The 225993-nt window shown below is 41.7% G+C and overlaps 2 protein-coding genes across 2 annotated transcripts; one reads left to right on the top strand and one right to left on the bottom strand.

Moving 5' to 3' along the window:
• The first annotated feature begins 12899 nt into the window (after positions 1-12899).
• Positions 12900-31930, top strand: CHRNA2 (cholinergic receptor nicotinic alpha 2 subunit). Its single transcript, XM_020983975.2, has 6 exons — positions 12900-12981; positions 15654-15805; positions 17877-17921; positions 23296-23405; positions 29037-30048; positions 31374-31930. The coding sequence occupies exons 1-6, from the start codon at positions 12900-12902 to the stop codon at positions 31497-31499; spliced, it is 1527 nt and encodes a 508-aa protein (XP_020839634.1). The 3' UTR covers positions 31500-31930.
• A 2496-nt stretch (positions 31931-34426) lies between these two features.
• On the bottom strand, positions 34427-201145 carry PTK2B (protein tyrosine kinase 2 beta). Its single transcript, XM_020983973.2, is given in 33 exon segments — positions 34427-34550; positions 34553-34730; positions 35639-35719; positions 36551-36688; positions 39036-39082; positions 40449-40473; positions 41439-41474; positions 43300-43446; positions 45843-45968; positions 49760-49825; positions 50880-50988; positions 52930-53134; positions 56391-56480; positions 56684-56784; positions 60666-60781; positions 62003-62103; positions 62872-62956; positions 64172-64269; positions 65433-65483; positions 66071-66117; positions 66594-66633; positions 67528-67645; positions 70034-70135; positions 70866-70940; positions 72006-72146; positions 72519-72573; positions 72803-72865; positions 79569-79648; positions 80460-80547; positions 83568-83746; positions 101985-102225; positions 160249-160301; positions 200942-201145. Coding segments are annotated over 31 exon segments (3027 nt in total). The 5' UTR covers positions 102189-102225; positions 160249-160301; positions 200942-201145; the 3' UTR covers positions 34427-34515.
• Positions 201146-225993: the final 24848 nt, after the last annotated feature.

Genomic DNA, 225993 nt, shown 5'->3' with positions numbered 1-225993 from the left:
GACCTTAGAGATCAAATACCCTTATTTCACAGATGAGGAGACTGAGGTCCTGGGAAATAAAGCAGCATGCTCCAGGTCATGTGGCTAAGAACTGGAAGAGACAGGATTTGAACCCAGGACCTCTGACTCCAGATCTAACATTCTTTCCTTGGCACCATACTGCTTTTTCCTTGTCTCCAAGGTGTTAATAAAATTATATGGAAAAGGAATGCTCTTTTTTCCCCATCATGAGAGGATTACCTTTGGTTTCTACAGTGGACTGGAAATTGGAGAAGAATTGAGCTAAATTATGTTCTAAGTGAGGTTGATATTACTGCCTTCCCCTTCACTTTAAGCAGGCTTCTTGGGGGAAATGGAATTAGAGGGCAGTGTTAAATCAAAGCAGAATGTGGCTTAGCAATGCAGTGGGAAGGAAGGAAGAAAAGGAAGGAATTAAAAAAGGAAGGGAGGGAAGAAGCATTATTAAGCACCTACTATGTGCCAGGCAGTGTGCTAAGTGCTTTACAAATATCTCATTTGATCCTCACAGCAACCCTGGAAGGTAGGTGCTATTAATTGTTATGCTATTATTATTCCTGACTCCAGGTCTAGAGCTCTATCCATTGTACTACTCTATTTAGATCCAGAAGACCTGGGTTCAAATCCAAGCATTGTCACTTACTATAATAACGCCTTTGAGAAAGTTACTTTGCTTTCTTGGGCCTGTTTCCTCATCAGTAAGATAGGAGTGGGGGGTGGGGGCTGTGGGGATGGGGGAATTGAACTAGATGACCCCTGAGATCCCTTCTAATTCTGAATTTGTGATCCCAAGAAGTGAAGACTATATTACAATACAGGCCGGTGTGAGAGAATACAAAAAAGGCTAGATCAAAAGCAAACTAGGAATCAGGAGGAAAATAACTTGACTAGAATGAAGCCAGGAGGCCAGAGTGATGGACTGGGGGTGGGGTGGGGATCATTGAAATCCAAGTGTGTAAGGTGATGTCTGAAAAAATAAATCCACTTTCAGTAAGGACCTTACTTTACTCATGTAAAGTACCATGTGTACTCAAATCCACATTCCCCATCCACATATATGCAGAAACCAGCCAGTCAAGGGTCTCTCCTTCAAGGATCAGAGGAAAGTATCCTTTCCCTCCCCATATTTTTTCTTGCATTTAGGAAAAGGGCAATTCTAATTACTGCCAAAGATCTGGAACAATTTCCTCTTTTGGTTTCCAGTTATAAATTAATGAATTTGCTCCCATAGGTTAATCGTTTGAGATGGGAGAGGGAGCAGATTTGACTAATACGTCTTATATATACATCAGCTTCCTCATTTGTAAAAGGAAGAGGTTAGATTGCGCCATTTCTAAGATTCCTTCCAGCTCTGTTCTGATATCCTGGGAGTTGACGATTTTCAGACTGAGACTGCTCTGGTGTGAACAGAAGCTTGGTTCTTTAGTGACCTTCTTGAAGCCTGGACTTCTTACCTTTGCTGGTTCCATTTGGAGTATAATTTAGCTTATTTGACTCTTTGCTACTCCTCTAGCTCACCCTCCTGACAAGCTCTGCCCCTGCCTTCCTGATATGTGCAGAAATGCAACCCCTAGCTGTAACAACACTGGCCTCAGAGTCAGAAAGCCTGGGATGGAGTTCCCATGCTTACCGCCAACACAGCTGGTTGTTGTGTGACCTTGAGCAAGTCATTTCATCAGTATCCTATAAATTGGGTGAGGGTGGAGAGAAGAGGTGGATTGGATAGATCTAAGGTGTCTGGTCCGGCTCTGACAGGCTGTAAGTCTGGAATTCTATAAATTCAGATTCCTCTGAATGATATTCAGGGGTGAAAGACTCTAGATCTAGAGCTGAAGGGACCTTAGAGGTCACGTAGAACAACCCTTTCATTTTTATCAATGAGGAAACTAAGGCACAGAGACATTAAATGACTTGCCCAAGGTCACACAAACGGTAGAGCTGAGATTTGCACTCAGGTCATTATTCTTGTACCACTGTGACTTTCTGTGAACCTTCCCAGCTGATCATAGATTGGGGGGAGAAGAGACACTAGAGGTCATATAATCCAGCCCCCTCATTTTACAGATGAGTAAATTGAGACCCAGGGTGGTAAAGCAGCTTACCCAAGGGCACACAGGCTGTAAGTTGTAGGATTGGGATTCAAACCCAGGTCCCAGCAGAGTCAAACCTCATCATGTGGAAGGAGGATACATTTCCCCCTCTCTTATAGTCCCATTCTTAGCATGACCCATCTCCTTTCCCCTTCTTTATTGTGATCAGTGAGAATAGCAACAGATAATATGAGCTGTAAAGCAGACTCAAAAAAAAAAAATGAGCGGTCTGCAGAATTGCCTTCCCTGTTGATGGCATTCTAGAGACTTAATGAAGCTACGTCTCTGTAGGGTACACTTCATGTGAAGGGCTTTTGTAGTCAGCATGAAAAGGGATCCTGGAAACGCTTTCTTCCAAGGTAGCTAAAGGAACAGGTCACTAGCCCCATTTTTAAGAAGAAAATAAGAGATGAGGGGAGAGGAGAGGAGAGAGAAAAAGAGAAGAGGGAAAAGGAGAGGAGAGGGAGAAAGGAGGGAAGGGGAAAGGAGTGGAAAGGATCAGAGAGAAAGGGGGGAGAGGAGAAGAAAGGAGAGAAGAGGGTAGGGGAGAGGGGAAGGAGAGATGGGAGGAAAAGAGAAGAGAGAAGAGGAGAGAAAGAGAGTGGAGGGGAGAAGACAAGAGAAAAGGCAAAGAGAGAAGAAGACAAGAGAGAAAAGAAGAAGATGGGAAGGGAGAGAACAGGAGAGAGAGGGAGAGCAGGGTAAGGGAGTAGAGAGAGGAGGAAAAAAATGGAGAGGAGGGGAGGGGGTGGAGAGAGAGAAGAGAAGGGGAGGTGAGGAGAGGGGAAAGGAGAGGAAAGGAAAGGATTATAGAAGAAGGGAGGGGAGAGGAGAAGAAAGGACAGGAGAGGAGGGAAGAGGGGAGGGGAGAGGAAAAGAGAAGAGGAGAAGAGAGTGGAGGGGAAAGAAGAGGAAAGAAGAAAAGAGGAGGGGAGAGGATAGGAGATGAAGGGAGGGGAGGGGAGGGGAGAAGAGAGGAAAGAAGAGAAGGGGAAGGAAGGGGTAGAGAGAGAAGGGAATGGGAAGGTGAAAAGAGAGGAAGAGAGGAGAGAGCTTCCAGATCTGAGAACTTTCAGGCAATCCATTAATGATCTATTTATCCATCTATCCGGTTATCCATCAATACATTCCAGGTACTGTGTTGTATGCTGGGGAGACAAAGACAAAATAAAGTTATCTTTGCTCTCAAGGAGTTTTACAATCTATAATCAGCAAATTTTTCTTGAACAGCTGTTAAATGCTATGCTAGGTATGCAACACTATTCTTGCCCTCTAGAAGCTTATAATCTAGTTAGGGAGAAATGATCTATTTCCATGAAAAGATAACTAACCACACTAAATGGTTTATGAGAAGATGCCAAAAGAGTGATGCTACCCAGAGGGAGGGCTGGATTAGTCAGAAAGCCGGGCCTAATGGAATAGGAAGGACTTCAGTTGGGCCTTGAAGGATGGGTAGGAATTGACTCAGCAGACAGCAGGATGATGGTCAAGGAGGGCATTTCAGCATGGGGCAAATGATATAAGCAAAGGCTTGAAGGAACTTGTAAGAAAAAACTAAAATCTATCCTATTCTGTATATATCTTATCCTATTCCAAAAATCCTCTAAGAAAAAAAAATCATTCTGCCATTTTCCATTCTGCTATTTCCTGCCATTTCAGCACCTCCAGTTTGGTGTGGTGAAAAGAGAGCTGGATTTGGGGTTAGTGGACCCGGGTTGAGGTTCCATCTCTACCTCTTCTTACCTGTGTGATCCTAGGCAGGGTTTGGTGGTCTCTTCTGTCCCTTATAGTTCTAAACTTGTGGTCCTATAGTAAGGAAATTCTTCCTTATGTTTACCCTGACTTTGTCTGAAAACCTGTCCAATTAAAGACTTGTTCCTTTCAACAAAATGTGAAGATGTAGATCTCATAGACGGAGAGCTGGAAAAAGACCTTGGAGGTCAACTAGTCCACCTTATTTTTGAGTTAAGGAAGCTGAGGCCGAGAAGGGCTGTGACTTGCCCAATGTCACACCACTGGTAGTCAGTGTAAGAGGTGGGATTTGAACTTAGGTCCTCTGCCTCTCCTGCCAGGTGTATATGCACTGTGGTGTTTGCTCGTATCTTGCAGACTTGGCTGTTACACAGACAGGTGATCTGAGAGAGTCTGTAACTCTGCAGGCTGCTTTTTTTTCCCAATATGAATTTTCTTGCCTTCTGGGAAAACAGGTGAGAAATATGGTGACATTTTCCCCCCACAAACTTAAGTAAATGTTGTGGTCAGACATTAGGGTTAGGGTGATCATCCTATAGGATGTTATCAAATCACCAAGCAGCAACTTGAAAGCCTGCCTCTTCCTCCTCTGGGATTTTTACCATTCCTGCACATAGGTACCTTTTTTGCCCCAGTTTCCTCACCTGTAAAGTGAGCTGGAGAAGGAAATGGCAAACCACTCCAGTATCTTTGCCAAGAAAACCCCAAATGGGGTCATGAGGAGTTGGCAACAATTGAAAAATGACAACCACAACAACAAAATTACTTTGACCCAGTCTTTCCTTTTCTTGGAAATCCAGAGCTGGGGGGGGGGGGGTCTCCAAAGTGGTGTCGTGCTCAATCATACTCTACCAGTAGGAAGCTTCTGAGAAATATTAAAAATCCCAATTTCTCAGGGGGAACCCTAGAACTCCAAAGGGAGTAGTAGTCATTGCCTTCTGAGGACCTGACCTGCCAGTGCTTATGGGAATTGGGAAGAACATCCAAGAGGCACAACCCAAGTAATCTCCGTTCTCCAAGTTTGGCATTCTTTCCACCACACCCCACATTCATAGTCTTTTGGAGAAAGCTCATGCATCAGTTAGGGGTCAGGCCCTCAGATACCCCTTCCAGCTCTGAGATCCTGGGATCCTGTGAGTTTCCCCTTACCTGGGTTGAAAGAAACTGGAATAGAATCCTAAGGAAACTTGAGAGTTCCCTGGAAATCTTTAGAAGTATCTGGAATGATTGGGTGAAATGCTACCTCCCAGCAAAGAGAAGGAGTAAGTGATTAGAACTGAGAATTTAGGGAGTACCTTGCCAAGAATATTCCTTCTCTATGACCTATTGTTTCTTCTACTCTGTTTCTCAGCAGTTTTGTTTTTCTTCTTCCTCCAGAAGGGACATGTCGGTGTCAATGGAGTTTCTATTCCATGGTCACATCCTCATTAGCTCCCAAATTAGAATTTGGCATGTAACATCAGGATCCCAATCAGACCTTCACCACAAACGGATGTAATAATTAGTTGTCATTTGTATAGTATTTGAGGTTTGCAAAGCACTTAAAAGGATCAGATATGTAGTGCTGGAAGAGGTCCTAGAAGTCATCTAATCCATGTTACCCATTTTACAGTTGAGGAAACTGAGGCTCACATAGGTAGTAAGCACTAAATGGGGGCAGCTAGGTGGCGCAGTGGATAGAGCACCAGCCTTGAAGTCAGGAGGACCTGAGTTCAAATCCGGGCTCAGACCAAACACTTGACACTTACTAGCTGTGTGACCCTAGGCAAGTCACTTAACCCCAATTGCCTAAAAATTTTAAAAAAAAGCACTAAATGCTGAGATTCAAATAGGTGTGAATTCTATGGTGACAAGCCTACAGCTTCCAATCTTGATAGCATAGGCAGGTAGGTAGCACAGTGTAGAGTGCTAGGCCTGGAATCAGGAAGACCTGAGCTCAAATCTGATGTCAGACACTAGCTGTGTGACCTTGGACAAGTCACTTAACCCTGTTTGCCTCAGTTTCCTCATCTGTAAAATGAACTGGAGAAGGAAATGGCAAACCACTCTAGTATCTTTGCCAAGAAAACCTCAAATGGGGTCATGAAGAGGTGGACATAGCTGAAAAATTACTTAACAGCAACAACAACAGCAAATTACTTTGAACCAGTCTTTCCCTTTTTGGGAAATCCAGAGCCGGGGGGAGGGTTAGGTCTCCTAAGAAGTGTCATATGCTCAATCGTAGTGTAAGGAGGCAGCACGGCACAGTAGCAAAAGGCCTGGCTCTGAAGTCAGAGAATCTGAATTTATGTGCTACCCCTATCGCGTAATGCCTGTGTAGTCATGAACAAATCATCTAACGGTTCTGGGCCTCAATTTCTCCATCTGTAAAATGAGGGATAGGTTTGGATCTGATGGCCTCCAAGGTCCCTTCTAGGCCTAGATGGATGAGCCTATGCTTTCCACTCTCCCACTTCCCCATGTTTTCTCTCCTTCTCTTTTCTCTAAAAGCTCCCCTTTGTGGTTTTTATCTATGAGCAGGTATGGATGGCATGGAGGTAATTTTCAAATCTTCAAGTTTCATCATCTTCTAAGTTCAAACAGAATCTTGGGTGGGTCAGTGGGCAGGGAACATCCACAGTTTACAAATTGTTGGGGGGTTTTTTGGCAATTGGGATTAAAAGCCTTGCCCAAGATCACACGGCTAGTAAGTGGCAAATATTTGGTTCGAGGCCAGATTTGAACTCAGGTCCTCCTGACTTCAGCGCCGGTGCCTTATCCACTGTGGCACCTAGCTGCCCCTACAAATTGTTGTTCATGCTACACCCAGATCAGAATCGTCTCAACTTCATACATATTACAGGGGCAGGAGGCTGGTGTAGAGGAAAATTTAGTATTTTCTGTTGTCTTGGCTACCCATTTAGAGAATGGCCATCAAAATACATTTATTTCAATCCAACAAGGATTTATTAAATGCATGCTTTGTGCCATGATACAAAAAGGAAAAAATTTCCTGCCTTCAAGGAGCTTACCTCTGCTGGAAAGAAATAATGTATAGACACATAATTTAAAACAGAATAGATACAAAATTAAAAACAAAGTAATGAGGATGGGGGTGGGGCACCAAAGACTGGAGGAACCAGGAAAGGTCTCTTGTAGCACTTGATCTGAGCCTTAATGGGAGCTAGCCTACCCAAGAGGCAGAGGTGAGGAGGGAGAGCATTGTGTGCATAGGCACATCCCATCTGAGCCTTAATATTTTGCTGTTATCCCTGATTAACTTCTCCCGGCCTCTGTCCCTTGGACGTGGGACCATTTCTTAGTCTGTAGCTAAGGACTGCCAAGGTGCCATCCATGAATAGTTCTCAGGTGGGAACTGAGAAAGAGTGTTCTAGTAAAAAGGCAGCTTCGTTTGGTCGGGTCCTTCCCGAGGTTAGAGTGACCATATTCACATTCAGGCATGTTCTCACCCATCACGGGGAAGACAGATCCACTAAACACCAAAATTAGTATTAGCCTTTTGTGTTTATTGTTCCAGTGTCTGCCCAAATATCCCGACCATCGGCTCATTCCATTGAGTTTCTAGCCTTCTGGACGTCCTTTCGTGGTTATAAGGAATCTGTTCTCTAAGTCAGGCAGCGCAGCATGGTGGAGGAAAAAACCAACGGATTTGGAGTCAAAGGATCCGGCTTCGCATCATGCCTCCCATTTACTGTGTGATTTGGCCAAGTCACCTAATTTCTCTTGCCTCAATTTCCTCATTTCCAAAAAAAAAAAAAAGGATGGTTTAATTCCTTGTCCTGTAGGGTCTTTCCATCTCTGAGATTTAGTTTCCTCATGTATAAAAGGAGGGGGTTGGACCCCATGATCTCTAGAGTCCTTTCTCATTAGAAATCTATGATCCTGTGATCTAGGAGCCACAGGACTGTTGTCTCTGCTTTGACTGGACTTACAGGGAAATCTCCTTAATTCAGACTTTATTCATAGATTTGTGATAATGTGATCACATATTGGATTGAAGAAAAGAAAAGATGTGGAGAGGGTAATGCATAGTTCCTCAGAGGCAATGATCTTTAGGCTATTGCAAGAGGTAGAGCAGCAAAGGTCCTTCAGGGAGCCTTCCTTCAACTTATCCCACCCCCCTCACTCCAGCTGCACTAAGATTTTTGCTGCTCCTCCAAATCTGAGAGTGCCTGGAGTGCAATCACTTTCACAGTAGGAATGCACACTGAGTCAGGTGAAGGTCATGGATTTTATATGAGGAAAAGGGGTTTTGCTGAATTTTCTTTGTACTAACGTCGCATGCAGAGCGATGTCACGTATTGGCTAATTCGAGAGCTGAATTATTCAATCGGCTGAAACATACATGGAAGGATAAGCATGAGGGTTAGAAGAGGGCATCAGGCATGAAGAAGGGCATTCTTAGTTTCTTGAGCAGAGGCAGCCTGCAACTTGTGAGCTTCCATGGGTCTTAGAGAGGCCCATAGGCTCCAGCTTGTTTGAAAAGTCACATGGCCTATTATTCTTAGCTACCATTAATGCAGGCCCCCTGAAAACCTAGCATTGGTCATCATTTGTACCTGCACATAATAAAGCATGCTTCTTTCTTTCTTTTTCCTCCTTCCTTCCTTCCTTCCTTTCTTTCTTTCTTTCTTTTCTTTCTTTCTTCCTTCCTTCCTTTCTTCCTTCCTTCTTTCCTTCCTTTCTTCCTACCCTCCCTCCCTACCTCCCTTCTTCCTTCCTTCTTTCCTTTCTTTTTCTCTTCTTTCTTTCTTTCTTTCTTTCTTTCTTTCTTTCTTCTTTCTTTCTTCTTTCTCTTCTTTCTTTCTTTCTTTCTTTCTTTCTTTCTTTCTTTCTTTCTTTCTTTCTTTCTTTCTTTCTTTCTTTCTTCTGTCTCTTCCTAACCAGCATTCCTCTGTCAGCCAGGTAAACTCTACTGCATCCCAGCTAGAAAGCCAGAGTGGAGCCAGTTCCTGAGGGAAATGGAGATGAAGTGTGTGCATGTGTGTGAGGTGGGGATCAGGGGATGACCACTGACAGAGGAAAGCTCCTCAGGGCTCTCCAAAAGAAATATAGAGTATGTGAAGGCTGACAGCTGATTTAGCACACAGGGTGGTTCTGATTTGGGGCTATGATATACGTGTTCCCCACAGCTCATCAGACAGATTAAACCAGCTGCTAATGGGCAAGGATCTCTCTAGTCCCTGGCAGCACTCAGTTGCCTTAAATTCATTAGCAGCTGCTCACAGCATTTGAGAGCCAGGTTGGGGAAGGTTCTCCCTCCATGCCAGAGAAATTTCCTCTGATTTGGGGAAAGGTTTTTTCCTTTTCTTCCCTAGTTAGCATGTGCTCCAGCACAGGAGAAGCTTCTTCCCAAGGTTACTCCAGACCTGCTGTACTGGCAGACCATCCTCAGTTACACAGATTGCTTGCTACCTGTAAAGTTTGGATAGGAAGAAGGATCTAGCAGCCCATTGTCAAGAACAATAATGGTAGCTGCCATCTCTATAGTGTTTTAAGGTATGCAAAACATTAAAAAAAAATATATATATATATATATATACACACACACATATACATAAACTCTCTTGATCCTCACAACACCCCTGTGAGGAAGGGGCTATTTTATATATTTATATACATATATATATATATATATATATATATATATGTATGTATATGTATATATGTATAAATTTATATATATAATTATATATGTTATATATATGTATGTATGTATATATATATGTATATGTATATATGTATAAATTTATATATATAATTATATATATTATATATATATATATATAAAATAGCCTTTTCCTCACAGTATACATACATATATATCTGTGAGGGAGGGGCTATTATCTTCATTTCAAAGATGAGGAAACTAAGGTTCAGAGAAGTTAAGTGGCTTGCCTAGGGTTACACAGATAATAAGTATCTGATGGAGGGGTTTAATCCCTGGAACATCGTGAATCCAAGTCCAGCACTCTTCCCACTATACCACACTACCCCCAACCTACCTTTGGTAAATAATTCAATCCTGGCTTCTCCTATAGACTCAGATAAATCCTGAAGTGGATCTGTGATCTTCTCAACTTGAACATTTGGAGATTCCCTCCAGCAATGCAGATTGCAACCTATTCATGCCTTCCTATCCTGTGCATCTCAGGTCCATGTACTTCCTGTACAGGGAATCCATCCAAAGTATTAGAGCCTTTTTTGGATTTCTAAGGTTCCAATAGAACAATCTGACCACTTGTCATCTCTTGATCCATCCATCCTTGTTTGTTCAGACCTATGGTTTCGTTGAGGAACTCCTAGTGAGAAAACTCCCGTCACCGACATAAATTGTCATCTGCTGTGTAGCTTAGAGCGTTGAGAGGTGCCCAGGATACCGACGGGTTTAGTGATTTGCTGAGAGTCCTGTACCAATCATTAGTTGTTAGAGGCAGAATCTGAGCCCTGGTCTTTTTGACTCTGAGGCTGGCTATCTATCCCCTATATCATGTGGCTTCTCATCCTCATCCTCATTGTGATGAGATTTAGCATTGTAGAGTGGATAGAGAGTCAAATTTGGGGTTAGGATGACCTGGGTTGCAGTTGACAAGCAAATAGCAATCAGCATGGGTGGAGGGAATTTCTTCTTCACCATGGTTTGCATACACCAAGGAAATCATAGGTTCTTTTCCAGAAAAAAAAAAAAGTTCTTTCTTAGGGGCAACATGGTATAGGAGATAAAGAAATGGCCTTAGACTTAGGAAGACCTGGGTTCAAAATCTACCTCTGACACATATTGGCTGGGTGGCCCTGGGCAAGCCTTCATTTCTCCACAGAAAGGTAGATGTAAATCTCATGGGTAGAAGACGTTTCCTCATTTTATTCTGAGCACACAATGACTCCAATGAGATGCACAGAGTCCCAGAGATGCAAGGGACATCAAGGGTCATCTAGTCCAACCTGTGCCAGAAGGAAGACCCTCTGTACAGTATCTCCAACACATAGTTATTTAGCTTGAAGCCCTCTAGGGAGGGAGATCCTACTTCCCCAGGCCCTGAGCCCATTATACTTTTATATGACTCTGATTGTTAGGAAGTTTCTTCCTTATATTGATTGTAAATCTGCCTGACTGCAACTTACACCCATTAGGTGAAGCAGAACAAAGTTGATCCCTCTGTATGCTAGCTCATCAAACATTGAATACAGCTTCACCTGTCCTCCCTAGTTCTTCCTTTCTCTGGGCCAAACATCATCAGTTCATCTAATTTCATAGACAGAAGAAACCTTAGAGAACAGCAGGTCCAGTCCATCCCTGATTGACAGATTGCTAGACCAAATTGGCTCTCGCAGAAGAGGTAAGAAAATGGACCTTTCTCCTTTCCTTGTAGAAGTGGGGAGATCATGGGTATGCAACTGAATATAATGTCAGACTCAGTCGATATATCAGTTTTGCTGAACTGCTTTCCCTGTCTGTCTCTCTCTGTATCTCTGTCTGTGTCACCCTGTCTCATCTTTGCTACAAGGAGAAACTTTGCTAACTAGGAGAAAAGAGAGATATATGTAGAAACAGAGATGATGTTTTTAAAAAGATAGATTAAAGACAGGGAAAAGACCATTATATATAAAAAATTACATATCATTTATATAAATATATAAAAATTATATCTATGATTTATAAAAAATACACAAAATTATATATTTATAACATAATATATAATTTATATATTATGTAATATATAGAGTATATTTATATATTATATAATATATAAATTGTATATAATATATAAATATATATCTATAATGCTATATAAAAATTGTTGTAGCAAAGAACAGGAAACTAAAGGAATGCCCACCAGTTGGCAAATGGCTGAACAAATCATAGCTTGTAATGTATAGCATAGTATAGGGTGAAATATTATTGTACAGTAAGAACTGATTCAGAAAAACTTTGGGGTCACTTGTATGAACTGATGCAGGGTGAAGAGAGCAGAACCTGAAAAAACAATTTATAGTACATAAAGACTTCAATATTGTAAAGGAAACAGACTTTGAAAGCCTTAAGAATGCTGAACAATGCAATGACCAATCACAACTCCAGAAGACTGATGATGAAACCTGCCTCCCATCTCCTGACAGATAGGTGATGGACCACAGTGCAGTATGAGCCAGATGTGTTTACAAATGATCATGGGTGAATCTGGTTTTGCTACTACTCTTTCTTGTTACAAGGGAAGGTTTTCGTTTTTGCAGAGGAGCACTGGAGACAATATTGATAGACAAAAAAAAAAAGGAAAAAAGTATCAATGAAGCATTTAAAATGCATAATAGAGATCAAAAGGTGATTCAGAAGGGGGGCAGTGTTCATAACACTGTGTTTGACTTAATAAACTCTTTAAAACAAACAATTTGTATACAATAGGGATTCACGGTTTTATATATACTCCCTTTTCTGTTCTTCTATATGGAAGTGTTCATGTTGTGAAGTTTATAATTTAAAAAAAAAAAAGAAAATTTAGACAAAAATCAATCTAAGATTTTAAAATTTCAGGCCTGAAGAGCTTGTATTTTATCCTAGAGTCAGTAGGGACCCACAGAAGCGTTTTGAGCAGAGGAAAGACGTGGTCAGAACTGTAAGTAGGAATATCGACTTGGCAGCTGTGTGGAGAATGGACTGGAGTAGGCAAGACTTGAGGTAGGAAGAACAATTACAAGGTTATCATCATGGTCCAAGAGAGAGATGACAAGGGTCTGCACCTGGGTGGTGACTGTGTGACTATGCAGGGGGGAAATACATTCAAGAGATGCTACCTGAAATGGGGCCTCTGACTTTTCCAGGAAGAAGATCCTTGAGTCCTTCTGGAGGATTTCTCTGAGCCATCCCTTGCCTGACCCTCCGGATCTGCACAGGATCCTGAGGCAGCCCTGCTCTAGGGAGTTTCCCAAAGACTACCCTGGAAAATTAGACTCAAGTTTAGCCCACCAGCAAAGGCCTGGCCACCCAACAAGTAATCCATTTTCTGATCTGCTGGAGAAACCAGATCTCTGACCTTCCAAAGTATGGGTCGCCTCACCTTTAGACCTCCATCCATCACGAAACTTGTGGTACGGTGCTTCCTTTTGACATTCCATGTCTCAGCAGGTAAGTGGTCTTAATGAGCTATATTCATCTTTGAGAGGCATATACTCTATAATATATAGAAAGCTAGCTTCAGGATCGGGAAGACCTCTGTTCAAATTCTACCTACAAAATAAATTACCTGTGTGACCCTGGACATCACTTAACCTCTCACTGCCCTCTAGAAAACTCTGAGAATATAAGGTGCAGAATAGTTGCACATATTCGTTGATGGAGGAGTTTTCTCGCTGAAAGCTCCTATGGAATACTGGAACTCAGATGGAGTTCCACATACCCATGAAATCACAGGTGCAGACAAACCAAATATACCAAGTGCTTTTTTTTTTTCACAAGGATCCTGTGAAGTAGTTAGGGGACAAGAATTAACATCCCCATTTTACATTTGAGCAAACTAAGTCTCATTGAAATTAGATGAGTTACCCATGATCACCCTTCCAGTAAGGATCTGAAGAAGGATTTGAAAATCAACTCCATGTCCATCACTCTTCCCACTTCTACATTATAGCTGCCTTTGCTTGATAAACTGCTCAGATTTCCTGAGGGGCAGTGTGGAATAGCAAAGAGCCGTCCCTTAACACAGGGTAGACCAGATTCAAGTTATGCCTCTGATTCAGACTGATGAAGATGTAATGGTCAAATCACTTAACTCTTCAGTGGCCCAGGCAACTCTTAGAGATTTTAAGGTACAGCATGGTTGTCTGTCTATGCCTTGGGAGAGGGAATTCCTCCACTAAGAGTGATGAAGTCACAAGCGTAGACAAAATGTGTGTTTGTGTGTCTCTGTGTGTGTATGTGTATGCGTGTGGCATGTGTACAGATAGTCAAATATTTGTCACTCTAGAGCTGACTACATCGATATGCCCATAGTTATCAGTTTGAGATTTGTGCTGTGGCTAACTAGTAGTGTGAAGCAACTGAACCAGACTAGGAAAAGGGACTAGTGATCATTTGGAGGCTGACAACATATTGACCCAAACAGTGAAGATTACCTAGAGCCAAACAGAGCATAAAACATTTATCTTTGTTAGGGATCAGTTTTTCATGGGGATGGGTAGGTGGGGTGGGGAAGAGGAGGTGAAGTGTGGTTAAGAGAACACTGCCTTTGGAATCAGGAGGCCCCAGTCTGTGTCTCAGCTCTGCCTCACAAGATCTCAGATTTGGAGCCAGAAGGGATCTTGGAGGTCATTGGGTTCAATCCCTCCATTTTGTATATGAGGAAATTAAGGCACAGCAAGGTGAAGAACATGCCCAAAGTCACACAGAAGCCAGGGTTTGACCAGAGGTTCTCAGACTCCAAAGCCTGGATATCACTCTCCTCAAAGAGGAGCCAGGAAGCTGCGGCAATCTTTACATTGAGGGCACACTAGCTCCATGACTAGGAGAAAGCACAATGTCTGGCATATTTGTTATTGTTGTTGTTCAGCTGTTTCAGTTGTGTTCAACTCTTTGTGAACCCATTTGGGGTTTTCTTGCCAAATATACTGGAGTGGTTTGCCATTTCCTTCTCAAATTCATTTTTACAGATGAGGAAACTGAGGCAAACAGGGTTGAGTGACTTGCCCAGGGTCGTAGAGCTAATAAGTATCTGAGGCCAGATTTGAACTCAGGTCTTCCTGATTCTAGGCCCAGTGCTCTATCCACTTAGCCACCTAGCTATCCAGCCTGGCATATAGTAGGTGCTTAATAAATGTTTGCTAACTGACAATTAGTCTTTCTGAGCTTCTTCTCACATCTATAAAATGGGGATGATAGTATCTGTGCCACTTACCTCTCAAGGTTGTTGAGAGGAATGGACTTTGATGAGCTGTAACGTGGCCTATAAATGTGAGCTATTGCCTTATCTTATACTCTTTGAAAGCTTAATATGTGCAAGGTAATAATGATCTAAGACTCAGACATTTAGGGCCTGACAAAGTCAGGCTTTTATGTTTTGGTTGACCTATGGCAAAGGGAGATCATTTGACTGCTGTATGGAGGATGTGCTGGAGAGGGGAGAAGATGGGAGCAAGGAGACGATTAGGAGGTTATTGCAAATAGTCTAGGAGAGAAGTGATGAGGCCTGAGGTGGGGTCATGGTCACATGAGTAGAGAGGAGAGTAAATACAAGAGATATTGAGGACATAGAATCAACAAGATTTGGCAACCAATTGGATATGGGGGTAGGGGCCATGGTGAAAGAGAGGATAGTGTATATAGGATGACTACAAAGGAATGTACTTGATTGACTGGAAGATGGTGGTGCCCTCAACATCTACAGGGAAGTTTGTAGGAAAATCAAGTTTCTAGGGGAAGAAATTAAATTCTATTTGGTCACATAACTTTATAATGCCCATTAGTCATCTAGGAAGGTATATCCAGCAGATAATGATGCAGGATTGGAATTTAGGAAAGAAATGAAGATCTAGGACTAGGAGTAATCTGGGTTGAGGTGATACTTGAACCATGGGAGTATGTGATATTACTAAGTTAGAGAAGAAAAGAAGATCCTGGGGAGAGCTCTTGGGGATACACACACTGAAGAGGGAGGAGAACATGGATGCTGAACCAGAGAGAGAGACTCCATGGTACAAAGGAAAGCCCATTGGATCTGGAATTTTCCTCTGTGAAATGAAGAGGTTGAACTATAAAGCCTCTTCCAGATCTGAGTCTATGCCCTTTTCTCCCTTCCCTTACAGCTCCAGGAAAGCATAGCTCCCATGCTCTTGCTGAAGACCGCCTCTTCAAACACCTCTTTAGGGGCTACAATCGCTGGTCGCGCCCAGTTCAGAACACTTCTGATGTGGTGATCATCCGCTTTGGGCTCTCCATTGCCCAACTCATTGATGTGGTGAGTCTTATTCCAACATGGGACTCTCCTGCTCAGCCCTACCAGGTTGGCCCTCTACTTTGCACCCAGACTGAACTCTCTACTCCCATCCATGTGGTCTTCCTTTTCTCTTCTGGCTCCTTCCTTTTTTTGTTTGTTTGTTATTTTTTTCTTTTTAAATTTAATGTATTTATTTTTAGTTTTCAACATTCACTTCCTCAAGATTTTGAGTTCCAAATTTTCTCCCCATCTCATCCCTACCCCTATCCCAAGATGGCATGCATTCTGTATACCCCTTCCTCTCTAATCTGCCTCCCATCTATCTCTCCCCTCCCCCTTCTCTTATCCCCTTCCCCTTCTATTTTCCTGTAGGGCAGGATAGACTTCTATACCCCATTTCCTGTATTATTTCCCAGTTGTATGTGAAAACAATTTTTTTAACATGTGTTTTTAAAACTTTGGCTTCCAAATTTTCTCTTTTTCTCCCTCCCCACCCACCCTCATTGAAAAGGCAAGCAACTTGATACAGGTTATACATGTGTAGTCATGCAAAACACTTCCATAGTAGTCATATTGTGAAAAACTAAGTATATTTCCCTTCATCCTATCCCACCCCCCATTTATTCTATTCTGTCTTTTGACCCTGTCCCTCCTCAGAAGTGTTTGCTTCTGATTATCCCCTCCCCCAGTCTGCCCTCTCCTTTATCATCCCCGACTCTCTTGTCCTTTTCCCTCTATTTTCCTGTAGGGTAAGATAAATTTCCATCCCCAACTCAGTGTGTATGTTATTCCCTTCTTAAACCAAATCCTATGAGGATAAGATTCACTCATTCCCTCTCACCTTCCCCGGTTTCCCCTCTACTGTAAAAGCCTTTTCTTGTCTGTTTCCTGTGAGATAATTTACCCCATTCCACCTCTCCCTTTCTCCTTCTCCCAGTATAATCCTTTCTCATCCCTTAATTTTATTCTCCAGATATCATCCCTTCATCTTCAACTCACCCTGTGCCCTCTGTCTGTCTGTCTGTCTATCTATCTATCTATCTATCTATCTATCTATCTATCTATCTATCTACATATACATATACATACATGTAATTTTTTCTCTCCAGCTACCCTAATACTTACAAAGGTCTCATGAGTTATAAATATCATCTTTCCATGCAGGAATGTAAACAGTTCAACCTTAGTAAGTCTCTTATGATTTCTATTTCCTGTTTACCTCTTCATGTTTCACTTGAGTCTTGCATTTGAAAGTCAAATTTTCTGTTCAGCTCTGGTCTTTTCATCAAGAATGCTTGAAAATCCCCAATTTCACTGAATGACCATTTTTTCCCCTGATGGATTATATTCAGTTTTGCTGGGTAGGTGATTCTTGGTTGTAATCCTCTCTCCTTTGGCCTCCGGAATATTATATTCCCTGTCTGGCTCCTTCCTTTTATTTTCAGCCCATCTCATCCCTATCCAACCCAGACCCTTCTCTCTACTCCAGCTCCCAGTTGCAGCTAACTTTACAACTCAGTGTGACTCAGCTTGGACCTTTTCCCCTAAAATATATCAAATATGATGAAAAATAATCTCCTTTCCTTCTTTTTTTGTCTTAGCTAGTATTTCTATATATGTTGAACTTTTTTTTTTATTACATTGGTTAATTTTGTTAAATTGTTTTTTCTTTTTTAAATTCTTTATTATAAAGGGGGCTCTCTGGAAGGAGAAGGAGGTAATGGATACACCAGGGCATGTAGGTGATACAAAAACAGAAGATATAAATAAAACATTTTAAAAAGATACAATACTTGGAAACATACTTTAGGGAAGTGAGGGAAGATGGACATGGCCACATCAATGGAGAAGAGACCTAAATACAAGTGACAGAGAAGTCTGTCACTTCTTGCCACATCCACTCTTTAGTGGGACAGAAAACATTGGCATTGTGTTCACACAATGGAGATTAAGGAGTAGCAAGGTAACTGAGAAGTATTGGGTGTTTCCTTTGGTGAGGGAGCTTGCTATTAGCAACTGCTCCCCCTTTCCTAGTCTGGTTCAATTGCTTCACACTGAATGAACTCTCTTGTTTCTCCCCACCCAAAACCAGGATGAGAAGAATCAGATGATGACGACCAATGTGTGGCTGAAACAGGTGAGATTCTGTCCTCTGCAGAGGTCAGTTTATTCTGGTAGGGAAGATGCCCCAAAGAAGGAGCCAGGAATCTCCAGGGGAAGCTTTTGGAGTTCCAAAGAATCTCATGGACAGTCATCATGCAGGCCTATCCCTCATTTCTCAATTCAATTCAGAAGCATTTATTAAGCACCTAGTGTGTGCTAAAACACTTTAGTAGTTCTGAGGATACAAGGACAAGACTCCATCTTCATCAATTAGGAGGAAAGAAGTGCCTTCCAGAGAAGTAGGAAAATATCCTAGCCTGCCTGGGCCAGCCGTTTCATCTCATTCCCTCCCTGCGCACTTTCTAGCTTCCTGTGACTCCCTGAGTTGCTTTGTGTAGCCTGCATTCCCCTTTCCAGATATCTGCTACCTGACATCCTGGGATGACTGCCTCAAGGTTGAGCCCCTAGAGATAAGGTGCATGAACTCATTTCTCAACATAAATGAACTCCCACCCTGTCATACCCTCCCCATCCCAATGATTCTAATCCCCCAGATAACATTGTTTCAATCCCATTCTCTACTCCCCTTTAGCCACTCTCTTATTCCCATCACCCTCAACCCAACCTCCCCCTGCCTAATTTCCTGCTCTAAAGTTACCTACCCTTTCCACTGCTCTCTGGAATGCCTGCTCTGTAGGCAACAAATTTCTTTTCTTCTTTTCCTTTCTATTCCTTCTGTCTTCTTGTACTCACTGAGACCTGGTTTTCTCCTGAAGGCACAGTTTTCCTACCCATCCTTTTCAGCACTGGTTGCATTTTTACTCATATCCCCCAATACGATGAGGGTCATGGTGGGGAAGGTGGAATAGTTCTTGCTCCCCATTTCCACTTCCAGGCTCTCCTCTTACCATGATCACTCAGTAACCTCTCTCCTCCTTTGAAGTCCATACAAATCTATATTTATCACCCAATTAAGATTCTCATAGTTGTTATCTACTAACCTCCAGGTTAATAGAACTCCTTCAGGAGTTCAGTGCCTAGATCAGTTTCTCCCTTTCATAACTCTTGCCCTCATACTAGAGGACTTTAACATACATATTAACACTGCCTTAAATACCCTGACCTCCTAGTTCCTCAGTTTATCCATTTCCTAAGACCTATTGGTCATACCCATAATCTTGCCATTGATCATCCATAAGTGAACACTTCCATGTTTGTGAACTCTGAAATTCCTTTATCTGATCATAACCTGTTGTCATTCTATCATCCCCTCTGCCTTGCAATGCCAAGCTCTGTTCTTCATCCTAAGTACAACCTCCAATCCCTTGACCCCTCAGTTCTTTCCCAGGACATCACCAACGCACTGGCTACATTCTCCTCCCTTCCTCATCTTGATGCCTTGATGAACCAGTTCATCTCTACACTGTTCTCTTCTCTCGAATCTCTTGTCTCTTTATTATTTCCCAGATATGTCCTTGCCTACTAAGCTTCAGCCTTGGATTACTTCCACCATCTGCTGCCTCCAATGCTACTCATGTACTGCTGAACAAAGCTGGAGAAAATCACAAAACCGTGCTGACCAGGCTCACTGCCAATTTATGGACATGAGTTCAACTGGGCCCTCACTGAGACAAGGCAATCCAGCCAAATCTCCCTAATTAGATCGCTCATCACAACAGCAGCTTTTCTAGAACTTTTCATTCCTTCTCAAGCTTCTCATGACTCCTCCTACTCCCATCCTTTCAGCTGAGAACCTGGTCTCATATATTCAGTGAAAAAATTGAGTACATCCACTGAGAGCCCCCTCTTCTTCATCTCATATTACTCAGATGCCTTCTGCTACCATCTGCCACCATCTTCTTCACCCTTATCGCATGTGAAGAGATGGCCCTTATCCTTGCCTGGGAAACCCTTCTACATGTACAAGCGATCCCATTCCATTCTGTCTTTTCCAACAAATTTCTCCTTCTATAACCCCCAACTCTCTTGCTAATCTTCATTCTCTGCTACTGGTTGCTTCTCCACTGACTACAAACATGTCTTTGTCATCCTCATTCTCAAAAATCCTGCTACGTATTATCTTCTATCTGTCTGCCCTTTGGGGGATAAATTTCATTAGTAGTTTGTCTACAAGTGATGTGTTATTCACTTCCTTTCCTATGACTCTCACCTCTCAGTAGTCTGGCTACAGACCTCATCATTCTACTGAAATGGTTGTCTCTAGTTTTCTAGTTTTTTTTTTCTTTATAATTGCATATCTATTTCACTGATCTGTTCCTTTTTTTTTTTTTTGCTGATGAAAAAGTTTAGAGATACAATTTTTTTTCCTCAGGAAAATTTGGTAGTCTTCCAAAAGTATTGTTATTTTGCCTTGTTATTTGATGAAACATGCTACTATTTCTACAATTTATGCTTTTACCCACAAATTCTTTAGAAGTAAATTATTTAGTTTCCAATTAATTTTAATCCTTTATTAAAAGGTCCTTTATTGAATATATTTTATTGTATTTTGGTTGGCAAAAGTTATATTTAATATTTCTGCTCTTCTGAATTTGTTTATGAGGTTTACATGCCCCAGTACATGGTCAATTTTTGTAAAGGTGCCATACACAACTAAAAGTATATCTATTCAGTAATTTCCAGAGGTCTAACATAACTTCATTATTTATCTTTTAATCAGATTTTTCTATATTTCATAGGGGTATATTGAAATCTCAAACTATTACAGTTTTACTGTCTGTTTCTTTCTATAAATCAATTAGTTTTTCCTTTATTTAGATTCTTCCATTTTGTGGCAGCTCTCCAGGTGAGCTCTATGTCATTCAGGCCACATATGTGTATATACATATATCAATATTAATTCACTGTCTATAGTGTTTTTAAACATAATAACATTTCCTCATCTAATGAAGTTTATTTTTTTGTTTTTGCTTTGTCTGAAACCATGATTGCTATTCTTGCTTTTCTGAGTTCATTTGAAGCATAATAGGTTGCTTTAGTCCCTTATGTTAACTCTGTGAACTTTCTATTTTAAGCGTGTTTCTTGTAATTAACAAGCTATTACATGCTGCTTTGTAATCCATTCTGCTATCCCCCATCCATTTTATGGGTGTTTGTCCTATTTACATGTATAATTATGATTGTTAATTGTGTTTTTTCTTCCGTCATATTTTTTAATACTGTTTTGAAACCTGCTTCTGTTTTACTCTTTCTTTTTCTCTCTCCCAGTCCTTGATCTTAGGTTCTTGCCATTTCTTTCTTTCATTTATGCTAAACTTTATGCTTCACTTTCTAAAGATAGATTTTATTTTGATTAATCCTTTACTAAAACTACCCTCCATCTTTGCCTCCTTCTGTCTCTCGGCCTCCGCCTGATTCCTTATTAAGTTTAATGAAATTTTATACCAATTTTTTTGTGACTGTGTGCATATTCAATCCTCCTTTGTCCAATTCAGATGAAAATGAAATTCATCTATATCTCACTCTCCTTGAATTTAGACCTAATTATGTAAGATAGTAAGTGCTATGCCTTTCTTCCCTTTCTTTTTTTAATTTTTTCTTTTAAGAATATTGAAATGTAACAAAACTTCCCATGAACTCTGCCTTGTTTGCTCTACTTTTATGATTCTTGAAGACAGTAAGTTTGGAGGGGACACTTTTTTCCTATTAGAAGATAAATATTATGCCATCACATATACCTTCCAATTGCTCAAATATATTTATCTTTAAATTTCTGTCTTTGCATTTCAAAATATCTATTCAACTCTGGTATCTTCATCTGGAATACCTAGAAGTCCTCTATTTCATTAAAGACTTATTCTTCCCACTCCCCCACAGCAATACGTTCAGCTTTCCAGGTAAGTTTTTTTTTTTAATTTTAAATCTTTATATTTTGCCTTCTGGAATGTCGTATTCCAAATTCTACTATTCTTGGTAGTGGTCTAAGAGGTCTGTGTTTGTGGTTCTGGCTCCTTAGTAGTTGAACTTTTTCTTTATGGATGCCTATGTTGTTTCTACTTTGACCTGGGAGCTACGGATTTTTGGCTAGGATGTTCCTGGGAGTTTTTATTCAGAGATTTATTTTTTTTCAGGAGATAACGAGTGTATTCTATTTTTACTTTGTCCTCTGGGCTATTTTAATTCATATTTTCTTGAAATGTGGCATCTAGGGTTTTGTTTTTGTTTTTAGCAGCGATTATCAGGTTGTCTGAGGATTTTTAGATCAACTCCCCTTGCATCCAGTTTCCAGGTCAGCTGTTTCTGGTAAGAGATACCTTATGTTTTCTGATATTTTTTCAGCTTTTCAATTCAGTTCTAATATTTTTTGGTGCCTCATGGAGTCACTGATTTCTGTCTGATCCTGTCTAATTTTCAAGGAACCTATTATATGGGCAAGACTTTGAATTTCTTTACTAAGCTGTATATTATCCTTCCAGTTCTTTCCTCTAGAGCTCTTATTTCCTTTATATCATCATTTTTAAATGCTTGCTTCATTTCTTCCAGGAATTCTAGTATAGCTTATGCAAAATCTATAATTTTCTTTAAGGTTTTATTTGTAGATGAGGTGTGTTCTTTCCTTCTCCTGAATTTGTGCTTTGAACATCCCTGACTCCAAAACCTTTGTTTATTATCAGTATTTTCTTCCTTTTAATTGTTTCTTCAATCTTACTTTATTAACTGAGACTTTGTATTGAGGCCAGGCTTTGTACACTTCTGGAAGAAATAGTGAGGCTTGCTTTGATATTAATCCACATTATCTGGGGTATGGATAATAGGTGCTGGGTCTTTCAAGGACCTCAGTGCATTGCACTAGGAAGTCTACATAGCAGATAGGACAAGGGTCTACACAGGGCAGTATACTTGGGGTGGTCTGCATTGGAGTGGTCTGATCCAATGAGAGCCATGATTGATGACATCTTGATCTAAACTCCACAGTCATCTGAGCCCCGACTCTGAGTCAATGCAATACACTCTAGGTCCCTCGTCTCTATGCTAGAAGACTTCTATGTACGTGCTCCTTGGCTGGAACCTTTCCCTAGGGCCTGTAGTCTCTTAATGTGGACTTGGACTGACAAAATGCACTCACTGTAGTTTCTCTTTGGATTTCCTGCATTTCTCTGTCTGGTGCTCCATGTTGAAATAATTGTGAGAGTTGGTCTGCTTCCACTTACTCAGATGTCTTAAGGAGAGCCTCCTTTTTTTAACTTTACATATATTCTATTTATTTATTAGTGTACATGTGGCTCCCCTCAAGTCTCCTGAAGAATGTAAGTTCCCTAAGGGTGGCAACTATTTCTTTTTTTATCTTTGTCTTTTCAGGGCCTGTCACAGTACTTGGCACATAGTAGGTATTTAATAAATGTTTATTGAAATAAATTAAATTGAACCTTCGTTTCCTTCCTGCCTAGGAGTGGAGTGACTACAAGCTATGCTGGAACCCAACTGAATATGGCAACATCACATCGATCCGGGTCCCTTCAGAGATGATCTGGATTCCTGACATTGTCCTCTACAACAAGTAGGCAGCCCTTCCTTTTTAGCCAGAATCTGGATTTGTTGACCAGATTTTGCCCTACTGAATTTGGGAGGGGTCGGCGCATGTAATAGCTTCAGCTGGAGCTGCTGCTATTTATAGCTTGTCCCCCCAACTAGATTGCCTTGATGTCAGGAAGAGCATCTTTTTCTTCTTTGTACCTCCCTTAAAGTGCACAACAATGGGTCTAATATGTAGTAAGTGTCCAGTAAACACTGGTCAATGTTGATGGCGATGGTGATGATGATGGTGGTGATGGTGGTGGTGATGATGATGGCTTAGCCATCAGATGAAGAAACTGAGGGACCAGTCCAACCACTTGTGAGTTATTTTATTCCTTGTAACTCTGGGCTTTTTTCTACTTCTAACCCAGAATCAGGGCAAGAGAAGGAAGGAAGGACACACATCTGTGGCTACAGACCCGACTTCCTTGGAGCCCTAAGGAATCATTAGGGTCACCAGTGCGCTTTGATTTTAAATGTGGCCTGTTTAAGTAAGGGTGGGAGAGAGGTAGAGGTCGCAGGAGGAAAAGTAGCAAAACTATGCATCTACAACCCCTCAGACAGATAATTTTGGAAGAGTCCTCTTTTTTTTCCACTGCTAGACTAAATTTATCATATTGTAGCTTTTGAGTGCACCTTAGAGTGCATCTAATCCATTCTCCTTATTCTACTCTTCTGAATCTCAGAGAAGTGATGGGGCAGGTAGGTGATACAGTGGATAGAGCTCAGGCCTGGAGTGAGGAGGACCTGAGTTCAAATCCAACCTCACTAGCTATGTGACCTAACCCTGTTTGCCTCAGTTTCCTTATCTGTATAATGAGCTGAAGAAGGAAATGGCAAACCACTCAAGTATCTCTACCAAGAAAACCCCAAATGGGGTCACAAAGAGTCAGACATGGCTGAATTCAAGAACTCTGGCATTAAGTGGCAGAGCTGAGATTCTAACCTAGTTCTTCGGATGCTAAAGCCAAAAATCATTCCATTGCGCTAGACAATGTCTATTACTGAATAAAGTCTCAAGTCCTTAATCTGGTATTTTAGATTTATGTGTCCAAGTTTCCAGGATTGACCCAAAGGAACTTATACTTTACCCTGCTTCCCTAGCTATGTTGTTAATCATATTAACAATAGCTGATATTACATAGGGCTTTAAGGTTTTTCTTGTTGTTGTCAGGGTTTTTTTTTTTGGCGGTTGGGGTTAAGTGACTTGCCCAAGGTCATATATCTAGTAAGTGTCAAGTTTGGTCTGAGGCTGGATCTGGTCCTTCTGACTTCAGGGCCAGTGCTCTATCCACTGGGCCACCTAGCTGCTCCTGCTTTAAGGTTTTTCAAAGCACTTCACAAACAGTATTTCATTTAATCTTCTTGGAGATAGGTGATATCATTATTCTCATTTTACAGATGGGGAAACTGAGGCTGAGGGAGATTAGGGTGATTTATTCAGGGTCACACAGCTAGTAAGAGTCTGAGGCAGGATTTGAACCCAGGTCTAGCATCCTAAACACTATGTCACCTATAGATATTTCCTCCGTATTTCTTGGATCATCATAATCAAAGAATCCTTTCTCTAGTGATCAAACTGTTCCCCCTGTAACAGGCTGTTATTGTTATCCGTGGACAATGCTTAGTCTGCTATGAGTCTCTCCTTAAAGCCTTTCCATATACGTGGGCCCTACTACAGGTTGGGTTTTGCTGGCATAGCCTTGGAGATGCCCAAGTTACAATGGGGCGTAGAGGGGAAAGAAATATGTGACACTCCCTTGATCCAGCCAGATGCTGAAAGGTTACTGCCTAAGCAAAAACGGGTCTATGCTGCCTCCTAGTGGTGATTTTTAGTAACAACAGAAAGGCTAAGTTGGGTGTTTCTAACACTTTTTTTTAATTATTCATCTTTAAGCTCATTTCCAACTCTGACTAGCAGTCATGTAAAGGGAGGGAGGGTCTCGTCTTTGCTTGTCACCTCCAAGGCTCTCGTGAGCCTGTGAACTGTGGAAGAGTGAGCATCCTAATGTATGCTGTCTCTGACATATTACCTGTGTGACCTTGGGCATGTGACTTCTCTGCTCTGGGCCACAGTTTCCTTTGCAGTTAAAATAAAAGTATTCAATGGAATGATCACTAAGCTTCCTTTCAGCTCTTGATCTCTCTTCTCCTCCCCCGCCCTCAGCCCCAGCCAGGCAAACTCTTTTCTCTTCCTAACTTTCCTGTTACTGTGGATGGTTCCACATCCTTCTAGTTCCCCAGGCTGGCAACATAGAAGTCTCCCTTGACTCCTCACTCTCTCTGACCCACTTCCCCTCATCTGATATGCCACCAAATCCTGTTGCTTTTACCTTCCTACCACCTCTTGTATATTCTCCCTTCTCTCCTGGCACATTGCCACCACCTTGGTGCAATCCCTCATCATCTCACAACTAGACTATTTCAAAAGCCTCCTGGTGGCTCTGCCTGTTTCAAGTCTCTCATCTTCCATTCAGTCACTAAGTGATTTTCCCAAAGCAGACCCTGCCCCACCCCTATTCAATAAACTCCAGTGGTCTCCTGTTACTTCTAGGATCAAATATAAAATCCTCTGTTTGACCTTTCTAGTCTTCCCACATGTTCCTCATTGTTGCTGTTCGGTTGTTTCAGCTGTGTCTGACCCTTCATGACCCCATTTGGGGTTTTCTTGGTAAAGACACTGGAGTGATTTGCCATTTTTTTCTCTAGCTCATTCTTACAGATGAGGAAACTGAGGCAAACAGAGTTAAGTGAGTTGCCCAGGGTCACACAACTAGTTAGTGTCTGAGGCTGGATTTGAACTTTTTCCTCCAGGTCCAACACTCTATCCACTGAGCCACCTAGCTGCCCCTACTTACTTACTCTCCTTCAAATATTCTTAGATACAGTGACACTGGCTTCTAGATCAAGACAGCTCCATCTCCTGACTTTGTGCATTTTCACTGTTTGCCCCCCAGGAACTCTCTCCATCTTCATTTCTGCTTCCCAGCTTCCTTCCACTTTCTGCAAGAAGCTTTTCCTGGTTCTCCTCAATCATAGTGTCTTCTCTCTGATGATTGTTTCTGTTTCATCCTGTAATAAATCTTGTTTGTATATACTTGCTTGCAGCTGTCTCCTCCATTAGACTGTGAGCTCCTTGAGGGCAGGAACTCTGTTTTGTTTTGTTTTTGTCTTTCTTTGTATCTCTAACACTTGCCACAGTGCCTGGCACTTAGGTGTTTAATAAATGCTTTATTGACTTGACTTGATCCTAAGAAGTGGATAATGAAAGCTATTGTCAAGAGTTGAGTATGGATAATATAAGGGCAGAGCCAAGATGGAAGAGTAAAAGCAGTGACATGCTTGGGCTCTTCCCCCAAACCCCTCCAAAGACCCATAAAAATGGCTATAAACAAATCCTAGAGCAGTAGAACCCACAAAAAGACAGAGTGAAACAAATTTTCAGCCCAAGACAGCCTGGATGATTGATTGGAAAGGTCTATTGCACTGGGCTGGTAGAGGAGCGCAGTTCAATGTGGGCCACTCAGGCAAAGACCAGGCCTCAGTAAACCTGGAGCAGGCCTCAAGAGATTGAATCACGGGCAGCTGTGATGGTTTCCAGACTTCTCAACCCACAAACACCAAAGACAACTTAGAAGGTCAGTAGGAAAGGTCTATTGGACCTTAGTGAGAGAGAAGCTTGGGGCAGTGGCTGCTTCCTGAGCTCTTGGCCCATAGAAGGAGAGGGAATCGAGTGGCTGATCAGAGGGGAATTGCAGGGATCTCTTTGCTGGTACTGAGGCAGGAATCTCTTGCTTTGCCTGAGCTTGGATCTGGGTTGCAGTTCTGGGTGGCAGTCCTGGGGTGAAAAGCAGCACTGGTGTGGTGGAGTTTGTACTGGCGGTGTGGAGAAAATCCTCCTCACAGTTCCAAGCAAAAAAGAATACTTGTGGTCACTCATAGACTACAGCACAAGCAAGGAAAGGAGTAAACACCTTTGATCATACCACCTTGGAAGAACTGAAAATTTACAGTTCCCTAGAAGTATCTCTGAAACCAGCTGCATAAAACCCCCGAAGCTTGGGGCAGTACATTCTCCACATTGGAAGCAGACATCTACCTTAACAAAGAGATTAAAACTCAAGTAATTGGCTGGGAACATGAGCAAACAGTGCAAAAAAAAGTCAGACCATAGAATCTTTCTTTGGCGACAAAGAAGATCAAAACATACAACCTGAAGACTCAAAGTCGAAGGTCCTACATCCAAAGCCTCCAAGAAAAATATGAATCAGTCCCAGGCCATCGAAGGGCTCAAAAAGGATTTTGAGAGGCAAGTAAGAGAAGCAGAAGAAAAACTGGGAAGAGAAATGAGAGTGATGCAAGAAAATCATGAAAAACAAATCAACAGCTTGCTAAAGGAGACCCAAAGAATACCGAAGAAAATAACACCATAGACAAAAAATGGCAGAAGAGGTCCAAAAAGGCAATAAGGAGGAGAATGCCTTAAAAAAGCAGAATTGGCCAAATGGAAAAGGAAATCTAAAAGCTCACTGAAGAAAATACTTCCTTAAAAATTAGAATGGAGCAAAAGGAAGCTAGTGACTTTATGAGAAATCAAGAAATTGTAAAACAAAACCAAAAGAATGAAAAATTAGAAGACAACGTGAAATATTGAAAAAGAAAAAAGAGTTGAGTCTGGCATTTTCTCCCATATAAAAATGGTTCCCAGGCTCCTCCAAGGAGAAAAACTTTCTTTAGGATCTGATTCAGGTCACGCTCACCTTTCTTCTACGCACCTCCTTTCAAAACCTTGGAGTCACCTTTGTCTCTTCCCTTATCTTACCCTCTACATTCAGTTTATCACTAAGTTTTGTTGATTCTTTATTCTTAATGTCTCTTGAATTTCTCCCTTACTTTCCATTCCTGTTGTCCCAGTACCTCAAAGTGGCACAATATATCATATGATATCCTGAAGTGGTCTCCCTGTCTCCCTCCCCCCATTTCTCTCCCTTCCAACGTCTCCTACACACCCTTCCAGATTAACTTTGCAACGTGACTTGGCTCATGTTCCTCTATTAATGGCTCCTAACTGCCTGCTGAATGACGTCTAGCTCCTCAAAGCCCTCCACAATTTATCCCTAACCTGTCTTTGCAAGCTGATCTTAGGATGTTCCCCTACGTACTCTGTTCTCCACATACGAGCCAAGCAAGACTACTTTCTACTCTCTGAACACTTGTTCTGGAGCAAGGAGCTTCTGGGGAAGAAATGCCCTCTCTAACAACCTACATGGGCACCTCTTCTGTAACAGAGCTTAAGTGATTTGCACAGCATCACACAACCCATTGGTTTCAGAGGAAGGATTTGAAATCAGGTCCTCCTGATGCCAAGCCCAGATCTCTATTTAACCACTTGTTTCTTTCTGAGTATAAAAATGGCAAATCCTTATATTTATATGTTAAGCACAAAATAAAGGTTCAGGGGCCATGCATTCTTAAATGTTTACAGAAAACTCCAAATACACAGCCAGAAAGAGCTTTAGCCTCCTCCCTCACCCTATTCAGCTAGTCTGAACCAAGATTGGCCTAAGAAGGTATGAATGGTTTTCTAATTCTTCTCTTTTTTTTTTCTTTGCAGTGCTGATGGGGAGTTTGCAGTGACTCACATGACTAAGGCTCACCTGTTCTTCACGGGCACAGTGAAGTGGGCACCCCCAGCAATCTATAAAAGCTCCTGTAGTATTGATGTGACTTTCTTCCCCTTTGACCAGCAGAACTGCAAGATGAAGTTTGGCTCCTGGACCTATGACAAGGCCAAGATCGACCTTCAGCAGATGGAAAAGATGGTAGACCTGAAGGATTACTGGGAGAGTGGGGAATGGGCCATCATCAATGCTGTGGGCACCTACAACACTAAGAAGTATGATTGCTGTGTTGAGATCTACCCCGACATCACCTATTTCTTCATTATCCGGAGGTTGCCTCTCTTCTATACCATTAACCTCATCATCCCATGCCTCCTTATCTCTTGCCTCACTGTCCTGGTGTTCTACCTGCCATCAGACTGTGGTGAGAAGATCACCCTCTGTATCTCAGTCCTACTGTCACTCACTGTCTTCCTCCTGCTCATCACTGAGATCATTCCCTCCACTTCCTTGGTCATTCCACTCATTGGTGAGTACCTACTCTTCACCATGATCTTTGTCACACTCTCTATTGTCATCACTGTCTTTGTCCTCAATGTTCACCACCGATCTCCAGGAACCCACATCATGCCCCACTGGGTGAGGGTTGCCTTTCTGGGCTGTATACCCCGATGGCTTTGGATGAATCGGCCCCTTCCTGTCCTGGAGCTCCATCACAATCCTGTCCAAAAGCTCAGTACCACTCATTGTTGGCTGGACACCAATGTAGATGAGGATGAGAAAGAGGGTGAAGAGGAGGAAGAAAGCTGGGAATTTTCTGGCCATTCATCACCAGTAATTGATACCCTCTGTTGTCACTGTGGCCATCACCATGGTTCTCCATGTTCCAAGACAGGGATTCAATTGCCAAAGACTGGATTCCTTTTGCCCCCCAGCATCCAAAAAGCCTTGGAAGGTGTGCACTATATTGCTGATCACCTGAGGACTGAGGATGCTGATTTTTCGGTGAGTTGGGAATAGGAAAAAGGCAAGGGACCACCAGCTCAGATTTCATAGTTTCTTAGACCCAGAGTTGAAGACCACCTTGGGGGCCAACTTAGAAGCATAGTTGAGCAAATGAAGCCTCAAGGAGTTTAAGTGATCCCATAGATGAGAGGAAGAACAAGGATTAAAATTCAGATCTCCATGACTCCAAGTCCAACATTCCAAACTTAGCACTCTTTCCATTGTACCACATTGTCTTCAAAGAGAATCTGTCAGTGGCATTGGTATTTTCATTCTCAGTCTCCTTCATTGGGGTCCACTTCTGTACTCAATCATACACAACCCTACACTGCAACCTGTTTAGTGACTCATTTCCTCAATTAGATTGTAAGTTTCCAGAAGGCAGAGACCATAGCATATGTTTTCTCATAAATCTACTGGCATTAAATACAATGTGATATGCTTAGCAGGTACTGGACAAATATTTGTGGAATGATTGAAACAATCAGTAGTTTCATGATAGAGCTATCTGAACACAGGCTAATAACTCCACAGCAGAATTCTAGCCCAAAGGCCATATGACCATTTTATATAGCTGGGTGAGATGTGATGTCTCTACCACTCATGAGGATTAAGAATGCTCAGTTTTATGTACCACTACTGAAAGCCTGATTCCACATGTCAGATTACAGCTAGAGATTTCTCTTAACTTGACATCTGCATTCAGTAGGGAATATTGGTGCTTCTACATGACAATGTAATATCACTGGGGACATCTCTGCCTTCTCTCATCTAAAACTTGAAATCACAATCATAGAATTTTGTAGCTAGAAGGAACTGTAAAGCCTTTAGGACAGGGGTTTTACCTAGGAGTCTATGAACTTATTTACAATGTTTTGATAATTGTATTTCTATATAATTGGTTTCCTTCAAATGTATTTCATTTTATGAATTTTAAAACATTTCTGAGAAGGGTCCATTGACTTCACCAGTCTGCCAAAGGGATCCATGACACCAAAGTGATTAAGAACCCCTTATCTAGGATGTGGTGGGGGTTGGGTCTGAGGAGATGTTTGTGGAAAAATTTGGGGATTAATTATAGAGATTGTTAGGCTGTTTAAGCCTTGGAATAGCAGAGGTTCCTTGAAACAAAAACTGGCTTCTGGGGTCTTCTGAACCCTTCTTTCACTAGTTGTTATCCTTTCTAAGGCCCCAATACGGTAGGCACTCATCTAGGCAATGGCCAAGGTTAACCTTTTATTCCCCTTGTCATTTGGGGGAACATTCATGTGCTACCTTTCTGTAATTTTCTGCCCCTTTCATGATGCATTGGTTTTCTGCCACAGGTGAAGGAAGACTGGAAGTACGTTGCCATGGTGATTGACCGCATATTCCTCTGGATGTTCATCATTGTTTGCTTCCTTGGGACCATTGGCCTCTTTCTTCCTCCGCTTGTAGCTGGCATGATCTAAAAGCACAAGTCTTGATCCAAGGGTGATGCCTTCTAGCTTCTCTGGTATTTGTAACTATATTTGCATTTTCACTAAGACATTGGGGGAATAGGAGGTACTAATTCAGCCAGTCATTTGAGAGTTGGTGTAATGAGGTCGCTGGCTATTCCATCGTGGAAGTCTCATTCTGGAACTTATCTACCATGAAGCTGATGATTATTTCATTCATTCATTCAGCAAATATTGAGTACCTGTTGTAAGCATAGCATTATCCTATGTATCAGTGGGAACATGAAAAAAAAAAAGATGTAGTCCCTGCTCTCCAGGAGCTTACAATCTACATGGAACAGTTAAGATACAATACAAGGTATTGATTAGACTGGGGAAATGAATGAGACTCACTACAAGGTCTATAGCAATGGAATGGGAGGAGGACTGGAAATGTTGGCCGATGTGGGAGGAGAAGACAAAAGTTGGACTTTGAAAAGTAGAGATGATTTGGGCAAGTGGAGGGAGGGAATTCTAGGATTGCTGGTGTGAGGGAAAATAGAAATGAACAGAAACTTATTGTGAAAACAAGCATGGATTATAGGATCACAGATGTAAACCTCAAAGATCAGCTTGTACATCTTCATTTTATAGATGAGGAAACTGAGGCTTATAGAGGTTATGACTTGTCCAAGGTCATACAGATAGTAAGTTGACAAGTCAAGCTTTGAATCTAGAATCTCCAAACCCAACACTCTCCACTGAATTATGCTGGGTCAGTAAGGAGATTGTCCTGGTTGGAGTAGAGAATGTTGGAGAATAATCAGAAGCATCATTGGAAAGGTAGTTTGGGGGTTCATAAGAAAGGGGCTTGAATATCAGTTTGAGAAATTTGGACTGGAAGGATAAGGAAAACATTGGAGGTGTTTGAACAAATGAGTGACATTGAGAAATCAGTGTTTTAGGAAGCTTTGTCTAGTGGAGAGGTGGCATAGTATAGTGGATACAGAGTCAGCCTTGAAACCAGAAAGACTTGGGATCTAGTCCTGTGCAAAAACATAGTGGCTGTGTGACCCTGGGACAAATCAATTATCTTCTCAGCTCTCCATCAGCTCTCTAAGATTTTAAGTTTCAGGGTAGGTGCCAATCTTTACTTCAACTCTGAGTCTTAGAAAGTTGTCCAAGGATTCCATTCTAGTCCCATTACTTACACCTCTTGATTCTGGACCGCTCACTGATTTCATTCATATTTGACTTCTCTTCTGGTTTGTGAATAAAGGCCTAACTCTCACGCCTATTTTGATGCCATTTTCACCTGATGTATCTTTATAAATTATCATCTAAGCCCCACCATCTTGGTTAAGCATTTTTATTCCTTCCCACTGTTATTTGATGGCATATGCCCCTGCTTCCAGCAACAACTCCTGGAATCCCAACTGAGCTAACACTGATGTCAGGTTATAGCCACCCATCCTGATCAAGTCTCTCTGGACCAAAAGCTAAAGAACCCCTTAACAACCCTGTGGCTACTTCACTGTTCCCTACCCAGGACCAGTACCTGCCCTCTGATCCTCCTCCTGCAGGAAAGGGAGGTACACTGAACATTGAAACCAATTCATTTCTTCCAGGAGCATAATTCAATGTCAATAGAAATGTCATAGAACAGGGTTGGGGGGAGGGAGGTGGAGAAGAGGAATCAATCCAACCACAAAACAAATGGTACATTTTTAATTCAACCACAAATCAAATAGAAAGAAGATGGAAGAGTGTTTTACGTAAACAACCAAAAAAATAAAGGAGGGGAGGAAGGGAGAGACGGAGAGAGAAAAGGAGGGGTAAAAGGAGGGAGGAAAAGAATGAGGGAAGAAGGGAGAAGGAAGAAGGGAGGAAAGGAGAGAGGGAGGAAAAGAGGGAGAGGAGAAAACAAGGGAAGGAGGGAGGGAGAAAGGGAGGGAGAGAGGGAAGAAGGGAAAAAGGAAGGGAGTGAGGGAGAAAAGGAAAGGAAGCATGAAGGGAGGAAGGAAAGATGGAAGGAGGGGAAGGGAGATATGGAAGGAGGAAGGGAAGAAGGTATGGAGGGAGGCCAGGAGGGAAGAAGGGAAACAGAAAGGCAGGAAGAAAGGAGGAAAAGAGGATGAAAGGAAATAAGGAAGAGAGGGAAGGAGGCAGAAAGAGATAGACAGATGAAAATAGGGAGGAAGAAAAGAAGGAAAGTGAGAGGTAAGACAGGTAAATTATGGCCAGAATTCCTGTTCTGGCCTCTTCTTTCTCTCACCTTCCAGATCCAGTGCTTGTATCATTCACTCTAACAGTCTCCTTTCCCCACCCAGGCTCTTCTTGGCTTGTTCTGGGTCCCTTTTAGCAAGGAACATTCCTGGCTGGGACAGATGGTGGTCAGGACAGACCAATCCATACATTAAATAAACCCCTCTCTCTATACACTATACAAGAATATCAGTTCAGTCTGCATCCTCGCAAGGCCAGTCCCTAGAACAGGGCTCCCCTGCCTCTGTACTCCAACTGGTACCTCTGCTAACCCTGGAGGTCTCCAGGGAATCACTAATTGATCACAGAAAAATAAGAATGAACAGCTTAATTCCACCCCTGGCTGCTGTGTCCATGCATGAAGCCAGGGCAGTTTCCACAGGCACTGGGGATCCACTGATAAACATACTATGTAAAAGAAGTGGGGTGGGCTGGGGAGGATAGGCTGGGGAGGGGCACGGAGACAGCTACCCTCAAGCTCCCATTACTACTATCCCAGCTTCTGTAGTCCAGTGTCCTGTATATATAAACGCCTTCTCGGCTTAACAGTCTGTGGGGTATGGGGTGCCCTTTTCTGGCTGGGGGCTAATGGAACAGGGGGCAGAAAAGGGGAAGAGATCGTGCAAATGGCCCCAAGCCAGCCCCCTAAGAAAATAAACATGGCTAGGCAAGACAAGAGGCAGGGGAAGGGGGATGCATGGCACAAAAGTTGGGAGTGGGGGCACACAGGTGGGAGAGCCGCCCCATCCAGGACCAGTTCATCTTGGCGGACACTGCCTGACGTTCACTCGGCCGGGGGGCGGGCCAGATTGGCGACCATTTGGCCTGGTCCACAGCATCCAATAGGTTCTTGGCATCCACAGCCAGAGTGTGGGAGGCGGTGAGCATCTGACGCTTACATTCTTCACTCAGTGAAGTCACCGCATTCTGCTGCGCCAGACGCATCTTGTTGATTAATTCTGCCAGGTCTTTGTTCAGCAGCTTCTGCGTCCCCTCAATCTGCAGGGTTAGAAAGAACAATCTAGGATCTGGAAAGCTGAGTGACAGGAGGCTGGGATGACAAAACCCCTGCTAATTCTTCATACTTATCTAATAATAATCATGGAATCATAGACCTAGAGCTGGCAGTGACCTCAAGACCTCTTGGGAACTCCCCCCCCCCATTTTACACTCTCTATATGAGGAAACCATGTCTCAGGTACTTAATGACCTGCCCAAGGTCACACAGGTAGTATCAGAGGCAAGATTTGAACTCAGGTCCTCTGACTCCAAAGCCACTTATATACATTATCCTCTTTGGTTCTCATAACTCTGTGAAGCATGAGCTATTAGGACCCCCATTTTATAGCTGGGGAAACTGAGGCTCAGAGAACTCAGAGTCACACAGGTCTTCCTGAGTCTGAGTACAGTGCTCTATCCATTAAGCCACACTGACCCTTCAATACATTCACTACTTCCCATAGTTATCAGTCACCAGCCTGCTAATTAACACTCCTGCCTTGGATGGACAGGCAAACAGCCATCAAATGTCCATAAACAAATGGGTCCTAAGACCCAGAGCTGGAAGGGACCTCAGAGATAATTGGGTCCAATGCCCTCACTTTACAGATAAGGAAAGAGGGGAGCAGAGAGAGGAAAGAACTTGTAGAACCAGAAGCTTGACCTTTAGAAAAAACTTTCCCAGTTGTTGGTCCCTGGAGAGCATGCAACACCCCCAGACTCCATTTCCATCTCCATACCACAGCCCTCCTAAGCATGCTCTACAGACAGGCCAGCCCCAGAGCCTGGGAGGAATGAAGCAAGCTAATATGGACCTTGTGGCTCTTTCTCTGGAAATAAACACATCCCATGACACGGGAGGACTAAACAGCAAAGTGCACAGTCCAGCCGGGCCTTAGGAAACTTACTTCTGTTCGTGAAGACAGAGGCAGAGTGGGCAGAAGGTCATCCACGCTTCCAATCAGCTTCCGCAGAGTTAGGCCGACATTCTAGAGAAAGAAATTTCCCCATGTGAGAGTAGAATATCCCATCTGTCAGAGTCCAAGGACTTACCCTAAGATTCATCTTGGGATAAAACAAAGACTCCTGGTAGAATATTGATTCTTTGAGGGCAAACAATAGTTGTTGTTTTGTCTTTTTATCCCCAGTTCCTAGCATGGAGCCTGGCATATAGTAGATATTGAATAAATGCTGACTAGCAGGGCCAAAAGTAAGGCAGAGTGATCAGTACTTTACCTGAGGGCTCCAACAGTTGGAGTGGGGGTGAGGAGATGCTTCACTCCCAGAATGGTCCTCTGATCCACTGCCCCCATACCTTGGAGTAGTCCCTGTACCATGGGATACTGCCCTCAAGGGTCCACCCTTCTCCCTCAGCCTACCTGCTCCAAACTCACAATGTTTGATATTCGTCTGCCATTCACTCTCCTCTGTCTTCCTTCTAGGAGCTTGGGATCACCCAATATTTATGCTCTCCTCAACTAAATTTGCCCTCGGTGCTGGAATTCCTATCTATGGCTCTGCTTGTTGGATTAGACTGGAGTAGGCTGAGATATTATCTCTTCAGTTGCAACACTGGAAAATGTACCCCCAGCAAATGTTCCCTAAGTCTTTCCTTCTGAAATCTCACATAGAGCTTTGTTTCTATCTCTCCCATTCACTTAACACATTCTAACATATATCCATGTGTATACCATCACCCCTCGTAGGGCACAAGCTCCCTTGAGGGCAAAGGGTGATGTCTTTGCATAGGCCACGGGTGCTTTCATTAAGCACGGCTCTTGCCTACACTTTGCCCTGAGTTTCCCCTCTTGGTTTCCCACCTTCACCACAACAACATAGCCTTCCGGGGGCAGCTGGCTGAGTTCATTTTTGAGATCCAGGACAGCTCGAACGAGCTCCATGACGTTGATGTACACCATGTCATCCGTCCGGTCCAGGTTGGCTGTAGGCAGAATTGACTGAGGGGGGAGAAGTCAAGAAGAAATAAAGAAATATTGATGAGACAGGATGGTGTCTGAACCCACGGCTGCATTACCTTCCATGAGTGGGAGGGAGGAGGGGGAAGGCAGAGGCAGGAAGGCCCATAAGCCAAATGGGGCTGTCCTATGGTCATTCTGGTTCTTGTCTTTGCATGATGCAAATACCTTGTTAGTAGTTATAGCCCCAGACTCTACTATCGGTATTGTTCCTACTACTCTTCTGGTATATCTTAGACCTAATGTTCCTAAGCCCAGATCATACTGTCTTGCCTAGCCCCTAGTTCTGTTCCCTAGCAGACTTCTGGCTTTGATCTTTGAACTGGCCTGATGATGGCTCGTTCCATTGCTGGGATGCTGAGTTGTGTGCTGTGACTCCAGTAGTCCCCATTTTCTACAATTTGACTGTCCTAATAATCCCCATAGAAAGCTGGCCTCCTCCTGAGTCCAAAGAGGGGGCACTATGTATGGCTCCCTCAGGGGAATACAGCATTTTCCTTGGACAAAAGGTCAGGCTCAGGCTAATAGCCATCATTATGGATAATAACAACAACAATATGAAGAACTAACATTTATAGTGCCTTAAGGTTCACAAAGAACTTTATCTCTTTCTAAATAGACATTTAATATATATTGATATATGATTATATTCTTAATTGAATATATTTAAATATAAATTATATTTATGTATTAATTATATATTTATATATCATGTATTTATAATCATATAATATATAATTATATATAAACTATATGTTTGTAATATATTTATATAATCTATAATACATTTATATACTAATTATGTTGTATATTTATAAATTAATACTATTATATATAAAATCTCATTTTATTATTATAATAACCCTTTAAGGAAGATGCTATTATTCCCCATTTTACAGATGAGGAAACTGAGGCCAAGAGGTTAAATCACTGGCCCAAGTGTACACAGGTAATAAGTGTTGAGTTAGGACTCAGACTCAGGTCCTCCTTACTCTCAAGTCTAATTCTCTATTACTGTACCACCTAGCTGCCTAGAATTCATTCTGCATGAAGTTCCTGTTCCAGATTTAAAGCCTATTATTTGGTTGTCGTTCAGTCATTTTGGTTGTCTGACTCACTGTGACCCTATTTGGGCTTTTCATGGCAAAGATACTGGAGTGGTTTGTCATTTCCTTCTCCAGCTCATTTTACAGATGGAGAAACTGAGGCAAACAGTGATAAATGATTTGCCTAGGATCACACATTTGGACTCAGGAAGAGACTGTCATATAGAGAGAAATTTTTTGTATGTGGCACTTTTCCCCCACTGATCTTTTAGAGAGAAGGAAAAACATTTCCTTGTACAGGTAATGGGTATTGTGGCTACTGAAAAAAAAAAGGTTCAAAGAAAAGGTTCAGAGATGAGAAACCTGTGGCCTTGAGGCCATGTGTGGCCCTCTAGGTCCTCAAGTGCAGCCCTTTGACTGCATCCAAACTACACAGAACAAATTCTCTTAATAAAAGCATTTGTTGGGGCAGCTGGATGGTGCAGTACATAGAGCTCCAGCCTTGGAGTCAGGAGGACCCAGGTTCAAATCCGGCCTCAGACTCATGACACTTACTAGCTGTGTGACCCTGGGCAAGTCACTTAACTCCTATTGCCTCACCAAAAAAAATAAAATAAAATAAAAGGATTTGTTCTGTGAAGTTTGGATTCGGTCAAAGGGCCTCACTTGAGGACCTAGAGGGCCATACGTGGCCTCAAGGCTGCAGTTTCCCCACCCCTGGCTCACTGGCATCTCTCAGGTCAATCATCTTTGCTCAGTAACAAGTGTCTGGCTCAATCATCTCCCCTGATAAAGAAGGTGTTGTGGTATAATAGAAAGAACACTAGGCTGAGGTTCTAAAGACTTGGGTTCAAATCATGCCACTAAGTACCTGTATGTCTTAGGGCAAGTTGCAACCTCTATGGGCCTCAGTTTCCTCCTCTGCAAAACGCAGGAGTTGGACTAAATGGTCCTTTGCAGCTTTAAATCCATAAAATATGTGAAAATACTAGACAAAGGTGAGTTCAAAATTACTTCAAATGCTGGCAAATTTTCTAAAATTACACTTAAAAATAATGCATTAAAAATGAGGCAGATGTTGCTATAAATTCCAATAAAGTTTGCCAGTTTTTGAGACTAGTTACTATGATCTCTCTAGGCCTGAGTTTCCTTGTCTGTAAGATGTGGGGACTGGATTAGATCATCTCTAAAGCTCCTCCTGTGTAGAAAAGTGCATAGTTCCAAGTCCCTCCTAGGCCTGGCCCTAAGGTACTTTACCAACTGTAGCTAAACGCCTCACCTACCTGAGCTCCCAGTCGTGGTGGCTTCTGAGGAGGCCCCGTGAATTCAGCTGTGACCACAGAAAGAGAAAAGGAGAAATGGGTGGGGGGCAAGTCCATGATCTACCCTCCATTTTGTCCAGGAATTATTTTTTTCATTTGAGTTAACTCATGGACCCTCCCCCACTCTCTACCCTGTTCCATTAAATTCCAGAAAAGTAAGCAAAGACACCCACGGGACTCAAATGAGAAAAGCAGCAAAAAGCAATCAGACCCCTTGGCTTGGGAAAGCATGCGTCTTCTGACTCCAACCTAGTCCTCTTTCCTGCATGCCCCCTGGGCTTCCGCATCTAGAAAAGGTGGGGGTTTGACTAAATGCTTTCTTTGATTCTTCCAAGATCGAATACGTTCAGAGTCTGATTTCTAGTTGTACTCTAAGCTCTGGTGAAAGTTAAGCAGTCTGTAGCATTTACTCTTGGTTTTCCTTTTATCTTTCACAGAGGTTCAGATGATACGAGAGAAAGAAGGAAGAAAGAATAGCTCTCTTTCCTACTCTGTGGCCAGGAAGGTCAGGTTCTCCCCACTTCCTTCTCTCCCATACCCTGTGGGCCTATGTAAGAGCATGAGCAGGGGCAAAAAGAATATGGATCATGCCTTAACCCTCACTAGCCTGGTAATGAGAGAGAGGAGTGTGATAGGAGAGAGGCTGTGACAATGAAAGACAGAAAGAGACAGAGAAGAGGCAGAAGAGAGAGAAGGGGCGAAGAGAGAGAAGGGGCGAAGAGAGAGATGGGGGGAGAAGAGAGGAAGACACTGAAATTTATATGTGTGTATATATATATATATATATATATGTGTGTGTGTGTGTATGTGTGTGTGTATATACATATATGGGGAGAGAGAGAGAGAGAGAGAGAGAGAGAGAGAGAGAGAGAGAGAGAGAGAGAAGGAGGAAAGGACAGAGTCAGAGAGACAGAAAAAAGAGGAGAAGAAGAGAAAGAAGGGAGGAAGGAAGAAGGGGAAAGAATCATAGATAAATGGAAAGAATACAAGAGAAATAAACACCAGAACAAAGAGAAGAGAAGGGAACTTAGGGAGATACAGGCACATGAGAAAGGGGACAGAATGACATAAGGAAGATGGGTGGAAAATAATGGACAAAGATGAGTTGAAAAGTACTTAGATGCTGACAAATTTTCTAAAACTATACCGTAAAAATAATGAAATAAAAAATTATTCTTTCCTATACCCTGTGGGCCTATGTAAGAGCATGAGCAGAGCATGAGAAGAATAAAAACAAGGCAGCTGTTCCTATAAATTCCAATGAGGTTTGCCAGTCTTTGAAGCTAGTCACTAGTAAGGCAATCCCACTGACACTAGGCACCAAAATGGCAGGCCCCATTAAGAAGAGAATAACAGGATTGAATAGAAACTTACTATATCCAGCCTCCTTCTCTGGGGTCTACAAGAAAGAAAAAGAAAATCAGTGTTACCAACAGAGCTTTGAGAAAAACATGCCTTCCACTTCCCTCTCCTGTCTCCTTTTCCTGGACGGGGAAACAGTTCTGACCATAGCCCAAGGGAGAATCCTAGGAAGCCAAGGAGTGATTGCTACCTGACCATGTGTGCTCATGGGCAGCTCATGGCCTCCTGGGCCTGCTGGAGTTTTAAACCCAAAGATCTTAACACATATTTATTGAATTGAAAGCTAAGCATTCCCAAGACAGAACAATAAGGACTCAATGCTACCTATTCTATTCAACAGATATTTATTGAGGTCCTATTATGTGCAATCCACTACATTCATCACTGGGGATATGAAGATGAAAAATGACACATGGTCCTTGCCCTCAGGGCCCACACTCTAGTAGATGACCACCAATAACTGTGCTATAAGGCAAAATATGAAAGGCAAAGATTGGCCGTTCTTTGAAAAATGTGATAAAAGAAGAGATTATTTTCAGTCAAGAGTCTGTGTGTGTATGTGCACACATGCAAATTTTGTTGCATTCATTCTTTCTATACTTACATATGCATATCTTGTGTCCTTCAATTGACTCTAAGCTGCTTAAAGGTGAGTAGTTTTTACTTTTGTCTTTGTGACCCTACTGCCTAGTACAAGGCCTGGTACCTAATAAGTGCTTACTAAATGCATATGCTTTGGGGAAAGTCAGAGAATATTCTTAGAGGAAGTTTTCCATGAGGTGGGCCTTGAAAGGATATTTGGGATTAAAAGAAGAATCTTTTGCTCTACCAAGGGAATAGATGTTGCGTTGTTAAACTTGGAAAGGGAAGTGTTGTCATCCCCCTGTGCTCAAGGTGACAGAACTGCTGGGTTAAAACTCCTGGGGTGGTCATAGCAACACTTTCAGTATTCATGGTCTTAGTCATGGGTCTAGTAGCTAGGGCCACGGGCTTGTCACTTACCAGTGGAGACTTATCATTCATGTACACCATAGGGTCCTACAAAGGAGAGAACCAACAGAAAGATTTCAGACCTTCAGTTTACTTGAGTGAAAGTGGGTAATTTTTCATAAAATATGGGGAGGCAATGTGGATGCTGGATTGAGCTGATCTTTTATTATTTTTTAGGTAATGGACACAACTGCAATAATATCTTTTACAAGGTCTTCTTAGACCTCCCCTTAAAAGGAAGAAGACATGGTTACTTAGGGATTACAATGGGGATATTGAGTAGAACAGCAGAAACCTGAGGTCTCTTGACTGGCTAAGGGTGAGTTTTGGAATTGAAGCCAACGGATGAGCAATTAAGTGGGCCAATCCCATTTAGGTGAGAAGTATTCTGGAGCAAGAGATGTCTTCCTTGTTTGGGAGTCAGAAGGAAGTGGTATGCTGGAGGGGGATCTCTAAGCCAAGCCCTGGGGGCTTTAGATAGAGAACAGTTTAGTAAGGTTGGGCACCATTTTATCTGGAGTGATTTATTTTACATACATTTTCCACTCCCTGCCATCCTGTTATTATTATTTCTATATATATTTCTTTTTCTTTATGAATAAATTCAAGAAGGCACACACTTCTGGGCTAGGGTGTGTGACAGCTGAATCAAAACAGGAAAGAGTCAGGAGATGATAGAACCCAATATCAAGGTACAGGGGCAGCAGTAGCAGAAGGGGAGAAAGTAACCAGAGGTTAGTGTGGGGATGCTCAGGAATATCAGCCCAGGTTGACCCAGCAAGGTAGCCAGCTCAGGATTTAGAGTGAGACACATGACATTAGGCAATGAGGTATTATAATGGATAATGGTTGATTTGGGAGTCAGGAAGTACCTAGTTCAAATTCCAGTCATAATAATAAAAATAGCTAACATTTATATATAGTTTTAAGGTTTGCAAAGCATTTCTCATACATCGTCTCACCAGAACCTCACTACAACCCTGTGGGGCAAATGCTGGCATGGTACTCATTTTACAAATGAGAAAAGTGGAGCTAAAAGAGGTAAAGTGACTCGTTCAGGGCCACACAGCTAGTAAGTATCTGAGGCAAGATTTGAACTCAAGTCTTCCTAACGCCAAGTCCAGAGCTCTATTCACTATATCATCTAGCTACTACTACAGATAACTACGAGGAGAGGGAGAGGCAGAGGGAGAGAAAGGAGAGGAAAGGAAAAGGAGGCAAAGGAGGAGGAGAAAAGGAAGAAAAGGAGAAGAGAAAAGGAGAAGAGAGCCCTGGACTGACAATCCAAAGGACTCTGACAGTTAATAACTGTGTGACCTTAGGCAAGCCACTTCACATCTCTGGGTCTCAGTTTCCTCATCTGTAAAATGAGGTTACTGACTCCCTGGAAGACATAAGGAACTATGCCTCCCCACTTCATTGGAAAAGTGGGGGACTAAGCATGTGGAACATAATGAGAGCTGTTGGTCATTGAATTAGTTGGCGGTTTTGCTTAAGCGACTTTTTTTCTTTATTGAAAAAGACAGTTTGCTGGAGGAGGGGTGAGGGCATATCTGGCAATCAATGACTGTGATGCAAAAATAAAAGGTGTCAGCAAAACCTTTTTTTTTTAAAATAAAACATAATTATAGGAATTAGGTTAGATGGTCACTGAGGTCCCTCTCAGCCTTGTCACACTATGATTCTATGATTCAATTTCATATTTCTCCCCTCCCTCAGGTTTTCTGAAGCCCTTTGTACCTATTATCAGGTAGAAAGTCAGACCAAATGATTTCCAAGACTCCTTCCAACTCTGATTCTGTGATTTTTTTTTTTAATAAGAGAAGCTCCTTAGGAGTCCCAGGGGCCAATTCCCATTTCAATTCCCACTCACCAGGGACTTTTCCTCCTGCCTGAGCCATTGGTAATCTTCCACCATCTGCTTCTGCTGCTTGTCCAAGATCTGACGCATCTTTGCTCTCTCAGCTTCCCATAGCTGCTGAGCCTCCTCTCGACTGCTGGGGCGGACAAAATCCTCTTCCTGAGATGGCCAAAGGAGAAAAAAAGGCATCCTGAGAACCAGGCCTCGGTCCTGACGAAGGGCAGCCTCAGGATGGGCACCACAGAGCTACAAGCCACAGCTACAGCAGAAGGCCTTGGTGCCGGGAGAGAAACAAAGCAAAGAGCCCCAAGGACAACCTGGCCTCCGCTTCTACCCTGTGCAATACTTTGGTGTTGTTTATTTGCTTCAGGGTTATGAAAGTTTGGGCCACAGATATACGCCTATTATTAGCATTTCTGGAAATCACGTACCTGCTTGTGTGGTTGTAATACCAAAGAGTAGCGTTAGAGAACACTGTGTAACCCATACCCAGAGAGATGGTTATATGTCACCTTATCAAAATTCGGGTTATTACCTTAAAATGAGTTTTCCAACTGGTACTGTAACTTAATGGGTTAAAGCATCATATAAACATCAGCTATTATTGTTATTATTAAACGTGCAAGGTGATTTCCACTTAGACACCATGCCTGTAATTCCAGTAGCTGACACTGGGTGACTTCATGGGCCCTATTAATCATTCTGTAGGTCTGATAGGCTGTCACTTGGCATAGGTAACTGAGAAGTAGAAATAGCACACAATCTGCTCAATAATATATTTCTCCCCTGCATAAAAATAGAGTTCTTTATTAAAATAGTAGCATTGTTTAATTAAAACCCTAAAAATGTATAAACTAAGATACGTAATGTAGAGCAAGATTTCAAAAAACAACCAATAATTAAGTTCAAGTTAAGTACCCTTTCTCCTAGGCCTAATTAAATATTGCTCAATTTAATCTAATCCTGATTTAATTTCATTCCTATGTAGTGCTTTGTACCTATTCACAGCTCAGCTTCTTACAGGGGGAGGTGTCACACGTGTAGTTCACTGAAATTCCTTTTGTAATGATCAATCCAGTCTCTCCCTTCCCCACCTGCCAACCTTTCTTTAAAGCCCAGAACTGGTTCTTGCAGCTTCTGACAATTTTATGTGTCACCTAGCACTGCAGCTCCCATTTCCTTCAACAGAAAGTATAGACAGTGGTCACTTCTGACTTTCTCTGTCTCTATATAAGATGTAAGACCCTGTGTTTGTCTCTCTTCCAGTCAGGAAGAGGTTCTCCTAACGAACAGAACTACATGCTTTTCCTTCCTCTCCAATTGAGCTCTCTACTGACATTCAAGTTATTTTGAACAGAATGCTTAAGATTGCATGTGAATTAGCCTAGCCGTGAATGGGGTGGAACTTACATATTACAGTGGCTCTCAGCCTGAGTCCCACTATGGGCACCTCTCCTGTCTTTGATGTTGTGGGCTGGACTCCTAGTTTCACAATCCTTTTAAAAAGTATCCTAACCTGATTCCTGCTATGATTGCCTCCCAGAAGCATATCTAGATTTCCCTGATACTGGTTCTGAGCTAACACTCTTTGGATCTCCACGGAGAACTTGGACTTAGCACTTCCCTCCACACACCTTACTTTCCCTGCTCCTCCCCCACCCCAAATCTCTCCTAATTCTTTTTGAACAAAAGTCAATGCCAGAGCAAATTCCCTTCACAGGAATTTTGCTAGAATGTATCTGCAAGCACTTAGTAAGACTAGGGCTACTTTTAGCATTTGTTTATTCTAGCTCAGATACTACTTTGTCCCACTTATGAGGAGGCTGGGGCATAGTTTTGGTAGCTTTTTGTTATGTGTTTAAAATTACCTTTAAATGTCTTTGGCTAGACAAGCTCATCTCCATGGACCCTTACAACTCTACCATTCCACGGATCTATGAAAAATATCTGCCAGAACTGTAGCAAGTGTGTTCAGAGAAGCAGCTTGTACATGACAGGAGAGCCACTTCACCACCCTGTTGGGCTCTGCCAAGCGACACCACTACTGAAAAAACCAGCATTGCCGCCAGTCTCCCCACAAATAGCACTGCTTGCAAGCAGGAGGCAGCAACACCAAAGAAATGGTTTCTTTGGGCAATTCAGCAGAAGGTAAACAATGGAAAGAGGGGAGAGGGTTTGCCCCTCAGGGCAAAGAAAAGCAGCTACTCTGTAGCTGGATCCTTGACTTAGTTGGGTTTTATTGCTCACTGAACCTATGCCATCGCCCCAGGAGAGAGCCCTGGGCACTTCTGTGGCACTGAGATACAAAATGGTGAAAGGATGGCATCTGACTGGCCACATCAGAGGGCACATCCCTGAGAGAAGCTGGCTCATATCCTAGATTCCAGTACTCATATTGACTAGAGGGTGCCTTCTGTAGGAACCTTGGGCCCACTCAGTGCCCTGGGCACTCCTCAGAGCCTAGGGCTTCAGCGGGAAGTCACAGGACATCATACTCCTTCCTGCAAGTTACAACTGCATCAAAAGCCAAGTCCCAGCATGCAGATCGTTCTTACCCTCATGCTGTGGCGTTTGAAGACATTGTGCCGGTGGAGAGGTGGGGTATGCAAGGAATTAACTGGTGATGGATACTCTATGGGGCTGGTGAGCGTAGGTGAGCTGGCACATAGACCTTCTGGTACCTGTTTGAGAAAGCAAGGCAGCAGGAGGCCCAGGAACAAGGCAAGCATATATAACAGAGAGTTAGCAGCAACACACATGCACACAGGCCACGCACACAAGAAACAACACGAGCCAAAAGGAAACACCAGGACAATTCTCAAGGAGGACTTTGTCCTAGGAACCAAGAAAGAACACTCTTCATTGACCCAGCACTTCAGAAGCAGCGGGGTTCTAGGTCAAAGCTCATTAGCCTAAAAGTCAGTGTTCCATTTCCAACCCTTAGCATTGACTTCCTCATAGACTTGGAAAAGCAACATCATCTCTGCCTCTCCCTAGTCAAAGAACAGAGAAACCTAATGCTATCCAATGAGACACTGCCTGCTTTCTTAGCCCCTAAGAGGCAGCTTTCCTTCATCCCCCAGATACAGAAGTCCTTTTCCAACCTGGTAAACCAGGGCTGTTCAGGTACAGAGTAAAGCTTGATTCAGAGCTTCAAACACCACGAAGCCAATTTAAAAAATAATGATACTTTAACTGTTCTCAATTCAACAAAATGTTTGCCTTGGTTATCTTGTTTATTTTTAAGGCCCGGAATAATGGAAAGAGCATGGGCTTTGGAAATGGGTGACCCAATTTCAAATCATATTAATTGACACCTATTTGAGCTTGAGCAAAGTTATTTCAATTTTCTTGGCCTCTGCTTCCCCATTTGTAAAATTAGAGTGCTGAGCTAGATGAGTTCTCAGGTCCCTTCCAACTCAAAATTTGTGATTCTATGATTTCCTACTGTAATTAATAAAATAGAACTTTGGTTTATGAATTAGTTTCTTGGAGGCACCAGGGAGTGGTGGGAAAAAGGCCACATTGGGAGACAAAGAATCTAGGGTCCAATTCTAGCTGGGTTGCCTCCTCCCTGTACCTGTGTGAGCTTGAGTTCAATGGGCATTTATTAAGAGACCACTTTGTGCCAGGCACTGTGCCAGTATTGGAAAGGCATTGTTACAAAGATAAAGAAATGAAACAGTGTCTGTCTTTGAAATCTTTATATTTTAATGGGACTAAAATAGCACATTTACCTCTTTGGGACTCATTGAGTTTCTCTATTTATAAAAGGAGAGGGTTGGACTAGATGATCTATAAAGTCTCATCTACTTATGAACATAAATCAAGCTTTTATTTTCCTAAGGGCAAGTTAGACCTACCAATTTATTTTCCCCCACACTGATACTTTCTTAAATTTAAAATTTTGAGTTTTTTCAATTTTATTTTTCTTTCTCTGTCACCCTTCTTCCCCCAAAAAAGAAAATAAAAATAAAATCCTTGTAGTAAATATGTTTAAGCAAAGTCTCACATTGGACGAGTCTTAAAAAAATATATTATACCTGCTAGTTTGTAACTTTGTTGGTTTGCGCCAATGAGCAGAACCCTGTGGATGGGTAAAGACAACTACTTGAACTGAGAATCTGCTGCCATTTCCCCAAGAGGATTGTGGGATTAGATACTGTTTCATTCAATTATGTTTGCTAGAGCCACTGATGTGCTCGGTACCGAAAGGTAAGAGGCGGGTAGGAAAGGCCAGTCACATCTCCAGGAAGATGTGATTGATACAAGATGATGTGGCAATAAAGGTCAGAAGGGAATATGAGAGTCCCCCTTTCCACTTCACACTCTTTGCCCAACCACCCAATGTCCCTAAGTTGATCACTATAGCTATCTGGTCTAGAGCACCATCCAAGCTGGGGAGTTTTAGAAAGCATTATGGTTCCCCTGAGAACTTAAAGGGATCCTCACAAGACATTATAGTAGAGAAGAAAGAGCCCCAATTCTATTCAAGACTCAGCTCAAACACTACCTTGCTCAAAAGGCCTTTGTGGATTCCTTTAGGAATTGGTGCAGCTTGGCTGCACAAAAGATTGAGGGCTAGAACTGGAGTCAGGAAGATCTGAGTTTCTATCCTGCCTCAGACTCTGACTACCTGGGCAAGTCACTTAAACTTCTGTCCACCTCAGTTTCTTCATCTATAAAATGGGGATAATTATGACACCTACTTCCCAGGGTTGTTATAAGAATCAAATGACATAATATTTGTAAAGGGTTTTGCAAACTTTAAAGCATTACATAAATGCTAGCTGTTATCATTACCATTATTATTAGTTCCCTTGCCTCTAATCACTGTGTAATTTTTAAAAAAATCATATCCTGCATTTATTTATCTGTGAATATGTTGACCTCCTAGTATACTATAAGCTCCTCAAGGACAGGGACTGTTTCATTGTTATCTCTTTATCCAGCACAGTCCCAGGTACATAGAGGGGAGCTAATAAATACTTATTGATTCACTGATTGAGGAGGTCTAGGTTTGAATCCTAGTTCCAATATATTTTCTGTGAGAACTTGAGCATGTCAGAAACATTCTCTAAGCCTCCGTTCCCCACATGTAAAATGAGGAGAATAATTCTTAAGACTTCCTCAGAGCTGTAGCTGGTACATCTGGCACCTGCAGGAAACACCCCAAAATGTGCCCAATCAAGAAGCATGGAAGGTGCTTGAATCAACTTTCTGAGACAAAATCAGTTCAGATTGGTGTGGGGGGAGGGAGAAATCTTGGGGAGAATCTTTATACCTCTGAACATAAGACTTCATGAGCTGAGAGACTCCAGGACACTGGCTGCCATGAGCAGAGGCATTGGGGACCCTAGTATCTTGCAACTGGAAAGGCCACTACAAGAGGAGGGAGTAATTACGGGATAAAGTTGGGAAAGTAGTTCACCACCCAGTGGCTTCTTATTGCAATTAATTCTTTTGGTTAATTTGGTACTAATTCCAGTTCTTTCTATCAGCTGGAATACAGATATTGTCAGTGTCTTCTAAGTTTTGGTGTCCTAGGACGAGGTCACAGTCACCTCACCTACATCAAACCAACTCCATTTTGTAATAAGCCTTTACTCTATCTCTTCAGTTATATGTCTACACTGCTGACCTCATAGGGCTTTTGGGAGAAAAGTGCTTTGTAAAGCTTAAAGTGATATAACTATAAGCTGTTGATGGTACAGTAGAAAGAACACTGGGTCTGAATGCCAGCCAGGTGGCTCAGTGGATGAGTGCTAGGCTTGGAATCAGGAAGCTATGTGTTCAAATCCCACCTCAGACACTTACTAGCTCTGTGACCAAGGGTAAATCAATCGACCTCTCCCAGCCTCAGTTAATGAAGGATTGGACTCAGTGGTCCCTGCTAGCTTTAAATCTATGATTCGGTAATCACTTATTACTTGTGTGACCCTAGGCAGGTTCTCTCAGTATCCATTTCTTCATCTGAATGAGGGAACCATACTAGATGGCCTCAAAGTTCCCATCCATCTCCAAATCTATGATCCAATTCTTCTTCTTCATGTGCTACTAGACGCCTACTATAGGAGATGCTTAGCTATAAAAGAAAAAAGCTCAAACGGAGGCAGGCATTTACTTAAAGCAAGCAAACACTGCGAGAGTTGTCTGAGGGCAGAGCAATGAAGATCCAGCTTTCTGATGTGAGGCCCCACCAGTCCTGACCAATCACCACTCGGTGGGAGAGAAGGGAGTTGGTAACTACCAGCTGTTCCCTCTTGGGGCCTTGGGTGACTCATAATCAAGTTCTGCTTTGGGTTTCCCACGCAAAACCAAACAGATCAGGCACACATCTCTTCTTGTATCACCCTAATGAGGGACTTCAGCTCTTCAAGGACACCAAGCCAGAATTTCAGGCATGACTCAGCAGTGAATGAGCCTGAATTCTCCTGCATATCCTCTGCAGATGCTATAATGCTGTATTTACCTGGAACTGCAGCTTGGGAGCCAGAAGGTTGGTTTGTGGAGGCAGCTTGTACTTGGGCCTGCTGGGCTGGAAAGAAGAAACAGATGAGTTAATCCCTGCTGTTTTTCCTGCTCCTTGAGAAGGAGAGCTGAGCCATATAGGAAGGGAGAACACTAAGAGGGTGAGAATCCTGGGTTCTAGGTGAAAAGGGTATCTGCTGGACAGGGAGGGTTTAGGAGAGATGAAGGCAACATTAATAACTGTTTGTAGGGGTTGTCATCATTATGAAAAAAATATCACTGAATGTGTATCATGAGAAATATACTGTGGGGATACAAAGAATTCAAAGCTATGGTGCCTGCCCTCAAAAGGCTCAGGGGGAGAGGACACAGGTAAAAAAAACCATAAGGCAGAGTAGAGTGTGGGAAGCTAGATGGCACAGTGGATAGAGTGCGGGGCCTGGAGTCAGGAAGACTCATCTTCATGAGATCAAATCTGGCCTCAGACACTTACTAGTTGTATGACCCTGGGCAAGTCACTTAACCTTGTTTGCCTCAGTTTCCTCATTTGTAAAGTGAGCTAGAGAAGCAAATGGCAAACCACTCTAGTATCTTTGCCAAGAAATCCCCAAAGAGGGTCATGATGAGTTGGTCACAACTGAAAAAGACTGAACAATAACAATTCCCTATACTATTGAAATCTCAGGTCCCATTTAAAAAAAAATTAACTGGGCACAAAGGATCAGGGTAAAGTAGGAAGGCAGGAAGGCAAGATAGAGAATCCAACCTTTCCGATCCATCAGGGCATCAGGTCCAACTCCTGCTTCTTAACTTAATGGCTCCTCAAAGCTATGTAATTTGTACCTATTGGTCCTTAGGAAGAAAGATTCCCCAGCATCCTAAGGAAAGCTGATCTCATGTATTTTACTGACCTAATCATCTCATAATGTCACCTGCTAGGTATGATTGGTCCCAAGCCTTCTATGCACTCATGTGAGAGGAACTGAGTGTAGGTAAGAGATTGAAAGGCTAAGAAAGAGAAGAACAGCTATAAAGGAAGTCTGGCTGATCAATCAAGCTATTTAAGAACCAAATGGTTCTGGCTGTGTTTTACTTCCTAGAGGCAGCGTGGCCTGACTTACCTTGGGTGGGGGGTCCTGGAAGGCTGTGGGCTCCAAAATTTTGGGTGTCCGGTAGCGAGTATTTCTCTCTTGTTCTTTAGCAATCTCCTTCTCCATCTGGTAAACATCACTGCCAGGGAGTTGATGAAATTAGGAGAGACAAGCTATAAATTACAGATACCATGGAAGTTCTCTCTTGCTCTGTGTAAATATCCTCTGCCTGCCCTCTGAAGCCAGGGAAGGACTTAGGACCAGATGTTAGATTCCCTTTCCATCTACACAAAGAATATCCTTGGTTAAATCATCTATGAAAGTGACAGTCACTAAGAGACTCCCATATTTGACAAGATAGGTTAGTACTTGTGGGCCCTAGAATGGTCTCCTTTCCCATTAGTATAACCAAGCTGTTAATTAAAAAAGAGAGAGAAACTGAAAAACTTCAGAAGATATGCATGAACTGATGCAAAATGAGATAAGCAGAATCAGGAGAAAAATACACCCACTGACTTCAATAATGAAATGAAATAAAGACTCCCCATATGTACTCAAGGATCTGGTCCAAGGCTCAATTGTGTATAAAATGAAGTTTGTCGTCAATACCCCTATAATTATAAACTTGTTACTGTAATAGCAACTCACATTCCTGTGGTACTTTAAGTTTTGCAAAGCAAACAATAACCCCTCGAGAGATAGGTATTGTGAAAGCGATCACTTCCATTTTGTTTTTTCTTTTTCAATTATCAAGGATTTATTTGTTCCTTACTGGGAATTGCCCACACCAGTGGTATAAAAAAATGTGGCCCAATGCCTACATCTGGCCTGCAGCATTCCTGAGTGTAATCTGAACAAGATTAAAAGGTCTTTGAGAAATACTTAAAATACTTACAATAACTAAAAATACAATAAAACAAAGATAACATTACATTTTAAAACTAATTCAATATGTAGCCCACAGGAATCCTTATGTACGGATTAATGGCCCCCATTTCTACTGCGTTTGATATATACAAATGGAATCACAAGTGTGGGCCAACTAAATCACAATGAATAAGTGTTAGCTATTGTCACTACTGGGAAACCAGGCCTGTGATCCTAACAAGATGATGCTAACAGCATACTATGGTGATGCTTGTTGTCTGCGAGGCAGTCACGGTGGACAAGCCAATGGTCAGTTGGTCGATCTACTGGCCAGGAGTGAAACAATGGGCTGGACATGTGTAGCGCTAGCATTCTGCCAGTGGGCAAGGAACATGATCATTTCCAGGGGTGCATGGCAGAGCATCTTTGCTTTATTTTTCATTCATTCCTTTTTTTTTTGCATTAACATTTGAGGATGAGTTATGTTAAACAGATAGTGTCATACAGTGAACAAAGTTCTGAGCCTGGAGTCAGGAAGACATAAGTTCAAATCCTGCTTTGGACACTAACTAGTAGCACAAGCCTGGGCAAGTGATCTATGCATGCATAAAATGGGAATAATAATACCTATGGTATCTTCATGACAATGTTGTTGTGAGCCTCAAATGGCATGATATGACGTGTGCCTAGGACATAGTAATCGATTAAAAATGCTTTATCTATCTTTATAAAATCAATGCTATTTATTGAGTGCCTACTATAGGCAAAGAGGCTGAAAGGTGGCTCCAGTGGATAGAGCATTGGGGCTGGTGCCAGAAAGATCTAAGTTCAAATCCAGCCTCAGACACGTACTAGCTATGTTACCCTGAGCAAGTCATCTAACCTCTGTTTGCCCTAGTACACCAGAGAAGGAAATGGCAAACCACTCCAGTATCTTTGCCAAGAAACTGTATGGACAATATTGGTCAGCTATGTTCCACAGGGTCACAGAGTCGGACACGATTGAACAACAGCAACAACTATAGATAAGACCTTGTGCTTGATCTGGGGACCGTCGGTCAGTTTCATTTCAAGAGGATTCACCATTACTGGCTATTTTGGGCTGGCTTCCAGGAAATCTTGTCTTTTGGAGCTCTCCACCACTGCCTCCCATAGAGTCAATCCCTTGCCCCTACAAGCCCTCTTCCCAAAGCCGCCCTGGCTCCCCACTTACCTAAGACTGCATACAAGTTCTGTGAAGCGAGGTCGGTCACTGGGGTCATAGTCCCAGCACCGAGTCATGAGAGTATAGAGGACAGGAGGGCAGAGGTCGGGTTTGGGTAGCCGGTCCCCTTTCTCCAACACTCCAATTACATCCTTGTTCTCTAGCCAGAAGAAGGGCTGCTTTCCAAAACTCAGGATCTCCCACATGCACACAGCTAGAAGAAAAATGGATACAAAAAGGGAAGGGGCTTAGCCACTAGAAGGAAGGCATTCCCACCTGAAGACTCTCCCAGAGCTGCCTTGACAACTGCCACGAACCTCCCAAGCCAAATGCCCCCAAACAAACAGGATTCCCATCAATTAGGGAGTGACTAGACAAATGGAGGTATATGAATGTAAGCGAATATTATTAGGCCATAAGATATGAAAAATATGAAGAATTCAGAGAAACCTGGGAAGACTTATATCAATTGATACAGAGTAAAGTGAGCAAACAAGAAGAACAATTTATACACTAATCACTCTAAAAACAATTTTGAATGACTTAAGAACTCTGCTCAATACAATACCAACCATTATTCCAGAGGAGTGATGAAGAAATATGTTATATTCACCTCTTGACAGAGTCATGATGGACTCAAGGTAGAGAAAAGATATATATTTTTGGACATAGACAATAAAGGAATTTGTTTTGCATGATAATACTTCAATGTTATATGCTATGCATAATTGTTACAAATGCTTTGTTCCTCCCCGCCTCAGGTTAGCAGGTGGGATGTGAGGAGAGGAAAAGATTTTTGTTAACTGAAAATAAATTTAATTTTTTAAAATGCCCTAAGAAATGACAAAGACGAGAACTTCAAAGGGAAGTGAGCAGAACCAGAATGATTTACATAATGACTGAAATAATATAAACAAAAATAGATTTCACTCTGATACAATCAGGACTTCAGGAGACTAATGATGCATTCCTCCCACCTTCTGGCAGAGAGGTGATGGATTAGAGGTGCAGAATGAGGCATACTTTTATGGATATGGCTAATGTATGGATTTGTTTCACCTAATCATACTTGTTTGTTATAAGAGAAGGCTTTCATTGGGAGAGGTTAGTGGGTAATAATACAAATATTGGGTAACAAAGATAGGAAAAAAAAACAGAAGAAAGGAGTGTCAATGAAACTATAGTGAGTCTGAAAACAAGCCTATAGAGGGTTTATATTTGATACAAAACATTAAATAAGTATGCAAAAAAAAAAGCAGAAGGGGGCAGCTGGGTGGTGCAGTGGATAGAGCACTGGAGGACCTGAGTTCAAATCCGACCTCAGACACTTGACACTTACTAGCTATGTGACCCTGGGCAAGTCATTTAACCCCATTTTCTAGCCAAAATTTTTTTTTAAAAAGCAGAAGAAAGTTCAAACGCAGACATAGGTAAGCTACTATCTTCAAACAGACCTTGTATCCTTCATCCTTAAAAAACTTTCACTATACCTTATTATCCCCTCAAACCCTATATTTCTCCTCCTTTTCTCACCAAAATTCCTAGAAAAAAACTCTTTCATTTTTTTCATTCATTCCTTAACCTTTTGACTTCTGATACTATCCCTCAGCTGAAATTACCCCCTGCAAAGCTATCAACAATCTCTTTAATTGCCACATCTGACGGCTTTTTTGAATCTTCATCCTTCTTGACTTCTCTGCAGAATTTTACAATATTCAAGACCCTCTTCTCCTGGATAGTCTCTTCTCTGACTTTCCAAGACTCCTCTCTCCTGGTTCTCCTCCTATCTGATTTACCAAGCCTTCTTGGGTTCCTTTGCTAGCTCTCTTATCGTAGGTGTGTCTGAAGGCCCTGTCCTGGGCCCTCTACTTCTCTTCTCTCTCTCTGCCCTCTCTGGTAAATGTATAACTTGTTATGGATTCGATTATTATCTCTCTGCAGAAAATGCATGGATCTCAGCCTCAGGCTCCCCTGAGCTTTAGTCCTATATCACCATCTACTTATCCGACATTTCAAATTGGATTTTCCAGACTTCTCTAACTCAACAGATCCAGAATAGAACTCTTTCTCCTCAAACCCATCTTTCTTCCAAACTTTTTTATTTCTGTAGATGGCATCACCATCCTTTCAGTCTTGCAGGTTTATAACCTTGGCATAAATCATCAAATCCTCCACTCCCTTGACCCATATACATAATCAGTTGCCAAATATTGCCTCTACTACCCCTAGAAACTTTCTTGTATGTGCCCCCTTCTCTCTGCTGCCAGCTTAGTTCAGGTCCTCATCACCTCTTGCCTAGCCCATTTTCACAGTTTCCTACTTGGTACCCCTTCCCCATGTCACTCCCCACTCCAGGCCATCCTCCATACAGCCGCCAAAGTGATGACTGAGTACAGATCTGGCCATGTCGCTCCAATCTAGTGGCTCCCTATAGCTTCTAAAATATAATCTAAATTCAAGTTACCATTAAAAGACCTTTATAACCTGGCCCAAATCTATCTTTCCAGCCTCATTAGATATACTTTGAAATCCAGCCGAGCTGGCCTTCTCTCTGTTCTCCATACAACTCATTATCCATCCTTTTGCTCTGCTTTTACACTGGCGAGCCCCCATGTTGTAAAATATGTCTCTCTGTCTCATATAATCTCTCTCTTCCTTCAAAAAGGAGTTCAGTCAGCCCCTTCTACATGAAGCCTCTTGTCTTCAGGTCTATATGCACAAAATAAGACATACATCTTTTCTAAAATGGCCAATATGTGGATTTGTTCTGTTTTATCACACTTGTTTGTTACAAGTGTGGGACAAGATAGTCACTGGAGAAAGGCAGTAACGTAAAAGAAGAAAAGGACATCAATGAAATATTTGTAAAGGGTGAGTAAGGAAAGGAAAAAAAATCCTAAAGGATAAATAAGCTTTTTAGAATTATTGATTTCCTGTTCTTTACCAATCCTCCAGCAAATCACTTGACTTCTTTAAATCTTAATTTACTTATCTGTAAGATAAGGAGGTTTGGATTAGATGACCTCTAAGGTCAAGCCCCATGATCTCTTAATGATCTCTGAATATGGAGTTGCTAGTAATAGAGAGTCAAAAGGAACGACCATGAGGCCTCAGGCCTCTTCTCTGAGGGCTTACCTTATATACTCAACTCCCTCTTCCAAAGTCACACAACTATTCTTCAACCTCACCCACTTTGAATCCTCAGAGCATTCCTGAGCCTTAACTCGTTCCAAAATGACCTTCCATTCATAACAGTAGTTTCCAGGAATATCATCAGGCACTTCCCATGGTCAGTCCTCAACTTCACCCAGCCCTCAGCCCTTCTGGGGTTTGTTAGTTGGCATGGCTAAGCAGACAGTACAGGGAAGAGTCACATACTGGCTTCATGAATCTGAGATGTCAAACCATCTACCATCGAGGAGAGAAGAGATAAGAAATACTTTCCTATGTTTCCCTATGCTCTTACTCACCAAACATCCAAACATCACTGGCGGTTGTGAATCGACGGAAGTTGATGGATTCAGGGGACATCCATTTGATTGGGAGGCGAGTCACAGAGGCTTTAGGGGAAATGAATATTGAATAGGAGTTATTTTCATAACCAGAAAGATCAGGGATGATAATACCCATCTCCAAAGACCTTCACCCTGAACTCCTTCCCTACCCATCCATCTACCAAACACAGATCTTCCTGGTTCTGATTCTGGGTTTCATCAACAGCTCTTTGATAGTGAAGTCAAGATTAGGGACAGCTATTTCTCACCTTTGTAATATTCTTCATCTTCAATGTACCGAGAAAGACCAAAATCCCCAAGTTTCACACATTCAGGAGAAGCCACCAAAATGTTCCTGACTGCAATGTCCCTGTAGAAAGAATGATTATGTTGATGATGATGATGAAAAGAGGAAGGATGTTAATACTCAACACTGACACAGTGCTTTAAGGTGTGCATGGTGTTTTACATGTATTATTTCATTCCATCATCACAACAATCTTGTGACTCAGGCACTATTATTATCGACGATGCATTCAGTGAGAGACAATCTTATGAAGGGAAAGTCAACAGATCCTTTCCCCCAGAGGCCAACATGTGGTCTGTGAATATAAGGCTAAGTTCCTTGCCTCCCTTAGCATTTGCTGTTTCATTTTAGGTGTGACCTTATTATTTTCTGAAGGTCAGGAAAATGAGTCCTAGGTCTGGGAAACCAGGAGTCTGGGAATATGAGGATCTGGGAGTCAGAATTCATTCATATTTTGCAATCAGCCCAGCACTGGTGCCCCAAGAAGCAAGGACCCTTGGGGTCCAGCTCAATGATAGCTGAGACAAGGACCATCCACATTTGGACATAACCTTGGCGGGGCCAGTGTTATGTGGAAATTTTGCTAAGTCTGAGCTCACTTTCCCCAGAGATAGAGGGGGTATAGGAGAGAGTATGTCATGAGGTGTTGGGAAGAAATGTTTGATTTTTGCTATTACAATATCTTCAAAGTAAACATCCCCTTATAAATGTCAATTGATGTTAAGTGGTTAAATTGAATTTGGGTACCTAAGGGGGGAGGGACACAACGAATGGGGGGCTTGAGCTGATAGTATTAAAGAAGAGGTACCCCCAACTCCTAGGGGTACCACTAGAACCCTGAAGATGAGGTGTAGCTGGCCATGCTCTGAAACATAGGCCCAGAAAGTACTTGCCACACATATAAAACATAGATGGTATAAAAGGAATGTAATTGGGGGCAGCTAGGTGGAACAGTGGATAGAGCATCAGCCCTGGAGCCAGGAGGACGTGAATTCAAATCTGACCTCAGACACTTGACACTAGGACCTAACTGTTGTAAGTATTTAATGAATGTCTATTGATTCATTGATTTTTAGAGGATCCAGTCTTTCATGGTTTGATTACATTTCTTAGAGCTAGGGTATGCAGTAAGGTGGAGAATGAAATAGCTCTATGTCAACCTGGTAGATCAATATAAGTTGGAGAGAGAAAAGATGGTTTCCGTGTGGAACTCCAAGTGGGAGAGGTGGCAAGATCAGGATGCTGGTAGGGCAAATCACTTACTTCAATATTTCAAAGAACTGTCATTTCACAGGTATGAAAACTTTCTTCACTGGTATAGATCACCATTTTAGTAGATGGTCACCATGAATTGAGGTGACCAAAGAAAAAAATTCTTTATCTGGTGTCCCATCTCCTCCTTTTGAGCCTCACCCAATTTAGCTGGCTGGTCCTTGAATGATGGACATATAGTCAGTCCATCATTGTCCCCCACAGTGGAAGCTTCTACTTGACTTGACCTGACAGTGCCTATTCTCCACTGACACAGTCTTCAGGAGTCCAGGGTCGCCTTCCTGACACAATGAGGCATCCAAGGAAGACTTCAGCAGGCCAGGATAGATGTCATCTATTGATGACTTGACTGGGGCTTGATTCAGTGGAGGACATGGGTACTGTAAGCGAGGAGTTAAAAGGCCCCTTCCCCCTTCCCCCCAACCTAGTAATTTCAGGTCTTCCAGAATGAGTTATGAGAACTGTTAGCCAAGAAAGCAGATCTGGACAAGGTTAAGAGACTATCTCTAATGCATTCTTAACCAAACAAGAGATAAAGACAATTACAAAAGATTAAAGTGACCATTCTGATGACATGAAGTTGAAAAGCTTTTGTAAATTCAAAATTAATGCACTTAGGATTAGAAGAGAAATGGTTAAGGGGGGGGTGAAGCTTTTTATCAGATTTCATAGATATCAACTAAGATAGAAAGAGAATTAACAGAAATACATGGCCAAAAGCCATTTCCTATTGGAGAAATGATCAAAGTATCTGAACAAACAATTCTGCAAACTCTTAACAACCTTATGAAAGAATGCTTCAGATCACTAATAATAAGAGAACTGCACACCAAAACAACCTGAGGTTTCACCTCACATTCAGCAAATTGTTTAAGATGGCAAAAGACAGCAATAGTCAATGTTGGAGGGGTTGTGAAAAGACTAATGCATTGTTGGTGGTGGAGCTGTGAATTAATATAACTATTCTGGAAAGCAATTTGAAATTATGCAAATAAAGTGAGTAAAATGTCTATAACTGACCTAGAGGATGCACTTTGAGTTATATATTCCAAAGAGGTCACTGAAAAAAAGTAAAGTTCCACATACATCAAAATACTTGTTAGCAGCACTCTTTGTGGTAGCAAAGAATCATAAAGAAAGTAGAAGCTCATTAACTGGTGAATAGGTAAACAAATTGTGATATATGACTATAACAGAATATTACTGCGCTCTAAGAAACAATAAATTTAATGAATAAAGAGAAGCATAGAAAGATGTACGTGAATTGGTGCAGAGTGAAGTAAGCAGAGCCAAATATCTATCTATGTGTGTGTGTGTATATATATATATATATATATATATATATATATATATATATATATATATATATATGTATGATTGAAAAGATGTAAATGTAAAGAAGTCCAACTACAAACAAAAATGAAAGTTGCAAAATTACAGTGAGTAAACATGGCCTCCAAAAAGAGAATGGGAAGACGTTTCTCCTACTGACTCCATTCCATGCTTTTGCAGAGGTCCATGGGTGTGGAGCATTTGCATATATTTGTACACTTTTTCTCTATATTAATTGATTTTGATAATTTTTTCTCATTACTGTCTTTCTTTTGTTTTCTTTAAAAACATTTATAATATGAAATGGTGCTCTGGGAGCAAGGGGAGGAATTCTGGGTGATATAAGAAGCAAAAGATATCAATAAAAATTTATTGTTTAAAAAAAGAACTGATGAACTCTGAGTACAGAATGAAGCATTTTTTTTGTTTTTTAAACTTTTTCTTGCTCTTTTTGGACAACACGGCTAATATGGAAATGTTTGGCATGACTTCAAATGCCTAATGGCCATTGTATTGCTTGCTTTCTCAATTGATGGGGGAAGGCTGGAGGAAAGGAGAAAATTTTGAACTGAAAATAATTTTTAAAAAAGATAATTTAAAAAAATCTCTTTTAAAGGGATAGCCCTCTGAGACGGGGAAAAGGAAGGAAGGATACAGGGAAATATTTAGGTGATGTCAAAACAAAAGATTTCAATAAAGTTTTTTTTTAAATCACCTCAAATCAAAAGTAAATGTAAGAAAATTATAAATATTAAGTGGGATTCAGATGGAGAGATATGAGAAGATACTTCCAACCTACCCCTTTGTGGAGGTGTTACATATTGCACATGTTCAGATTTTCTCAATGTATCAGTCAGTTATACTGACTTTTTTTCCTCTTTTGTCATGTGAGAAAGTCACTGGGGATAGGTAGGGGGAAGAATATATGGGATACTATGGTAATGTAGGAAACAAAACATCAATTTTTTAAAAAGTATCTTTAAAAAAGAAAAAAAAGACTCCCCAAATTAAGTGACGGTCCTTATCATAACCCTGCTCCACTCAAACATCCTGGAGAATAGGCTATGACAGACTTTCCCTCTGACTCTCTGAGCTTTAAAATCAACGTGGTGGAGTGGGAAGAACTCAGGTTCTAAGAGTCGATTCAAGGCCAAACTCCAGGGCTTACTATTGGGTGACACTTGGTGAATCACTTCACTTCCCAGGCCTCAGGTGTTTCATCTTTAAAATGAAGGGGTTGGATGTAATGACCAGAGGTCCCTTCCGGGTGTGGGCCTATGATCCTGTGGACCCCTGGATTCTACCATCCTCCCTGTTGTCATTCCCCTCCCCCCACCTACCTGTGGACACAGCTGATGCTCTCCAGGTAAGCCATGGCCTTGCATATCTGCAGCGAATACAAGATGAGGGTGAGCACCTTTAGGGAATTCTTATTGTGCTCCAGGTAGTGTCCAAGCTGCAGAAGAAGGGGAAATAATACCATCAGAAAAAATGGGCTGGGACTTCTACAAAAGTGTGAGTGTTGGCCTTTAGGTTCCAGGCTGTGGCCAGAGTTTGGGCTAAGGTCAAAGGCTACATCTGATTCAATCCAACAAGCATTCGTTAAGTACCTTCTCTTTTCCTGATACAAAGGGGGATACAACTGGAGATACAAAGGTAAAAATGAAACAGCCCCTGCCCCCAAGAAGCTTATATTCTTCTGGGGGGGAAACATATATACAACAAAGTAAATATAAATTATAGACCAAATAAATACAAAGTGATTACAGGTATGTGTGTGGAGGGGGGAAGAATGCCAACTAAGGGAATCAGGAAATGCCTCTTGTAGGATGTAACTGACATGTAATCAAAGGATCATGGACTTGGGATTTAGAAGCAACCTCAGAGGTCATAGAATCCAACCATCCCATTTTTCAAATGAGGAAACTGAGGCACAAAGGTGTTAAGTGACTTACCTGGGTCACATAGCTAGTAGGTATCTGAGGTAGTCTTCCCTGATTCAAAGTCTCTTGGCCTATCTACAGCACCACACTGCCTCTCAGTAGGCTATTCTGCCTTCTGCAGAAGGAGCTAGAGGTTCCAAGTGGAAGAGGTGAGGAGGCAGGACATTCCAGGTGGGGCCCAGACAGGTTGGATATGGAATGTCATGTACAGTCAGGGAACATGGCAAGTAGAATAGTGAATGGGAGTGACATGTAATTAGCCTGGAAAGACAGGCTGAAACTAGATTGTGAAGGGCTTCTAATACCAACTAGATGGGTTTGTATTTTAACCTAGAGGCAATCAGGAGCCACTGAAGGTTCTCGAGCAGCGGAGTCATGTAGACAAACCTATGGTATAGGAATATCAGCTTAGTGGCTATATGGAGGGCACATTAGAAAGGCAGGAGGCTAAAGGCAGTGACACCAATTGGGAAGTTACCAAAATAGACCAAGTGGCAGGTGATGAGGCCCTACATGATTATCTAAAGATCTTTTTCTGATAACACCTGGGAATCTAGTCACCTGGTTGCTCCTACTGAAGAAAGAAGGCACAACATTGAGATTCAGAGCCCATTCTAACCATAAAATGCCTCACCCCTAACAGCCCAGATTTGTCCTGGGTCAATTATGAAAACAGATCACTGGGTGGTTGATTTGCTTCTACAGAAGCTCCTTTCCTCCCTCCCTGTGCTCACCTCTCCATACGGGTACAGCTCCATGATAATCCATGTGGGCTCCTCTTCAATAATACCAATCAGCTTCACAATATGAGGATGATCCAAGTTCTTCATTAATACTAGAGTGGGACCAGGAGAGAAACAGGGTCACAGAAAGTTGAGGGTATAAACAGGAAGGAAAAAAATGAAACTGAATACTAATTATAATAACCAAATTTAGTAGCTAAAAAATGTTATCTCCTTCCCTGATTTACAGAAGTAGGGGACTATGGGTATAGAACAGAATATATTGAATCATAAGTTGATGCATTGGTTAGTCTTGCTATAATACTTTCCCCCCTGCCAATTTCTTTTTTATTTCTTTTTCCAAGGGATGGATCTCTGGGTAGAAGAGAAAGGAGGGATAAATTAGGAACTGAAGGTAATATTAAAACAAAAGATATATTTTATAAATACAAGTTGAAAAAAATACATCTGAAAGACTACAAATTGCCCCAAATTGGGGGAATAGTAGAGAAGATTGTGGGGGAGGCTCAGGTAGAGGGGAATAGTCTTCCTTTATTTCCCAAGATTTCCTGCTTGGGCCTCATCAGTAATCCCCTCCCTGTCCTTTTGCCCCCACTGCTTCTTCTTCCTTCTCCTTTTGGCCCTCCCATCTCTGAGATTGCATTTCAACTTGGAGGCTCTGGGCCTGATAGAATTTTTCTCTTTCTGCCAACATCTGCTTGCCTCCCTCAGCCAAGATCATCAACAACATGGGAAACAGAGTGGTTTAGTGAAGAGAGCTCCAGTCAGAGGAGCTCAGTCTATGTTCCATCTTTGTGGCTTACTATCTGAGTGACAAGTCTAGCGCCATGATCCTATGATCCATCAAGTAGCTGACCTACCTGCTTCACTCATGAACTTCTCTTTATTTTCAAAAGTGCAGTCCTTCTTACAGGTCTTCACAGCCACATTGATCCGCTCTCCTTTCTGCAACAGAGATATGCTCAGGACACCTCGGTCCAGAATGTTAGCCTAAGTAAAGTGTCTCTGCCTACCCACTTCCCCTGGTATGACCCCCATGCCTCAGCAGGCCCTTCCCATCAAGGCTGTACCCAGACAAAGTCCAGAAAAAGCTTTAGTTTTTCAGTCCTAGTCTTTCTCAGTCCAATTAACTATGTCCTATCTATGCCCCCTTTTCCTGACTAGTACCCACCTCACTTCTGGAAACCTCCCCTCCCACTCTGGGATCTTCTATAGAAACTTCCAGGTTCCTGGCTGATTTGTGTCTCTCTGTCTGTGGCCTAAAAGATGGGAAACTAATCAAACCAGGCCAAACAGAACTTACTCTCTTCTCATCAAATACCCAAGTGGCCCAGACCTAGAGCTTCCTTGACCCCAGAATAGCCCCAAGTTGCCCAGAAGGATGGAGTAGAAGTACAATATAGAAATTTAAGACGGCCATGGACTCTCCCCTCCTGCCACTGCCTGAAAACCATTGGGCTGAGGCTGCCTGACTATATCCCAGGTCTAATCTTACCCAGCCCTTTCTCAATCTGCTTTAGACATGTCAGTCTCAGCCCTAGTGTTAGGGACTCTGCGGTAGTACCCTGCCTTTCCTGGCTGTCCTTACCTGCCCTTATGAAAGGCATTATGTTATAGTGGAAAGAACCCTGTCTCTGGTTCGAAAGGTGTAAGTTCAAATCCCAACTCTGCCATTTACTACCTATATGACCTTGGGCAAGTTAGTATACCTAGTTGAGCCTCAGTTTCCTCATCTGTAAAATTAGGATGTTGGACCAGACAACTACTACCATCTCACCCTAATAGAATATAAGCTCCTTGAGAGAAGGAACTGTCTACTTTTATCTTTGTATCCCCAGTGTCTACCACAGTGCCTGGTATGTAGTAAGAGCTTAATAAATGCTTTTTACATCTGTTTCTTCCACTTAGCACTTCCTATCTCCCTCTTCCTTCAAACTGTACCTCTGTTCTATTCTTGTATTACTATGGTAAGTCACTCTTTTTTCTCATCACCCCTACTACCTCAAACATTTCATGACCATTTCTGCTACCAAATGGGCACACATCCAAGCCCCTCATGACTTATCGACTATCCCCCTTACATGTTAATTAATGACTTGTGCCCCAGACCATGTGGTTAAGTAAATGAGAAAGGAAAGGGTTAGACTGGCTAGTACTTACATGGTTCTGGTAGACACCTTCATACACTTCCCCAAAGAAGCCTTCCCCCAGGATACGGCCCAGAACCACATCTTCCCGTGCGACACCATATTGCAAAACTGAGGACAGGAAGAAAACCATGAGCCCCAAAGATGGGTAAATGTATGACAGTGGTTCTTCCCAGGAACCCGACCACTCACAGGAGAAAATAAGGTACTAGAAATAGAGAGAAATGCAGAGCTTGCAGGGACCACTAAGGCTAGCACTTGCATCTCACAGATGAGGGATCTGAGTCCCAGAGAAGCTAAGTGATTTGCCCAGAGTCTCACAGCTAGTAAGTATCTGAAGTGGGATTTGAACCCAGATTTTCTGAACTCCAAATTGATCTCCCTGACCATTATGCCCACTGCCAGTTACCTGAAGGCTCCAGACTTCCTCAGTAACCTAGCCACAGTGCCCCTGATCAGGACCCAGGAGTCTAAGCATGGGAGGGGCAGAGTAGTAATATGGAAACTGCAATGAATTCTGGTCACTTCAGGGCACCTAGGATAGTCACTGAATGATTATATGCTCTTGAACAAGTAATTTAATCTCTCTGGTCTTTAGTTTCCTGGCCTAGAAAATGAGGGAATTGAAATTGATAGCTTGTGATAGGGTCAAAGGTCGAGAGCTGGAAGGGAGCTCAGAGATAGTTTAGTCCAACCTCCTTAGCTTAGAAAAGAGGAAACTGAGGCTCAGGGAGGTGTGACTTACCCAGGGTCACACAGCTGGTATCATAGGTGGGATTGAACCCACATCCTTTGATCTCAAAACCAGCGTCTTTCCATTGTTCTATGCTATCTCTCTCAAGTCTCTTCCAGCTCTGAGGTTCTATATATCTGGGCTTCCCTGTTTTCTCAGACCCAGAAAAGAGTTTTCCCTCCTGGAAGGCTTGGGACATATTGTCTACTTCTGTGATATTCCCTTAATGGAACCCAGCAGAGTGTCAGGTTCAATACATGTTGAATGAATGAATACTAACATTAAGATCATTCAAATTAATAATGACTCAGGTATACCCCTGTCTATGCATAGGGCTATTGGTGACAAATATGGGAAAGAAGGAAGGAGAATTATCTTTATGACATTCCAACCACCTTATCTGTTCACTCAAGGTCTCAACACCGACTATGGTTTTCATCATTCATCCAGCAAATATTTATTAAGCACCTATTATGCACCACGTGTTGTGCTAAGCACTGAGGAGGGCAGAGGAAAACTTGCAATTTTGCCTTGTACCTACCTCCAGACCTCCGCAGGGTTTCATCAGGAATTTCTGCATAAATGTCTGACTCTGGAATGACAAAGAGAGGGTTCATCCCACTGTTAAGACATCCCCAAAAAACATGAACCTAGGAATCCAGTAGGTGGCTCTGTTCCCCATTGCTCAGGCATGTGGAGCTGGCACAAGCCATGTCCCTATATTTTTGGAAGATCAGGCACCCTACTGCATGGTAATTCTCTCCATTATCTGACAACTGAGGGGGCAGGAGGTTTTGAGGGGAGAATGGAACTGGTGGGTGTAGGCGGAAAAACAGGGACAACGTTGCTCCCTGGGTCTTTTGCCCACCTGGGGCTGAATCTTTCCAGCATTCCCTGCCTATTATCATCAGAACTGGTCCCTAGAGTGGGGCCAGAAGATGGAAGGATCCCCCCCCGCCTTGTCCCTCTTCATTAGCCTCAGGTAGGCACGGAAAGCCCAGTGAGAGAATGCAGGCAATCCCTTGGATTAGGCCTTTAACTGGAATCATGGTTGCGGAGGGCAGAGACAGCAAGAGGTTGAGGCTGCCTTTCTTTCTATTCTGAGGGAGTCCTTGGAAGGGTTTTGAAAGAGGCAGAGCAGGGAGGAAAGAGACAGACTGCTTGAAATATGGAGCTTACCAATGCTGCAGCTTTCTGAGAACTGGGATCTCCTCTCTCCAAAGTGTCTGTAGAAGAGGAAGCATTGAGAGAACCAAAATTAGAAGTTATTCTGGGCTTAGACCTTTGGATCGGACCCCACCAGTGCATCCCAACCCCTTCCTCTGTAGCCTAGTCTCCTCTCCAGATGGTCTGACCCATGAGCTTCGAAGGGAGTTTCCCTAATTCACTCTGTGATAGGTCTACCCCCTTCAATACTAAGAGATAGCTATTTCTAATATGGAAAATGGCCACCACTCCCCATTTCCTCCATCCCCAGCAATGATTTCAATTACCACTGCCAAGTATGGTGATGCAAGGCAAGATGAACTACCCCACTAAAATGACTCAGTCTACAATTAAGACATGGGAACATCCCAGTAAGGAACTGATGAGGTAGTATCTAGACCAGCAAATCTATAAAAGTTGAAGTTTCTATTTGTCCTTCCTTCTTTCACGCAGGACCCATCCCAAGTCCCACTCCCAGCTGTCCCACTCTACTCACAGGGTAGGGATCTGAGGCAGGCTATTCCGCTTCTCACCATCTGAAAAAGATAAAAGGAAGTGACATTGGGGAGGGAGAAGGAGTCTGGGTTCTGGGCGGTCACTTGCCATCCTCCACCATTCCTACAGCTTTCTTCTGTTAGTTAGAATGATTCATATCCTGACTCTCACGGAGTTTCCTGATCTTGGAATAGAGACTGGATGTTGGGGTTGGAGAAGATGGGCTAATCATTGTTGGGATCAGAATTAGAACTGGGAGGGATCTCAGTGGCCAATCTATTCCACTAGTGGTTAAAGAACTGAGACTGAGAGGCCAAGAGAGTTTCCCAAGGTCATACAGGTAGTAAGTAAAAGAACCAGCATTCGAACCCAGCCCTCTGACTCCAAATCCAGCTCTCTTTCTACTCTTCTTCAATCAGGTCTTTCATTCAATGCAATTTAATAAGCATTTATTACATATGCCTGGCACCATGCTAGATGATAGGGTTATAAAACAAGTCCTGCTCCAAAGGACCTTACATTCTGTTTGGGGGAAACAACACTTATGTCCAAAATATTAACAGAATAAATACAAAGCAATTTTGGGAGAGCTGGGACTAGCAACCTGGGGTTTCAGGAATGCCTTCTTGTAAGAAATGGCATCTGAGCAGACCCTTGAAGGGAGAAGTGGAAGGGAGGAGGACGAGCATTTCAGCATGGGGGACAGAGAGGAAGGAACCAAGATGATGAGGAGGTTGGACTATAGCCCCTGAGCTCCCATCCAGTTCAACAGCTCTGAGCCTATGTATCAGGAGAGTGGACATGGCCCACCCTAAGATCAGTCCTACTTCCCCAAGGCTTCTCTTCCCATTGTCCTGTTAGCTTCCTGCAGGCCTGGCCTCGGGGATTCCTCAGCCCCACTCCCATCCCCCAATTACCTGTGAAAACATGCCCACCTTTCTTGGGGCAAATGATGAGAGAACCCTTATGTTCACCCTGTATCCGACAATAGCCATCGATCAGATCAGCCATATTCTCAGCCTCAGCCAGGGAGGAGGTTTTGATGGACAAGGACTGCAGAGGAAAAACCATTGAGGACTGAGATCCGTGGGGACCGTGGTGAAAATGTCCCCAGTGTAGACATGGTGGGGCCAGTACAGCACAGTCATCAGAATCTTCCCATGCAAGATCTGGGGGCAGCCCATGGTCTCCAGATATGCTATTTAAGCTACTCCTCCATTCTTCCAGCTCTGTTTCTCAGAGCTGCTTCTTCTTTTTGGAGGCAATTGGGGTTAAGTGACTTGCCCAGGGTTACACAGCTAATGAGTATCAGAAGCTGCATCTGAACGCAAGCCCCCTGACTCCAGGACCAGTACTCTATCCACTGCATCACCTAGCTGCCCCCTCTCAGAACTTCTTGAGATCTACCTTCTGCTTCTTGAGATCAATCTCTTTGACCAGCTCCCTAATAGCAATGGTAGCTGGTGTTTACATAGCTCTTTTAAGGTTTGCAAAGCATTTTACAAATAGTATCTCATTTGATCCTCACAACAACCCTGGGAGGTAGGTTCTATTATTATGATTCCCACTTTACAGATGAAGAAACTGAGGTAGACAGAAGTTAAGTGATTTGTCCAGACTCATGCAGCTATTAAACATCTGAGGTCACATTTGAACTCAAGTCTTCTTTACTCCAGGTCCACTGCTCTATGTCACCACCTAGCTGTTGCTAGCCTTAAATCCTATTTACCTTCACCAGTCCTAAAAATCAAGCACTGATATTTTCCACATAAGCACCCACCTCCCAAGACACTGCTCCCCTGACTCCTTCACAACCTGAAACACTGTCGAAGAACTGGATGTTCTTTTCTCAATTAGTAATGACAACAGCTCAAATTTAATTCAAATTGCTAGGTGGAATCATGAATAGAGTACCATGCTTATACTCAAGAAGACCTGAGTTCAAATCCTGCCACAAACACTCACTAGCTACGTGACCCTTGGCAAGTCACTTACCTCTCCAATCTTCAGTTTTCTCATCTATAAATTGGGGATGATGATAATAGCACTTACTTTAAAAGGTCAAATGAGAAAAAAACAAAGATGAAATAAGAAAACAGATTAAGTCCTTTGCAAACCTCAAAGTGCTACACAAATGTTAGCTATCGTTATTATTTAGTGTATTAATTTTTGCAAAGGGCTTTTGTAGCAGATGCCACATGTTTTCCCCAGACCATGGGCCCTAAGGGGCTAACTGGGCCATATGGTGCAGTTAGAAATTCAGTGTACACGTGCAGGCCCTGGTCATGATTATGTAACACAAGAGACCCAGAACAAGGATACAGTTATCATTAAAATAGGATATAGTCCTTTGGAGACATCTGACCTATTCAAGTTCCAAATTAGGTAAGAGAACCCTACCTGCTTCACTATCTGGCTAAATGTGCTAAGGCCCACCATTGATGGGCCCCTCCCTTCCTTCCTGAAAGCTGCTGTTGCTACCAACATGCACACATCCTCATGGGAACTGGGGGATATGGGGAAATCATCAATGTATTATGTAACCTTGTTAAGTATCTGTATATATCCTTGCTGCTTTTACCTAATTAAATCATTTTGGATTTTTTTTTTTGCCATCTGCCTCACTGTCTCAATCTCCCCAAATTCCAACCTTGTCTCTGGGACCAATGAGCACCCAGCCCAGAACAACTTTACATACATTATCTCATCTGATTCTTACAACAACTTTGTGAGGTATTATTATTATCGTTATTATCATTCTTCATTTTATAGGTGAGGGAACTGAGTGTCGAATAGGTTATGACTTGCCTAGGCTCATGTAGCTAGTAAGTATTACAAACAGAATTTGAACCCAGGTTTTCCTGACTACAAGTCCAGGGCCCTATTCATACTGTCTCAGCTGACAGTGGGAAATTGAAGAGTAACATGACATTGTGGTTAGAGTGCTGGTCAGGAAGACTTGGGTTTGAACCCAAAGAAAGGGAAAAACTAGGGGCAGCTAGGTGATGCAGTGGATAGAGTACCGGCCCTGAAGTCAGGAGGACCTGAGTTCAAATCCGGCCTCAGACCAAACACTTGACACTTACTAGCTGTGTGACCCTGGGCAAGTCACTTAACCCCAATTGCCTAAAAAAAAAAATTTTTTTAAAAAGAAAGGGAAAAACTTCCTCTGCCCTCAAAGAGCTCACCTTCTAATAGGAGACATAGCATGTGTACATGTAGGCATGTATACAGAATATATAGCATAGACTAGAAGTGATTTAATAGCGGAGTTCCTCTACAATGATGAAATCACAGAGTCTTCACATAACCTCATCACCAGAAGCCAGGCACCTCTTTTTTTCAATTCCAGTTCCAACTAAATTGGAGTTACAAGAGTCCAACCTAATTGCTTTTGATGGCTCTTACAGAGCCACCAAGGCCCGATGAGTGAGATCTCACCTGAGGTGCGCCTTCAATCCCCAGTTGGAGCAGTGCTTGTCCATCTTCCACCAGTGTACACTTGATGGACTTTATCTGCTTGAACTCGGCCAGGCAGGTGGGCTACAGGGAATAAGTGACTTTTTACATTCATTCAGAAAAAGGGAAACGACTAGATTTTGTTGGCTACTCGGAACCCAGGGGTCAAGCCTGACTGGAACACTGGACATGGGAAGGTGTGGAGAGGCTGAGCAGAGAAGAGGAGGCTAGAGTTCTCCTGGGATGCTCTTACAGACCATGTTTTGTCCTTGCATGCTGGCACTGAGCAGAGTGCCTGGCATGTAGAAGGTGCTCAATAAATACTAGCTGAACTGACATGAACTAAATTTCTCTTGTGGCCATCTCCTGAGGACTCTTCTATATCCCTTATTTCTTTCTACCATATCTTCCTTCACATCTTTCCAACTCATCTATTCTTCTTATGTATCTATCCCTGTTCTGCCCTCCCCCTTCCATTGTGCCCTCTGGAATCCTGTTCTATTATTAACAAATTTCCCATCATATTAGACACTTGCCCTCCCTTCAGAAACTATTTTATAAATATCTGATATCAAATTGTCTCTGTACATGCTGTTTTCAAATGGGGTAAAGTCCTTTATTTCTCTTTTTGTATCCCAAGGGCCCAACACAGTATCTTGCACACAGCAGGCAGCACTTATTAAATGTTTATTGAATTCCCAACCCCCTTCTGTGTCTTACGGAGAAGGGAAGAAGATAGGGGCAGCTGTGATTGCTATACTCTAAAGGGTTCTCCACCTCTCCTGCCGCATGTACCTTATTACCTCCAGCCTACCTTTGCATCCTGACTGGTCAGCTGGCGGATGCCCTTGGGCCCAATGACCAGGTCTACAGTAATATTCCACCCTTGCTGGAAGGAAGGTAGAGAATAGATTATTGTACTCAATTCCTTCTCACCACACCTCAAGAACAGGCCTCCAATAAGATAAGAAGAAAATTTGCTTAAAATGGGTCAGCCTTTGATTTTGTTCTGTTTTTTGTACCCCTGGTGCATGCACAAAGGAAGTCTTTCAGAAAAGCTTATTGACTATGGAGTCTGAATGCAGATCAAAGCATATTGTTTGCTTTCTCTGTCATTTTTTTGTTTCTTCTTTCTCGTGGTTTCTCCCATTGGTTCTAATTCTTCTTTACAATATGACTAATGTGAAAATAGGTTTAATACGGATGTATATGTTGAGCCTATATCAATTTACACACTGTCTTGGGGTGAGGGGAGGGGAGAGATGGGGAGAAAATTTGGAACTCAAAATCTTATGGAGGGGTTTGTTGAAAACTAAAAATAAATAAATGTTTATTAATTAGGAAAAAAAGAAAAGAAAAGCTTCTTGAATTAAGTTGAATTCCATTCTTCTACCGGCTTAGAATGAAAGCTCCTTAAATTTAGGAACTTTTTGTATTCCCCTCACCCAGCACTCCGCACGACACATAGTAGGTGCTCGATGATGCTTGTGACTTGACTTTGTATAAGAGAATGAGGGACAGAGATTTCTTAGACTTCCAATGTCCCTCTTGTTTTCCTTCAGCTGTTAGATTTCTATAGTCCTTTTCCTCCCTCCCCAAGCAGAACCTCCCCATCCCACCTTTATACCTACCTAACACACATGCACACACTCATAAAACAACAACAACAAACAATAGAGAAAATCATAGATATCAGAAGAGACTTCAAAAGATCATCTGGTTCAGTCCCTTGGATTCAGACAGGTAAAATATTATATAACTTCATTTTATAAAGGAAACAACTGTAGCCTACTTCAGTAGATATACTTCATCTGGATGCCCTGACCCTCAAGAACACCCAAAGCTGGGTGTTGGTTGGTTTGTTTTTCTCTCTGCTGGCCTCATTGGGCCCAGACATTGAGAAACATGGGATCTAGCACTTGGAGGGGATAAAGAAAGCTGGAGAAGCCATTACTATGAGTTCACAGCGATAGGTCTCCTGGTCAATGTTGGCAAATCCGGCAAGCGTGTTGAAAAATTTCCTGACACATTCTTCTTCCTTCAGAGAGGCGTACTGCTGAAAGGTTTGCTGGATCATCTTTCGGAATTGTTTGGGCTGTAAAGGAGAAGCCATGAGAGATGGAGGTGGGGAGGTGGAGCATATTGTAACCTGCTCCTCATGATCCCCACCCTACCCTTTAGGCTACCTACCCATAGACCAGATAAAGGAAGGACCATAGTATAAACATGGCCAGAGAGGATGCTATCTAGTATAGAAAAAATCCCCAAGACCCCACTGGTAGGCCCTATAAATTTATACTGATGACATTACATAAAAGCATAGCTGAGAAAACCTCCTTTCTGTGGGCCACTCTTCTCCTAAAAGGCCCTAAAATAATGAATATTCACTAGTTTCCCAAAGAAAATTTCTCCTCTTCCCTTTGCCTGACAACGAATTTGGAGAAGTTCTCTTCTCCCTCTTCCTCACCTTCAGATTCTCCTGCATCTGCTTTGGGAAAAACAGGTCCAGCCCCACCTCCTTCCTAGAACAGAAATCAACCAATGGTAACTCATCCCAAACCCAAAGCCTCTTGTCCAATCAGAGATAAATAGGAGGGCGTGGATTTTGGGGGAAAAGGTTCCACTTGGTCCAGGAATGATTGGGTCCCCCAATTTGATTCACCAAAATGGGATAAAAGTCAAGGATCTGGAGAATGGTAGAAGGGAAGAAAGGGAATGAAGAGACAGGATGGAGGGACTGTAGATACTTACTCCAGGAGCTCAAAGTTGGACTTCTTGTCAAGGGCATTGTGGGGCATGTCTTTAAAAAACCTCCTATGAAGAACAGGAGAGATGGTGGCTAGTAAACCAGGGCTCAGCAATTAAATCACTTGTACTGATACACACTGGACTGGGGGATCCCAAGCACCTGGGGAGACCCTGACTAGATAGTTACAGAGTTCCATAGTCTGACTTAAAAAAAAAGACCCCTTCCCCCGGGGCCATTCCTAAAACTAGACCCATTGCCTATAGCTCCAGGGTGCAAGGCCCCCACTCTACTGTGGCTCAAGGAGGCATTTGACAGGGGAAGAAGCGGCAATTTTGTCAGCTGGTGTAAATAAAGACTTGAGATTCCTATATACACAGAATTTTTCCTTCTTCCTATGACTGAGAAGAAGCAGGTAGATATTTTCAGACATAGCTAATATGGGAATTTATTTCGCTTGATAATATTAATATTTGCTATAAGGGTTTTGTTTTTCTTTTACATTTTTCCAGGGTGGGTAGGTAGGAGATAAGAGGTAGAAAGAAAGAAGGGTCATAGGGGAGTCCTTTTTAAAAATTCAGAGAATGGAAAGAAGTCCAGAAAGAAGCACAGACAAAAAGGATTGTTTTGAAAGGTACCATTTGAACTTGTTACATGTTGCAAAGAAAAGGAAGCTGTACATAATAGAGACTTACAGCTTCATGCATAACCCCATTCTGATATATGTGTGTATGCAAATGTCCATTTTAGTGTTTGTTAAATTCAGATAAAAATCTAAAACAAATTAAAGATAAAAGCAGATAGAACTCCCTCTTCTATTTCCTCATCCTCTCAATTCCCTTAGGCATCATGTTTTGTGATATTTTTTGTTCTCTTCAAAACTGCCCTTGATATTTATTTTAACTTGATTTCACCTAATTTTTTTGAGAGGTACTTAGGGCTGCACAATGCTAGGGATGGTCCCAGGCCATATACCCACCTAGGTATGGTCTTTCTTATATATAGCCCCCAATACTAAGGGTCCCTAAGTCCTATCCAAAGTTGGATTATCCCAGTGGCCAGGGCTGTTCATTTCTGTGGAGAGAAGCCAAGGAAGCAGCAGCTGATGATATGACCTTAACCTTTCCTGGTACTAAACGGCTGCTTCATACTGACCCATTGAAGTAGGTGTCCCCACTCCCACCAGACACCAGTTACTTCAGAGGTCAATCTGTCCAGTAATCCCTACTTTTCTGTGGGCCTCACATAGCTCCTCTTGCTATATTCACATGTGTCTCTTTTATCCCCTTGGAAAAAGTCCTCTGGAAACCCTTCTATGCTGTAGTTCAATTAAAAAAAAACAGTCATTATAGATAAATAGTCAAATCATAGTAGGAAGTCTGCCTGAGATGACTATCATCCTGAATTCTTAGGATCAGAAGGAACCTTAGGGGTCACCTAGTCCAGGCTCTTACCCCAAGAGGAATTTTCTCTTCCATATCCCTAACAGGCAGTCAGTCATCCTGTCTTTGCTAGAATATTTCCACTGATGAGGTGCTCATTACCCCACTCTCACTTTCAGACAGACCTGACTGTGGGAAAGTTCTTCATTATATCAGACCAAAACAAGCCTCCCAATGGTCTGGTTGCCTTGTGGAATCAAATAGGATAAAACAAATCCCTCTTCCATATGACAGCCCTTCAAATATTTGAAGATAATACCATGTCCCTCCACATCTTCTCTTCTCCAGACTAAACATTCCTTCAACATTGCATTTAAATGAGGAAAAAATGGTGGAGAGAATGAAATAGACAGAGAATAACAGAGACTGAAGGGTAGCTAGGTGGCTCAGTGGATAGAGTGCTGAGCCTGAAATCAGGAAGACCTGAGTTCAAATCCAGTCTCAGACACTTATTAGCTTTATGATCCTGGGCAAGTCATTTAACCCTGTTTGCCTCAGTTTCCTCATCTGTAAAATGAGCTGGAAAAGGAAATAGCAAACCATTCTAGTATCTTTGCCAAGAAAAGCCCAGATAGGTTCACGAAGAGTCAGACATGACTGAACAGCAATGGAAAATAGGGACTGACCAAAACAGAAAGACTCTTATGAACTTGCCCTCTTTTCCCTACCCCCACAAGTCACTCAGTCTACAAGATTAGTGACTTTTTGGTCTCTTAAAGACTGCTTTTGATGTTCATTTTAACTGGATTTCACCTGGATAAAAATACCTGATGGGTGAAGGCTGGGGGGAAGCAGAGCAGAGGAAGACTGATGGGAACTTGGGCTTGGACACAGACAGTCACGTTATTCTCAAATGTTAGTAATAGAGAAGAAAATTGATAGCAATAAAGTACTCAATTATATTTTTTCTATTAAAAATATGCCATCTGAAAATAGCAATGTAAATATGAATGCAATTATGGCATAACAGTAATGAGAGAAAACACCATTTGACCTTGATTGCTCTCCTCTTCCTAATCTTGATTTGTTATCAATCACTGCTCATAATGAGGTACAAACTTACCCTGGCTGGTTTCCTAAGTCAAAGGTCTTCTGAGACTGTGCCCTGGCTATTTGGCAGTCAAATCCCTGGACCATTTCCTCTACTTGGCAATGACTTTGATGACCATGCTGTTGATTACCCACTCTTCCTCCACTAAACTCTTCCATTTATGTATAGGATGAAAGAATGAATGAGAAATATTTACTGTGTACCTATTTTAAGCCAAGCACCCTCCCCTGCTATTTCTGGGGATTTGTTTGTTTTAAAACCTTCAATGTAGGTTTATAAAGAGTATTTTACCCTCTTCACTTCTCCCCTCCCCACTCTCCTGAATCAACTAAATGTATTATGAATTGTCAGAACAGTTTCATAATAGAATCATAGGATCTAGAGATGAAAAAAACCTTGTCTAGTCTAATCCTCCAATTTACAGATGAGAAAACTCAGGCACAGATCATTTTGACTTGCCTAAGGTCACGAATTTAGGAAATAGAGGAAAAAAATAGAAAAAAAGGAAATAGAAGAGCTCTGGCTCTAAACTCTGTCTACTTTATAAACTCTATTTATTACATCACACTGACTCTCTTTGAGTTTCCTCGTATTTGTTTATTTGAAGATGGCCTCCACTCCCTACCCACCCATACACATATCTGGAGAATCACTTAGAATCAATCAAAACTGAAGAGAGGAAAAAGTCACATATAATAATACAAGTATAAATTTATCTCTGATCTGATCTAAATAAAACAAATCCCTACAGAAATGGGAACTAATTAGTCACTGCTGTCACGTCTCTAAAACAACACATCTCCTGAGTACTTTCTATTGGGTTCATTGTTCTGTTTACTCAGCTGACTTAATGTTTATCTTATATTTCAAAACTTGGACAAAGCCCATCTAATCATTAGAAAATGGAGCATTTGTATCTTCTAATGGGGAAGTTTCTGGACAGGAACCAGCAATTTCAAATCCCAATTTGGGGGCAGGGAGAAAAAAGAGAAAGGAACATGAAGACAAATTAGATGCAATAATCATATTTTTATATATATGTACACATACACACATAAATACACATATATACACATGCATATATATATTTTATACACATATACTTCTTTTTTAAGGTGGGCAACTGAGACTTATTTGAAAAGAAAAGGTGGTAATTTCATAGCTGATGAGCTGATTTACATGCAGTCAACATTCCTCATTATTGTCGTTGCTGTTCAGTTGTTCAGTCCTGTCTGACTCTTCGTGACCCCATTTGGGGTCTTCTTGGCATAGAAACTGAAGTGGATTGCCATTTCCTTCTCTAGACCATTTTGAAGAAACACAGGCAAACAGGGTTAAGTGACTTGCCCAGGGTCACACAGGTAGTTAGTGTCTGAGGCTGGATTTGAATTCAGGTCTTCCTGACTCTAGGCCTGGCGCTCTATCCACTGTACCACCTAGCTGCCCTATAGTCAACATAGAGGATTCTTATAGATAACTCCTTTCAACTAACCCCCAGTAGCTAACACAAGTGGTCCATGATTAACTGAGCAAAAGATAATATAAATTATCTTGATCTCTCTTGGAAAAAGAGATTTTCACACAGGACCATACACTTAGAACTAAAAGAGGCTTTAGAGACCCTCTAATTGAACCAGGTGCAGAATTAGAGGTCCAGGAATGTTAAAAGATTTGCTCAAGGTCAAATGGATAATAACAGGCAGAGATGGGATCTGAATCTATGTGCTCTGACTCCAAGAACCAGTGTCACTAGGAACCTATTAAGGTAGTTAATGTCTCATCTTATTCATTCCAGGACAAATAATACCTTTATTCAGTGACCTGTAGGTTATTGTAAACCTTTCAAGAAATGGAGATGGAGGGAATAGTCATGGGTCTGGTATCAATCACTCAACCAATAAAAAATAAGCATTTATTAAGCACTTACTATATATCAGGCACTGTGCTAAGGGATGGGAATACAAAGACAAAAAGCAAAAGCAGTTCCTTCCCTTCAGGAGATTACATCCCAACAGAGAAGACAACATGTACGTATATAAGATGCAAAGTAGATACAAGGTACCCCTAGAAGGGAAGGCACTAGCAATAGAGGCAGGGGAGGTGGATCCAGAAAGTGGTACTAAAGCTAAGTCTTCAAAGAAGACATGGATAAAATGCAGAAGTGAGGAGCAAGCACAGTCCAGGCATAGGGACAGCCACTACAAAGACATGGACGAGGAGACTGAGCAGTGTATGTAAGGAACAGTAAGTGGGCTAGGATGGCCAGTGTAGCTGGATAGTAAAGTGGATGGAGATTGACTGAGAGGATGCTGGCACCATTGAGAGCGCTAAGGAATTTTAGAAGGTGGTGGATGGGGGAGGGGGCAGGTATAGGAAGGGAAGATACTGAATTCTGATTTGGACTTGTTGAGTCTGAGATGCTTATGGGACATGCATTTCAAAATGTCCAAATAGGCAGTTTGGAATGCAGAAGGAAGACTAGGGCTGGATATATAGATCTGGAAGTAATCTGCATAGAGATAATATAATCGATGGGATCTCAGGAGATCAGCAAGTAAGAGAGAACAAAGCGAAAAAAGAGGGCTCAGGCTGGAAACTCAAGGGTCACCCACAGTTAATTAGGGCATAAGATGGGTGAAGACCAAGAAAAAGACACTGATGAGAAGCAGTTAGACAGGTAGGAGGAGGGACAAGAGAGGTGGATCATGAACCCCCAGAAAGGAAAGAGCATGCAGAAGGAGAAGGCAGTCAATGAAGTCAATGCTGCAGAGAGGTCAAGCAGAATGAGGACTGTCCATTAAAGGAGAAAATTAAGAGATCATTGGTAATTTGGGAGAGTTTGCATCCTCAGATCTGCAGGAATGGACTTTATACTCTGACTTATAGAACTGTACTGTTTTGTTGCTCGTTAGCTGAATGTGTACCATGCTGAAAACATTTTGGAGAAAGGGAAGCAGGGAGCAACGATGGGGAAGGCCAAGCATACTGTCCTTGGAAGAGAAACACCTTTTATCCCACATCTTTTGGGGCACATTTTGCTACAAAACCAGCAGTCCCTTCCGGCATGCTGGAACAATTGAAGGGATCCTCCACTCTCCCCAGTACTCATGGCTCTCTGGGGATTTATGAGAAGTTCAAATCATTCATAGGTAGGGTGTTGAAAATACTGGATTTGAAGTCAGAAGATCTGAATTTGAAATCTGTGCCACTTACTACCTGTGTGTCCTTAAACACTTATTGGCCCTTATTGGCCCTTAATTTCCTTCTCTGTAGTGATCCCTGCTATACTCCCATGGACATCCCAGGGCATCCTACACCCTGTTTTCTAGAACAAAAGCCAGAACTCTCTAATGACCCTCCAATTTGTAGAAGTAGAAAGAAGGAGTCCCAGAATCTCCCAAAGATTTGGAATAACCAGTGAGCTGAATAGCTTTCCAATGATATCCCCCCCACCCCTGACTCAGTCTCTTTGCAGTGGGCTGGGGTGGGCTGAATAGGATATGTAATAACTTGGAGGTGTAGCTAAGTGGCAATGTTCTGTCTCTATCACCACACAGTGCTAAGGATGATGTCTAGATACAACTGGGTATAAAGACAAAGAGGGATTACTGAATGGAGAAGCATTCAGACAGTGAAAGAGGAGATAATGACAGAATATCAGACATGAGAGGGATGCTAGAATTCACCTAACCAACCCCTTCCATTGTGGAGGTGAGGATGCTGAGACACAGAAAAATGAAGATACCTGCTCAAGGTCACTGAAGGCCTTAATGACAGAGTCAGCAAAGATAATGAAATTAGGCCCAGATATTCACACACACACACACACACAACACACACACACACACCCCTCCCAAGACTGTCTAATCCATCAGAGTGAAATGCTTTGCATCTTTCTCAGGACCTGTTTTCTCTTCTCCAATAGCCAATAGTTTGTAAATGAGGCTAGAAAGATGGGTGGATAAAACAGGCTGATTTTAGGTAACTTAGGACTAAGTGCTAAAGAAGTAAACAAAGAAACTGTAGGCAAATGCAGGAGGGAGGCAAGGACAGTGGACAGAAAAACAGGTCAGTATGTACCACCAAGCAGCCAAGCCTTAGTACCCAAGTCTCAGATCTTCTACGCTTTCTCCCCTCTCCTATTCTCTCCCTTTGACTTCGGGAAGGAAGCCTGGGTCAACTGTGAACAGGGAAAACAAGAAGAGATGGGCAGTCTCTGCCCACGGTACCTGGCTCACATCCACAAGGTGCCCCAGTAAGAGATGGAAAGTCACCTACCTGAGCTCCAGACAGCCCAGCTGGAGCGCCATGCCTTCACTGACCTTGCTGGCATAGCGTTGCATGTAGTCACTCCGTAGCTGTGGAGCACAAAGGGACATCAATCAAGGAGCAGTAAGTGTCTACTATGTACCAGGCACTGAACTAGGACACTAAGACAAAAACAATCCCTTTCCTAAGGATCTTACATTCTATCAGATGTATTATACATAAGCAAATGCAAATATATATATATATATATATATACACACACACACACATAAATTAATGATAAGGTAATGGGGGAGGGAAATGTACTAGTAGCTAGAGAGATCAAGAAAGGCCTCATGCAGGATGGGGCACTTCCACTGAGCTTTGAAGGAAGGAAGGGACCCTAAGAGGCAGAGATGAGGAAAGAATGCATTCCAGATATGGGGGACAGTCAGTAGAAATGTATGGAGGAAGAAAATGGGCCCAGACCCCCAAGCTCTTTCTCTTTCATACCCACCCTCATGGAGAGCATAAGATTTAATCTCAGTTTTATCACTGATTTGCGATGTGCCCTGGGGCAAGAGACTCTCTTTCTCAGGACCTGTTTTCTCTTCTCCAATAGCCTGACCTTTCAGGAGAGAAAGTTCCCCAGGAAAGCAGAAGAGGCAGTGGGAGCCTTGAATAGGGGGTTAAACTAGGGAGATAGAAAAATGACAGCACAGAGTCTGCCTGGGAGCCAGCTGTGACATTCTAGGATTCCAATCTAGGGGCAAAGTGGGGAAACTGGACAACAAGGCCAGGGAATGAACACCACTGCAGAGATGCCCGGATTGGCTCCCTACAAATGCTGACCTCTATTGTGTCCTCCCACACTGGCTCCCAAAGAAAGAAAAATGAGACTCAGGGTTCCAGAAGCCTCACCTGTTGGTAAAAGTAAAGCAGCGTGGTTCTATCTTCTTTCAGGGCCTCCATGAAGTCCTCTGGTAAGTAGCGGATCTGCAGGTCATACCTGAGGCAGGAAATTCAGAACCTCTGGTCTGGGATGGGGCAGCTGGTGCCTGAAGGGGGTAAAGGGGCCAGCAGAGGAGGGGCAGAGGCAGACAAGGAGCCTGACGTGCAGGGGTCCTCCTTGGACTGTGTTGGGCTTTCTCTGAACTCTTAACCAAAGCCTGTTCCCTCCCAGGGAGACAACATGGGATGGTAGAAAGAATGATGGATTTGGAATCCAAGGAACTGAGCTCAAAGTCCCTTTCTTCCACTTGTTACCAGTATGACTTTGGGCAAGTCATTCACCTCTCTGAGCCTCAGTCTTTTCACCTATAAAATGAGGATCACCTCTGAGGAAACTTCCAGGGCTAGACTTATCATTCAGTGATCACTGGGGTGGGTATAAAATCACATGGTCAGATTCCCAGATTTTGCTTTAGCATCTGACTCATCACACGATGATTGCTTCTCTGACCACTAGTAAAAGTAATAATCATAATAACCAACATAAAGTACTTAAAATTTTTCAAATCACTTTTCATACTTCACCTCATTTGAGCCTTACAACACCCTCATGAGGTAAATGTTACGGTATTATCATCCCCCCCTTTACAGATGAACAGACTGAGGCTCAGTGAGTTTTAGTGACTTGCTCAGGGACTTGCTTAGTATTTCTGTCAAGATTTGAACCTAGGTCTCATAGCACTTTATTCATTAAGCCATGTTGCCTCTATGACAGCTACCTAATTATCTTTATCTTGAGTACCCTTCAAGAGTTCCAATAGAGTCCTTATATAACATCTTCCCAACTAAGGAAGTTTCTGGGTTACAGATCACCAGTTTGGAGGCACTGTGGTACACAGGGAAAAGCACTGGCTTTAGAGCAAAAGGCTTGGGTTCAAATCTTGCTTCTGATGCTCATTAGCTGTGTGACTTTGGGCAAGTTATTTAACCTCACTCAGTTTCCTCAATTATCAAATGAAGAGTTGGACTTGATGGTTCTTGAGTCCCTTCCAGATCTAGATCTATATTCCTAAGTCCCTATGAGGTCTGTTATGTGAGCATAGTGGGTTCATGGTGAGCCCAAGATAAGCTTTCCAGAACTCAATCTACAGAAACTATGGGAAGATATGAAGGTATGGCTCTACTCAATTTCCCTAGAATTCTTCTCTTTCCCACCTGGCTAGGATGAGCCTTGGCTATGAAAGAATGAAGAACTCTCCCCTTATTGTTAATGGTTGGGGCCTTTCTAATGCTGGGAACTGGGCTGATGGTCTCTGAAAGAGCCGGCCTTGGAATTGGATGGAGGGAGCCCCAAAGGTCCCTGTCTTTGAACAGGAAAAGGAACCCAGAGTGGATTGGAGTGAAGCCAGGGGAAAGTATGCGGAGGTCTTTCTCCCAAGCAGCAGGACAGCTAAAAACACAGCAGGGCCAGGACAAGAGACTAGTTATATGGGAGTGGAGCTAGTTAGCTCAAGAAGTGGATAATGCCCCTATGGTTAGAATAGGGGTATCTTAACAAGAGCTCTGAAACTCAACAAACTCGGAAGTTGTTTTTTTTTTAATTTTCACCTTTTTTAACTTTGGTAGCAAATAAAGTATTTTTTAAAACCTCACCTCTGTCTCTGGTTAGCTGTGGGGTGGAAAGTGGGATATCATTGCTCAAGCCAGGAGAATCAGGGGGTATTCAGTACACCCTGGAAGCATGAATATAGACTGGTTGCCATAGTGGAGAGTTGCACAAGGGATTGTCCTCACGGTAGTTTTGGTAAAGTTCATTTTTTATTATGCGCTTTTTTTGCTGGTTTGGGACCAAAACTATGATTTCATTGGTAAAAGGAACTCCTCTCTACCAGCAACTTATAGTCTTAGGGAGCACCTGGTATATTGAGAGATTAAGTAATTTACCTAGGGTCACACACATGATGATGATGATGATGATGATGATGGCTAGCATTTAAAGCACTACCTCAGGGCTTTAAGGCTGAGGTAGTAACCTAGTAATATTTGCCAAGTGCTTTATATCCTGTCACTCATTTGATGGAGTGTGTATACATATAGTAATGAAGTATTGTGTATCAGAGATAGGACTTGCACCCAGGTCTTATCCTAGGCATGAAGAGGATAAATTAAATTTAGATAGCCAAGATTACAGATTTCAAGTTGGAAAGGACATTCAGTCTGAGGCAGCTAGGTGACACAGTGGTTAGAGTGTTAGATTTGGAATCAGGAAGTCCTGAATTCAAATCCTGCCTTAGATACTTACTGGCTGGGTGATCTTAGGTGCTTAACCTCTCTGTTTCTCAATTTCCTCATCTGTAAGATAGGGATAATCCCAGGCTTGTTGTAAGGATTAAGTGAATTAACATTTACAAAGTGCTTTGTAGACCTTAAAGTTCTATATAAATGCTAGCTATTAATATAGAAATCTAGCTATTATTAAGGTCATCTAGGCAAATTCTTTCTCTTTTTAAGTTGAGAAAAGTAAAGCCCAGAGGTCAAGTAATTTGCCAAGGAAATAAATGGCAGAGCCAGAATTTGAACCCAGGTCCAGACCCATTGTACTACACTGCCTCTTTCTGATTCTGAGGTTAGGTCTCTGGAGAAAGAAGAACACTTTTGGACTAGGGCTTCCCAAGCTGATCCTCTTGCTGTGGTGTATCTATTATCTCAAGAGTCTCAGAGAAAGCACTGGGATGATGGAAAATTCCCTATGCCTTAAGTCAGCCCACTCCAATACACTCTCTACTCTGTTGTTATTTTGTCATTTTCAATCATGTCCTAATCTTCATTATTCCATTTGAGGTTTTCTTGGCAAAGATACTGGAGTGGTTTGCCATTTCCTTCTCCAGATCATTTTACAGATAAGAAAACTGAGGCAAACAGGGTTAAGTGACTTGCCCAGGGTCATGCAGATAAGAAGTGTTTGTGGCCAGATTTGAACTCACAAAGATGAGCCCTCCTGACTCCAGGCCCAATGTTCCATCCACTGCACCACTCAATTGCCCATTTCTACCCTAGGGATTTGCTCCTCTGTCCTACCTCCATTCGGCTTCGACGTGTAGACATTCATACTTCTCCTGCACCTCTCCCACCGTCAGCTGAGGGTGCAGCCAGTGGATCTCATCAGATTTCATGTGTTTCAGTCTCAGGCCATAGCACTCAGTCAGCTGGATGTTGGGCCCAATCCGCCCACTTAGCAGGATAGAGGTGATGATCTCCTATCGAAGAGATGAGTGGGAGAAATGTGAGACTGAGGGAGAGATGGCAACGATCACAGATTTAGGGCCAAAGGAGAGAGCATCTAGTCCAATGGCCTCATTTTATAGATAAGGAAACTGAGGCCCCAGTGAAGTTAAGCAACTTGTCCAATGTCACACAGGTAGTAAGCAGCAAAACCAGGATTTGAACCCAAGCCCTATGACTCTTTCCACTATTCACAAGGAAAGGAACAGAAAGAAGAGGAAATATGGAGGTAAGAAAAGATGACATGGAGAGGGGGGAAAGAAAAGGATTCATCAGGATATTCCTGCAAGGGATTTAAATCAAAATGCCAAATACTAATTGAGTTCATATAACATATAAGGTATTTCTTAGAACACAGGAGAATATCAGAAAATGAAGAGTAGAATAGGGCAGAGACTGAAAGTGAAGCCTATTTGACCTGAATAGACCAAGTTCAGCTGAACTGGACACCATCATTGTGACAGAAGAAGAGCTAATCTGGGAGTCAGGAAAACCAAGCTCATGAAAAATACCTATTGTTCAGATTATGGGCACGCAAATTCACAGACAACCTACAGAACCCATCCATATCTAGGGAGTCCCACATGCCCGGAATGCTAGATAGATAGATAGACAGACAGACATACACACAGATAAATACATAGACATATATGTGTATGCATTATATATATACATATATAGACACACACATGTATAGAAATTTATACATATATACATACCTACATATATACATAATGTATAATATACCTATGTATATATACATATATACAAATATATGGGACAGTTAGGTGGCCCAGTGGATAGAGCACCAGGCCTGAAGTCAGAAAGACTCATCTTTCTGAGTTTAAATCTGGCCTTGGACACTTACTAGCTGTATGACTCTGGACAAGTCACTTAACCCTGTTTGCCTGTTTCCTCATCTGTAAAATGAGCTGGAGAAGCAAATGGCAAACCGCTCCCGTATCCTTGCCAAGAAAACTCCAGATAGGGTCACGAAGAGTCAGACATGACTGAAACAACTCAATAACAACAAAAATGTATATACACATACATGCATTTGTGGATATATGGGGTGTGCACATAGACACCCACATGTATACACATATGTATATAGAGATATGTATATGTCATACATATACTATATACATACATCTACATCTATATCTGTTTGTCTATCTATCTATCTGTGGCAGACATTGCTAATAGATAATGAATTCAAAGAGATGGTTCGTTTCTTTTCCCATACACTGTTTCAAATCCAGCTAGCCAGGGCAACCGAATTGGCAATACCAGCAATGGGAGAGGGGGCTATCCTGTATCTGGAGACCATTTGGCTGGTGGTTTGCCTGTACCACCACCTGGTGGTCAAGTTGTGCACTACACTTTCTTAAAGGTTGAAAAAGAATCATAGCTCTCTAGTTGGAAGGGACTTTAGAGATCATCAGCTAACTAACTAATTGATTAATTGGTTGACTGAAAGCCTGCTTTTCTGTAGGTTTGTCGGAAGCCAGAAAAGATCCGAGTCTGGAGTACAATTGCTACTGAAGCATCTCAAGCGTCACCTGAGACACCAACCGAGCATATGCCTAGGGCACACCACTGTCCACAAGATAATAATAACTGACATTTATATAGCATTTTAAAGTTTTCAGAGCACTTTCCATGCATTATCTCATTCGATCCACCTAAAAATCCTGTGAGGCAGATGCTAGCATTATCCTCATCTTACAAGTGAAGAGAGACTAAGTGATTCGTCTGTGGTTGCACATCTATTAAGTGAGGTGACAGTCAAATTCAGTTCCTTGTGACTGCAAGAACAGTGTTCTGTCCACTATGCTACAGAGAGGATGCTGAAGGGCCAATCTATACAATCCTCAAGTTCCTACACTCATTTTTAAAAGGAGGGAAACTGAGGCCCAGAGAGATGAAAGTCACTTGCTTAGACTACACAGGTTCATTACTCAATTCTCTTAAACTGTCTACCTATAACTAAATAAATTCTCCTAGTGCTTAGCAGAGGACCTGGCATATAGTTGACGCTTAATAAATGCTTGTTCACTGACTGACCCTTCCACAAGCAGGGCACCTTACAAACTGCAATGGGCACCAGAAAACATCAATAACAGACCCTAGGAGCCTGCAGAGATAATACCAAGCAGGGGGGTTAAAGAGGCCGTGAGCTCTGAAGTCAGTTCCAGCTTTGGTTCTATTTCACTTGAATTCAACTAAGTCTAACATGATTTAGTGGCTACCATATATATGGCATCGTGCTAATCAGGCCATGGAGATACAAAATGGAAATGCAGAACAGTCCCTGAAAGGAGATTACATTCTTCTGGGGGCTTTTATACAGTTAAGTAAGTACAAGGTCATTTGAGGAAAGAGAAAACACTAAGACTAGGGGGAGGATAAAGAAGGGCTTCCTTCAGGAGGGGGCTCTGCAGAGGAGTCTTTAAGACAGATAAGGATTATAAGGCCAGAGTTAAAGAGAGAAATGTTCTAGGTGTATGGAACCACCTGTGCAAAAGTACAATGGTGTAAATGGAATGATGAGTTTGAGGAACAGCAAATAGGCCAGTTTAAAGGGAAATGGAAGGGAAAGAGCATTTATTAAGCACCTACTGCCAGGCACTGTGCTAAGTGCTTTATAAATATTATATCATTATCCAGTTCAGCTGAAACAGATATTGCATGGAAGGGACTAATATGAAATAAGTTTGGGAAAATACTCTGGAGCCAGGCTATAGAAGGTTCTACACTTCAAATTGAAGAATTAGTATTTTATCCAGGAGGAATAGGGAGTCAATGAAGTTTGTTAGGCAAGGGAGTGATACAGTCAGACCTGTACTTTAGGAAGAGTCTAGGGGTAGCTTTATGGAGGATGGATTAGAGAGGGGAAAGCCTAGAACCAGGTTACTCCTGAAGTATTTCAAGCAAAAGATGATGGGAGACTAAACTTGGATGTTGGTCATACAATGGAGAGAAGGGGACAGATATTAGAGATGTTGAGTACTACTTTCCATTTTCATAATGCAATTCTGGATGTTTCCCTCCCAATGTCTCAGTCAGAGTCATGTGTTAGAGAGAAGAAGGACAGCCTTAGAGTCAGAAAGACCAAGGTTCAAGTCCTGCCTAGACACATAATGGCCATGTGACCCTGGACAAGTCACTTTACCCCTATCCTAAGACCCTAAGGGCAACTCTTTAAAACTGTGTGTTGGAGAAGTGTCCATCTGCATCGGTACAGGGAGGTCCCTACACTGATAAATGCTCAGGTCCAAAACAAATGGCAACTTCACATAGGCTCATAAGCTCATGGATCTACAGCTAACACGTATTTATATAGTATCTTAAGATTAGCAAAGCACATTGTATAGGTTACCTCGGTTGGGAGGTAAGGGCTTGCATTATTCCCATTTTATAGATGAGAACGCTGAGGCTTTGACCAGGATGATCATGCGGCTAGTTGGTGTCTGAAGCAGGATTCAAACTCAACTCACCCTCACTTCAATAATAACTAACATTTATACAGACCTACAGGCTTATGAAGCCTTTACAGGTAGTGTATGACTTGTAAATGAAGCCTCCCAAATGCATTCTCTCACCGGTTAGAATGCGAGCCCCTTGAGAGCCGGGGATCGACTCTGCTTTTCTGTTTGCATCCTTAGTGCTTAGCATGGGTGCTTTGTATATAGAATGTCTATAATAAATACTTTTTAATTCAAAGTAGCCCTACAAGGTAAGCTTTATTATTACCTCATTTTTACAGACAGGGAAACTGAGGCTCAGAGAGTCTAAGTGACTTGTCCAAAGTCCCAGAGCACACAACAAATGTCTATAGTGTACTGGAACCCAAGGATCCCTGATGTCTACTCCAGGACCCTACTTACTATACTACGCTATGGGGGGGGGAAGGCAGATAGGAAAAAGAGAGAGGGGGAGAGAGAAGAGAGAGAGAGGGAAGAGGGGGAAAAGAAGGAGGAGACAGAGAAGGAGAAGGGAAAGAGAAGTGAGGAAAAGAGGAAGGAAAGAGGGGAAAGAGGAGGGAGAGTGAGGGAAGAAGAGAGAGAGGGGGAAAGAAAGAGAACACACTAACAATCAACAAATATTTTATTAAGCACCAACATTTTAGACCAGTGTCATCCCATGTGGTGCCCTTAGGCGATGCTGAATTGTGGCATAAGGAAGCATTTGCAACTTGTTTCTTTTTAATCAAGGAGAAAAGGGGAAGAAAAAAAACTCCTAGTGGGGGAGTGGGGATTTCAAGAGATCCATCAGGGGAGGAGGAGTGTTGGACAAACTTGGCAAGATGCAGAGACATTCCTGGTACAGAGTGTTCAGACAGATAAGGGACAGATGCGGAAGTCGTAAACAGAGACAAAGTGAGAAAATGGAGGGCTGCCTATGGCTGAGTCCAAGAAGTCCTTTGGCAAGGCCTTTCTAGTGACCCGGGGCCTGGGTTTCAATCTTGCTGTGTGGGAAAGAGGGGAGCTGTAAAGCTTCTTGTAGCCAAGCTTCGAGGAGTCTGGAGTGAGTAGGGGTGTGTGTGTGTGTGTGTGTGTGTGTGTGTGTGTGTGTGTGTGTGTGTGTGTGTGTGTGTGTGTGTGTGTGTGTGTGTGTGTGTGTGTGGTTAAGCAGGAGCCCAGCCTTTTGGCATTCGAACCACAAGAAGCCAGAGGGCTGCCTCTCAAAAGGACCCATAAAATGAAGAGGAAGAGTGTCCAGGCAGGAGAATCAGACCCAAAGAACAAGGAAGCTGGGAAAGTGAGAGAGTTAATCCCAGTACTACGAGGCAGGACTCCTGGATTCCCAGCTCCCTCTGGCCGCCTCCCTTCAGTAAGGGGTGTATGTGTGTGTGTGTGTGTGTGTGTGTGTGTGTGTGTGTGTGTGTGTCCGCTACATGGATCATTCTCAAAAACTGAGCAAGACTAAGTCTACCTTATTGCTGTAGGGCCTTGGGAAAGTTTCTTCACTTCCCTAGGATTCACTTTCCCCATTTGAAAAATGAGGATGGTGGGGCAGCTAGGTGGTGCAGTGGATGGAGCTCTGGCCTTGGAGTCAGGAGGACCTGACTTCAAATATGGCCTCAGACACATAATACTTAGTAGTTGTATGACCCTGGGCAAGTCACTTAACCCCATTGCCAAAGAAAGAAGGAAAGAAAGAAAGAAAGAAAGAAAGAAAGAAAGAAAGAAAGAAAGAAAGAAAGAAAGAAAGAAAGAAAGAAAGAAAGAAAGTAAGAAAGAAAGAAAGATGAGGATGTTGGATTGACTAGAAGATCCCTTCCAGCTTTGATTTGGACCTCTATGATGGTCCTAGGTTGGTCAATCAGTATGTCAGTCAACAAGAATTTATTAAGCATTTTATTTTATTTTTTATTTATTAACCTGAAGATATAAAGAAAGGTAAAGAACAATCCCTGCTTTCATGGAGCTTACAGTCTAAGGAGAAAGAAAACACGCAGACCATGCACAAATAAGATTTATACAGGATAAATTAGAGATAACCAACAGAGGGAAGGCACTGAGGCTAAGGAGCGTTGCAAGACTTCGTGCAGGTTTGACTTTAGAAGAGCTTTGAAGGAAGCCAGGGAAGCTAGAAGGCAGAGGTGAGGATGGAGAGTCCCAGCATGGAGTACAACAATTTTAAATGCATGGAACTGGGAGATAGAGTGGCTAGTCTGAGAAACAGCAAGGAGGCTGATGTCACCAGATCACACAGTATGTGGGGTGGGGAGAGAGTAAGTTAGGAGGGCCAAGGTCATAAAGGGGTGTGAATGTCAAATAGAGGATTTTATATTTGTTCTGGGAGGTAATATGGAGCCACTGAAGTTGACTGAATGAGAGGGTAACATGGTTAGCCTTATGCTTTAGGCAGATCACATTGGCAGCTGAGTGGAGGATGAACTAGAGTGGGGAGAGCCTTGAGGCAGAGACAACCAAGAAGCAGACCATTGCATTAGTCTAGGTATGAGGTCATGAGCGCCCACTCCAGGGTGGTAGTAACATCAGAGGAAAGAAAGAGGCACATTGGTAGAAAAGATAGAAATCATAGGCCTTGGCAAGAGACTGGATGGAGGGGGAAGTGTGTGTGACAGAGGATGACAACATTCAGAATGTCTGTCTCTACATACTTTTGGCAAGATGGTTGCCTAAATAGGAGGTAGAACACCCAGCTCCCATACATCTACTCCACCAAAATCCTGAAATTCCCACTAGACAAAATAATGATGAAAAAAAAAAAACCACAACTATAGTAAGTGGATTTTTCCACCCTAGAAATACACAAAAAGACATTTAGAAGTGAATGAGCAATAGTAAAGAGTGATGTAGCAAATCCAGTGCTAGCACAGGCAATCTAGCAGCCTCCCAGACTGATCAGAGGCATGTGTGGTCTGCAAGGCTCCCTGTCCAGAGGTAGCAAGAGTGGAAGGCCCTAAGAAAAACCCAGGGCGGTGAGAAAGACCCATCATAGTCAGAAAGCCCAAGGAAAGGGAGATTGGACTTCTCAAAAAACAGCAGTGACTAGTGTTCAGAATGTCCCAGGCCCAGTGGCTCTAAGATCCTTAGCACCCTGCCCTGAAGACGCATCACTACAAACTTCAAAGATCTAGGGGGAGCCTAACTTCAGGAGGAGCAGATCAGCACAGTGACCAAAGGGACTCAGGGTAAGCCCAAGCAAGGCCAACCACTCTTCTCCCAAAGTGCAGCATGAGGCAGAGTTTGACCCTGGCACAAAACCCCAATTCAGAAACTAAAGCTGGAGAGATGTTTAAATAAAAGAAAATACTGACCAATATAAAAAATTATTATAGATATAGAGATTCCATCCAGAAGAAGCAACTCTATAACAATTGTAAGAAGTGACCCAAATGGAAAAAAAATGTTTTCCTTAAAGAAATGAATGCCTAGATAAAATGATGCAAGAGATTAAAAAAAAATTAAATAAAAACTCAAGAGGAAGGAATTGGAAGGAGAACTGATAGATAAGAGAAAGTGGAAAGCCTTACCCAAGTAATGGACTCCCTGAAAACTAGAATAGACCACATAGAAATCAGTGACTCCATGACAGCAAGAAATATTAGATAAAAATCAAAAGATCGAAAATATGGAAGAAAATATAAGATATCTGATATAAAAAAATAAGTCAAAAGAAAATAACTTAAAAATAATTGGACTCTATCGGTAAGATTCTTTCTTCTCTCACCTGAAGCCTCCCTTCCTTTCTGCTTCCCTTGTAATTTACTTATGAAATGTTGCATATTATAGTTATTTCTTCATCTCATTCCCCCTTCATATTGTGAGTTTCTCTGAGGCAGAGACCCAAATTTGCACTTCCCCCAATAAATGTTGATAGAATAAATTATTGAACAGAAAATCATTGGATTCTCTAAAAACCATGATTTTAAAAAATCTAAACACTATATTTAAAGAAACCATAAATAAAAACGGCCCAGATCTATTACAAGCAGAGGGAAAAACTAAAGACAGAAAGAATCTACTGATAACCTACTGAAAAAAAAAAGCCCTAAGAATGTCATAGCCAAAATCAGAGCATCCTCATTAAAAAAATTCAAACATACAGAAAGAAGTTGTTCAAGTACCAAGGAACCACAGGTAGGATCATACAAGACCAGGCAACTTCTATCGTAATAAGAGGAAATTTTGGAATACAACATTCCAAAAAGGCAAAAGACATAGGCTTATAACCAAGAATAACTTACCCTGCAAAACTGGGTATAATTCTACTTGTGAAAAAAAAAAAGGACCTTTGATGAATAGAAGACTTTCAGTATTTCTGATGATTAGACTAGAGCTGAGTAGGAAATTTGAAACAGAAACAAAAGAGTCCAGAGAAATCTAGAAAGGTAAATATACTGTAGCAACTATAGGGTGTTAAATGATGACATAGTGCTATCGGGAAAGAAGAAGTAAGTATTCCTTTAGTATCTTAATGTCTTCAAAAGATATTGTGGGAATTAAATAAGAAAAACAGAGGATGTAGGGGGTAGGTAGATTGATTCTATTTCGAGAATCTGAAGAGAGGAAAAATGAAAAGACAAAAGGAACGCACTAATACAGAAAAGAGGAAGAAGGGGGTAGAATTCTCTATTTCTCATAACTAGGTGCTTGAGAAGAATATAAATGAAGGAAATCGACATCAGATAAATCTCACTATTATGTGAAATAAACAAAGGAGTACTGAACATACACACACACACACACACACACACACATAAGCTTGGTGCAGAAGTACATCAAACTCAGCAGTCAAGCAGAGATAGGGAGAGGAGAGGAGGTTAAAAGAGAGGATAATACGAGGAAAGGAATATCCGCAAGTAAAACAAATTTCCCAGTCTTGAACGAGAGAAAGAGAAAGCAAAGAACTAGAATATGGATAGGTGTCCATCAGTTGGGTAATGGCTGAAGAAATTGTGGCATACGAATATAATAGAATATTACTGAGCCATAAGAAATGATGAAAAAGATTATTTCAGAGATTCCTAGGTAGCATGAACTGATGCTGAGTGAAGTGAGCAGAACCATGAAAACAAGTTATACAAGGACAACAACAGCACCAAGAAAAACATCTTAGGAAGATTGAAAAACTTTGATCAAAGCAATATGTATCCGGAGGACGTATAATGAAGCATGTTTCCTACCTTCTGACAGAGGAGTAATGGATGCAAGGTTCAGGAAAAGACAAACATTTTTGTAAATGGCTATATGTGGATTTGTTTTACTTGACTTACTTGTTAGAGAGGTTTTTTTCCCCCCTCTTGGTTTTCAATGGGGAGGGGGGAGGATTAGGGTTAAGGGTAGCTACGTAGAACAGTGCTGGATCGGGAGTCAAGAAAACCTGACTTCACATCCAGCTTCAGACACTTGCTAGCTGTGTGACCCCGAGCAAGTCACTTAACCTTTGTTTGCCTCAGTTTCCTCATCTGTAAAATGAGCTGAAGAAGGTAATGGCAAATTATTCCAGCACCTTTGCCAAGAAAACCCCTGATGGGGTCACAAAGAGTCAGACATGACTGAAACAACTGAACAACAACAACAAAATGACTAAGGGGGAGTTAGTCATGGTAATAAAAAAGAAAAGAGACAGAGAGTGACATTGAAACATTTTTTAAATTCACAGAAGGAAACAGAAAGAAATTCAGAAGGGCAGTTTTGAAAGTAATATGGAATTATTACGTGGTCTCTTTTTTTAAAGCAAGCTTAGATTTGTATCCCAAAGAGATCATAAAAAAAAAGGGAGGACCCATGTGCATAAAAACATTTATAGCAGCTCTTTATGTGGTGGCAAAGAATTGGAAATTGAGAGGATGCTCGTCAATTGGGAAATGGCTGAATAAGCTGTGGTATATGAATGTAATGGAATACTATTGTGCTATAAGAAATAATGAGCAGGCAGATTTCAAAAAACCTGGAAAGACTTAAATGAATTGATGCTGAGTGAAGTAGGCAGAACCAGAACATTGTACACAGCAACAGTAACATTGTGTGATGACTAACTATGATAGGCTTAGTTCTTCGCAGCAATACAATGATCCAAGACAATTCCAAAAGACTTGTAATGGAAAATGCTAACCATATCTAGAGAAAGAACTATGGAGTCTAAATGCAGATTGCAGCATACTATTTTGTCTTTTTTGGTTTTTCATTTTTTCTTTCTCATGGTTTTCCCTTTTGTTCTGATTCTTCTTTTACAACATAACTAATGTGAAAATATGTTCAACATGATTGTATCAGACTGCTTGCTGTGCTGGAGACATGGGGGGGAGGGAGAAAATTTTGAAACTCAAAATTTTATAAAAATGAATGTTGAAAACTATCTGTACACGTAATTGGAAAACAAATACTATTAAGGAAAAATAAATAAATAAGTAGAGAAAAAAAGACAAGCCTAGAAAGATGCTGGGTAAGGACCACAGATTTCAATCTGGGTGATCCTTGAGAGACCAACAAGCCCAACCCCTTCATTTTACTGAAGAGGAGCTTGAAGTACAGAGAGGTTAAGTAATTTGTTCATGGTCACACAGCTAGTAAGTGTCGATTCTTGATTCAACCTCGGGCTTCCCTGACTCTAAATCAGCACTCTTTCCACTGACTCTGCCGTGCTCCCTTCCAAATGTAAGACGTGGTCCATGCCCTCCTAAAGGGCAACTTAGAGTCTAGTTAGGGAACCAAGACAATCGTTCTCTACACTTACTCCAAACACAATCCACCTTTCAGTGGATGTGAATTAGTAGGAAAGAATCTTCAAAGACACATCCTGTTCCTTGCACAATAGGGCTATGTTCTTATCTTGAATTCATATGGATAATTCTAACCCTTGTTGGTGATGGTGTCACTTGTGGTACAAGAGGCACAGATTACCTTTTAGGGAATGCCACATCTCCTGACCAGAGCCCCCTCTTCAAAACCCTGGAAAATGTCTGCTACTAATGGTCCAAGACAACGATGCCAATGGTGCCCTTTATAGCACACTAGCTTGTTAAAGGAAATCTTGTCAAAACATCTTCATTCTTCTCCCCTCCACTGGCTCCTTCCTCTTTGTTCACTTACACACACACACACACACACACACACACACACACACACACCCCTTCACCATTCTAAGAGAAGAGCAGACCTCGCCTGACCTTGCTGTCCCCTTTAGTAGGACTAACTTCTACAACCAGCTGTCTGCTCCCCAATTCCATTACTGCACTATCTACTTTTTTCTTAACCATCTGAAACCTTTCTTCTATCCTCACTGATGTCCTATACATGCTCTTTCTAAGATGCCAAAAAGCTTCCAATGACTACCTCCCTCAGCACAGCTCCCTCAGACCATATGTCTCAGCAGCATTTAACTGGAGCACCAATACATTTCCAATGATGTGATAGGACAGCAGAACATGGAATAATACACTGCCTCCAAAGAGCTAAAGCTGACGATCACCCAAAATACAACTGAGAGACGGGCGTCCCAGGGGAGCATGGTGTAATACATAACACCATCCTCCAAGCTACTCAGCCTCATGACCTAGGCACCATTTTCAACTCCTTGATCTCTCTCCCCACATCCAATCAGTTACCAAAGCCTATTGATTTTACCTTCATAACATCTCTTACGAGCCCTGCCCCCCCCTTCTCTCATTTGACACTGCCAACTGCCCTGGGCTAGATTCTCAACATCTCACTCTAGGACTATTGCAGTAGCCTGCTGGTTGGCCTCCCAGCCTCAAGTCTCACCCAACTCCAGTCCATCTTCCACTCAGCTCTCAAATAATCTTCCTAAAGTGTAGGTCTGACCATATCACCATCCTACTCCTCACTCAGTAAAGTCCAATGGCTCCCTATCATCTCCAGGATTAAATATAAAATTTTCCATTTGGCATTCAAAGTCCTTCATACTACCTTTCTAGTTTTTTTTTTAGGCAATTGGGGATAAATGACTTGCCCAGGGTCACACAGCTAGTATGTGCCAAGTGTTTGGTCTGAGGTCAGATTTGAACTCAGGTCCTCCTGACTTCAGGGCCAGTGCTCTATCTACTGTGCCACCTAGCTGCCCCCTTTCTAGTCTTTCTATGCCTTACTCCTCCTACATACGTTGTGATTCAATGACACCAGTCTCCTTGCTGACACTCTATCTCCTAATTCCATGCATTTTTACTGGCTGTCTTTCATACCCGGAATGCTCTTCTACCTCCTGGCTTCCCTGGCTTCTTTCAAGCCCCGTCTTCCTTCCTTTCTTTCTCTGTTACTACCACTTTAGTTCAAAGTTCTAGAAACTCCTACCAGAACTTTTGCAATAACCTCCTAAGTGGACTCCCATCCTTCCACCTGCAATCCATCCTGAATGCCACAGCCTGATTAATATTCCCAAAATAATGATTTCATCACATTTTTTCCTACCAAGAATCTTCAGCTCGCCTTCTACAAGAAGCCTTTGCTGATCCACTGCAATGCTCACGCTTTCCCTCTGTTCATTGTCTCCTGCGCATCCTGTGTACATCTTGTTCATACATAGTTGTTTGTATATTGTCTCCCTCGTTAGGCCATGAGCTCCTCAAGAGCACAGACTATCTTGTGCCTGTCTTTGTAACCCCAATACTTAACAAATCCTACTTACTGACTAACAAATAAGGAATTCTTAAAGAGAAGCAAGGTAATGGATGTCATCAGAGAAATGTGTGACCAAAACCCAAAAACAACCAAAAACAAAGATAGGTTTGCTATGCAATAAGAACAAGGAAGAAATGGACAGCCCATGTGCTCCATCAGTATCTACACAGGATCAGAAGAACATAAGGAAGGCCCCTAAGAACACTGGGAAGACATCCCCATGATGAATGTATGGGGGGAAATGGATGAGGACTGCACAGAATGGGGAAGCATACATGGGTTGCAATTTATATGATTAGTGGCAATACTCACAACAATGAGATCATATATCTGCCGGAATTGGAGTATTGGACCACTTCTCAACTTGAAACTCTTCTCCTTTGGTTCTGTGACACTACTATCTCCTTGTTCTTTTACCTTTCTGGCTGCTTCTCTGACTCTTTGTGTGTTCTAACTTCCTCCTGTGCCTAAAATCAGGATGTACCCCAAGGTTCAGTCTTCATCTTTTTGTTTTTCCTATACTCTCACATTTGGAAGGCTTATCCACTGTACATATCAGCTGAACTCTAGGCCCACATTTCCAACTCCATCATCAAAAATCGAACTTATCTTCTTCCCCACACCATCTCCCCATTCCCTAAAATATCATCACTTTCTCATTCATCCAAGCCTAGAAAATCAATCATCCCTGAGTCCTCCCATTCTCTTGCTTTCTTGTGTCCAATTAAAAAACACACCTGTTGATTCTTATTTCAAAACTTCCTTCATGCAAAGTCATAGAACCAGAGATTTAGCCCTGGAAGGGACCTTAGAAGTCATCTAGGGGCAACTATGATGCAGTGGATAGAGCACCGGTCCTGAAGTCAGGAGGATCTGAGTTCAAATCCGGCCTCAGACCAAACACTTGACACTTACTAGCTGTGTGACCCTGGACAAGCCACTTAACCTCAATTGCCAAAAAGAAGAAAAAAAAGAAGTCATCTAGTTCAGACTCCTTTTTACAACTAGGGGTTAAGTGTCTTGCCCATAGTTGCTCAGGCCAAATTAGCCTCCTGATTATTCCTTGAACATACTATTCCATTTCCTCTTCCCATGCCTGTAACGCACCCAATTAGCACTTTCGTATTTAGGAATCCCTGTTTCATTTAAATTTTATTTAAATTTCAGCTTAAATGCTAATTTCTACAGGAGAAGCATTATTATTTCTGCCTTTCCCCACTCTGGCTGATGGTGCCTCGTCAAAAAATTACCTTGTATTTCTTTTGCATATATTATGTATGCATGTACTTATGTTATACATGTTGTCTCCCCAGAGAGTATGTAAGCTCGTTCAAGGCCGGGACTGTTTCACTTTTGACTTTGTATCCCCAGCTCCTAGTACAGTGCCTGAGATATAGTAGGTGCTTTAATAAGGTTAAAAAGCACTCACCATATCTAAATATAGGTGCTTAGTAAAGCATCTGTTGATTGACTGATGAGTGACAGAGTCAAGACTGAATTCAGGTCCCTTGATGCTGAATCCTGCTCTCTTTCCCCACATCCTCCTTCCTTTTCTTTCTCTGCTACAACCACTTTAGTTCAGGTTCTAGAACCTCATACCAGAACTTTTGCAATAACCTCCTAAACCTCCTAAGTAGACTCCCATCCTCCCATCTGCAATCCATCCTGAATGCCACAGCCTGATTAATATCCCAAAAATAACGATTTCATCACATTTTTTCCTGCCAAAAATCTTCAGTTCTCCAAGTACTTATAGAATAAAGTCAGACTCTACAGCCTTGCATTCAAGATCTTTGCAATCTGGTCCTATCTACCTTTCCAGCCTCATATCTTACTATTCCCCATACAGACAGTCTGCTCCAGAAAGACTGACTGACTCGATATCCCCACCCCACCACCAATGCTGTGCACATTCTTGCCTCTGCAAATTTAGCTATCCCATTCCTCTGCCTAAAATACTTTCTTTTCCCTCAGCAACATTAGAGAGGTCAAAAAATGTTTTACTGGTACTTTTTTCTTTGTTATACAGTTAATTCCCAGTGACATCTTCTTTCACTCATTCCAACAGAATACAACAACAAAAAAAAATAAAGCAAAGCAAACCAACATATTAGCCATGTCTGACAATTTATGCCTCATTCTACAGCCATAGTCCACCACCTTTGCACTGAAAAGGAGGAGCCATCCTTCCCTGTCTGTCCTTATTAGTCAAGATTGATTACTATGTTAGTAAACAGTTCCTCCATCAAACAGTCTCTATGGATAATGGCCGAAGCAACAGAATTCGGGCTAGTGTGATTCATTTCCAATACAATAATGTATTTTAAGCTATTTTTTTCCAGTTTTAGGATCAAAGACCTGAAAGATCTAGAAGAACAGAAAATGGCCACAACTATTAACAAAACAGGAGCCAAGACGCAAAAAAGGAAACAGTAGCTGAAACAGTGTGGGACATCTCATCAGAACTGCTGAGTATTTGAAACATGCATATTTAATTTCTTTTAAAGAAATTATCATCATGAACCTTCCCATGACTATAAGCTAAGAGTCCTCTTTCTACACTTTTTTACTGCAATAATCAAAATATTGATGTTTTTCAATATTTTTTTTACATTATTGTGATCATTTGATCATTGTGTGGATTATTCTCCAGACTCTGCTGGCTTTGCACTATATCAGTTCATACATCTTCCAAAGATTCTCTTAATTCTTTGCGTTTGTCATTTCTTACAGTTCATTAGTATTCAATTACATTCATGTACCACAGTTTGTTTAGCTATAAGCCCTTCCCAGCTGATGGTACTACTGTTTCCCTTTCTTCTGCCACTAATACTGCCATAAATGTTTATGTGTCTCTATCTTTGATGTACTCTGATAATGTATCAGTTTTACTGGCTCTAAAGGCATGTTCAGTTTAATTCTTTGCCATCTGTAATTCACTCCTAAGCATTCTCTAAGGAGCAGTTCATGTTATTCATGCAGAAGAGGGATTATACTTGTTCCATAGAGCCCCCAAAATTTATAGAAGTTTATACTTGTTACTCAATGGTGTCCAACTCTTCATGACCCTATTCGGGGTTTTTTGGCAAAGGTACTGGAGTCCTTTGCCATTTCCTTCCCCAGGTCATTGTACAGATAAGGAACTGAGGCAAACAACATTGAATGACTTGCCTAAAGTCACAGAGCTAAGTGTCTGAAGTCAAAATCAAACTCATGAAGATAAGTCTTCCTGATTCCAAGCCCAGCACTCCATCCATTGTGCTACCTAGCTGCTCAGTTTCTTGGCAAAGATACTGGAGTGGTTTGCCATTTCCTTCTTCAGCTCATTTTACAGATGAGACACTGAGGCAAACAGGGTGAAGTGACTTGCCCAGGGTCACACAGCTAATAAGGGTCTGAGTATAGATTTGAACTCAGGAAAATGAGTCTTCCTGACTCCAGGCCTGGTACTCTATCCACTATACCACCTACTACTCCTGACAGACAGAAATTACAAAGAGGAAAATTCAGGTTTGATGAAAGAAAAGATTTCCTATTAATTAAAGTCATTTAAAGGTGTAACGGGCTGCCCCAGAAAGTAATCAGCCTAATAAACATGGAGGCCAAGCCTAGAGATTTATCATAAGGAATTTCTACCAGTTCCATACTCTGTCTTCTCAGGTATGAATCCTTGCCTTTCTCTGTATAAGAATTTGATTCTAGGTAGGACAAATGGTCCTCTGGCCTATTCCTGAAGACCTCCAAGGAGAGTGAACCCACCGCCCCTTGAGGGAGCTCTCATTGTTAGGAAGTTTGTATTGCCAGTAGAAAATCGAATTCCATTAGCCCAAATGATGCTGCTTTGGCCATCATCCGTAGAGATTGTTTGATGGGGGAACCATTTATTATATTATATTATATTATATTATATTATATTATATTATATATATTTATATTATATTATATTATATATTGTATTGTATTGTATTGTATTGTATTGTATTGTATTGTATTGTATTGTATTGTATTATATTATATTATATTATATTAATTATATTATATTAATTATATTATATTAATTATATTATATTAATTATATTATATTATATTGGCAGGGATTCAAAATGTGGGAAGAGACTAGAAGCAGAGATAGACTGCAAGATCCTGGAAAATAAAGACTGGGCTCAGCCTACAGGGGGGCATTCACAGGATCATAAATATAAAGCCACATGAGACCTTACAGCTTAGCTCATCTACCCTCTTGGTTTTACAGATGGGGATGCTGAGGATTAGAGAGTTTCAATGAACAAGTCATCAAGTGCATCTTACTATGCACCAGGTACTGTGATAAGCTCTGGAGATACCAAGAAAAGTAAAAAAAAAAAAAATTAAAAATCCATAGTTCCTGCTCCTACCTTCCATCAAAGAGCTCACCTACTATTGGAGAGAGAAAACATGTAAAAACCATGTCCATACGAAATATATGAAGTGAGGATGGGTGGTAATCTCAGAAGAAGGCACAATAGGTAGGAGGGATCAGGAAAGGCCTTCTGAAGCAGGTAAACATTGAGCCAAGCCTTGAAGAAAGCCAGGGGAGCCAAGAGGTGGAAAACAGGAGGAAGAGCATCCCAGGCATTGGTGATAGTCAGTGAAAAGTCATGGAGTGCCATATTGAGGAATGACAAGGAGGCCTGTATAGCTGGACAGCAGAGTACATGGAGGGTGTGAGGTGTAGGAAGTCTGGAAAGATAGGAAGGATCCAGGTTATTAAAGGTTTTAAAAATCTTTTAAAGAGAGGATTTTATATTTGATTCTGGAGGTAACAGGGAGCCATTGGAGTTTACTGAGTAAGGAATGGGATGGTGATATGGTCAGACCTATGCTTTAGGAAGATCATTTTGACAGCGGAGTGGAGATGGACTGGAACGGGGAGAGACTTACGGTGGAGACCAACCAGAATCTTGTTGTAATAGTCCAAGTGTTAAGTGATTTGTCTAAGGTCATAAAGGTTCTAAGTGTGGGCTACATTAAGAGGGGTATAACTTCCAGGAATAGGGAAGTGATAGACACACTGAACTCTGCTCTTTTCAGATCACACTGAATATGGGGTTTAGTTCTGGGCACCTCAGTTTAAGAAAGATATTGATAAGATAGAGACTGCCAAATAAATCGAGTAAGTAAGCATTTATTAAATGCCTACTATGTGCCAGGCACTGTGCTAGGCCCTGGGGATACAGGAACAAAGAATGAGACAATCCTTTCTTGCAAGGAGCTTACATTCTAATGGGGTGGACAACAAGCACATCAATCAATCAATCAATCAATCAATAAAAATAAATGAATTAACAAATGAATGAATGAATAAAAGAAAATTATACTCACACAGCATATACATGTATATCTGTGTGTGTGTGTGTGTGTGTGTGTGTGTGTGTGTGTGTATCTGTGAGTCATCTGCATAGACACAATAACTAAGGTGGTAAAGGGCCTTGAGTCCACGTCCTCCTAGAGAACAGAAGATTCAGGGGGCACATAATAGCAGTCTTCAAGTATGTGAAAGAACAATCAACCTTGTTCTGATTAGTCCCAGAAGGGCAGAACCAGAACCAAAAAGTGGAAGTTACAAAGAAGAAAATGGACTTATGTTAGGAAAAACTTCCTAACAAAGAGAGCTCCCTCAAGGGGAAGGGTTCATTCTCCTTGGAGGTCTTTAGGCAGAAGCCGGAGGACCATCTGTCCAGTATGTTATAGTAACTGAACTACCCTAGAATTAAATTCTTAGGCTGAGAGAGGAAATCAGCCTAGTAAACACAGAGGCCAAGCCTGGAGATGTGCCCTAGGGAAATTCCATGCTACCTCTTCTCAGGTATGGAAATCCCGGAGCCAGGACAGTTGAGCTGGGGTCAGCTCAAAGGAAAGAAAGGATCATGGGTTAGAGAGCTGAAAGTAATCTTAAAGGTCATCATAGTCCACCTCAGAGGAAACTGAGACCCAGGGTGGTTGAATTTGGTCAAAGGTCACACAATCATTAAGAGGCAAAGGTGGGATTTGAACCCAGGGCCTCTGACTCTAAGCCAAAGGGCTAGCTTAGCCCACCTCACCCATGCCCATCTCTTACCTGGATCTCCGTCTGCACAGTGCACTTGACCAACTTGAAGTTCTTCCCAGGGTTGAAGCTGTTGCTGTAGAAGCAGACCTTGAGGATCCGCACGTCCTCCTTCTCCACATCCACAGGTACTACCACCACAGGCTCTGGGGGGATGTCGGGCCGGCGCAGGGTGCCCACCCTCACCCGGCTCAGGGGCTCGGACACCCCAGACATGCTGCCAGAGGACAGCTAGGGCCAGCGCATCTCAGTCCTGTTAGGAGACAGCAAAGGGAGGGGCCTGCTTGAGACTCACTATAGAGCAGCTCCCCCCCCAGAGGGAACAAAGCCAGTGCTCCACGCACCCAAGAGCCATCTCCTGCCCTTGAAGCTCCCCCTAGACAGCAGAGAGGTGTAGAAAAATGATCCTTTCTACTTTACAGATTAGAGAACTTGAGGTAAACAATTACAGCATGAGTCACGGAAACACAGAAGTACAGCCTGGAAGAGAATTTTGGGAATATCTACCAGGGGTGGGGAACCTGCAGCCTTGAGACCACAGGTTCACCAACCCTGGCTATACCTTTCTACCCAAGAGTTACAGACACCCTTCAGAGACCCAAGCCCACCACTGAAGGTACAGGTTGGGCGAATATTAGAAGGGGTGCTACGGAAGGATATTTACAAAATCTATAGTGTGTCCAAAAATAAACTCAATATCCTCTATTCAAAACCCATGGGAAGTGGGCCAGAAAGGGCACTAGATTTGGAGTCAAAATACCTAGGTTCAAATCCTGACTCATTACTTATCACCTGTGTGACCTTGGACAAATTATTTCATCTCTTTGGACCTTAGTTTCCTTATTAATAGTAATAGGTAAGATTTACTCAGAATTTTTAAGTTGTTCAACGCTTTACATACATCAGGTCACTTGATTCTCACAACGAGTATAAGAGGTAAATGCCACAGGAATTTTTATATACATTATGTAGAAAAAGAAACCTAGCTTCAGAGGCCTGCTCTCGGTTGTCATTGTTGTTCTTGATTTACCTTCATTCTCAAAAAGGACCATGACATCAGGGAGGTGATGTCATGACTTGCAAGTGAATTAGATTTAAGTGAGGCAGGGCTGTACAAAGTCACCAGCCTCACTCTCTCCTCCAGAGCCACCTGGGTCTAGTGGCAAGATATAGATCAGGATGACTGGTAACAGACGGGGATGCAGTGGGAGACTTTGGCCTCATATTTGGGCTCTGATGGCTCAGAATGAATATAAATAGCAGTTGTTTCTGTTTCCACCAGAAACCCTGGGGGTCTTCCCTTCCAGATTGCTTTTTTCCCCCCCGACTAAGTAAAAGAGGCCATGCTTTGCCTTGTTTCTTACCTAGCCTTAATTACTGAATGAGTGTTGCTCACGGTCACAAAACCAGTTAAATGTGTAAGGTGGATTTGAACCCCAGTCTCCTATGACTCCAAAGCTTAGTGTTTGTTTGTTTGTTTTTCTATTCCACATTCCCTACTGATATTAGGGAAGCATATCTTTCTTCATTCCCATTCACTCGTATCAGGGTGAATTACCTTCAGGAAAATGTTCTTTCCTCTTTGTCTATGCTTATGCTGTTTCCTTTGCCTAGGATGACCTCCTCCACCACCTTCTCTTCCATTTTCTTTTCATCAAAATCCTATTCATCATTCAAGGCTACGAAGCCACCTGTGGTCTGTCCTAGCCAACAGTTAGCTTTGTTTTCCTTTTGTGCTCCTATGGCATCTTCTGTACATTTCTTTAAAGATGCTTATCCCAGATTGTCTTGTATTACAATTCCTTGTGTGTCTCATTGCCCTTTGTGGCTAGAACACATCTGCTTCACTTTTGTATTTAGCACTCTGCCTAGCATAGCACTTAGTTTATTGCATTGAATTTAATCTGCTTACAACAACTAGAATGGTATGGGTATTCAGTCTCCATTTCCCAAGAACTTTTCATTATATTTTACTATTCAGCAAACACAAGGATAGGGGCTAGGTGGTGGAGTAGACAGTGCTGGGCCTGGAGTCAGGAAGACTCATCCTGAGTTCGAATCTGACCTCAGACACTTAGGAACTGTATGAGCCTAGGCAGATCACTGAACCCTGTTTGCCTCAGTTTCCTCCTCTGTAAAATAAGCTAGAGAAGAAAATGGCAAACCATTCCAGTATCTTTGCCAAAAGACTCCAAATGGGGTCGTGAAAAGTTGGACACAACTGAAACAACTGAAGAACAACAAAAAACACAGGGATAGGACTACAAAGTTTAGTGGTACCCCATCTCGTAATCAGCTCCAAGCATGGAGGTCCAAACAGAGGAAGGACCTAGTTCATTCTCATTGGCTGTGGTCTAGAGAAAAGGTCAGCAAATTATAGCCTGAAGGCCAAATCCGGCCTGGCTGTTTTTACATGGTCCGTAAGAAGGATTTTTTTTTTTCCCCAACATTTTCAAATACAACAAAACTTTATTTTAAAATGTAAAAACCATTCTTAGGGGCAGCTAGATGGCACAGTGGCTAGAGCACCAGCCCTGGAGTCAGGAGGACCTGAGTTCAAGTCCGACCTCAGACACATGATATCACTGGCTGTGTGACCCTGGGCAAGTCATTTAACCCCAACTGCCTCACCAAACAAAAAACAAACAAAAAAAAACAAAAAACATTCTTAGCTTACAGACTGGATTTGGTTTTGCTGAAGTCTGGCCTAAGAGGGCCAGATCAACCCTGTTTTAGAGGACACTCCAAGAGGCCATGTTTGTTTAGGCATATTCCAGAATGGGCCTAAAAAAGGTATCCACAATAAACCCAGGCTTCTGGAGGTCATTCCAAAGTAAAGTAGCCCTAAACGATGTCTCTCAAAAAACAATTATGCATTTAGGCAAAACTCAGGCCAGTAGATCAGGAGTTGAATGATGGAGTTGTCTCTGGACACCCAAGAAAGCTTCATACTCCTCAAACAATGCAACTTCATCTTTATCCCAAGGCTTTATCCCATTTATTGTCTTTATACCCTTATCTCTGGAAATGAGCAGTCTCCACTTTTAGACTAGGGTCTCCACATTTCCCTTAGATGTGGTACAGTTAGAAAGAACACTGGCCTGTGGGAAATGGTGGGCAGGAGGACTTCAGAAAAACCTGGAAAGACTTACATGAACTGACGCTGAGTGAAATGAGCAGAACCAGGAGAACATGGTATTCAGTAACAGCCACACTGTGTGATGACTAACTTTGATAGACTTAGCTCTTCTCAGCTAAGACAGCTCCAAAAGACTCGTGATGGAAAATGCTATCCACATCCAGAGAAAGAACTATGGAGTCTGAATGCAGATGGAAGCACGCTATTTTTTCTCTTTTTCTTTTATTGTTTTGTTTTGTTTCTTCTTTCTCATGATTCTAATTCTTTAGTTCTAATTCTCCTTGACATCATGACTAATGTGAAAATATGTTTAATATGAATGTATAAGTAAAACTTATATCAGATTGCATGCCCTCTTGGGGAGGGGGGGGGAGAAGAGAGAGAGGGAAAAAATTTAAAACTCAAGATCTTATGAAAGTGAATGCTGAAAACTAAAAATAAATAAATAAATTATAAAATAAAATAAAATAAAATCCCATGGTGCCATAAGGGGAAAAAAAAAGAAAAGAAAGAACACTGGCTTTGGAGGAGGAAGACCTAGGTTCTGTGGATATACCCCTGAGATAATATGTCTGTTTTCTATGAGTTAAGCCTATTTGCAGAAAGGAGCCAATCAAGGGCCTGCAGTGAGCCAAAGTCTCGCTCACTCCTAGACTTTTTTGCTGGTGTTGCACGGCCGACCTTGCTGAACTGTGCCACTCCCCTCAAACTGGGAAAAACCAGCCTTGCAGTCCACTGTCCCTGCAAAGCATCCTGCTTCTATGTTCACCTGTTCCTGGGAAAGATTATCCCTTCCTTTTCACAACCCCTCCCTGAACTTCCCCTTCGTGGTTTCCAAGCATAAATCTCCCCTACCTCACCTGGGCCATGGGCACCTTTGTACTTTGTACTGGGGGCCTCAGCGCTAGTGTCTGATTTTCCTCCTAACAAAACTTTTCTGCTTGCAGCCCAGCTTGGACTCTTTTGCATTTTGAAGAGTGGGCTTCACCTGGCTGACAGTTCAAATCTCATCTTCTAACATTTAGTACCTATGTCACCTTGGCCAAAGCTGTTTACCTCTCTGAACCTCTCATCTGCGAAATGAGGATGTTGGACTAGATCTCTTCCAGCTCCAGATCTCTGACCTAGACCCCTGCGATAGTCCTAGGTCTTACTTCTTTCCCTTTTAAAATTCTATTCCCGTTCCTATTGTCTCCATCTTGTATTTTCTGACTAAGTAGAGAGACTATGAGGTACAGGGATTTTGGACACAACAGCTGTCTTGTGGGCAGAGCACTGACCAGAGTACGATGATTTTATTTTAATTTTGAACCACTTCCCCTCTTAGGTTCTGAGTTCTCTGAAATGAGCTCCTTCCCACCAGAACAGGGCCTCAAGCTAAGTCAACCAACTAGCATTGGCTTTTTGGTTATGCAGAAGAGCATGGGTATTTCCTAATGACAAGGGCTTTTGCAGTGGTGTTATGGGCAGTGCCCAAACTTCTAAGATCCTTTCAGTTTCCACTCTGGAGCTGCAATCATGCTTTGTGCTCAGAGGGTCAACTTCTGGGCCAACCTATTTCCCCACTTCTACTTGTACATCCCACTGACTTGCAAGGGAAGGAGAAAGAGATTGATTATGACCAGCTTTCTTTCAATTCATCAAGTCCTTAGTGAGCATCCTCTGTCAGAGGCCTGCCTTTGCTCTCCACCCTCATACCCATCACCCAGCAAGTCATTTTCAGGTGCCATCACATACAAGCCTCCAGGCTAGTTTAATTCAGAGTTGGATCTTAGTGGACATGAGTGAGACCTAAAAGCAGTTAGAGATGGCTCTGTTATCATCTATTCTCTTCCTCTTCCTTATATGTTCCTACAGATATCCTAGGATTGGACTGTTGACCTGGACTCTGAATGTCTTGCCTTGCCATGGGCCTCCCCAGTTACTGATTTATTGAGTCCTGTCTCAGTCTGGCTTCCCCTGTGCCCCTGGCTTTGTCCTTGCTGCTGTATTACCAGCTTCACTCTGACCTTCGGCTTGTCTTAACTTCTTGTAAGTGCCAGCGTGGAGCTTGGGATCATCCTTGATCATCTTCATCGCCATATCCAGGAAGTTGCCAAGTCATCAATTCTAACTCACACAGCCACTGTCTCAGTTCAGACCACAGATTATTGCAACAGCTTCTCAAATGGTCTCTTTGCTTCCAGTTTCCTCCTTCTTTAATCCGTCCTCTATCTAACTGACTATATAATCTTCATAAAGCTTAGGCTGGACCATATCAGTCCCCTGCTCAAGAATCTTTAGGGTCCCTATTGCTTTTAGGAAAATAATACAAATTCCTCACTTTGGCATTTGGCCCTTCACAGTCTGGCTCCAGCCTGTTTTTCCAGCCTTCCTTATTATCTTCTGTTACTTACTCCCAGTACTCTCCAACATAAGCCTTACACTCTAACAAGGTTGGTCCATTCCCAAATATGGCATGCTTATTTCTGCCTCCCAACATCTGCTCATGTTCTATTCCCTCTTCCCCCACCTTTCTGATTTTTTCCCATCCTTCAAGGCTTTATTCAGCCTTCCATTTCCATTCCATGAGAGTAAAATGAAGATGTTAGACTAGATCTCTTCTAGCACCAGATCTCTGACCTAGACCCCTAAAACAGTCCTAGGCTCTACTTCTTTCTCTTTTAAAATACTACTCCAATTCCCATTGTCTCCATCTTGTAGTATTTTCTGACTCTAAGTAGAGGGACTATGAGGTATGGGGATTTTGGTCACTTTAACCTGCTTTCCATTTCTTCTCTACCAATCCGCCAATGATATTTCCCCAATTCTATTCTCTAATGAGAATGTAAACTCCTTGAGGGAAAGTATCATCTTGGGGGCAGCTAGGTGGCACAGTGGATAGAGCACCGGCCCTGGATTCAGGAGGACCTGAAGTCAAATCCGGCCTCAGACACACAACACTTACTAGCTGTGTGGCCCTGGGCAAGTCACTTAACCCTACTGCCTAACCAAAAAAAAAATTTTTAATTTAAAAAAAAAATGCTTTTTCATTTCTTCATCCATTCATTCTCAAAGGGCAGAGGCCATATATAACCTTTCATCTCCCCCCCACAGGGGCTAGCAGTGGATAGAAACCTGACTCTGGGGTCAGATAATGAGCTTTCAAGTCCCACCTTTGATGCTAACTACATGGATGATACAGGGCAAGTCACTGAAGCTCCTTGACCATCAGTTTCTTCATCTATAAAATGAGGGGGGGCAGGACTGCAGCAGTTCCCCTTCCACTCTAAATCCACGAGTCCATGACAGGACTTATGCCCATAATAGGGTCTCAATAAATATTTATCTAAGAATGAATGAATTTCATTGAGAAGACAGGGAAACAGTGAAATCACACAAGACAGGTTGGAGTGGTAAGCAAGACTCCCAGGGGACTCCTACACTCAAGCTGGGCCTAGAAGGAGGAGTAGGATTTGCATAGTAAAGAGGAAGGAGGAAAGGAGTTATTCTAGGTACCTGCACATGAAGACAGCCAAGTAAAGAACTTGCCTCCAGGTTTGAAGGAAGGTTCACAGCTACTCTTTCCTTTCCATCCTACATAGAGCATTTAAAAAGATGTCTGCTTAGTTCCAAAATAATGGTAATATTATCGCATGCATCCTCATTGACTATTAACTCAGTTACAGTCCTATACAGAAAAAGTTCTATACAGACTTCATTAGCCTCATTCATTTATCAGCCAAACAAGGAAGTACCTATTAAGTGCCTACTACATGCTAGGCGCTGAGGCTACAAAGAGAAGTGAAACAACCCCTGCCCTCAAGAAGCTTACTTCTACAAGATGAGACAACGCATATACACATAAGTTATACAAAACAAATATGCACATAACACATACAAGATAAAGACAAGGTGACTAGTGTCAGGTAAAGCACTAGCAGCTGCAGGAATCCAGAAAGGCCTTATTTAGGTAGGGAGGCTTATGATGATGTTCAGTCATTTTTCAGTCTTGCCCGACTCCCCATGACCCCATTTGGGGTTTTCTTGGCACAGATACTGGAATGGTTTGCCATTTCCTTCTCCAAATCATTTTACAGATGAGGAAACTGAGGCAAACAGGGTTAGGTTACTCGCCAAGAGTCAAACAGCTAGTAAGATTTGAACTCAGGAAAACAAGTCTTCCTGATTCCAAGCCCAGGGGTCTATCCACTGCACCATCTAAAAGGTTTGATTAGACGGCTTCAAATCTCATCTCACAGACACTTACTTGCTATGTGACGCTAAGCAAGGCATTCAACTAAACCTCTGTGAGCTTCAGTTTTTATATTTTCTTGCATATTTAAATAGAGGCATTGTATGCAATATCTTCATAAGATAATAGTATACATGTACATAGCATCTCCAGACCTCTGAAGGTCCCTTCAAGCTGCAAGATTCTAGCACTCTCAATCCAACTCCAGAAAAGTTGTGTAATGGGCCACATGGGTGGGTTCAGACAAATTCACCTATGGGTGGAAAAATAGTTTAAAGCAGAGAGTCAACTATTTCTGTGACATGGATCCCTTTGGAAGTCCTATTAAACCCATGAAGCCCTTCTCAAAATAAAGTTTTTAAATAAATAAAATGAAATACAAAGGCATACAGTTATTAAAATATTTTTTAAAAAACAAATTCATGAAGCCCAGGCTAAGACTCCACTGTTTGAACCCTTACTAAGCACCCTGATTTACTTCCTGGGAGAACTTGAATTTGGAGAGCAGAGTTTCCACTGTGGTGGAAGACTTTAAAAATGTTTGAAGGGAGAAGTACAGAAGTGGGATGGGTAGAAGTAGCAGAGGGCCAGAATAGCATCCTTGGAGGATGCTCCATACATACTGGTACTTACTGACTGTGGACATTAAGCAACCAGAACCTTTCCTTACTTGATGCTTCACTTAGGGAAGAATCTGGCAGGAAAGGATGCTAGTTGATTGTGCCTACCCTGAGATGAGGCTGAGACTTTTTGAAATTTCTTCATTATTTTTTTCCTTCTGCTCTCCTGCCTATTAGCAAATGATTGACACTGTTTCTTCTTCTTTTTCTTTTTTTGGAGGCCATCAAGGTTAAGTGACTTACCCAGGGCCATATAGCTAATAAGTGTGTGAGACTAGATTTGAACTCAAGTCCTCCTGACTTCAAGGACAGTGCTCTATCCACCGTGCCAGCTAGCTGCTCCTGACACTATTTATTCTTAGGCACTTTCTTATTCTTTTAAATGTCCATACTTGCTATTTTGAAAGTACTTAAAATAGTTTTTCATCCCCCTAGATAAAGACAAAGTGATCTTAATTCCATTTTGAGTGGTATCTTTCTGGATTGGTTGTGTAACACAAGGTTGTGTGGATGAAGAAGCTGAGACCCAAGTCTTCCTGACCCCACGCCCAGCACTCTGTCTCTTACTTATGATGTCTCTTCAAGTAAAGAGATCACCTTACAGTTGTAGCCCAGGATTTTTTTTGCCTGAGTCCACATGAATTACTTTCTTAATGAAGTTAGGAGGCTAAAAATATAGATAATTAATAAAATTCACAAAAACTCAAAGTCCCCTGACCTCAATGACTTCTAGTGGCCAGGCTAGAGATAAATGATTCCTGACCCATTAAACTCTGTGTATTCAAATAGTTTCCAAATTTGCACCATCCATAATCTTTGTTTCACAACCAATCCAGAAAGATACCACTCAAATGCCCCTGTTGTGAGGATCACATAAAATGGAGCATGTAAAATGTATTGTAATTTGAAACGAATGCTTGTCTGATTCTAGCTGTTGGTGCTGACCTTTCCTTTGGACCTAATAAAGCACATCCCATTCCTACTACCTGATGCATTTAACCTGTTTATTATGGCTATCTGTGAATGTGCCTTCTCCTTATTCTAAACCATAAACCCTACAGTCTTGTCTAACCTCTGTCAGTCTGGCATGATGCTCTCTACACAGAACAGGAGCTGTGCTGAATGTTTGGCGAGCTGGTTAGTGAATGGGTAAAGAGAGGACTGTTGGCTATCATGTTTCCCATTCTTAGAACAGCTACCAAGAGGCTGGGACCCAGGGCTTTGCAGGCTGGTGCACTCTCTTTAACATAATGAAGTCTCTTTAGCATAATGAAGTTCCCGTTTTTGTCTAACTTCCTTGCCCAAACCCCTTCCTTGCTGGAAAAGGAAGAAGTTTTGCAGAACTCTGAGAATTCTGGGAGACTCCACTCTTTTCAAACCCCAATCAGGAGATTTTCCAGGTTGAAAATCCCTTTAGTTTGGCAGCAGGAATTTTCAGCTTACCAACTTGGTCAGTTTGCTTCACAGAACTTCATGGACCATACAAATGGTAGGTGACAATATTATTATTATCATTATGATTTTAGTTAATTTAACATTCATTCAACATTCAGTAAACAACTATTGAGTTTCTACTATGTGCCAAGCACCATGCTAGACCTTGGGCATGGAGACAAAAATGAAAGAGTCCCTGACCTTAAGGAGTTAAGCCCATTAAATCATGAGTTCCTTAAAGGTTCTTTTGGCCTCTTTGTGTATCCCTAGAACTTAGCACAGTGCCTGGTACATAGTTGGCACTTAATAAATGTTTACTTGACTGACATTCAAGTCATCAAGTGCCTACTATGTGCCAGTCACCTTGCTAAGTTCTGGGGATACAAAGAAAAGCAAAAAACAATTCCTGCCCTCAAGGTGCTCACAGTCTAATTCAACGACTACTTATGGAGTACCTACTATGGCCAGGCATTATGGGGACAAATAAGATCTGATCTTTGCCCTCAAAGAGCTTATAGGATGGGTAGGATTTCAGCCACTAGAGAAAATGAAGAAGAAATGTCCAAGCTTCTTTTCTGATTGTGATGGCATATTCATACGGGAAATAATGATATAATAACTGACATGTGAATAACATTTTAAATTTTGCAAAGGACTTGACATCTGTTACCTCATTTGAATCCACAGTAATCTCATGAAATGGGTACCACAGGTATGATCTTCATTTTACAGATCAGGAAATTGAATCTTGGGAAGCTTAAGCAACTTGCCACGGTCACTCAGCTAAGAAAGGTCAGGGGCTAAATTTGAATCAAATCTTCCTAACTTGCTAATCTGATGCTCTATCAACTATGCTACCTTGGCTCTCCACATAATTCTTGGGCACAAATAACTGTAAAATAAATGAGAGGTTGAAAGGCTATAAGAGGAGACAGTATAAAATGCTATTGAAGTTCCATGTCCTCACTGTCCCTCTTGCTTGGAATGTGCTCCCTTTTCACCTCTGCATCTTAGAATCACGACTTCCTTCAAAGCTTACCTCAAATGCCACCTCCTCCATCTCTCCCTTGTCCCCCCAAAAATTATCTTTTTTAAATTTTGTATATAAGTTTATGTATACATCTTTCTTCTCCAATAGGATGTAAACTCCTGGCCTCTGTATGCCCAGCACCCAGCTCAGTACCTGAGATATAATAAGTACTTTGTTGTTGTTCAGTTGTTTTCAATTGTGTCTAACTCTGCATGACCCCATTTGGAATTTTCCTGGCAGAGATACTGGAGTGGATTGCCATTTCCTTCTCCAACTATTTTACAGATTTTGGAAATTGGGGCAAATAGGGTTTAGTGACTTGCCCAGGGTCATACAGCTAATAAATGTTGGAGGCCAGGTTTGAACTCAAGAAGCTGAGTCTTCTGGACTCCAAGCCCAGCACTCTATCTGATTTGCCACCTAGCTGTATTAATAAGTACTTAATAAATGCTTATTGATTGATTGAGGAAGGAATCATTTCTGCCTGGGTAGGGGCAGGGTATGGAAGGTTATATGGAAGAGGTATCATAATGGCTAGGATGTCAATTGCAGGAAAAAAACAGAAGAAACCTTGAATCTTCTTACCTGATTGCAATGGTGTTTTCATAAAGTTTTCTACACTGAGTAAAATGATATTCAATTCAATTTAATAAATGCTTATTAAGCACTTCTTGGGTGCCAGGCACTGTAACAGGCAAAGGCAAAACTGAAAACAGTACCTGCCCTCAAAGGGCTTACACTGTTCTGGGGCTGGAGGGAATCAGACACCAAGGAAAAAACCCAACTTCTAATTTCCAGAACCTGTGGCATAGTGGATATAGTTTATGGGACTTGAGAAGATCTGAGTTCAAATTTCACTTCTGACACCAGCTATGTGACCCCGGGAGATGTCCCATAACCTCCTTCAGTTTCATTTTCCTCATTTGTAAGACGAGAGGGGTTGGGCTAGATGGCTCTGGGGGGACCCCTTTCATCTCTAGATCTAGGATCCTATGAACATCCCAGAGAAGAATGAGATTTCCTGAGCGCAATCAAGGCAACCAGGATGACGTGGGGACAGAAGCAGCCATAGGAGGAAAGGAGCAGATGAGCAAAAGGCACCAAAAAGTTTCAGAACAAAAATGAACCAAGCCTTTCCCTCAGCTGTGGAGTTCTGCTTTCTCGTTGCTCCAATGCAGGGGCCCCAAAAGTACCTTAGCTACCAGCCAGTGGATGTCTTTACTAGGCCCCACACAGGGGCCAGCCATCCTTACCAACATTCTGTAGAAGATAGGGCATGGGGGAGAGGAGAAAAATTGTCAGGAAATGACTGGTGTCACCACACCTGGGTTCTATTTCTGGTTGTTCTGTACCGTCTTTAAAGAAATACTCTGCTCTTGCTATACCAGATATAAGGCTATGTTTAGCAGAACGTAACCAACCCCTCTGACCCAACACCTCCACTTGTGCTGAGGTTTCTAAAGCACACAGGAAGCCAGAGCTTAAAAGATGACAAATAATCTTCCCACAGTCCCCGTCCCCGCCCTGCATTGATACAAAGCAGGGAGGCAGGGAGGTTAAACAAGGAAGGAAGGGGAAGTCCAGAGCATCTGACACAAAGGGAAGGGAAGGGAGAGGAGGAGAGGAAAGGAAAGAGGAAGACAGCACAGGGAAGGGAGGAAAAGAGAAGAGAGAGAGGAAGGGAAGGGAGGAGAGGAGAGTAAAGGAAAGAGGAAGAGAGGGCAGGGAAGGGAGGAAAAGAGAGAAGAGAGGAAGGGAAGGGAAAGGAAGTGGGAAGAATAGATAGAGACTTTACTATTCTGATAAGATTCACAATCTTGTTTTCCCTCTCAGGTAGAAGTAAAAAGTGAAAGGGGTGTGTGTGTTATGTATGACTACCCCACTAAAGTTTTCCCAGGCATAAAGGGAAGCCAACTTTTTTAAATTCAGAAAGTATTCATCCAAAGCCTACCATATGCCAGGAACCGTGCAAGATGCTGGGGACAACAAAGACAAAAAAATGAAACAGTCCCTGCCCTCAAGGAACTTAGAGTCTACTGGGGGAGGGGAGAGACCAGTGACGAAGACTGCCTTTGCCAATACAGATCAGTAACTGTTCTGTAATTGTTCTGTCTTAGAAGGCTTCCTGGGGTAATCAGAGGTAAAGTGACTTGTCCAAGGTCATGCAATCAGTGTGAGTCAGAATCAGGACTTGAACCTAGGTCTTGCTGAATCTGAGACCACTTCCCTGTCCACTTCTGTGCTAAAAGGGACTTTCAAGATTAAATAGTCCAACTCTCTGATTTTACAGAAGGGGAAAATGAAGTCCAGAGAGGTGAGATTACTTATTAAAAGCCATGCAGCAAGATTTCCTTCCATCTCTTTGCATTCTGTCCAAATGCAGCCCCTCAGACCTTTCAGGTCCCCATACTTCATATTTGTCTATGAATAGTAACAAAATTGACACTGATAAAGTGCTTTTCAAGTTTACAAAGCGCTTGGCTTACTTTATCTCATATGAACCTCACCACAACCCTGTCAGATATGTACCCCATCTCACAGATGAAGAAACTGAGGCTCAGTGAGGTTAAGTGATTTGTCCATTGTTGCATAGCCATTGTTTCAGAGGGGAGATTTGAACCCAAGTCTTCCTGAGTTTCACTCCAATAATCTAGCCACCATACCCTGCCATGAACTGTCCGTGATATCTCCCTTGTCCCTACATTGCCTTGCACAGTATAAAATAAGCACCATCTAATTTCCAACCCTCAGGGTTCTATTCTTGGCTGCCCCACTGGGCTAGCCTCAGAACTATTTATTAAGTACCTAAGTGCACGTAGAAGAATGTCAAAAATAATGTCAAAAGGGAATTAGGGGACATGGACTCAGCTGCTGTCCGGAAGCTCACCTTCTTGAGCCAACAACATTGCTGAACAAAGGAGGCATCCTGACCAAAGAATTGTACCCTCCAACCACTGCAGGAACAAATGAGATCTTATGGGTAGATTAAGTGCCAATGTCACCTTAGGGCTGACAGATCGGGGGTGAGGGGCAAAGGGAGACAGCTGGAGGAGAGGTAGTGTGGGGCACAGAAGGAACATGCAGGAAGTCTGGGATCTCGTTCCCATGACCACCTACTGGCTGGACAGCTCCAGCCAAGTGCCTTCATCCCTCTGGGACCCAGCTGCCTTCTCTGTAAAATATGGATCATAGCATCCTAGGCCTCAAGCTAGAAGGGACCTCAGAGGCCATCTGTCAAATGCCTTCATTTTACAGATAAGGAAAACGAGGCCTACGGAAGTGAAGTGATTATTCCAAGTCACACGGGAGAGGAGTTTAACCCGGGCTCTTTCACTCCAGAGTCAATGTTCTTGCCACTGGACCTGTACCTTGCTTGCCCAAGGCAGTAAGCTAGACTAATTAATAATAATAATGATAATCATAATTAGTAATAATAATCGTTTACTACATATCAACATAGAAGATACGTTGACATATTGACAATAGTTTTTAGTTTCAGAGGTAATAGAATCCAGAGAAAAGAGAGCTAGATATGGTGACAAGTCACTTTCTTCAGTTTCTTCATCCATTAAATAAATATTAATCAGTCAGTCAATAAGAACTTATTAAGCACCTACTATGTGCCAGGGACTGTGCTAAGCACTGGGGATATAAATAAAGGAAATAAATAGTCCCTGCTCAAAGCCCAGTGAGGGAGAGAACACGAAAACAACTATGTACAAACAAGATCTATGCAGGATAAATTAGAGCTAATCACCAGACGGAAGGCCCTGTGATTGAAGAGTCCTGGGAAAGGCTTCTTTTAGCTGAGATGTGGAAGAAGCTGGGAGGCAGAGATGAGGAGAAAGAGAATTCTAGGATTGGGGGACGGCCAGAGAAAATGCCCAGAGCAGAGGATAGAGGCCTGTGCAAAGAACAGGCAGGAGGGCAGCATCCCTGGATCTCAGAGTATATGGAGAGGAAGAAGGACTAAGAAGACCAGAATGGCAGGAAGGGTGTAGAGGGGTTTAAAAGCCATACAGAGGGTTTTATAGTAGATCCTGGAGGCAATAGGGAGCCACTGGTGTTGATTTAATAAGGGGTGACATCATCAAACTTATGTTTTGAGCCTTTCAGGTCATTAGTAGAGAATAGTTTCCTTTCTATACCTCATATTCTTAGGGGGTTACCTGGGACCACTGAGAAGTTAAGTGACTTGCTCAGGGTCACACAGTCAGTATTCATGAGAGGCGGGACTTTGAACCCAGGTCTTTCTGCCCCTGGGCCAGCTTGCTACCACAGCCTCCCAATTTTTTTTTCTTACTAGACTGATCTCATTGGCATAAGAATGTCTGGTGAGGAACTTCCTCTATTTTTTCTGCAATTTATGTTCTTAGAGAGCTGCTCTCAATAATAAGCCTAATTATTACAATTATATTACACATCCATTATTAAAATTACATTTCATGTTTATGGTGATTTAAGGGTTATGAGGTACTTTCCTCACAATTACTCTGTGAGGTAGATAGTGCCCATATTATCATCCCCATTTAACTGATGGGAAAATGGAGGCATAGAGAAGGTAAGTCACTCCGGTCACAGAAATGGCGAGTACTCTCACCCTTAGATTTAGTTCTTGAGTTCTTTCTTAGCTCTAGAATTAATGATTATGATTTCAAGGTTCCACATACCTGAAGAGCAGGACAACAGGGTCATGCTCTGATCTACCAGAGGAAGGAAAGGCTTAAAGAATCCATAGTCTCAAAGTTGAATTGCTATTTTTTTTCCTCTTCTGTTCAGTTTTGGTTCCTCTTTCTGATGGTTCCTCCTATTGGTTTTAATTTTTACTTACAATACCACTAATGTGAAAATATGTTTAATAGGAATGTAAATGCATAGCCTATATCAGATTGTGCACCATCTTGGGGAGGGTGGTGGGGAGGAAGGGGGAGAAAAATTTTAAACTCAAAAGCAAGTGAATAACAAAAATGTGCCAGGCACTGTGCTAAAGTGTCAAGGATACAAAAAAGGGTAAAAGTCTGCCTCCAAAGAGCTCACAATCTAACCTAATCTAATCATAACCACTTTCTCTGCCCAGATGCTAATGCCTCCTCCCCAAAGAATAGCTGTTTTGTATATGTTTTATATGACTATAACTATATATACACATATATGTACATGTATGCATATATGTATGTGTGTGCATGTGTATGTATATGTGTGTATGTGTATACACACACACACACACACACACACACACATATATGTTGTCTCCCCTGACTAGATCTTCAGTTGGTTCACTTTTTTCTTTATCTCGGCTCTTGCCATAGCACCCAACACATAGTGCTCAATAAATACTTGTTGAATGACTGTCACCTTCCACCAGCCTGATAAACCCATCCACCCCTGCCTCAGACCTCTTGCCACTGCCTCAGTCTTCATCTACCCTCCCCACCCCCAACTAAGTTCTTGGGGGAAGATAGAAAAGAGAAACCCCAATCGGCTCCCCTGAAGGGCTCCATGAGCCTGACTGCCTCTGCCCCAATCACTGTCGCCTCAGCCTTTTAGAACTGCTGCTACTCCCAGCCCCTGACCTCCTTAGTCCTGTTCCTCTTGAAACCACTGCCATCTGGATGCCTCAGGCCCCCAAGCCTGAGTCTGTCCCTGGTCGCCACATCGGTGGTGTAATGAATAGAGCACTGGGCCTGGGGTCGGGAAGAATCAAGTTCAAATGCAGCCTCAAATACTTACAAGCTGTGTAATCCTGGGAAAGTCATTTACCTTTGTCTGTCTCAGTTTCCTCAGCTGTAAAATGGGGGAAATGATATACCTATCTCCCAGGTAGTTGTAAGAATCAAATGAGATAACATTTGTGAAGCACTTAGCACAGTGCCTGGCACACAGCAGATACTTAATGAATGCTTGCTCCCTCTTTCTGCCTTCCTTCTTGCCCCCTCCACTAGGCTCCTCTCAGTTGCCTCTGCTGCAGCCCAGCCCTTGAAGAGAGCCCACGGAGTAGCCTTTGCCAGAAAAATGTGAGAAAGAGCCAGTGACGCCAGAGGAGGGAGGTCATGGCTCCTCATCTTTGCAAACCTCCACCAACAGTCTTATGCACTAACCTGGGGTATGTCCTACTGCCGGCCCTTTGGAAACCGCCTCTAAGTTGCTGCCCAGCTAGGACATTCCAGAGCTTGTGTGATCCATTTTTAAAGTAAGTCAATATGCAGCCCACAGGGCTGCTGTACAGATGGATGCCCCCCATTTCTTTTTGAACCTAGAGGAAGGCAGCTTGCTAGAGAAGCTTGGGACAAAGGACCAGTGAGCAGAACAACCAGGACAGAGTCAGTGGGCATTCACAGCACACACATGTCACATTGATAGCTGACCCCGTCTTCAGATTAGGGTCCTTTCTAACCTCTGCCAGCATTAGGAAGTCTTTGACATCTTTACCTCTTTGGTCTAGATACTTTGTATTTCTTTCAAGGACAACATCATCTTTCCTGATATCCAGGATGTCAAGGTCCCTCTACTCTGCGTTCTCACTCATTCTTCTTCCAAGAGTCCATCAATTGCCAAGTTTTGTTGAATCTACCTCCACATCATCTCTCTTATTTGTCCCTTTGTATCCAATTACAGCGCCTAGTTCAGGTTCTCTGTCCTAAATAATTACAAAAGTCTCCTAAAAGCAGAGGTCACCTCTTGCCTTAATAATTACAGTGGTCTCCTAGTTGGTATTTCTGCCTCAAATTTCTCTCTTCTCCAATCTCTCAACACAACTACCAAATTGATATTCCCAAATCACAAGTCCTGATGGTGCCATTCCCCTTTTCAAGAAGCAGATATGGCTCCCTAATGCTTCTAGAATAAATTAAATTGTCTCCGTCTGTCATTTAAAGCACTTCACCATCTGTTTCCAATCTATCTTTCCAGACTGATCAAATATTACTCCCCATCATGAACTCTGTAATCTAATCAAAGTGGCTTAATAGCTGATTCTTGTACACAACATTTTGTCTCCCACTTTCACGTCTTTGCACAGACTTCCCAGATCTCTGAGATCTGGAATGATCTCTCTCCTCACCTGTCTCACAGAATCCTTAGTTTTCTTTAATACACAGTCCTGGTGCAACCTCTTAGGGAAAGCTTTTCCCTACTGTTATTGCTAATACCCCCTCTCTCCTCCTCAATATTTTGCATTTACTCTGTCTAAGAAGCAGCTTAGTATAGTGGATAGAGACCCAGCCTTGGAACCTGAAGACTTGAGTTCAAGTCCTGGTTCAGACATTTCCTAGCTGTGTGACCCTGTGTGACTCAATGTTCTAGGCAACACTCCAAGATTATAATCTGCAGAAAGGTACTGACTTTCATTGATAGAGAGAATTTTCACACCTTGGAATTCCCTACACAATGAAATCAAAAGTCCATCCCCATCAGTCCCCATTTACTCTGTATATATTTTATAGAGAAACAGTGTGATATAGTGGATGAAGAACCAGCCTTGGAGTCTAGAAGATCAAGTCCTAACTCGGACACATACTGTCTGTGTGACTCTAGGCAAAAATTTCTCAGGGCCCCTTGCAACACAGAGGAAGTATTAACCTGCATTGGTGAGACGGTTTCTTCACCAGGATGTTCCCTTTACCAGAAAATAACTGATCTGGTTCAAAAAATATTTTGTGCATTTTATCTGTATACATACTGTTTCTCCCCAAAAGAATATTAGCTCCTTGAGAAGAGGGATTCTTGGGGCAGCTAGGTGGTACAGTGGATAGAGCACTGGCCCTGAAGTCAGGAAGACCTAAGTTCAAATCCGGCCTCAGACCAAACACTTGACACTTACTAGCTGTGTGACCCCGGGCAAGTTACTTAACCCCAATTGTCTAAAAAAAAAGAGAGAGAGAGAGAGAGAGAGAGAGAGAAAGAAAATAGGGATTCTTGTTTTTTCTTTGTATTCTACAACATATAGTAGACACTTAATAAATTTAATTATTTAATTGAATTGAATAGGCTTCTCAAAATTACAAGATGAAGAAAGTGAGATTCAGTTGCCCAAGGCTGCCTTTCCAGTTCCCCGTGAATTCTTGTTCCTAGTTCAATGATTCAGGCCAGCGTTTTGGTACAGAAGAGGCTACATCTACACTCTCCAGAATCTGGCCACAACTTGCTGATATTTTCATTGACTGTGTAGCAATCAACCTATCAAACACCCCCAAAGAGTCCAGAAACTTAATTAGGTCAATTTAAAGACAGCTCAACTACTGGACCTTTCTGAAAGATTTCCAAAGGCCAGTTTGTGGTAAGATTGTGTTTATTTGCTTCCCCTTAAAAATCAGAGGGAAACACTATTAGTGGAGCTGTGGATTGGAACTATGAGAATAATTTGGAGCTATGCCCCACAATTACTAAACTGTGCGTGTCTTTGGCCCTAATGATACCACTGCTAGACCTACACTCCAAAGAATTGAAAGAAAATGGAAAAGGACCCATATGTACAAAAATATTTAAGCAGCTCTTTTGGTAATAGCAAAGAGCTGGAGACTAAAAGGGCGTGCATCAATGGGGGAATAGGTTAACAAAGTATGTTACATGAATATTGCTCCTCTTTGAGAGGAGCCAACCACATGAATATAATGTAAAACTATTGTGCTGTAAGAAATGATGAAAAGGAACCATTTCAGAAAAACCTGAGAAGACTTCTATGAATCGATGCAGAGAAAAGTGAGCAGAACAAAAAGAACAATTTCTATAATAACAATAACATTGTAAAGATGAAACAACTTTGGAAAACTTGAAAACTCTGATCAGTGTAATAACTAACTATAATTCCAAAAGACTAATGATGAAGTATGTTATCTACCTCCTGACAGAGATGTGATGGAACAGAATAAGACATATTTTTTGGACATGGTGAATGTGGGAATTAGTTCTGCTTGACTGTGCATATTTGTAAGAAGGCTTTTTAATTTTCTTTTTTTCTTTCTAATGGACAGGAGGTGGGAGGTGGGAGGGAGAAAAAATAGACATTTGTTAACTGAAAAAAAATTATTTAAAAATGAGAGAGGAAAAAATGGGGGAAACTGTCTTATGATGAGGACCATGGAAAGAGGACACAAGATACCCTTCCTCCTCTTTCTCCTAGCTGCTACAAAAGTCAGAAGAAACCAAAGGGTTTTACACCAAGACTAGAAAACTAGACCACAAACAGAAGCATCTAAAAATAGCACATGGGATAGAGTTTGATGAGCCATGAACAGGAAGGGCACAGATGTTTCAAAGCAAGGTGTCCTCTTTCCTGAAGCCATCTCTCCCATGATGTTGCTCTATTCCCTTAACCCCAAAAGAGCCAAGTTCCACAGCAGAATCAGAAGGGTTATGAGTTGGTGGTGAAGTGTAGGAAGGCAGAAGGGCAATAGGTATGAAAAAGGACAAAGTCAAATCCAGAAAAATGGAGCAGGAAAGAGAAAGCTGCAGACAGAGCACTGCCCTTGAAGGCAGGAAGATCTAAGTTGACACCCTCCCTCAGACATTTCCTGGCTGTGTTGTCCTGGGTAAGTCAATTAATTTCTATCAGCCCCATACACAGAAGAGCAGGGCACCCTGAGGGAGAGACAGGGAAGCAGCGTGTATCAGGCATATCAAATAAACCCCAGTCACTATCTCAAACACCATCTTCCTTCCGACGCTGGTACTGACAGCCCAGGACCCCGAGCCCAAGAGCCTTGGGCATGGCAGTGTTCTCTAAACCAAGAGACCTGCCTCTATCTCCCACAGCCATCACTGAGGGGAAGAATAATTGTAGATAAGGGGCCTGCCTTCTTCATCACTACCAGTAACAATTACTAGTCAATAAGCAGATTAGCACATGATTCCTGAGAATGGCAGAACTGCCCCTTCCAAGACCACCAGCCCAGCCCTCACAACTGCCATCCAGGGAAACAACTCCTGTGGAGAAGTAGTCAACCATTCCCACCACCTACTGACTGTTTTACAGTCCTTTAGATTTCAGCTCCTTGAGGGTACAGTCCGGTTACCCTCTTTTTTCTTCTTATTAACTGTATCCCCAGTGCTCAGCACAATGCCTAGTACGTAGTAGGCACCTGGTGAATGTTTATTGAATTTCTTGGAACTGCCACTTACAAGGCAGATGGACCAGCCCAGATGAAGCAGCAAGACACCCTAAGGGAGAGAGAGAAGGCAGCACATGCCAGGCAAGTCAAACCACCACCACCACAACCTAGACCACCATCTTCCTTTGGACCATGATGGAGACGGCCCAGGACTCTAAGCCCAAGAACCTTTGGAATAGCAAAGCTTCCAGCCCACTGCTCACAGCCATCATCCTGGGCAGCACTCACTGTGGAGATACAGCCTGGCCACTGCTACTTCAGGCGCATTGGTTGAAGACCCAGAAAAGAAAGTTCTTGTCACCAAAGTCCTTAGTCAAATGGTTCAGCATCAGAAGCGGATAAGATTTGATCAATGGACGTGACATTAGAGAAGAGGCATTACCATCTGCTTTGCTGCTGTACCCTAAGGACCGTGGGCCTCTTCCATCTGGCTTGCAGCAGAAACCTCCCATATGTTGTCTCCTGCATTCCAATGTGAGCTCCCTGAGGACAGGGCCTATTTTACTTTTCTATTTGTATCTCTAGTGCTTTGCACATAGTAATCAATTACAGTTAGAGCAGAAGTAATGAATAGCATGTATGTAAACTTTCATGCCCTTTTATTTTCCAAAGCTTTTTAGTTACCAAGATTTGCAAAGACCCCCATGTTCCTCATCCCAAGGAAACTGGAAAGCATCCCATTTGTACTCTTACATCTTGGAAATCAGTGTTCTTAATGAATATGATAAATAACAAACCCTGGCTTCATTTGAGACCAATTGCCAGTACCCTGTGTGGTAGTCCAAAAAACCTCTGGGGTCCATAAAATTTATATGAGACAAACTACCTCTTCTCTAGAAAAGTCCCTTCCTTCCACCTGCCAAACCTTCCCTGCCTCTTTTCCAGAACCCTCTATATCTACAATCTCCCATGCCCTATGCTGTATTCAACTTCTCTGAATGGTATCTCCCTGTCTGTGATATCAAAGGCAGGAAAATTAATCAGACTCTCATGAATGAAACCTTCCTTGTCTCCAAAAATCCCCCTGGTCCTAGTCTGTTTGGCTGATGTACTAGGTTGCCCTACTGTATACATACTCTAAGTATTCATAGAGAGTCACAGTATGTGGTCCACAGCCCTGCACTGTCCTTGATGTGTCAAAGATAATAATAATAACTATTATTATTATTATTATTATTATAGACTTGAATTTATAAGGTGCTTTACTGTTTGCAAAGCACTTTACAAATATTTTATTTTATCCTCACAAAAGGCCTGGGGGATGGGTGCTACTATTATCCCCATTTTACAGATGAGGAAATTGAAGCAGAGATTACACAACTCAGTCAAGGTCACACAGTTAATAAGGGTCTGAGACCAGATTTGAATTTATGTCTTCCTGACTCCAAGCCCAGAGCTCTATCTACTTTGTCATGTAGCTGTTCCTGGTCCAAGGATCCAAATGTACTACCCATCAAACAAGAAAGTGTGATGGGAGCCTGGCATACCCTGGGTGTAACAAATCAAAGGAGCAGCCTCTCATGGAATCACTTTTCTTCTCCAGAGCCTAGCCCCAGGAATCTACTTATATCTTTTGCCCTGAATCTTTTTTTTTGTTGTTCCTTACCTGCCCCACCCCATCCCCACTGATATCCCAAATTAGTACTCAAGCTTTGCATCCTATGAGTTAATATGTGCCTGTAGTGAAGGCCTTCGGATTTATCATTACTGGCCAATCTGCTTCCTTAGTAAAAGTGTCTTAAGTACAAAGGCAGCTACGATGGCTTTTCTATATACCATAGCAATAAGCTTCTATTTTAATGGCTCAAATATATGATAGCGATTATCTAAAGACATTAGCATGATGCAAAAAGGAGAAGCCAAGACTGAAGAGATGTGGGCCCACGTCCCAGTTCTGTCTGTGTGAAATACTGAACAAGTCACTTCTTTCTGGGACTCAGTTTTCTTATCTGTAAAATGAGGGGGCTGGGCTCAGTGATCTCTAAAGTCACTTCCAGCTCACCACGGGGTAATGGAAAGAGTACTGGCCTTGGAGTAAGAAAAACCTTGGCTTTTATTGGAGATACATAAGATATTTGTTTTAGACTGGTGTGTTTAAAGCCTTTGTCCCAAGTACATAAGAAAGCAGTCGTTCATGATGGACCTGAAGGGTTTCCCTGGACAGCTTTATTTGGTGTAGAAATGAGAAAGGTTTGTAATCTGGTAGTATTTTGCTTTTCTTTATATTGACTTGCAAATAAATTTTAGAGAATAAAAAAATGGGATTCAAATTCCCTCCAAACCTCAGGAGTCATTAGCAATGTGACTACAGACAAGTCACCTGATCTCACTGAGCCTCAGTTTCCCCATCTATAAATGAAGGCAATGATACCTGTAATGCTTCAAGGGTTTTTGTGAGAGATAAATGAGATAATGTTCATAAAATGCTTGGAAAAATTTACAGAGCTATAAAAGCATCCACTATCATTATTATTATTTTGAGATCACAGAAGGAAAACTAGAGGAGGGAAAAGCATTCTTAGGACCTGGCAGATTGGGGAAAAGAGGAGGCCAGGAAGACAACATAGGGAAGGGGGAGGGTAAACAGAGAAGATAATTTTTCTTTCTCTTTATCCCAATATCACAGCTCTAGTTATTCTCAGCAACACCAGCTGCAGGTTCAAAATAGATGTGCTGAGGAACGTCTCAAAGGACAGCAAGTGCTGCAGGGAGAACGGAGCCAAGGTTAGACAGCCCTTTTCAAGGGATGGGGCAAAAGGAAAATGGGGTTGGGGGTGACATTCCTGGGGTATTTTTTGCTTCATTCCAATATCTTATTGACCTTTCATCAGATCTATCTCCACTGCAGAAACAAGGCTTCTTCCTAAAATCTTAGACTTAAAGCTAAGAGGTAGAGGGATGGCACCCCAGGCATTCTCTCAGGTTGGTGCACAACCTTGCTGCGATTTAGGATTAAAGCCTGAGTCAGTAAGCATTTACTAAGCACCTACTATGTGCCAAGCACTGTGATAAATTAATGCTGGGGATACAAGGAAAGGTAAAAAATAACCTTTGTACTCAAGAAGCTCACAATCTAATGGGTGAGACAACATGGAAACAACTCTGGATAAACTATAGATAATCAAAGAGGGAAGACACTAGCGATAAGAAGGATAGGGAAAGGTTTCTTACAGAAAGGAGGACTTTAGCTGAGTCTTGAAGGAAGCCAGGAAAGCCAAGAGGCAGAAATGAGAAGGCAGAGAGTTCTAGTAATGGGAGACAGACTCTGAAAATGCTTAGTCCTATCACATCCCATGGGATTTTCCTGAAGGCAGGGAGGGAGACAGAGGAAGGGAAGCTGCTAGGGGATTCCCTCACTTCCTTTAAAATTCAACTTATATGCCATCTCCTGGGTAAGGCCTTTTCCTTATCTTTCCAGCTGCTAGGGCCTCCAGTGAAATGCCACTGTATTTATTTTATATAAATGTGTGTGTGTGTGTGTGTGTGTGTGTGTGTGTGTGTGTGTGTGTGTGTGTGTGTGTGTATGACAGAGAGAGAGAGAGAGAGAGAGAGAGAAAGGACCTTGTTTCTCTAGATCGAATGTAAGATCCTTGAGGGCAAAGGACAGTTTCATTTTTTTGTCTTTGGATTCCCAGCGCCTGGCACCTTATAGATGTTTTATTAAATGTTTGTTGATTGAGTACTGACTCACCCACTCTAGGCTCCAATAAAAGAGAGAAAAGCAATGGGAGAAGCAGAGCCATAACTAGAGTGGGACAGTCTGGGGCTTGTCCCAGGTGCCAATATGTCACAGCACACTTCCTAGCTGCCTTTAAAGAAAAGACAATGAAATCAAAGGATTCACTAGGCACATTGCTTGATGTGGGGGTGATGGAAAAATGTTCCAGGAAGTAACTGCCTCCCATATCTGCTGTTGTGACTAACAATAACAGCCCACATTCCTCTATAGCTCTCTACAAAGCACTTTCCTCACTACAACTTTGTGAAGCAGGATAATTATCTCCAAAACATAGATGAGAAGAGACAAGGAGACAATGGTCACAGAAGTGATCTTCCTGTTCCCAAGTCAAATGTCTTCCCACTCTATCACACTGCTCTTGACCCTCCAAAATATTTACTCCAAGCATCAAATCCTAATCACCACCACATCCTGCCCCCCACCCCCAACCCCAACTTCATTTTTATTCTACAAAACTATTGGCTTACGCTGGAAAAAAGGAAAGGGCAGAGAGCAGGAGGAGAGGAAGACAAGAGAATGGATTAAAAGGTTGTCCTAGGATACTTAGGAGGAACACCAAAATATTATGTTATAGATGAGGACTTTGAAAATTTGGGAGGCTGGAATCCCAGCAGCAACATAAAGCCAGTCTGGCACCTAACTTTGGCTACCAAGTTCTTCCTGATGTCCATGATCAGTGCTTTGGATTACAAGAAGACCCTGAACAGCTTTGAAAATAGCAATGAATTGATTATATACTTTATAAGATAAGCAAACTGTACATAATAGAGATTCTCCATTTCATATGCAACCCTCTCAGTTCCTACTGCGTATGTATGGAAGGGCTCATTTTAATTGATGTTTAAGTTCAGAATTCTTTTAAGGGGGATAAACAAGTAGGTCAGTGTGGCCAGAATGGAGAGCACAGAGAAAGGGAATCATAATGTGAAATAAAAAGGGCAGGGTAGGCTGGTGCCATACTGTGAAGGTCTGAGCTCCCATGGCAGGCCTAGACACCAGCAGGGAAGATTTTCTCTAATCTCTCATCTTCCGGTAGAAAAAAGCAAGGATCAATATAGCCCCTAGGCATCTAAAGTGCTGGACCAAAATTTTAACTACAGAGAATGAAGTATCTGACTGGCCCAACTACAGATATTTGATTCTACTTTTGGTCTGTCTCAGCTCAAAAAAATGCTAAGGTTCTTTGATTGGAGCTCAGCCTTAGGCTCATAGCCTTCATTCCTCACCTGAAATATTTCCGTGCACCTGACTTCATTTCTTCTAAAGTCACACAACCTGTTCCCCACCTCTACTTCCCACTCTCTCCCCACCAAAAAAGAGACTCATACACTCACAGCAGAAGACATTCAGCTGCCAGGATCCCCCAGGCCTTACACCCCTCTAGAGGTGAACAGCTTCAGCTAGGCCTTCCTGCCTCCTTCTGAAATTCTAGGACTAAGGCAGAGTAAATCTACATAGTATAGACCAAGACCCGGAACCTCTGCTCGAAAGCAGCCTCCCACACAGGTGGGAGGTGAGCAGTCAGAGAGGAAGGAAGATGAAAGGAGCCAGAAGAAAGAATTAATTAAAAAGCATTTATTAACCTTTGGCTATGGGCAAAGTACCAGTGCTAAAGGATGGGGATATAAATAGGAAAAGCAAGATCGTCCCTTCTCACAAGGAGCTCACATCTTAATAGAGGAAGATGACCCATGGAGGAAGTTTCTGCTTTAAGCCAGATGGCCAGGCTTAGTGGTCCTTAGGGAATAGTGGCAAAGAAGGTGCCAATGCATCGTCTTCCGTGTTATTTTCATTGATAACACCCTATCTATTTGTAACATGGAATCATTTGATGGTGCCAGTGACTTTCTTTTCTTTAGCAACTGTGGCTACTGAGGAGGAGGGGACTGAGGTACCTTCAGAAGCAGGTGCTTCCTACCTCCACAACCCCATGAGGTTTGCTTCTCTGGACCCCAAGAAATGTGCTGGCAGCAGGGCCAAACATTTGGGGCTCTGGGACCTATTGTTAGCAGTTGGTCAGTAGTTAGTGTTGGTGATGGCCAGGGATTCTAGACCCTCCTTCACAGAGGCTGCCCACCTCAAAGACATAGTAATCTTCAGAAAGGATTTTAACAAACAAAGATGGAAAGAACTGCAATAAAGGAATGACCAACATGGTGGCCTGTTCTACACCTCTGTCACTCACTGCTTGCCAGCACAGCTCCTGCCCCCTCACAGATTTGGTCATGTTCTGACTCTGACTCAGCCGCGGGTCCAAGAGGCAGCAATGGCATTTAACAGAAAGAGCACCATACTTGAGTCAGAAGACTAAGGTCAATTCCACCTTTCTACTTGTTTGACCAAGGAAAATTCATTTCATCTCTCTGGTCCTTCTGCCTTTTTCTATAAAAAGAGCATGATAATCATCCTACTTGTTTCATGGGCCATTGTAGAGTTCAAACAAGACCTTGTAGATGAAGGGCTTGGCATGGATAATTACATAAAATGTGAGCCATCACTATTATTTCTGATAACGTACAAGTTCTAGTAGAATGTAAATTCCTTAAAGATAGGGATTGTTTTAAAATTTTGTCTTTGTAACCCTCTGTCCCTCATTTCTTAAACAGCCCTAATCACTGAATGGATGTTGCCTCAAAGTGAGAACTCGGAAAGACCTTAACTTGAAAAGGCCAAGGTCTCCCACTGCATCCAGGGCCATCTCCAGTTGTCCTGATCTGTATCTTGTCACTGAACCCAGATGGCTCCAGAGAAGAAAGTGAGGCTGGTGACTTTGCACAGCCCTCCCTCACTTAAGTCCAATTCACTTACATGTCATGGCATCACCTCCTGATATTGTGGTCCTCCTGGAGAATGAAGGACAAACCACAATCTTTATATCCCTAAGACCTAGCACAGAGCCTTGCCCATTTGGGGGAGGAGAGAGTAAGAGAGGGTCCAGATTTGTGATCATTCAGCAGCAGAGCTAGGGTTTGAACCCATATTATCTGACTCCAAATCCAGTACTCTTCCCATGATATCATGTGGGTCCTATTTTGTGCCTTATTGGTGTTTTTCCTGTGAGAAAGATAGGCTTTATATGGGCTGATGGTCAGACCTGACAAATGCAAGGCCATTTTCCCCAGAAACATCCCTCAGAACTGTTCCTCTTTCCCCACAGTTGGGGCCTAGACTTGGGCCCTACAGTGGGCAGGTACCCAAGACAAGCTCTTGCCACATTCAGAAACTAAGGAGGAATGTGGTGAACATGCTTTCAATATAAAGCCATTGGTCCAACAGATAGCCCACCATTTCCTTTTAGCATCCCCCTAAATCATAGAATTTTTGTCAGAAGGTACCTCACTGGCTAACTAATCCAAGGGAAACTCTAATTTTTAGGATGTTCTCCTGACATCAAACTTTAATTTGCTTATTTTGCAGCTTCCACTCACTTATCCTAGTTCTGTCTTCTGGAGCCAAGTAGAACAAACCTAATTCCTTTTTATACTTAAGGTCAGCCATTGTGTTTCTTCTGGAGCAAACTGGACAAGCACTAATGTGTCTTCTATTTCTTAAAGTCTATGGCTAACATTTATGGGATCTAGGAGCAAAGAAAAATGGAGATACAAAGTCATATGGTCTTGTTGAAGGTTCAAGAATACATAGTCATAAGAATGCTATATGATTACATATCTTTGCCCTGGAAAAAGGATAAGGATACACTTCCCTCCTTTCAATAAGGAGGTGAGGGACTATGAGTTGCATACACTGTCAGGTATGGTCCCTATATCTTTTGGTTTTGCTTAACTTTTGTTCTTTGTTATAAAGAACAGTTATAAAACTGGGGTGGGAAGAAATAGAGTATAACACACAACAGAGGTCATAATGTAAAGAACATTGACTGTTTAGATCTATGGTTACGGGAAGCATTTATGACCAAACCAAAGAGAGAGAGAGAGAGAGAGAGAGAGAGAGAGAGAGAGAGAGAGAAACCACAGGAAGTAAAATGGATAATTTTGATTACATCAAACTAAAAAGGTTTTGCGCAAACAAAACCCAATGTAGCCAAAATTAGGAGAGTAGGAAACTGGAGGTGGAGAGGGATGGGGATTAACATCAAGTTTCTCTGATAAAGGGCTCATTTCTTAAATATATAGAAAACTGAGACAAATTTATAAAAATAAGAGCCACTCCCCAATTGATAAATGGTCAAAGATATGAATAGGCAGTTTTCAGAAGAAATCAAAGCTATCAGTAATCATGTGACAAAATGCTCTAAATCATTATTAATCAAAGAAACACAAATTAAAACAACTGTGAGGTGCCATGCCACACCTATCAGACTGGATAATATGACAGAAAAGGAATGCTGGAGGGGGATGTGGAAAAATAGGTACACTAATCTACTATTGGTGGAGTTGTGAACTGGTCCAACCACTCTGAAGAAGAATTTGGAACTATGCCCAAAGGGCTATAAAACTGTGCATACTCTTTGACCCAGCAATACCACTACAGGTCTGTATTCCAAGGACAACAAAGAAAAAGGAAAAGGATCCATATGTACTAAAAGATTTATAGCAATTTATAGCAATTCTTTTTGTGGTAGCAAAGAACTGGAAATTGGAGGGATACCTTTCTTCTGGGGAATGGCTGGACAAGTTATGGTATATAACAATGATGGAATACTATTGTGCAGTAAGAAATAATGAAGAGAATGGTTTCAGAAAAACCTGGGAAGACTTATATGAACTGATGCAAAGTGAAGTGAGTAGAATCAGGAGATTATTGTACATAGTAACAACAACATTGTAACACTGATGAAACGTGAAGGACTTTAATCTACTTTAATCAAAACAATGATCCAAGAAAATTCTAAAAGACTCATGAAGAAAAATGTCCTCTACCACCAGAGAGAAAACTGATAAACTCAGAGTGTAGATTGAAGCATACTTTTTTCACTTTATTTTTCTTGCTTTTTCTCTTTTTTGCAACATGGCTAGTATGGAACTATGTTTTGCATGACTTCACATGCATAATTGATGTCCTATTGCTTGCCTTCTCAATGGGTGAAGGAAGTTCTGAAGGTAAGGAGAGAATTAGGAACTCAAAATTTTTAAAAATGAATGTTAAAAAAAAGGATGATTATTTTTAAAAAAGAACACTGTTATCCAAAGATCTGTGTTCAGATCCTGCTTCGGATACTACTCTTCACCTTAAGCAAGGTACTACACCTTTCCTTGGGGAAAGCACTTACTTTTATTTTTTATTTTTAGCTTTTTTTTTTTTGGTGAGGCAATCAGGGATAAGTGACTTTCCCAGGGTCACACAGCTAGTAGGTGTCAAGTGTATGAGGCCGGATTTGAACTCAGGGCCTCCTGACTCCAAGGCAGGAGCTCTATTCACTGTACCACCTAGCTACCCCTAAGGCACTTACTTTTCCTGGACCTCAGTTACCTTACCTGTAAAATGCAGGGATTGGACTAGATGAACTCTGAACTCCTTCCAGCTCTAAAACTATGATCCTATGAAGTTATTTAAAACAATAACAACAAATTTATAGGCATAACCTTATTTAGGTTTAAATAGTTAGCTGGAGATGGGCAAATCCTAAGGTTCATGGGTGCAGTGTCATCATCATCTGTAACTAGACTCATACGGAATTCACTTCTCTACTTCAGGCAAAAGAGGCAGCAGAACAGAGAGGCCTCAGTCACCAAGATGCTGAGGTCTCTGGCTTCTAATCTTAATCCAGCAGTGGCCTCTGTCTATCTCCATTTCCCAGTCAGTAACACAGGGAAGAATAATCTTGACCTACAGGCCCCACAGGGGGAGCAATGACCAACCAATAAAAATGTATATTTAAAATGTAACTGAAGTGCTAAGTGGCCTGAAGCTCATCAAGAGACAGGCCCATACCAGTGCTCATGCCAAGAGTCAGCACACAGGCACAGGCATGGACACAGGAGGGAATGACTAAGTCTCATTCTGACTCAGGAGAGAAGACCCTAGTCTGAAAAAGGAGACAAAGGTATATCTGGGCTGGAAGAATTGGCAGAGTGGGAGGAGAATCTGAGGATAGAATCTGAACATCTGATGGGACCTCAGAGGGCATCTAGCCCAATTCCCAACTCCAGGCAAGCACCTCCTTCCAGCACCCCTGACTGGTGGCCAAAGGGCCTCTGCTTGAACAGTCCCAGTACAAGGAGCTCACTTAGTATCTCACAATACAAACTGCTATATTTTCTAACAGCCCTTCCCTTTACTGAGCCAAAATCTGCCTCCCTAAAACTTCCACCCACTGGTCCCTTTTCTGCCCTTTAAAATCGCAGAAGTCTCCTTTAAGTGATAAGCCTTCAAATATTTGATGACAGCCCATCGATCCCCCTCCTTACCAATTCTCTTTTCCAGGCTAAGTATCTCCAGCTCTGACCACTTCACCTGGTCATGGTTTCTAGACCCTTAACCATCCTGGTCACCCTGCTCTGAAGATGCTTCAGTGTATCTAGAATCTTCCCTCTGCCCCTCAATGAACAAAATCTTCCAGATGTGTTCTATATGCCCCCCTCTAAAGGTGCTCCAATTTATCTAGGATCCTTTCCCTACCACCACCACCATGTGAACAAAATATTCCAGGTCTGTTCTATATACACTGCTCTGAAGTTGCTATAGTTAATCAAGGCTTCCTTATAATGAAAATAATTTTCTAGATGAGGTCTGTGTAGTATAGAATGGAGGTAAGATGAGGGACTATGTGAAGCTTTCCTCAGTGAAGAGGGTACCTAAAAATTCTGTGCAGTGAACTGGTATCATGGTATATCTACTTGGCTTACTTTGGGGCTGGCCTATAATAACCACAACAATAATAATAACCCGCAAAATTAAATGGTACATTAAGGTTTGAAAAGCACTTTACAAATATTATCTTATTCTTCACAACAACCCTGAGGTAGGTGCTAACTGAGGCTAAGAGAGTGACTCACCCAGGGCATATAGCTAAATTGCTGCAGTAGGTTTTGTACTCAGGCCTTCCTTCAAGTCCAGCACTCTATCCTTTGCACCACTTAGCTGCGTCATATATATAGCATGGTTTGAGGAAACCTGAAATTCCATGTACGCATTACACTATTTTAGTGTACCATAGTAGCCAGGACCCTGCAGTTAGAATCAGAAAGACTTGGGTTCAAATCCTGCTTCAGACACTTAATAGCAATACTCAACCCTGGAGGAATGATCTTACCTGTCTTTTCACTTCTCTTCTATAAGTGAATATGGAGGGGAGGCGTCAGATACAGTGGCCTCTAAGGTTCCTTCCAGTTTTAAAACAATGAGCCTATGACCTGTAATACTTAGCTTGAAGGGTTATTGTGAGGATTGGATGAAGTAAGATAGACTTTAAGGCTTTATATAAATATCAGTTGGTATTTTCCCCAGTGACTCATTTTTAATGAGCAAAACTGGCACAGTCCAGCTAGGTCCTAGGGATAATAAACCCTTACAGCTCCGTGCTGGATTTTCATTGTGCTGGAGCTCAACGCTTAGCCAGCCTCCTTCAGAGAAGGCTGGTGGGACTGAGTTATTTACAGCCCCACAAGAAAGAGAATCTCAATCCTAGGGAATTTTCCCAGTAAACTATACCAAACTCAAGCCCTGCCTAGGTTATTGTCCCCATTCCTGGAACCCTCTCTATCCTCATAGATTTTATTTCTAAGGAAAGGACCTTAGGGATCACCTAACCCAATGCTTTTATTTTATAAATAAGGAAACTGAGGCCCAAACCTTTGCCTAAGCCTACAGAGGTAGAAATTATGAGGCTAGGATTTGAATCTGGGTCATCTGACTCTAAAAGCTTTCCAATGAAGGTGAATTTCCAATGAATATCCAAAACTCTAACCACTCTTTCCAATGTACTACTCCTCACCTCTACTTACTAAGATCCCTATTGTCCTTCCTTCCTCAGCCCTTGATCTCCCTGCCCTCTCCCACCCTGGAAATTACCTTGCATATGTTTTATATCCACTTCTCTGTGTACATGTTATTTTTCCCTAATAATAGAATGTAAGCTCTTTAAGGATGAGGACTGTGTAATTTTTCTACGTGCCTCTCCATCAACAAATATCCATTAAGCATCCTGCTATGTGACAGGTACTGTGCTGAGCACTGGATAGTCTCAATAAATACTTGTTGAATTGAATTAGAATTCTGAAGAGGTGGATGATAATACAAAAAATAAAGGAGCCCCTTGGAGGACAATGAGGAAGGAGGCTTAGGGCTATAGACTAGGAGAAAAGAGAGGGCTCTTAGGAATGGGAGAGTGCCAGAGGTGCATGTAGAGGGCACGCCTACAAGGTCCAAGTCTTACCTTCCCTGAACCCAAAGTCAAAAAATTCATCTTGTCAAGAAATTGGGAAACTCTTCTTTATACAGTTGGAACAGCTACTAAGCTCTTTTTGGGGAAGGGGGACTGGAAGGACACAGCCCTCAGCCCTAATTCCTCAAGGGCCAGTCACATGGGGACCAGTGCCAGTCTGAGTTTCACCAACATCAGGAAATGACACATAGGAGCCAAGCAGAGTGGGGAGGAGGGAGGCATGAATCACACCTGGGAAGTGGCAAAGGGAGAGAAGAGGGAGGTCCTCAGGGAGGAGAGACAATGGGGAATGCCCTGGGAGAATTATACTAGACATGGGACTGAAAGCAGGCCCAACTTCTCTACTCCTGCCTCTGCTGGCAGGATAACTAACCCAGGAAGCCCTCAGTCTGACCGGGTGAGGAGAGACCTGCTGGCAGTGGGTTGGTCATTCTATACATGCAGGTATGAAAGTCTCAGAGTGACACAGACGCCTCACCCTCTCTAAGCCAGTCATATTAGCAAACATTAGGCATAAATCATTACTGCACTACATGTATTATTTAATATTAAACAATTTTCTGACATGTTACACAGACCTTGAACCTGAACCTAAAATGGGGGAATTTCTGGGTGAGGGGATCTTCGATTCTTGAAGCTATGAGGGCATCTTTGGATGAATCAGAAAGTCCCATAATTCAAGAATAAAACAAAAGTCATCTAGGACAACCCCTACCTGAGGCAGGAATTCTCCCTTTATAACACCTCTACTAGGATGTAATCCAGCTTCTTCTCGAGAATTTCCAGTAACTGAGACCTTTACAGTCTGGCTTTATTCATTTCTCTGCATATACCCTGTGTTACAAACAAACTGGCCTACTTCCTGTTCACTGAATCTGGCATTCTATTTCTGGCCTTCATGCCTTTGTAATACATGTCTGAAATGGATTCCCTCCTTAATTATGCCTCTTAGAATCTATACTTCCTTTAAGGCTTAACTCAAGCACCCCTTCCTACATGAAGTTTATCCTAATCTGCACTACCCCCTCTCCAGATGCTAGTGGCTCCTCTACAAATTACCTGTTGTTTACTTCATGTGTTTTGTATCTACTTATATAAGTATACATTTCTCCCTCCCTAATAATGAAAGCTCTTTGGGGGCAGGGACTATTTCATTTTTGTCTTTTTATCCCTAATGCTTCTATTTCATGGGTTGAAATCAAGATATGGAATTCAACAGTCTCCAAAGCATTTAAAATAAATGTCACATAGAGGGCAATGGGGAGGCTCATAGTGGGTGTGAGTAGACTGCAACATGTAATCTACAAGGAAATCCAAAGAAGAATAGAAGTAAAAGATGCTGTTGAGGAATTGCATGATGGGAAGAGAAAATGGGCTAGTCATACGGAAAGCATGAATGATGACAGGTGGAATGCCAGAGGCCTCCACTAATGTCCTAATGATATCAGGAAAAATTAAGAAATGGTTCCCAATTGATAAATGATCAAAGTTTAGGAACAGGCAGCTCTCAAAGGAAGATATCCAAGCTATCAACAGTCATATAAAAATGCTCTAAATCACTACTGATTAGAGAAATTCAAATTGAAACAACTTTGAGCTTTCCCTTACAGTCATCAGATTGGCAAAGATGACACAAGTGGAAAATGTTAGATGTTGGAAGGGCTGTGGAATAAACAGGCACATCAATGCACTGTTGGTGGTGCTGTGAATTGGTAAGGGATTTGCGGCTAGGCCCCCTCCAAAGTTATCAAACTGTGTAAATCCTTTGACCCAGGGGTACAGCTCAGGCTCCACCTCACACTCATCAGATTGGCAGAGTTGATGAAAAAAGGAAAATGCAAATGCTGAAGAGCTATGGGGAAACAGGTACATTAAAACACTGTTGGTCCGGCTGTGAACTGGTCCAACCATTCTGGAAAACAATTTGGAACTATTCCCAAAAGCTATTAAACAATATATACCCTTACCCCAAAGAAATTTAAAGAAACAGGAAAAGGACCCACATGTAAAAAATTAGTTACAGCAGTTCTTTTTATAGTAGCAAAGAACCAGAAATTAAGGGGGCACCTAAGGGTGAGTAAAAAATCTACAATATATGAATGTAATGAAATACTAGTGTTGGGGTGCTTGGGTGCTTATGCTTGGGTGCTTATGTTTGGGTGCTTGTACTTGGGCCCCAATTTCTCCCTAGCCTCAGAAACACTGTCCCTTGATAATCATTTGAGACCAATTGAGCCCCAATAAGGGCCAAAAAACCTAAATTAATCTTTTTTCTCTCTGAGTGAACTAAAAACACCCCTTCCTGTGTCAGCAAATTCCAGGACCAGATAGAGCTGATCAGTATTCTTCCTGTTTGTTATCACTGGGCCCAGGATGTCTGGGACCAGATACTTTCTTGAATAATGGGACTTTTCTTAAGTTTCAATTGAGAACTGACCACTCCTTAAGCACTCCCTAATCCCTGCCCTGAATCACCTAGTTAGCATATTTGGCACATGTTTTATTGTATTTTATCCTATATAAACTTTAACTGTACCTCTCTGAGGTTGCAGGATCCTTTAAGAATCCTTGCCCACTGAAAAGGTAACAATAAATCTTTGCTACCTTGAATTAAAGAATGCTTGAGTCTGTGAATTCATTCCAGACGACCTGTCCTGTACTCTGGTCTTTGAGGGGTCACAACCTCACAACCTCTCCACAACCTCTCAACCTCTCAGCCCGCAACATTTATAGCACCCAACGTGGGGCTAGTCTGAAGTCTCAAGCCTTCTTCGACTCAAGGTAAGCCTTCCCCCTCCTCTCGCCTCGTAGTTGGGTCATCCCTCAAGCACCTAGGAAGGCTTGCTGGGGCTGGGTCGAGCCTGCAACAGGCTCTAGCGGATTTCCCTCTTGACAAGGGACGCCTCGTTGGGAACTTCTGTGGGGTTTTTCTCCCTCACCAGGACGCTGGTCGAGGTGAGTACACTACAGGAGCAAGTCCTTCTTTTTTTGTTTTTTTTAAGGCTTATAGGCAAAGAGGATGGGCCGATCTCCCTCTACACCTTGAGATTCGCCCCTAGGTTGTCTTTTACACAATTGGAGAAAGCTCATTCTCCAAAATCTTAAGAAAAATTTTTGCCTGGTCTCCATAAGATCTGGAGAATCACGAAAAATTGTCTGTTTTGTACAGGGGAAGTCTCTCTGAGTCTTTGGATTATTGCTGTCATTATCATGTTATCTGTTCTATGTTTGTGTTTGTCTGTGTGGTGTGTGTCCGTGTGTAATCTGAGCAGTTTTAAAGGGACTTTAATAATCAAAGTCCATCAGAGGGATAATTAGGTAGAAAGAAGGCAAGAAAGTTTAAGCATGTAGGAGAGAAGAGTATGTGTAGAAAGCTTAAGGAAGGTATAATTTATTTACACAGTATGAACAGAGGTTTGAGAGTAAAAAGATTTTGAAACTTTTAGAGAATTGTTAAAAAAAAATTATTTCTCCCTTTCTCTCTTTACATTCTAACCTAGGCCAAGTTGTTAAATGTGGAAGACAGAAAGGTGAGGAAAGAAGAGGTGAATCTTTTCCCAATCTCTTCTGCCTCTCATAAAAAAGTTTTTGTGTACCAGAACACAACCAAAAGGTAATTTAATTCATTCTGGTAATATTTCAAATGAAATGTGATGCTCTTAATGTAATGCTTAAGTCAGAATTTATTATACTGTTTGGAAGTAAAGTAAATTGGGAAAATGTGTGGATCTGAAATTTGCTAACTGGGTGACATTAAGCAAGTTACTTCAGTTTATCTCACGTGATTGGAAGGTGCCTAACGCAATGCCTGGTAGAGGGCAGACACTATAAATGTTAACTACTGTTATTAGTTCCTTAATTAGATATGACCAGTATGTAATGTCAATGGTGAAGAGATGCCTGATTTTCTTTGTAAGGAAATTTGGAAATGCATTCAACAGAATTGGAGTCATCAGATTGGTAAACTTTTGTATTGTTTTGTCAAGCAGTTTTTCATAATTTAGATGTTATTAAAGTGTGAACTTAGAGAAACTACAGTGGGAAAACTGCAAAACCAGTTATATTATTTTGTCAGCCCTGCTAACCCTGTCCTATAATGTTTTATAATTGTCATTTAGTAAACTAGGTACTTCCACCTTTACCTGTAATTAAAGAAGGGCTTATAGCTAAAACAATTTGACTATCACTTATGAAAGTTATAAGATTGTTAACTAAGTTATTTGAAGTTACTGTTTTAATGTTAAAACCTAGAATTGTTAATTGATTACTGTGTGAAAAGGTGGGGATTGGGTAAAAGCCTTATCCAGATCAGTTCTGCCTATTCAAAACAGTCCTCCTTGGGATAAAGAAGTTGGCAGGCAGGGGCACCAGGATTAGCCCCTCCCTGGGGTATAAGGCAATTCCCCTTATTTTGTAAACTTGCCCAGTCCCTGGAAAAAATCTGTGGGCAAGTCATCTGCTTCCTAAACAATGAACTTGCTTGCTGAGAAGTTGCAAGTTTATGTACAGTAGATAGAAATGATTTCTAATGATTGGCTTTACACCAGGACAAGTTTAAGTTTGAGAAAGAAAGATGTTAAGTGAAATCTCTTATGTATGTGAGTCCTGGTAAATCTTTATTGCTTATTGCAACTCCATGGGAGTAAAATTAACTGTATCTGGCTTTAAGCTGTGATTAGTGAAACTTGCTGTTTGAGGTAAAAGGCTCTTGGGACTATAACTAATTTTGTTTTGAGTTTGAATTTGGATATAGTTGTCTGTGTTAAATCAGTATCAGAAATGCCACAAGCTACTCAGAACAGGTGGATGTCTGCATCTGGGAAAAAGCTGTGAGGACAATCTTAGCCTCAATCTAGGATGGGATCCTCCTGGCTCAGTTTCCCCATTGTGTTCCTTTGAGAAGGAATGTTTCCCACCTGACTATTCCTGAGTCTGGCTATGATGTGGAATTGATACTGCATGATTGGAGAACTGTGACTGTTATCTGAATTCAAACAGAGCTAAGGATATTCTATCCTGTCATATTTGGATGTCACATGTCCCTGCCTTTTCCTTTTATGGTAGATTTCTCTGATCAGAGCAAGTGGTCAGTAAAAGACATCAGCACAATATAAGTATGTGAGATCTTGCTGTTTTGATCTGAATTTGTAGTCATCCCATGGCCTAAGTGTAAAATTAGTGTCTGAATCTATCATATGTAAAAGATTCAATTTCTGGTGTGTAATTAGAGAAGGATAAACAAGCTTGTGGAACAAGATTGTGTATCTATTCAGTTGTGAGGTTAAAGTTAGGAACCTCTTTTGTTTAAGGCAGTTTTTGCAAGAGCCCCCCCCAATGTAACCACCTCAGAGGTCTTTGCCACCCCTTTTGTACTGGCCACTCCTTTTTAGGAAAATTTTTCTATCTCAACATCCTGTTTCTCAACAGGGAATTATTCCCTTGCTTGGGAGACAAGTTCTATGGCCACTATACAGGTAAAGGCCCTTGCCAGGGGAGGGATTGTAAATGTCTCTGCTGGTCTCTTGATTTGCACCACCTGTAATGATGTCTGCAGTGATGTGTCCCCAGAACTTTACCTCTGCCAGCCGTACCACCTGTTCTGAGGGAACACTCCCTACTTGCACCTATGACCAAATTCTTCCAGCCACTCTCCTAGTAGGTATTTCTTGTTTAACCTTCTCTTCCTAGTTGACACACAATGTTACTGCCCCTTCTAGCTGTAACACTCTTATTGATCTTTTGAAAGTTTCTCTCTTACCTGTAATATTGGCATGTAATCATACTGATCCATGGGGCATCCATGCTCAGTACTTTTAAAACAGGCCCATCTGTACCCCTAAGGGATACTCCTTCCTTTGTGGGATGGGTGGGCCAGGTGGTGAGGATTCTGGAGAATAAGTAAAGCAAAATGCCACTACTTGGCAGGGCCCCAGGACTGTTGTTCTAGCACTCAGTGTTTAACACCTTGTAAGGATTTTGGTGTGTGCTCCCTTGGATTTTGGCACCACCTCTGACCATTTTCAATATTACTACACCCAGCCTCCACTCTAACCAGAGTGAAGCGTGGGTTCTGGGACAATGTTCTCTGGTACCTTAAAAAGGGAACACAGTATCTCATGCCTTGGTATGGACATTTACAACATGAGTTCATTCTTTCAAACCTGACAGGGACCATTCACCAATTGGCAAATGACACAGCTTATGGTCTCTGGGACATTCAGCAGCCTCTGGATTCCCTGGCAAATGTGGTCCTGGATAATCAGATAGCTTTGGATTATCTACTTGCTTAGTGGAGGTGTCTGGGCCCTGGCCAACACCTCCTGCTGTATGTATCTTAACAACTCTCAATAGGTGGAGCTCAATAGGACTAGAGAAAGTCACCTGGATGTGAGACATCCATAACAACCCTTAGTACATACACCAGTACATCCTCTTCTTGGGGATCCTGGTTTCTCTCTATGTTAACCCCTATTCTTGTCTCACTCCTGATTATATTCCTTTTACTTCTTTTTGGCCATTGTCTGCTTAATCTCCTTGCCAGATTTGTCCCCTCTAGGCTCAGTGCCCTCCACTTCCAGATGACTGCTCAGACTGGGTACCAACATCTGTCTGAGACCTCAACCCATCACCCCTTGGATCTGGCATCGGCCAAGTTCCGGACACTGGCTGAAGAACTGACCCCTTGAACAGAGGGACCCCAGGGGGCAGGGACAGCTCTACGCCCAAACCCAGCAGGAAGTAGTTTCAGAAGCTGAGACCTTCGTCCCTTACCCCAAAAGATTTTGGGTCCCATCTGTTTAAGGGGGGAATGTTGGGGTGCTTGGGTGCTTATGCTTGGGTGCTTATGTTTGGGTGCTTGTACTTGGGCCTCAATTTCTCCCTAGCCTCAGAAACACTGTCCCTTGATAATCATTTAAGACCAATTGAGCCCCAATAAGGGCCAAAAAACCTAAATTAATCTTTTTTCTCTCTGAGTGAACTAAAAACACCCCTTCCTGTGTCAGCAAATTCCAGGACCAGATAGAGCTGATCAGTATTCTTCCTGTTTGTTATCACTGGGCCCAGGATGTCTGGGACCAGATACTTTCTTGAATAATGGGACTTTTCTTAAGTTTCAATTGAGAACTGACCACTCCTTAAGCACTCCCTAATCCCCGCCCTGAATCACCTAGTTAGCATATTTGGCACATGTTTTATTGTATTTTATCCTATATAAACTTTACCTGTACCTCTCTAAGGTTGCAGGATCCTTTAAGAATCCTTGCCCACTGAAAAGGGTAACAATAAATCTTTGCCACCTTGAATTAAAGAATGCTTGAGTCTGTGAATTCATTCCAGATGACCTGTCCTGTACTCTGGTCTTTGAGGGGTCACAACCTTTCAACCTCTCAGCCCACAACACTAGTATGCTATAAGAAAGGATGAAAAGGATAATTTAAGAGAAACCTGGGAAGACACATGAACTGATGCAGAGTAAAGTCAGCAAAACTGACTTTTATAATTTAATTCATACTATATATAATATAATTTATACAATGATAATAACATTGTAAAGACAACTTTGAAAGATTTAAGAACTCTGATTCAAGCACTGACCAACAAGGATTCCAGAGAACAGATAATGAAGTATGCTAGCACAGTACCTAGCACAACGAAGATGCTTAATAAATAAATGCTTGTTGACTTGATTTGACTGCCGCAAATGCAAAATGAGCATATCCTATGTTACATACAAACTGGCCTATTTCCTGTTCTCTGAATCTGGCATTCCACCTCTGGCCTCTGTGCCTTTGTAGTACATGTCTGAAATGGATTCCCTCCTTAATTATGCCTCTTAGAATCCATATTTTCTTTAAGGCTTTATCTTTTGGACATGACCAAAAAGGAAATTTATTTTGCTTGATCATGCATCTTGTTACAAGGGGTTTTGTTTTTCTTTTTTCAGTTGTGAGAAAGGATAGGTGTTAGGAGGGAGAGAGAAAAAATAAATGTTTGTTAATTGGGGGAAAAAAAAGTAAAATAAAAGTTACATTTAAAAAACAAATCAAGTAAGGCCTCCAGCATGTTGGGTAGCTCTCAGAGACAAATTTGTGGGAGGATATGGACAAGAGTCAGATAGTATAGGCAGGCATGGATGGGTTACTGCCTGCACCATGGAAAGAAAATTGATGAAATCTTAGATCCATTCAGCATTTGAGTTCCCCAATGGTTGCCTAAAAAAAGTCTTGCATATAATAGGCATTTAATAAACCAAGTGTTAGTAAATTAACCTAAGGCTAGATTCAGGTGCCACCTCCTATGGGAAGCCTAATTGTTTGTTCTCTCTCCTACCTTAAATTTTCTCCAACTTACTATTTTGGGCATGAATTATGTCTTCTTGAGGGCAGCAGCTGGTTTGTTTTTGCTTTTGTAGTGCCTATGTATAACACAGTACTTTGCATATGTAAGATGCTTAATAAATGCTTGATAAAATCAGTTCAACTGCAGGGGGAATGGGCATCCTCACTATTGCATTTCATAAGGCAGCCAGTTCTAGCTTTGGACCATTGTAATTGTTAGGAAATTTTTTATATCGAGTTAAAATCTGTTTCCCAGAGGCAGCCAGGCAGTACAGTGGATAGAGTAATGAGCCTGGGTCAGGAAGACCCGAGTTCAAATTCAGCCTCAGACTATGTGACCCTGAGCAAGTAACTTAACTTTGGACCATAACAGTTTTTTTCTTTTAATATTAAATGAGTGTTAGAAATAGACTTGACACCAAAAATTTAGTATCAAGAAAATTTATTATAAAGAAAGTCCAGAGGATTTAGACAGTTCTGGCCAGAAGCGGGCTCCACCCCTCTTCAGGAGGGGTGGGCCCTGAGTGTAAGGGCAAGTGAGCTTTATGCAGTTGAATTCAGCGAGAAACCTCCCAGGGCGGATTGGTCCATCCCTTCCCAGGCCACACCCCTCCTAACATGTTTCCCCTTGACATGCTCAAGTATGTTCCCCCTTCCCTGGTCATACATCCCATGACTCGTTAATGAGGCTCCAATTTTATTCAGGTGTGTCAGATAATAGTAATGAAGCTCATTAAGCAGGCGTACTAGCACTTTTCAGGTGTCCTTAGGTTGACCCCAACTGGTCTGAGCTGGCTTGACCCTTATCTTGATTTGGGGATCTTCTTGGAACAATCCACTTACTTCCTATTGGTCAAGCCCAGCCCACCTACAGTGTACCACTTCCTGGGACCTTTGTTCTTTAAATCTCTGCATTATTCACTTTCTCTGTGGAAATTTAACCTTTATCTGACTCTCACAATTAGGATAATAATAGCACCTGCCTCCCAAGATTGTTGTGAGAATGAGTTAATGTTTGAGAAACACCTTTAAGCACCTAAACATGCTATATAAAAGCTCACTATTTGCTATTATCATTATTATTATTGCCTCGCTCATTCCTCTGGAGCTACATACTACAAGTCTAATTAATCTTCTGTATGACAACCTTCAAAGAATTCATAATGGCTATCCAACGCTGCCTGTTTCCTCTTTCCCAGGCTACAAACATTCTCAGTTCCTTCAACCTTTCTTTCACATGGCCTAGTTTCCAGACCATCACATCACAGATCATTGAAGGGATCTCAGGGAAAACTAAGGCCTAAAGAAGTTAAGTGACTTGCCTAAGATCACCAAGTAATATCTGAACCCACGTTCTGGCTCCCACGCCACTCAATCCTCCATACAGCGGTGTTGTCCCCTCTCCAACTTGGGCACTCTTCTCTAGACTCCACACGATTTGTCAGTATGGTCTAAGCACTGGACGTGGCATTCAGACACACGCTGACCAGACCAGAGCACAGTGACAGCTTACCTAGCACCTCCAGCCTTAATCAACTCTGAATTCCTTGCTGTCAGAGCAGAGAGGCCCCAGGAATAAGTAGATGGCTAGGAAAATGGAGAATGTAAGACAATCACACTTCAATAGCATACTATTTCTATCAGCTACTGAGAACAGATCCAAAGGATCTGAGTATACAGGCAAGTTTTATACCTTTCTTCCTACTACCTCATTTCCTAAAGACCAAAAACCACAAGGAGTTATGTTTCTTAGACTAGCATCTCACAACCTTTTTTTTTTAAAGGTAATAACATACCTGGGAAATTGCTATAGTATCCTGAGAGAGGTAATAGGTGTGACCAATCTTGGTAACAGACCCAGGTATCCACAAATTGGAGGTTCCAGGCTGTTACAGAGATTAGGCAGCTGTGGTTGCCCAGTAGGCAAAAAAGGAATTGTCACCACTGGACATTTAGTAGTTTCAGCCTTATCTGACTCTTCATGACTCCATTTAGCGTTTTCTTGGCAAAGATACTGGAGTGGTTTGCCATTTTCTTCTCCAGCTCATTTTACAGATGAAGAAACAGAGGCAAACAGGGTTAAGTGATTTGCCCAGGATCACACATGTTTGAGGCCAGATTTGAACTCAGAAAGATGAGTCTTCCTGATTCCCGACCCAGCACTCCATCCACCACATCAGCTGGCTGCCCTATTGTCACCACTAGATAATGTTTAACACACACACACACACACACACACACACACACACACACACACACAAGAGGAGGGAGTCATAAGAGCCTTTATTGTTTCCTGGTCGCATTGCTTTTCTATGAAGAGGCAGCATGTTATTGTGAGTCAAAGGACCTGAGTTCAAAGCACAGTTGTGTCATCTTGGGCAAGTCTTTAATCTTTCTAGACCTCAGTTTCCTCATCTGAAAAATTAAGGTACTGGACTGTAGTATAACCTTTAAGTTCCCTTCTGGTTCTAAAATATATCCAGCTTGAAAGACCACAACATACATTCATGTGGCAGAAGGTACAATCAGCTACCAAAGCTCTGGAGGGATGACCCACCAGCCTTCATGCTGCCTTTACAGAGGCCCCAGACAACACTGGAGATCTCCTGCCCCTGGCCACAGAAATCGTGTCAAGCCTTGAAAATTCTCCCATCATGTTTTGCTTTCCTATGTGAAGTTGTTCCAAGGGTTTTGTTTTTCTTTTCTATTTCTAAGGAGGAGGGGGGTGGGAGAAAGCACACATTTTTGTTAATTAAAAATAATAATTTAAAAATAGAGAAAATTCTCCCATTTCCTAGGACAGTCATCATCGTTGGATCATAGATTTAGAGCTGAAAAGAACCTTAGAGGTCATCAATCCAAACCCTTCACTTAATAGGGGAGGGAGATTGGTTTCACTGGTTTGTCCAAGGTTATGAATCCTGAAGATACAAAGATGAAAACAGTCCCTGCCCTTGAGGAGCCTACATTCTATAAGAGAAGACTTGGTGGCAGAGCCAATATTTGAACCCAGATTTTCTGACTCCAAAGACAGCATTCTATACACTGTACTTAGTATTTAGTACAAATACTAAATGGGCTTCAGAAACAGGCACACTGGTTGGCAAACCCTGTGGAATATAAATTCCTTAAGGGCAGGGAAGAAGCACAAAGATGGAGGGCTGGGCCTGGAGTCAGGAAAACCCATCTTACTGAGTTCACTTACAAGCTGTGGGACCCTGGGCCAGTCAGGGCTGTAAAATGATCTGGAGAAGGAAAAAGCAAACAATATCCTTCCCAGAAAACCCAAAAATGGGGTCATGAAGAATCAGACATGATTAAACAACAATTATTATCCTTAGGGGCAGCTAGACGGTACAATGGAAAGGGTGCTAGGCCTGGAGTCAAGAAGACCTGAGTTCAAATCTGACCTTAGATACCCAGCCCTATGACCCTGGGCAAGTCATTTAACCCTGTTTGTCTCAGTTTCCTCATCTGTAGAATGAGCTAGAAAAGGAAATGACAAACCACTCCAGTATCTCTGCCAAGAAAACTCCAAAAGGGGGTCATGAAGGGTATGACAACACTAAAATGACTAAGCAACAGTAAAAAGGGCATTGATTGTCTGACTGTTCTTTCTTTGTATTCCCAGCACCTAAGACAGTGCCTGGCACACAGAAGGCACTTAATAAATGCTCATTGGGTTGGACTGGATTGCTGCTTTCCAGCTATGGGCTCCAGGCCACTCAGAGCAGAGTGGTGAACCTAAAGCAGAAACAATATGGAGGAATCACTTTGTCTACAAACCATGAAGTCTTCTCTCTCCCTGCAACAGTTCTCATGGTTTCACAACTAATTTGTAAGGACAGAGTCAAGTTGTAAAACATCCTTGGTGTGTCATCCTGTCCTTGGTTTCCTCACTCCTCTTTGCTGATTTTAAGTGAGAGGTGGAAGTTGGGGTAACTGCAGTGTGGTGTAGAGGACTAGGCCCCAGACCTGGGGTCAAGAAGACCTGCCTCCTCAAAATGTGTTTTACTTTATTTCACTTGTATAACCCATATCAGATTACTTGCTATCTTGGGGAGGGGTGAGAGGAAGGAGGGAAAAAATTTGGAACTCAAAATCTTTGACAAAAAATGAATGTTGAAGACTGTCTTTACATGCAATTGGAAAAAGTAAAATACTATTAAAATTTAAAGGGGCAGCCAAGTGGTGCAGTGGATAGAGCACCAGCCCTGGTGTCAGGAGGACCTGAATTCAAATTCAGTGTAAGACACTTAACAGTTACTGGCTGTATGACCCTGGGCAAGTCACTTAACCTCAATTACCTCATAAAAAAAATGTTTTTTAAAAACCCTCCTGGACAAATCAATAAATCTCACCAGGTTGCAATTTCCCTATCTGAAGGGGGGGGCAATTGGACTTAGTGTTCCTAAAGTCCTTTTCTGTTCTAAATCTGTGAGCTTAGAAATAGGGAGTTGTCTTGCCTCCCTTACCCTTTCCACACACACTTCTCAGACTACTTGTGACATCCTGTAAATTGTTAGACTAGAGGCATACTGATGTAGATAGACTGTTGGGTGTAGAATCAGGAAGACCTGAGTTCAAATTCTGCCTTTGGTATTTCTCTGTGCCTCAAGCACTGCCCTAAGACTTATCTACTAAGGTCAGATAAATTTGGATCTGAGTCAGTTCAGGGAATTTCCCCACATGGCGTTCTCTTTGATGAAGTCACAGCTACTTTGAGTTTGGGGCTATAACGTTTTAGAGCCGGAAAGGACCTTAGACATCATCTAGTCTAACCTGCTCATTTCACAGAAGAGGAAGTTGAGCGCCTTGCTCAAAGTCACACAGCTAATAAATGAAAAGAGTTGGGACGGAAGTAATAGTTTAGATTTTTTTTTCCTTTAGAAGCAATTGTGGCATCTGGATCATAGATTAAGAGTTTGAAAGGACCTCAATGGTCACCTCATTCAACTCCCTCATTTTACAGATGAGGAAACTAAGGTCCACAGAGGTTAGGTGATTTGCCCAAATCACAGTTAGTAACTAGTAGAGAGCCAGGATTTGAACTCACATACTCTGATTCCAAGCCCAATGCTATTATTTCCACTGTGCTGACATGCCCCTTCCCTTTCCCTTCAAGGCTGCCCTTGATGTTCAGCCCAATCACCTGCATAAAAATGTCAGCACTGGAGAGAGGGAACCCAGAGGGATCTGCCTCTTGAGAAGAATGGCTCTGCATGTGTACATTTACCAGTCCAGCCTAACCCCTATCTATAACAGCAGCCTCCCTCCACACTACTCTCTTCTTCTCTCCCCTCCCCCATTACTCCATTCATATCCTCCTCTTCCCAGTGATCACAGTGATAAGGATGGGATCTGGACCCCAAAAAGGAAAAACCCTGGACTTCCCCACATAGCCAGATCTCTGGTGTTTGCCTATCAACTGACCTTTCCTTATGGCCTATGCCCAATCTCCCAATTCTGTTACCTAGCCCTCCATTGTCTATTACCTCCAGATGGCCCCCAGCCACTTCTCACCCTTAATCCCATCTAGACTCCATTCTGCCTTGGCCACATGGTCCAGGTCCCAGGCTTTCTGTTCACCCCAGCTTACTGGCCACTCCCATCTAGATCTTCCAGAGATCCTTCCAGTCACCCCAAACTACTTGACCACTCCTAGATCCCTTCCACAGCCTTTCTGTACATAAGGTCCATCTTGTCTCCATTAAAGTGCTCAGATTCTTATAATCTAGCCATGGGCTCAGATTCTTAAGATCTGCCGTCTGGCCAATATGATGGATGTTCTAATAAACCTTGTCTTTGGCTGAAAGAAGGCTTGGGTCAAATTCATTTGGGCAGGAACTGTGTGTTGTGATTTTGGGGTCCCAGCACCCCTAAACCTCTAAACCTCAATAACAGGACCATCTATTTGGAGCTGGAAGATGCCTTGAAGTCTATCAAGCCCAAAAAGGAAACCCAGGCCCAAAAGGATTATGTGACTTGTCCAGGCTCACACAGGTCACATCAGGAATAGAATTTGTACCCAGGTCCTAACTCTAATCAACCACTCTGTCCACAACGCTGCATTGTCCCTCAAATGACATTTATATGCAAATAAGAGATGTATAAACAAAATTTAGTGCACATACATGCAAACTCTTAAGTAAGGCAAATACTTCCCACAGTATAAGGTCCCAGCAGGTGGAGCTGGAAAGGACCTTAGAGACCACCTAGTTCAGTGGTTCTCAAACTTTTTTGGGGGTCTCATGGTGCTATATTCTTTGCCATCATACTGCACACTTTCAAAAAGTAGGGAGACTTGCTCATCCATAAGTTATTGTAAGTGTAAATTCTATGCCACTTATAGCATACCCTCTGAGAACTACTGATTAAGTCCAACTCTTTCATTATTCAGGCAAAGAAACTGAGGCCCAGATAAGTTAAATGCTCAAGGTCACACAGATGAGAAAACTGAGGCAAACAGGGTTCAATGACTTGCCCAGGGTCACACAGCTAGTAAGTGTCTGAGGCCATATTTGAACTCAGGAAGACGAGTCTTCCACACTTTAAGCCTGGTACTCCATCCATTGTGCCACCTAGCTGCCCATTTATAGCTCTTTGATATAAATTTTTGTTGTTGATGGTAATTAGGGGAATTAGGGGATTTCCTCCCCTGAAAAACTTTGTTTTCATAGTAAGAGTGGCAAATTAGATGAACATATTAACATCTGATAAAATAGGAGCACTATTTATTTCCCATTTTGTTTTGTTTTGTTTTCTTCCCTCAAGAGATTGGTTTCCCAGAATTCTAGCCAATGCTGGAAATGAGTTCTTCAGAATTATGTCTTTTTGCTGGAAGGAAGGAAGGAGGGAAGGAAAGAAGGGAGGAAAGGAAGGAAGGAAGGGACAAAGGAAGGAAGGGAGGGAGGAAAGAAAGAAGAAATAGAAGGAGGGACTTATTAAGTACCTACTATGTGCCAGGCACTATGCTAAATTCTTTACAAGTATTATCTCATTGATCCTCACAACAATATTGGGAAGTAGGTCATATTATAATTCTCATTTTACAGATGAGGAAACTGAGATAAAGAGGGGTTAAGTGACTTGCTCAGGGTCACACAGCTAGTAAGTATTTGAGGCCATATTTGAACTCATATCTTCCTGACTCCAGGTCCAGCATTCTAGAGTTCTGAATCTAAGATCTGCCTGGACCTTAGAATTAATCTGTTTTCAACAGCTAATATGTTGAAAAACTTAGGTCTCAGTTTGACTTCATTTTTGTTGGTTTTCATTTTTTTAGTTAAAAATTTTCTCCCTCCCCCCATTTAGGGACAAAAGAAGAAAATTTACATATAACAAATATGCCTTGTCAAACAAAATTTCTGCATTTGGCCATGTCTGAAAATATGTCTCATTCTGTACCTTCAGTCCATTACCTTTCTGTCAAGAGATAGGTAGTATCATAGTTCCATTAAACTTCAAACTTTATACATGTGTGTCTTGATTGGTTTTAGTGGGGAAGAAGGCGGCAGGAGAATTAGTTAAATTGAGGCTATCCTCATTTGAGAAAGATGAATGAAAAGTAGAGTCCATGTTTGTCAAAAGAAAATAGAAATATCACCAAAATAAGGAAGAAGAAGAAGAAGAAGAAGAAGAAGAAGAAGAAGAAGAAGAAGAAGAAGGAGAAGAGAAGGAGAAGGAGAAGGAGAAGGAGAAGGAGAAGGAGAAGGAGAAGGAGAAGGAGAAGGAGAAGGAGAAGAAGAAGAAGAAGAAGGAGGAGGAGGAGGAGAAGAAGAAAGAAAGAAAGAAAGAAAGAAAGAAAGAAAAGAAAGAAAGAAAGAAAGAAAGAAAGAAAGAAAAAGAAAGAAAGAAAGAAGAAAGAATTCCTGAAAAAAATAAATGTTAAGGGTTTATCCAAGAGTGTCACCAGGAAATGATAAGGGCTGTAAAGTCACTCTTTCTCAGCCCTCTCTGCCCTGGGGAAGTGATACTTTTTTTTTTTTAAACTTAGCAGAACATTTCACACTTCATTAGAAAGACATAAAAACACTTACCAGTTAATTGGCCTGGACTTTTAAAAGGGAGCTTCAAAACATGGTGTCTAGTTCCTACTGATCCTTCAGTGCCCAGCCCAATTGTTACCTCTTTCATGAAACCTTCTCAGATCTTGCCAGTGGGCTGTATCTAGGTCCTCTGAAGCCTCATCTCACTTTGTGGCTATATCGGGTTGCTTCCTCACTTCCACTTTGGTAGTTATTTGCATGTGAGTCATCTCACCTACTTGATTTTCCCCTGGAGGGCAAGAACTGTGGCTTATTCATCTCTGTGTGCCTCCCTGCAGCAACTTAAAGAATGAATGAACCTCCCCCAGAATTGCTAAAACCAGCCTAAGACTAAATGTGAGCTGTTGCCTTTGTGTGTTGGGATGGTGCAGAAATCCACTGAAGGAGTAGGAATGCTTGGTAAATAAGGGTAGAGATGGGAATTAGACAATGAAGAATAAGAACAAGCCACTTTGAAAGACACTCCAAAAGACCAGAGAAAACTCGTTGAACCACTAGTCCAGTGTCTTACTTTAGAAAGGCAACCTAGATCCAGAAAGATGAAATGATCTGTCCAAAGTACACTCTAGCCACACCTGGCTGCCTCAATTCTAATCAACCAATTAGCAAGCAATTATTCAATGTCTTCTAGGGTTTGGGCTGTGAGAATGCAAAGATAAAAAAATGAAACATTACTTCCTTCAAAAAGGTTACGTTCTAGCCAGGGGATCACTAACACATATGGAAATAAATACAGAATATATACAAAAGAATTATGAGGCAAGGGGTTTGGAGGAAGAGACATTAACCTCCGGATGAGGAGGGGATGAGAGTAGAAATCAGGAACGGCTTCCTGTGGGAAGTGGCCCCTCAGGTGACTTTTGAAGGAAGCTAGAGAAGGTCAGAGACTTAGGTGAGAAGCAAATACATTCCAGGCAAGAAACAAACCACATCAAGGCACACAAATGGGAGGTGGAATATTCTAGCAGTTTATAAGATGCCACAGAAGGGCCACACGCAGCCTGAGAAGTGTGTATGGAAAAGAGAAGGAAGGCAAGACCAAAGTCTTCCTATTTCTAGGATGATGATATTTAAATACAAATTAGGGAAGTATAAACAAAGCTCTCTATATACTCAAATAGAATTCTGCAGTAAGAAAATGCCTCCAATAGAATAGAATTTAGATCTGGAAAAGACTTTGGAGTGTTTAGTTTAATCCTCTGACTTTGCACAAAAGGAAACTAAGGCTTCCTTGAGGAGTCATTTGTTCATGTCACCCCCACTAGTCACTGGCAAAACCAGGATTCAAACTCAAGATTAGCTAGACTATAGGATGGTTCCTTACTGCGCAAAATATGCATTCTTATGATCCAAATTCAGTGCTCTCCCTCTCTACGCCATTTTTGCTTTTCTAGAGAAAGAATTTCCTTTGGGATCAAAAAAGCCTTTTTAAAAATAAAGACATCTCACGCTAATATAAAACAAGAAAGTTTCATGAACTACTTGAAACAGGCTGATGCCTTTGCAGTAGGAGATAGCAGTACTGCAACGTAGAAAGTACCTCTTAGTTCCTGGTGAGTGGAAGGTCAAGAGGGTCTACCTTCAGCAATGCTGTAGAGCCTGTCCCACTGGTTCTCTACATCTATGTGCCTTTTCCCCTCTTTTCTCTCCTCACTGGTAACCCTTTCCCTACATTAGGCACACGGTACCCTACTCCTTGCTTCCATCGCTCCTTCATCAAAATAACTTCAGAAGAAGTCTATGACATCAATTATCAATATTCAGTGAATGAATCACTGGTTGAACTCAATTGTGTATGAATGTCAATCAACAATAACAATAGTAATAGGTAGCTAGGTAGTGCAGTGGATAGAGTATTGCACTTGGATTCAAGAAGCCCCTTCAAGTGGCATGACCCTGGGCAAGTCACCTTCACCTCCCTCAGCCTCAGTTTCCCCATCTCTAAAATGGGAATAATAATAGCATCTACCTCAGAGAGTTGTTGTGATGATCAAATGAGATAATGTTGTTAAGCACTCTGCAAACCCTAAACTGATATAATCACTAGTTATTATTATTACTCTAATTCAAATTTATGTAGTATTTTTCAGGTTAAAAGCATTTTCCATACAACACTGTGAGTTAGATTTTTAAAATTAGGTAACATTTATACAGTACCTACTATGTGCCTGGTATTATACTAAGCACTTCATGATTATCTTGTTTTATCCTCACAACAACCCTGAAGTGAGTGTTATTATTATTATCCCCATTTTACATATGTTATTATATATATGTCATTATTATTATTATCCCTATTTTACAGTTGGGGAAACTGAGGAATATTGAGGTTAGGTGACTTGCCCAGAATCACACATCTAGTATCTAAGGCCAGAGTTGAACTCAGGTTTTCCTGACTCCAGATCCAGTGCTGTATCCATTGTACCACCTAGCTGTGCAAATATTATTATCTAGCAGTATGGACATTATTATCCCAATTTTATAAGTAAGAAAATTGAGGTCCAAAGCAATTAAGTGATTTGCCCATGGTCACACCCCTAGTAAGTGTCCAGGCCAAAACTCAAGCTCAGTCAACTCAACCATTTTCATTATCACTTTTCAGTCATTTTTTTAGTTGTGTCTGACTCATTGTGACCCCATTTGGGGTTTTCCTGACAATGACACTAGAGTGGTTTGCCATTTCCTTCTCCAGCTCATTTTACAAATGAGGAAACTGAGGCAAACAGAGTTAAGTGGCTTGCCCAAGCTCACACAGCTAGTAAGTGTCTGAGGCCAGATTTGAACTCAGGAAGATGAGTTCCCAATTCCTCATCCATAAAATGAGGGGGTTGGATGAGATGACCCAGAGGTCTCTTCCAACTCTGAAGCTAGGATCCTATGATCCAGGGTGGTTTCAGGAGCCCTCTTTCCTCTACAAGAAATTTGTCTACCTGATGGCTAAAATTTCCATAATAGCAGAAAATTTCTATAAAATTTCTATAATTGCTGAAAAGATCTTTCATTCTTTAATTTGAGATATATTTTCATCACAATATATCTCAAATTAAAGAATGAAAGGTCTTTTCTGCTGTTGTAATTTTAGCACTAGGTAGACAAATTTCTTGCAGGAGCAAGAGAGCCTCTAAAATCATTCTAGATCATAGGATCTTAGATTCAGCACTAGAAGAGACCTCTGGATCATCTCATCCAATCCCCTTATTTTACAGATGAGGAACTAGGGTCCACAAAGGTTGAGTGACTTAGTAACTTACACAAGACCACTCAGGTAGTGATAGAACCAGGATTTTAAATCCAACTCTTCTTACTTTAAACACATTACTCTTTCCACTGTCCTGGTAATGCCAGCCCTGAAGGTCAAGTTGACTTTGATCCTGCAGGTTGATTGGGATGGCTGCAGGAAGAGAATGTATTACCTATCATAATAGATGGGTAGAGCTTTTCTTACCAGAGTAGGTAGTCTTTCCTCCTCCCCTGTAGAGGGTAAGTGGGAACTAACCCAACTGCAACAGCCAAAAGGTCTCTTCCTAGGAGTTTCTGGGGACAAAAGAGTCTGTCTCTTCTTCCCCAGCTTCTTCCTGTGGCCTAACCTACCCTGGTGGTCATCCATCAGGTCCCTTCTTCTAGATCTCTCTTCTTCTCCTCCTATCATCACTTCCCTGTCTCTGCATAGCTCTAGTCCACACTCCTCCTTTCACCAATGTTGATACTATAACAGGAGATGTTAGAGGATTATCCAACTGGAGCTAGAATGGACCTCAGAAGCTATCTGAGCCAACACCTTCATTTTACAAATGAGGATGTAAAGCCCAGAGATGGCAACTGACTTCTCTAAAGGACACACAGCCAGGAAGCAGCACAGCAGTTAGAGTTCTTTGACTCCAAATCCTGCTCTTCCCTTCCTTTCCCTTCTGTTCCTTCTGCCCCAAGACTCCTACACCCATGTTTTTTCTAGCCCATTCGACACAGGTTCAGTTAGTATTTAATTATATTTTCACACTGTAACCTCAATTATAAGATGGCTTGGAATATATCTGTACACTTTCTATGTTCTTCATAACCTCTGTCAATAACAACACATTTATTACTGCCAATAATATTACTATAGTAATGTTATAGTATTAGAGACAAAGACTGATCTATGATTTCACTGGTATAGGGAACAACTAGGTTAAGGAGACTGTGCAGGTCAGAACCTTCTCTTCAACTTATAGCTATAAAGAGCTGACTAGAGCACAGAGAGGCTGGGACTGTCCGGGATCACATGGACAGCATATGTGAGAGGCAGAATGTGAACATGAGTCTTCCTGGCTTTAAGGCTGGTTCTTTACCCATTAAATCATGCTTCAGGTTTATTATAACAACATTATAGAATATCATAAAATACAATAATGCCATTATAATATTAGATTATTTATTATTGTTCATATTAATCAGTCACTGTTATTAATAATATATGTTATTATACATAATTATTAATCTGTCAATAATGATGGCTGGGGCACATAACCAAAGCCCTCTGAATTTCACAGGATCATATTTAGAGTGAGAAAGGACCATAAAGGTCAGATGTGTAAAATGAGGGAGTTAGACTAGAGGACCTCTGAGTTTTTGACTTTCTATAACTAATGGCTTTAATGTTGACATACATGTACTTATGGTTGCCTACAAGGTGCAAAGTTTAAGGCCTGTAGGATGCATAGTTAAGAACAAACAGTGAACCTGCCTTCAGAAAGCCTACAATCTATTAGGAGAGACAAGGCAAAGCAACCCAAAAACACATAAACGCATAAAAAGATTTGCTCACATGAACTAGTGGCAGTATGACCAACCATGTGTGTAGATCTCAGTAACTGAAAGATTCTTTTTGAACAAAGGCAAAACCCAACTTGTAAAGTGAAAAGAGAAAATTCCAAAAGGCAAGAGATGCTTATATATTCAGCCAATGGTCACAGACCAATGGACAGTGTGGTTTTTCAACCCTTCCCACAAACAGCATAGCAAAAACCTTATCTTTTAATAGGAAGAACCCCGTAGAAGAAAAAAAAGGCTTAAATGTATATGTGTATATAGAGAGATATAATATAAATGAAGCCAGGGGAAGAACAATTAGCAAATATACCTATTTTCCTCTTTATACTTCAGGCCGATGAGCTAACATAAGAAATCAACCAACAAGCAAGCTTAGTTAATATTTTATGACAGCTATAATGAAGTCAAAGAATATTGCTAAGCAAATAAATTAGCTGAAGTACTAGTCATAAATTTAATAATTGTTCTTCAGTTGATAAAAGCTTCATCTGGTGTTTTGCTCTATCATGATGGATCTACAGGGGGCCATTGCCAGTTGTCCTCACCTATGTCATGCCACTAGATTCTGATGACTCTGGAGGAGAGAATGAAGTTGATGACTTTGCATAGCCCTGTCTAACTTAAAACCAATTCATTTGCCAGTCAAGACATCATCCCTCTGACGTCATTGGTCCTCTTCAAGAATGAAGGACGAAGAACAACAACAACAACAACAATGGACCTACAACTTGTTCTCCATGATTGCTGCATGACCCCCTCTTCCCTCCTCCCCTATATTTACACTTTAACCAGGGTAAATAAAATTCCATTTTAATTATTATTTTTGTTCAGTCACTCAGTCACATCCAACTCTTCATGACCTCATGGACCATACTGTCCACTGAATTTTCTTGGCAAAGATATTATAGTGGTTTGCCATTTCCTTCTCCCATTTTAGTTATAATGCAGTTGAAAAAATACTGGATCTTGGAATCAATCAATCACAAAATATTAGCCTTGGAAGGGACTTTGGCTGACATGTACTCAACTCAAGTCTATACATATAAAAGAATTCCCCTCTAAAACTTACCGTACACATGGTCACCTGTTCTCTACTTGAAGACAGTCAACTCATTACCTCCCATTTCACACTGGGACAGCTCTAGTTCTTCCTGACCTCAAGCCTAAATTTGCCTGTTATACTAGTTCCACACAAGCGATTTCTGCTTTATGGATTCAAACAGACCAAGCTGAACATGACAATCTTTCAAATACTTGGAGACAACTATTTGGTTTCCTTCTGGCACTTTCTCTTCTCCAGTCTACATATCCTTAGTTCCTTTACCTGATCCTCACATGGAACGAGCTGAAGGCCTTTTACCATCGTCGTTGTCCTTCTTTGAATGTTCTTCAGTTTATTACCCTCCCTAATTCCTGATATAAAAACCCAACAAGTAGATTTCCCTCTCCCCCACAGTAAGACAGGACAACCAACCCACTCCTTCCATGGAATCAGTACACAGAGTCAGAGGGCATGACTTTGGGCAAAGTACTTAAGTGCTGTGGGCAGTTTCTTTATCTAAAATAAGTGGGTTAGACCAGATAGCCTCTAGATTCACTTCTAGCTCTGAATCTGTGATTCTGTGACCTGTGGGACCACTTCCCCTTCAACGTCCTTGACATCTGGTCAAGTTCCACATTTGAATATTTCAATGGCTCCATGATCTTACTTTTGAGGACACTCCCTCTACTGGTACAGATCACCATCCATCCATACCTTCTCATCCTTTTCAATGTCTTTCAGTAAGCTCTCTATTGAGGATCTACTCAACATTCAAGAGACCTTCCTCTGTTTTAGTTCATGTAAATAAATCCACAGTATATGAACATGATGGCCATGGTTAATATAGAAATATATTTTGCATGTATTTTACATGTATAACTGATATATTCCTTTGCCTTCTAAATGGGTAGGGGAGAGGCTGGAGTGAGGGAGAGAATTTGGGACTCAAATTTTTTAAATGGTGTAAGTAAACAAACAAAGCTAAGAAGTGAACATGTTGTGGAAAGAATAATGGGCACAGAATCAGGTGCCATTAACTAGCTGCATGACCTTGAGCAACTCATTTAACCTCTCTAGGTCTCAACTTCCTCATCTGTGAAATTGGTATTGGATTAGATGATCTCTAAGGTTCTACGTAGGTACAAATTCTGTGACTCTATGAACTTCTGTGGGAAGTCTCTTCAATCCAGTGTCACTAGCATGAGACTTGTTGCTGTTGTTTCCTCATTCAGTCACGTCTGACTCTTTGTGGCCCCATTTGGGGTCTTCTAGGCAAAGATACTGGAGTGGCTTGCTGTTTCCTTCTCCAGATTATTTCACAGATGAGGAAAATGAGGTAAACAGAGTTAAGTGACTTGCCCAGGGTCACACAGCTAGTAAATGTCTGAGGTTGGATTTGAACTTGGGTCCTCCTGACTCTAGGCCCTGTGCTCTATCCACTGTACCACCTAACTGTCCTTCTAGTGGGAAAAGGAATCCTTTAAGGCCATGCTGCCTAGAATATGATCCTATGTCAGGGGAGAGGAGAGAGAGATAGGAGAACAATCTGGGCTATTACAAAGCCCTTGGCTTCAGAGCACAGCTGATGTCCTGCTCTACAGACCAGAGTTCAGGTTCAGTTCAACACCTTCTACCGGAGTTTTTCTGCAACCTCCAGTAGCTAGCGCCTATCCCTCCTCTTTATGCATCTTTTATGTACATGTTGTCTCCTTCATTAGAATATAAGTTCCTTGTGGGTAGAGATTTTTCATTTTTCTTTTTGTATCCCCAGTGCTTAGCATAGTGCTTGGCATATTAAAATGCTAGAATGGGAGATTCTTAAAGGTAAGAACCATATCTTTACATTATTTGGTAGCCCCAGAGTCTAACACATAGTATGCACTTAGTAAATGTTTGTGGACTGCCTGACTGACATATAACATTTTCTCAATAAATGATTATTGAGTGATTGGACTGGGCTGGTAACAACAGAGTACAAGCAGAGTGACCACATTAGTTCTTAGATAGGAGGAAACCCAAATCTGTCCTGTGCTTTGGTTTCTTTGCCCACGGTTCATGTTTCCCAGGCTAGACATACTCCTGCCCTTTACCAATGGGAACAGTCAGTCCAGCAACTTCTCACCTCTCCATTAAACCTTCATGGCCCACACCACACATGGCCAACTCTTAGTCAATTTGTGAAGTCAATAAAATTTGTCTGGAAATTCCCCCTCCTTAGGAGGGGAGGAAGGGTAAGAGAAAATTACAGAAAACATGATGGTTAAAATTGTTTTTACATGTATTTGGGAAAAAATACCAGAAATTTCCCTACCTTCCTTCAGCAATACATACTTCCTTTCTCTAGGCATTTATTTCAGTCTCAACTTCATATTCTCCTTTCTCTCCCCACACCTAAACTTACTCTAAGAAGCTTTTTGATAAACTCATTCAAATTGATAGATGTATCTGTAAACTCTTTCGGGAATCATCTTTTCTTAACTTTACTATTTCTGTCAAGGGTACCACAGTCCTTCCAGTCACCCAGGTCATCAACCATTGGGTCATTATGGGGTCACCTTCAATAAGCCCCCATATTCAATCAGTTGCCAAGTCCTGTCAGTCTACCCTCCACAACATCTTTGACATTCACCCCTTTATTTCTCCTCACATGACCATCACCCTAGTTCATTGCCTTTAGCATTGCAAGGGCTCCCAAAATGGTCTGCTTGCCCTCAGCCTCCCCATGCTGCTATCTATTTTCCACATAGCTATTAAATTAATATCTCTAAAGCCCAGGTCTGACTCACCTACTCAAGAAGCTTTAGTGGTTCCCTGTCATCTCTAGAATAAAACATAAATGCCTCTATTTGCTATTTAAAGCCTTTCATAATCTGATACCAGCTTATGTTTATGAACAAATTGCACATTTCTCTCCCCCGTGCACTCTGTGTTCTAGCCAAATCGGTCTGCTTGTTGTTCACAACATTCCCTCACTAAGTCTTTGCCCAAGTCATCCATCACTCCAGGAATGACTCCTGCCTCACATTCGGTTCATAGAATCTCTAGATTCTTCAAAGAACAGCTCATTGCTCCCACTTGTCAGATATGGTATAGTGAGAAATCTCCCATGGATGGTGTAGATTAGATGGCTGCTGAGGTCCCTTCCAATAATCAAATCTTATGCATCTATTCTTACCTGGGTTTTTAACCCTGGGACATTTTGCATGCTGCTGCTTAGGCATGACTCCAGATTTATGGAGAGAATGCTGATGTAAAAGTGCATGCCTAAGTGAGGAGAAGAGTTGGTATGAGAGCTTTGGAAGGAAGAAAAATGAGAGGTATGGCTAAAAAGGACCAAGAGTTAAGATGTGGTAATGTGCGTTGTGTATACAGAAGCCAAAGGCTACACTTACCTGGTACCAAGAGGTCACAGGTCAGATCTCAGTTAGGCCAGGCTTCACTGGTACTGTGGAAAGAAAGAAGAAAGATATATCAAGGAAAGAGAAGGGGCTATAGATTAAATATCAAAGGATATTAGAATTGAAAAGAACCTTGGGGGTCATCTAGTCCAACGGTGTCAAATAAATAGAAAATAAATCACACTTGCAAAACTAAACATAGTTCTATTGTATTTTTATTTATTTTGTTTAATATTTCCCAATTACATTTTGCATCATCCACACTTGGGAGTAGAGTGCAGGCCTCATGGTGGTCTATAAGCCATATGTTTCATACCTCTGATCTAGTCCATCTCCCTTGTTTTACGGATGAGGGAACTGAAGTCTAGAGAGGAGAAAATACTTCTCCAGGTCACAGTGTGTTCATGGCAAAGATGAGACTCAAACCCAAGTATGCTGAATCCTAGTTCAGGGATCTTTCCACAGAAATAGACTTCCTCTTTAATCCCTGCTCTAAGCACCCCTAAGATTAAGAGCGGCAGCTCATTGGTAAACTAGTTGCAGTGTGTGGGGCTGGCCCTGACCTTGGTCCTGAGTGGTTTCTGGTTGGTAAATGGATTTGGAATACAAGCAGCAGTGGTAGGGACAGGTTAATGAACTGGCTGGGGCTGTATCTTATTCAATTGTTATATCCCCAGCACCCAGCATAGATCTCTGCACACGACAGGAGTTTGATAGATGTCAAAATGATTTACCATATGCAAAGCTCATCACCTTTGCTAGCATGATCTCCAATTTGATATGGTGGAAAGAGTGCAGGGGATAGAATTTGGCAAAGACTTAGTTCTGAATTGGACCTCTGACACCAACTCTCTGATTATGGACAAATTCATTAACCCTTCTGAGCCTAGAGGAGATAGGATGATACAGTGAAAAGAATACAGATCCCAAAGTCCCAGGACCTGCATTCAAATCCTGCCTCTGTGTGAACTTGGGCCAAGTCATTTCATCTCTCTAGGCCTTAATTCCTTCATGCGGAAAATTGGGGGGGGGGGGCTAGACTATATGCCTTTTCAGGTCTATCCCAACCCTAACTCTATGATACTGGGTTTTTTTCCACCTAGAAAATAGGGATTATATTACCATTAGGAACCACTTCATTAGAGTCATTATGAGCAACAAGTAAGAGTATATAATTTAAAGTGCACCATGAACTTTAAGGAGCTTTAAAAATGGCAGCTGATCTACATAGTCAGCCATCATCCTACTCTGCCTCCCTGGAACTTCAGTTTTCCCCCCTCAGTTGTCTACTGTGCATTTCAAATGGAGTGTCCCAACAACATCTCATTCTGGGCATGTCCAAGCCTGAACTCCTTATCTTTCCTCCTAAGCTCCCTCCCTCCTTCAGACTTCCCTATTTCTGTCACACATGCCACCATCCCAGTATCCCTGGTTTGTAATCTTCGTCCCCATTCTCCCTCACCCCACATATCCAAGCCACTGATGAATCTTGCCTTTTTTACTTCCTCCACATCCCTCCTGTCTGACCCCTTCTCTCTGCTTACAAACCCGTCACCTTTAGGTAGGTAAAGCCCTCTTCACCTCTCCTCTGGATTATTACAACATAATTGATCTCCCTGACTCAAGGGTCTAACCACTCTACCAGTCTACACACTGCCGACAAAGTTATTTTCCTTAAGTGGAGATAGGCAGATAATAGGAATAAGAATAAGAATAAGAATAAGAATAAATAAGAATAAGAATAATAGCATTAATAAGCACTTACTGTGTGCCAAGCACTGTGCTAAGTGCTGAGGATACAAATATAAAAATGAAGACAGTCCCTTCCCTCAAGGAGCTTATATTCTAGTGCTTAATATAGTGCCTTGCACACAGTAGGTGCTTTATATATGTTGATTGATTGATTTAAGTAAGTAGAGTCAATACATATAGGGAAGTGGTGGCCAGGGAGACTTATTTTAATTTGGAAAGTCACTGGGATAGTAAATGGGGCTACAGAGGAGATGATTGATACACCCTTTCCAGTAAGAATGACATATTGAGTTGATTACCATTCCAGGTCTGAAAAGGGAGAGAAGGGGAATGAAGCATCTGGAAAAGGCAGCTGATAAGAAGATAGCTACCCATCAACTGGGGAATTGCTGAACAAGTTATGGTATATGAATGTAATAGAATACTATTGTGCTATAAGAAATGATGAACAGACAGACTTAAGAAAAACCTGGGAAGACCTGATTGGTCTGTTGCTGAGTGAAGTTAACAGAACCAGGAGAACATTGTACACAGTAACAGCCACATTGTGCGATGACTAATATTGATAGCCTTAACCCTTCTCAGCAAGACAAGGATTTAAGATATCTCCAAAGGCCTCAAGATGGAAAATGCTGTCCACATCCAAAGAAAGAACTAAGGAGTTTGAATACAGATCGAAGCATACTATTTGCTGTTTTTTTTCCTTCTGTTGTGTTTTGTTTCCTCTTTCTGGTGGTTCCTCCTATTGGTTCTAATTCTTCCTTACAACATCACTAATGTGAAAATATGTTTAATAGGAATGTATATGTATAGCCTATATCAGATTGCATACTGTCTTGGGGAGGGAAGGGGAGAAAAATTTAAAACTCAAAAACTTATGGAAGTGATTGTTAATAAATCAAAACAAATTAATTTAAAAAAGAAGCCATATTCCAGTGAACATGGATAAAAATGCTTAGATACAATATGCAACACTGCTCAAGGAATGGAGTTGGGCCCTGCTGAACAAGAATCTAAATCATATTTACTGAGAATAAAAGAAAAATGGCAGGATAAGTAGGAGGAGTCAATACTGCTTTTACAGTACCATTAGCAATGATTCCCTTTCTTCTAAGTGGAGGGGTCTGTTGGCTGTGAGCTAAGGAAAACCAATGCAGCTTCAGTTCTCCTTCTGAGTGTGTTTTTAGCCCTTATAACATGCCAAAATATTTTTTGCCTTAAAGATATTTTATTTCTTAGGTTATCACCCCTAGAGTAAGAAACATTAACTTCTACTGCTACCGTTCCCTGGTGCCTTGTGGTGGTATGGAAGTGACCATTTACCAGAGGCATGATAGTAAATGTTTAACAACCAGCTCTCTAGGTCAGGGGAAGGGAGTGGGGGTTGAGGAGAGGAAATGTATATGCAAGACAAACTTTTAAGTTTAATCCCCCTTATTAACATTTTCTCCATCATAAGTTCAGGGGAAACCTACTGAGTCAGGTTGGCCTTAGCAGGTCATAAAACTTGTCTACTAAGGCATAGAGGGGCTGGGAAGGATCTTAAAAGAGAGGACACCTATGAGGCAGCTAGGTGGTGGCGCAGTGGATAGAGCACCGGCCCTGAAGTCAGGAGGACCTCAGTTCAAATTTGGCCTTAGACCAAACACTTGACACTTACTAGCTGTGTGACCCTGGGCAAGTCACTTAACCCCAATTGCCTAAAAAAAAAAATTAAAAGAGAGGACACCTACGTTAATAAAAATTATGAAAGAAGAGGTCTCTTGATACACCATAGGAACATGTATCTTATGTGTGTGTATGTGTGCATGTGTGTTTTAGCTCTTAAAGACCACTAAGTAGTCTGTAATAACCAAGGACCCCCCTCCCCCCACACACACACTCTTATAACCATGGAGGGGGGATTTATGACACTCAGCTTTGAATACAGTGACTAGGGACTGATTCCCAAGCCTATGTACATACCAACCCATTTGTTGGTGTGGTGTTTTTTCCCTTCCTCAAATTGGGAGGACTATACATACATACAAGCTACAACTAGAAGTTTCAGGCTAGACATTGAATGTTCTTAATAGATTTTTCACCTGGTGATATCTTTGGCTTACTTGGTCATTAATTCTAGAAGGCATCTGGGACAGTTTCTATTGGGGGTGGTGAGCTGTGCGTATAAAATTAAAATGCATGGACTAATAACGCCCATAACTAATGACTGAGGGAAGGGGAAGGAGGTGGGTAGTATTCCCGTTGTTTCTTAGAACTGTGAAGTGATAGGGTTGTCAGAGACCTTCAATGGGTCTCTAAAGTGGGGGCCATGCCGCACAAGGGTGCATAAGACAATTGGCAGGTGTACATGAAGAACATAAAGACCCAGGTCCTCCCTACTCTGGCACATCTGGTTGGCTGCTGTGGCAATGGGATGGATACAAGTTTTTCTCTCCCTGTTTACCTCTTTCCAAGAGCTGGGCTATGGCAGAGACAATGAGGGCAAAGGCAGGCTGACTGAGGCCCTGGGGGACAAGATGGATAGAGCCTGAGGGAGGGATTGGAAAGGTGGGGTCAGACTAAGCTAGGAGCTGGAAGGCAGTTACAGATGTGGGTTGACTCGAAGACCAGGGCATGGTGGGTGCCTAGGACTCAAGGGCCCATAGCTTTGAGAGGCCTGTGGAAGCAGCTGCAGGCCCAGGACTCTGACCTCAGATCAGGAGTCCTACATGGCAGCAACTGCTAGAGATTGGGCAGAAAGAGGTGGAAGGAGTAGCTCAGAAGACAAAGCAAAGCATGCGGTCCATCAATAATAATAACTAATACTAGTAGCTAACATTTATATAGTGCTTACTGTGTGCCAGGCTTTGTCCTAAGCACTTTACACTTATTATTGCATGTGATCCTCACAACAACCCTGGGAGGCAGATGCTATTATTATCCATATTTTATAGATGAAGAAACTGAGGCAGACAGAGGTCAAGTGACTTGCCTGGAGTCACCCAAATAGGAAGTATCTGAAGCTGGATTTGAACTCAAGTCCTTTTGACTCTAGGGCCAGTAGTCTATTCCCTGCTCCACTGCCATTTGGTTATTCTCTTCCTTCTCACCTCCCTCCAAGCCTAGAACAGTTCCAGTGGTGGGAGAGAGGGCTGACGTTGGATATGAGGAAGAAGGGTCACAGATGAAGGCTGAGCAAGGGGCCAGAACAGCTGGGAGGCATCAAGATACTGGACTCGGGGACTGGCAAGAGGTAAGAAAATCAACAAGCACTTATTAAGTACCTACTATGTGCCAGAGACTGTGTTAGGCTTAGAGACTCCAAAGACGAAAGTGAAGTAGTTTGGTCTTGAGGAATTTACACTGTAGCTGGAAGAGCCAGTTCATATGTATATAGGTACATACAGTGCACATACAAGGTCATTACTTAGGGGAGTCACCAGCAGCTGGAAGATCAGAAAAGGCTTTATGTAGGAAGTGGTATTGGCCCTGAGCCTTGAAGAGAGCTAGGGAGGATGTACATAGCTATTTTTTTTTTACCAATAGAAATAAAAAAAAATTTGGAAACCTCTGCCTAAGGGAGGTCTTTAAAGAGTACTAGATTTGGAATAAAATGACCTGGGTAAAAAATAACATTACTATCACTTACTATCTGTGTGACTCTGGGCAAGTCACTTAACTTCTCTGTGCCTCAGTTTCCTCATCCAAAATATAAAGGTATTAAAACTGATGAGTAGATTTTAAAATTCCCTTCCAGCTCTAAATCTATAATTCTATAGAATTAAAGCCCCCTCATTCTATAGATGAGGATGAGGCCCAGAGAGGGGAAATTACTGATCAAAAGTCACACAGTGGCTTGGTGGAAACAATGGGATGTGGTTCAAAGTTTCTTAAACCTCTGGACCACTATTCTTTCCACTCTAACAGGGATCCCCACAGGGTCTGACTAGGTATGGTTCCAATTCTGAATATGGAAAAGTTTGTGGGAGAAGCTGAGGAAACATAGAGTAGATGGTTACTGTGTCTCTGGGTTTGGATTACAAATGTTGTACCCTGGGACTGACTTGCTCCAGTGGTCACCCCAAAGAAGGTGGTGGCTATAGTGCAGGGGAAAGCCCAGAAATTGATTGTGGAAGGGGGAAGGGAGGGCACTCTGCGCTCAAATGTAGCAGGAAAAATAACATCATATCTTTATGGAGCAAGTCACTACCTATAAAACACCTCTGCATACATTATCTCATTTAACTGTCATAAGGCAGAGGAGACAGTGCAAGCATGAATATCCTAATGTTACAGATGAGAAATCTGAGGCTCAGCGAGGTTAGGTAAAGATATGGTACAATAGAACAACACTGGAGACCTGGGTTCAAATTTTGACTCTGCAACTTGCTATCCATGTGACCTTGGCAAATTACTTAACCTCTCTGGGCCTAAAGTTCCTCATCTGAAAAGTAAAGTTGTCTAAGCTGCCCCCTAACTTACCTTACTTGTTTGACTAGTGAGAGGCAGGACTAGGACTTGTAACAAGGGCTGTTGACTTCAAGCCCTTTGCTAAATTCACAGAATCACAAAGCCAGAGTGAAAAGGGCCCTCGGAGGCCATCTAGCCCAGGCGCCTTATTTTGCAGAGGAGTGACTGGTGCCGAGATATTATCTGACTTTTTCTTGTTGTTCAGTTGTTTCAATTGTGTCTCGCTTCATGACCCCATTTGGAGTTTTCTTGGCAGAGATACTGGAGCGGTTTGCCATTTCCTTCTCCAGCTCATTTAGCAGATGAGGAAACTGAGGCAAACAAAGTGACTTACCTAGGGTCATGTAGCTGGTTAAGTGTTTGAGGCCATGTTTGAACTCAGGAAGATCAGCCTTCCTGACTCCAGGCTCGGCACTCTATCCATTTCACCACCTAGCTGACCCATTATCTGACTTACCCCAGGTGTTAGAGTGAGGATTTGAACTCCAGTCCTCTGACTGGAGGACCAGTGTTCTTTTCCACTGCATTATGATGCCTTATACTTTCAATAGCCCTCACCTTTTGACCAAATTATGAATAAACTGAGGTCAGGAAGAACCTCAAAGATAAAGGGTAAAGGAAGGGATTGCAATGATGGAACACAGAAAAGTACCCCAAGAATGGGATATGAGGGGGCTCTGTAAACCATGGGCAGGCAGGGAACAATGACAGTCTGCGTGGGAACAGAGACAATTATCTAAGCTGCCCTGCTTGCATCACATAGCATCAAGAAAGCAAGAGCAAGTAGAGAAATACAAGGCTCTGAGAACCACCTACCCAGACGCCCCCACACAAATATTGCCAAACTCAAAAGGTAACTGACGCAGTAACCAATCCTGGCCCCAGGAAAAGGAACCTCTATTTCCAGAACATAATGCTGTCCACCTCCGAAAGCAACCTTTCACTGGCTGGAGAGTGACCAGGGAACCGTTTGTATTGTTAGGACACCTGTGCCTTGTGGGGAGGAGGAGTGATCCCACTTCCCTTATTGGTTGCTAAGCACATGGTTGCTAAGCAACAAAATTAGATGAAGGGCAAGGCTGAAATTTCAGGCTCTGTGTGTGTTGGTGGGGGGGAGGGGAGTAATGAGGTTAAAATTAGGACCTGCTGATGTTGGTTTGGCTGGGAAATCAAAGCAGGTGGGGTCTTGGGAGGACCCAATCCAGCCCATGTGGGAGATGGGGAATGCAATAAGAGATCTGAATTGTGGGAATTACCAGGAAGGAAATATTTGAGTTATCCCAACAGCAAGAGTCAGGTCAAGACCTCCCTCTCCTTTGAGCTGCTGTGTCCACATCTGCCAGCTTTCCAAGACCACAGAGGACAACTGGCCTCACAAAAGACATGTGGCTCCAGAGTCCCAGTTGTGGGATGTTGGGGCTGGAGGTACTGTTAGTGGACTTCCCTTCTTTCCTTGCACTCATCACTTATCCAGAGCCACTACTAGGGGGAGTTTCTCAAATACCACTGCTTCAAGATACTCTTAGGTTTAAATCCACCTCATTCAGTTAAAATATTTTTTTAAATGGAGAACATAACACTTCACCATCTCTTGTACTTACTAGCATGTGGTAAGTGCTTAATAAATGCCTGTTGCATGAATGACTAAACAAGACAACTGTAATCCATTATCATCTCACATACGTCTATTATCTCATTTAGCTGTCACAAGATGGCAATCGATGGGGTAAGTGTGACTATCTCCTTGTTATAAATGAGCAAACTGAGGTTAGGAAGTTTAAGTGACACACTACCAGCAACCCCTACAGAATCCCTGTAGAGGGCTAACTCTTAAGGTAAAATTATTCAGTTTCTAATTAAAAAAAAAAAAAACAAAAAGCTAAGTCTCACTATCTTGTCCAGACTGGAAATGGAGGAGCTACTCATGAGTCCAGCCCTACTTTGTCTCAGGAGTATTGGCTTACTTCATTTCCAACCTTAGGTAACCTGTTCCACCCCCCACCACATAGCTTGACCTCATCATACGAATGCTGAACTTAATTGGGTCACCTGACCAGCTTAGTCCACTGTAGCTCAGAACTCTGGCACTCAAGATCCACCAGAGTCAGCCTTCCTCAATAGTTAGCTGGAATTACAGGCCCAGCCCAATTCCTAATTTTTCAGTCTGATGCTCAGCCATTGGTCCAAAAGAATCTACCATCCCTCTATTCTATCCTTCTTTCCTTAAAAGAGATATGGGGAAATAGCCACAAACATTTCCTATTGTGGCAACTTGGGGGCAGGGGGAAGGGTTTTCAACCCAACTTCTAGCTTTTATTACTTATTAAATATTGTGTTCAGTTCTTGGTATTAAATTTTTAAAGAGATGGTGGCAAACTCAAGACCATGCAGAGGAGAACCACCCATTTGGTTGAAGGACCAAAAAACATATCACATGAGAAATGACTAAAGGAAATAAGAATTTTTAGAGTGAAGAAGACTCAGGGGAATATGTTTGTTACCTTCAGGCATCTGAAAGTTTATCATGTGGAACAGGAAGCCTTTTTTGTGCTGCTTGAGAGGCCAGAATTAGAACAAATGGACGGAAACTATATGGAAGTGGATTCTGTCTTGATATAAAAAGAAAGAAGCATCTAGAAGACCTCACCACCCACAGAGAACTGCTTTTCAACTTGGACTCTGTTCTAGGTCTCCTCTATCTAAGTGTAAACATTTTTGGCAAACATATCTCCCTGTTTCATGACTCACCTGATGTTTACAAGAAGGTACTACTCATATCTTCTAATGTCTTTTAAGGAATCTTGTATGATTTTGAAGGATAGATTGGAACCTCCTTGATGAGAGAAGCCCTTTGAAATGGTGTTTTGCTCTATCCAATCAAATGCTTAAGTTTTGATGGAATGATAAATTAATGACAAACTTAGGGGAGGAGGGTGACAAAAACAGCACAGGATGGACAGGCATATATGAGCTGCAATCTGCATCATTGGGACGACTAAACATTCAAATCAATAAGACCACAGATCCATTGAAGTTTCTTGCCAAGTATCCCCTCTATAGCATATCAAAAAGTGGTCATTTCCAGAACAGGAAAATGATAAATGTTGGAGAAGATGTGGGAAAATTGGAACACTAATGCATTGTTGGTGGAGTTGTGAAATGATTCAACCATTTTGGAGAGCAATTTGGAACTATGCCCAAGGGACTATAAACCCAGCAATAGCACTTCTAGGGTTATATCCCAAAGAGATCATACAAATGGGAAAAGGACCCACATGTACAAAGATATTTATAGCAGCTCTTTTTGTGGTGGCAAAGAACTGGAAATTGAGAGGATGCCCATCAATTGGGGAATGGCTGAGCAAGTTGTGGTATATGAATGTAAGGGAGTACTATTGTGCTATAAGAAATGATGAGCAGGTTGGACTTCAGAAAAACCTGGAAAGACTTGTATGGACTGATGCTGAGTGAAGTGAGCAGAACCAGGAGAACACTGTACACAGTAATAGTAACATTGTGCAATGACTAATGTTGATAGATTTAGCCCTTCTCAGGAATACAAGGATCTAAGACATCTCCAAAGATCTCATTATGGAAAATACTATCCACATCCAAAGAAAGAACTGTGGAGTTTGAATGCAGAACAAAGCATACTATTTGCTATTTTTTTCTTCTGTTTTGTTTCCTCTTTCTGGTGATTCCTCCTATTGGCTCTAATTCTTACAACATCACTAATGTGAAAATATGTTTAATAGGAATGTATATGTATAGCCTGTATCAGATTGCGTGCCATCTTGGGGAGGGAGGAGGTGAGTAAGGGGGAGAAAAAATTTAAAACTCAAAAGCTTATGGAAGTGATTGTTGATAAATCAAAGTAAATTAATTTTAAAAAGTAGTCATTTCACCTTTGTTTGGAGCCCTTTAGTTAGCAGGAGTCCATGATGGCCCAAAAGAGATCATTCTACTCTGGGAGAGCACTATTTATTGGGATTTTTCCCCTTAAGTCAAAATATGCCTCTCTACAACTTCCACCTATTGGCTCTAATTACTGAAGGTAGGTTAGTACAGAGGAAAATGGGCTTCCTTTATAGTCAGAAGACCTGAGTTCAAATCCTGGTTCGGTTAGTTACTTATTTTGCGATCTAGGGCAAGTCTATTAATTTCTCTGGATCATAGTTCCTCATTTGTGAACTAGATGGTCTCTTAAGATTCCTTCCAGCTCTAAAATCTATGATCCTCTGTCCTCTGGGCCCAAGCAGAACAAGGTTAGAGCTCAAACCTAAGTCCATTCTACTACTGTGGTTCTGTTCTTAGGAAGATGAAGAATGGAGTGCTGAATAATTAGATGGCCCCAAAAAGCAGATAGTGAAAACAGCTTCTTGTGGTAGAGGACTGGAGGACTATTAGGGCAAATTGTCAAATGTAGTCATTGCTTATTTACTTTCTTTGTTACAAGGGAAAGTTCAACCTAGAGAAGTGGGAGGGGTTTTTTTTCCTCTTCCAGGAATGACAGTGCTATAGAGACAAAAGATATAAATAAAATGCATTTTTCATAAAGTACATTTTTAAAGGAAAATTTTCTTCTCTATGGAAGCCATCAAAGTCTCTCCTCAGCCTTGTTATCTGTGGGTTAAATAATCACAGTGTTCATAGATTTTTTTCCCCAAAGGTTGAATGTAACTGAGCTAGAACATCCTCTTTGGTCTATATGGAACTTCTTCTAAGCAGAGAAGAGCCAGGATAATTTCACTTAATGCTAGCGGTAAGCAGGAAAATTATATGCAGGGTCATACACTTCTTCATAGAGTGCTGAGCCTGGAGTCAGGAACACAAGTTCAAATCTGGCTTCAGACACTTACTAGCTGGATGATCCTGGGTCAGTAACTTAAACCTTTGTCTGCCTCAGTTTCCTCACCTGTAAAATGGGGATAACAATAGTACCTATCTCCCAGGGTTGTTGTGATGATCAAATGAGATAATATTTATTAAGCAATTATCACAGTACCTAGAAACATAGAAGGCACTTAATAAATGACTGCTGTCTTCCTCTCTTCTTTTAGGGGAAACAGAGGCAGAGAAACAGTGTGATTTAGTCCCCCAGGGAGGTGCCAAAGAAGAATAAGGGGATGGTCTATAGGGACAGGTCACTGAACATGAAGTCAGAAAATTATGGAATGTTAGAGTTGGAAGAGACTTCAGAAGTCATTTTAGTAAAAGTAGAGAAAGGGGTGTTACAGCCCAAAGAAGATCCCAAGAATCTTTCTCCCAATTTAGTCTCTTTTCCATTAGCTCCTGATGCTTAGAGTAGAGGATGACAGGAAAAGTGGAATTTGAAAGGAACGGCAATCTGGTTATTAGTTAACAAAAAATGCAAAAAAAAGAAAAATAAGAGATAAAAATATATGACCAAAAAAGGCGGTGTGGGGAGAAGATGCTATCGAGACGAATTCCCTGGAAAATATGAGTTATTTGTCTCTCAAGACATGTTCTAAGGTATCGGTGATACCCAGGACAATGGGCTCCAAAGGGGTAGTTCCAGACCCTCTGGGATAAGACCCCAGTAAATGTGTGATCAGCCAATCAGAGAATCAGAAGATCAGTCACATCCCACCCTCCCCTCAACTAATAGCCAGCCAATTATAAGACATCTCCAATACAACCACATCTACTCTTCATCCAATGCACCCAATATTCCCCCACTTCCCACCACTGAGAAAGCCCCCAACTGCCCAGCTTCAGACCCAGGCTTCAGCCTCTCAGGAAGCTATAACCTGCCTACCACCTGGACACCCCCAATAGCAGCTATGCACACACCATTGGGAACTATCATCCCCCAACAACCTACCTACTGTCCCCCCAGACAACTCCATTGCAATAGCAGAGCGCCCTTCCATAGGCAAGCTCTGTGTTCTGGAGTCAGGGAATAAGATCCCTACCTGCTCTTTTCATTGTGAGGGGCACAAAGTGAGTCCTACAGGAGGAACAGACATGGACAACAATTTCAAAGCAGGTCTCATTACTTCATCTTTCCCCCCAAATCTTCCCATCTTCCAAACTTTCCCACTGCAATGAAGGGCACCATTCTCCTTCCAGCCACATAGGTTGGGTAGTGTCCTCCATTCCTCACTCTTACTCATCAGACCCATCCAGTTAGCTGTCTTATCCTTTCTATGTCCATAACATCTAGCATCCAGCCCCTTCTCTCCACTCACATAGCCAGCACCCTGGTCGAGTCCCTCATCACCTCTCATATACAGTGGTTTCCTAATTGTCTTCACTCAGCTACTAAAGTAATTTTCCTAAAGTTCAGCTCTGACGATGTTACCCTTCCCCTCCAACTCCATTAACTCCAGTGGTTCTCTATTGACTCGGCCCCTTCCTTGCTATTCTTCATATCCATACCTCACCCCCAAATATCCAAACATGAATAGGAAACTAAGACATAGCACTATCCATTAAGTCAAACCACATAAAGTAAGGGGAATGGATTTATATTTAAAACTTCCTGTTGAGTTAAAATGAGAAATAATTTACTTTTGATTGTTTTTTCATCACTTATGAAGAATATTTCTATACAGAGAGAAATATAATTCCTAATGAAAACTGTTATATAGACTTATTATTATCATTTGATTGATGTATGTATATCTTTCAACAAAGAGTATCTAAAAGAAATTCATTCACCTGTATGCCTAGCTACAATGATTAAATTAACGAAATAGTTCTTTACAGAGAATTTAGTATTTACATGTTCACCTAGGATAAAATAGGGATTTTTCAAAAATAATGAAGCATATTCAATTACATTGCTCTCACTAAATGTTATTATCATTTATGATTTTTGTTGTTGTTGTTCATTCATTTCAGTCGTGTCTGACTCTTTGTGACCCCATTTGGGGTTTTCTTGGCAAAGAGAATGGAATGGCTTGCCATTTCCTTCTCCAGCTCATTTTGCAAATAAGGAACTAAGGCAAACAGGGTTAAGTGACTTGCCCAGGATCACACAGCTAGTAAGCATCTGAGGCTGGATTTGAATTTAGGTTTTCCTGACTCTGGGCCTAGCAATCTATCCACTGCTCCACCTAGCTCCCCAATAATACTTTAGCAAGAGCAAAAATTTATTTTTCTTCTGATAATAAATTTAAAAATTAAACATTGAGTTTATTTCATCTGTATCTCATTCCTTTTTAATTTCTATATTTGTATACATTACATAATGCTTATAATATGTCAGTACAGTAGTACTAAAAAATATATACATACATTTTATATATGTATGAATGTATATGTGTGTGTGTGTGTGTGTGTGTGTGTGTGTGTGTGTGTGTGTGGTACAGGCTCAATAATTTTTTCAATGATAGGAAGGACTACACAATCAAAAAAATTTAAAAACCGGCAACTAAGCCATGAAGAGAGGAGGAAAAACCACAGCAGTACTTCCTAAAGATGTATCTGGGGTCTACTAAGGGTTTCTAGAATTCCTTATGTTAGTAGGGGAAGTATCCCTGGATAAATTCAAAAGTGATGGTAATTAGAAGACAACTCAGTAGAGTGAAATGAACTCTTGACCAGAATTTGGCAGACCTAGGTTTGAGTTCTTGCTCTGACACTTCAAATTCAACAAATACTTATTAAGGGCCTGGTATGTGCAAGATGGAGGCAGCTAGGTGGTGCAATGGATAGAGCACCAAACCTGAAGTCAGAAGGACCTCAGTTGGAATCCAGCCTGACACTTACTAGCTCTGTGACCCTGGGCAAGTCACTTAACATTGTTTGCCTCAGCTTCCTCATCTGTCAAATGAACTGGAGAAGGAAATAGCAAACCACTCCAGTATCTTTGCCAAGAAGACCCCAAATTGGGTCACGAAGAGTCAGACATGACTGAAACAGCTGAACAACAACAATGTGCACAATGACTATGGGCAATTCACTTAGCCTCTCAGCTTTAGTTTTCTCATCTGGAAAGTAGGGACAATGCTACTTACACTAACTCTCTCACAGGGTTATTCCAAGGGAAGCACTTTATAAACCTCAAAGCACTGAACCTAATGTTAAAGGAAAAATCTAATTATTATAGACAGACACCAAAGAAGGTTACTCTGATTAATGTCATTTCACAGTAACATCACTAATATATTTACAGATAAAAGAAATGAGCCAAAGTGAATGCCTATTCACTTGGGAATAGCTAAACAAATCATGGTACATGAATATAAAGGAACATTACTACACTCTGAAAAAGCCATGAATATGAATGTAACCCCTGTCCCAAAGCCCAGTGGTACGGGACTCTCTCCTTATTGGTGAAGATGAAGGTCCTGCCCTCATGAGGGATGGGGTGGAGTTGGTGAGAGGTGAAAGAGTTCCAGCCTTTGCCAGTCCCCTTTGGGACTCTTCAAGGACCAGTACTCCTGTGGAATTTAGCAAGCTTTGAGTCTTCAAGTATTACTGAGCTTCAAGAGGAAAGAAGAAAGAGGCTGACCCTACTTCAGGTTGCTGAAGGAAAAGATTCTGGGACGATGTGAAGATAGCTGGCAGTCTCCATTATGTCCCCATCTCTAGCCTGTTACTCTGGAGACTTCAGAGAGTTTCCCTTTGGGTGAGATCTAGGACACTCTCTCTTGGTTGAGCTGAGTTATCTCACTCCCAAGGGAGAACGCCTTTACTCTGTATTGTCTGATATATATTCTCCTATGTATACCTTCTCTGCTTTCTGTTTTTCCGCCAATTTGAATAAATGGGTTTCTTTGCTATTCACTGTGTGTGTTCAGTGAAGAACTGATATTTGGTAGAAAAGGGGTCAAGCCTTGGATATAAAGCTTGGGGCCTTCTTTCCCCCTCAAAATGACAAAGTAATCAGATGTTAGTTCAAATCTGATCATATCCCCTAGACAGATAACATTTAAGGGAGCAGACAGATATAATTCTAGCTTGGTACCCCCTCTCTCTGAGGAGGGTAGAGTGGCCTCTGGCCCAAACCTCCTGCTTCCCCTCCTGGCAGGAATAAAAGTCTTCCTTGGAGAAGGGTGGTGGGAGAAAAGACTAGAGATATCTATTCTGCCTCCCTATGAGCCACACAACAGCATGTGGGGCTCAGGCCTCACCATACATGGGCCTTTCTCTGCACAAGAGGCTCATTAACCTTACAAGAAGAACTCAAAGAAGTAATGAGAAGACTTATATGAACTAAACCAAAGTGAAGTAAACAGAACCAAGAAAACAACATACATGATGACTATAATATAAGTTGAAAGAACACTCCCCTACTCCCCTGCCAAAAGAAACCTAAGTAAATATTGTGTAAGTATAACGACCAAACTTATCCCTGAAGAAGAGAGGAAACATTACATCTCCCTCCCTCCATTCTTTGCAGAGGTGGGAGGCTATGAGTAGGGAATGTTGCATACATTGTCAGGTTCAACTGATGTGTTGGTTAGTTTTGCTGAAATGTTTTTCTTTAAAACTCTGTTTCTTTTTTATTCTGTTTCAAAGGATGGTTCTCTGGGAGGGGGAAGGGGGAAGGAAGGATACAGGAAGGAAAATGAAAGTGAGGAAAAACAAAAGATAACAGCAAAAATTAAAAATTATATATCATAGCTAAGTCCCACCATAAAGTCATAAACACCCACTGTCTCCCATGGTTCCTATGGAGCTAACTGCCCACCCTCACCCCAATTAGCATTGTTTTATCCAACATCATGTTTTTTATGGAACCTTTTAAAGACAGTTGGTGCAGAAAAACTGTATGAGGTAAAGGAACAAGAACTTAACAGATGCTATTAAGGGGGAGAAGGCAATGGCTGGAGGTTATTTGGAGGGTGGGAATGGACAAATGTAAGAATCATGTAAATGGAAAGAAATCTAGTCTGTAGGATCAGAAAGAAGAGGAAACTGAGGGCTACTACCCATGCCAAGGGGTTTATGAAGTTGACTCAGATACTAAAGGTATAAAACATTTAGAAATACTGGCCTGAGCAAAGTCCTAAAGAATTTTCAGGGCTGAAAATTCCCTAAACATTGTTCCTGAGTAGCCAGAGTTAACCAGTTTCAATCAAGCCTTGACATTCTTTGCTCCTTCCACCTTAGCCTCTTCTACCCTCTGTTCTTCCCCCTCCCCAATCCCAAATACTCTGGTCTAAGACATAACTGCCACTCATCTTCCCAGCACTCAACCTAGGGAAATAGTATTCAGTGGGAAAGAATGATGGATCTGGAACCCAGAGGATTTAGAGTCAAATCTCTTTAACACTTGCTACTTGGAATGACTTTGGGCAAGTCAGTAAACCTTCCTGGGCCTCAGTTTCCTCATCTGTCTTCCAATGGCTGGATTAATTGGTTCTCAACTTCATGCACTCACTCATTCATTCATTCATTCATTCATTCAACAAATATTTACTGATCACCTACTATATCTGTATGAAGCACTCTACTAGGTTCTGTAAGTGGTAAAAAGAAATGTCACACTCCTGACCTGTCCACAAGGAGCTTACATTTTAGTTGAGGCAATATGACACATGCTCTCAAAAAGATACTAGCAGTATAGTATATAAATGCAAATGCCACATGAGTATAAATGGTAGGGGATGGGATAAGAGTATATAGGGGCTCAAAGAAAAGAACAGTAATTGCTGGGGGTGGGGAAATTGGAGGGAAAGAAACAAGAAAAGACTTTTATGGAAGAGGTAAATGGGAATCCCTGGCATTTTCTAACTCCTTTATATTCCAATCCCTAGTTCCCCCATCTCTCTTATAGAAAGAGGATCTTCAGGTCCTGAGGATGCAGATATGCCAAAGCCTCCTTAAAGAAATGATTCCCAACTTTTTAACTACAAGGAACCCTTTTTAATACCAAAAAAAAAAAGATCATAAACTGCCCCATAGGATAGCAGCTATATCCTTTAATTAAGAAAGCCTGCAATGGCAAAAGGCTACTGTGAATTCAGTAATCAATCAACAAGCATTTATTAATTGAGTTGTGTCCATACCAGGATTGGAACTCAATCAATCAATGCCCAAGCACTTATTAAGACTTACTACGTGCCAGGTCCTCCAGATATAGGATAGAGCCTAAACCTGTGATTTCAATGATCTAGAGAACTCCCAAATGAGAAAAGTCCCTCTGCTAACATAGAGTAGTACCTCGTCTGCATTTTAGAGTCTTGCAGTTGCAAAGAACACCAAGAGGTTAAGCAATTTGCCTAGAGCTAGTATATGTTAGATTGTGGGAGCTGGCAAATTCTGGAATGTTCCTGTTTTTGTAGGGCACTCAACATTCACGTCCTTAAATAAAGTTTTGTTGGATTTTAAAATGTAAAAATGATTCTTAGCTGGGGCTGTACAAAAAACAGGCAGCAGGCAAGAGCTGTTTGGCCATAATTTGCTGATCTGTGGTAGAAACAGGACTTGAACCCATATCTTCCTGGCTTTGAGGCCAGCTTTCTATCCACTATTCCATGCTGCCAAAGACAAAAATGAAACAGTCCCTGCACTCAAGGAACTTACATTCTAACTGAATTTGCATTTTGTCAATCATAATAGCATCTAAATACATTTGAAAAATTGCATATGTCAATCCAAAACATATCATTTATTCAGTCCACACAGAAGTTATGTTTAGTTATTTGTTTCCCTAAAATGCTTAGACACAGTAACCCTTCACAATAACTTCATGGATCCCAGGAGCCTGCAGTTCCCAGGCTGGGAATCATTTTTCCATAATATTCTATGAAAGGTGATTGTTTGCCCTAGTGGTAAGTGCCCTGGTTTTGGAGTTAGGAGAGAGCTAAGTGCAAATCCCACCTCTAACATTTAATAGCTGTGGAACCTGGACAAGTTACTTAGATACTCTGTGCCTGTTTCATAATCTATAAAATGATGACAATGATAACTGTAGTATTTACCTTCCAGGGTTGTAGTAAGGATCAGAAAACATAATTATGCTCCTTATTATAGGAGGTCTTCTAGCAAAAGCTAAACAAATCATTGTCAAGTATGTTATAGTAGGGGTTCCTTTGGTGTATGGGTTAGACTAGATGGTCGCTAAAGTTCCTTTCAACTCAGCTTCTGTGATTCTATTATTCCAACTACTAGACAGAAAGGCTTCCTATTAGACAGAGTTCCTGAGCGGAGCCTTGGAGAAAGCTAGGCATTCAAAAAACGTTAGGAGGAAGTACCTTCTGGGCATGAGGAACAGGCTAGGCAAAGACGTAAAGATGGGAGAGCGAGTGCTGTAATCAGGAAACAGCAAACAGGCCCTTTTGGCTAGAACATAGAGCCCATAAAATGGAGAAACATGAAGTGAGACTGAAAAACTAGGCTCTGACCATCTCTTCTCGCCAGAAAACTGTGACCAATATGGGTGGTATCAGGGATGCTGCAATTTGCTCCCCTTGGATTTCTAGCAACTTCCTTCAGTCATGTCATTATTTCTGGCAATCAAGACCACAGAGAAAGTACATAAAAGCCAGTGGATTGCTAATCCAATAGAGGAAATATGCAATGACTCACCGAGAGAGGCTATGGAATCTCCTACCTTGGAGACATCTAAAATTGTATGACATATTCCTCAGTTGACTGGTTTAGAGTCTGTCATAGACTCATAGAATTTAGGAGTTGGAAGGACCTCAGAAGACATCCAGTCAAATCCTAGACTGACATCTAGTCAGACAAAAATGCTGTCTACCACAGCTTTTTTTTGAAGAACTACAGTGGTAGAGACCTCACTACTTTCTGGAGAATCTTCATCCATTTTTGGACTGATCTAGTGATTAGGATGCTTTTCCTTATGTTCAGACAAAATCTACCTGTGACTTCCAACCATTGCTCCTACCTCTGACCTCTGTGGTCAACCATGTCAACTCTTTGACATGACGGCCCTTCAGTAGGAGATGGTTATTAGGTCTATCCCCTCCCTGCTTTCCACTTTACCTAACTCTTCTCTTCTCTAGGCTATAGACCCCCAGTTCCTAGCATGGTTTCCAGTACTCTCATGATCCTGTTTTCACTACTTTGGACATAGTACAGCTTATCAATACCCATCTTAAAGCATGGTACTCAGAACCAAACAGAAGGCTCTAGATTGTCAGAGTTGAACACAGTCACACAATGAACTCCCATGATCTGGACCCTGGGCTTCTATTAATCCAGCCCTGCCTATAAAGAGATGTAATGAAGGGATCACAGGATGATAGGACCATAGATCTAGAGCTAGAAGGAGCCTTAGAAGTCATCTAGTCCAACCTTCTCACTTTGCAAATAAGGAAACCGAGGCCCAGAGAAGTGAAGTCACTCTGCCCACTGTTATACAATGTAACAAGTGGCAGATGTGAGATTTAAATGCAGGTCCTCTAACTCCAAGGTTAGCATACTAAGATCTCCCAGCTTGAGAGTGTTAAGGCCTATGAATGAAGCCAACCCCAGTGGAAGGAATGGAACCTAAGTCTGTCTATCCCACTTCTAACCCTCCCACCACCAAATAAAGATTTCCATAAGGAGTGACAAAAAGCTCCCAGTCTATTTTATTGCCACATCCAGAGACAAACTTCCCATGAGCCTTTGCTCCAACTACCACTGGCCTAATCTCCTGGTTGACTCCTTGTCAAGTGTGTCCTAACTTCTTCTTTTCTCTCTCCTTCCCCTTTCCTAGAGTGAGAGACTTGAAACAACATCCCCACTTGTTTCCTTCCCTGAGACTGCTTCTTCCCCACATAGCTTGCCTTAGCTGACTTTCTCATTCTCTCTCTTTATATCTCCTTGGATCGTGGATCTAAAGCTGGCCTGAAACTTAGAAGCCATCTAGTCCAACCTCTTCATTTTATTGATGAGGAAACTTAGACCCATAGAGATTTAATGATTTGACAAAGAACACACAGGCACCACAGTAAATAGCAGAGCTGGGATTTGAATTCAAGTCCTGTGACTTTTAAGTTCACCACATCACCTTCTTTTCTCTTACCTCATTGCTCCAAGGCCCATCTTATCATAGATTTATGGGATGCTAGCACTAGAAGGGGCCTGGATGATCTCTAGATTTATCTAGCCCAACACTTTCACTTTATACATAAGGAAACCAAACTATAAAGGAGTGGGGAGAGGCTTGTGCAAGCTTGTTGAGTTATTCTCAGTTGTGTCTAACTCTTTATGACACCATTTGGAGTTTTCTTGGCAAAGATACTAGAATGGTTTGCCGTTTCCTTCTCCAACTCATTTTACAGATAAAGAAGCTGAGGCAAACAGGCTTAAGTGACTTGTCCAGGGTCACACAGCTAGTGTCTGAGGGCAGATTTGAACTCAGAAATATGACTCTTCCTGACTGCAGGGCCAGCATTCATATCCACTGTGCCACCTAGCTGTCCCTTGTCCAAGTTACCATGTGTAATTAGTGGAAATCAGAATTAAATGAACATCTCCTGATATCAATAAACAAGCATTTATTAAATGCTTACTATGTCCCAGTCACTTTGCTAAGTACCAAGGACACAAAGAAAAAGCAAAACAAACCCTGCCCTCAAGAAGTTGACATTTTAATAGAAGAGTCAATATGTACACTAACAGGTATACATAGAATGCTCCACTATCTCCCTTCCCAGCTCATGAGAATTTTTTTAAAAGAGGACTGAGAAGAAACAGTGAATGATTTGGTTCTAGGCAAGACTACCATGATGACTCTCTTCAGAGTAGAAATAAAACTGGTTTTGGAAGTCAGTGGTTCACAACCAGTTACTGCAACTTACTACCTGCATGCTCTTGGGCAAATCGCTGAACCTGGTCCTTAATTTACTAATATGCAAAATGAGTGGGTTGAGCTAGATGGACTCTGAGGACCCTTACAGCCCTAAATCTACGATCTCAGAGCCTCAGTTTCCTCATGTGTAAAATAAAGGTCTTGGGCTAGATGGCCCCAAAGATTCTTTCCAGCTCTAAATTTAAAACCCTCTGATTTCATGATTCTGATGACATCTTCACAATCACACAACTGACTGAAAGGCATTGTAATCACAAAATCCCACTGTATCTACTGTATGCTGATTAGGGGGGAAAAAAATAAAACATTTGACTCTATAAACCAAAATCTTCAAACATAATGTCTCCTGCATACATGTAAAAGTTGATAGCCCAAGATTCTGTAACAGTCGCGACCACAAGGCCTAAGTGACTCCCTACGAATATCCCCATCAAGCCAGGCACCCAATTAGGGAGATAGATATTTACCAGCAGTGTTCACTATCATCCCAGAGTGCTGTTCAAATAGATAGGGGATCTCCTATTGACCAAAGAGGTTCTGTGCATGCTCCTGATTGTGGATGACATTGTGCTGCCGGAGTCTAGCCCGAGTCCTACAAAAATTCCTTCAATGAGCTGGTCACTCAGAAGAGCCTATCTGAGTAATCTGAGCAAGAAGAACCAAGTGCATGAAAAATTACCCGGGTTATGACATGTACCTTGGGCAGCGCTATAGAGGGACAGTGAACTGGACCCAAAAATGAATAGAAGGAAGAGATCTCGTGGGATTGTACTGGGGACGTAGCTAATACTTAGTATTGTACCTCATAGTCGGCAACAAGGAAGTAAAGGGTCTCAGGCCGATCACTGCTAGACATGCCTGCCTTTTTAATGCCAATACTCTCCCTGTGATGCCCCATGACAACAAACCAGAAAAATCTCAAAAGAAGCAAGCCATGGGGAGACTTAGGACGGGTATAGGAATGATACAGGAGCAAAACAAACAGAACCAAGAGAAAAAGCAATACAATGGCCACAACAACTCAAAGGAAAACAACATTAAAAAACAAAGAGACAAAGCCCTACCAGAAGTCCCATCAATGCCAGGATCCAATCTTCACTTTAGAATGCTAAAGGTAAAACATACCTCCACCTTCCTAGCAAGTGTGTGGTGGTCTCCAGGTGCGGAACGGGGCATCTGTTGTCAGCTGTGGCCAATGGGTTAGGGTCTTTTTTGCTTAACTATATTTCTTTGTTACAAGGAAGGGTTCTGTGAGGTAGAGGCATTAGGAAGGAATAGCAATACAGAGGAAACAAAAGCTTCAGCATTATATTTAAAAAGAAAAAACAGATTGTAAAGGGTAGAGAGGAGAAAATTTGGGGAAGGGTTTTAAAGAAAGAAATCCATAAGAGGAAGAGATGAGGATTTATATGATTTTAAATGTAAAGGATGGATTTTAGGATAAGAAAAGGATACGTATGTTAGGATTGGTTGGTTGGGGAAAAAAAGACACCAAATTAATGCTTTATAATTAAAAGCTTTTTGCAGTTCTATCCTGTTGAATATAGTTTTGCCTTGTGTTGGATCAAATTACCACTGATAACTGGCTTGAGATGTGGCATATAAGACACGATTAAAGATCTATCTATCTATTTTCTAAAGTACAGATCTAACTACATCACTTTCCTACTCAATAAACTCCAATGGCTCCCTATTACCTCCAAGATAAAATGTAAAATCATCCATTCGGCATTTAAAGCTGTTTACAACCTGAGACCTTCCCACCTTCCCAATCTTACTATATTTCACGGCCCTCCATGCACTCTATTATCCATCTACACTGACCTACTTGCCATTCCTCAAACATGGCCCTGCGTCTCCCATCTGGATGATTTGTACTGGCTGGTAGTCCATTATTCTTGGAACGTTCTCCCTCCTCACCTCTGTTCTCAGTTTCCCTGGCTTCCTTCAAGACGGATCCCAAAGTCCTATCTTCTGCAGGAGGTCATCTCTGTCCCTTCCTTTACTGTCACTCCCAACTACTAGCGCCTTTTCCTGAAATTAGCTCCCATTTACACTGTAGATATCTTGTATGTAGGCAGCAAGGTGGTGCAATGCACAGAGCACTGGGCCGTCATGAAGAATCACGTTCCTAGGTTCAAATATGGCCTCAAACACTTACTAGCTGTGTGACCTTAGCCAAGTCACTTAACCCTGTTCACCTCAGTTTCCTCATCTGTGAAATGAAGGAAATAGCAAACCACTCCAGTATCTTTGCCAAGAAAATCCCCAATGGGGTCATGAAGAGTCAGACATGACTGAACAACATCCTATCTTGTATGTACATAGTTATTTTCATGTTGTGTTCCTTATCAGAACATCAGTTCCTTGAAGCCGGGGGCTATTTTTGTCTTAGCCCTTAACACATTGCCTGACACAAAGGAATCACTTAATAAATAACTGTTGACTGACTGTTGCCCAACTGTTGCCCAAGGACTGTACCAATAGCCACAAAACATGAAAAGATCCACAAGGTGGCCTTCAGTGTTCTTGGCAGATCTCTTATGGAGGATTTCCAAAAAGACATACATAAGAATCTTACAACATTTGAGGGCATGGATGGCTTTGGCTCTATACTAGCAGAGTTAGCAGTCATATGACTGAAGCTTTTATGTCATGCTGCCATCTTATGAACAAGTAAGAGAAGAGAAGGTCTTCAAGGCCACCCCATGAAAAGAATCCACGGCCCTTGTACTGGGAGGACTGGGAGACCAAAGCATTGGTACATCTAGGAAGGTTGCTTCCTGACCCCATCTCTTCTGAGTCCTGTTTCCATATCATATAGCTCAGGTCTTCTGACCCTTGACCCTTACTACTATATCAAGCTACCACCTATAGTGAGCTTCTAACCAATAACTTACACCTTAGCAAGATGGGGGCAATCAGGCTGAAAGTGAGAGTAAAATTGGGGCAGCCAGGTGTAATGGATAGAGCACCAGTCTTGGAGTCAGGAAGACCTGAGTTCAAATCTGGCCTCAGACACATAACACTCACTAGCTGTGTGACTCTGGGCAAGTCACTTAACCCCAATTGCCTCACCAAAAAAAAAAAAGTGAGAGTAAAGTGCCAGAGGATACTCATAGAGTACACTAACTTCAATTCTATTCAACAACCATGTATTGAGATATACTATGTGTACTTGGCATGGTTATAGGACTACAGAGACAAAAAATAACTGGTCCCTGACCTCAAGAAACTTACATTCTACTGGGTAATACATGTTCAAAGATAAATAAATAAAAAAAAAAAACAAATACAAAGGAATTTGGAGGAAGGACTGGAGAAAACAGCAAAGGTTTCTCAAAGGGAGTGACCCTTGAGCTGAGCCTCAAAGAGAGCTAGGGGTTCTAAAAGGTGGAAGTGAAGAGGAAGAGCATCTAGGTTCCATCTGAGCTTCAAAACTTTGCTATAATTTCTGATTACCACTCTGGGCTATTTTCCCAGTGAGATAGTAAGTACTTACTACATGCCAGGCACTGTTAAACACTTAAAAATAATATCTTATTTAATCTTCAAAACAACCCTGCAAAATTAGGTGCTATTATTACCCCCATTTTACTTGAGGAAACTAAGGCAAACAATGGTTAAGTGACATGACCAGGATCATACAGCTACCAAGTGTCTGAGGCTGGATTTGAACTTGGGTCATCCTAACTCTGGGTCCACCACTTAATTCACTGCATTACCTGGCTGCCTGCGGTTTGACCATGGGGCCACTTCTATAGTGAAGTCCTTCCAAGGTCCCTTTGTGCATGGATGTCAGATGGGAACTTTGGAGGTCTGGGAAAGGAGAGGCTAGTTTGGTTAGATGTTTCTCACAGCTACACAACTAAGGTGGGAGATGGAATGCAGTTAGGCCAGAAGGTTGAGTTTGTGAAGGGAAGCGATGTGCAATCAGTCTGGAAAGACAAGCTAGATCCAGAGTCCGAAGGGCTTTAAATGCCAAGCAAACAAGTTTATATTTTATGCTAGAGGTAATAGGGATCCCTTGAAACATCTTGACCAGAGGAGTGATATGATCAGACCTGCATGGTTTTAGAATATCAATTTTGGTCACTGTGTAAAAGATGGATTACAGAGAGGAGAAATGTGAGGCAGACACCAATTAGGGTTAGGAGATTATTGCAACAGTCCAAGCCAGAGGTGAAGAGAACCTGAACTAAGGCAGGAAGGACTACCTGCCTACATCCTACTTGCTCTTCAAGGCCTAACCTCTTCCACTTTTGTGAAGTCCTCCAGACCCATTCTGACCCAATGCGGCCTCTCCTTCTTTGGAACTCTTAAGCATATATAGCCTGTAGCACCCTGGATTTCCCTATTTTGTTAGTTAATTTGTTCCTGGTCCTGTCTCCTCAGCTAAAGTATAATCTTCTCATGGGCAGGAACTGTGTTAAGCAGTAACTAATTGCTTTATACACCCCTGCCCTGTGTCATGCTTGGCACTCGGCTGACAAGGGACAAACAGTTCTTTTTTTTCCCCATCTAACCAGGAGTGTGCAAGAAATGTTTAACAACCAATTGGGGGGGGGGGTGGAGTGGGAGCAGGGGAGGGGTAATGTATCCAAGACTTACTTTTAAGTTTAATCTGCATCATTAAGATTTTCCTATCATTTTATTGTCTAAAAATCAACAAAACAATAAATCAAGCCTGGATTTGTAGTAGCTGCAGATTTCTGAGGTATAAAGACTCACACTGAAAATATAATAATGGGGAAGGGGTACAGTACAGTACTGGCTCCAACAGGCCCCTGGTCAATGGCAGTGTGAATGGAGAAATGGGGAAGGATGCAAGAGATGCTACAGAAATAGAAGCAACAAGCCTTGGCAAATAATTGGGCCTGGAGGGTGAGGGAGAAGGAGAGGGAGAAGGAAGAACAGGAATGACTCCTAGCTCAGGAACTTAGATGATGACTAGTGGAGACTGGGACAAAGACAAAGCTATCTAGGGGCAGCTGGGTGGTGCACTGTATAGAGGACCAGGCCTGGAGGCAGGAAGATCTGAGTGCAAATTCTGCCTCAGACACTTACTATCTGGGTGACCCTGGGCAAGTCACTTAACCCTCAGTTTCCTTGTCTGTAAAATGAGCTAGAGAAGGAAATGGCAAACCACTCCAATATCTCTGCCAAGAAAACCCAAAAGGGTTCATGAAGAGTCAGACATGACTGAAAAATGACTAACCAGCAACAAAGACAATGAAATTAGGAGTAAGGGTAGGTTTGGAGAGAAAGATAATGAGGCTCAAAGGTGGGACTAGTAATAGATGAATAAAGAGGGGCAGTAAGTAGCTTTGAAAGGAGTGGCATTGGGGCCATTTACCTCCCTCTGGCACTACAGGGATGAAGGAGTTAACAGATGCCAGGAGGGCAGAAATCAAGCTCAAAGTCTACTCACCAAACACAACTATCACCAACTGTATCTTCTCTAACTGTTGGAACAAAGTCCAAATTATTGAAAAAAAAATCAAGCCCTGGGACGTATTCCCTCCCCCTTCTTCCACTGCCCAAACTGTGTGTCACTATCCATCCCGGAGATTCTTCATGCCAACCATCTCTCCCCCACCCCCATATTGCCTTTCCTTGGCTCTCCAGACCAGTCCAGACCTGCCAGGCAGCAGGTATTATGGAAGACTGGCAGAAGGGAAAGGAAAGAGGACTCAGCAGGATTAGCAGGAGTAAATGAGTGGATTGATCCTTGAGGTCAGGGCCAGGAATCACCAATTCCTTTCCTCTGACTTTTATTATCTAAATTGCTGCTTTCACTGGGAGGTGGTTTAGCCAAGGGAAAAGCAAAGCTGGAGTTAGAAGTCAGGAGACCTGGGTTCTAATCCCTGATCTTCCACTTCCACTAATGAGCTAAAGTCTGGGGAATGAGGAAGACAGTGTCTGGGCTGGGTGAGTAGTGCATGACTATTTATAAAACATTAAATCACACTTTCCCAGCACTTCAGGGAGTTAAATGGGAAAAAAAAGAGCTGTTTGTCCCTGATCAGCCGAGTGCCAAGCATGTGTATAAAGCAATTAGTTACTGCTTAACACAGTTCCTGCCCATGAGGAGATTACACTTTAGCTGAGGAGACAGGACCAGGAACAAATTAACTAACAAAATAGGGAAATCCAGGGTGCTACAGGCTATATATGCTTTAAGAGTTCCAAAGAAGGAGAGGCCACATTGGGTCAGAATGGGTCTGGAGGACTTCACAAAAGTGGAAGAGGTTAGGCCTTGAAGAGCAAGTAGGATGTAGGCAGGTAGCAGAATGGTAAAAACAATGGCTCTCCCTTTAGAATAAAAGTGGTAATTGTTTTACTTTGTCTAAGTATCCCCAGCCTTGAGTAATCACTGCAACATAGTGACTATCACAACATAGTGATGATAATAATAATAATAAGCATTTATGTAGCACTTTAAGGTTTGCAAAGTGCTTTATGAATATTATCTTTTTCATTCTTGATCATCACAACATTCATGGGAGGTAGGCATTATTATTATTATTATTATTATTATTATTATTCCCATTTTACAGATGAAATCACTGAGGCAGACAGTAGCCAGATTTGAACTCAGGTCTTCCTGATTCCAAGTCCAGAGATCTATTTACTGTGCCTAGTAGGCCCTCATTAAGTGCTTGTTAGTTGATTGAGGTAAGAATATCGGAGTCGTGGGGCACCTAGGTGGTATAGTGAATAGAGCATTGACCCTGGATTCAGGATGACTTGAGTTCAAAGCTGACCTCAGACACTTGACACTTACTAGCTGTGTGACCCTGGGCAAGTCACTTCACCCCATTACCTCACACCCCCCCCTCAAAAAAAGAAAGAAAGATGAGTTTAATCTAAGAGTGTGTGGATGGGAATGGGAAAAGAAGAGCTGGATATTGTTTTAAAAAGTCTGCAATCTTTAATGATTGATTGGCTGTGGACAGTGGGACGTAAGGAAGAATGAAAGAATACTGACATTTTGAGCCTGGATGACTGGCTCAAAGAAGTCAGGCCTTCGAGAGAATGCAGTTAAGATGCTGAGTTGGTTGAATTTGAGGGGATGATTAGACACTTGAATAGAAATGTTAGGCATTTGAAAGACAAGCTACTTGAGGCAATTGGGTGGAATAGTGGATTAAGTGTTGTACTTGGAGTTCAAACAACCTGACTTCAAATCCTGCCAGACACCAGGTGACCCTGGGCAAGTCATTTAATTCCTCTCAGCCTCAGTTTCCTCATCTGTAAAATAGAGATAATAATAGCACCTACCTCATAGAGTTGTTGTGAAGATCTAATGAACCACAAAATATATGTATAGGGCTTAGTAAATCTCAAAGTACAAAACAAATGCTGGCTTCTGTTGTTTCTTGTAACTGAAATTATGAGAGTGGAGTTTGGGACAGAGATCTGAACTAAAGCCATACATGCAGAAGTCATCTTCACAGTAGCAAGTTCTCTTAAAAGATACATGGAAAATGAGGAGGCCCTGCAATTCAGAGTGCTAGAAGCTCATCTTACGGAGTTAAATAAACTTATATAATCACATCATTTCAGTCAGAAAGGACCTCAGAAGTCACCTATTCCAATCCATACCTGAATAGAAATCCCCTCTATCCAATGAATGGCCCGCCAGCCTTTGCTGGAAGTTCTCCAAAGTGGGGGAAGATACTGGCTCCCAAGGCAGCCAATCCCATTTAGGGATAGTTCTAATTTTCTTTCTTAGTCAAGCCCAAATTTGGGCTTTGCAGATCTTTGCAATTTCCACTCATTGTCCCTAAGTGTCCCCTCTGTTTCAAATAGAACAAGTCTAAGGTATTTTCCCTACATTATTTTTTTTCTCCTCTGGGCTAGTCATTCCCAATTCCTTCTGCATTCTTGCATTACATATGGCCTTCTTTCAAGGCACTCCACCATCCTAGTTGCCCTCTTAAGGAGTCTCTTTTCATCTCTCTAATCTCTAACGTTTTTCCTAAAATATGGTACCCAGAACTGAATTGAATACTCTTGATATGTTCTAGCCAGAACAAGGCACAACAGGATCATCACCTTTCACTCATTATGCTGCTGTGTTTTGACTGACTCACTAAGCTTACAGTGCCCTAAAAGCCCCAGATCTTCTTCCTGTAGGAGACCACAAACACTGACTTTCAATGCATACGTGGCAAAGATAGGATGGCACAAAGGAAACAAAACTGAAATGTGGATTATTTGAAGGAGAACTTCTTCCTAAACCAAGAACAGAGTAAAGGAGAGCAGGGTGGGGGGGAGGGTAGAAGATAATGTCTTAAATAACCTAGACAATCTTGCCTACCACCCCCCACAAACCCTATAACATCCAGAGTGACCTTAATACCCGAAGTATCTAGTTAGCTGAAAGTAGAAAATGGTTACTCAGAATCCTCCCTCATACCCCCAAATCAGCCAGTAGACATTTCAACACCTCCCCCAACCACCGAATAAACAACTGACCATCAAGAAAATGTTTTAAATCGTTGTTTATCTCCTAAACACATCAGTTCTTCAAGGACATAGTCTATACCTTCCATATCTTCCACATTGTGGGTTACTCTAAAACATTTATTACAGAATATTTTTGTAGCAAAAACTGCCCCCCACACATAGCATGGAGTGTTGTTCTGTGGCTCAAAGGGAGGCATAAAAGACATCTCTAGTCTCTTCTCCCCACCCGCCCAGCCTTCTCCAAGGATGAAGAGATTTTTATTTCTTGCCAAGAGAAACAAGAGATTGGGGCCAGAAGCCCATCCCCTCTGTTCTTCTCAGAGAAAGAGGATACCAGGCTAGAATTATATTTATCCACTCTCTTAAATACTATTAGTCTAGAGGATGTGGTTTTCAGGTTCAAGTTAAACTTTTGATCACTGTTCATTAGGTCCAGTAGCAGGACCCCAAGCTTTATACTCAAGCTCCATTCTCACTAAATACCAGTTCCATAATGAATACATAATGAATACATAATGAATAGTCAGTAACCAAGAAATCCATTTACCCAAATTGATAGCAAATCAGGTAGCAGAGAAAGCATGCATAGGAAAATATATACCAGATAATACAGGGTGAAGGAGCTCTCCCATTGGGAGTGAAATAGCTCATTTCAACCAAGAGAGACATTCTAGATCTCAAAGTCTTTAGCGTAACAATCTAGGGATAGGGACATGATGGAGACACTAGCTCCTCTCATGAGAGTTCTTCCTAGAGTCCTGTTTTTCCTTCAGTAACCTGAAGTGATCTTCTTTCTCAAAGCTGGAAGTGAGAAGCACCCACATTGACTATAGAAGCCAAAGAGACTAGAAAAACCTGGCTTTCTTCTCTTTCCTGTTCTGGACAACTCCACCTTGGCCCTTACATGAGTTTATTTCTACCAGTGAAGAGAGTCTCATAACAACTTCGAGGCTTGGGTTATATTTTATTTCTATAACTCCTTGCCTTTAAAAAATCCAAAAGTTCTTTCATACAAAACAACACACCTCCCATAACCTTCTTGCATCCTCTCGTGTAAGTTCCTTGAAGGCAAGGACAGGATTTTTTTGTCTTTATGTTCCTAGAAACCAGAAACTAGCCTCAATCATTTTGGGGAAGGGAGTGACTTGAGATTTAATGAGTGAATGGAGTGTCTGACGAGGGCCTTTCTGTGCCCTCTGGTATCTTCTCTACAATCTGTAGTCTTGTAGGACCATCTACAGTTATCCTGATCTACACCTTGCCACTTGACCCAGATGACTCCAGAGGAGAGAGTGAGGCTGGTGACTTTGCACAGCCCTCCCTCACTTAAATTCAATTCACTTGCATGTCATGGCATCCCCTTCCTGATATCAGGGTCCTCTTCAAGAGCAACGGCCAAAAAAAAAAGAAAGAAAAAGAAAGAAAAATAAAAAGAGCAAAGGATAAACGACAACAACAACAACAACAGTCTTAGGAAGTTTCCTGAGTGGTGAGTGTCACACAGCCAACTTGTGTCAGAGGCCAGACTTTAACCCAGGGCTCCCTGACACACACTCTGCTGCTAAGCCACACTGCTCTTTGGCCTTGAATATATTGGGCATTAAATAAATATTTGTTGAATTGAATTGAACCAAAAAAAATTCAAAACACTTTAGAACTAGAAAAAAAATTATCTAGTCTCAGTTTTTCCCTCTTTGCCCTCCCCTCATCTAGTGTGATAAATCTTGGAACTAGAACCAAGATCTATGTTTGAATTCTTCCTCCTTCCTGTTAGCTGTGCTATCTCTCTGAGCCTCAGTTTCCTCATCTGTAAAATGGAAATAACAAAACCTGTCATGCTTATCTCACAAAACCATTGTGTGTATCAAATGAGATAACATATGCAAATTTCCTTGTATACTTTAAAGTGATAAATATGTATACATAATATATACACACATATACACACATGTGTGTATATATGTGTACATATGTATGTACATATGTGTGTGTATCAGTGATCATCATTGTTTTTGTTCTGCCTTACCAAAAGACCAGGAATTAACCTCCTGAGAATGTCTTACAGAAAGGCAATGGCAAAAAAGTGACCGGGAATCCTATTTCTGGCTGTGCCATTCTTTCCACTGCAATCAACATCCCAACTTCTGAGATTCAGGCAGAAACTCCAGAGAACTCCAGGAAACAAAAAACAGAATAAAAGCTCAGGTCTCTGAATCTGAATCCCAGTTTCACCAGGGAGATCCTGTGTGACCCTATTATAAGTCATGGCTCCTCTCTGAACTCCATTTCCCTCAATCTTCATAATAAAGAGCTAGAGGAGGAAGTGGAGAAGGGGGTCAGAGCTGAGAACAGCCAGAGCCCCAGGGTGAAGATACTAAAAACAAATGATCATCCGGGCTCTACTTGGTCAATGGCAGAATCCTTTGCACCTGAATTATACCACAATTTTCTGACCTCTGGCTTCACTGTACCTGCATTTTAACAGGGTCTCCTTGGAAACAATGTTTCATTAACCCAAAGGAATGGTCTGATGGGGACAATTGCATACATAACATCAAAAAAAATGGAATCAGTCAATAAATGCTTATTAAGTTCCTACTATGTTCCAGGCACTATGCTAAGTGCTGGAGATAGAAAAAGAGGCAAAAAGACAGTCCCTGCCTTCAAGGAACTCACAATCCAAATGGAGGTGGAGGAAGGTAAAAATTTTAGTGCCTGTTCCATCACCCCACATGGGGAAAGAAAGGGAATGGTCAGTAAATAAGCGGTTATTAAGCACCTACTATGTGCCTAGCACTATGCTAAGCGTTTTACAAATATTATCTCATTTGATTCTTATAACAACCCTGGAAAGGAGATTTTATTATCCATTTTACAGATAAGGAAAATGAGGCTGACAGAGGTTAAGTGACTTGCCCAGGGTCACACAGTAGTAAATGTCTGAGGCAACACTGTAGTCAGGTCTTCTGGCTCTAGGCCGGGTGCTCTATCCATTGCACCACCTCCACTGACATAGTTAATGATTTTGTACCTTTTCTTTGTGGAATTGATCAACTGAAGTAACTGCCTTGAGCTAGAAGCCAAGCTAGAAGGTCAAAAGTTATTCATCCATTCATTCATTTAGACCACCCCAAAAACACTTAATTAAGAATCTACCCTGTGTGTGATGCTTGAGATAGGAAGACAGAAACAATCTTTGCCCTCAAGAAGCACGTATATATGTGTGTGTATATATATGTGTGTGTGTGTGTGTGTGCATGTGTGCATGTTACATATACAAATATGTGTGTATACATATATAGACGTATATTTGTATAAACATACCCATGTACGTATGCCCCAAAGGGAGGGGAAAGTCTGAGGAATGGTCCAATTATGGTAAGAACTGTGTATGTGTGCATGTGTGTGTGTGTGTGTGTGTAGAAAGACAGAGAGTCATTCTCTCTCCATATGTTATATTATAATCTGTATACATACTTGTAATATATATAGTACATACACATGTATACTACAAAGTGTATATGCATATATATATATACTTTGTAACATATGAGTGTTTCCTTTTTATACAGTTCATACATACACACAAAAATAGGAAATATATAAAAAGAAAATGCAAAGTAATATGGAGAGGGGAAATGGAGGAGCTGGACAACAGTGAGAATCAAGAAAAATCTGCAGTGGGCAAAATCAGTTGATTGGATCCTTGAAGGAAGTTAGGGATTAGGTTCTGATGGGATACCCCCTTGTTCCCCAAACTGGGGGATTTCAACTCAGTATAAACCTTGAGAAAGAATTTTAAACATTCGTTTGAAAACTATTAAGTTCCAAGCCTCCAGTAAGGCTATTAAGTAATAGATAAAGAGAAGCTCTCTAGAGAACAAAGGCTCCAAAACCCACAAAATTAGGAACTAAAAAAGTATTGAGGGCTCAAAACATCAGTGGTGGAGGTAAATGACATTAACAGACTTGAGAACAAGGGGTAGGAGCAAGAAAAATAGTAACCATTCTCATTAGTAATAATAACTGAGATTCAGAGAGGCTGATAGAGCCCTTTTAAGTTTGCAAAATGCCTTGCATCTCACTTGAGCCTCACAACAACTCTGTGAGGAAAATACTACAGATTTTATTGTCCCCATTTCACAGGTGAGACTGGGATAAAGAGGAGTTAAACGATCTTGCCAAGGACTAAAGCTTCTAAGAGTCCAGAAGAAGGCTGCTTTAGCTAGATGCCCCTAGAATGAGTCAGGAAGGGAGGTGGAGGTTTGCAGCAGAAAAAGCACTAGTTCTAGAGACAGAAGGCCTGGGTTCAAATACTGCCTCTGAAGCTTACTACCTATAAGACATTGGGCAAGTCACTTAACTTCCTTTGGGCCTCGGTTTCCTCATCTGTAAAGTGAAGGACTTGGATTAGATGGTCTGGAGTCCCTTCCAGCTCTAGATACTATTAGTGGGCTATCTGAGCCTTAAAGAGTGGGTAGGATTTGGGCAGGTAGCAGAATAGCCCAGATGGTTCCTCTATTAGAAGATAAGGCCCTTGAGAGCAGTGATTGTTTCATCTTGTTTTTGTATCCCTAGCCTAGCATAATGCCTGAAACAGTAGACACTTGGTATATGCTTGTTGACTGGTTAAAATCAGGAATATTCAAGAGAACATGCTGCAAATAGCTCAGAGAGACACATGAGGAACAGAAGGAGGAACAGAATCAAAACTCGTTCATTCATTCAAAAAGCATTTATTAAGCCAGGTCATGTATTAGACGACAAAGATACAAATACAAAAAGGAAATCGTTCCTGTCCTTGAAGAAGTTCTATTTGACTGGGAATACATTCTTTAAGTAGCAAACATATTTATACCCAACAACCCCTCACCATTCTAAGTAAAATTGCCCACCATTTTACCATCTTCTACACAGAAGGGGGAAAGGGACAAATGGGTAGAGAAAGGTTGGAGGGAGGGACAGTGGGGGATAGAAGGTGGGTCATGTGAAGTCCTGTGTCCAGAATCCTGGGGTACCGAGGGGAGAGAGGATCCTCCCATGGTTTGCTAGCTGGTGGCAACAGCAAATCAAGGAGTTTGTATGAGGAAAAAAAGGACAAGATAAAGAAGATCCAGGAAGCGAAAATACAGTAGACTGGCATGATCCAATTTTGCTACAAGGTGACTTGGAGGCAAAGGAAAACATTTAGAGTTGGCAAAGATCTTCTGGGTCCTCTGGTCCAATTCCCCATTATTTTATACTTGGGAAAATTGAGACCCAGGCATATTCAGTACATGCCCCAGGTAGAGAGCAACAAGGCCAGAATTTGAACCCAAGCCACTATCCTAGTCTACTTCATCACAATGTCTCCCTTTTCCAAAACCCAAGAAACTTGCCCTCCTCTAAATGTCCCTGTTCCATAGTCAATAATAACTAGTGTATTCTGGAGGGGAAAAAAATAGTGAAAATGTGATATTAAGGCTCTGTTCTCTTAATCAAACTGCCATCTGAGTAATGATTATACGGGAAACAGCTGAGTGACTCAAAAGGCTCTCCCATCCCCCACTTCCACCCCCTCAGACCTCTCCCTGAGAGCTGCCTGCCACCAGAACACCACCACAAAGGTACAGCCACCATCTTTTCTGGCCTTGAAGCATTTCAAAGGATTGCTTCCGATCAGTGGGAAAAGCTCCTTACTGGTGGGAGGCGGTGGGGGCTGGGGAGAAAAGAATCAGTCCTGGCATTACTACTAATAACAGTAGGCCAACAAGCGTGAAAGGGCATAATTAGTGCTCAATTTCTTCTCTGTGGACAATGGACAGCCTCTGGTGGAAACAGACCATTCTGAGACTCAAAGGAAGAAACTCCACTTTCTCCTCGTGTCTCTAATCCTCTGTTCCTTTTCCTTGTCAGATCCTCTAGTCCTAGAACTGGGGACATCAGCAAAGACACTGGTGACTCTCTCACACACGCACACACTCACACACCCTCATATACACATTCATACTCATACACACACACACACTCACGCACTCTCATATACACATTCACACTCATATACACACACACACCCTCATATACACATTCACACTCATACACACACACACACTCACGCACTGTCATATACACATTCACACTCATATACACACACACACCCTCATATACACATTCACACTCATACACACACACACACACACACACACACACACACACACACACACACACACACACACACACACAGAGTTTCTCCTTTCAAACCTGACAATGTGACCAATAAGGATCATAGATCTGGGAGGGACCTTGAAGGCCATCTAGCCCAACCTCCTCATTTTATAGATGAGAACACTGAAGCCCAGGGAAGTTAAGTAGCCTGCCTGAAGTCAAATAGGTAATAAACATCAGAGGTGGGATTTGAACCCAGGTCCTCTGACTCCTGGGCAGCTAGGTAGTGCAGTGGAAAGAGTGCCAGACTTGAAGTCAGGAAGACTTATCTTTGTGAGTTTAAATCCAGCCTCAGACACTTACTAGTTGTGTGACCCTGGGCAAATCACTTCACTCTGTTCACCTCAGTTTCCTCATCTGTAAAATGAACTGGAGAAGGAAATGGCACACTACTCCAGTATCTTTGCCAAGAAAACCCAAATGGGTCACAAAGAGATGTAACTGAAATGGCTAACAATAAAACCTCTGACTCCAGAGCTAGTACTTGCCAGTACCCTTTCCATGAGCTTGGTTTAGCTCTGTATTCTCAACCCCAAGTAGTCTTACATCAATTAAAATAGTTGACAGTGTAATGGCTGGAATGTCAGACTTAGAATTAGGAACACTTGAGCTCGAATCCTGCTTCAGAACAATGACTATTTTACTCTGGACAAGTCACTGGATCCTTCTCAGCTTCAGTTCTCTCATCTATAAAGTAGTAAATTAGTAAAGTAAATTCTAACGATAACAAAATATACCTCAAAGGGCTGTTGTGAGGAAAAAATGAGTTAATGTTTGTAACATGCTTTATAAATCTTAAAGCATTATATAACTATTAGTTAATAGTAATAGTAACGGCAATAATCATTCTGGATTTCAAATCACCCTGTGTGGCCATGAAATAGCCCTCAGTAGAATGGCTAGGCTTAGATCAGATGACTATGTGACCTTCAGGGAAAACCTAGGTTCTTGGGGTATCCATTTGTACTTTCAAAAGCAGCATGGGCTCAGCCACAAAGGGAGTTGATCACATAAGGCTCTTCTACCTTATCTCATGTTTGCTGCCCACTCATGTGTTAAACCCAGTACAGTACACAGTGGAGCCACAGTCACTATTATGAAAGGCTGAAACACTAGAGGAGTTATAATGTCCCCAGTCTGCTGAGGGTCAGAAGTTTGGATATTCCTTCTTTGTCTCATCTGAACAAGAGGTAAATCACCATGCCTTCCACAAAGTAAGCTATTTGATAAATGTTTGTTGAAGGAATGAACAAATAAACCAGTGTCAAACTACATTACCAAGGCATGAGGGGAGATACCAGAAAGAATTTCCTGATAGAAAAAGATATGAAGAATAGGTAAGGTATATTCTGTCTGGAGCCATGAGTTCAGTAACAGCCTCTAGAAGACTCTCTCAATCCTAGAAAGGTAGTGATAGAATTAATTATGCTTCAAGAAAATTCAAAACAGCAAGTATAGCAATCATGATCTCAAACAAGGCAATAGTAAAAAAAAAAATAGAGATGGTTAAAATAAACATGGAGAATGTATTTGCTTTAATGCACCATCAATAATGAAATAATATCAATACTTAATATGTATGCACTGAATGGCATAGACCTAAGTACTTGAAAGGAAACTAACTGAACTACAGGGAAAAATAGACAATAAAACTATGGTAGTTGGGGACCTTAACATGCCCCTTTCAGACCTAGAAAAAACTAACAAAAATAAAATTATAAAACTATTAAGTAGATAAATGGAATTTTAGAAAAGTTAAATATAATAGCTCTATGGTGATTACTAAATGGGATTAGAAAGGAATATAAATATTTCTCAGTTGTCCACAGTACCTTTACAAAGGGCAGGGATGGTAGAGTATTTAGAGGTACATCCTTTAACTATCAGCTAGGTGTCACAATGTATAGAATGCCAAGTCTGAAGTCAGGAAGACCTGAGTTCAAATCCAGCCTCAGACACTTACTAGCTGTATGGCCCTGGACAAGTCACTTAATCTTCTTTGCCTCAGTCTCCTCATCCATAAAATAAGCTGGAGAAGGAAATGGCAAACCACTCCAGTGTCTTTGCCAAGAAAACCCCAAATGGGATCACGAAGAATTGAACATGATTGAAACAACTGAAAAACAACAACAACCTCATAAAAAGGAAAAGCCCAGAGACAAACATGATTTCACATGATGTTTAACTTCTTCTGGCTCTCCTTATAGGATCAATAGACCCCTCCCAAGTTTATTCCTAAAAAACATTCCACAGAGAATCAGAATCATAGCTCTTGATCACACCATAAAACTGATGGCTGATATGTGTCTTTGAGGCAAACAGAATTCACCAGAATGCTAGGGACTTGCCTCTCTAGGAACCCCAAGTTTACTTCCTTTCCAAGGAGAGCCCAAGGCATGAGGTGGGAATATATATTGGGGGAATTACATAAGGCCCTAGCAGAAAGCTGGAATTCACTAATGAGATAGGAATAATTATATTGATTGTTTACACATTACTGTGCATCCTTGATGTGTTTTCCACATTTACTGTGGAGTGAAATAAAGGCTGTCCTGTTCCTGATAACACATCATTACCTTGAATGTTTGTATAAAAGTTGGGGACTCTTTTATCCACATTTGTGGAAATCTGCACAAGATATACTTTATTTTTAAGATTTCTAAGATTCAAACCCAGCTAAAGACAAGATGATGCCCTCTTATGGAGGGCAGCCTCCAAGATTGAGCTCAGTCTGTATAAATACAAAGCTTTTGGTACTGGACCACAAGTAATATATCCAAAATTAAGAACAGTTCCACAAGGCATAATAACCTCTGTAAAACTAAGCATTGTCTCTACCTTCTTCCAATGAACTATGAGCTTCCCCTTCCCTCCTGCTGGGAGGTGTCCCACCCACACCTAATCCCCTCCAAAAAGAGACTGGGATAAGTATTTTGAACTGCAGTCCAAGAGAGAGAAAAAGAATTCTTGCATCCAGATTTCAACATAATATACCCTCTCCTCAGTCAAGGTTCAGCCTACCACTCAAAGAGGCACAATAATATTGTAATATGTGTTCTTTGTGCCTAGTAAAGAGCCATAAATCTTCTGAAAGATAAGTATAAATTGTATTTAAGGAACTCCAAGCACTTCTTGGCTACTTATTATCTTAGACATCCCCTCCCTGAGAGATGGGCCAAGATGTCACCATGACATTCTAAGTCCATCTTCCTATGATCTTCTTTTTTATCTATTTATTTTTGAGTTTTCAACATTCACTTCCATAAGATCTTGAGTTCTAAATTCTCTCTCCCTCTCTCCCCTACCCCCACCCCAAGATGGTGTGCAATTTGATATAGGCTCTACCTATACATTCATATTGAAAATCGTCTTTTCAACCCTAAAGGACTCTCTCAATAGTTTACGTGAATAAACTTAAGTCCAGGCCAGGGAGGTGTCTTCTCAAAGGTCATAGGGAAAATCAAGGATGTAGCTTAAAGAAGAACTGAGAATTGATTCTCAAACCAGAGATCTGTCTCCTGGAATCTCTCTCCTTGAACTGAGCACTGCCCACATTAGCTGCCCTGGCTGTATAGCATCCACAGCTATTCTTAGAGCCAGTAGTGTACCTGGGAAATCTTGAGCCTGGTACAAAATGCCCCAGCACTGTCACATTAGGAATAGCAGGGAAAGGAGTAGATCCTGTCTGTGTCACCTTGGGCAAGTCACTGAGTATCTCTGGGCCTCATTTTTCTCATCTGTGAAATAGCCTAAATAGCCACTACATGTCCCTTCTAATTCTGTAGCTTTGACCCACTGATCCTTCAACCTAAACTAGAGCCTTAAGTATCATTTGTGTACACTGGTCAAAGCATTAACAGTAAAATGTCTTAGTTCTGGGTAGTTTTCTCAGCCTTATTGAGAAGTCAGAAGGGGTGGGAGCTCTCTCTCTGTTCCCCCTAAACTTACTGCCCCTAGTATAACTGGGTTTTTTTAAGCCATCACCCTCCAGTCAAAAGATAACAAATGTTATATCCACATACTGATGTTGACCCAGCATACATAGTGTGCCACCCTTCTGGCTACAGCCTGCACTCCAGCACCTGGAGGGAGCCCAGGTGTGTCAAACCCCCATCCTCTCTCTGGGAGAGACCAGGAGGTAAGGGATCTTCATGTCATGTGACGGGAGCTAGGGCAGGTGCTAGAATTCGGTGGGCATGGAATATCACCCATATGTTCTGCATTCACCCACCAGAAGGATGCAGCCATGGGCTTTGCCCACGCACAGACTGACAGCCAGAAGAGAGGGAGCTTAACCCTTTAGCAGCTACCAGAAGGAATGACTTTAAGAAAAGTACTGGCCTAGAAGGTGTTAACTTTGTCCCCCAGCAAAGAGATCAAGCCCCATAGATACCACCTGCTTTATGATACCATGTTCATAATGTTCCCTGCTTAAAGAACAAGAAACAAGAAACTAGGGGCTGGAGAATATGGGGGTGGAGGGTGTGGGAGGTGGGGATGGAAAGGAGGGAGAGAATATAGCTAGAAGGCTTTTTAAGAAAACCAGAGGAATTAGAGGGAGAGAGAAAGGGAGCATTGATGTTTAGACAAGCTGTTGAGATGGAACTGAGGCTGAGCCCTGAAAGCCCCTGACTGGGTTTAACCATCTCTCAAACATAACTTCTAAAGACCCATGGGGGTCTCTGAGCCTTCATCTATATATAACCTTTTTTCTCCTTCCAAGTATATCAAGTGAACCAAAAACATATCCAGCCCCACAGTCTCAACTCACATCCCAAAATAGGTTCACCTTTTCCTTGCTGAACATACCTCAGGCACAGCCAGACACACACACACACACATAAAGCCCCTCCCCCAGACACACCCCCGCCCAGTACCTTTGGGTTATGAATTCCTGGTCCTCCTCCTCCCAGGAACTACCAGGTCCTCTGCACTGCGCCCCCTGCCCAGTCCCGTCCAGGTAACCAGAGCCACAGTCCAGACCATTCCACTGAGGCAAAACCGACAACTTTCCCCAACCGCCCCCACCCACCCACTGGAATTAAGAGAGGGGAGACTCACGTGGAAGGCAGAAGTGGCAAAGAGTATGGTTCTTCTGGGGGTCTCTCCCAAACTGGAGTTGGTAAGGTGGGGGATCTAGCAGGACAGGTAAGGGGCTGAGTGGTTAGCTGCTTCACCCGGTAGCTGCCTGTGCAGAGTGAGAGGAGAGCTGACAGGTTTTCCCCCCTTTCCTCCTCTGAGTTGCTAACCACACCCCTGCTGCTCTGCTACCCACTTCCTTAAAGGGCTGGGTGTGTTGTATGTGTTTGTGTGTGTGTGTGTGTGTGTGTGTGTGAGCGTGTGTCTGCACCAGCCACTTACCATAAACTCTGAAATAGAAGCTGCTGTCGAATCCCGGAGTTGCTAACAGCGACCTGAATGGAAATTCTGCCACTGCCACTCATTCAAAAGGAGGGGAAACTCTGAAGTTTTCCGTCTTCATGAGTTGGGCCCCCTAGCTCTTACCATGCTATCCCCTATTCCTCTGTTCCTCACTTCTGACCTCTGGAAAACCCACTTTCCAAATTGGGTTCAGGCTATGGCCAAGCTTTGGACATCCAATCAGGGACCTGGAATGCAGCACTCCCGGGTTCTAAGCCCTCCCACCCCATTCATCATTCTATGGCGTAATTCCCTATAAGAGTGTAGATTCAGAGCTGGAAAGAACCTCAAGGACCATCTAGTCCGTACTTTCAAATAATGAAACTGAGGCACAGAACAGCTAAACGATTTACTCATGGTCACACAGGTAAGAAATATTCAGATTTGAACTTGATCCTCTGGCTCCCTCCCAATCCAGTGCTCTTTGGAGACCCCTTTAGAGGCAGTTTCCCTTTCCCCCTCACTAGATAGGCAAAATTCTGCCCCTCTCCCAGCCTTCTTTTAACGTCAGCAGGATACAGTGGAAAGAAAGAAGAATTAGGAGACGAGAGTCCCGGGGTCTCATCCCCGTTCAGACCATATAGGCAAAATTCTGCCCCTCTCCCAGCCTTCTTTTAACGTCAGCAGGATACAGTGGAAAGAAAGAAGAATTAGGAGACGAGAGTCCCGGGGTCTCATCCCCGTTCAGACCCTGATGACTAGCTGTGTTATCTTGGGCAACCTCTCTGGAACCCGGCTTCCTCACCTGTAAAATGAATGTATTGCGCTTGGATGCTGATGTCTAGGATTCCTTTCAGCTCTAACATTGTATTCTATTCTACCAGTTGCTTAGTGAGAGGGGGTGGGTTCTGGCAGGGATGAGGTAGGGGGACAAGTTGGAAAGTAAGGGTCCCTTCCTGCTCATGACATCTCTCCCCCAAGTGCCTGGAAACCTTAGCTCAGGTTTCTTCTTTATTGAAGAAATCTGCCAGAATTCAGAATCTGCCACCGCACTTCGATGTGAGTATTCAGTTCTCCCAGGAGATTGAGATATTTAAAGCTTAGGTGGGTGGGAGGCAGGGAGCAGCTTTTTCTAATGGAATGAGGTGCTGATGACATCCTTTAACATGCTTGGAGCTCATGTCCCTTAGCCAGTTCCTCCCCCAAACAAATCCAACACAAATGGCCCTATCAAGGAGGCAGGATCAGGATGGTAGCCACCCTCCCTGCCACCAGCATAACCCCCACCCCCAATCAATCAATCAATCCATAAGCATTTCTTAAGTGCCTACTAGGTGCCAAGTACTATTCTAGGATCTGGGACTAAAAATACAAAGAATAGAGTAATCCCAACTTTCAAAGCTCATCCTCCACAAACTTGGAACCCGGTAGTCTCTGTCCATGTCTTAGTGCCACTGCTGCCAGCAGAGCAGGAGAGGGTTGTGGTGGTATTCAGTGGTGACGGTACTGAGGAGGGCCATTCATTCAAAGAAATATTTACAAAGTGGGAATTAATTGCAGTTAGGATTTAAAAACCAGTTTGCTAACTCTAGATCTAGTGCTCTTTCCATTATACCATGTTGTCCACCTTCATACATCTGCAAAATAACCTGCCTAGTGTATAGGTCTAATAGGGCACTCTCTCACTTACTAATTTTCAGTGGCTCCCCATTACCTACAATGTAAAACACAAACTCCTTATCTTGGCATACAGGGCTCTCAGCAATCTGGCTTCAGACTGCCTTGTTCCACTTCCCACATATTATGTTCTATCTTCACTAGAATATTAGCCATGCTCCCATATGCATTCTGCCCTCAGCCACCTTGAAGCATTTACTGAGACTGGCCCCCATGACTAGAATGGATTACATCCACATCGCCACCCACTGAAATCCTTTAAGACTCAGCTCAAGTGCCAGCCACCTTCTCCCTAAAGTCTTCCTGCCCCACGAGATATAATCCCTTCTTCCCCAATCTTTCAGCCCTCTCTTTTGGACCTTTCATGTGCATTTGTAACATTCTAACCATGTTAGATGCCCTCACTAGCAGATCCTGATGCTTACTAGCTTTCTGACCTTGAGTCAATCACTTGACATGTCTAGGCCTCAGGTTTCTTATCTATAAAGTAAGGGAGTTGAACCCTTCCAGCCTTATGAACCCAAGCTCCTATGACTGTAAACTCCTTAAGGACAGGTACTATAGTACAGAGTGAGAAATTGCAAATGAGAGAAGAGAAGGGGCAATGATATGCCAGCACAGAGGCAAAATATGCATGTATTGGTCGGAATGGGATGGAATGGAATGAGACTGAAGTCTATCTGGGTAGACCTCCCCGGATGAATGTGGTAGTTTCCTTTGTGACCACAAGGTGGCACACTGGTTAGCAATATCAACGAGTGCTCAACTATACTCTTCATACATCTGAAGGCGAAACTACTGACCAGGTTTTCCAGGTGAGCAGTTGGATTTGCTCTCATCCAGTCACACTTTCTCATCATCAGCTCCACCTAGTGACCAATAGCATCCATTCAGGAGATGGTGAGCGAGGCAAACAAATGGGGAAGCCAAGCTAGGGACTAGGCCTAGGATCATCAAGCATAGATTTAGAACTGAAAGCAGTCTCAGAAACTCCCTTATCTTGTATTTGAGGAAACTCAGGTCAAGGAGGGTTAAGTGTCTTGCTCAAGGTCACACAAGTGATAAAGGTATGATTTGAATTCAGGTCCCCATACCACACCACAGCTGGATACATACTTCATAAGTAATGACGACAACAATTACTATTAATGATACTGATTAATAATAGTATATAATCTAATTCATATTAATAATATTTTGTGTTATTAATATAAATAATGATTAATAACTGATATTTATATAATGCTTCATAGTCTTCAAAATTCTTTAAATATATTCTAACCAGTGGTGTGTTAATAAATGTTTAACAAATGCCTCTCTGAAAAAATGTGTACCCGACACATTTTTAAGTTTAATCTGCATTATTAACATTTTTTCCATCACTTTCTTAAGCCTAGACAATCAACAAAACAATAAGCCAGGCATAAATGCTCACACTGAAAATTAAACAATGGGCTCCAATTAGAGCTGGCTTCAACCCATACCCATTACAGTTCACATTAATCAATTGGCAAGTTTTTATATGTGTTTAGTATATGCCGGTATGGCATGAGGCTAAAAGGTCAGCATACAAAGACAAAGGCGAAACAGTTCCTACCCTTAAGGAACTTACATTCTAACTAGGAAAACAATCTGCAGGCGTACATGTGCCTGTACAACATGTGCAATGCCTGGCACATAGTAGACACTTAATAACTGTTTGTTGTCTGAATGACATATAGAAGTATATTTAGAGTACTGAGGAAACAAAGGTTCGATCTTCTGAGTTTATCAATTTATTTAGCAATGCATGGCAATTGCCCAACAAAGCAGGACCAGGTCCCTATCTCAGCTTAGGCCTGGACCCCAAATACAGAGGTAGAGAGACTTTTATACATTAAAACAATTGCTAAAATAAGGCCAATTAGTTAAAAGGAAACAACACGACATTAGGTAATCTGATTTGTAATGGGACGAAAGATTAGGGACTTTCCGAGTTGGGAGGGGGACATCGAACAGGTAAAATTCTCTGAATTCAGAAAAAGAGGTATCTCACTCCCCTTCCATGCATCTATAAACAATCAAAGGAACATGGAAACAACAGCTGATTGATCAGTACAGGGCTAGTTGTCAGGTAAGACATACAGATCTCTTGAGGTTTATAATTGTGAGAAAACTTCTTGCATCAGTCTTTGAATCTGACTGGGTTTCTGGTCAGCATAACTTAAGTCCTTAGTTAAGGGTCTCTAAGCAACAGGGAGAGGTGGTCCAGTTTCCCAGCCACACAGTGCTAGGTTCAAACAATGCAAAAAAGTTTTCTCCCAATTTTCATGACTAAACAAAGTTTTCTCACAGTACGGAATTTTGTCTAGACTCATAATTGATTAAAAAAGGAACTGAGCTAACTCCAGAATTGTGTCACAAGATGGAGTTAGTGTGGTTTACTCAATTCTCACTAGCTGTCCTAATCCCCTCAATTCCCTCAGTTTCCTCAGTATATACAAAATGGATACAAGGTAGTTTGGAGAGAGAACGCACTAGTGTAGCTTGGGATGGGGGAGTGAGAGAGCAGGGAGGATTAGAAAGATTTCCAGTAGAATCGGGCTGAGTCATAGGACATAGGGTCCTAAATTAAGAGCTGAAAGGGATCTTGGAGGTCATCAGGTCTTGAAGGAAACCAGGAATTTCAAGAGAGGTGGGAAAATGAAAGGAAAAACAGCATTTATTAAGCACTTTCTATGTTGTCGGGTGCTATGTTAAGAGCTAGAGATACAGATACAAGATAGTCCCTGTTCTCAGGGAGATTATATTCCAATTGGGAAAGACAACACTTAGAAGGAAGCAAGAGTCAAAAAGAATAGGGCATGATAGAGGGTCCAAGTTCAGTGGTATGGTTGGCCAAGGAAATGATATGATGGGCCCAGGACTAGGGTAAGGTAAGGCAAAAGCTCACCTATCTGAGACTAGGTCTCAGGGGTGGGAGTTCAGTTCCAGTGAGAGGAGGCTGAGTAAGATGCCATAGAGGGAATGCATTTACAACATGGGGGACAGCTAGTACAAAGGCACAGAGGTGGAAAGTAGAATCCTGTGTGTAAAATAGAAAGTAGGACAGTATATGTGGAATGCAGATCAAGGGGAGCAATGATTAAGAAAACTGGAAATGTGGGAAGGAGTCAGGATTATAAATGCCACAGATTTTATTCTAGAGGTCACAGAGCCACTGGTGTTTACTGAGTGGGGGAGGGAGAGTATCACATTGTCAGACTTGCTCTCTAGCTGCTTTAAGGACTACAAAGCTTCACAGCAATTCTATATAAAGCAAGTAGGACATGTATCATTCTCCCCATTATATAGATGAAGAAAATAAGGTTCAAAGAAACTTGCCCAAGGTCAGACAGGTGGTACTGCTAGCACAGCCTGTATGCAAACCTAAATCCTCTGACTCCAAATATGATCTTTACTATTGAACAATGATTCTATCTTTGTAATCTAACCAATTAAGCTAACAGGCCATAATTCCAAGTATTACCCTGGGCCTGCCTTCTAATTCAATTCAGTTCTTAGAATTTTAAGATGCCAGCACTAAGGAGAGCTCCAGGGTCATGTGGTCACCCATTCACCCAATATTCATTGAATGTCTATAGTAAATGAAAATGTATGGTGCTACATACTGGAAGGAGTTAACAAAGAAAAATCAGGATGTAATTCACCTTCTCAAGGAGGTTACATTCTAGTGGGGGTGATAAGTCATAGAAACAGGTAGCAGGAGTTGGAAATCACCATGGGGTGGTTTCAGGAAAACACATGGTTCACCAGTGAAAGAATTTGTTGCTTTGGGATAAGGCAGGAAACCCTAGGTCTTCCCTCTGTCATCCCCTGAGAGCTGAAGGGAGGTGGTATAAGCCCTGCATTGGGGGGCTTTGATGGCTATGTCAAAGCCTTATCAGAGCCATTGGCCACTAAGCCAATTAGAGTGGCTCTTACAGTCCAACTCCATGGACCTTAAAAAGTGAGTTCTAAATCTATGATAATGGTGACCACAGGCTCAATCCCCAACAGAGCTTCCCCATTTGCTTGGCTAGCTATCTCCATGATATTGGTCACTAGGTAGAGCTGATGAGAAAGTATGACTCTGCCCTCTCTTTTTTCCATCTGCCAACTGAGTCAATACTATTGAAGCCTCCCTTAAGTGGCTTTCTCCCACTACAACAACATGGAAACTTCTTCCACATGGAAGCTGAAATAGGAATTCAGCTAAACAAGCTTTATCCTGGGCCTCTGACTGCCTTTTCTGTTTCTTTACATATCTAATTGTAGATGACTAAATGGTAATCCTGATAGGAACCTTCTGAGTTGTGGCTACCTTGGGTTCCTCACCTGGTGCTAGCTGAACTCTGGGAGGAGGCAACTATCCTAGGACTTCTTGGAGAAGATGAACACTGGCAGGAAGATGAGCCCAACATCTGCTCTGGCTTACCAGAAGATATGTATTTTGAGGGAGTAAGTACAGTGCAGTTTAGATGATATGTGAAATGCTTATTTGGCAGTCCCACAAAATGTTACAAGTTAAGTACCAACCCCCCAGAAAAGTGTAGTGGTAGTTTTAAGTTATTGCTGTTCTTTGTCTAAGTTTTTCTATCAATGAACATTTGTCTTTAAGTATTTCTTAGTATTAAGTAAATAAATAGCTGTCTCATAATTGATTTACATTGTACATTGATTATCTTTCTACTCCCTCCCTCCCTCCCACTTGGGAACCAAAATATAAATGTAACCCCAGTCCCAAAGCCAATTGGTATGAGATTTTCTCCCAACTGGTGGAGATTGGTGCCCTGCACCTGTATAAGAGGTGGGGCAGAGTTAGAGCAGAAAAGCTCCAATATCTTCAGTGTTCTTCAAGTTCCCTTCTAGTCACTGAGTCCTTTGGACTTTGGGCAGATCTGGCTTCTAGCTTTGAGAGAAAAGATGGAAGATCCAACCCCACTTCCGGTTGCTAAAGGAAAAGACTCTGGGAAGAAGTCAACATGACAGGAGCTGGCAGTCTTTATCATACCCCTATCTCCAGCTTGCTACACCAGAGACCAGGGAACTTCCCCTCAGGTGGAATCTAGGACTCCCTGTCTTGGCTGAGCTGGGTTACCGTACTCCCAGTGAGAGAACTCCTTCACTCTGTATTGTCTGTTATATATTTTCATATGCAGACTTCTCTGATTTCTGTTTTACTACCAATTTGGATAAATGGGTTTCTTGGTGTATTTGTTATGGTACGAGTATTTGGTGGGAAGAGAGTCAAGCCTTGGATATGAAGCTTGGGATCCCGCTATCCCCCAATAATGCAGGCAGGGAGTAGGCTGACCTATTATTTCTTATACACAGCCCTTCATCTCCTACCTCCATATCTTTTTACTAGCTATCCCCCATTCCTGAAATATACTTTCTCCTCACCCCTATCTCTCAGCATCCCTAATTTCTATCAATGTTCCATTCAAGCACAACCTTCTACATCAGGCCTTTCTTGTTCCTCCAAGCTACTAGAGCCTTCCCTATGAAAAGTTTTGCACATATATACATATATATACACACACACATATACATACATATATCTATATGTACACACACACACACACACACACATATATATATCTGAGTAGCTAGATGGTACAGTGGATAGAGCACTGGGCCTGGAATCAGGAAGACTCATTTTCCTGAGTTCAGATCTGGCCTCAGATACTTACTAGCTGTGTGACCCTGGGCAAGTCACTTAACCCTGTTTGCCTCAGTTCCTCAGCTATAAAATGAGTTGGAGAAGGAAATGGCAAACCCCTCCAGGATATTTGCCAAGAAGACTCCAAATGGAGTCACGTAGAGTTAGACACAACTGAAACAACTCAACAACTAAACAGCAACAAAATACATGTACCTGTCATTTCCCTCAACCAGACTATAAGCTCCTAGAAGACAAGGATTGTTCTAACTTTTATCTTTGTATTCCTAATGCCTAGCCCAGACCCTAGCACATAGTAAATGAAACTAGTACATAAAAACCTAGCACATAAAAAAAAGTTAGGCACTTAGTAAATGCCTGATTGACTGATGGGATAGGTAGAACAAGTATTATTCCTATTTCCCAGAGGAGTAAACAGAGGTCCAGAAGAGTTGAGAATTGTCCAAGGTTCCTCCCCACCCCCACTTTTTTTGGGTCAAAATATGTGCTTCCATCTGTGTATGAAACTCCTAGAATGGAAACACCAGGAGGGAGAAGGTGTTTGCTCCAAGAGGAGCTTGCTGCCACCCTCTAAACTGTCTACCTAAAGAGAGCCTAGCTGCTGTCACCAACCCCACCACCAGTTACAGTTCTGCCTAAAAAACAGAAGGCAAGGATTATTCTTCCCCATTTTACAGAGGATCTAATGAAGTCCTAGAAAGAACACTAACATTGCCCCAGTTCCCAGTGCCTTCCTTTATAAGGCTACCTTCTATCTACTCTGTTTATATCTTAGATGAACCAATTTATCTACATGTTGACGCCAGTATTAGAAAGCCAACTTGGGGCAGCTAGGTGGCGTAGTGGATAGAGCACTGGCCTCAGACTAAACACTTGACACTTACTAGCTGTGTGACCCTGGGCAAGTCACTTAACCCCAATTGTCAAAAAAGAAAAAATAAATGCCATGCTTTTTGCTCTCGTGCTCTCTCTCTCTCTCTCTCACTCTCTCTCTCTCTCTCTCTCTCTCTCTCTCTCTCTCTCTCTCTCTCTCTCTCTCTCTCTCTCTTTATCCCCAGTACCTAACATGGTATGGCACAGAGTAAGCGCTTAATAAATGTTTGCTGATCGGTTAATTGAATATGAGGAACTCAGAACCAAACCTGTAATAAAATTAAAATATCATCTCCTAGGTAGGATCAGTCAATCAATCAATAAGCATTTCTTAAACACCTACAATGGGCTAAGCACTGGGGATATAAAGACAGAAGTGAAAACAGTCCCTGCTCTCAAGGAGTTTACATTCTATTGGGGTGGAGACAACATGCATACATTTAGGCATATGTAAGATAAAGTCACTAGACCACCGAGTCCTTTGACCCAGAGATTCTGCAGCTACACACACACACACACACACACACACACACACACACACACACACACACACACACGTCAAAGACCGAAGACAGAAGTTGTATGTACCAAAATATTCATAGCAGCACTTTCTGTGTTAGCAAAAAAAACTAGAAAAAAAAGTAGACCCTCATCCCTAATTGGGGAATAGCTAAACCAAACTGTTACAAGAACACAATGGAATGCTACTGTGCCACAGGGAATTACAAATATGAATTCAGAGAACCGAGGCAGATTCAATTAAGCAGAATCAGGAAAACTATATACACAATGATCACAACAATGTAAATGAAAGCAACAACAAGGGGGAGGGGACCTTGAATGTTATGTAAAACTAACGAGCAAATTTGGCTCCAGGGAAGAATTGGGAAAATGTATTCCCTTCCTTTCATTGTAAAGATGGAGAACTATGGATGTGAAATGTTACCTGTACTGTGAGGCAGATGATGTTTTAGTCTTGCGGAACTGCTTTCTTTTCTCTTTATTTTTTATTCTTTCTTACAAAAGATGGCTTAGTAATAGCATCTACCTCCTAGAGTCGTGGAGCAGCCAGCTAGTACAGTGGATATAGCACTGGGCCTGGAGTCAGGAAGACCAGAGTTCAAATCCAGCCTCAGACACTGACTAGCTGTGTGACCCTGGGCAAGTCATTCAACCCTGTTTGCCTCAATTTCCTCATCTGTAATATTATCTGGAGAAGAAAATGGCAAACCCCTCCATTATCTCTGCCAAGAAAAACACAAATGTGGGGCCACGAAGAGTCAGACACAAGTGAAAGGATCGAACAACAACATCTCAGGGTTGTTATGAGGCTCAAATAGGATATCATTTGTAAAGTTCTTAGCACAGTGCCTTCCTTCATTCCTTTCTCCTTTTCTTTCATTCCTTCCTTCATTCTTTATTCAGTGAGTAGGGGAGGGATAGGGATATATTTAGAAATTAATGTTATATGAAAAACAAAATATATCAGTAAAAATAAGATTTTTTTTTTTAAAGATAGAGAATGCTCCTGTCTTCCTGCCCAGCTTCTCACTCAACTGGTCTTTCCATTCCATAGGCTCCAACATCAAGTTTCTTCAGGTCCAGTTCTAATTTGGAAGAACCAGTGCTCTTGAAGTGTTCTCTGCCACAATCTGCTCTCATCTTCCCAGAATTGTCTGTTCAGGCTAGAATGATTACATTGTATAGGTATCAAGGTCCAGCTTTTGCTTTCAATATCCAACTAATACCTTGAATAGATTGGAGTTGCTTCCAGTCAATGCTTATACTTCAGAGATAACTGGTGGGTCTAAACAAAACCAAAGTCATAGTGTTGCCTTCCTATTGGTAACTTCTGTTGGAAACTTAAGGCTTGTTGTGATATATCTGAAATATGTATAGTCTTGTCACTAAGACCCTGGAGTTCTAACCCTCTCAGAAACTATAAAAGTATTTTCCTCAATGTTTCCTTGAAAAATGATTGGCATACTATGCTCACTTGAGATCCACTCAAGTGTAGAAGGTTTTTTTTAAATTTTTCTATTTTTTTAAATTTCTACTCTCACTTCTGCGTGGAGTCAAAATGAAATGCACCCATAAGCAACTGGTGAAGTCCAATTCACTGTTTTTAAGGATCAGGGAGGATCACTGCTCTCATTCTGTTTCCCAAACCTGATAACTGGAATGCAGTTTCTGGCCCATTAACTCTGCATTCTTCTCTTTAGTACATCCATTATTCATCCATCCATCCAGGCCAAAGTAATAGCAGAAGATGCTTTTTGCTCTGCTGATGGTGTTTTAAACCAGCTTATTGTGTCCTCTGCAGCCCTGATTTTTTTATCTTCCAAGTGGAATGGTTTTTTCCCCAGGTTCGGTCTCTTAACATGTTTTATATTTTATTTTTTACTGTTCTTGAATCATTGTAACCAGTGAAATAATAATAATAATAATAATAACACTTGCATAGTGCTTGCTATGTGCCAAGAACTGTGATAAGCTCTTTACAATTTTTATCTCATTTGAGCCTCACAACAACCCTAGGAGGTAGGTGCTATTATATCCCCATTTTAGAGATGAGGAAACTGAGGCAAATAAAGGTTAAGTAACTTGCCCAGGGTTACACAGCTAATAAGTATCTGTTGTCAGATTTGAACTCAGATCCTCCTGACTCCAGACCCTGTGGTCTGTCCACTACGCCACCTAGCTGTACTAAGGCAAGTCTTTTGCTTTGTTCCAATGGCCCCTACATGAAGCATATATGGCCTTGGTGGAAATTGAATCTTCCTCAATTCATTCACTCTGTGTACTCTCAATGTATTCTTTGATTATTTTTGCTCTTTCTTGCAACCACTAACACCAATTATTTTTGGTTGCATATGGCCACATCGGTTCCCCAGTATCTCACCAGTCTCCTTCTCAGTCAGCACTTCCCAGTTGGGGAGGAGGCAGGAATAGTCAGGAACCATTAGGAACATTCAAATCTGTAAAATGGGGATAATAATAAGACTTAACCTAATAGAATGATTATGAGATCCAAAGGACATTTGCTTTGCAAATCTTAGAGCATTACACAAATTATAATTATTGCCGTTATTATTTCAAAGTGAATGCTTTCACTTGTACCCCATTCATTTCACTTGCATCTCATTCCTTCCTGTCTTTTGAGGGAGAGTCAGGAGGTAGAACATGCCAGCAAATCAAGCCACCACCACCACTTTGACCATCATTTACCTTCAGATCCTGATGGACACAGACTAGGACCCTAAGCCAAGAGTCTTGGGAATACTGGTATTCCACAATCAACAGAATTGTCTCCAGCCCCCACAGCCATCATTTAGTGAAAAATTATTTTGGGGAAGGGGCTCACCTTCTTTATCACTACCAGCAATAGAGCTGCTAACCAACTATCATAAACAGGCAGAAGAGCATATGAAGAGAGGTGTAACCTCCCTAAGACCACAGCCCTCATAACTCCTGTGAAGAAAGGGTTAGTCCTATCCCCACCAACTGCCAACCAAATACTACTCCTAGGGAAGGCAAGGTACCCTAAAGGAGAAATGGGAAGTAGCATATGCCAGTCAAGTCAACCCATCACCATCACCTTGGCTACCATCTGTCCTCAGACTCTGATGGAGACAGCCCAAGACATTAAATGCAAGAGACTTTGGAACAGCAATGCATCCAGTCCATTGCCCACAGCCTTCATCCTGGGAAGCAATCCCTGTGGAAATGGAGCCTGACAACCACTCCTAAAGGTGCTACAGCTAAAGTTACTGAAGACTTAGAAAAGAAAGTTCTCATCACCAAAGTTTTTGGAATTATAAATGGTTCCACATCATAAACTGATGTGATTTTACCAGCAGAAATGACATTAAAGAAGAGGCATTACCATCTGCTTCACTGCTGTACCCAAAGGACCATGGGTCCTTTCCCCCTACCTTGCAGTTACAACCTTGCATATATATGTCTCCCTTATTAGAATGTGAGTCTGTTTTACTTTTCTATGTGTATACCCAGTACTTTCTTTACACATAGTAAGCACTTAATAAATGCTTCATTCTTTCTCTTCTGGACCTTAATCCACCAATCATTCTCTCTCCCTTTCTATTATCTCGTTTCATTCTGGCTATAAACACACTCAGGCTTTTCCTACCTTTAAAAAAAATCATTTCTCACTTAACCCCCATTGCCTAGCCAAAAACAAACAAACAAACAAACAAAAAACCAAAAAAAAATCATTTCAAGGTACAGTCCAACAATGATTTTGCTTCACTGCTAAACTTTCAGGAAAAGTAGTTTGCATTCATGGCTTCTACTTCCTCATCACCCAACTCATTTTTTCATTTCTTGCAGTATAGCTTCCAACCTACCTATCAAAACTATTCTCTCAAAGGTCAACCAATGATCTCTTGCTTGACACATTCAATGACTTTTTTTTCTTGATTCTGTCATCCTTGGCCTTTCTCAAGCAGCTCACCCCTGTTTCAGAATCCTATTCTTCCTACCAGATGCAGTTCAAGCATCACCTTCTATATAATGTCTTTCCTGATCCCCTAAATGCCACTGCTCTCCCTCCTAAACTACCTTGAACTTAACTACTTTGTATTTATTCTGCCACCTCACCTCTGCCTCTTAAATTCCTTGGCTTCCTTTAAGACTCAGCTTAAAGCCTACCATAGCAGGCTTTTCTTGATCCTTACTGCTACTAATGCTTCCCCTTTCAGATTACCTTCCATTTAACATATATGTACACACACACACACACACACGCACACACGTTATTTACATGTTGTCTCTCCCATTACAAAGAATGCTTCTTGGGGACAGGGTCTTTTTTTTTTAATATATATACCTCTATGTCCCTATAGCTTAGCTTAATGCCTGACACCTAGTGAGTGTTTAAAATATGCTTGTTGACCTACTAATTTGTATTTATATATTTACTTATTTCTCCCTCCTTCCCATTAAAAGTTAAGCATCTCATAAGTAGAAATTGTTTCATTCTTTATACTTGCATCCCCAGTGCCTGGTGTGTAACAGGTGCTTAATAAAGCTTTGTTGATTGATTTGATGAACTTGATCTGTAGGATGTGCCTTGATGGACTGGTGTCAATTGGAGGTAATGATATAGGCCTGAAATGCAATAAATGGTCATGTTTGGAGGGGCCTTGGAATCCAAATCCAGAGTAGTTGGAATAAACATTCCACGAGCTTAACATTCCCTTTGAATTGGAAATCCCTAGAAGAATCTTATTAAAAAGAGGGATTTACTGTCTGTACTATTTACATCACATATGAGTTAAAAGATTTCTATCATAAGTGAATTTGCAGGTGGTCATTAATATACCTCTTTCCATAAAAGTTATATTGAAAGAATTCTCCTATATGATAACTCTAATACACATGAAAATATGATGTCTTACTGAATACTTTCCTCTGATCATCATGCAATCAGGACTTTTCTCCTGTAGGGCCTCACAGGTAAACAATAAGATTTGCATTATGGCAGAATCCTTTCCTGTTCTCATTACATTTGTGGGGGGTAGGGATGTATGTGTATACATACACATATGTGTGTGTATATATATGTATATGTGTGTGTGTGTATACACACACACACACATATAGTATACCTCAGGATAAGCTCACCCCTTCACAGGTTGGATGGAAGTGGGTGGGCGGGGTGTGACTATCCCAGGTTCAATGTATTTTGTGGGTCTCAACTCTTAAAACTATAGCTCACAAGTCCATGTTGATGTGTTTACCTTCAGCCGTTGGTCAGAGGACACAATTAGCTCAGAGCAAAGGTATTTATTGAAATGGTATAGTAATACCCAATTAATAAATAGTCAAAGGATATGAATAGGCAGTTTTCAAAGGAAGAAATCCAAGCTATCAATAACCATAAAGAAAAATGCAACAAATCATTAACAATTAGAAACATTTTAAATAAGGTAACTCTGAGGTGCTACTTCACACTCATCATATTGGCAAAGTTGACCAAAAAAAAGAAAAATGACAAATATTAGAGGGCCTGCAGGAAAATAAGCACATTAATAAACTGTGAATAGGTAGAGCTGTGAATTGGTCAACCCATTCTGGAAAACAATTTAGAACTCTGCCCCCAAAGGCACTAAACTATGAATATCCTTTAATTCTGCAACATCACTATGAGGCCTATGCCCCCACAGAGACAAAATAAAGAGCATAAGGCTATACAAACATATGTACATATGTACATGCATATATAGATATAGATATATACACATACATATATATGCTTGTGTATATATCAGTATATCTCACAGCTCTTTTTGAGCCCAACAGTTGGGGAATAGCTACATAAAATATAAAGGTAATGAAATAACACTGTGCAATAAGAAATTATAAAAGGGGCAGTTTCTGAGAAACCTGGGAAGACTTGTGTGAACTGATGCGAAGTGACTGAATACAAGGAGAACATTTTAAACAGTAAGTCAATAAGTTAAGTCAACGAATATGTATTAAGTATCTACTATGTTCTAGACACCCTGCTAAGTAACACTGTAAAGACAAGTAACTCTGAAAGACTCATAAACTCTGATGAAAGCAATGATCAGTCCCTCATCTCAAGGATCAGTGCTATAGACTCAGAATGCAGAATAAGACATATTTCTTGGAAACAACCAATGAGGAGATTTTTTTTTGCTTGACTATGTGTACTTGTTACAAGAGTTTTGTTTTTGTTCTTCTTTTCATTGGAAGAGGAGATGAACAAGAAAGAAAATGGATTTTTTAAAATTGCAAATGAAACTTTAAAAAGAAATGGCATCAGAAAGTATCAGCTACCTGTACGCCTGGGGTGTGCTCTCCTATGTACCTACACAATACCAGTAGAAAGAACAGAAACCCAAAGATTCCAGGAGTGGAAAGGGAAACACATAGGGAACAAAGATGGCCAAAGCATCTTACTCCAGGGCAGCCACGTCCTCCCTTCCACCTCAAGTAATCTCATCACATCTTCAGGATGCTTCTCACAAGCAGTAGTGTCTCTGTGACACAAATCATTTTGTCCCTAATTGCCAGTTAGGTATATGGCTCTCATGCTTAGTCAAGGTCTCCATCACCTCCAGTTTCAGGCTCAGATGTACCCTGTCTTAGGATACTGCTAGGTTCTTTTTACAAAAGAGCCAAAACCCCTACCCTAAAACCAGCAGGAGTTGGCTCTAAGGCTGCCATTTTCCAAGGAAGTTCTCAACTCCAATTCTCAGTTCCTCTCATCAACTTGATTTAACTTGACTGTGCAACTGATCTCCCTCCAAGTGCTTCTGCTAGGAGATACCATTGCCAGTGGGAGTGGAGTGGGAATGGGGGCAGGGAGAGAAGAGAGAATAGAAACCCTCACTGTTGCCCCCCTCCATGCCCATTTGCACATTCTCCAAAGGGCACAAGGTAGAAGAGGAAGAGAAAACTCAAGAGCTGTGCTCTTCCTCCATCTTCTCAACTCTGTCCTCAGATCTCCCTGACTTAGAAAGGGGCTAACTTGCTTTTTACCTGGGCCAAAAGCAGTACGTCTGATCTTCCCTCCCCACCTCACCCCACCCCAAAAATCAACCTTCCAGATCTAAGGTTCCATTTGTCTAACACCTCAGTTTCCAGACGATGCTCATTTCTGGCAAACAACAGCAGTATAAAATTTGCTTTGGTTGCTGCCTTTACCTGGATGCTTCTCACTAGAATTCTATATTCCTCCCTTAGAGTCTCTTTTCTTGCCAGAACACCCCAACCTCTCCATTCTCCTTTCTCCCCCAAGGGATTAGGACAAGGCCCTGCCAAGCAAGTAGTAGTCGTGGTTCTCCATCCCCACCCCCTACCCCTAACAGACCAAAGTTTATCTTGGTCACCATAGCAACCTGCACCTTCACATTCATTCCTGCAACTCAGGTCAATTAACACTGAATAGCTTCTTACTACTGTACTGCCAATAAAACAGTTTTAGAATTTTAAGAACTGACTCCCAGCACTCTGCTTTGAAAGCTTGTGTGGGTTTTTCCCACCACCCCCCACCTCTTCCTTCTGAGCCTTTTAAATATTTTTCGTGGAACACAACAGAAATTTACACCGAATTTCTTTACAAGAATGTGACATGATGACATGGCAGAAGTTTAGGATAGTTACTCAATGAAAGACAGTGTGGTACCATCCAGTTAGGAGTCATGGGCTCAAGACTCATGCTCGACACATTACCTGTATAGGCAAAACCCTTCACCTCTTGTAGTCTTCAGTCTCTTGTAAAATGGATGAGTTGGACTTAGATAACCTTCTGCCCCTTCCATTTAAACTTATGATTTAACTCTATGATCCTATAATCTGCAGAACCCTAATAAACATAAGGACCAACATGGTGGAGGTGGTGTGCTTCCTCCCTAGAAAGGCAAGCTTTCTCACTCCATACTGGCTGTCCTCCCACTAAAAGAAAAAAATTCTCTGGGGAGAGACAATGAAAACACCCCCTCTCCCAGTATGACTATATTTCATCCCTATGCTACTACCCCTGCAGCTCTGCCTACAAAAAAAAATATGTCTAGTCAGTCCTGGTTAATTTGGTAGTAATAATAAAGGATTGCCTGGATAGGGGAGAAAAGGACAAATTCTAGGAAGCTGTTGTCTTAGGTCAGAAATAAAATGATAGGAGCCTAAAGTAGAGTGGTGGTGATGGGAGTGCAGAGGAAAAGGTGAAATTCAGGGGTTTCAAAAGAAGAAACAAGAGATTTGATCGACATAGATTACATAGAATACCTGTATAATATCTCCTCTGGAGTCCTTCCTCAACTTATTGAAAGTGGACTTTTAAGAGGACATAACTGACTCTATTTTGTACTATATTTACTGTTATCATATTTCTTTCTTTTTCTATGTGACGCTGAACGTATGGAATGTCTCTTTCAGTACCTTCCTTCCTCCAATTACTTCATGGTTACAAAAGAAAATTTATAGGACTTTGAACAGTTCTAGGAAATCACTTCTCTTATTCTATCTAGTAAAGCACAGAGTAGGAGCTTAACAAAGTTAATTAAACTGGCTATTTTCATTGGTCTTCTATAAGTAACTATACTAATGCTTTGTAACAGTTTAGGCATCTTTTTTTTCTTTTGTTAAAAATTAGTTTTTCCTGTCTTATGTGCCCTACCTGATCTCATCCAAACTTTGGTTCATTTAGGTCAGAAGGAAAGACTGAACACACACACACACACACACACACATACTCTCTCTCTCTCCATATATATATATATATATATATATATATATACACACACACACACACACACATGGATATATACATATATGTATATATATATATATATATGTCATCTGTGGAATTGTGAGGCACACATGTCCATCATCTACTGATATAGTATGTCACACTCTTGAGTAGATAAACAAACCAGTGTTCCTGTCTGTCTGTAACCTGTGCTGACTTATTCATGCAGTGGCTACCAAGTACTTTGAAAATTCTTGCAATAGCACTTACACTCAAAGATGAGATCTCCAGAAGGTGGCTGCTACTCAGATTTTAGGGGTAATCCTGTGGGTCTGCGCTCTTAACAGTAATATTGCTCAGGAACCCCCACCCATGTGCTTCCCATTAACAATCGGCCTATTAGCTTTAGATCTATTAGCTTTTAGCAAAGGAATTTACTAAGACAGTACAGTACATGTGATTAGTACATTACTTCCTAGGACTTTCCAATGTAGGCTAAGGCCCTACCCTACATAGCTTAAGCTAGTTTTACCTTAAAAGTCATTGAAGTTGTCCTCAAGACTTGATTGGCTCACGCTGTTAACATAGCTTCCTGATCACCTTAGCAAAACAACGACAACAAACAGACAAATAAAAAATCCACCTAGCAGGAGTCAAAGACTCCTCCATAAAGCTTCTGATGGGTGGAACACCACAATGACCAAATTTGGAATGCTGTGTTCAGTTGAATCTTCATTTATATCGTTCCCCTTGTATGGCTAAGTAAGTCTTTGTTAACTTCATTTCATTTCATTCCAATTTCAAATCTAAGGTACCAGCTAGCCTGAGCCAATCTAGCCTATGGCAGCACAGAAAAAACAGGGGTTTTTTTCTTTATTTTTAGGCAATTTGGGGCTAAGTGACTTGCCCACGGTCACACAGCTAATAAGTGTCAAGTGTTTGGTCTGAGGCTGAATTTGAACTCAGGTCCTCCTGACTTTAGGGCTGGTGCCTTATCCACTGCACCATCTACCTGCCCCGCGAATAAACAGTTGTTAAGGCAATTCACAGCTATCCTTGGGTATAGGATCCCTTCTAGATGGGCTGCTAGACTGGATTCTCAGGGTCTTCTCCTAGCTCAACTCTCTTCTTTGTTGCCAAGTACTAAGCTCCTTGAAGCTGCTTCCTCCCTTCAGTGATTATCTCTATGTAACTAGATTATATATCTCTGCTATCTACTGGATGAAGTGTTGGCTACTGGGCCAGTAGCTCCCCTTCAAAGTTATATGGCCAACGTCAGGGCAGGAGGTAAAAGAAAATGCCTCTTTACTCCCTGATGGGGCCTCCTCCACACTAAACTCCCGCTTTCAATCTCTCCTACTCACCAACTTGAAATTCATCCAGAGCATAGCTATTTAAGGTTCCCAGAGGCATGGCTAATTTGTTTTCTTAGCCAATTAAGTTGGTCCCTTTTTCACTCAATCAGAAATGTGTTCACACCCCATAAAGGGATCACAGGGTGTTAGAAGACCTTGTTAACATATTACAACCTGATTGGGTATTGCTACATTCTGTGAGTCCATCAGCTGAGCTAGAGAAGGGTGAAGGTTACATCTCCCCTCCCTACACTTTTCCTCCAGTTAAACATTCCTTGACTCCAGTAAATTAATCAAAGCACTTTTTGGCAAACATCATTTGGCAACAGCCACTAAAAATATGGCAATGACCACTCTTCAACAAGGATACAGACCTACCACAGCAAGAGGGGCTAGAGGTTACACTCATCCAAATCCATGGTAACACAATTTTAACAAGCAAGTAACCTTTTATGAAATACTCAAAAGTTACCACCTGTCTTGGTACTTGGAAATGTGTCCCCCAACCCAAAGACAGTAAATAAAAGAAAAATGAAAATAAAATTAAGCATTCTCTCTCATAGGGAAAATCTGGCCCCTACAGAGAACACATGGGGCTTTTTCCGCACAGGAATTAGGAACTTGGAGTTGGCTACAAATCTCCTTATCCTTCAGGTAAGAAAATAAACTATGTTGGGGCAGCTAGGTGGTACAGTGAATAGAGCTCCGGCCTTGGAGTCAGGAGGACCTGAGTTCAAATCTAGCCTCAGACACTTACCACTTACTAGCTGTGTGACCCTGGGCAAGTCACTTAACCCCCATTGCCTCACCAAAAAAAGGAAAAAAATAAACTATGTTGTCTTTGTATTTGTGTAACCAAACACAGAAGACAGACAGACACACAGACAGACAGACAGACAGACAGACAGACAGACAGACACACACACACACACACACACACACACACACACACACACCCCTACTGCACTCAGGGAGGGAGAGGAACTTGGACACTTGTCCTCTCTCATTAAGGAACTACTTTAATAAAAGAAAGAACAGATCAACAAATTAGACATACAACTAAAAAACTAGAAAACCAACAAATGAAAAAGTCCCAATTAAATACTAAAATAGAAATCCTAAAAATCAGAAGAGAAATTAACAAAATTGAAAGTAAAAAAACCTAAGAATTTTTTAAAGAAACAATAAAACATATGTCATTAGCTAATTTGACTTTAAAAAGAGGAAAACCAAATTACCAGGATCAAAAATAAAAAAAGGTAAATGCATAACCAATGAAGAAACAATTTATTAGGAGCTATTTCACTCAACTACATGCCAATAAAACTGATAATCTAAATTAAATTGATGGATATTTACAAAAATATAAATTTGCCTAGATTAACAGAAGAGGAAATAGAATGTTTCCATAACCTAATCTTCAGGGAAAAAACTGAACAAGCCATAAGTAAACTCCCAAAGGGGGAAAAAAGATGGATTTATAAGTGAATTATGTCAAACATGTAAAGGATAATTATTTCCAAAAATATATAAATTATTTTGTTAATAGGTAAAGAAGATATTCTATCAAATTCATCCCAGGACAAAAATGTAATCTTGATACCTAAACCAGGGAGAGCCAAAAAAAAAAAAGAGAAAGAAAACTATAGATGAATTTCTGTTTTATTGATGCAGAAATGTTAAATAAAATATTGGCAAGGGAATAACTGCAGTATGTCACAAGGATCATACACTATGGCCAGGGTGAATTTATACCAAGGATGCAAGATTGGTTGAATATTAGGAAAACTATTAACATAACAGACTTTATTAATAATAAAACCCAAAAAAATTATATGATTATTTCAACAGAAGTAGAAAAAGATTTTTGACAAAATAAGAAATCCATTTCTATTTAAAACACTAGAAATCATAGGAATAAACGAAACTTTCCTTAAAATGATAGGTTGTATCTATCTAGAACCAAAAGCCAGTATTACCTGTAATGGAGATAAGCTAGAAGCCTTTCCAACAATGTGAGGTGATTTGTGGGTGGGTGAAACAAAAATGTCCAGTATCTCCAATATTATTCAAAATTGTATTAGCAATGCTAGCTATAATAAGACAAGAAAAAGAAATTGAAAGAATAAGCATAGGCAAAGAGGAAATAAAACCATTGCTTTTTGCCCATAATATCATGACTTACTTATAAAACCCTAGAGAGTCAATGAAAAAACTAATCAAAACAATGAACGATTTCAGCAAAGTTGCAGGATACAGAATAGGCCCATACAAATCATCAGTGTTTCTGTATATTACCAACAAAATCTGGTAGGAAAATATAGAAAGAGAAATTCCATTTAAAATGACTATGGGTATGAAATCCTTGAAAGCCTACCTGCCAAGCCACACACAGGAACTAAATGAACACAATTACCAAATACTTTTCATACAAATACAGATCTAAATAATCAGAAAATTATTAATTGCTCATGGATAGGCTGAACCAATATAATAAAAATGGTGATGCTATCTAAATTGATTTGCTTATCCAGTGTCATACCAATCAAATGACCAAGAATTACTTTATAGAGCTAGAAAAAATAATAACAAAATTCATCTGGAGGATCAAAAGTTCAAGAATATCAAGTGACTCAATGGAAAAAATGGAAAGGAAAGGGGATACTTAGCAGTACCACATCTCAAACCATATTACAAAGCTGAATTGATCAAAACGATTTGGTGCTGGGTAATGAAGATAGAGGTTAAAAAAAAAGACAGAGGTTGATCAGTGGAACAGATTAGATATATACTATATTTCAAAAGCAAACAAATGAGCATTCTAGCCTAGAGCATGATAAACCCAAAGATTTCAACTACTGGGGTATTCACTATTGACAAAAAAACTGTTGAAAAAACTGGAAAGTAGTCTGGCAAAAGGTATAGATCAATATCTCACACAATGTAACTAGGCAAACTCCAAATGGGTATAGGATTTATACATAAAGTGTGATATAAATCAATTACAGGAACACGGAAGAAATCACCTCATATCTATGGATAGAGATAAAGTTCACGATCAAACAAGAGAAAGAGAAGTTCACAGAAAGCAAAATGGATAATTTTGATTACATAAAATTAAAAAGGTTTTGCACAAACAAAACCAATTTAGCCTAAGTTAGAATAAAAGCTGGAAACTGGGGGTGGGGAGACTTTGCAGCAAGTTTTTCTGCTAATGGTCTTATTTCTAAGATATCTAGGGAACAGAGTCACATCTACAAGAAAAAGAGCCATTCCCTAATTGATAAATGGGCAAAGGATATGAAAAGGCAGTTTTCAGAGGGAAAAAATCTAAGACATCAAAAGCCATGCGGAAAAAAAAATGCTCTAAATCATTAATAATGTAAATTAAAACAACTTTGAGGTACCACATCAAATCCATTAAATTGACTGAGGTGATAAAAAAAAGAAAAATGACATGGGAGAAAACAGGTACACTAATGCAGTGTTGATAGAGCTATGAACTAGTCCAACCATTCTGGAAAGCAATTTGAAACTATACCCAAAAACACTATTAAACCCTGCATACCTTTGATCTAACCACTAGGTCTATACCCAAGAAATCAAAGAAAATGGAAAAGGACCCATTTGTACAAAAATATTTTTAGGAGGTCTTTTTGTTGTGGCCAAGAAGTAGAAACTGTGGAAATGTCCATCAATTGTGGAATGGCTCAAGAAGTTATGATATATGATTGTGATGAAATATTATTGTGCTGTAACAAGTGAGGTAGGGGATGGTTTCAGAAAAACCTACGAAGACCTGTGTGAAATGATGCAGTGAAGTGAGCAGAACCAGGAAAACAATTTATATGATAACATCAATTATTAATGATAATTAACTTTGAAAGACTTAGTAATCAACATAAGGACCAATTACCGTTTCAAAGGGCTCATGATGAATCATGTTATCCACCTCCATACAGAGAGCTGATGGACTCAGTGTAGGCTGAAGCATATTTTCTTCTCTTTCTTTTTCTTTTTTTTTTTGACATGACTAATGCAGGAATTTATTTTGTACGACTGTACATATTTGTAATGGGTTTTGTTTTTTCTTGCCTTCTCAATGGGAGGGGAAGGGAGATAATTCAGAACTGAAAATAAAATAAAATTGAATTTAAGAAAACTTCAAGTGCTACAACCTTCTGTGACTACATTAACTGAGGGTGAGAGTTGGGAGGTGGAGGGGAAGAAATCACATCTCACGTTCCTTACAAAAATTTAAAAAATCTTCACAAATACAGGATGATAGTCACAGTTAGATGGTAGGGTGTGTGTGTATGTGCGTGTGTGTGTGTGTGTGTGTGTGTGTGTGTGTGTGTGTGTGTGTGTGTTTTAATATATGGGAGTTTTAATGGACCCCAAGCCCAGTGAATCAGCAATGTAATATGGCAGTCAAAAAGTTAATGCAATCTTGGAGTCATAGTTATCAGCACTAAGGGTGCAATGATTCCTTTGTACTCTGCCCTGATCTGACCACATCTGGAGTATTGTACCCATCACTCTTTAAGAATACTGGAAAGCATCCAAAGAAAGGCTACCAGGATGGTGAAGGGCTTTGAGTTCATGTCATATGAGGAATCCCTTGAAGGAACTGAGGATGTTTAGCCCAGAGAAGAGAGACGCAGAGAGAAATAAGATAGAATTCAAATATTTGAAAATCTGTTAAGTGGAACAGGAATTAGTTCTATTCTATTCAGGCCCCAAAGAGCATAGCAAGGAGTAATAGTTAAAAACAGATAAATTTAGGTTTGATGCCAGGAAAAATCTCCTATTAGACCTATGCATAAGTAGAATGGCCTACCTGCTGGGGTAGTAGATTCCTCCTCATAAGAAACTACTAAGGGGCAGCTAGTTGGCACAGTGGATAGAGCTCCAGCCTTGGAGTCAGGAGGACCTGAGTTCAAATGTGGCCTCAGACACTTGATACTTACTAGCTGTGTGACCCTGGGCAAGTCACTTAATCCCATTGCCTAGCCAAAAGGAAAAAAAAAAGAAACCATTAAGTTGGATGGTCCACTTTTCAGGGATGTTAGAGTGTGGATTCCTTTTAACTATTCATTGTGTGTTCTAGATGGTTCTTTCAACTAGAAAAAAAATTCTGTGATTCTATAAAATAAAAGTAGGAATCAGAAGTCAATACTATTATAGTACTACGCCAAATGCTGGGGTTACAAAGACAAAAAGGAAACAGTCCTTGCCTTCAGGGAGTTTACAATCTATCAGAATGCTATTTCTAGGAATGGAAAATCCCATTTACAGGGAGTGAAGTGAGAGGTTTGGTTTTGGCCTTGTTGGTTTTGAGCTAACAATGGGACATCAAAACAGATACTATGAAGTAAGTTAATGTACCAAACCCAGACAAGTATGCTTTTTGGTCATTTGTTACTGACTAAATTTCACAGGTCCCCTTTTCAGTGACTCCACCCTCGATATAAAAAAATATTAGGGTGAACTAGGGGATAAAGGATTTCTCTTTTCCCATAAAAAAAATTTCCCCCTAAATTCTAGCTTTTTCTTTCATTCTCTGGCAAGAGGGCATCTCAGGGCATGAGTTGTACACAGTGAAGTCCCATCAGCACTGGTTCACATTGTTCAGGCAGCTTACTTCACTTTTACAGATACTCACACTCTGCCAAAAATAATATAATCCTGCTGCAATGAGTGCTCCCAGATACTACCTATCTTCTCTCCCTTTAAGCCACAGTCTAGTCCTGGGTAGGGCTTTTTAGGCCTCCTTCTGGTTCTTACAGAACTAGTATTATTTCCACTTTGATTGTCAGATCTACTTCCTCTGATTAATTTTATATAATGTAAAATTATTTCGGGTGTCTTTTTTCCCTATGATTTTATGGGTGCAGGGAACTTC

Source organism: Phascolarctos cinereus, unplaced genomic scaffold (genome assembly GCF_003287225.1).
Source record: "Phascolarctos cinereus isolate Bilbo 61053 unplaced genomic scaffold, phaCin_HiC Scaffold_2;HRSCAF=192, whole genome shotgun sequence".
NCBI classification, from domain to species: domain Eukaryota; kingdom Metazoa; phylum Chordata; class Mammalia; order Diprotodontia; family Phascolarctidae; genus Phascolarctos; species Phascolarctos cinereus.
This window is presented reverse-complemented; position numbering and strand designations above follow the sequence as displayed.

Excerpts from the sequence above, each read along its gene's own strand:
- CHRNA2 (XM_020983975.2), top strand. The coding sequence starts at position 12,900 with ATGGGTCGCCTCACCTTTAGACCTCCATCCATCACGAAACTTGTGGTA. Across the intron at positions 12,982-15,653 it reads GACATTCCATGTCTCAGCAG|CTCCAGGAAAGCATAGCTCC; the intron begins GTAAGTGGTCTT and ends CTTCCCTTACAG. Across the intron at positions 17,922-23,295 it reads CCAATGTGTGGCTGAAACAG|GAGTGGAGTGACTACAAGCT; the intron begins GTGAGATTCTGT and ends CTTCCTGCCTAG.